At 50.4% G+C, this 214,845-nt stretch overlaps 6 protein-coding genes across 17 annotated transcripts; 3 read left to right on the top strand and 3 right to left on the bottom strand.

Moving 5' to 3' along the window:
* Positions 1-1,028: 1,028 nt before the first annotated feature.
* BOP1 (BOP1 ribosomal biogenesis factor) lies at positions 1,029-98,469 on the bottom strand. The gene is made up of 16 exons (XM_061607189.1): positions 98,162-98,469; positions 95,667-95,858; positions 68,139-68,258; positions 16,352-16,506; positions 13,947-14,064; positions 13,700-13,801; positions 12,339-12,551; positions 12,037-12,198; positions 7,613-7,693; positions 7,154-7,223; positions 5,924-6,056; positions 4,508-4,688; positions 2,899-3,187; positions 2,542-2,626; positions 1,468-1,575; positions 1,029-1,340 (listed from the first exon to the last, which is right to left on the bottom strand). Exons 1-16 carry the CDS (start codon positions 98,270-98,272, stop codon positions 1,187-1,189), a joined length of 2,274 nt encoding a protein of 757 aa, XP_061463173.1. The 5' UTR covers positions 98,273-98,469; the 3' UTR covers positions 1,029-1,186.
* SCX (scleraxis bHLH transcription factor) lies at positions 22,066-33,979 on the top strand. The gene is made up of 2 exons (XM_061607190.1): positions 22,066-22,937; positions 33,410-33,979. Exons 1-2 carry the CDS (start codon positions 22,407-22,409, stop codon positions 33,446-33,448), a joined length of 570 nt encoding a protein of 189 aa, XP_061463174.1. The 5' UTR covers positions 22,066-22,406; the 3' UTR covers positions 33,449-33,979.
* Positions 98,470-101,786: 3,317 nt separating the features above from the next.
* HSF1 (heat shock transcription factor 1) lies at positions 101,787-144,596 on the top strand. 2 transcript variants are annotated; one of them, XM_061607187.1, is made up of 14 exons: positions 101,787-102,296; positions 110,797-110,905; positions 111,897-112,033; positions 113,591-113,715; positions 131,671-131,746; positions 132,201-132,262; positions 133,266-133,362; positions 133,599-133,735; positions 135,392-135,643; positions 139,855-139,941; positions 141,843-141,948; positions 142,049-142,114; positions 143,172-143,241; positions 143,638-144,596. In XM_061607187.1, exons 1-14 carry the CDS (start codon positions 102,183-102,185, stop codon positions 143,847-143,849), a joined length of 1,650 nt encoding a protein of 549 aa, XP_061463171.1. In that variant the 5' UTR covers positions 101,787-102,182; the 3' UTR covers positions 143,850-144,596. The 2 variants fall into 2 exon arrangements, with proteins under 2 accessions (XP_061463171.1, XP_061463172.1); XM_061607188.1 differs by lacking the exon at positions 139,855-139,941.
* An 18,814-nt stretch (positions 144,597-163,410) lies between these two features.
* LOC133375512 (riboflavin transporter 2-like) lies at positions 163,411-176,109 on the bottom strand. Of its 3 annotated transcripts, XM_061607183.1 has the most exons (5): positions 175,792-175,882; positions 173,882-174,034; positions 167,075-168,074; positions 166,659-166,782; positions 163,411-165,332 (listed from the first exon to the last, which is right to left on the bottom strand). In XM_061607183.1, exons 2-5 carry the CDS (start codon positions 173,937-173,939, stop codon positions 165,120-165,122), a joined length of 1,395 nt encoding a protein of 464 aa, XP_061463167.1. In that variant the 5' UTR covers positions 173,940-174,034; positions 175,792-175,882; the 3' UTR covers positions 163,411-165,119. The 3 variants fall into 3 exon arrangements, with proteins under 3 accessions (XP_061463167.1, XP_061463169.1, XP_061463168.1); XM_061607185.1 differs by lacking the exons at positions 173,882-174,034; positions 175,792-175,882 and adding an exon at positions 175,990-176,109; XM_061607184.1 differs by lacking the exon at positions 173,882-174,034 and having other exon boundaries at positions 175,792-175,883.
* A 5,075-nt stretch (positions 176,110-181,184) lies between these two features.
* Positions 181,185-202,268, bottom strand: SLC52A2 (solute carrier family 52 member 2). 6 transcript variants are annotated; one of them, XM_061607180.1, is made up of 6 exons: positions 202,209-202,268; positions 191,975-192,070; positions 190,705-190,843; positions 187,475-188,357; positions 184,360-184,483; positions 181,185-183,813 (listed from the first exon to the last, which is right to left on the bottom strand). In XM_061607180.1, exons 3-6 carry the CDS (start codon positions 190,832-190,834, stop codon positions 183,601-183,603), a joined length of 1,350 nt encoding a protein of 449 aa, XP_061463164.1. In that variant the 5' UTR covers positions 190,835-190,843; positions 191,975-192,070; positions 202,209-202,268; the 3' UTR covers positions 181,185-183,600. The 6 variants fall into 6 exon arrangements, with proteins under 6 accessions (XP_061463164.1, XP_061463161.1, XP_061463163.1 ...); XM_061607177.1 differs by lacking the exon at positions 202,209-202,268 and adding an exon at positions 201,709-201,809; XM_061607179.1 differs by lacking the exon at positions 202,209-202,268 and adding an exon at positions 201,025-201,300.
* FBXL6 (F-box and leucine rich repeat protein 6) lies at positions 201,785-213,505 on the top strand. Of its 4 annotated transcripts, none has more exons than XM_061607174.1 (10): positions 201,785-201,882; positions 203,665-204,227; positions 204,755-204,910; positions 205,103-205,166; positions 205,452-205,583; positions 205,757-205,864; positions 207,650-207,763; positions 208,049-208,280; positions 211,477-211,726; positions 213,066-213,505. In XM_061607174.1, the coding sequence occupies exons 2-10, from the start codon at positions 203,713-203,715 to the stop codon at positions 213,232-213,234; spliced, it is 1,740 nt and encodes a 579-aa protein (XP_061463158.1). In that variant the 5' UTR covers positions 201,785-201,882; positions 203,665-203,712; the 3' UTR covers positions 213,235-213,505. The 4 variants fall into 4 exon arrangements, with proteins under 4 accessions (XP_061463158.1, XP_061463156.1, XP_061463159.1 ...); XM_061607172.1 differs by having other exon boundaries at positions 203,661-204,227; XM_061607175.1 differs by having other exon boundaries at positions 201,785-201,887.
* Positions 213,506-214,845: the final 1,340 nt, after the last annotated feature.

Below are 214,845 nucleotides of genomic sequence, written 5' to 3'. Positions count from 1 at the left end.
TGGCTGCCCCAAGGCTCTGGAACTCCCTTCCGACAGCAGCTGAAAACTTTGCTATTCCGACAGGCTTTTAGGGACTGATTGCAAGGGCTTTTAATGGTGTGCCATTTTTTAATGGATGTGTTGTAAATGGTTTTAATTCTAGAACTAGTTTAAATACATTTTAACAATAACTTGTATGTTTCATCTATGTTTTTATGTGTATTTTAATTTTTGAAGGCCACTTTGAGTCCCAGTTTTTGGGAAAAGGTGGGCTATGAATTACACAAATAAATGGGGGGGGGGAGCTGCAGCAGCAGAGCTTTGGTTAGAAAGCCTCTCCTCCCTTGTTCCAAGACATCTTGCCACCTGCAGCAGAGCGGCTATGATCTCTTCCCCCCCCTCTCAAAGCTGCATAGTGCGTGAGGAGTCCCACAGGTGCCTCTCCTCTCCATGCCAGCAAAACCAGGGACGGGGCCTTCTCAGTATTTGCAGCCTATGGACCCTCCGCCCCAGATGTACAGCTGCTGCCACATTTTCTTTCTGACAGTCAGTGAAGATATCCATCCCTTTGTCCAGGCTTTTGGGAGTCACAGTAAGAAAGCCAGCTGACAATTATCACCACTATGGTGTTATGATCATTGGAGGAATTCTTAGCTGGTAATGTTTTACTGTAGCGATCTTTTGTGATTTTGAATGAACTGGTTAAGTGGTGTGACCTACCCTTGGATCATCTGATTAATGGAGGGTGGGCAATAATGGACAGGGGATAAATGAGTAGATAAAGCAAGCGTATTCTGGGTTTAGGGGGAGAGGTGAGGCTGTGCTCCACAGCCAAGCTGCTGCCAGCCACCCACTCGCCCTGGTCGAATCCAGCACTTCTTCACAGCGGCATCTCTCTCTTTCTCTCCAGTGAGTGATGCAGCATCAGTGTACAGTTCCTGCCGCTCACCCAAGGCAAGAACAGAGGCAGAAGCTCCCCCCTCGCGGCCCCTGGCTGGAATCGGCCTCCTCCCCCTTCAGGCACCCTTTCTTTCCTGGGACAAAAGAGGCATGATGCACCTGAACAGTTTAATCATAGCGCTGGTTTTGCAGAGTTCATTCTCTCCCCAGAGAGAAGCAGCAGAGAGCTTTGCAACCATCCCTGGAAAGGGGGTCAGAATCATAGTCCCATCCGCCTCCCCTGCCCAGAGGGGAGGTTGGCAGCCGGCTATGTGAAGAGACGGATGGTGGCATCTGCACCCGCAGAGAAGACCCAGGGCTGGCTGGGGTGGAAAATGACGTCCAGGACCCCGAGGTCATGAGTCGGCGTGTGGCCCTTCAGCACTTTAACTGGCACGATGAGGGGGTTCTGGAGCAGGTCACTGTATGGCAGGGAGAGAGAGAGGAGCTCTGCTGGACAAGGATGGCTGGACCACCACTACCCCTCCCCCCAGCTGACATGCAGGGGTCAAGTGCTCATGCCACCCCTCACCCTGGTCTCCTACTCACTTGTAGACCATGCCATGGCAAATGATGACACTGCCATCGTCTGAACCGGAGGCAAAGAGAGGGTAGTACGAATGGAACGCCACGGCCCTCAGCGCCGCCTTATGATGCCTGCCAGGAAGGAAAGGCCAAGGGAAAGAGCATCTGCACCAGCGTGCCACAGCTGCCCTGCCCTCCTCCTGAGCTGCCCCACAAACCCAACCGGAGAGTAATCTTCTGCACTCCCCTGTTACGCTGGTGGGAACTGAGCCCAGAACCAAGTCAGCCTTGTAGGATAGGATAGGGCAGGCGTGGCGAGCCCTTGGCCCTCCAGATGATGCTGCTCAGGCCCAGCAAGCATGGCCAATGGCCAAGGAGGACGGGCGCTGTAGCTCACCAACTTCTGGAAGGCCAAAGGCTCCCGACTATGCTAGACTTTCACACCCGGAGATCCAGCAAGGCTCATTCCCCATCAAACTTCCATTGTACGACAACAGCAAGGGTGGAGAGCCAAGTGGTGTAGTGGTTAAAGTGCTCGACTAAGACCTGTGAGACAAAATGGAAATGGACTGCCTCCAAGTGGATCCTGACCTACGGCGACCCTATGAATAGGGTTTTCATGGTAAGCGGCATTCAGAGGGGGTTTCCCATTGCCTCCCTCTGAGGCTGAGAGGCAGTGACTGGCCCAAGGTCACCCAGGGAGCTTCGTGGCTGTGTGGGGATTTGAACCCTGCTCTCCCAGGTCGTAGTCCAGCACCTTAACCACTACACCACACTGGCTGGCAGGGTTCAAATCCCCACCCAACCATGAAGCTTGCTGAGTGACGTTAGGCCAGTCAGTCTCTCAGCCTTACCTACCTCATAGGGTTGTTGTGAGGATACTATGGAGAGAAAGGAGAACCACGTATACCCCTTTGAGCTAAATCTGCCAGTGACATAGATATTTGGGTGAGGGAGGGCTTGCTCACTGTATTGTCTTGCCAATAAAGGACGGGGAGGGGAGTTGTGTTATGTGTGTAAAGCAAGCTGCCATCAGGCCTTCCAGAATGCATCTGGGCCTTTCCCTTGCACAAATCTGTTGCTTCTCTGCATACTGACCTCAACACCCGGTAGGGCTTTGTGGAGAGGTCCAGATCAAACCAGGCAAGTTTGCTGTCGTAGCTGCCACAGATCAGGTTGTCACCTAAGGGGGAAGGAAGCAGGGAGGCTTCAGCCATGGCTTCTCCCCCAAATGGGGGCCACCTTGGAACACAAACCCTGCAACTCCAGCCCAGCCCCAGGGAAGGGAGGGAAGCCAGAGTAACGCCAGAGGCGGTGTGGAGGGCCAATCACTTAATGGATGCCGGCTGCAGACGTGGTGCACAAGGCACCCGCAGCAGACCTGGTCTGGCCCAGCCCACCCACCCGGAGGGGCAGCCATGCATCCCAGCAGCGCGTCCCTCTGGCCCAGCTCACCTCCTGGATGGAGTGCCATGCTGGAGACCCACTTGCAGTTGGTAAGCAGCTTCTTGGTGAGCTCCTGCTTGAGGAGGTTGTAGACGCGGACAAAGCGCTGGGTGGCCACAAAGAAGAAAGGGCGCAGTGGGTGGAAGAGTACCCGCTGCACCTGGCCCTTGCTCCGGCGGAAGGGTGCCTGACTCCAGCGCTTGCTTGCCTGGTGGATCAGGACCTGCAGGTGGCTGTTGTCTGACACCACTGTGGCAAAATAGTCTCCTTTCCCGTGCCACGTCACCTGCTTCAGAGGCTGAAGGAGGGGAGGAGATATATATATATATATTTGCATACCTGTATACGGTATTACCCACCCACACTGTTTATCATATCCAGTATAAATCATGTTCATAGGTATAGAGATATAAAATATCCAGAAACCCTTGAAGCCATGGAAAAAGCCGGGGGGGGGGAGGGGAAGAGAAGAGGAAATTTTGGGAAAATGGAAAAATATACTTGTTTTTTAAAGCCCTTTTTACAGATCAAATGTCATTTTGTTACTTTAGGAACATAGAATGTATTACATGTAACTTAGTTTGCTGTTAAATTATCACTTTGTATATTAAAAGTACAGTTTATTCAGGCAATTACAAATTTAATTTTGTAATTTTTAATTTTGTTGTTACAAATGAAGTTACGAGCTGCTGACTAGAAGGAACCTAGCATCTCTTTTGTTTTGCCAGTTTATGAAGTGCAGGCAAAAGCCAATGAACACAGTTAAAACCATTAACATCATAGTAAAAAAAGAAAGTATTATGTATTCTGGAAATTATTATGTCTCCTCTAGTCTTCCACAGAGTGGAGTAGACAAAAAGCCCTAATTTCCATAAAAAGATCTGAGAAAGAGAGAAGGAAGCCAAGGCTCAATGAAATACTGCGTGAAATCTAATCAGTCTCATTGTCTGAGCTATCACTATCCATTTCTGCTTCTTCATATTTGTCATATTTATCACGGACTCCTAAAACTGAAGGTTTGCCTTTCCATAGAGCCAGAGAGATTGTAACACAATATAGCACATGAAAGGAACAAGGAAAACACAATTAAAAATCAATATGCGTATTTAATGGAGCTTGTGGACCCGTTTGGGAACCCCGGTATAGACATCCGTTTCAATCCGGGCAAACCTTTGGTTTTTAGAAATCCATGATGAAGATAATGACAAATATGAAGAAGCAGAAACTGAGGGAGATAGCTCAGAAAATCATAGAGTATCTAACAGAGCACATCACGATTGCTAAAACTGGCAGAAGAAACATTAAGTGGGCTGCCAAGACTATCAGCAATTCTCAAGCGGTCCTTGGGAAGAAAAGATCGGGAATCATTTTTCTATACCCTTCCACAATTCACAGTCCAAAACATTCAATGTTTTGGAAAAAAACAAAACATTTTGAAAAGCAAAATAGTAACCCCGTCCCTACATATGCCAGGAGCCAGCCTGGTGTCACCCCTACCCTCAGCTGCTGACTGGCTTTTGGCTTGGGGCTTAGACCCACAGGGTTTAAGGGTCAGGTCAGCAAAAGCAGCCTGCCCCCGCCCTTGCCCAAAAGCCTCCCTCCGTTCCCAGGCTGGTACCTTCCCGTGCCTGACGATGAGCCGCACGCCGCGGTCCCACTCCTCTCCGGTTGCCTCCTCCCACGTGACAGGCTGTGGCCGCTCCTCCTCAGGGGGCACATAGGCGTCAAGCAGCTGATTGGTGGCCCCATAGAGCAGCTTGTCCCCGAGGCCGGGGTTCACCAGGAGCACCGACTGCTCCCTGCAAAGTCGGGACGGGGAATGGAAAAGAAATGTTAGCAGGGAGGAAGCCACACCTGCAGGGTCCCAGGGCTGGAGAGCAGCCCTCCATCGCATGAAGCTGTGGGCAGGTCGGAAGGCTCAGCACGCAGCTGTCCCAGCAGGCACAGCCTGCAGCCTGGAGTCACCCCTGGGATGGGTGTGTGGAAGCCACGAGGGGAGATCTAGGGAGCGGCATGAGAACATCCTGGCTGGGTCAGATCAAGGAGGATCCTTCTAGCCCACATTCTGCTGCCAAAGATTTATTAACTGTGTGCTGATCTGAGAGCTGCCTTTGTGGCCCTGTAAGGACCTGGAAAATGACATGTGGATATTTTAACAAAGAAACAAACTATGGCCAACCAGATGCGCCACACGGAGGACCTGAAGGCAGCTGTCCTCTATGGCTGTCCCCACCCCAACCCTGGAGGCCACGGGGTCTTCGGTGGCACAGACTTCCATCTCACCATCATGGACAAGACTTTCCCACCTACACGAGTCTGCCCTCATGACCCCTGTTTTAAAGCTGGCTCTCGTCACATCCCGGGGCAGCCAATCCCACGCTCTTATGGCATGCTGTGGGAAGAAGGGCTTCCTTTTATTTCTCCTGCCCATCAGTTTCCTGGGAATCCTGGAGTTCTAAGGCCAGAGGAAGAAGAGGGGGAATTCTTCCTCTCTTTCCTTTCTCAGATGTTTATAAACCTCTTTGCTGCCATTTTCCCTCAACAACAAAGCCTCAAATACTTCTGTCTTTCCTTGCAGGAAAGTGGCCGCAATCCCTTCACCACTGTAGTTGCCCTCTTCTGCTGCTGCTTTTCCAGCTGCACAATATTCACCCCTTTTTTTCCTGAGGTATGGCAAGCATCCTGAGCTTTCACGGCATTACGACATTGGCAGTTTCCTTTGCAATCCCTTTCCTTATGTTCTCAAACACAGAGCTCTCCTTTTTCACCAATCATGCACACGGGGTCAGCCCTGGCCTCTCCACCACAAACCACCTCAAGATCTGACTAGTTACCACCAACTTGGATCCAATCGGTGTATACAGGTGAGGCGAGGTGAAGCCCAGTGAGGCGTTTTTACTTTCGTGTTTTACCCCAGCGCAAAAGGTCCCTTTAATTTCCTCAAACTGAATTGCATTTGCTGTTCTGTTGCCCACCCTGAATCACCCGACGTCCCCTGCGGGCGACTCCAGAAGACAAGTCAAAGGGCACTCACACAGCAATGCCCACCAGGCAGACAGTGGGGTTGGGGTTCCAAGCGATACTCTTCACTGCGCCTGGCACTGGGAGGGTCTTCACACATCGCGCTGTACAGACCTCCCAGAACTTCACTGTGTAGTCATCAGAACCTGCACAACAGGCATGCTGTGAGTGTGGGCTTGATGCTTCCTCTCTCCCCAAAGGAAAGGGCCCCCTCGCTCCCACCCCAATTAAGACAGGCAGCAGAGAAGTTCATAGAATCAAAGAATCATTCCTTGTTCAAATCTTGCCTGAGCCAGGCACTCACTCGGCGGCCCCCTGCAAGCCCCTCCACCTCCACCCCATTCCTTCAGCAACATGGGGATAATACTGGCCTACTTTACATGACTGTTGTTAAGGACTGAGATAATTTACACAAAATGTTTTGAGCACTTCCGCAGGGCCTACTCTTCTTCCTCAGAGGAAGCTGCCGTGTCAGTCTGCCTATCTATCTGTGTGCCACACTTTCAAGAAAAACACAACACGGAGGTGTACAACAGCAATAGTAAAAACATCATCAAAATATTGTCAAAAACTGGGTGGTAAAAAGATTTTTGCACTGCTGTTGGTTTCACTTTGGCTGGTTTAAATTTTTCCGGATTTTACATGATGTTTTATGGCTATATTCTAGTATTTTAATGGTTTTAACCTCTATTCTGTGAAGTGCTCAGTGAGCCTCAGCTACGGGTGGTATGGGAAGGAATACTAAATTAACGGCTATTAATAATGGGGAGCAATGCCCTTTGAGAGCCACAGTCCTTCTGGGGGGCAAAAGTCCTGGCTCAGAGTCTACTCAAGGAAGCTCCCTGTCCCCACTGCTATGCAGAGCACAGAAGAAAAGCCGGCAGCTGCTCTGGAGGACCCCTCCCCCACACAATATGGTGGGCAAGGGGGATTTAAACACCTGACCTCAGAATGCAACCCAAAGCAGGCCCCAAATGCCCACATCCTGAAGGGCCTTGCCCCAAAGGGCCCAGATGCTCCATGCTGCCTTTCAGATTTCACCTCTTGGGCCCATCTGTCTGCTCTCTGTTGCCTGGACAGACCACAAAGCAGCATCAACAGCCAGGAACAAAGACAGACAGGCAGGCGAGAGGTGCACCCAGGCAGGTGCCATCTCAACACCAATCCCCACTATACATTGTGCCACATATTTGACAGAAGTACAGCAGCTTGTACCCAGCGCCAGTCTTGAGCCGCTGCTTACCTGATGCCAGCCACTGTCCACTGGGGGAGACACAGAGGCAGCGCACAAGGCTGGTATGACCACGGTAGACCTGCCGAGAGAAGAGGGGAGTGAAACACACATGGAAAAGGTAGGTATCCAGTCCTGGCATGGGCCAGTCGAGGGGGGGGGCATCTCTGCAACAGAAACTGGATCTGTTGCCTGAACCCCTCACCCACGCTTCCCTCTGCCCGACCCCAATAACCGGGGCTGGGGTGGGGGACAGTACTGGACCCCTTGCTGCTCCCCCTTTGCAGTTAGGGCATAGCTCAAGGGACCACTGCTGCCCCACCCCAACACACAGGCAAAAAGTCAAAACCAAATGCTGCAGGTGTCCTGGAAGAGCAGCCTGCCCCACCAGCCCAGCAGCCGCTCTGCCCAGCAGGAAATGTAGCCACAAGAAGCAGGCAGATGCTGATCCTCCTTCGTGTGGTCCCTTACCAAGGCCTGCACGGTGGGGAACGGCTGCAGATCCCGCGGCTTTGGCAGTTTGGGGATCAGGTCCTCAGGATCCACATTGACCTAGAAGAGAATGAAGCTGTGAACACGCATGTCCATCTTGCTCCAGCAATTGGCTCCCATCTTCTAGCTGCAGCTGGGAGTCACTTGCTAGAGCAAAATGATTATTAATTCATGTGTTTTGTTGTGGGGAGATGCAAAGCTCACACAATAAAATGGCAGCTGGGAAAAAGGCACATGCCATCCTAGGAATCATTAGGGAAGGGACTGCTAATAACTTTAATGCCTGTCCAAATGCGGAATATTGTGTATTGTTCTAGTGACCTCTCCCCAAAATAGATATTATAGAGCGGGGAAAGGTTCAGAAAATGGCAACCAAAATGATAAAGGGGAATAGAGCAATTCCTCTATGAGGAAAGGTTGCAGCATTTGGGGCTTTTTAGTTTAGAGAAAAGCTTAATTAAAGGGGTGGGGACAGAAGTGTATAAATTCTAAATTTATGTTGCTAATCGGTTTAAGTCGTGTTTTTGTTTTAAGGTTTAAATGATACACTGTTTTTTAGACTACACAGCTTAGAGATTTTTGAAATATTAAGCAGTATAGAAATGCTTGTGAATAAGTAAATAAATACATAAAATTATGCATGGTGTGGAGAGAGTGGACAGAAAATTTTTCCTCTCGTAATACTCGAACCTAACAAAGGTGAATGTTGGACGGTTCAGGACAGGCAAAAGGAAGCCCTTCGTCAAGCAGCGTGTAGTTAAGCTGTGGAATTCACACCCACAGAAGGCAGGGATGGGCAGCAACTGGCATGGCTTTGAAAGAGGATTAGGCAAATCCCCGGAGGATGAGGCCATCCATGGCTACTAGCCACAACAGCTATACGGACTACCTCCAGTGTTGGAGGCAGCTGGAAATCACAGGCAAGGAGAGCGCTGCTACTGTGCTCAGGCCCTGCCAGGGGGCTTCTCAGAAGAAGCATCTGCCTGGCCACTGTGGGAACACGATCCGTGACACATGCACCAGAGCAGAGGCGCACAGTGCACACCCTCCATTTCTCCGGAGTTCAGGACCCTGAAGAAACCAGAGCCCCGCCTGGGACTCAAGGCAGACTTCAGACCTGGCTGCAGAGGGGGGATATGGCATGCTGCCACTAGATGCCCGCCCGTGTGTTTGCGGGTTCCAAGCACAGCTAAAAAAACCCTCCCTCATCTGCCACCACCATCTCTCCAAATGCAGCTGTCAGGAAGAGCACAAGAAGAGCCCTTCTGGGTCAGGCCAGAGGCCCGCCGAGTCCAGCATCCTCTTCTCACTGCGGCCAACCCAATGCCCATTACGGGAAGCCCCCAAGCAGGACCCGAGCACAAGGGCACTCTCCCCTCCTGCAGCTTGTGGCAACTGGTGTCCAGAAGCACCCTGCCTCTGACTGGGGAGGGAGAGCAGAGCCAGCGTGGCCAGGAGCCACTGACAGCCTCCGTGTATTTGTCTAACCCTCTTTAAAAGCCATCCACGTTGGCGCTCATCGCTGCCTTCCAGCATTCAGCTTCACTGGATGTCCACGAGGTCTTGTGTTACGAGAGAGGGAGAAAAACGTCTCTCTGCCCACTTTCTCCCTGCGCCCTGCATCATTTTATACACTTCTGTCATGTCGCCTCTGACTCGCCTTTTCTCTAAACTAAAAAGCCTCAAATACGTCAGCCTTTCCTCACAGAGGAGTCGCTCCATCCCCCTGATCATTCTGGTTGCCCTTTTCGGAATCTTTTCCCACTCTACAATATCCTTTTCGAGGTGAGGCGACCAGAACTGTACACAGTATTCCAAATGCAACCACACTATAGATCTGTATAATGGCATTATGATATTGGCAGTTTTATTTATTTATTATTTGATTTATATCCCGCCCTTCCTCCCAGCAGGAGCCCAGGGCTGCAAACAAAAGCACTAAGCACACTTTAAACATCATAAAAACAGACTTTAAAATACATTAAAACAAAACATCTATACTATACAATACTATTCCTTATGATCCCTAGCATAGAATTTACCTTTTTCACAGCCACTGCTAACTGGGCTGACAGCTTCACTGAGCTATCTACCAAGACCCCAAGGTCTTGTTCTTGGTCAGTCAGTCAATGCCAATTCAGACCCCATAAGCGTATATGTGAAATTAAGTTTTTTTGCCCTGACATGCATCTCTTTACACTCGTTTACACTGAATTGCATTTGTCATTTTATCTCCCATTCACTCATTTTTGAGAGGTCCCTTTGGAGCTCTTTGCAATCCCTTCTTGTTTAAACAACCGTGAACAACTTAGTATCATCAGCAATCTTGGCCACTTCACTGCTCGCTCCTAACACTAGATCGTATGTGAACAAGTTAAAAAGCCCAGGTCCCAATACTTGCAGGACTCCACATTCCACAGCCCTCCATTGGGAGACCTGTCCATTTATTCCTACTCTCTGCTGTCTGTTTCCTAGCCAGTTCCTGATCCTCAAGAGGACCTCTCCTCTTATTCCATGAGTGCTAAGCTTACTCAGGAGTCTTTGGCGAGGCACCTTCTTGGAAGCTTTTTGAAAGTCCAAGTCTTCCTCAGTTTTAAGATCTCCCTGAGCATTTTGACCATCCCCAGTTCTAAATTACTCCTGGGGCCCAGAGCCACCACCCACAATGAGGAGTCTGCCTCCTTCTAGCTTGCTGGAGTCCATGACCTCATTCACATATTACTGTGTCCCACTGGGTCTCTCCATTCCACCATGTTTCCATTATGCTCACGATATCAATGCTGACCGAGCACTCCAGTCCTCCCATCTTGGCGCACAGGCCTCTGGGATTAGCTCATAAGCACTTATGCACAGTGTCTGTCTTCAAGTGTCTTTGGCCCGTGGTACTTCGGCCTCTCTGGATTGCCATCCTGTGCCCCTGCACTCACAATGCCTAGTTCGAGGCCCACCCCATTTAAATGTTCATCATTTCATGTCTGTATCCCGGGGGGAGATTTGTTCCAAACAGGACCCTCCTGAGCTCCTGTCAGCTTTCCCCCCTTAATCAGTTTAAAATCAGTCTGGTCCCATCCCACCTCAAGTGGAACCCTCCTCTTTTGTACAGGCCTCACTTATCCCAAAATGTTCCCCATGCCTAACAAATCCAAACCCCTCCTCCCGACACCATCGTCTCACCCATGCATTGAGATGACAAAGGTGTGCCTGTCTGGCTGCCCCTGCACGTGGCGCTGGCAGCATTTCAGGCTGCCTTGGAGGTCCTGGCCTTCAGCATCCTGCCTAGCAACTTAGATTTTTCTTCCAGGTCCTCATGACTGCATTTCCCCATGTCACTGGTGCCATGACCACTCACTCCTCCCAGCACTATCTACCAAGCTTTCTAGACAATGGGCAACATCCACAACCTTTGGGCTAGGCAGGCAAATCACTCTGCAGTTTGCACACCCATCACACACCGCGCTATGTTCTATGCTCCTAATGAATGACCCACAAGTAGCATCCCTCCACACACACCCCGGAGATGTATCCTCGGCACAAGAGGATATCTGCTTGTCCCCCAAGGAATGGGTCCCTTCTAAGGGATCGTTTCCCTCTTCCTCGGGTAGATGCTCTCCTTCCCCGTGTCCCTCAGTCTCCATGAGAGCTATCATCCTGGGAGTGGGACACAGCTATGAGGTCAGGAGCTCACTGCACTGAGCAGGGCTGGCTCCAGGCGTGACTGGCCCTTGGGCACCAGCCTGCCCCGGGCCCCTCACTCCCAGTCCCAGAACATACAGGACTGCTCCACCTAACTCTTCTCTCTTTCTGTGAATGCCCTGTGTGCTGGGCATGCAGATCACTGCCATTAACCAAGATGGCAGTGAAGGCTTCACTAAGGAGGGCCCCCCACCATCTTTGTTGATGGCATGCATGTGCGCTATGCTGCATGCGCACACATGCCTGCCATCAGTCAAGATGAAGGTTGGGGTATGAACCCCTTAGAGAAGCCTCTGCTGCCATCTTGGTTGGTGGCGGCTGCGCACATAGAGCACAGGGCATTCACAGAAAGGGAGAGAGGTAGGTGGAGCAGGCTGGCACTGCAGGTCCACACGGTCTGGGGGGGGGGCTGGGAGCTCCGTCTCTGCGATCTGCAGCAGGGCCAGGAGTCGACCCTGCCAAGGATTGCGGAAGGGGAGCGCTGCCCCCACATTCTAAGAAGGGGCCCTTGGCCAGGGCCCGACCTGGCCACCCTTTGGCATCGGCCCTGGCACTGAGGGAACATAAGCCAACAGAAGCTGGATTGACCCTCAACTTTGTTACTGCAGTGACCGACACCTCAGGATGAGACTCAGCTCCAATCAGGCAGGCACAAACAGGCAGCGCTTGGGCCCGTCCCTGATCTCCTGGCAGACCAGAGCACCACGTACCCGCATCTTCCTCTGGCGTGGGCACAGGTAGAGGTCAAGGCAGCGCTCAAAGCGCTCATGGATGAAGCGGGGGTAGGCAGGCACCCGGCGCAAACAGTCGTAGCCGTGGGGTAGGAAGTTCAGCTTGCGCTCTGAAGGTTCCTGCTGTTCCCAGGCCAGCTTCTGCAAGGAGAGGAAGAGAGGCCAGGATTGTTTTTAAGCGGGAGGTCCTGGGGACTGAACCAAAGGCCTCCCACACCCACCCTCTTCCCAGCTGGAACCTTCTTGTTCCCTGACCCAGGCCCCTGCCCAGGCCTGCTCACCTCTTCCTCGGTGGGGAGATACTCTGGCGGAGGGTTGTAGGATTCTTCATGGCCAGGAAGAGGGAGCTTGGGAGCAGGTACATGCATCTTGTGCCGCCCCAGGATGGAGTTGGGATCTTCCTGAGCCCAAAGGTCGTAGAAGGCCGGCGTGTCCTCTTTGGGCTTCCGTGGTTTGATCCAGCCCATCTTGATGGCGTGGACCAATCTGGAGACCTGCAGTGACCGGGAGGGAGGGAGGGAGGGGACACACCAGGGAATGAAGCCGCTTCTGGCTGTGCTGCCTTCCCCACTTTTGGCAAAGGCCTTTTGCAACCAAGAGTCAAAGCTGCACATTCTCTTTGTGCCAACCGCTGACTGGGAAAGAGGTGTGCCCCACTGATCGGGACTTGGGAACATCATTCCTCAAGGTTCACCTTGGCTAGTTATTAAGCTGATGCTTCTCTTTCCCTCAAGGAAGGCCATGAACTCTGGTGCCACAACATCTCCTGGCTCTCCCTGCCTCAACAGGCACAGCCAAGCAGCCTCAAGCGCTGATCTGTTGTTGTTAAATTGCCCTAGATGAGCTCCTACTGGGAATAAATGCCTTCTGAAGACCTGGCTAAATGGTCCAATCAGTGACAGACTAACCTCCTGCCTTTGAACCTGCTCTTTAATTTTAACAACGGAACGTCCATGTTTTCCTGTGTTCCCTGCAATAAACTTTTCTGGTTTTGTTGAGGTATATTTTTCCTCCAGATTAATTCTAATCACCCAGAGATTTTGCTTTTCTTACATGCTGCCAAGTGTTTTCAGGGAACAATTTGAAAGGTGAATCACTCCTGACACCTGGTTATTTCCAGGTCTCTCGATGTGCCTGGGGAGCAGCTGGTTTACACAGAGGTTAGGCTCAACATTAAGTTAATTTCCCTTCTGATCAGACTTTAAAAACCCACATCTGGGTGTGGCGTGTGGTGCTTTGCTAAAAGGCGCTGGTTTCAGTACCCAGGTAACTGCAGAGCCAAATGCTTGCTGGGGCCAGGAGGAGAGGGTGGCCTGAGAAATTTCCAAGAGATGGTGAAAAACAAAGTTGCATGGGACACCACCTGAGGGGCAGGGCAGGCCCTCTGGGTATGGTGATGAGGGCACTTCCCTCCCCAGCTGCTGGAAGAAAGCTGGGGTGCGACAGGAGGGGCTTCTTCCAGCTGGGGAAGGTGGTCTGGGGATCCAGGGGTTGGACAGGTGAGAGCACCTCACAAGATCTGGGCAAGGACTCCTCCAGACCTGAGATCCAGACCTGATCATGTCGACTCCCCACCTCCAACAATCTGTGGTTGACGGAGGGCATCTGACCAACACCCCCCTCCCTTCCGCTCTCTACTCACCTTCTCCTTCTCAATGAGGGAGGGGATGAAGCTCCGCTTGTCAGCTGGGCGGTTTGTCACTGGGTGGATCATCACTTGGCTGCTGAAGAAGTCGATGGCAGGCTGCAAGAGAGGCGGGATGCTTAGGGGGGTGCGGCAGGGACGCTCTCCCCTCCTGCCCAAGTGTGGAGCTGATGAGTGGCAGCCCGAAAGCAGGCACAGGGAGAAGAGGAGGAGCATCATCATTAGGGGGAAGACCTTTCCTTACCTCATAAGGGTTGAAATTTACATCCCCAAACTGGCCCCTCTGGAGACGGTTCACCAGCTCCACCTGTTCATCTGTCAGCTTCACATCCACTCCCGTTTTTTTGTCATGGACTGTTCGCCTGGTGTAGGGAGAAAGGGAAAGTTGACAGGAAATGGCCAACAGCAAGCTGCCCTCCCGAGCAAACCCTCCTGGGGACTGGGCTGAAGCTGGCCTGCGTGGGCACAGATGAATGGCAACTCTCCCCTCTAATGCAGCAAGACCTCAGCCCAACCATGCGTGATGGGCTCCCTGAGGTGCTGAGTACTACCGTTCAGTGCTGGCTGGTCCCCCCTGGGACTGGTGGGGCACAAGGTGGGGAGCCCAACAGTGGGTGGAGCCAAAGCCAACAGCAGGGACAGCCAACTCATGCACGCTTGGCCTTGATCCTCCTGCCGCCTGCGGAGTTCTACAAGGGCAGGACTGAGACTAAGGAGGAAGCTTACCAGGCAGGGCCACCCTCAGGGACTGGCTGCAAGTACGGAGGCAGGCAGGTGGGGCTGGCTGGGGCAGACTGAGCTTGGTGCCCCATTTGCTCCCTAATACGTGCATGCGCCACTCTTTGTATGGCTACCTCTGTACATCCTGGACCATCCAAGGGACCTCCCTCAAAATCTCTGATGGATTGTGTTTCCTCTCTGACCTCCAAGGGAGGGCAAGTCTGGCCTTGGACCTCATCGGAAGTGGTCTCTTCATGAGGAGTCTTGCCATGCAAGAAGATCTGAGACGTGCTCTGCTAAAGTGCCCAGGGCTTACTTCTTCGGCTCAGGAGGAGCTCAAATCCCATGCAGGGTCACAGAGCCACATCAGAGCCACGGCCAGTCACTGGTGGCCATCTGCTGGTTGGTCCAGAGAGGACCAGGGCTGATCTGCTCTTGAAAAGAGCTGGCCTAGCAGAACTGCAAGAGTGTGAGTTATTGCCAGGACCCTCCCTGTCCAAGTCTCTGGTGAGCCATGCGCCTGCCACGCTGCCCCAGTCTTAGCCCCATCTGTGCTGATACGAGTGTGCATCTGTCTTGGAATTGCTTGTTAATATGTTCTTAAACCTTCTTTTTAAAAATGTTTTTAATCTTAGAAGCTGTTTTGATAGCTTTTTTAAAGTAACGTCTTTGACGATGTTTTGTTTGAATGTGTTTTAAAGTTTGTTTTTATGATGTTTTAATGTTTTTAGTGCTTTTGTTTGCCGCCCTGGACTCCTGCTAGGAGGAAGGCTGGGATATTATAATAATAATAATAATAATAATAATAATAATAATAATAATAATAATAATAATAATAAATACTGCTGAGCCAGTGTGGTGTAGTGTTAAGGTGTTGGACTACGACCTGGGAGACCAGGGTTCGAATCCCCACACAGCCATGAAGCTCCCTGGGTGACCTTGGGCCAGACACTGCCTCTCACCTCATGAAAACTCTCTTCATGGGGTCGCCATAAGTCGGGATCAACTTGAAGGCAGTACAATGACATTTGATTAAATTTATTAAAATTACTACTCGCCCTTCACCAGCAGGTCCCAGGGTGGGTTACAACCGTTTAAAATTCAATGTGAAGAACAATTGAAACAGATTGCAATCACAAGAACAGAGTGGCTCCTGGAAACACACACAAGTGCCAAAGGCCAGGGAAACGAGGTGCCTCTTCAGCATTTGCCAAAAACTGTGCCGTGAAGGTGCCAGACACACCACTGGCGGGAGGGAGCGCCACCACTTAGGGGCTGCCACAGAGAAGGCCCTCTCCCAGGCCGCCACCCCCACCAAGCCTCTGAGGGTGTCGGAACTACCACAAGGGCCCCCTCTGCCGATCTCAACACCGAGAGGGTCTGTAGGGAAGGAGGCGGTCTTTCAGATATTTGGGACCCAAGTCATCCAAGGCTTTAAGCACCAATGTGAGCACCTTGAATTGGGCCCAGAAACGATCTGGCAAGCAATGCAGCTGTTTTAAAACAGGGATTATATGAGATCTAAACAGAACCATAGCCCGTAATCAGGCTGCTATATTTTGGACCGGTTGAAGGTTCCGAGTCGTCTTCAAGGGCAGCCCCATGCACAGCGCACTGCCATAATCCAATCTCGATTCATAATCCAATTACCAGAGCCTGGAACACTGTGGCCAAGTCTTCTCTGACCAAAAGGGGCCGCAGCTGGCGAACCAGCCAGAGATGGAAAAGGCACTCCTCGCCACTGAGGCCACCTGAGCCTCCAGTGACAGTGTTGGATGCAGGAGTAATGCAGGGCTGTTGTGAATATGAAGCACTGTGGATGCTCAGGAAACAGCATTGCATAAACACAAAACATTGTGGCTGTTTAACCGCTTGGTTTTTTTCCCTCCTGCCTACCCGGCTTCCCTCAACCAGCCCAGAGCCCCTCACCAGTAGTCAGGGCTCTCCATCTTCTCCAAGAACTTGTCCAGCTCGTCCTTGGTGCGGATGGGCCTGTAGATCTTCTTCCCATCCAAGTCGTAGCCAATGTGTGGGAAGTCCTGGTACCACTCCATGGGGATGTTGCCCACTGTGTTGCGGATGTCCTGGAGGAGAGAGGGCGGGTGTGCTAAGGGGGCAGCAAGGCAGCTCCTGCACAAGGCGCCTCCTCAGGAAAATCTCTGGAGTATTTCTCACACCAGCTGCTAAGGAAAATGTGCCCCTCCCCACCACATGCAATGGCATGTCCTCATCTGATTCCTCTCCACACACACACTATGAATGCCATCACTGCTGTACTCTTGTAGGATGCCCTCCAGCTTGCAGGTGCCCAAGTAAGACTAGGCCTGCTTAGCACCATTCCTGGCTTGGTCTCAAGTCCTGACTGTACCCCAAGTCCAGGCAGGGTCGACTCAAGGTTAAGAGCCTGTAAAGGGAGCGCCACTAATGCGTGCCATCTCTGCCGGCAACTTGTCTCCATCCACCCAACAAACTGCAGCCTCACCGCCCTCCCAATTTTCAACAGGCCCTGTCTGGTATGTGCCATTTTGTAATGTATGGGTATTGGTCCCTGGCCATAGCCTGAAGGCACACGAGGCCAGCGCCCTGCTGAAGCTAAGCAGGGTCAGGTCTGGTCAGTGCCTGGATGGGAGACCACCTGGGAACCATAGGTAAGCCACCTTGGGTTTCTATCATGAAAAGAAAGGCGGGGTATAAATGTAATAAATAAATAAATAAATAAATAATAAGGTAGCCAAAAGTAAGGTTGCACGAGGAGTCATGGCAAGCGGTAGCAACAGGTGGAGGTGGAGGCTGAGACCAAGTAACGTTTCTGAAGAACTCAGACTGGTCAGAGAAAGGGACCAAGTAGCAGGGCTGGGACAGGCCCAATATCACTCCTTGGAAAAGCCAATACGGAGCTCAAGTCTGCCTCCCCTCACCCAGCAGGAAATGCCTAAAGCAGCCCTGGGCAGGCATAAGGAGGCCGACAGGCAGGGCCACATCTAGCCCCAGGGCTCCAGCCAGGGACCAGGAGCCGAGGAGAAGGCCCATCAAGGCCAGCATCTGGCAAACCATCAAAGAGGGCTGGGTGGGTTAATCTCAGCTGCCTCTAATGGCTCCACAATTGGATCCGCAGCCTGGGCGCCACTGCTGAGTAAGGCAGGCGGCTCATGAAAGGCAGAGCTGGGAATTTATGGGCACCCTTCAGAAACTTGTTAAAAGGAGGGGGGTCAGCAGCATTCCAGGGCCTGTCCAGGCAGAGAAGGGCGCCTCACATTTCCCAGCACTCAAGTAACTGCTGGCAACCCCCAGCCTTGTGCTTGGCCAGCTTGGTCCCTGCCATGGCTCAGCCTTCACTGGAGTGACCCCTTGCTGGAGAAGCAAAAGAGCATCACCTTTGCCTGCTTTCCCGTCCTGCCGATTAGACTAACAAGACAATAACAGAGGTGGTGGTAGGGCCACTGTAGCATAAAAAAAATGCACATGTACTGCCTTCAAGTCGATTCTGACCTATGGCGACCCTCTGAATAGGGTTTCCATGGCAGCTGGGAGGGACCAGCCACACATAAGTTGGTCCAGAACTCACTATATTAGAAGCTCAACTGGAGTGCAGTTCTAAGGGTATTAAGCCACATTAATCAACAGTGATCAGTAACGTTCAGTGATCAAGGACTAGATTTAGAGTCATCAGTTTCAAGCCAATAGACACAATTTATAAAAGAGCAGTTTATTTAAAAGAAAGGAAAGCATACAGTGGGTAAGATACATTAAAATTAATCATAAAACCAGAAAACTTCCTTAAAATGCCTGCTGAAATAGAGCGGTCTGTGCTGGTGGCACTCTCTAACCACTACCCCACACTGGCTCTCTGTAGCATAAAAGCCCCAGCCCCGTTTCGTGTGTGTGTGTGTGTAAGTGCAAGACCTTTACTTGCCAAAGTCAACTGCTGGAAACAAATCAAGGCTGACCACACGTCCCAGAATGCACTGAGCCTAATGTGTGCAGGACTGTGAAACCACAACCCTTCAGAGAGGTGGAAGGTGTGATTCATTCATTCATGAGCTCCTCAGGTATAATATCCTGCACATCTCACCAGACCAGAGCCCAAAAGGTCACTGCACAAATCAACTAAGTCTGGAGACTTGACTGTCAACTGGAGAGAGGCAGCCTCTCGTGTGCCTATAGGGGTTGACTATAGGGGTGGGTGGAGGGGTGGGTGGGTGTTCTGACCCCTTTCTGTCCTTTCCCTTTTGTGGGGAATTGCAGGGAGAGCATGTGACAGTGGAGGATGGGGGTGCGTGAAGACAAACAGCAAGAAGCCCCTTTCCACAGGGAGTGGGTGTGTCGGTGGGGGTTGATACTATTTTTTAAAAAATGGTCTCCAACTTACAACCCACTTGCTCAGCTGCAGAATGCACAAGAGAGGGGACCCCTCCCCTCAGTGACAGGGTGTCTGGGAGGGAGGTGTGAATGTGACCTGCGCCCTTACATGCTCCCTTCACCAGGCGGCACCATCTGGTTCCCATAAACGCACGGAAAGCACAAGTGGCTCAGGTTGATGGGGGGAGGGGGCAGAGCTTGGAAAAGTTACTTTTTTGAACTACAACTCCCATCAGCCCAATCCAGTGGCCATGCTGGCTGGGGTTGATGGGAGTTGTAGTTCAAAAAAAGTAACTTTTCCAAGCTCTGGTAAGATCCCCAGAAGAGAGAGGAGAGGGGATAGAGATCCACCCTCCCCTGGGCAAGCCTTCCTCTCCAGGCTCCTGACAGGACTTTTCCAGCCAGGATGGCTAGCTGGGCCCAGGGAGGAGGATGCCAGCTACATTCTGTTGACTCTCCTCCAAGGCATTCCCTCTGCATGGCGAGGCCCGGGCAAGAAAGCCCCTCAGAGGACCCTGCCGGGAAGCGGGGGCAGGAGGGAAGCATCCCAGGAGCTTAAGCATGGGGGTGCGGGTGGGACTGGAAATGTGAAACTGGCCAGCACGCTGCAGGAAAGAAAAGTTTCAGCCCTGTTGCTGCCACACACCCCTTTCCTCACTGGCTAGGAGGGAGCCACACTGACGGTCCCCTTTCTGCCAGCCTGCTGGGAAGCTCCTCTGCTGCAGGGCTCCAAGCCCCCCCCAATGGAAATAACTGGCCAGCGCAGCATCCTGCCCAAGCCCTGTGGCTATACAAGAGAAGAGACTGGCCCCGAGGGCATCCGAGGGGCCTCAGCTGCCATTTATTTAAGTGCTGGAAAAAGTAAGGCTCTGTGTTCCTCCTGGCTTTGGCAGAGAAGCCATGGGACACACGTAGTGTCCTGCAGGGCACTTTGCCCCCAGCTATGTTTGGGCAGGCACTCTGTGACAAATATTGCCCTACCTAGGGGGAAACCTGCCCCCATGCATCCTAGGGGCAGGACCCAGCCCCCCTCTTGGCACAGAATTCTGAGCCTTTTCTCTTCAACTGCCGGAAGGAGAGCGCTGGCGGGGGGCCCTTGTGCATCTGTCGCTGCCGCAGCAAAGGTCAGGGCAAGCCACTCAACCCCCTCCTCGCACAGTGCCTTGCCATTTAAGCGCCAAGAGCAGCGCACTGCTCCAGGAGAGCGCTTTTCCTTCGTGGAAGCTGCCAGCAGCCTCCCTCCCATGTAGCGAACACATCAGCCTGAGAGAGAGCGCGATGGGCTACTAACAAAGGAGGCTGCAGCTCTTTCTCTCCCCCCCCCAAGGAGCTGCCGTCACTCAGCCACACGTGTGGAAGTTGCTCTTGGAACGGCCAAGGCATTCCTCCTCCTCCTCCTCCTCCTCCTCCTCCTCTGTATACATTCCTGGCAAGGGAAAGGATTCTTTTCCCAGTAGCAGTTTCTTGAAAATAGCTGGTCCACGTGGAGAAGGGGGGGGGAGAGAAAGGTTTGAGGGAAAGCCAGGAGTAAGGGATGGGGGGGGGAGAAGAGAGAGGAGCCCTCACTCTCCCCCTGGGCACACTTGGGCCCCTTTTAGAAGGCAGCCACGCTGCTCAGCCTCTCCTTCCTCTCACGATGGGAATTCAGCATGTTGTATGTAGATCTTAGGAAGGAAGGGTGAGACTGAAAGAATGAATGAATGACAAGAGAGGCCTCACCTGTGCCACAGACCCCTTCCAACAACAGACACCTGGGAGAAAGATTTCTACCTCCACTGCTGCCCCCCCGCATGCCAAAGGGGATGATCAAGAAGGCGGGGGCGGCTAGCAACTGGGTGCTCTCAAGTAGAAGAGAAGGACTAGCAAACGTGGCTGGGACATAATAAAAAGTTCTCTCAGACTACTCCTATAGACCATCCTCTTATGTGAAAGGTTATTTTTTAAGTGCTAAGTTTCTAGACCTCTTGGAAGCAGAACATGGGTGGGGAAGGCGAGCCAAATCCTGGTCTGAATCTGCCCAGCAAGGCCACAAGAGAGCTGGCTTGGCCTTTCTCTATTAACCCGTCCTGCACTCTTCCTGCACATCACCCCCCCCGCATCTGCCAGCTTCTGAACTTGTGCAGAGAAGCCAGTGGGGGGCAGATGTTTCTGCGCCCCTCCTCTTCCAATGGCCAGCAGGTGGAGGCGTCACACCTTCTCCATAAACATGGGGAAAGGCCATGGGGAGGGTGTGTAGACAGTCCCAGTTCAAGCCCTGGCATCTCCCGTGAAAAAGGGTCAGACAGCAGCAGGCGCTGGGAACGGCCTTTTGGGGAGCTGTTATTAGGCACAGCCAGGCAGCACGGAGGTGGCCTGTTGTAAGGCATAATCCGTAGGGCAAGAGGTCCCACCCAGCTGAGCCTTCCAGGAGGAAACACTCAGGGCAGGGCCACGTAGGCAAAAGAAATGGGAGTCCCTCCTTTTACACAGATGCCCCTTTGGGTGGCTTGGGGGGGGTTCAGGAATTACTCATGGGGGGGAGGAGGCACATAACCCTCCCCATCTGAACTGCCACTCAGCCAGTACTGAGGCTGTGACGAGGCAGATGCATCCTGGGGAACGGCAGCTGAAGCATGTGGCCCTGCTAGGGTTAATCTTTCCCGCTGTGCCCATTAACAGCAGCAGGAAGATCAATTTGGTTATGCTTGGTGGGATGGGGGGGAGGAGACTAGAGCATTCCTTCCTTTCTCTCTCTCTCTCTCTCTCTCTCACTCCCCCCCCCTCCAGGAATGACTAATTTCAAAACTGGCTCAGTTTCATCTCCAAGCAGCAAGGCTCTGCACCACGGGGGAGGGGGGAGCCAGTGGCAAGGGTGTCTCCCCCCTGCCCCAGCAGATACTGCACTAGGCATAGGTGGCCTCTGAGCAGCCAAGAGTCTTAGGCCTTTCCCCTTGCAAGGAGACGAGAGCTGCCAACGCACGCCTCTCCAAGAACATACTGTGCAGGGCACGCAAGTCTGAGGGCGGGTGGCAGCAGGACACCTTTAAAAAAAAGCCTGAGATCCTGACCCAACAGGTGAAGCCCACACATGGCCACCCTTCCCCCCTCTCCCCACAGCCCATCCGGACCTCCGCAGCTCCCCTATGGCCAGCAGCCCCTCCTCCATCCCAAACGGAAAAAGAAGGAATGCTCAGGTAGGCGTGAAGCTGCTGTGAGCCGGAGGAGGGGCTTGCCTGACAGACCACTCACTGGTGCTATAAAAACGCTCTCCAGCTCTTGCCACGCTCCAAAAGGAGCCTCAAAAGAGCGCGCGTGCAGCACGCACACGTGTGCAAGGAGGAAGCACCCGCTGTGCAGTGTGTGGCAATTGGACATAACTCCTTCTCCGCTGGGAGAGGCAGAGAAGCAGGCGAGTCCTGGGCGCAAGTTGAGCACCACAAACGCAGGAGGGGCCCTGCTGGGAGAGAAGAAGGACGAGCAGCTAGGTGTGAGTACGGGAGAGGCAAGAAGACGCCGGGATTGGCTTGCCCACCTCCTTTGTGCACAGCGCAGAACTACGGGAGAATGAGGGAGTGGAGCTAGGCCTCCACACCCACACGGAGGACCCCCGCCCCCCCCGGCAGTGCTCCTCGCCCACCTCCCAGCCATGTCCTTTGCCATGCTGCGCTCGGCCCCCAGCCGCTTCCTCTACCCCGAGATCAGCATGCTCTCAGAGGACGAGGAGAACGGAAGCGAAAGCTCAGGCTCAGACGAGAAGCCCTACCACCTGGATGCCGGCGGGGGGTACAGCCTCACAAGCATCAAGCGCAGGAGCAAAAAGGCCAACCGGATCAGCAGGGAGCCCCGGCAGCGCCACACGGCCAACGCGCGGGAGCGGGACCGCACCAACAGCGTCAACACGGCCTTCACCGCCCTGAGGACTCTCATCCCCACCGAGCCGGCCGACAGGAAGCTCTCCAAGATCGAGACGCTCCGCCTGGCCTCCAGCTACATCTCCCACCTGGGCAATGTCCTCCTGGTGGGGGAAGCATGTGGAGACGGGCAGCCGTGCCACACCACCACGTCAGGCTTCTTCCACCACAGCAGCAGCAGCGGCAGCAGCCCACCCATGAGGGAAAGCGAACATGCCCAGCCCAAACAGATCTGCACTTTCTGCCTGAGCAACCAGAGGAAGATGGTAAGTCCTGGGCTCTCCTGGCTCTGGGGGGTGGGAGCACAAAAGGACGCGGCCATCTGAGAAGGTTGTCAGTGGCGGGGAAGGAACAGCCAAGACCACGGCCACAGGGGAGGTCCCCCACCACTCCACGCCGCCAGAGTCCAAACCTCCACGTGCCACAAATTTCTGGGAGACTCTCAAAAGCTTCCCTTCAAGAGGAGACAATAAAAGCGCTCCCATAAGTAGGCACCAGAGAGAGGGCTGTTCTCTGCCTGGTGCTGGAAAAGGATGGAGATGGGCTGGGGTGTGAGGGGGCTGCAGCCTTGAGCAACGCAGGCAGGGAAAACATGGCAGCTCAGAGACTAGGGAGAAGCCAGAGGTGTTGGTTAGGTGGCGTCCGTATGCCTGTAGCGTACACTTCTAAAGTAGTCAACCATTCTCACAATCATCACCCCACGGCCACAGTTTGTTCACAGCTGCAAATGGCATGACGATGCTAAGAGACTGTGGCTTTCTCAAGGCTAGCCGCCATGAATCCACAAAAGGACAGGCACTGGGACCCAGGTCCTACTCTGCTGCAGTGCTGCAAAATGACTGCGCCCAGAGAATGGATGGCTCGAGCTCCCTTGTCTGCCTCAGGCAGAGAGAAGGGGATCGGGCCCTCCAGCCCTGGACAAGAGCAGAGCCACTCTCCAACTCCATTCCATACCTATGAGCCAAAGAGCCCGTTTTGCAGCAACCTCTTCTGCTTGGGATGATTCTTGGGAGAATTCTGAATATAGATGGCTGGAACTGGCTCCCCAAGGGTCACCTCAGAAAGGAAAGGAAAGAGCCATTGCTACGTTGAGTTTTGGCCTCTCCACACATCACTCCCCCCCTTGATCTCCTTAGCCCAGCTCTCCAGTCCAGTGAGCAGCTAGGAAGATACCCTCCCTCCCTTCTGAACCTCAGCCCCAGGCATGGGGGGCTGTTTGAGATGCCTCTCCTCTCCCTCCCGGGAGGTCCTTCACCCTTTGCCCTACCAGACTTTGCACTGTTCCTCGCAGAAACAAAAGGCTGGGAGGGTTCTCTCGGTAGGTAAGAAGCCAGCTACACTTGATTGTAGCTGTAGGCTTGCTCTTGCCTTCTTATCCTGCTGGATTTGCAAGCAAGACAACAGCCCTTTCCCACCATGAGCGCTATCCCTGGTGATCAGCTTTCCTTCTACACAACACCCCGAAAAGTTTTTAGGTGAGGAGACTGAGACACATCCACCCCACCCTGTTCAAATCCTTGCTCAGCATTGAGGTCTAATAAATCTAATAAATAAAATAAATAAATAATAAGAATCCTGGGAAAACCTCTGTCTTTCGGCCTAACCTGCCTCACAGGGCTGTTGTGAAGATAAAATGAGGAAATGAGGATAGTAAGGAGCATCTTGAAGGGGAAAAGAAGCCAGATCAATTGTCTTTTTTTAAATTCTCTCCCTTGCCCCCCAAAATCCACAGGTGGGTCACAGACTGCGACTGCCCAATATCAGCCTTTCCGCATAGAACTATTAGAAAGATTTAACATATTCCAATGCAAGGCATTATTCTAATGATTTTTAACAAGAAACATAGTTTAACTTATTATTGAAGCAAATAACCCAGAAATACAATCTTTTTGTGCTGAATACCCCTTTAGAAGATGTGCTTTTGTTTTATCATCCCACATTTGAAACCTGTGGCTAATTATCAGATGATTAGTTTAGACTTCCAGCTACTGGAAAGTAGCTGCATTTTAGTCTGAAATCTCAGAGAAGAAGAAAAAAGGTTCTGACAAAATTCTGTGCTTTCACTAATAGCGTAATAAATCTATTTTGAACAGTAGTGGCGTGTCCACATTTAGAACTCTGCATAAAATTTCTCTGCATGCAACCCCACCTCAAAGAGGAGTGAGATGGGCGGCACAGAACAGGGCAACTGACACTCTCTGGCCTGGGGATGCAGAATCTTGCTGAAGAAATGCCTTCACCTTGTAGCTGGTTTTTTGAGGGGAGGGGCAGATGGGTGGGTAGATACCTCAGGGAATGGAAGCTGATAAAGTCACTAGTAATGCAGAGATATACATGATTCCTTAGCACTCAGGATTATCCAATGACATGGGCTAGAATTAGATTCAGGACGAAAAAAAGGCGCTATTTTTTCACCCAACAAATAACTGACCAACAGACTTCCTTGCCAATGGATACTGCAGTGGCCACTGCTTTAAGGACGAGGGCTCCCAACAGCTGATAGTGTTGCTGTGTGTGTTTGAGTTGCTAAATTTGTTTAAAGCAACACAACAGCAGCAGAGAGTAACAGCGGATGTTGAAATGCGAGCGTGGCAGTGTGTGCGTGCGTTTGCCTAAGAAAGCAGGCTTGTACCCTGCATCAGCATCACGGAGACTGGAGCCTTAGTAAAATAAGAAAAGCTACTTTATTTATAGAAACACATCGTAGACAGAAAGGCAAACCTAGTTCTAACATACTAACTAAGTTGGAGGCATAACGCCCAGGTGCGGGAGTTGACCTCATGGCTAGGAGAGAGAGCAGAGACAAAAGGATGTCTCCTCTATCCCGGAAGAAAGAAGAGAGAGGGCAGAAGGAGGAGGGGCAGGTAAGCTTCCCTGAAGACGTAACAGCCTAGTAGCCAAAGGAAGTCAGCCAGAGCATCGCAGGTAAAGGTGAACAAGCCTAGCCATCTGGAGGACCCTCGCTCTACCTCCCGTCTGGAACACAGACAAAAGAACAAAAGAGGAGTTGCTCTTGCCCCACTTCCAACAGATGGGGTGTAGGCACCTATGAGTTCCAGGTGCTAGAGTCCAAACCTCAGTCACCAACTTGGCTTGCTTGTGAGCCTACCAAGGCACCCACTTGCCTGGCCAGAGCAAGAGGACCGAGGGCTAGGTGAGGTAGTCGTCCTGGGCTCTTTTGAACTCTAGCCCCAGCAGGAGCAGGACATGCCTGTCACTGGGAAGAGGCAGGCAGTACATCCAGAAGCAACTTCATGCCCTTCCCCAAATCGCTCTTAACCTCCATGTCAATTAAGATGTTATGAAGCTCTTAATTGCTCAGTAAATAAAGGGGGTGTATGGCACAGGCAAACCTTGGGTACAATGAGCTTGGGGAGAGGAAGAAAAGGGTCAGAATCAACCCTTGGGCAGCACAGGCAGCTTTACCCCAACTCTTTGTTTACAAAGAGACACATGAGGAATGGGACGCTTTACACTTGCCATCGGCCCTCAATACGAGGACAGTCCTGGGTTTGTGTCTGTGCGTGACGACAAGTGCTCCACACTGACTCTGTTCTCCTAGCAGAGCAAAAGAGGGAGTCTAAGAAGCAGGCCTCAAACAAGGAGGAGGAGGAGGAAGGCTCCCACCATGGAGAGCGCAGACTTGCCCTGCCCTAGGCAGGACCCAGACAGACATGCGACCTCCCTCAGCCCCACAGAAGGCAACACAAGGAGGCACTGCTACCAACGAGCGAGGAGGAAGGCGAGAGAAGAGCAGGGAACTGAGGGCCTCTCCGCTTTCCTTCAGCCCACGAGGGGCAAAGAAGGAAGGGCGGCTTATGTGCCCCGTTGCTGCACAAACCGTACGTAGGCCAGGAAGTCTGTGCATGGAAGGGTGAGGCTCAGATCCTTTCAGTCCCTGCGCAAAGGAGCAGAAACAAGGAGGACAAGGCCTGCGGGCTGCCTTCCTTCAGGGTGGGGAGGGAGGGCAGCCATGCCAGCTGGGGCTTTTCTCCCTTGACCTCTCACCTCATGCGTCCGCTTCTGCCCAGGGCACTAGGGTTGGCAACTGCCACACTCCAGCAAAGTTCTTCATAACTGAGACGGTGAGTCATGGACAGATTTGTCAAATGAGCTGTATGATGTTTTGAAGGAAAGAGGAATATCTAGGACACTGGGAAACAAGCATCTTTGCTATCTGTTGGGCACTGACAGAGAAAAGGATCCTGCTTGAAAAGCAAGCTTTTTTTGGGGGGGGGGGCAGAATAGCCCTGAATTTGCAATGCAATTTCCAAATTGCTTTCACTCTTAAAGTTGCTGTGTTGGGGCTAAAATTCTTGAGAGAAGATTGTGGCTCTGACAGCCATTTTCACGCTAATTTAAAAGGTGCATAAATGCAACGGTTGGTGTGGACGAGCTCTTAGCTCCTGCATTTCGGAATAAGCAAATTCCCCTCCCCCCCACAAACCCAAAGCTGAGAGTTCAAAATGTCCACACTCAGGGGATTTGCGCACACGGTGAGGGCACAGGCACAGCTTCCTAACAACCACATTCTTCAGGCTCCATGGGGCAGAAAGCTCAGGCCAGCTAGCTCCAAGCTGGCTGCAAAAGGTGAAGCCCCTCCAGCCCGCTCCCTATGTGCACTGCCACCATGTGAAGCAGTATAAAACAAGGGGAACAGAAAGCAAGAAATGACTTTGTGTGTGTGTGTGTTGTGGGGGGATGCTCTGAGCCTTGAGGAGCAGCGTGTTGGATGAGTGTGCATGTGTGTGACACACAGGGAGGCCTCCAGAGACAGTCAAAGATCTCTGGAGGCAACAAGAGAAGGAAGCATGGAAAATGCACCGGCTTGAGTTTCGGCGTGAAAAGAGAGATTTGCAACAGAAATGAAATCTGGTGTACTCCTGGGCAGGCACGACTGTAAACTTATCTGTGGGGCAGGGGACCTTCAAAAGGTCAAGGCAGGGGAGATTCCACCCCTCACAAAAAAGGGGGAGATATAGGTCAGGACAAGTGACCATCTCCAGCACCCCACTGGCTTTTGCCTGAATACTTTACTAAACATTTCCTGTGGAGAGCAAACCTTATCCACTGAGCCACTTAGCACAGGATTTGCTCTGTCTTAACTGCCTGATTACTGTATGTGGTTCAGGTGGTTTAAGGGCAAACCAGGAACACTCTTTTCCTCTTTTCCAAAAAGAGTCTGAGATAACATTTCTTATCTTAACAGTTAATTCAAAAGTATGCATATAATGATTAATATGGGATTTTGAAAAGACCCTCCCCCCCAAAAAAAAGACACCTGCAAGAATTGGGAAATTGGGAAAATGTGCTTAAGGAGTAATGAGGAGCAGATCCCTTCAAGGAGGCTGACAATTCCCAATGAATGCAATTTATCTGCAATGGAGACCCTGAGAAGCCCCCTAGGTAGGAGGCCTTGGATCCTCCCTGCCACAGGGATGCTGAGATGCTACACAGGTGGAAGAAAACTGGGAAACCTGTCCTCAATTTTGTGCATTTTCCTGCTGACATTGGTAGGCATGCTCACATTGCTGTAAGATTTGCATGTGTTCTACTTAGCATTAGGAGACCTAACAAGTCTCCTGTTGCTTTGCAGGGAATGCCTGAAAGGTACAGGGTAGCACAGGAAAAATAGGGCAGAATGGCCTAATCAGTGTCCTCCTCTTCTTTGCACGGAGAGGAAAGTGAAAGAGCCATTAATCCTTGTTGACTAGGCTGGGCAAAGTACAGAACTGTTTCCTGCTGGCGTTACTGCGGATGGCAATGGCAGCAGCTATTGGAAAAGATGGATGAGAACCCACAAAGTGGCTCTTGCACAGAAGAAGCCTCCGCCTTATATTCACTGTCCTCTTGGCTCAGTATTACCTATGGCAACTGGCAGTGGCTTCCCGGGGCCTCTGGCAGAGAGAGACTTCTCTTCTCCAACCCCTGCTACCTGACCCTTTTAACTGGAGATGGTGTCAGGGCTTGAACCTGGGATCTTCTTCATGCAAAGAAGGTGCTCTACCACTCAGCTATGGTCTCCCACCCACCCATGGGGCTGTTGGGGCACTCACATGGGCAAAGGCTGACAGAGACTAGTTCAGAAGAAGGGCCAGGTTCTCTCTCTTGACCCAAGAGCAGCATCCCGTTGGCTACCCCAATTTGTGTCCCCTACGTAATCCAGCTTTGCCACCATTTCTCTGGGGTGAACTGCCCCATGAGCTGGTCCTCTGGGGCTCCTCCCCCTCTCGGGCCCCCACTGCTGCCCCACTCCCATGACGACAACCAGGGGTGACTGAGAGAGGGGAAGCACACACATACTCTGTGAATGGAGCAGCCCTCCATTTGCCACACTGCACCTGTCTGGGCACATAGAGCTGCTTTCCTGCTGTGAAAAAACACGGGGAGTGGCAGCTGTCTGCTGCTTTAAAGGGCCATGCTGTGCCTGGAGCCCTGGCCAGAGATGGAAGGACGAGCTGCTGCCGTCTGCTCCTGTGACTTGCCCCAACAAGCAGCAATGTTAAGAGCAGCCTGGCTGGATCAGACCACAGACCTGTATAGCCCAGTATGCGCCTGGTGCCCCACATCAGCCAGCCGGGGTTTCTACAGCATGTCATTTATTACTCAAATGTATACCTTGCACCTACAGTGCCAATCAGTGTTCTCAGGGAGGCTTATAACCCAGCCCACATGGAGGGACGGGTCAATGTGCATGCTGGATGCTCAGAGATTAGCAAACTGTAATGGGTCAAGTCGCCATTTTGAGTCAACCTTCAAACAGTCTTAAGCGTTGCCTGCAGTCAGGAGCAAAAATGTGGAATGGTTCTATGCTGCCATCTGCACCAAGCATATGCTTGCACCCTTGCTTCTCTCCTGAAGTTTCAGATTATTATTTTTAATGTAGAGGGAGTGGGGCTCCCTCATGTCCCCACCCCCACGACAACTGGGCACAACTGGGCTGCTGCAGCTGCTGTCCCTGAGCTGCCCCATGGAGAAGGGTGAGTGATGGGCAGCTTGGTGTCAACACAAGGCTCTTAGGATACAGTGCAAGCTCGTTTCAGAGGTAGAAATTAGTTTTTGGCATTTATGTGCCACCCAATTAATCATGTCCTCTGAGCAGGCCACAGATTTTTTTAAAAAAATCAGTAAAATACAAATACCGTCAAGCAAACAGAATTGGTTCAAAAAGCAGTGACGCAACAAGAATGCTTTACCCACACCCATACGCCAGGCACTCCGCAGCAGCAAAAAGTGCAGCCAAACCAGCCTTAGAAACAACTCAACTGAGCTTCCTTCTACTAGTCACCTTGTCTGACCTTTAGCTTTCTTGGGCCAGTACATTTTCTAGCATCTCTCTGCAATTATAAGGGCTATCAACTTTATTTATGAAAAAGGAGATTTGGGGCGGGTGGGACAAAAAGCATCTGGGCTTTTTGGAGTAGCGGCTGCTGGCCAGAGCCACTCAGAGGCCTGCTACTGCTTGGCATACAATGGAAAAGGCTAGAGATGAGCCATGCTTGCACAACAAGGGTCGCATCCTGCACCAGGAGAGGCTCCGTAGACTCCAGCCCTGCTTTGCGGGAGGGTGAATTCTCTCTGCTTCCCAAACAAAGCCAACGGGAGCCAAGCGTGACTGGCTTGCTTAAGACGCCTCCAGTACAGAATTAAGAGATTCCTCCTTGCATAACCTCCTCCCCCTTTTTTACTGTGTTGGAACACACCTCTCCCTTCCCCCCCCCCCCAGCAGTTGTTTCTTTATGAGCAGGAAAAGGCTGCCGCTTTGAAGCCACAGCTCAGCAGGAGGCTAAGTGGACTCAAAAGTATAGAGGCAGCTGCACCTCTGGAGGTCTAAGGGGTCAGGCATTCAGGACATAAACAGAAGACAACCCAAGAGCCCCCCCCCCAACAAAAACACACACACACCAGGGTGAGCAAAGCTGTAACAAGCAGGAAATGTCCTTTGCTCAGGAAATGTCCAGGTCAGAAGGGGAAAGCAGATACAGAGTCAGCAGCAACCTGTTGGTGGGACCAGTGATCTATGAACCAGTCGAGAGCTTTCAAAGGGTGTTAAATAAAGCTATCAGGAGCTATCAAGGAGCCCTCTCCCCCTCTCCCCACCCCAACTTCAAGTCAGAGGGAGCTGGTTCCTTGAGCTCCACTCCCAGGAGACTCTGAGAAATGCACAAAGCGGCAGAAGGGAATCCTCAAAGACAAAACATAGTGGAGTACAGGAAGGGGTGGGTGGGGAGGAGATTGTGAAGCAGAGAGCGCTAGTCCGCTTGAGGAGCTCAGCACCACCGCAAAGCCAGAAGCTACAGCTACGCGCAAACCCTTGGCACAGCGAGGATGATCCAGGACTGTTATTTCTAGACCCACCTCTCTTCTGAACCCAAGGCAAACGCCACACACAAGAGGCTCTGGGGTAGCTCTCCATGGTGACGTGGCCCCCTGGCACCCACGTGTTGCACGGCCACATAAACTCATAGGGATCGGGAAGGAGATGGAGGGGGCACTGCAGTTTAGCGGTGTGATAAAGGAGTTCTATTTGCACCTCTGCCCCCCAAGCAAAATATTTTGGCACTATTTTGATGACCTCATGCCTTCACTATTTACTTGCGCTTACAAATTCTTGCAGATGTATGCTAGCCTCTTAGAAGACCCACTGTGACTTATGAGCACTACAGCCTGTTTTTATGCCACCCTACCATTAGCCAGGAGAAGCATTTGCTTGTGCAGATCCCCCCTGCTTGCCCCCCCCCATGTGGTGGAAAATCCAGAGCTTCTTCCTTATGTCACCCTCTCCCCCAGGGGCATAGAGGGGCCAAGCCCAGAGCAGGGGCATAGCAGCTGGGAGGGTCCTTCCCGCCCTCCCCCAAAGATGGGCCTGCTTCACAATCCCCCTAATTTACTGTTCCTGCTTCACTTAATGGCAGCAGAAAGGCAAGGTGATTGGCGGCGGCGGAGGGGGGGAATATGAGGTGGGATTTTCCGAATCCCCATTTCCTCTCCAGACAGCAAGGGAGCTCCTGGGGCCTGAACATCTGGGAAATTTAATTTTACCATTTCTGTGCTCAATCCCCCCTCCTTCCCTCCCCCCAATCTCCCCTTTAACAAAAGATGAGGTTGCCTGTTACCAGTGGCTGCAGCAACTAGAAATCCTGTGCCTGGGTGCAGCAAGGCTGCTTCTTAAGCCACAGTGGTCAGAACGCCCCCAACCCACACGGAAGCCCCAAATGCCCCCACTGTGTTAGCGGTGGGGTTTACCACAATGGGCCTGGCCTGCTCAGCAGGCAACTCTAAACAACTCTTTTTAAAACTTTCAAACAAGGCTGGTTCACCAAGGAGCGGGCAGCTGGGGGAATCTCACAACTACCCCCTCACTTAAGAGCAACAAGGTGCAGAAAGCAGCGGCTCCTCTGCACTCTGGGCCTGCCACCCTGCCACTAAATTCTGCAGGCTTGCCAAGAGGCAGAATGAAGAGGGCATGTTGCCCAAAAGTTAGTGTGATCTGTTCAAAATGAACTAGACATTCTGTGATCTGCAAAGCAGCAGAAACAGATCCCACTTATCCAAAAAAAAAGGGTCCCTCTGTTTTAACTGCCAAAGAGTGGAGGGAAACGGAGGATGAAGTTGTGCAGCGGGAAGCCAGATTTCAGCATCCACAGAAAAATGGGTGCCACATTGTAAGCTACTGCTGTTGAACATACCGTACCCAAGCCATGAAGCAACTGTGTTCCTGCTGGCCAAGACCTCGTTGGTGTTAGAGGAGAGGCTCTGCAAGACAAATGGCCAGTGATCAGGGGCTGGGAGGGAGGCAGGCACAGAGCGTGCACAAGGGAAGCAGCAGGGAGAGATCAGCTGCAGGGTTAGAAAATGGGCCTGGTGTGGATGAACTCTGGCTAGGTAGACACCAACCAAAGCAGCACGGCCCAACGGGAAAGAATAAAGTTGGCTGCCTAGTTGCTTCTGAGCCCAATTCAAGGTGTGGGCGCTTACTTTTAACACCTTAAACAGATTGGGACCCAAACAGCTGAAGTAGTGCCTCACCCTGTACTGGGCCGCTGCCCATGCCTTAAGATCTGTGGAGGGTTTTTTTCTCTGTGATTCACCATCGGGGGAAGTTCGCGATGTGGTGATGTAGTTAGGGGAGCCCCTTCTCTGCACTTGTGCCCCCAGCCATGAAATGCCTTCCCCTGGCAAGAACAACCAGCACAAAGGTCGTTACCATTTTGGTGGCAGGTTAAAACTTATTTCCCCAGGTATATAAGTTGATGATTACTTAACCCACTTTGCAGTTTTAGGTGAAGATATTTGTCTTTGACAATATGTTTTAGCTTTGATTACTGCATGGTGGAGAGCCAGTGTGGTGTAGTGGTTAAGGTGTTGGACTACGACCTAGGAGACCAGGGTTCAAATCCCCACATAGCCATGAAGCTCCCTGGGTGACCTTGGGCCAGTCACTGCCTCTCAGCCTCATGAAAACCCTGTTCATAGGGTCGCCATACGTCGGAATCAACTTGAAGGCAGTACATTTCCATTTTACTGCATGGTGCAGTATTTTATGCTCTGTAACCTGTCCTGGGATCTGTACAGACTGAACGGCAGGTTATAAATAAATATTTTTAAATAAAGAAACTATAAACACAAGGCCCGTGTGCTCTCTGGAGCTTTAGAAGATTCACATTTGCAGTTTGCAGTCCCTGGGGTGTGTGTGTGCTGGCCTAACCCTTTCTTGTCCCATTCTGGCCCTTTGCAGAGTAAAGACCGAGACAGGAAGTCGGCGATTCGGAGTTAAATGATTATGGATTCAGGAAGGAGGAGGAGACTATGAGGGGAAAGATAAAAAGCCACACACAAGCAAAAACAAAGACCCTATCTTCCGGCCTTCGCCCTGCCCTGCCGCTGCCACCTGGAGCTCTGTGGTTCTACCCAGGATGAACTGACGGCAGTCTGTCCCTGAGGACAGAGGCTGAGTGTCCTCTCGGTCTGGCTTTGCAGGCAAGAAAAGCAGGCTTTCAACTGCAAAGAAAAGCAGAACTCTGAAGGACTGTGCTCTGCAGTGCTGGGAGGCCAGCCAGCCAGGAGCCATCGCAGCAACAGTGGTCCTCCACCCACCCCACCTCACCCCACTCCATCCTGGGAGGATGCACGCTAGAGAACAATTCTCATGGACCTGAATCCTGCTGGGAGAGGAGGAAGCTGTCTCCCTTTGGGGAAGGCAAGGAGGCGGCTTGCAGCACATCCCCTGGACTTGTGCCTTCCATTCTACAGTGATGTTCTCCGCCCTGTACTCAGAACCTTGGGTGGGGTTACAATCAATACATGCTGGAGTTTCATGTCATTGATAATAATATAAATCCAACTTGTTTGTATAGCAAGAGACGACTATGTGGTACTGATGAGATGCATGCTTTCTTTTGGGCTGCTGTCATTTGCTCACGTTGCCCAACAGATTTCTACACGAATTTACTTTTTTAGGGTAAAGACTCCTCCCCTTCTGCAGCGTGAGTGTTCATGTGTGTGAGTGTGTGAGCCGCAGAAGGCACCTTGCGAGCACTGTGGCCCAGGGAGAATTATTTGGCCATACTGAAAACACCGCAGGAGATGCAGGAAAGTGGGAAGGAGCAGATGCTGCTGCACTAGAGTGGAACATCCTGGGGAACCAAATCGGGCAGGCCCACAAGACACAGCGGGAGGTGACACAGAAAGGGCACAGTTGGACCCAAAAGATGCCGGTGAGGTTTCCAGGGTGGCAGCATCCAGTGCGTGACTTACGTAGAGAAGAGAACATAAGAGCAGCCACTGATAGCCTTATTCTCCTCCAAGAATTTGCCTAAACCCTTTAAAAAGTAATCTGAGATGGTGGTCATTACTGCCTCTGGTGGGAGCGAATTCCGCTCGTCCCCCCATCGCCTCAGTGGTACAGCAACAAAGCCACGCTCCCCTGTGGCTGGCACCTTCCCTCAGGGTTCCAGCACGCTGTGCCTTGAACGACAGGGCAGGAGCATACTGGCAGGAGCTGGGGGAGGCCTGGAACAGCAGAAGCCAGAGCTCCTCCCAGGAGTCTTCACAGAGTTGTGGGCAGGCAGGAAAGGGTTAGTGGTGCTGAGCAAGGCACAGAATGCTGCAGCGCTGGGGATTAAGTCACAGCACGGAGGAAGCGGGCGAGAGGCCCTTTGCTGCAGCACTAAGGCAGGTGGGCTCACTTAGGAGAGCAGCCCACTGTCTCTCGAGAGGTTAGCTTGCTTCGCCTTCGGCTCTAAAGGGCTGTTACAAATGGCCGTATGCTGGTGAAGAGGAATACCACATTAACACACTGCCCAGCAGGTTACTCCTCGGCAGGACCACCGGCCCTGGCCCTAAACCACCGGAGGCACTCCTACCATAGGAGGAAGTGGTTTAACACAGGCTCACCAGCCCCCAGCGCTCTGGGGACAGAAATGCATTTAATTTCAACAGAGTTTTGGAATGGTTCCTGGCCTGAAAGAGCCAGGTTTGCAAAAGAAGAGCCAGGTACATGAGAAGAAGGCAGACACAAAGGAAAGAAGGTTCCACTGGAAGCTTCTTGCTGAAGGAGATGCCAATATCTAGGCAACCAACCTGCTGGGTGCTCTACACAGCAGGGCCTCTTTGCTGGAAGGCCTCTCTTTTCCCAGCTACCACCATCATATGCTCTAGTGAACACATTGCCATGATAAGTTATTTCCAAGAGGTTACAGTTCTCCACACCATTCCTCCCATTCCTGGTTGAAAATGCTGTGGGCACTGGATCAACCCAGCCCAAGCTGATTGGAGGTTATGTGGAAGAAGTGAATGAAGTGTGCTGGGGTGATGAGTGTATGAAGGGAGGCCTAGAAGTGTCACAGTGTTGTAAGCAGTTTTTCCAAATAGTCAGTGGGTAAAAAACAAGACAGGGAAAGGAAAGGCCGAGTCAGACAGAAAGCGACGGAGAGCTCACTTTGCCACACAGCATAGGCCAACGTGACTGATACGGTCCAGTCCAAGGAAGAGGAAAAGGGAAGGGTACCACAGGCAAGCAGAAGAATGTTTGCCACTGTCCACCAAAAGGTCATGGTTGGGCCACTCCAATCGGGCCCTGGACAGCCACCATTAATGTCCCTCACCTGGCCTTCCTCGACATGTACAATTACAGTCAAAGAGTATGAACGCGTGGGCAGTTCTCATAATGGAGGACTTTCAAAAATTATTTTTTTGGTTTCTTGCCCACTCTTCACCGTAAGGGCAGGTCACAACAACATAAATAATACGATTTAAAAACCACCAACCCAATACAGTCATACATTAATTAACAATGTCTAGGGAGATCATTAAAAACAGTATTTTTAGCTGTCAAAGACCAGAGAAAAGAAAGAGGTGTGTATTCAGCACATGTTAAAAGCTAAACATTGAAGACACTAGACACACTTCTATAGGGAGGAATTCCATAGTTTTGGAGCTATCACAGAGTTTGCCCTCTCGTGAGCTGCTGCCCCTTGAGAGTGGAACTACCAAGAGGCCCTTCTCTGCCAATCCTAACACTTGGGAGGGTCTGTAGGGAAGGAGGTGGTCTTTCAGATATTTGGGACCCAAGTAATCTAAGGCTTTAAGCACCAATGTGAGCAACTGCTTTAGAACAGAGGTTATATGTGCTCTGGATGTCACCCCCACCAGTAACCTGTTACACTCTGGAGTAGTTGAAGGTTCTGAACCATCAAGGGCAGCCCCCTGTAGAGTGTGTTGCAATAATCCAGTCTGAAAGTTACCAGAGCATGGAGCATACTGGCTAAAGCATCTCTGTCCAAGAAGAGCCATACCTAGTGCACCAACTGGAGCTGGAAAAAGGCACTCCTGGCCACAAACGTCACCTGGTCCTCCAATGCCAGTACTGGTTGCATGAGTAACCCCACGTACATGCCTGCTCCTTCCAGGGGACTGCAACCATATCCAAAACAGGCTGTCTCCTCACCTCTTGAACCCAGGAACTCTGAACGCACAATATCTCGGTCTTGTCTTCTGAGCCTTAATTTATTGGTCCATATCCAGCCCATCACTGTCTCTAAGCACTGGTCCAGCACCTGAAAGGCCTTTCATGATTCAGATGGCATGAAGAGATAGATGTGTCATTCACATATTGGTGACATCACACTCCAAATCTCCTGGTGACAGCTCCCAACGGCTTCATATAGATATTAAATAGCATGGGGGACAAGATGCAACCTTGTGGGATGCTGTAGGATAACTACTATGGTGCTGAACAGAGCCCCTCCCTCACGCAAAAAAAGTTGTGGGCTCTCCCAATGGCTTGCACTGCATTGAGGCCGGTGCTTTTAAAGGACCTGAAGCTGGGACTAAGCAAAGTGAGGTGCAGATGATCCCCAGCAGTTCAGGGCAGCCCCCTCGTGTCAGCATCCACACCCCCACCGCTTTGTTCCAGCCCAGGGAAGCCCTCAGAGTGCTTGGAAGCAGAAGCCAAGCTCCAGTGACCTGAGCCCCTGGGGCTGTCCATTCAGAAGACACCAGGTGCCATCATAAGGTGAAAGGGGAGAGATTCAGTGTCTGGGGAGGGGCAGAATGCTGAGCCTCCTCCTTGCTGGTGGCTCCGTGTCTGCAATTCTCTTAACACTGCACTTTTCCACAGCAGTAAAGAAAAGAGCGCTGGCCTCCAGCCTCCCGTCACGGATCTGGGGCAAATTAGGGACTCCAAAGCACTAACAGCAACCTGAGCCTAGGCTGTCGCCACCGGGACAACATGGGGTCTCCCCTGCCCGAGTCTCCCCCACATGCTTATTGACCCCAGTACGATTGCCGGGCTTCCACAACAGTCATAGAATTATAGAATAGTAGAGTTGGAAGGGGCCTATAAGGCCATCACTTGTTGAACCAGAGAAGAGGCAACAGACTGTCTGCCAGCCAAGCGGCTTTATGGCACTTTCATACTCGTTAGCTAAACAAGTACCCGGGGAGCCACTGCCTGGCAGCAGCTGGTGTCCACTGAGCAGCAGACGCCTCCCTGGCTTGTGCCCGTTCCACCCTACCCATTTCCGGCCGCCAAATCTGAGAGGGAACCTGGCAAATGAGAGCTATCTGAGGGGTTTTGTCCTGTGCCCCTGATCTCCAGAGGGGGCAGCCAGCTTGTGGGAGATTGCACATGCACATCAAGGCAGGCTGAACCCCAAGCACCAGCCCTCAGGAGGATCAGCCAGTAGCCTTGGAGTCCATGTGCAGCGCAACATCCTCCAACATAGGCCCCCTGCCAGATACCCTCTGGCAACACACACAGCTGGTAAGGTATTAAAAGAACACAGGTGAAAATTACAGGACAGCTATTAAAAGTTGCAAAGGTCTTGGAGGAGAAAGGGGAAACCTCTCTTTATGCACCTTTCCGGTGGCTGTTGAAAAGAGCTGCCTCAGGACACCTTATTTACTGCCAAAGCTGTGGCTGGCCAGACGAGTGCTCCACGCACATTGGCTAGTTATGCACCTTACCCAATCCAGCTCAAAGGCAGCCAGCAAGAGGCCGCCTAAGACTCTCCCCACCCACCCCATCATTAGCAGCAGGCCAAATATGCACCAGGCTTTCTAGAAGTGAAGTAAGGAGAGTGCCTTGTCCAAGGACCTTAACATAGAGTGGGTCTAGTGCTGCCTGTGCCAACCTAGTGCTCTCCAGGCATTTTGGACTAAAACTCCCATCAGTCCCAGGCAGCGTGTCCAGATGATGCTGGGGTTGATGCGAGTTGTGGGCCAAACGTTTGGAGGGCACCAGGTTGGCAGAGGCTGGTCTAGTGGGGCACACAGTGGGAGTAAGAACAGGCTTAGGGGTGGGAGAGAAGCAGGGCTGTGGAGTCGGAGTCGTAGAGTCAGAAGCAATTTTGGGTGGAGTCGGAGTCGGTAGAAATGTACCGACTCTGACTCCGATTCTGACTCCGACTCCTTCAAAAATGGCAAATGTATATTAACTAGTAATAACAAATTTACTGTAGTAAAATGGTAGCACAAGGCATTTCATCACCACCACGTGAATCCAGAGCTTGGAAAAGTTACTTTTTAAAACTACAACTCCCATCAGCCCCAGGGATTCGGCTCGCGGGAGTTGTAGTTCTCACAGGGGCATGAGAAGGGATTTGCACTGGCATGACAGGACTCCCTTCCTCTCCTCCCTCGTGGAGTCCCCCACACACCCCAGTCTGCTCTGGAAGGCCCCCTCCTTCAGTCACTGTTGGACTCCATTCTGAGCTAATAGTGTAAAGATGGGTTGAATTGGGACCAGCTGAGACAACTGACCCAACTTGTGAAGACAATACCCTTCAACTTGGGTCACAATTGGCTGGAGTTATCAGCATGGGAAGTATGGAAGTCTTTGCAATGTGCGGCGCATCACAAACGACAGGCTCTTACAGACCCCTTCAACAGCTCTCTACATCTGTCTATATGCTACAACTGGATGAGGGCAAGGCGCACCAGAGCCTCACTCCCTCCTCAAGGTGCAGGACTCCCACATGGAGGCACACCTTTCACTGACCCTTTAAGTTCAGGTAAAATGGCCCTCGTCTCTCTGCAACAGCCCATACCTACAGATGGCAGCACGGGAGTAGAACTATGGGGCTCGCTCTCTGCTTGTTTCAGTGGAGATAGCCCGATACACTCAGCTGCATGCTTAAAGGGCTTTATTTACTCAGAGTCTGCCTATGTTACACTGAGCTGGAAAGGAAACGCGGACAGGGATTAATTTCCCCACAAGTTCAGGTAACGCATCCAGGTTGGTGGTGGCAGCAAATACTTCAACCAAACCAGCTCAATGAGATTCTGTGCTGTTTTCTGCAATTCACACAAGGGGCACTGCAATATGTAAATTTTGCCCAGATTTTCCCTGACTCATACAATTCAACCCTGTTTTATTTGCTTGGATTCCCTGAATTCCTGATTTTATATGAATTTAGACTATTGTTTTACTAGTTTTATGTTGCATTTTTATTTTAATGGTATTGTTTGTGTTGAACACGGTTCAAGAGTTTTAAAAAATATTCAGTGGTTTATAAATGCTATAAAGAAATAAAAGGGTTGCATCATGTATTCTGACACTGGGCTTCTCGGGTACCTCACTGTTTGTATGTACATACCTTGGAGTCACAGCCCGGTCACCTACAAGGACATCCTCCTGATTACCTCACCTGTATGCCAAATCCAGATGGCAAGAGCTTGAGAGGTGGGCTAGTCCCTCAGTGGCTCTGTCCCAGGTATCTACCCTCACCCACCCTTCATTCACTGAAGCCACAGCTGAACATCCCCTGGAAGCACCAGAGAAGCCACCTTTGGTGGCCAGCGTCACACTATTGGGGAGGTATGTTCTGGCTATTTTCTCCAGGTAAGGGAAGTGGGAGCCAAGAGCAAAGACTTCTCCTTGCTGGCTTACTTTCAGGGGTGTCCCACTGGGAGAGAGCTGGAAACACAGGCTGGGCACTCCCCTGAGAGGAAGTTCCCAGCTGGGAATAACTGCTCTTTCGAGTGGCTCTAAATCCATTCACATTCCTTTCTTGACATGGAGAGGTTGGGATGTGCCTCTGAACTGGGCAGCAGGCAAAGCACTCTTAGGGCCCATCAGAAAGGGAGTGGAGCATGCCACGACCCCATTCAGCAGTGAATGTGGGCAGTTGGACTCCTTTCATTATAGCAAGCTGCAACAGCTGTGCCATGCCCATGCATCCACCGGGGCAGCCGCTTCCTTTTGGACAGAAGTGGCTTAGTTGCTCAATGGCTGCTAAATCTGAATACCAAACTGGCTACAGGGCAGCGTGGGCAGAAGAAAGGGCCAATTACCACAAACAATGCCCTTCTGCAACCAGAGACAGCACACATGAATGACAAGGAGCTGGAAGCAGCTCAGCGCATAGTTAAACTATGGAGTTTGCTCCCACAAGATGCAGTAATGGCCACCAGCTTGGATGGTTTTAAAAGAAGATTAGACAAATTCATGGAGGACAGGGCTATCAATGGCTACTAGCTGTGATGGCTGTGCTCTGCCACCCTAGTCAGAGGCAGCATGCTTCTGAAAACCAGTTGCCGGAAGCCTCAGGAGGGAAGAGTGTTCTTGCACTCGGGTCCTGGTTGGCCACTGTGAGAACAGGATGCTGGACTAGATGGGCCACTGGCCTGATCCAGCAGGCTCTTCTTATGTTCTTAAGCAGCGTGGGGGCCTCTCTCTCTCTCTCTCTCTCTCTCTCTCTCTCTCTCTCTCTCTCTCTCACACACACACACACACACACACACACACCCCTACACCTTACATAGTTGAGAGGACCTCTGCATAGCAACATCATTAATACACTATACAGTAAGGCAAGGTCACATGTGGCAGGAAGCTGCTGAAACTCTGCCTGCACCCAATTCTCTTCTCAACCCATGAGGGCTTGGAAGGTTTGTTTCAAGAAAAATAAAAGGGTTTGGCTTTGGTTCACAAATGCAAGGACTACTGGGCTAGGAAAAAACTTTAAAAGTAGCCTAAAGCTGAGCGTGTCAAGAATCTTAGATGGCCAGGACCTCTTCTCAATCATCCTGGAGTGCAGGACACAGAATAATGGGCTCAAGTTGCAGGATGGCAGATTTCAGCTGAACATCAGGAAAAACTTCCTAACTGTTAGAGCCATACGACAATGGAACCAATGACCTAGGGAGGTGGTGGGCTCTCCAACCCTGGAGGCTTTCAAGAGGCATCTGGACAGCCCCTTGTCGGATATGCTTTAAGTTGGATTCTTGCATTGAGCAGGGGGTTGGATGGCCTTCTAGACCCCTTCCAACTCTACGATTCTATGATTCTCTATCTAAGACAGAAGACTGTGGCCTACTCCCTGTGAAGGGAGCAGATCCAACTCATCCCATGTTTCCCTGGAGAAAGACTGGTGTTCAACACACATTGGGAGTTCCAGATACTTTTTTGAGATCAGGCAGCCCTTCACCTCCACACATTCTCTCCCATTGACACCATTCCCTCACATCCATATAGGCCACTTCAAAGTAGGCAAAGCAGTCCAAGATGAGGCACAGGCGAGCACCATGCACAGCACTGTCAAGCACTGCTGGAGCGGGGGGGGGGGGCTCTGCATTCTTGCCCTGCTGTTTGGGATTTTCTCCAGGGCAAACACACACACCACACACAAGCTGGATCTCTTTGGTCGGGCCAGTGACATCTTAAAATGTGAAAGACACAGAGTAAGCAAGAGCCCACAAGCACACTCACAGCCAGAGTAAGCAAGAGCCCACAAGCACACTCACAGCCAGAGTAAGCTCCAAGCCCTTCAGTGCTGTCCTTCCTCCACCTCCAAGGCCCAAGTTGCCAGTCTTCTTCCACAAGGCTACAGGCCTCCCCAGGGAGCTCTGGAGGCAGGAAGCGAGCAGAGCAATTGGAGAGGAATTGCTCAAAGGCAAGCCGTTCAGGGCTTTGGGTGGACGGAGGTGGAGAGAGAGAAGGAAGCAAGCCAGCACAACCAGAAACGAACAAAATAAAAACACACATTCTAAGGGCAGGTTCAATACTGAGAGGAGCCCAAGTCAAGATTTCCTCTTCCTAATCCTTCAGGAACCCACAGATGGAGGGGAATGGAAAGTGTGATGCCCCACTCATTCGCAAAACCCTCCCATACCTCGTGCTTCATCCCTTGCTTGGAACAAGCGAAGGATAAGTGCTCTGCAGGAGAAACCCCAAAAGCTCACGATATGGAGGACTGGCTGGCTGGCTGGGGGGCACACTTGGCTTCTGAGTAAGGGCAATAAGCAGATGTCCTCCTCTCTCTCTCACACACACTCCATTGCAGGTGCCACTGAAAAGGTCACCAATCAAAGCTTCTTATACTACCACAAAGCATCACCGGAAGGGGTTACGTAGCCACCTCTGTGGAACTGTGCAACCCACACCCTCAACACAGTAAGCACAGTCTGTGCATCAACCCTCATATCCCCTCCAACTTGGCCCTTTCTGTTCCAACGAATGCCACCACGTTCGTCCTTAGTTCTCTGGACCAGGCAGGAAGCTGTGATGGCCGGAGCCAGGCTATACCTGGGTTCTGTGCAGCACCTGGCACACAGCAGGCATCAAGACCCAGACGCAGCCGTGCCATGTCTCCCCACTCAGATGTGCTGGGCGGCACGAGAAGGAGCTACACACCACCTGCCCAGGGAAAGGGAGCCTTTGTCAAGGGTGTCCAGAGTGTGCCAAGTTTATACACTGCATGCTGAGACCCACAGATTAGCAATGCCAGCTTAACATCCCCAGAAGTAGAACACCGGACCCCAACATCTTCAATGACAGCTGGGTCCCCACCTTAACATGGCCATGACAAGCAAGATTCTATTTGGAAGTAAGGATATAGATTTCTCAAAGCAGGGCAACATACTGATGTAAAAGAGAGAGAAATTGTTAATTGTTGTAAACCGCCCAGAGAGATTCGGTATGGGGCGGTATACAAATGTAACAATAAATAAATAAATAAATAAATAAAAGCATAGCATACTAAACGTCCAGCCCTTAGGGTTTCTGACAAACAGCTGAAAAACGAGCAAGCCACGTCCATTAGCCAGAGGGAACTGGAGAAGGGCTCTGAGGAGCTTGGGATGCGTTGCCCAGTCGCTCCAACTCCCAAGCCGTGTTCCACTTGCCCATCACATGTTCACACACACTCCTCTCCCCCCCCACCCCAACAGAGAAGCAACACTGCACATTTTGCATCAGCAACACCTATGCACCGCTTAGTGCTCCTAGTGAGGCTTGCTCTATACCTATGGAGGAAGAGGACTGAGGGCCTGAGCCTCCGGCTTTGGACTACCTGTCCCCAAACTGGGGTGGGTGTGGGTGGGGGAGAAGTCAGTGAACTGCCACCTTTGCCACGTGACCCATCACAAGGTGCTTGCTGCCTGCACCACCGTTTCACACCTGCAAGGCTGCCAAGAAACACATGTGCCCCCTCTCCTCAGTGGGGCTGGCCCAGCAGCCCGTTCTTCCTCTGATCTAGCTGCTGTGAGGCTCTCCCTGCCCAGGGAGGCTAGCTTGTTTGCTCCACAAATGGGACTACGCCTGCAGCTCTGCTGTGCCTGGGCCAGGGGCTGCCAGAATGAAGGTCTCTGGCGGGCTCCCCTGCCTTGCTTGGGAGAGGCAGGAGGGAGGGGGGATCCCTGTGCCCTTCCATCGCCACCTCTTTGGCAGCAGCCAGCCAGGCGTCTTGCTCCTGCTGCTGCAGCATCGTCATCCTCATCTCCGGCAGCAAGACCACAGCTGCTCCTTCACAAGGCGCAGATCTTCCACTTTCCAGAGGAAGAGCCTGCTGCTGCTGCTGCTGCTGCTGCTGCTGCCCTGCCCTCCCCTCCCCTGCAAAGTAGCTCCAGCTGTCAATGGCCCAGATTGGAAGTGCAGGTACAGGGGCTGGCGCGCTGCCCGTCTCCCTTGTGTCTGTCTGGTGAAAGAGGAAGCCAGTCCACCTCTGGAATCCTTCACTCTCTCCTCGTTGCTACTCTCCCCGCATCCCTCCAGGGGACTGGGGGTCAGTCTCGCTCACTCGGTCTCCCTTTCTTCCCCTTGCCCCTCTCCGATTACAATGCAGGCAGTGTTCACTCCAAATCCCCCACTGCACGTTAATTCTGCTCTTCTGTCTCTAACGACCAAACTGCCTTCCTGTGCCTTCTGTCTTTCCATTACTCCTCCGCTATTTTTTATCTCCGACAAATAGCGCACGTCAGCTCCAATTGAGGGGAATGGGGCAGGAAGGGGAGCATGCGGCAGTGCACGGAAGAGGGGGCACAGACAGACCCTTCTTTGCACAAGCACAGATGCCCCTCCACCCCGGAGGCAGCCAGCTCACCGCACTGAAAGCCAAACAGCCCCTGTTTCAAAGGGGTGGGAACAGCAGCCCAAGGGCATGGTCCTGTTGGGAGGCAAGGCCTTGGGACCCCCGTTATCAGTGCAGCCTCTGTCCTGAGGATGCACCGACATCATCCCCTATTTTGCAGCCAGGAAGGGAAGCACAATCCAAAGTTAGCAGGGTCACTCATCCATCACTTCTATACCGCACCACTTCCTCAGGGCAGCTTAGGCTATTGGGGTTGTCCCATTTGCATGGCTCTATCTGTCCTTTGGCACTCTAGCCCCTGTGGCTCTCCAGACCCCTCCTTTGAGACTATAGAGCTACTTAGGAGTGTGAAGCCAGAGGCCTTTGAGCGATTAGACGGCATGAAGTACCAACAGAACCTGCCAGTAAAATCAGTAAGGAGCTCTTGAAACAATTGGTATTAGAGCCACGAGGAGGACTGGTAAATTCCATCCTAGCAAGTTTCTTTCTCTGACATGGAGATTATTCTCCATAGTGGAAGATGTGCAGTAGCTGCAGGGGAAAAAATGCGTAAGAATTCAGTATTGGTGGTGCACAGTGGAAGTGCTGTCACCTGCAAAGGAGCGCAGGAGCAACTCTCTCACAGTGCCTACAGTGGCTTCCCATTCAACATCCTCTCAGGGCAAACCCAAAGAAGCACGTCTGTTTCTTTGTCTCCCTGTGTCTGCATGCGCAAGGGAAGAGGTCAAGATAAGGGGCAGCTGCAATCCTTCCACCAGGCCAATTTATGGTTTCACCCTACCCCAACAGGCCAGATCTTGCCCCACTCCCTCTGCAAATCCCAGCACAGTCTCAAACTCTCCTTTGGGGGGCCATCAGCACCCCAGCTTCTGCACAGCTAATGCCCAAACCTTGAAATTCCCTCTATTCCAGCTGCTTTATTGCCTGCAGAGAACGTTTCCCTTTTCTGCCTCCAAGATTCCTTGTGTTTTGGCCTCAGATGCCACTGCCCCAATCTGTTGTTGCTACTGGCACGCCTTGCTCTCAGCTTTGACAACGGAACTCTTCCAATGTAGACACCTCAACAGCCACTCCCCAAAGGCATAGATATCCCTTGTCGGTGCTCTGGGATTTGCCAAGGCCTTTCAGCATGAGAAAGAGGGAAAGACACAAAACCCTCTGCTCCAGACTCATGGCTAGCTGTGCCACCCTTCCCTTAGCTGGCTGGGACTGCCAGGAAGGAAGGAAGGAAGGAAGGAAGGAAGGACGGAAGGACGGAAGGACGGAACTCCTTGCAATGAGAGCTTGCAGCAGGGTCCCCTCCAGCCCTCTCCACTAAGCAGTCCTGGGTTGCTTATTAAGTGTCTGGCTGTAGGGATGGCAGCATTTATGTGTTTTTAGGTACTGTAAACCACCCAGAGAGCTTCGGCTATGGGGCGGTATATAAATACAATAAATAAATAAATAAATAAATTTTGACTCTAGAGAGCCCCAGGTGGCTGGAGGTTTTGCAGTTATTAAATTTATAATAATAATAATAATAATTTAATTTTTGTGTCGCCTATCTGGCCAAGGCCACTCTAGGCGACGTACACAATTAAATTCCAGTAAAATACAATTTAAAATACGATTTAAAATACATAGCAATACAATACAGTCGACAATAAAGGATTAAATTACAGCATAAAACATTATGTAAACAACGGGCATTCAGTAATAGTGATAAAAGCTTAGCCCACCCCGGAGGTCCCGAAGGCCTGTCCAAAGAGCCAGGTTTTTAATGCTCGGCGAAATGCATCCAGGGAAGGGGCATGTCGAAGATCGAACGGGAGGGAGTTCCAGAGAGTGGGGGCCGCCACTGAAAATGCCCTCTCCCTAGTTCCCACCAACCTAGCTGTTTTCGTTGGTGGTACTGAGAGAAGGCCCTGCGTGGCTGATCTAGTCAGGCGGCTAAGTTGGTGGTACTGGAGGTGCTCCTTCAGGTAAACTGGGCCGAGACCGTATAGGGCTTTAAAGGTTAATACCAACACCTTGAATTGGGCCCGGAAAGCAACTGGAAGCCAGTGCAGATGAACTAACACCGGCGTAATGTGATCACGGTGGCGGCTATTTGTAAGTAAACGGGCTGCCGCATTTTGTACCAGCTGTAGTTTCCGGGTCGTTTTCAAGGGTAGCCCCACGTAGAGCGCATTGTATGAAGGAGGCCAGGGCAGCAAACAAAACACTAAAAACACGCTAAAACATCTTAAAAATAGAGTTAAAAATATATTAAAACAAACCACCTTTAAAAACATATTAAAACAAAACATCCTTAAAAACATTTAAAAAAGCAATTCTAACACAGACACAGACTGGGATAAGGTCTCTACTTAAAAGGCTTGTTGAAAGAGGAAGGTCTTCTGTAGGCACTGAAAAGATAACAGATGGCACCTGTCTAATATTTAAGGGGAGGGAATTCCGAAGGGTAGGTACCACTACACTAAAGGCCCGCTTCCTATGTTGTGCAGAATGGACCTCCTGATAAGATGGTATCTACAGGAGGCCCTCACCTGCAGAGCGCAGTGATCGACTGGGCATATAAGGGGTAAGACGGTCTTTCGGGTATCCTTGTCCCGAGCTGCATAGGGCTTTGTACACCAAAACTAGAACCTTGAACTTAGTCTGGTAGCTAATGGGTTGCCAGTGCAATTCTTTCAGCAGGGGGGTGACTTGTTGGCGATACCCTGCCCCAGTGAGCAGTCTCGCCGCCACATTTTGCACCAGCTGTAGCTTCCGGACCAACTTCAAAGGCAGCCCCACATACAGAGCATTACAGTAATCCAGCCTGGAGGTTACCAATGTGTGGACAACAGTAGTCAGGCTATCCCGGTCCAGAAACGGCCGCAGCTGTCTTATCAGCCGAAGCTGGTAAAAGGCACTCCTAGCCACTGAGGTCACCTGAGCCTCTAGTGACAAATATGGATCCTGGAGCACCCCCAGACTACGGACCTGCTCTTTCAGAGGGAGTACGACCCCATCCAAAGCAGGCAACTGACAAATTATCCGTACCGCATGGGTGCCATGTGTGTGTCTGCGTTTGGCAACCACATAGACAACTCTCTGGCAAAGGCCTTCCCCACCCCTGACATTGCATGTTCTCACTGGAGAAGGTGCCTAGGGCAGCTCCCAACACTGTGCAGCCTGGGGCCAAGAACCGCTCACTGCCCCCATCCTCTTCGTTGCCTTTATAAAGGAACTGCCCAGATCTCACTTCTGTGCAAATCAGGCTCAGCTTGTTAAAGGCTATTTGAGAGACAGACAAAGCACAGCACTCCTCCTTCAGCATCCCCCACCCTCCTAGAATAGGGAGGAAGGATGGCAGCGCTACAGTCAGACAAGAGGTCCTGAAGCAGTGTCATTCTGGAGAGCAGGTGAGCCTGGCTGTGCTATGCCTTTCTTACATCAGCAGGCTGTTCAGTTATACCCAAGCACTTTACAAACTGCCTTGCTGTTATTTTGTTGTTGTTGTCAGAACACTCTTGCCAAGTAAGTCTCTGCTATTCCCATTTTACAGATGAGGGATGGATGTGAGGAAATAATGGGGTGTCCCAAGGTCACCTAGTACATCATTCATGGTTGAGAAGGGATTTGAGACTGGGCCTCCCAGCTCTAAAGTGTACTGCTTTGGTTCTGCATGTCTCTCTCTGCCTTCTCGGCTGCATCTCAGAAAAAGTTACACTTAACAGTTTTTACTTGTGCCATTCTGACGCAGTAAGCTTTGTTCTGAAAGAATGCAGGAACTGGTTAAGTAGGCAGAAGCAGAGAGTAGGATTAAATAAATGGTTTTCCCAATGAAGGGCTGTAGAAAGCAGAGTGCCCCAAGGATCGGTTTTGGAACCTGTGCTGGTTCATAAACGACCTGGAGTTAGGGGTGAGCAGTGAGGTGGCCAAGTTTGATGATGATACTAAATTGTTCAGGATTGTTAAAACAAAAAAGGATTGTGAAGAGCTCCAAAAGGACCTCTCCAAACTGAGTGAATGGGCGGAAAAATGGCAAATGCAATTCAATGTAAAGAAGTGTAAAGTTATGCATATCGGAGCAAAAAACCTTAATTTCACATTTACGCTCATGGGGTCTGGACTGGCAGTGACTGACCTTGGGGTCATAGTGGACAGCTTGATGAAAGTGTCGACCCAGTGTGCTGCAGCCGTGAAAAAGGCAAATGCCATGCTAGGGATCAGTAGGAAAGAGACTGAAAACAAAACTGCCGATATAATAGTGCTGTTATATAAACTTATGGTGATGACGCATTTGGAATACTGTGTACAGTTCTGGTCGCCTCAGGATATTGTAGAGTCGGAAATGGTTTAGAAAAGGGCAACCAAAACGATGAAATAACTCCCCTATGAGGAAAGGTTGCAGCATTTGATTTTTAATTTGCTTTTTAATTTAGAGAAAAGTCGACTCAGAGGTGACATGACAGAAGCGTATAAAATTTTGCATGGCATGGAGAGAGTGGGTAGAGAAAAGTTTTTCTCCCTCTCTCATAAAGTCAAGAACTCCTGGCCATCCAATGAAGCTGAATGTTGGAAGATTCAGGACAGACAAAAGGAAGGACTTCTTCACACAGCGCATTGTTCAACTATGGAGTTCACAAGAGGCAGCGATGGCCACTAACTTGGATGGCTTTAAAAGAGGATTAGGCAAACGCATGGAGGGTAAGGCTATCAATGGCTACTAGCCATGCTGGCTATGCTTTTCCTTCATTAGTTGGAGGCTTCCGAATACCAGTTGCCAGAAACTGGAGGAGGGGAGGGTGCTCTTGCGCTCAGGTCCTGCTTGTGGGCTTCCCAATGGGGCACCTGGCTGGCCACTATGAGAAGAGGATGCTGGACTAGGCGGGCCCCTGTTGGCCTGATCCAGCTGCTTCGGGGCTCTTCTGTATGTTCTTATGACCATCCTTCATTTATTCCCCCTCAAAGTCCCAACTCTTTTGCCTTTGTGGAAGGGTCATAGTTCAACGCTAGAGCATCCCCGTTGCATGCAGAATGTCCAGCTTCAATCCCTGGCATTTCCAAGGATGTCTGGGAAGCCCTGGACAGCTGCTGCCAGTCATTGCAGACAATGCTAAGCTAGATGGACCAAGGGTCTGACTCAATGGAAGGCAGCTTCCTGCCTTCTTTTGCACTTTCTCTGCATGCAATGGTAACAAATAGGCGGGACCACTAATTGGTTAAGGTGCACTGGATGTAGGCCAGCAATAAAGCTGGCAGAAATTGGCTTTGGCCTACACCTCCCCTCCAGAGTGCTGCCCATCCCACTCATCTCCAAAAGCAGCAAAAAATCCCAGAAAACTGTCAGAAAGAAGCTGCCAAGACTTCCATGTCAATATTCCTCTTGCTTAGACAAGCAGAGGCCCTGCTCTGCAGAAAAGCCCATTAAAGAGAGATTTCCTTCAGGGGGCAGAGAAAGCAAATGGAGGGAGCTCAAGGCTTTGCCAAGACTCAATGGCAGAACTGTAGCGACAAGGAAGATTGCCATCAAAGCAACGCTGCAGGCCTCTCTGCGATCCAGAACAGAGGAAGACAAACCACAGAGCTGAGGACACATTCATGAAGAGCAGAATCTTGTGCATAATAACACTGTGTGCCTGCCTCAAAGACCCAGCAGGTCCTTTTGTCTTTCCAGATGTTTCTTATCCAGGAGTGTTTGCTTAAAGCCAGGGTGGGGAACCTGTGGCCCTTCAGACTGCAACTCTCATCGGCATCAGTCCTGACCGCTGAACATGCAGCTGGTGCTAATGGGAGCTGGAAGCCAGCATCATTTGCGGGGATGGCCACGCACACAGGTGTTCCATTCCTGCTTTAAAGTAAGGGCATCAGCAGGTCTGTGCAGCCCCCAGAGAATCCTCCGTCTCCTGGCGCAGGCCGCATCAGCTTCACAGCCACAGCACCTTGGAAAGAGAGTTGTGTCCTAAGAGCACTTGGGAAGGGCGGGTGTAGAGCCAGAGCAGGGGAGGGGCACCTTTATCTCCCCCCACTCCTGTGGCACCACCCGCCTGTCAATCATCTGATGTCATAACAACATCAGGTGACTGATCTGTGGGTGGTCTTGCCTAGCTGTCAAAGCTGACAGGCAGGGGTGGGGCAAAGCAACACCCAGCCGGATGGCACTCTCTGCTCACCAAGCCAGCTGCAGGGGTCTGATTCCCCAGTAATTCCCTGCAGAAAATGTCCTGGCGAAGCAGCAGCCAGCAGGACTGAACCCTGGACACCAGGGCTGTGGAGTTGGAGTCGTGGAGTCAGAAGCACTTTTGGGTGGAGTCGGAGTCGGTAGAAATGTACTGACTCCGACTTCAAAATAAAATCAATATTTTAATATTAATATTAATACATTAATATTAATACATTAATATATATTTGCCATTTATGAAGGAGTCAGAGTCGGAGTCAGACAGTAGAAAAATCAATATACATTTGCCATTTATGAAGGAGTTGGAGTCGGAGAGTAGAAAAATAGTCGGAGTCGAAGGTTTGACATACCAGCTCCACAGCCCTGCTCGACACCATCCGTCAGCTGATGTCCCTGGATGATGCCAGGTGGGTGTGGTCTGGGGCAATGGCCTCATGGGCCAGCTGGGACCCCCTGGCAGGCCAAGACTGGCCCCTGGGTTGGCGTTTCCCCAATCCTGAGCTAGAGTGACAGAGAAAAGGCTCCTGGGCTTATTTGCGTGAGTCTTCTGGAGCTGCTTGCTCTCACAGCACTCTGTTCAGTGCACCTGCTCTCTGCACGGAGGCCCTGCATTGTGTGGGTTGCGGGAGCTGCCTTTTGAGTGGGTGGGTGGAAGTGGACTAGACAACCTTTTGGCCCTTCCAAGTCTGCCATTTGGTTTCTCCTTCCCATATATAATATTTTACAGATTTGCTGAGCTCACCCTTATTGTTTTCAAATCAATTCTCCAATTTCCCCCAAGATCATTTTTATCTGTGTTAAAAGACCATATGATGAGATTCATGCTGCTGCCATAACTCTGCTCTTACAATTCAATGCCCCCCCAACCCCCAGTTCTCTGTCAGAGACCAATCAGGATGCTATGAGAGTCCTCAGCTCTTCTATTTTTTACCCCCCCCTTTTTAAAAATTGCTCAAAAGCCTCATGCAGGCAAGTGCTTGCCCTGTGGGTTTAAGTCTACGACAGGCTCTTTTAGAGAGCATTGCAAAGAGTAGCCAATGGTCCCAACAGCCATTTTTCTCACTCTCAGGAGGGCTCGGCCTCTTCCGCAGCCTATGCACAGAAAAGAGGGCTTCAAGTCTGGAAGAGGGACTTTGGTTGTCATACACAACCAAGTTCAAGGTTCTAGTCTTGGTGTACAAAGCCCTATACAGCTCAGGACCAGGATACCTGAAAGACCGTCTTACCCCATATAGACCCAGTCGATCACTGTGCTCTGCAGGTGAGGGCCTCCTGCAGATACCATCTTATCAGGAGGTCCATTCTGCACAACAGAGGAAACGGACCTTTAGTGTGGCGGCACCTACCCTGTGGAATTCCCTCCCTTTGAATATTAGACAGGTGCCACTTCTGTTATCTTTTTGGCACCTTTTGAAGACTTTCCTCTTTCAGCAAGCCTTTTAAGTTAAGACCTATCCCAGTCTGTGTCTGTGTTGGAATTGCTTTTTAAGATGTTCTTAAACCTCCTTTTGTAAAATGTTTTTAATCTTAGAAGATGTTTTGAAAGCTTTTTTTAAGAAACGTTTTTAAAAATGTTTTTGTTTTAATGTATTTTAAAGTTTGTTTTTATGATGCTTTAAAGTTTTTGGTGCTTTTGTTTGCTGCCCTGGGCTCCTGCCGGGAGGAAGGGTGGGATATAAATCAAATAATAAATAAATAAAATACACTCAATGTGTGAATGAGGAAAACTGCTGCTTTCCTCTGATAGCTGTCTCTAGCAAAGGAAAGAGACAAACATTTCCTGGGTGTGGGCAGTTTGGGAGAGAGGAGATCTGGACAGAGGCTCCTTCTTCAGCCCCAAGTGACCCTAGGCAGCCATGGGGAAGGAGGACAAGGCGTCAGAGCTGTCCTTGCAGCTTGGCCCCTCAGCACTGAACAACGAACCTCAAGACACAGGAGCTACTCGCAAGGAGTCCAAAGGAAGCCTATGCAGCCCAGGATCCTGTTCTCAGAGCGGCCAGGTAGGTGCCCATTACGGGAAGCCCACAAGCAGGATATGAGCACAACAGCACTGGCCCCTCGTCATTCCCGGCAACTGCTGTTCAGAGACACCCACAGCCATCATGACCAGCAGCCAGTGATACATACATCTCTCCAACCCCCTTTTAAAGTGGTCCATGTTGGTGCCCGTCACTACCTCTTGTGGGAGTGAATTCCACCGTGTGTGAAGGAGGGCTTCCTTTTGTCTGTCCTGAATCTTCCAACATTCAGCCTTCTTGGTTGACCCCATTGGGTTCTACTATTATGCTTCATCCCTAGACCGGCAGCGCAAGAGCTCCTCTGCCAAAAAGAGAGAAGCCAGCAGAGCCATGCTCAGGGAGCCCAGGGCTCTGGCCAGCTCCTGCAATAGCTGCTGGTCTTACAGCAAGCGGAAACCATGAGCAGCAGCTGGCTGAAGGCGGTGGCACAGGCCTGTCTCTGATACATGGCACTTCAAGTATTGCTGAGCATTGTCAGCGGGGCAGCCAAGGCACACAGGCCACAGAGCTGCCGGTGGCCCCTTGGCTGTCTGCGGCCCCTTGGTTTCGTGGTGGTTCTTATTAGTTTTTTAAATCAGTAACCGGGGCAGGGGGGCGATGCTGCTATTGCAGGGGGTTCAAAAGGAGGAGGAGAAAAAGGAGAGAAGACAGAGACTTTTGTTTGCAGAAAGTCGCAGGGTTAATCACCAGCATTTCCAGGTAGGGTTGGGAGAGAATCCCGACTGAAATCCTAGAGAGCCGGTGCCAGTCAGTGTAGACAATACTGAGCTAAATGGACTAAGGGTCTAACTCAGTTTGTACGTCTGGGGATTTGCCACACAAATGCAGAATCTCTTATGAGGCATGGAATTTAGGACCAGGGAGCAGCTTACAGAGACACGAGGCATAACCAGCGTCCAGCCGAGTGTCACTATTACTGCACCTTAAAGTACAGCATTTCCCTATTTGGCCTTTATCAGCTACTCCTCCATCTTGTATGTGTGCACCATTTGCACACTGACTCCTCCCCACCGTTCTAAAGGGCTTGAGCTTGGTAAATTGTATTCTACTCTTGAATTTCTTTGTCAATTCAGTGTCAAAAGCGATTGCACTTCCCTCCAGTTTTGCAGTATATTTGAAACCAACAAGGGTTATCTATCCCTTTTCACTTAAAACTAACCTAATACCCATGAGCTGGCATCCTCCCGTCTAGCCGAGCCTATCCGGTGACGAGCGAATTCCTAGCCCAAGAATAAACCCTGCAGAGGAACTGCTTTCCTTCCCGAGAAATCTTTTTGGATCTATCTTCATTAAAGCTCAATTAAACAGGGGGGACAGGACCTGAAACCCTACCCTTGCCTTCCAGAAAAATAAAATACTTCATGCTGGGTGTAAATTAAAACCAATGCAGCCGCCACAGCACGCAGGAGCAGCCTGAAGGAAAAGGTGGGCGGAGGGCAGGATGACGTGGGGTTGAGGCAAAGCGGAGTCGGAATATCAGCCCTGCTGCCAAGACATTCCTGAGCATGGCAGAGGAGCGCTCCCTCCCTCTCCTGTGGGGAGAATGTACACAAATGCACGTGGATGGGAGGCGACCCAAGGCTCCCCTCAGGGGGAAAAGGCGGCCAGGTCTTGGCCAGGTTTGCCCTCCCCACTTCTACTGTCCTCCCCTGAGAGGGAATCCATTATTTCCTTGCCTGAAAGCGCCCCAAGCAGGAAAAGAAGAGCTTGGGTCTTCTGTCCTTGCACCCACTTCCCACACATCTCTCTACATCTCCCTGGACAAGCATGTGGCTGGCTAGTGATGGCACAGGGGTGGATGTTACTTCAGTAATGACAAGTCCACAAGCACTGGATTTTCATGGTAACTGGCCATTACTGTGGAGAGTTTCACTTCATTATGGGCTCTGGAGACAATCAAAAACAGCGACAACCACTGTTGCTGTTTCCAAAGCTAGGAATGAAGGGAGAGGCTTAAAGCAATGCCAGGGAACTTGGTAGAGGACCACGGTTTACTTCTCCTCAGCAGGACGTGAGAGATCCCCTCCCTGCCTCCATCAGACCGGGGAAGGGGAGTAGCCTCTCACTCTATGCTGGGCAACCAGGTCACCCCAAAGATGTGTGATTGCCACTGGCCTTCCAGTGACCACATCTGGGCAGAATCCCTGTGTGTAACAGTGGATGTCTCACTCCATGAACCGAGGATGGCTGCAGCTCTCTGTCTCTTCTAACAACTGCACAGGTGGAAGAAATTGCCCACGCAATGCAGATCTCAGAAAGCAGCCCTGCTGGACCTCTGCCACATGCTCCTTGGGTGTCTTGAAGAAAGCAAACGAAAAGGCAGGCAGCAGCAGACACGGCTGGGTTGACTAAGCCCGCTTTCCTTCCTTTTTGGAGCTCTGGTTCCGGCAGCAGGGCAGGAATCCCAGCAGACCCCTACGAAATGGAGGTAACCTTGCCTCCAAAAAGGCAGCCCGTAAGCTGAGACAAACCCAACACACAGAGGGGGAAAATAAATGGAAAGAAAGTTTCCACTCCTCACCTCAAAGCGGCTGTGGGTTTCTCTCCCTTTCTGGGTCAGAGAGAGAAAGAGATGATCGTTTCAACTATTCACTGATGTCATTTTTTCCAGGATAAAAAAAGCTCCCCCTGCCAACCCCCCCCTCTCTTTTTCCTCCCACACAACACACTTCTATGCAAACACTTCAAAAATCAGTTTCAGGGAGGCCAGGAGACAGAGTAATCCCTTCCCTCTTTTTAGGAGGGCATTCACACCCGTTTTTAGCATGGGGGCCTCACAGCACACCCAGCCCCAAGCAGGGAGGGCGGCTCTCTACCCGGAGTGCCCCAAACAGAAGCACCGCTGTGTTTTCTGCCCATGCCAGCGTCTGCACACAGAGGCGGAACACCGGCCAACGGGCTCAGCAAGAGCAGAGGAGGGTGCTCAACAGCGCCGGCCTCTTGGAGGGCAACAGCACACAAAGCAATCCGCCCAGTCACTCTCCAGTAATCCAGCCACCCCAATTTCCTCTTGCTGGTGCACATGCCGGGCCAAGCAGTGTCTGCATTCTGCCCAGTGTGCTCTGGGGAAGCTAGGACAGAAGCTGAAACAGACTAACAAACCCTCCGCAGCCCAGGCCACACAAGATGGCCACTTGTAAAGCTCCTTCACATCCCGGGGTGCAGCACGATGAAGGCTGATGCCAGGGCCAGTCCCAACGCCAGCAAAACACACACACACGTGGCAGCAACCAGGCTGGAGTTGCAAATGAGAACTCTGTTCTAGGGCAGCCTGTGCATTCTGCTAATATGCAAACACAGGTGGATTTTAGGAACTTAAGAAGAACCCTATGGCTGGATCAGGCCAATGGGGGCCCATCCAGTCCAGCATCCTGTTCTCACAGTGGCCAACCAGATGCCCATATGGGAAGCCCACAAGCAGGACCTGAGCGCAAGAGCAACTCTCCCCACTCATGGTTTCCAGAAAATGGTATTCAGAAGCATACTGCCTTCGACTGTGTGCTAGTAGCCACGTAAAAAAGGTCTCCTCAAACCTTCTTCACTAACTGCTCCTGCCCCCAAAGCCAGCTGACCTCATTTATGAGCGGCCCCCTGTTCAGTCCCCCACACTCACCGCCCCCCCCCGCTACTGGGCCTTCCAACTACTCCTGGATGCTGTCAGAGCCAGCCAAGGTCCTGTGGCTGTCCCCCTGCTATTCTAAGCTGCTTTGATGACAGGCGGGTCCTGAACGCCAGTTCTCAACACCAACACAGGGATCACTAATGCTTTAGAAAATGTTTGTTTATATATATAAAAATTAGACTATCTTTCAACCCTAAAAAAAGGACCCTCAAGGCTGTGTACAACAATTAAGACCCCAATGCAGTTAAGACTGGAAAGCATTGAAAAGGCCCCTGCCCCACACCCTCACCAATCACACTTCCCTACACAGGCAGAAGCAGACCAGGACCTTGAAAGAGCATGGCAACTGACAAGCAGGTTCATGCAGCGGGAGGAGGCCATGAAGAATCTTCTTGGTCTCAACCTATTTAGGGTGGTATTAGATCATACCTTGCACCTTGAACTGGGACCAGAAACAGACTGGAAGCCAGTGCAATTTAAACAAGACTGGTGTCATATGTTCAGAAAAGCAAACGCCAAAAATTATTCTAGTCGTGGCACTTTAAACCCTTGTAGTTTCCAGACCCTTTTTTCAAAGGAAGCCCCACATATAGTAACAGCTGGTATAGCACAGTGGGGGGGCAGAGCCTGGCTGGGAGCCCAGAGTCTGTGAGTTGAAATCCCCGCTCATGTCTCCTGGGTGTCAAGGGCCAGCTAAAGATCACCCCCACAGCGAGTGGTTCAGGGGTCGCGTGCCCTGCCACCTGTGCAGCCGTGGGCAAGCTGCATAGTCCCAAGGAGCCCAGTTGCCCCCCAGCTGGCAGTTGTGGACAGGAAGGGGCTGGCTTGTGCAGCTGTGGCAAGCTGAGCAGGCCCCAGCCAGCTGGGGAGGACTAGCCTCGGAGGGAGGCAATGGGAAACCCCCTCTGAATACTGCTTACCATGAAATCCCTATTCACGGGGTTGTCATAAGTCGGGATCGACTTGAGGGCAGTCCATTTCCATTTCCCACATACAGTACATTGCAGTAATCTGATCTGAATGTGACCAACATAATAATAATAATAATAATAAAATTTTATTTGTTAGTCGCCTATCTGTCTGAATTAACGGACACTCTAGGCGACTTACAGCACCAAGATAAAATACAATAACAATCCAAAACACAATTATCAATTAAAACTAACATCAAAAACATCAAGTAGTACATCAAAAGCTAAGCTACCCCAAAATTCCCATAGGCCTGCCTGAATAGCCAGGTCTTAAGAGCTCGGCGAAAAACCCATCAGGGAGGAGGCATGTCGAAGATCACAAGGGAGAGAATTCCAGAGGGTGGGGGCCACAACCGAGAACGCCCTCTCCCTGGTCCGCACCAGCCTAGCTGTTTTGACCGGTGGGACCGAGAGGAGGTCCTGTGTGGCTGATCTTGTAATGCGGCCTGATTGGTGATACTGGAGGTGGTCCTTCAGATAAACTCGGCCGAAACCGTATAGGGTTTTAAAGGTCAATACCAACACCTTGAATTGGGCCCGGTAAACCACTGGTAACCAGTGCAGATCTACTAACACTGGGGTGATGTGATCCCGGCGACGGTTATGCTTAATCAAGCGTGCCGCCGCATTCTGCACCAGCTGCAATTTCCGGACCGTTTTCAAAGGTAACCCCACGTAGAGCGCATTACAGTAGTCTAAGCGAGAGGAGACCAGGGCATGTATCACTCGTGGGAGCAGATGCAAAGGAAGGTAGGGCCGCAGCCTCTGTATCAGGTGTAGTTGATACCAAGCTGCCCGGCTCACCGCTGAAACCTGAGCCTCCATGCACAGCTGGGAGTCAAGAATGACCCCAAGGCTGCGGACCTGGTCCTTGAGGGGTAATCTCACCCCATTAAGCACCAAGTCGATGTCTCCCAACCTTCTCTTGTCACCCACGAGCAACACCTCGGTCTTGTCGGGGTTTGGCTTCAGCTAAAGGCTAACCTTTGCTGCATGTATTCTGTAGTTCCATGCAAGGACTGAAAAAGCGCATCATGTGACGTTGGATTAAGAACTCTACCTGCAGAGACCTTCAGAGGTCGTTCTCCATGGCAGTCTTCGGTGTGTTTCAGCTTTAAGTTATTTTTTTTGTTGAATATACGTTTCCTACCCTGGGACCTTGCAGTGAAAGGCAGGAAATAAATTCAAATAAATAAAAAATAAATGCTATTTTTAAAAAACAGGCTTCCTTGGGCTGGCTGTGAATGTAGCCTTGAAAGGCTGCAGGTAATATATCATGGGACTGTAGAGTTGTCCTGCAGGCTGTGAGGTGGGCCTTTCCCTGTCACTGGCAGGAAGAGAACCAACTATCCAGAGGCAGGCAGGAATCAGCTGAACTCAGGGCTGGGCAGGTGCAAGCCAGTGGCTGCTTATGCTTCAGCCCAACTGTTCAGCCGTTCTGCCTAGCCGTGTCTCCTGCTCACACAGGACCCTGCTAGTCTGTTGGCTTCCCTAACATCTTCTAGCAATGAATCCCAACCAGCTCAATGCAGTCCGATGTGCCTCTCAAAGGCATTTCAAAAGATGCTTCCTCGTAGTCTCTGTAACCCAAGGGAGGGATGGGCCTGCGAGAGGTATCTTTTCCATCATGGCTGCTGGCATAACTTCCTCATTGCATTTTGCTCCCTGGAGTCCAGTTTAATACGTTCCAGATTAAGAAACCACATTTGCTCCCCAGGCCAGTTCTGACGCTCCCCTCTCTTCTGCAGCAGGGTGAGGACCAGACTCCCACACCCCAGAGGCATCCCATCCGGTCCTGTGGAGTCACAACAGCCCCTTCCTTCCTTCCTGCAGGATTCCCCTCCTGCCCAACAGCTGGTGCTCACAGAATGGTTTCCCTCTCAGCAATCCCAACACTGCCTTCTTTTCCACTAAAAACCCAGCAATTACTCTTTGAAGGCTGCAGCAGCACTCCAGGTTAAAGACATGGGGAGTTTCCTGTGCTCAGGAAGGCAGGGCCTCACCGAAACAGCCAGGGGTGGAGATCGATGCAAGAAGCTCAGGAGCAGGTAAGGCATTGCCAACAGGTGCTCTCCCTTCCAGCATCATGGGGGAGACTGAGGAGAGATCCACAGCCCAGTCCCCACAGCCTGCACTTGAAGCAAGGCCTAGCTCTTGCTGAAGGCAGGCAACCAGGCCGGGACTGGGCCCACGTGGCTGAACGTTCCTCCACACCAGTGATTCTCAAACGGTGAGCCCTGGCACACTGGTGTGCCGCAAGAGGTGGCTAGGTGTGCTGCGAATATTATGAAAGTATATTATTATTAAGTTATATTTATTCATAGTTTAAAATATATTAACATATTTTTAATTTTGTACACGAAGCGCACCAGCAAATTTTTATATCTTTTACAGTGTGCCACAAACCAAAAAAGATCGAGAACCACTGCTCCACACACATACAAAGCTGGCATGTGGAGGGAAAGAGTCCTAGCCTTGCTTTCTCCATGCAGTCCGAATTTGCCTTTATTTTTGCATGAAGTGAGCCCCCATCGGCAGTCTGAAGTGGTACAGCCTAGACACAGATCTACCACCTCAGTGAGAACTAGGCCAGTGGCAATCTTGGATTTTGGAAGAAACAATGAGTATGGTGGAAGGGAGGAGGGAAATCAGAGACAGAACACCATGGACAAGCACTTAAAGCACGCTTCAGAGCAGCTCACCATTCAAAGTGGTGCCTCTTCTAACACAGCATCATGCTTTGCATAAACAAGGTCCCTGGTTCAATCCTCGGTTATCTTTAGGGAGGGCTGGGAGAAGCCCCTGCCTGAAACCCTGGAGAGCCATTGCTGCCAGTCAGTGTGGACAATATTGAGCTGCAGCACCGGCGCCAAAGGGCGGCCAGGTTGGGCCTCCACCGAGGGCCCCACAACCCACAGGGGCCCCTGAAGGGCCCCTCAGGGTCGGGGAGTAGCGCTCCCCTTCCGCAATCTGTGGCAGCCCCCTGCCACGGATCACAGGGAGGGAGCTTTCAGGCCGCCCACCCGTTTGCTCGCTCCACCTACCTCTCTCTCCTGTCTTCTGAGGCTGCGTGCGCAGGGTTGCCATCAACGAAGATGGCAGCAGAGGCTTTTTTAAGGGGCTGATGCTCCTACCGCCATCTTGGTTGATGGCAGCCCTGTGCGCGCAGCGCGTGCAGCAACAGGAGAGGAGAGAGGTAGGTGAAACAGGCAGGAGCCGCCCAAGGGCCCAGTCATGCCTTACGCCGGCCCTGCTGAGCTGGATGGGCCAATAGTCTGACTCAGTCTAAGGCAGCTTCCTGCATTCCTAATCATCGCTTCACAACTGGCACCCTTTGCTCTGTTTTGCTTTGAGCATCTTCAAAGCAAAAACTGACAACTCACTTTTACTGCCACACTGTGACTCATGGCCGCTGCTCAGCTCCCTCCCTACCCAGCAGGGAAAGGATTGTGGCCCCTGGAAGAGATGCTCTTCATTCCCCTCCAACGTGCAGTGCAGGCACGATGACCTGACATCCAATGCTGGGGACGGTGGCATAGTCAGAAGTTGGGTGGAAGTGCTGGCATGGATTTCAGTGGCAGCACCTCGGAACGTGGCCCGGCGGGTATGGCAGAGAGTGCAGATGTCCACAGACAGCTTTGCTGAGCTTCAGACAGACCACAGGAGGGAAGGCTGATGCAGCTGTGTATCAGCACTGGCGGGTTGGGAAGCGATGTGCGCTCGCGGCGGCGTGAGGAGTTCAGGAGCCGTCTGCCAGCAGCACATTCCCCCCCCCCCCCGCTAATCAGCTACTGAAAGAAGAGCTCCCTCCGCCCTGCCAGCCCTCCCTCCCCCCCACGCCCACCTCCTGGTCAGCTGCACCATGAAGGAGGGAAGTGGGCTTGGAACAGTCGCTGGCTCGCGGAGGAGCACTCAACGCACCGTCATTCATTATCCGCCGACATATGGAATAGTCATTGCGGGAGGAAGCAGAACCAAACGAGAGCCCCAAACTGCTTCCTCCCAGCGAGGCCTTGACAGCCGCTCCCAGCTCCCGGCCATTCATCTCCAGGCAGCTGAAGGGGAGGGACGCTTGGTCTGCTAGGTGGGCAAGTGCTGCACAGGCCGTGCAGGGAGGGGGGCAGGGAGGGGAGCCCAAGAGCAACGGGGGTGCACGGGGGTTCCCCAGCTCAGCCTGATGGCGACATATTTGCACAGGCGGCCCCTTTGCTCACCCCAATGTGCAGCCGCCGCATTTGCGCATTGACAGCCAAGCGGGGGTGCAAAAGGAGAAAGTCCAACCCGCTGGCGTGCAGAGGCAAGGCAAGCAGAGCTGCTTTCTCCGGGACAGCCCAGCCAGGCCACGCCAGGAAACCAATTAATTTTGTTGTGTCTCTTCTCAGAACACACAGTAGAGACGGAGTTGGGCGGCACGCCAGGCCCAACGCCAGCAGCTGCCAACTGAGCAGGAGCTCAGTGGGAGGAAGTTTAGTCTGTGCTCAGGACAGGGGCAGCCGTGCGGGCCTCCCTCCGCTGCTTGCTAGTTTTGGTTGCCGAAGCCCACGCAGGCCAGGAAGGCAGTGAGGCGTGGGGGTGGGAAGCACAAGCGCTTATAGAAGGGGCAGGCAGGTGCATGGGAGCCACAGCACTGCTAGGAAGGGCAGCAATGCCCAGGAAGGAAGCAGAATCACCCCTCCCCCCATTCCCCACTAAGGAAGTCCAGTTCTGCTGCCAGCACAGTCAATCAGCAAGTCACACACATTGAACCAGCCTCCGTTTCTCTTGCTACATTTATGGCGCTGACAAGAACTGGGCTCGCGAAGGATTTGGGAGGGTGCTTTGGAGCATGAAATGGGGCAACGAAGGAGAAAAGGCACAGGGAGTGGGAACAGTTAGCTTGTAGGGAGGGACAAAGCGCTATGAACACCTCTGGGTCCCTGGAATTTCTGAGAGACCCGAGGATGCTTCTGCCCCAGACCCCAAACTACATGCCTAGGTGCAAAATCACAGATGGGGATAACACACTTGGCCCCAGCGAGGTCTTGGGCCCAAGGGCTCTGCGGCCAGCCTCCTATCCCCACCGGAAGCTCTCTTATTTATTTATTGTTTATTTATTAATAATATTTATTAGTCGCTTTTTCCCCAAAAAGGAACTCAAAGCAACTTACAAAAAAACAACAACCGTACTCAAAGTGGGTTACAACGAAAGCAAACACCACTTACAGAACAATTTCATAATAAAACGATACAACAGCCTTGCCAGACCTCACCAGCTGGGCACACACAGCAGGGTAGGGGGAAGGCGCTGTGACCCGCTGCCTCCCATGCAAACAGTGCCACTTGAGGCATGGGGCCTGATGCCTTGCAAGCCAGAGCAGCACCCAGCAAAGGCTGCCGCCGCCAGTGGCACTGGGCAGCACAGCTGCAGGAACCACCATCCAGCTGGGCAGAGAGAGACAGAGACACTGCAAGCCTAGGAGGATTTCTCTTTTTAAATCCATGACCTCATCGCAAAACATCTCCTCTTGCAATCTCATTTGGAAACGGGTAAAGGAATCTGCCCCGGCAGGAAGCTGAGGCAGGGCAAATTGGACAGGGGAGACCAGGGCAAACCACGGGGCAGATGGTGGAGCAGTGGGAAGGAAGTGGGGGGGGGGCTTCTACTCTGTCTCCCCACACTTCAGCTCCATGCCATCACCAAAGGTGCACTTTGCCAAGCCTGCAGCTGCACAGGACAAAGAGTGCCAAGCAACTCATAACTTGGCACTTGCCAGGCTGAGTCACGATCCGGGTTCAGCAAGCCCAGCATCCTGTGTCTAGTGACGGCCAGCCCCGATTTTTCCACAGCAGGCAGAGGGGTATGTGGGTGGGTTGTGTGTTAAGCTCATCCTTTGCGTCTACCATGGGTTTTTACCCTAACTTGATTATCCTCAATGGGATCATCAAGCTTCTAGTCCTTACATTTCAAGTTCTTCACTTCTTTCCCACTTCCGACATGCTCTCTGTCTCTTTCCCTCAATCCTCTACCTTAGCAAGCTTTCCTAATCTAGCCTGGGTTCACCTTCCCTGTTCCTCCACTACGGCCAACTTCCTTCTGCCCTCTCCTCCACCACTGTAGTGTTTTGTTCAAAATGTAGACTGCAAGACACCTGGCCAGGGACTGTCACACTTCTTCATTCTGGGATTCTGCTGCTAAACCGCACTTAAGGAGTAATGATTAAAAATGGAAATAGACTGCCTTCAAGTTGATCCCGACTTATGGCTACCCTATGAATAGGGATTTCATGGTAAGCGGTATTCAGAGGGGGTTTCCCATTGTCTCTCTCTGAGGCTAGTCCTCCCCAGCTGGCTTGGGCCTGCTCAGCTTGCCACAGCTGCACAAGCCAGCCCCTTCCTCGTCCTCAACTGCCAGATGGGGGGCAACTGGGCTCCTTGGGACTCTGCAGCTTGCCCACGGCTGCACAGGTGGCAGGGCACGTAACCCCTGAGCCACTCACTGTGGGGTGATCTTTAGCTGGCCCTTGACACCCAGGAGACACGAGCGGGGATTTCAACTCACAGACTCTGGCCTCCCAGCCAGGCTATGCTCCCCACTGTGCTAAGTTAGGGGGAAATTCATCCTCTGCTTCCCAACCAGCAGGAGTCCAGGACACGTCAAGGTAGCAGGACTGGAACTGGGCACATCCTGGTGAGGCTACAGAGCCTCTCACAAGCCCGGGAGTGACTAGCTCCAGAAGAGGGAGAAAGAGAGCTTCGCAGGAGCACTGTCAGCAGCGTCTCCCAGGGGCGCGCTGAGCCACAAGTCTTGATGGGCTCTGGGGTATTTTTGGTGCCTGGCCCCACCCGTTCTCAGGAACACATGTGCTATCAGGCCAACCCTGATGCTGTGGGGGAGGGGGCTGGGGCTCTCCTCCACTGGGACCTGCTTCCAACATCGGACGTTAAGACTCCTGAATCTGATATGATCAGTGACTGAAAATCCCCCCCCCCAACTTCCCAGTGGCCCAACGGACAAAGCAAAGCACCAGTACTGCATGCCAAAGATACCTGCCGGCCACCTCCAGGTGAGGCTGGGAACTCTCCTGCCTCAGATTCTGGAGAGCCGCCGCTGCTCTGTGTGGACAGTACTGAAGCGGACGGACCACCAGTCTGACCTGATAGAAGGCATATGAAAGAGGGTGGCACAGTTGCCCAATGCCCCTCCTCACGACGGCTACTACCCTGCCTGATGCAGCCAACGGGGGGGACGGGACTCAGGTTAGGGCAACATGGATTTTTTGAGTGAACTATCCAGCTTGCCACAGCTGGCTGAACAGGAGGAGGGAAACCCTCAAGTCCCAACTTGCAGGAGCTTTGAAGCCTTTTGCTATTCCTTGTGCCTTTAATGATCTACAAGACCACCCTTCTGGGCTTCCAAGCTGCGTGCCTGAAGAGGGATTTCGCTCTGCTCTCCCAGTGTGCATGCACAGGGACTGCAGTGATTTGAAGCGCTGAGGCTGGAACCAGAAGTAGGGGTGACTCTGGACTGATTAATCTAGAGCTCAAAGGAGCAACCTTGTGCCTCAGGGTCAAGGAGGGACAAGTAAGGAGGACACATCCTGGGCACAGGAAGCAGAAACATCAACACTTTTCTGGATGAGAGATAAATGCAATTACAGAAGAAGAGAGAAGCGGGGAGACAGGAACAAAGCCACTGGAAGCCTCTCTGATGTCAACAGGTTCTGAATCAATGCTCCCCTCACTGGGGCCCTGAAATAGGACCAGCTGGGGAGGGAGAGACTTTGGATTCTGACATGAAAGCGTTGCATCCCTAGGTAGTGCTTGAGACATTACACAAGCGTATGCTTTGTATGGCCATATATTTCATCAAGCTCTCAATCTCTATTCCAGACCCAGCACTTCCACAGCTCCCACTCCAGAGCAGGTGGGCTTCAGGTCTGTGGATGCCCCAAATGCATGACTTTCCTGGGTCAGAAAAGTAAGCATGGACTTCATTCCCCAATGTCTCCAGGAAGCTGAGTTCAGATACAAGCCCCTAATCTCCTGTGGCCCCAGGCCACTCTGACTCCCAAAAACTCATCCTGAAGCCCCGTTGTCTTCCAAAACCTCAGCAAAGTACTTTGGTTGACAGAGCTCTGGTTCTAATGGAGCACAAAATATCTCCTTTCCCACTCAGACAACACCATACACAAGGAGCACTCCTCCTTCCCCATCCTGGGCAGCTGGCTATGGGTTACTAGAGGCAACGTTAAGTAGTTAGCCTTTTCAGCAATCTACAGAAGAGAGAGAAGCCTGTCCCATCTCTTTCCCATTTGACTGCCAGCTCAAACAGCCTATCTCGAAGCGAGTCACCAGGTGGCACTCCCTATGCTTCAGGGAGTTACACAACACCATCAGATCTTTCTCTGGATGGAAGACATACATGAACCTGGTCTCCTAGATGCTCCACGTTTTCTGCTTAGCGGTCACAGAAGAGGAACCAAACCAGCTTTAATCAAATCTCCAAGGTGCTTTCATTGCTTAGATCAGAAGCACCATAAAGGGAATTTCTGATAAGGTGAAAGACCAGGTGGAAGAATGAGGATGGGGAAAGGTTGGAAAGAAGGTACAGGCGGGCCCCGCTTATACGGTGGGTTCCGTTCCGGACCCCCGCCGTAAAGCGGAACCCCATTGAATATAATGGTGCCGTGGCGTGAAAATGATGTGAAAATGTCACAAAACAGCAAAATTGGCTTTAAAAAAGTGAAATCAAAGCCGCCGCATTAGTGGAACGCTGGGAAGCGGGGCCCTACTGTATGCAAGCAGCCACAAGCTTGGCTACACATATGACAGGCAGCACTAATGCTATTGCGGCAAGCATTGCTCAGGCTGGTGGTGGTGAAAACAGCGCCAGACAGAACAACTGGCAGGCCAGTGGAGAAAGAGGGGATGGGGAACACTTTCCCTTTCTTCAGCCAGAACCTGTCAGAGTTCAAGGACTCAGGAGGTGACAGGAGGTGAGACATGCTGGCTTACATTCCCTTTCCTACCCGCTTGCTCAACAAGTTATTCCACCGGACAGATGCTTACACCAGGCAGACAAAGGCAGCAGGCAAATCCCTCAGAGGCCAACAGGATTGCATTGTGCAGAACTGTGCAGGTTTTTTGCATTACTTCTTATAGAGCAGCCTTTAAAAAACAACGAAGTCCCTTGTGCTAATTTTATCGAAGAGAAATAGCTGAGTCCATGTGCTGCCTGCCTCACCAGAGCTCCATCAGGGCTCTCTCCATAGGACACTCTGGCCACAACAGTGAACCTGGAACAATTCAGCCCCGTTGCCTCAGATGAAGAGAGCTCCATACTGCCTTGCCCTGTTCCTCATTGCCTTTTATCCTGCTTGGAGCAGTATTGTTCCCACCGGCTCTCCTTTTTGTCCAGGCTAAACACACACCCCATTGGGCTTCTGTTTCCCTTTCTAGGCCTCCTACTACTGTGCTCTGAGCCTTCTAGAAACCCAGAGCCAGAACCTGACACAATCAGGTCCCTGTTCTTGGACATAATGACTCTGGCAGCTATAGTTTTAAGCGGTCTTGGTCAATTTTGCAATAAGAGCATCAAGGGCTCATTTTAAGTGTTATCAACCATTGTAACCTCAAGACCTTTTTCTGCAGTGATGCTGCCTATCCAATTGTCCTCCCTTTAGCGTTGTGAATTTTGGATATTTTTCTTACTTGTGTTTACCACATATACCTCTCTTTGGGTTGGAATTTACAGAATCATAGAAGAGTAGAGTTGGAAGGGGCCTATAAGGCCACTGAGCCCAACCCCTGCTCAGTGTAGGAATCCAACTTAAAGCATACCTGACAGGTGCCTGTCCAGCTGCCTCTTGAATGCCTCCAGTGCTGGAGAGCCCACCACCTTCCTAGGTCATTGGTACCTCTGTCGTACTGCTTTAACAGTTAGGAAGTTTTTCCTGATGTTCAGTCGAAATCTGGCTTCCTGCAACTTGAGCCCATTATTCCGTGTCCTGCACTCTGGGACGACCGAGAAGAGATCCTGGTCCTCCTCTCTGTGCGGCAACTTTTCAAGTACTTGAAGAGTGTTTCATATCTCCCCTTGGTCTTCTCTTCTCAAGGCTAAACATGCCAGTTCTTTCAGCCTCTCCCACAGGACTTTGGCCCCAATCATCCTTGTTGCCCTCCTCTGAACCTGTTCCAGTTTGTCTGCATCCTTCTTAAAGCGCAGTGTCCAGAACTGGATACAATACTCAAGATGAGGGATCACGAGTCCCAAATAGAGGGGTACTAATACTTTACGTGATTTAGAAATTAGAGTTTAATGCTCCAAACCATTTTTTTTGGGGGGGTTCCCTTCTTCAGCCCAACAGCCCAGAAAGGTGCAGCCTCTTAAATTTCCCCTGAAAGAAGGTAAGCAATGATACCTCTTCTGTCTCAAATCCAACACAAGCCCTCTTGCAATGTTGTGAGTACAAACCAACCTAATTGCCCCCCTTGCCTGAACCAGGCTACTTCTCACTGCCCTGCGAAAGAGCCATCATATAATTCATCTGTCAGGGCCCTGCACATGGGAAGCCCAGTTGTCATCCCACAAGTGCTAAAATCCTCACCCAGTGCTCTTCTAAGCTTCTTGCAGGTTATCAAGTCAGTCAGGCTCTTCCCACACACGCCCAGAACACCTTCAGACTTCAGTAAAGAACCACCCATGCAGCCAACTGTCCAAATGACATAAAAACTGGGTCAGTAGTGGGTGGAAAAGTGCACTGGAAACATACACCACATGCACGGAGAAACAAAGAGCCAACCTAACTTTTCATTCAGCAGGGAAAGAGCATTAGACTGTGATTTGCTTAGCACCACCTAGCCTGGCAAACCATCGCTGTCCAGAGAGCCACAAGGCACAGGAGACTCCCTTACCTCCTCATCAGAGCTGTCTTCCACATATTCGTTCTCCAAGGGCGGCTCCCGCTGCTGACTGGTTTCTATGCCCTTGATCTTATGATATGATGGCACTTTCTTCTTGGAAACCTCTCCAGCCTGAAAGACAACAGGAGAGCAGAAAGGGTTACTACATAAAGGCAGTAAGAGGCTGTGTCAGATGCATTCACGCTGGAGACCCTCCTGGCAAAATGGCCAGTGGCAAGTGCAAGGTGATGAGGGGGCGCTCCCTCCGAGGTATAACTCAGACTGCAGGTCAAGCCCTTCTACTGTGCACATCCTGGCACTCCCTCTCAACAGGGCCCTCTGGCACATAACGAAGACATTACTACAGTCCACAAAAAGCTGAGATGTGCAGCTGCCCTCGCCAACAAGAGCATCACCCACTTCCCTGGCCATGCAGGGGCAGTGTAAGAGAGGTCCAAGTAAAGGGAATAGGGCTGGGGAAGAGCTTTCGGAGTAGGACCTGCAGTGTTGCCGCCAATCAGAGCAGACAATATAGGACTCATTGGACAAATGGCCAGGCTTATTAAAAGGTAGTTCCAGACGCCCATCAGTACCCAAAACAACTGGAAGAGGCACAGAGGGGGCACTTATGGAAGCTGTGAAACAATACTTGGTTCATTGCATTAGTGACTCACTTGACCGATATGCAGCCATTTTCTGTGAAGCAAAAATATTAAGAAAGGGGCACTCTTTGTTCTGGAGAAATTCTCTGTGTGTGTGTTTGTGTGTGTACATATGCGTGCATAAGCAATTTACACCTAACTTTTTGATTGGGACTCCATCCAATTTGCTGTTTCCTGGAAACAAGAGCCTAGAATTGTGCTCATTGCAGGCTAGAGCATTATTTTATTCTGGCAAGATCCTCCATTCTTCTCCAGAACCTGGAGAACAACAGAGTATCTTCCTTTGATCCCAGAGAAGTGAGAAACTGATGCCTCCAGCCAAGCTACATCCCTGTTCCTTCAGAGGGAATCATAGAACTGGAAGCGGCCTATAAGGCCCCTGCTCCATGCAGGAATCCAACTTAAAGCATACCCGACAGGTGGCTGTCTGGCTGCCTCTTGAAGGCCTCCAATGTCAGAGCCCACCACTGCCCTAAGTCATTGGTGCCATTGTTGTACTGCTCTCACAGTTAGGAAGTTTTTCCTGATGTTCAGCCAAAATGTGGCTTCCTGTCACTTGAGCCCATTATACTGTGTCCTGAACTCTGGGATGATGGAGAAAAGATCCTGGCCCTCCTCTGTGTGACAACCGTTCAAGTACTTGAAAGGTTGTCATCATTTCTCCCCTCAGTCTTCTCTTCTCAAGGCTAAACATCTTCAGTCCTTTCAGTCTCTCCTCACAGAGCTTTGTTTCCAGTCCCCTGATCATCTTCGTTGTCCTCCTCTGAACCCGTTCCAGTTTGTCTGCATCCTTCTTAAAGTGCTGTGTCCAGAACTGGATGCAGTACTCAGGATGAGGCCTAACCAGTGCCAAATAGAGGGGAACCAACACTTCACACAATTTGGAAACTATGCTTCTGTTAATGCAGCCTAACACAGCATTTGCCTTTTTTGCAGCCACATCACACTTCAGTCCCATCCAGAACAAGCAACTGACATATTCCCCAGACCTGGGACCAGGGGTGGAAACATCTGTCAATTCTGATTGCCTCCAGTTCTCATTTTTCCAACCTTAAATCCAGTTCTCCACATTTCTGCAGCAATTTGCAATTTTTAAAAAATAAATAAAGTCCTCGTGAAAATTCTTCAGCATTTTAGGGCCAATTTCTCTCAATAAACATATTTTTTAAAATTGTTTTTAAAAAATGTTTTTTAAAATTTGTGTATTTTTTAATGTTTTAATTGTTGTAAACCGCCCAGAGAGCTTTGACTATGGGGTGGTATACAAATGTAATAAATAAATAAATAAATAAATTTCCACTGAGCCTCATCTTCTCCAAGTCTCAGTGCGACAGGGACAAGTCCTCATCTCCACACACAACTTGGAGTTGGAGAGGAGGGTAAGGTAGGGGCTTGCCTCCAGTCACAAGGAAGACCTCCAAAGCTCAGCATGACATCACCTTCAGTGCTTGTGCCCCTAGGGGCTGGCCACCAAGTCCAGTCAAATGTTGAGAAATCCCTGCTTGGCAGAAAAGACCCTTCTGGGGATTGTCTTGTTATTATGTGCCTTCAAATTGATTACAACTTATGGCAACCCTATGAATCAGTGACCTCCAAGAGCATCTGTTGGGAACCGGCCTGTTCAGATTTTGTAAGTTCAGGGATTGTCTTGGTTCCACCTATGTTTTCTTTTCTGGATCCCAGCTGTGATAGTGTCTACACGTTAAAGTAACATGAGGATAGAAATGTGTGTGTGTCTGGAAAAATTGCTGTAACCTCTGAGCACACAGGATAGGGTGAGCTATGAACATTGGTAAGGCTATCAATGACTGTTAGCCATGATAGCTACACAATAGCTCTAGTAGTAGAAGTAGTATGATTTTAGATACCAGTTGCCAGAAGCTGCAGGAGGGGAGAGTGCTCTTTGCACTCGGGTCCCGATTGTGGTTATCTGGTTGGCCATTCTGAGAATAGGATGCTGGCCTGATCTGGCAGGACCCGTCTCATGTTCCAATTTGTTTTATTTATTTATTAATAATAATAATAATAAAATTTAATTTTTGTGTCGCCTATCTGGCCGAAGCCACTGTAGGCGACGTACGAACTAAAATTCAGTAAAATACAATACAATACAGATAAAATACAATGAAGTCATTAATCACAGCAGCATGAGATCAGTTAGGGCAATCAATAGATAATAAGTATCCCAAAAAAGTTAGCCCTCCCCGGAAATCCTCAAGGCCTGTCCAAAGAGCCAAGTTTTTAAGGCCCGGCGGAATGTATCCAGGGAAGGGGCATGGCGAAGATCGAATGGGAGGGAGTTCCAGAGAGTGGGGGCCACCACTGAAAATGCCCTCTCTAGTCCCCACCAACCTAGTTGTTTTCGTTGGTGGGACTGAGAGAAGGCCCTGTGTGGCTGATCTGGTTGGGCGGCTTAATTTGTGGTACTGGAGGTGCTCCTTCAGGTAAACTGGGCCGAGACCGTATAGGGATTTAAAGGTTAATACCAACACCTTGAATTGGGCCCGGAAAACAACTGGAAGCCAATGTAGGTGAAATAATACTGGCGTGATGTGATCACGGCAGCGGCTGTTTGTAAGCAACCGCACCGCCGCGTTCTGCACCAGTTGTAGTTTCCGGACCGTTTTCAAGGGTAACCCCACGTAGAGCGCATTGCAGTAGTCTAATCGAGAGGTGACCAGGGCATGTACCACCAGTGGGAGCTGATGAATAGGGAGGTAGGGTTGCAGCCTCCGTATGAGATGTAATTGGTACCAAGCTGCCCGGCTCACTGCCGAAATCTGAGCCTCCATGGACAGCCTGGAATCAAGAACCACCCCGAGGCTGCGGACCTGATCTTTCAGGGGTAAACTTACCCCATTAAACTGTAGGTCAACAGCACCCAACCTCCCCCTGTCACCCACAAGTAGCACCTCGGTCTTATCAGGATTGAGCTTCAGTCTGTTCCTTCCCATCCACCCACTCACAGATTCCAGGCACTTGGACAAGGTCTCCACAGCCATCTCTGGTGAAGATTTAAAGGAGAGATAGAGCTGCGTGTCATCAGCATATTGGTGACATCGCAGCCCAAAACTCCTGATGATAGCTCCCAGCGGTTTTACATAGATGTTAAAACAGCATGGGAGAGAGGATAGAGCCCTGTGGCACTCCACATGTGAGGGGCCAAGGGTCTGAAACCTCATCCCCCAATGCTACCTGTTGATGCCTGCCAGAGAGAAAGGAACGGAACCACTGCAAAACAGTGCCTCCTATTCCCAATCCCTCCAGGCGATCTAACAAGATACCGTGGTCAACGGTATCAAAAGCCACCGAGAGATCCAGGAGGACAAGAAAGGTGGATTCTCCCCTGTCTAATGCCCTCCTCATATCATCCACCAGAGCGACCAAGGCTGTTTCAGTACCATGTCCAGTCCTGAAACCCGATTGGGTATATCCCAATATGTGTATCCCGTCCTTCCTCCCACTGGAAGCCCAGGGTGGCAAACATAACACTAAAAACACTTTAACACATCATAAAAACAAACTTTAAACATATTAAAACAAAACCACCATTAAAAACATCTTTAAAAAATATTTTTAAAAAGCTTTAAAAACACCTATTTTTTAAAAAAAAAGGTTTAAAAACATCTTAAAAAGCAATTCCAACACAGATGCAGACTGGGATAAGATCTCTACTTAAATGGCTTGTTGAAAGAGGAAGGTCTTCTTTAGGCACTGAAATGATAACAGAGGTGGTGCCTGTCGAATGTTTAAGGGGAGGGAGTTCCACAGGGTAGGTGCCGGCACACTAAAGGTCCGTGTCCTATGTTGTGCAGAATGGACTTCCTGATAAGATGGTATCTGCAGGAGGCCCTTGTGATGTTCCTATATATTAGTGTATATATGGTAAGTGCTGGTTGTTTAGAGTATACATGGTAAGTAGTGAAAGAGGAGGGGGAGTGAATGGGCAATAGAATGCTTGATGATTGGCTGAATGTTTAAAATGGCTGACAGTATAAATGAAAGGATGACAGGTAAATCTGGGTGAATGTGAGGTGGTGAATTGTGGAATCTGGGGGGAGAAGAGAAAGAGTGGATGGCTTGGTGGGGTTTAGAGAGTTGTTTACCAGGAGGGAGGTGGAGTTCGGATTAGTATTGAGTAAAACCATATGCTTATGTGCCTTAAGAAGAAATCTTGTTAATCTTGTTAGCTTTGTTATCTGTAATAAATACTTAATTTGGTTTACCAAAGGCCTGATCCTTGGCTGGGGTTTCACAGACCAGAAGGGAGGGTAAGGTAATGACCAAGGCTGAAGGGGAACTGTAACAAATGGTGGCAGCGGTGAAGAGAGTAACAATACCAGTATTCAGAGTCTCTAGGAATACTAGTATTGGGACGTTACTGGTGGTTGCCTAGCAGGGGGATCTGTTGAGATCTGTGCTAGAGCGGGGAGAGAAATCATAAGAGAGAGCGGTCCGGACTGGTGGAGTCCCTGGTGGTGCCTAGAGACAGGCAGTAGCCACGCGCAGGTAGGAACCTGACAGGGAGAGCCAGGGAAGGACGCCTCACATGTGGTGTCAGTAGCGGTGGGATACGAACAACAGAGAATCCAGATACGAACCAAAGAGAGTCCCAAAGACACGTGGTGACAAAGGAGACTACGTCACAGGTGTTGGCTGTAGCAGTGAGATACGAATACTAGACAATCCCTAATAGTTGTGTGGCAAACAGAAATAGCAAAACAAGATTTCTTGTGAGAGTGACTGGCAAAGAGTGTGTGGCAAAGAGTGAGTGAACTCAAACACCATGGCTGAATACATAAAAATGAAAAGAGAGGAGCTGGTGGAGAAGTGCATAACATTCAATTTACCTCATGAGGGTAAAGGGGTAGATGAATTGAGGGTAGCACTTATAGGATTTGCAACTGCCCAGCAAAAACAACCTGTCAGAGAAGAGACCCCAGAAGGATATTTAAGCAATCCCGCTTATATAGAGTACTTGAGAGAGAAGTTGAGGATGGAAGGTGCAGAGAAGGAAAAACAGAGAGAGTTGGAAGCTGAGAGATTGAGGATGGAGGCTGAGGAAAAAGACAAGCAGAGAGAGTTGGAAGCTGAGAGATTGAGGATGGAAGGTGCAGAGAAGGAAAAACAGAGGGAGTTGGAAATTGAGAGAATGAGATTGGGGTTTGAGGAGAGGGAGAAGCAACGAGCATTGGATGCTGAATTACAAGTAGAAAAGTTAAAATTTGATAGAGAGAAATTTCACTCTGAGGAGACAAGGAAAGACAGAGATGGAGCAAAAATAAAAATTACTCCAAAGGACTTTGCTGTCTATGAGCCTGGTCAAGATCCTCAAATTTACCTCAGCACCTTTGAAAAAGCAGCTCAGTTGTGGGGGCTACCTGAAGATAAATACATGCAGTATTTATCAAACCTGATTAAAGGGGAATTGGCTGAGGTATACCAATATTTCCCCTCAGACAAGCCCGTCACCTATGCTGAGTTTAAAGAGGCAGTATACAAAAGGTTCAGACTGGGACCTGACTACTTTAGAAAATTATTCAGAAACTGTCAGATCCAAGCAGGGAGGTCTTTTGTGGAACTGGGAGCAAAGTTGATGGATATATTTGGAAAGTGGATGAGTAGTGCCAAAGCTCAGTCAGTGGAAGAGGTGAAAAACCTCATGATATTGGATCAATTATACCATCAGTTACCACCAGAAATAAGGCTCCTGGTCAAAGACCGTTCCCCTACATCTGTGCAGGAGGCCGCAGAGTTGGCGGATCACTTCGCCTCCAATAGAACTGGCTGGGTGGGGAAAACATCAAGAGAGTTTAAACCCAGACCATATAGTGCTGGCAGAAGGGATGTGGTACCACAGCGAGTGAGTCCTCCATTAAAATCTGAAGGGCACAGGACACCCCAGAGTGGATCTGTGTACCCTAAAAGTGAGGAGAAATTATGCTACAAATGTGGTAGACCGGGGCACCTACGTTTTCAATGTGAGGTTGCCAACCCCATTAGTAATCCTGCTCAGACAAGGACAGTGAAAACAGAGCCCAAGGCTTTAGAAACAGCAAAAAAGGTTCAGTTTTGCCAGATAAACTGGACAGAAGTAACAGACCTTGATTCAAGTCTGAGAGAGGAAGTGAGAGTACAAGGGGCAAATTATTGGGCATTGCTTGATACTGGTGCCACTCAGACATTACTGAGGCCAGATTTAATAAAATCTGAGGTAATATTACCTCAGGAAAGTGTGACTATCCAAGGAGTGAGGGGTCAACCAGAAAGTTTGCCTGTGGCCCTGGTGGAAATGACTTGGAGAGGCCGAGAGGGCCGATATAAAGTAGGCATTAATGCCCAGCAACAAGAACCAGTAATACTGGGAAGGGATGTAATGGGCGCCCAAGGAAAGATCTATGTAGTGACCAGACAGCAAATTGGCAGAGAAAAAGAAGCCATATTAAGGGGGGCTGAAACAAACAGGGTGGAATCTGTTAACCAGCCTCAGGTCACCATAGCAACCACTAGCAGGCCTGCTGAAGGAGACAAACTGTATCAAGTGGTCTCTGGGGAAGAAGCAGATCAATTCAGGGAAGAGCTGCATAAAGATATCAGTTTGAAGCAGGTAAAGGAACAAGCCCTGACCCAACAGATTCCTTTCACTGACAAACTGAGGAATCAAGTTGTGTGTGAGAATGGGATTTTATATAGACTGTGGATGCCTGCTGAAAGAAAGGATGAATGTGAACCAGTGAAGCAATTGATAGTACCTAGCAAATACAGAACCAGATTGCTAGAGGTAGCCCACGATGTCCCATGTGCAGGACATCTGGGAATAAAAAAGACCAAGAGGAGATTGGCTGCACATTATTATTGGCCAAATATCTCCAAGGATGTAAAACAACATTGTCTATCTTGTGGAATATGCCAAAAGGTGGGAAAGAGTGGAGTAAAGACCAAGGCACCCTTAAAGCCCCTTCCTATAATTGGACAACCCTTTTATAGAGTGGGAATAGATTTGGTGGGCCCTTTTTCCAAACCCACAAGGCATGGCAAGAAATATCTAGTGGTGGTGGTGGATTTTGCCACCAGGTACCCAGACGCAGAAGCACTGAGATCTGTAGAAGCCCCTGTAGTGGCAGAGGCTTTATTAAAAATCTTTATGAGGCTGGGTTTCCCTCATGAAGTGCTGACAGATCAAGGCAGTGTATTCATGGGAGAAGTGATGCAATGTATGTGGAAATGTTGTGGTCTAAAACATCTAAAGACCACTACTTACCATCCCGCCACTAATGGGCTAACTGAGAGATTCAATGGAGTTTTGAAGGGCATGATAACAAGCTATGTTCAAGATCACCCACAAGACTGGGATGAACGGTTGGGATGCTTCTTATTTGCATACAGAGAAGTCCCTCAGGAGTCAACAGGCTTCTCACCCTTTGAACTCATGTTCACTAGAAAAGTGAGGGGACCTTTGGAACTGCTAAAAAATTCATGGGAAGGAACTCTGGGAGAGTACAAAACTTCTGTAGTAGATTTTGTATTGGAATTCCGCAATAAATTAACATCAATGATGGAAGTAGTGAAAGACAATTTGAGTCATGCACAGGAGAAGCAAAGTTACTGGTGTGACAGAACAGCCAGAGAACGTGTGTATGATGTGGGAGATATGGTTATGGCGTTCATACCCAGGAAACATGACAAATTACAGGCTAACTGGGAAGGACCATATACCATCAGAGAAAGGCTTGACACAGTGACATATGTAATCACCACAGACCAATTAAACAAAAGCAAAGTGGTTCATGTAAATATGTTGAAGCCTTACCATACCAGGGATGCACAGGTGTTGCAAGTTACCTTATTCCCTGAGGGAAGTGGGCCTGAACTTCCAGATTTGGTACAGGAAAGCAAAGACAAAGGAGGGGTAGATCAAGTGGAATGGTCAGAGGAGGTAGAGGAGGAAGTAAAAGAAGAGATTCTGAGAGTTTTGAAAACCTATAGGAATCTCTTTAGCAACAAACCTGGCCGAACCAGTATAGTTATACATTCCATTGATACTGGAGATCATGCCCCAATCAGATCTGTTCCGTACCGTGCAAATGGGAAAGTTTTGAATGAGATCAAAAAGGAGGTGGAAGATATGCTGGAATTAGGAGTGATCAGGGAATCCATCAGTCCCTGGGCCTCAAGTATTGTCCTGGTTCCGAAAAAAGATGGAACGACCAGGTTTTGCATTGATTATCGGCTAATCAATAAAATTACTGTCCCAGATGCGTATCCTATGCCTAGGGTAGACGCTATGTTAGAGTTATTGGGGGCAGCAACCATTATCTCTACACTAGATCTCTGTAAAGGATTTTGGCAAATGGAACTAGACGAGCAATCCAGAGCCAAAACTGCCTTCAGTACACCAGATGGGTTATATGAGTTTGTGACCTTACCCATGGGACTAAGGAACTCACCAAGTTCATTTCAGAGGCTAATCAATACTGTGTTGCGAGGCATGTCAGATTTTGCAGTGGCCTATATCGATGACGTGGCCATTTTTAGCAAGTCGGTGCCTGAGCATGTCCAACACCTGACAACAGTATTGGAGGCCTTAAGAAAAGCAGGCCTCACAATAAAAGCTAAGAAATGCCAGTTTGGACTAAAGGAAGTAATCTATTTAGGACATAAGGTGGGGAGTGGGAAAATCACCCCCTTATGGAGCAAGGCGGAGGCAATACAAGCGTGGCCGATCCCCTTAACCAAAAAACAAATAAGGGCATTTCTGGGTGTGGCTGGTTTTTATAGGATGTTTGTGAGAAATTTTGGGGAAATAGCAACCCCCTTGCATGAATTGACCAAGAAGAAGTGTTCTGAGCGTGTGGTATGGACGGATGAATGTCAGAAGGCTTTTGATCTGCTGAAGCAAGCCTTGTGCCAAGGACCCATATTAATAGCACCAGACTATGAGCAACCATTCATCGTGGCTACAGATGCGTCAGACCTCGCGCTGGGAGTCGTCTTGCTGCAGGAGAGAGAAGGCACCAGACATCCAGTGGCGTATCTGAGTCGCAAGCTGACGCCGAGGGAGAAAAACTATTCGTCGGTCCAGAAGGAGTGCCTAGTGGTCGTGTGGGGACTGAACAAGTTGCGCCCATACGTGTGGGGACGAAGATTCACAGTGACTACGGATCATCGGGCCTTGTTATGGTTGCAGACTATGAAAAACCATAACACTATGCTGCAGAGGTGGTCCTGGGCCCTACAGGACTATCAAGTGGACTTCCAGTTCATCAAAGGCAAGGACAATGTACTGGCCGATGGACTTTCCAGGCAAGTGGCTGGGACTGCAGTGACGTGACCAGACAGAGGAACAAAGAAAGACATTTTCCCCATAGAGACTTTTATTTGTTAACGCGACGTATAAATCCTGGAACAGGAATAATACTCTGCCGTTGTTTAAGGGGGGGGGAAATGTGATGTTCCTATATATTAGTGTATATATGGTAAGTGCTGGTTGTTTAGAGTATACATGGTAAGTAGTGAAAGAGGAGGGGGAGTGAATGGGCAATAGAATGCTTGATGATTGGCTGAATGTTTAAAATGGCTGACAGTATAAATGAAAGGATGACAGGTAAATCTGGGTGAATGTGAGGTGGTAAATTGTGGAATCTGGGGGGAGAAGAGAAAGAGTGGATTGCTTGGTGGGGTTTAGAGAGTTGTTTACCAGGAGGGAGGTGGAGTTCGGATTAGTATTGAGTAAAACCATATGCTTATGTGCCTTAAGAAGAAATCTTGTTAATCTTGTTAGCTTTGTTATCTGTAATAAATACTTAATTTGGTTTACCAAAGGCCTGATCCTTGGCTGGGGTTTCACAGACCAGAAGGGAGGGTAAGGTAATGACCAAGGCTGAAGGGGAACTGTAACAAATGGTGGCAGCGGTGAAGAGAGTAACAATACCAGTATTCAGAGTCTCTGGGAATACTAGTATTGGGACGTTACTGGTGGTTGCCTAGCAGGGGGATCTGTTGAGATCTGTGCTAGAGCGGGGAGAGAAATCATAAGAGAGAGCGGTCCGGACTGGTGGAGTCCCTGGTGGTGCCTAGAGACAGGCAGTAGCCACGCGCAGGTAGGAACCTGACAGGGAGAGCCAGGGAAGGACGCCTCACATGTGGTGTCAGTAGCGGTGGGATACGAACAACAGAGAATCCAGATACGAACCAAAGAGAGTCCCAAAGACACGTGGTGACAAAGGAGACTACGTCACAGGTGTTGGCTGTAGCAGTGAGATACGAATACTAGACAATCCCTAATAGTTGTGTGGCAAACAGAAATAGCAAAACAAGATTTCTTGTGAGAGTGACTGGCAAAGAGTGTGTGGCAAAGAGTGAGTGAACTCAAACACCATGGCTGAATACATAAAAATGAAAAGAGAGGAGCTGGTGGAGAAGTGCATAACATTCAATTTACCTCATGAGGGTAAAGGGGTAGATGAATTGAGGGTAGCACTTATAGGATTTGCAACTGCCCAGCAAAAACAACCTGTCAGAGAAGAGACCCCAGAAGGATATTTAAGCAATCCCGCTTATATAGAGTACTTGAGAGAGAAGTTGAGGATGGAAGGTGCAGAGAAGGAAAAACAGAGAGAGTTGGAAGCTGAGAGATTGAGGATGGAGGCTGAGGAAAAAGACAAGCAGAGAGAGTTGGAAGCTGAGAGATTGAGGATGGAAGGTGCAGAGAAGGAAAAACAGAGGGAGTTGGAAATTGAGAGAATGAGATTGGGGTTTGAGGAGAGGGAGAAGCAACGAGCATTGGATGCTGAATTACAAGTAGAAAAGTTAAAATTTGATAGAGAGAAATTTCACTCTGAGGAGACAAGGAAAGACAGAGATGGAGCAAAAATAAAAATTACTCCAAAGGACTTTGCTGTCTATGAGCCTGGTCAAGATCCTCAAATTTACCTCAGCACCTTTGAAAAAGCAGCTCAGTTGTGGGGGCTACCTGAAGATAAATACATGCAGTATTTATCAAACCTGATTAAAGGGGAATTGGCTGAGGTATACCAATATTTCCCCTCAGACAAGCCCGTCACCTATGCTGAGTTTAAAGAGGCAGTATACAAAAGGTTCAGACTGGGACCTGACTACTTTAGAAAATTATTCAGAAACTGTCAGATCCAAGCAGGGAGGTCTTTTGTGGAACTGGGAGCAAAGTTGATGGATATATTTGGAAAGTGGATGAGTAGTGCCAAAGCTCAGTCAGTGGAAGAGGTGAAAAACCTCATGATATTGGATCAATTATACCATCAGTTACCACCAGAAATAAGGCTCCTGGTCAAAGACCGTTCCCCTACATCTGTGCAGGAGGCCGCAGAGTTGGCGGATCACTTCGCCTCCAATAGAACTGGCTGGGTGGGGAAAACATCAAGAGAGTTTAAACCCAGACCATATAGTGCTGGCAGAAGGGATGTGGTACCACAGCGAGTGAGTCCTCCATTAAAATCTGAAGGGCACAGGACACCCCAGAGTGGATCTGTGTACCCTAAAAGTGAGGAGAAATTATGCTACAAATGTGGTAGACCGGGGCACCTACGTTTTCAATGTGAGGTTGCCAACCCCATTAGTAATCCTGCTCAGACAAGGACAGTGAAAACAGAGCCCAAGGCTTTAGAAACAGCAAAAAAGGTTCAGTTTTGCCAGATAAACTGGACAGAAGTAACAGACCTTGATTCAAGTCTGAGAGAGGAAGTGAGAGTACAAGGGGCAAATTATTGGGCATTGCTTGATACTGGTGCCACTCAGACATTACTGAGGCCAGATTTAATAAAATCTGAGGTAATATTACCTCAGGAAAGTGTGACTATCCAAGGAGTGAGGGGTCAACCAGAAAGTTTGCCTGTGGCCCTGGTGGAAATGACTTGGAGAGGCCGAGAGGGCCGATATAAAGTAGGCATTAATGCCCAGCAACAAGAACCAGTAATACTGGGAAGGGATGTAATGGGCGCCCAAGGAAAGATCTATGTAGTGACCAGACAGCAAATTGGCAGAGAAAAAGAAGCCATATTAAGGGGGGCTGAAACAAACAGGGTGGAATCTGTTAACCAGCCTCAGGTCACCATAGCAACCACTAGCAGGCCTGCTGAAGGAGACAAACTGTATCAAGTGGTCTCTGGGGAAGAAGCAGATCAATTCAGGGAAGAGCTGCATAAAGATATCAGTTTGAAGCAGGTAAAGGAACAAGCCCTGACCCAACAGATTCCTTTCACTGACAAACTGAGGAATCAAGTTGTGTGTGAGAATGGGATTTTATATAGACTGTGGATGCCTGCTGAAAGAAAGGATGAATGTGAACCAGTGAAGCAATTGATAGTACCTAGCAAATACAGAACCAGATTGCTAGAGGTAGCCCACGATGTCCCATGTGCAGGACATCTGGGAATAAAAAAGACCAAGAGGAGATTGGCTGCACATTATTATTGGCCAAATATCTCCAAGGATGTAAAACAACATTGTCTATCTTGTGGAATATGCCAAAAGGTGGGAAAGAGTGGAGTAAAGACCAAGGCACCCTTAAAGCCCCTTCCTATAATTGGACAACCCTTTTATAGAGTGGGAATAGATTTGGTGGGCCCTTTTTCCAAACCCACAAGGCATGGCAAGAAATATCTAGTGGTGGTGGTGGATTTTGCCACCAGGTACCCAGACGCAGAAGCACTGAGATCTGTAGAAGCCCCTGTAGTGGCAGAGGCTTTATTAAAAATCTTTATGAGGCTGGGTTTCCCTCATGAAGTGCTGACAGATCAAGGCAGTGTATTCATGGGAGAAGTGATGCAATGTATGTGGAAATGTTGTGGTCTAAAACATCTAAAGACCACTACTTACCATCCCGCCACTAATGGGCTAACTGAGAGATTCAATGGAGTTTTGAAGGGCATGATAACAAGCTATGTTCAAGATCACCCACAAGACTGGGATGAACGGTTGGGATGCTTCTTATTTGCATACAGAGAAGTCCCTCAGGAGTCAACAGGCTTCTCACCCTTTGAACTCATGTTCACTAGAAAAGTGAGGGGACCTTTGGAACTGCTAAAAAATTCATGGGAAGGAACTCTGGGAGAGTACAAAACTTCTGTAGTAGATTTTGTATTGGAATTCCGCAATAAATTAACATCAATGATGGAAGTAGTGAAAGACAATTTGAGTCATGCACAGGAGAAGCAAAGTTACTGGTGTGACAGAACAGCCAGAGAACGTGTGTATGATGTGGGAGATATGGTTATGGCGTTCATACCCAGGAAACATGACAAATTACAGGCTAACTGGGAAGGACCATATACCATCAGAGAAAGGCTTGACACAGTGACATATGTAATCACCACAGACCAATTAAACAAAAGCAAAGTGGTTCATGTAAATATGTTGAAGCCTTACCATACCAGGGATGCACAGGTGTTGCAAGTTACCTTATTCCCTGAGGGAAGTGGGCCTGAACTTCCAGATTTGGTACAGGAAAGCAAAGACAAAGGAGGGGTAGATCAAGTGGAATGGTCAGAGGAGGTAGAGGAGGAAGTAAAAGAAGAGATTCTGAGAGTTTTGAAAACCTATAGGAATCTCTTTAGCAACAAACCTGGCCGAACCAGTATAGTTATACATTCCATTGATACTGGAGATCATGCCCCAATCAGATCTGTTCCGTACCGTGCAAATGGGAAAGTTTTGAATGAGATCAAAAAGGAGGTGGAAGATATGCTGGAATTAGGAGTGATCAGGGAATCCATCAGTCCCTGGGCCTCAAGTATTGTCCTGGTTCCGAAAAAAGATGGAACGACCAGGTTTTGCATTGATTATCGGCTAATCAATAAAATTACTGTCCCAGATGCGTATCCTATGCCTAGGGTAGACGCTATGTTAGAGTTATTGGGGGCAGCAACCATTATCTCTACACTAGATCTCTGTAAAGGATTTTGGCAAATGGAACTAGACGAGCAATCCAGAGCCAAAACTGCCTTCAGTACACCAGATGGGTTATATGAGTTTGTGACCTTACCCATGGGACTAAGGAACTCACCAAGTTCATTTCAGAGGCTAATCAATACTGTGTTGCGAGGCATGTCAGATTTTGCAGTGGCCTATATCGATGACGTGGCCATTTTTAGCAAGTCGGTGCCTGAGCATGTCCAACACCTGACAACAGTATTGGAGGCCTTAAGAAAAGCAGGCCTCACAATAAAAGCTAAGAAATGCCAGTTTGGACTAAAGGAAGTAATCTATTTAGGACATAAGGTGGGGAGTGGGAAAATCACCCCCTTATGGAGCAAGGCGGAGGCAATACAAGCGTGGCCGATCCCCTTAACCAAAAAACAAATAAGGGCATTTCTGGGTGTGGCTGGTTTTTATAGGATGTTTGTGAGAAATTTTGGGGAAATAGCAACCCCCTTGCATGAATTGACCAAGAAGAAGTGTTCTGAGCGTGTGGTATGGACGGATGAATGTCAGAAGGCTTTTGATCTGCTGAAGCAAGCCTTGTGCCAAGGACCCATATTAATAGCACCAGACTATGAGCAACCATTCATCGTGGCTACAGATGCGTCAGACCTCGCGCTGGGAGTCGTCTTGCTGCAGGAGAGAGAAGGCACCAGACATCCAGTGGCGTATCTGAGTCGCAAGCTGACGCCGAGGGAGAAAAACTATTCGTCGGTCCAGAAGGAGTGCCTAGTGGTCGTGTGGGGACTGAACAAGTTGCGCCCATACGTGTGGGGACGAAGATTCACAGTGACTACGGATCATCGGGCCTTGTTATGGTTGCAGACTATGAAAAACCATAACACTATGCTGCAGAGGTGGTCCTGGGCCCTACAGGACTATCAAGTGGACTTCCAGTTCATCAAAGGCAAGGACAATGTACTGGCCGATGGACTTTCCAGGCAAGTGGCTGGGACTGCAGTGACGTGACCAGACAGAGGAACAAAGAAAGACATTTTCCCCATAGAGACTTTTATTTGTTAACGCGACGTATAAATCCTGGAACAGGAATAATACTCTGCCGTTGTTTAAGGGGGGGGAAATGTGATGTTCCTATATATTAGTGTATATATGGTAAGTGCTGGTTGTTTAGAGTATACATGGTAAGTAGTGAAAGAGGAGGGGGAGTGAATGGGCAATAGAATGCTTGATGATTGGCTGAATGTTTAAAATGGCTGACAGTATAAATGAAAGGATGACAGGTAAATCTGGGTGAATGTGAGGTGGTAAATTGTGGAATCTGGGGGGAGAAGAGAAAGAGTGGATTGCTTGGTGGGGTTTAGAGAGTTGTTTACCAGGAGGGAGGTGGAGTTCGGATTAGTATTGAGTAAAACCATATGCTTATGTGCCTTAAGAAGAAATCTTGTTAATCTTGTTAGCTTTGTTATCTGTAATAAATACTTAATTTGGTTTACCAAAGGCCTGATCCTTGGCTGGGGTTTCACAGACCAGAAGGGAGGGTAAGGTAATGACCAAGGCTGAAGGGGAACTGTAACAAATGGTGGCAGCGGTGAAGAGAGTAACAATACCAGTATTCAGAGTCTCTGGGAATACTAGTATTGGGACGTTACTGGTGGTTGCCTAGCAGGGGGATCTGTTGAGATCTGTGCTAGAGCGGGGAGAGAAATCATAAGAGAGAGCGGTCCGGACTGGTGGAGTCCCTGGTGGTGCCTAGAGACAGGCAGTAGCCACGCGCAGGTAGGAACCTGACAGGGAGAGCCAGGGAAGGACGCCTCACAGCCCTCACCTGCAGAATGCAGTGATCAACTGGGCATATAAGGGGTAAGACGGTCTTTCAGGTATCCTGGTCCCAAGCTACATAGGGCTTTGTATACCAAAACTAGAACTTTGAACTTGGCCCGGTAGCTAACAGGTAGCCAGTGCAATTCTTTCAGCAGTGGGGTGACATGTTGGTGACATCTTAATAAATGTTCTTAACAAATAATAAGCATTTGTCCAAGTGTAAACATTAACCAAAAAGCTTAAAAACTAACTTAGGCATGTTGTGAAGCCCCTGTACCTGGGAAAGGATTTATTCCCTTTTTCTTCAATGGAAAGGGTTTTGGTTTTTCCCTTGAGACTGCCTATTGGGCTGCAATGTATTTGGCCACACTCTGCAGGTCATCCAGTGCACTGTGTTGCACTTATGTAGCTGAGGTGTGCAGGGCACTCCATGAACCAGCTATGCTCAGCTGCACTCAAAACAACCATCCTTCTCAGGGCCATATAAATTTGGCCTTGGGGTCACCCAATGAAATTGACTGGCGGGAGGTTCAGGACAGACAAAAGAAAGTATTTATTTGTAGAATGAATAATGAACTCCCCAAGTCAATTACCACAGGATGTGGCGATGGCCACTCCCACCGGTAAATGTTGGCAAGTAAATTAGCACTTTTAGGGTACTGCTGCATATAGGCCGGCCGCAACATGGTGCCCCCCAGCTGTTTGGGCTACAACTCCCATCAGCCCCAGGATCATATGGCCATGCTGGCTAGGGCTGATGGGACTTGTAGACCGCTCCTGTAGACAACTTGGCCTATCAACAGCCATCAGCCAAGACAACTAAATGAAATCTGTATACCCAGAGACAGAATGCTACTGAATCCCAGGATATGCGGCACAAGAACAAGAGCAGAAGGCTCCTACTTTCCATGCCCTGTTAGTGGACAGCCACTCTTGGTAATAAGATACTGGACTAGATGGAACCATCTTCCTCTGGTCCAAAAGGGCTCTTCTTTTCGGGACAGAACAGGACACGACCCAGACCCAGCCAGCCAGCCAGCTTCCAACCCACGGGCCTGTCGTTCCAGGCTGCACCTACGCACTGGCCTGGCGTGCGGGTGCAGGCAAAACTGCACATCCTTCCCTGGAAAAGAGATTCGCCCTCCTCCCCCGTTCAGAGGGGAGCCAGCCTGGAGTGGGTTTTACCGGAGGATTTGATTGAATAATCAGAAAAGCAGCCTTACGAAACACCCCTCCTGGGAGCAGTAAAATCTGCACACTGTGTGATCACCTTCTGCTGTACGCAACCCATAAGACAACCCTTTGTGCCCCCCTCCCGGCCAAGGGGAGAAAGTGGGGCTGGGGGCCTAGAAAGTACGGGGCCAACTAGAAGATGGGATTACAGCAAAAACAAAGGCTTTATTAAAGTCTTTTTAAAAAAGGAGATTGGAGGTAATTTTTTTCCCAGGCTTTTGGCATTGGGAAGGTTTTGTCTGTCTCTCCCTCCCTCCCCCCATAGTTTCCCTTCCTCCCAACACTCCACGAGCTTGGAGCAGAGCCCCATGCTGCAGGAATGGGTCACTGGGGTGCAGCAAGCCGTCTTGGCTTGCCAGGTTGTGCCATGGAGGTCCAAGGTCATAGCATCCTGGCCAAGCAAGGCTGGCCCAGCTCCTCATCCCAAACAGGCAGCTGAGTTGCTTCTCAACTCATCTTTAGAAGACGAAGTCTGGATCCATGCAGATAAGGAGGCACCCACAAACCCAAAGCTCCCCCTGCTGCAGGGTGATCCATATCCTTCTGGTGATCATCTGGAAGAGAACTACGACAAGATGCACTGAGATGGGTTGTTCATGTAGCACCAACTACTGCCACCCCCTTCTGCTTCTGTGGAATGTTCCGAGAAGCCTCCTTTAAGACTTACTCATTCATTTTTAAGATGGAGGAGTAGGCTTGGGTCACCCTCCTGACACAGGAGACCTGTGTTAACTCACAGGGGAATGCTTTGGCTTAGGTGAGCTGAAGTGAAAAGTTGCCCCAAGCAGCTTTCATCAGGAGGCTTAAAACAGTCCCCTTGATTATACTCTTCCTTGAAATGTGATGCAAACCGTCTCTCTTACGCAGCTGTCTGGCTACTGGAGTTTTCTATAGATGTACTGACCGTCTCTATGTGTGCTTAATAGATGAACCCTGGGACGTTGTTCTCCTGAGCAGAGTCAATTCAGTCTCCTGTAGGAAGCTGGGCAAAGAGGCCACCAGAGGGCAGCATGCAACACCAAAAGGAACCCAAAAATAGCTGGCCAGGAAAAGCACTTGGAAGGAGTAATTGCAGCAGCCGGGGCTTCCGAGGTGAAAAGGTCAGGCCGCTGTGCGTGTATCTGCCGATTCAGCAATGCTTATGGTCACACAGAAAACACTGGCTGGTGCTGAAAACTTGTTTTGCCATCCGCAAATGGCTCGTGCGGAAGCACAGGGGCAATGCAGCCCCGAGACAGTTGGATGTGTGGATTTTTATATATGTATTATAGGTTTTTCTAAGATTTTACTTGTATCCATATTAAAATTGTACTGTCTTTCAGTTCCTGTGTTTTATGATGGTTTGGATGTTTTTAATTTTTATTTTTAAGTTGAACTTGGCCCGGTAGCTAATGGGCAGCCATTACATTTTTGTGTAAACCGCCCTAAAATCGCTATTAAAGAGCATAAAAATATCTAAAATAAATAAAAGATAATAGTGTCGGCGCCAGGCATACCTCCTCGGGGAGACTATTCCATAGTTCGGGGGCCACCACTGAGAAGGCCCTAGATCTTGTCACCACTCTCCGGGCTTCCCTATGAGTCGGAACCCGGAGGAGGGCCTTCGTAGTAGACCGTAGTGTACGGGCCGGTTCATATCGGGAGAGGCGTTCCGACAGATATCGTGGTCCCGCGCCGTATAAGGCTTTATAGGTAAGTACCAACACTTTGAATCTGGCCCGGAAGCATATTGGAAGCCAGTGCAAACGGGCTAGCACAGGTGTTATATGCTCAGACCGCTTAGTTCTTGTTAGCAGTCTGGCCGCCGCATTTTGCACTAGCTGTAGCTTCCGAATCGTCTTCAAAGGTAGCCCTACGTAAAGCGCATTGCAGTAGTCCAGACGCGAGGTTACCATAGCATGTACCACTGATGTGAGGTCCTCCTTACTCAGATAGGGACGTAGCTGGGCTACCAACCGAAGTTGGTAGAACGCATTCCGGGCCACCGAGGCTACATGACCCTCAAGACAGACCCACTGAAATTATTGGACATGACTAACTTAGGTCTGAGAGCCAGTGTGGCATAGTGGTTAGAGTGTCAGACTACAACCTGGGAGACCAGGGTTCGAATCTCCACACAGCCATGAAGATCACTGGGTGACCTTGGGCCAGTCACTGCCTCTCAGCCTCAGAGGAAGGCAATGGTAAACCCCCTCTCAATACCACTTACTGTGAAAACCCTATTTGTAGGGTTGCCATAAGTCAGGATCGACTTGAAGGCAGTACATTTATTTTTCAACTTAGGTCCATTAATTTCAGTAGGTCTGCTCTGAGTAAAAGTTAGTTGAATATATCCCATAGTGCTTTTTCTGTAGAATCAACAGATTTCACATAGCCATGAAGCTCACTGGGTGACCTTGGGCCAGTCATGCCTCTCAGCCTCATGAAAACCCTATTCATAGGGTTGCCATAAGTCGGAATCGACTTGAATGCAGTACATTTACATTTAGCAAGTATAAGTGGTCGCAAGTTCACACACTATACTGTACTTCTAAGGCATGTTAATCCATTTCACATAGTAGCCCTGGAGTTTGTTAGCCCTGTATATGCACTGGCAGCATAATCTCATCCACTGCCCATGCACAGCCTAGACACCACATCTGCACACACCCAAGGGTCAGCCCTTGTTGCTGCCTCCTCCTCTTCCTGCTAGGGCAATTGGGTACCTTTGATGAAGCTGTGCCAACTATTATTATTATTATTATTATTATTATTATTATTATTATTATTATTATGTTGTTATTATTTTTTAAATTTATATCCTGCCCTTCCTCCCAAAAAGAGGCCAGGGCAGCAAACAACAACACTAAGAACACTCAGAAACATCTTAAAAACAAAATACTTTAAAACATAATGAAACAAAAAAAAAGGCTTTACAAAGATCTAAAAAAGCAATTCCAACACAGACGCAGACTGGGATAAGGTCTCAACTTAAAAGGCTTGTGGAAAGAGGAAGGTCTTCTGTAGGCACTGAAAAGATAGCAGAGATTGTACCTGCCTAATATTTAAGGGGAGGGAATTCCACAGGGTAGGTGCCGCCACACTAAAGGTTCCTTTCCTATATTGTGCAGAACGGACGCCCTGATAAGATGGTATCTGCAGGAGGCCCTCCCCTGCAGAGCATAGTGACTGACTGGGTATATAAGGGATAAGACGGTCTTTCAGGTATCCTGGTCCCAAGCTGTACAGGGCTTCGTACATCAAAACCAGAACCCTGAACTTTGCCCAGTAGCTAACAGGCAGCCAGTGCAATTCTTTCAGCAGCAGGGTGACTTGTTAGTGATACCCCGCTCCAGTGAGCAGCCTCGTTGCCACATTTTGCACCAGCTGCAGCTTCTGGACCAACCACAAGGGCAACCCCACGTAGAACACATTACAGTAATCCAGGCTGGAGGTTATCAGTGCATGGACAACAGTGGTCAGGCTATCCTGGTCTTACCAGCCAAAGCTGGTAAAAGGCACTCCTAGCTACTGAGGTCACCTGGGTTTCTAGTGACAAAGTTGGATCCAGGAACACCCCCAGACTACAGACCTGCTCTTTCAGAGGGAGTACTTCCCCATCCAAAACAGGCAACTGACCAATTATCCGAACTCGGGAATCACCAACCCACAGCCCCTCTGTCTTGCTAGGATTCAGACTCAATTTATTGGCCCTCATCCAGCCCACCACCACTGAGTCCAGGCAGCGGTCCAGGGCTTGTGCAGAAGCTTCTGGTTACTCATGCACTTCTCAGATGCCATACAGGAAAGAGCCAACCTCCGCCTGTCAAGACTAGAGAGATACAAGCTCCTCCATTCATACCCTTTGCTTATCTTGAGGTTTGAGTGAAGTCGAGTGCCCTGGTGTTACTAAGTTCAGGGAGCTCAGGGCACTGGGGGTGTGGTGTGTGTGTGTGTGAGAGAGAGAGAGAGAGTGAGAGCGAGAGAGCGAGAGAGAGAGATTTGCCAAGGCCAACCCTTCAGCTTCATAGCCAAGCAACACTTGTATTCCAGGCTCCCTAGGTCAGTGCCATCCACTGAACCACACTGGCAAAAGATGACCACTGTGTGCAAGGACCTACCAAACTATTCAAATGATCCTGCCTTGTCTTCTTTTGTTTTGTGCCTGAATATTCCACAGAACTGTACATGCTCACAATTAAGTGAGCCTTCCAGCGGCAAAGACCCACCTTTTTATCAAAAATTGCTATTACCCACCCTGAGCCATCAGAATAGCGGTCGTTTCTTAAGCCCAGGGGAAACCATCTCCCCTTTCTGCCTCCTCCCACAGCTGTTTCCAGAGACACTCTACTGCAGCCTGCCAGGGCTGGGCCCAGTGCCTCCCTCCCCCAGGATTAAAACCACCGGTGGTCTACTGCCAGAGTTATTATGCACAAGAGGGGAGGTTTTCGCCTTGAGGAAGAAGACCCACAAGTCACAAGGTGGAAGAACCCCCAACATCAGAGCAAGCATCAGAGCTGCGGCATGCACTGGGGCTTTCCATCTTCATCCCCGGCTGATGATTGCCTATTCTATTCTACATGTACACGCTGCTCCCCAGGATCCCTGCCAAGTTGACCAACTGCCAAGCCCTGATGAATAGAGCTGATGACAGAAGCAGAGCGACCCTGCATACATCTACGTTGCTGTTATTATTATTTACAATGCACACAGAGTCAGCCTCTTGACACAGGAGAAACGTACTGTCTATAGCCAAGCCAGAGGAGAAAGAGTATGCTGGGAGAGGAAGACCAACAGCACACGCCAGAAGCAGCTGCTCAGTCCAGCTGCAATGGAGACCAGAGCATGGAAGGCACTGAAGTGTTTAATCAGAAAAGGTCAGATCATCAACAGCACCAAAGCCTCTCAGATCAATGTAACAGGGAGTCCTAATAAAAATGCAAGTGCACTAACCACAGAAGGGTCCGTCCCTACAGAAAACCAATTGCTCAATTTATCGTATCAACACACACATTAAAAAGAAGAAAGCCAAAGCAGGAGACACCTCAACAGCAAATCTCACTGGGGAAAATAATTCCTTCCAGAATTCAAATATGGCCATTGGCACAAGGAAAGCTTCTTCCCTTACGGAGGTCACTTTTACTTTAGCCATCTGGCTGCTGAAGAAAGTGGGTCCAAGAGCACTCACCAGCCTTATGAGAAACCAAGGCAGCCCTATGGGAGGCAATTCATCAGCAATGGGAAACTCGTGGTGCCTCCTCCTAAATATTGCTGGACTACAACTCCTACCAATTAATTGGAAACTTTTCCAGCGCAAATTAGGGTAATTTACATCAGAACTTTTTCAGTTCTCATTGGAATGCTTTCTGATATCATTCTCTAACAATCTAATTTAACATGTTTATTTTTGTATTTACTTGTATTTAGTAAACAAAACTGAAAAATAGTTACTCATGTTATTTTTTTGTACCAATACACCCCAAGTATTGGATTTAAAATATTTGAGGAGGGAACTTAAAGGTGAGGTTTAAATGTTGTATTATGTAGAATGTTGTACTGGAATACCTGTAAAAGTTTAAAGACTGCAGTATGTACTGCCCGTATACCGGTCGTGGGGAACCTGAGGCCCTGGGTCCAAATGCACCCCCCCCGCTTCTCCGTCTAGCCAAGTCTTTCCCAACTAGTGGGCCACCAGATGTTGTTGGACCACAATTCCCATCTTCCTGACCATTGGCAATGCTGGCTGAGGCTGATGGGAGTTGTTGTCCAGCAACATCTGGTGGCCCACTGGTTGGGAAAGGCTGCTCTATCCCTTGGGACTCTCCCCAGCCAACCCCTCACCCTCCTCTCCACAACTGCTTTTGCCTGGCTGGCATGTGCCCTTGAATGGAGCTGACGCGTCTCACTTGCCTGGATGGAGGTGTGTGCACATGTGCGCCTCTGACTTTTGCGTGGCTGGAATGTAGCCTCTGCACAAAGCTAAGAGTCATCCATGTTTGCCCCTGGTCCTGCCCAATACTGGCACATAGCTACCTGCAGGATGCCCATGAGGGAGTGTGGCCTTGGGGGGCTGAATCATAGAACCCTAGGATGGTACAGTTGGGAGGGCCCTACAAGGCCATCAAGTCCAACACCCTGCTCAATGCAGGAATCCAACTTAAAGCACACTCAACAGGTGGCTGTCCAGCACCACCTTCACAGCCAGTCATTCACCCGGAGCTGTTTTCTTTCCCTTTCTACTCCTAACTATCAGAAGGATGGACGAGAAATCTATCTGGGCCCCCAAGACCTTGAGTTTCCTTCCCAAAACTTCAATGTCTGAAGTGATTTCTTCGTAGCTCCGCTTGGCAGTATCATTCGTTCCCACATGGATAAGAACATAAGAAGAGCCTGCTGGATCAGGCCAGTGGCCCATCTAGTCCAGCATCCTGTTCTCACAGTGGCCAACCAGGTGCCTGGGGGAAGCCCACAAGCAGGACCTGAGTGCAAGAACACTCTCCCCTCCTGAGGCTTCCGCCAACTGGTTTTCAGAAGCATGCTGCCTCTGACTAGGGTGGCACAGCACAGCCATCACGGCTAGTAGCCATTGATAGCCCTGTCCTCCATGAATTTGTCTAATTTTCTTTTAAAGCCATCCAAGCTGGTGGCCATTACTGCATCTTGTGGGAGCAAATTCCATAGTTTAACTATGCGCTGAGTAAAGAAGTACTTCCTTTTGTCTGTCCTGAATCTTCCAACATTCAGCTTCTTTGAATGTCCACGAGTTCTAGTATTATGAGAGAGGGAGAAGAACTTTTCTCTATCCACTTTCTCAATGCCATGCATAATTTTATACACTTCTATCATGTCTCCTCTGACCCGCCTTTTCTCTAAACTAAAAAGTCCCAAATGCTGCAACCTTTCCTCGTAAGGGAGTCGCTCCATCCCCTTGATCATTCTGGTTGCCCTCTTCTGAACCTTTTCCAACTCTATAATATCCTTTTTGAGATGAGGTGACCAGAACTGTACACAGTATTCCAAATGCGGCCGCACCATAGATTTATACAACGGCATTATGATATCGGCTGTTTTATTTTCAATACCTTTCCTAATTATCGCTAGCATGGAATTTGCCTTTTTCACAGCTGCCGCACACTGGGTCGACATTTTCATCGTGCTGTCCACTACAACCCCGAGGTCTCTCTCCTGGTCGGTCACCGCCAGTTCAGGCCCCATGAGCGTATATGTGAAATTCAGATTTTTTGCTCCAATATGCATAATTTTACACTTGTTTATATTGAATTGCATTTGCCATTTTTCTGCCCATTCACTCAGTTTGGAGAGGTCTTTTTGGAGCTCTTCGCAATCCCTTTTTGTTTTAACAACCCTGAACAATTTAGTGTCGTCAGCAAACTTGGCCACTTCACTGCTCACTCCTAATTCTAGGTCATTAATGAACAAGTTGAAAAGTACAGGTCCCAATACCGATCCTTGAGGGACTCCACTTTCTACAGCCCTCCATTGGGAGAACTGTCCGTTTATTCCTACTCTCTGCTTTCTGCTTCTTAACCAATTCCTTATCCACAAGAGGACCTCTCCTCTTATTCCATGACTGCTAAGCTTCCTCAGAAGTCTTTGGTGAGGTTCCTTGTCAAACGCTTTTTGAAAGTCTAAGTACACTATGTCCACTGGATCACCTCTATCTATATGCTTGCTGACACTCTCAAAGAATTCTAAGAGGTTACTGAGACAGGACTTTTCCTTGCAGAAGCATCCTTGCAGGATGAGAAGAAAGGGATGCATGTCAGTGGCCTTTATGAGAGTTGGCAACCCTTCAGTCACATCTCTAATCTGTCCTCCAGGGAGGCAGCATACCTGGGGAATCCATGGGTCTTCTCAGCATACTTGGGTTTTATTCCCATGCAGTAGGGAGTCTCTCACTATTACTACTCTTCTCTTCTTGTTGTCGTGGGGCATGGTTTCATTGCCTCTGCTTGATTGAGCTTCAGCCTCTTGCTCGCTCTCCTGCAGGGTCTCCTGTAATTCTTCCTCCACAGGCTGTTTTCCAGTCTCATCCTCAAGTGCCTGACAGTGGTTCCATAGTCTTCCATGTTCACAGAAAGTCTTCTAGGCCTTCTGTTCCGAACTGTCACCCTTTTCCATGAAGTTTCCTCCACGTCATTTTCCCTCTCCTCTTCTGCTTTAACTTACTGTTGTTCTTCCACTTCCTGTACTTCTCTTTGCTGCTGTTGTTCCAGTGTTCTGTCTAAGAAGTCTTAGTCTTTTCTTATACCATTGAGTGTGGCCACTCGCCGCTCCAGACCCCTCACTTTTTCTTCCAACAGCACCAACAACTGTTTGGAAATTTAAACCGGTACAAAGAGCTGCAGCCAGAGTGCTAACTGGAGCTGGTTACAGGGACCATACAACCCCCTTGTTGCGACAGCTCCACTGGCTGCCAGTTTGTTTCCGGTCACAATTCAAAGTGCTGGTTTTGACCTATAAAGCTCTATACGGCCTAGGTCCAGGCTATTTGTCAGACCGTATCTCCCCATATGAGCCTGCCCGGGCGTTGAGATCCTCAGGAGAGGCTCTTCTCTCAGTCCCAACACCTTCGCAAGCGCGATTGGTGGGGACGCGAGATAGGGCCTTCTCGGTGGCTGCCCCCAGGTTCTGGAACTCTCTTCCTAGGGAAGCACGAATGGCCCCTTCCTTGCTATCCTTCCGTCAGCAGGCAAAGACTTTTTTATTCCGACAGGCTTTTGGACTAGAACATGTTTAAGATAGGGCCTCATAAGGTCTGTTGTATTGTTCTATGGTCCTATTCTTAATGTTTTAAATTGTCTTAGTATTTTAAGTGTCTGTTTCATGGTTTTAATGTTACGAATAGTTTAATTCTATTTTAATTGTATATTTTTGTATGTTTTTTACCTATGTGTAGTTTTTATTTGTAAGCCGCCCTGAGTTCCAGTTTTGGAAAAGGGGCGGGGTAAAACTAAAGAGTAATAATAATAATAACAACAACTTGCACTTGTTGCATGTGTGTGCCATGTTGTTCTCAGGGAAGAAAATAAACATTGCACACACCTTGCAGGCCACCACCACTGGAATGTCCTTTCCATCCATAGTCTCTATTACCTTTTGTTTCTATGTTTCTACTTGTATTGGAACGGCCTGTGCTTTGCCCTGTCCTCCCTGAAGGTTAACAGGATTCCACTGGTATATAATGTGCACTACAAGGAAAATTATTGTGAGGGACCTCCCCCTTGACCTCTGCTGTTAAACTCCTGTTAGCTCTCCATGCTTGCTCACTCTCTAAGAGCTGGCTCACTTGTATCACCTGTAGATCAGCTAAGGCAGCTTCCTCTGCTCTGTTTAGTTAGCAGTCAGGAAACAGAAAAAGATTCCTCATCCCTGCCTGACATCATTTAAAGAAAAAACAACAAAGGGACTGAAAACTGTAAACTCTCTAAAAAATTTTAACAACCAAAAGAATGGAGCATGATATGCTGATTCACACAGGGTTGTATTCAATGCTGCTACTCTAACCACACAATAAAACTTCCTCCTCCTCTCCTCCCCTGCAGCCCTTCCATGCACTCCAAAATCTGCTCCCCTGGGCAGATTTTGGGGGCAAGCTAGGAGAGGAGAGGAAGGGGAAATCCCATTGTGCGAGTTGAACTCCACTCACATAGTAGTGGATACAATCCACACTTGCTGGAGCAATCACCTGTGAAACATTACAATTGCAACTTTGAAACTGCCAAGTTTGCCTAATTTTGTATTTGTACTTGGCATCCATTGACTCCAAAGTGGCAAACATAACATACAAAACAAAAACACACAAGGATAATATAAACACACACATGGAACAGCGACAGGAAAAGCTAGCGATAAGATCTGCATCAAGGCACAACACCACAGACGCTGTGCGCCAACATTCTATACTTACATGCATATTTTCAAGGGGAAACACACTTTTTGACTTCTCCTCAACCCCATCGTCATGGTCTTCCTCCTCTTCCTCTGTGATGCTATCACTCCCAGAATCCTCTAGTCCTGAGAAGATACTTTCATCACTGTCTGTCAAATCATCACTTTCCCCTTCTTGCTTCTCGACAGAAAGGGTGCTGAAAAGAGGTTGCTGAAAGAAAACAGGAAGCATCAGAGGACTGTACTATCAGCAGTGCACAAACCACCTGCATGCCAAAAGGCCTTCCTAAATAATGCTACAAACAATGTTTGTGAAGGGAACAAGATGCAGAATCAATAATCATGAAAAAGTGATGGTATCACCTTTCCAATATTTGCCTCAGATACTAGACAGAAACTTATTGCATCCTGCCATTTAGATATGTCCCTTGCCTTCAGTAGGGATGGCTAACCAGCAACTTGAGGCCAGATCCAGTCCTGGGGCAATTTCATCTGGCCCCCCAATGTCACTAAAATGTAAATGTACTGCCTTCAAGTCGATTCTGACTTATGGCGACCCTATGAATACGGTTTTCATGAGGCTGAGAGGCAGTGACTGGCCCAAGGTCACCCAGTGAGCTTCATGCCTATGTGGGGATTTGAACCCTGGTCTCCCAGGTCATAGTCCAACACCTTAACCCAGCCTTTCCCAACCAGTGTGCCTCCAGATGTTGTTGGACCACAACTCCCATCAGCCTCCCATTGGCAATGCTGGCTGAGGCTGATGGGAGTTGTGGTCCAACATCTGGAGGTACACTGGTTGGGAAAGGCTGCCTTAACCACTACATTGTAAAGAACTTGCCCTTAGTTTCACTTCTAAAAGAAGGAAAAACATTTTCAGCTTATAAACTTGTGATATATCAATGGGCTGGTGTGCACAGCATAACTAGACTTGGCCTGTGGAAGCCTGGGTTCAAACCCCACAAAGCTATGAACCTCATTTTGGACCAGTTACTCTCTCAGCCTAACCTACCTCACAGGTCTGTTCAGATAGATTTGCTGCCCTGAGCTCCAGAATGACAGAATATAAAACATAAACATACGTAAGTGGAATGCTGTGTGAGGACCCAAGTGCTCTGTAGCTGTGAAGAACTCAGTGCTAGGTCACATCAACTTTATTATGGAGCTTGATGTGAGCAAGAGTCATTTGGTGTGGCAAAATACACTTTTGATCCCCTTACCACCAGAGAATTGAGATATCTATAACTGCGGAGTATGGAACTGTCCATATACCAAATCAGACCATTGGTCTGTCTAGCTCAGTACTGTCAACACTGACTGGCAGTGACTCTCCAAGATTTCAGACAGGTGGGGGCATTCTCAGCCCTACCTGGCGATGCTCAAAACTGAACCAGGGCCCTTCCACATGCAAAGCAGATGCTCTATCACTGAGCTACAGGTTAAGACAGTTTTGAGCCAGAATTCAAGTGACAATGATAATCCTTTGCAGACTTCATTGCAGGCCTGAGAGCAGACAGTTGATGTCTTCTGCACAGGTGGATTAAGAGACACAAGGAAATGCCTATGACGCTGCCTTTGATTCGGTTAGACCAGTGATCCAGCTAATACAATACTGTCAGCAAGTCTCTAGGAACTCAGGCAGAGCAGGCCCTTTTCCAACCTGGCAACACAATCCAGCAGATGGGATCTTCTGAGTGCACAGCAGGTGCTCAGCCCAGGAGCTGCAACACCTCCCAGCATACTGGTTATAAAGCTGCCTTCTATCGAGTCATGTCACCGGTTCTAGCTCTTTGTTGCCTCCTTTGATTAACAGCAGCTCTCCGAGGTCTCTCAAGCACAGAGGGAGCAGGGATCCTTTTGGGATGCCAGGAGCCACCTCTGGGCATGTAAAGCCGCTTGTGCTCTGCCACTGAGCTACAAGCCCTCTCTCACAGGGTGGCTGGATGGCTCTTTGTGTGTTTGGCATGAAGAGGTGGAGCCCCCACCAAGTCAGGCCCTTGCCCACCTAGCCCAGTATGGGCCGCTCTGAGGAGCTGCAGAGAAGGGCCTCTCCCACCATCACTTTTAAAAGTCAGGTTTGGGGAAACCTGCGGTGCCTCCCCAGATGTTCCCGGCCTCCATCTCCCGTCATCCCTGACTGCTGGCCACGTTGGCTGCTGGGAGCTGAGAGCCTAACATCTGCAGGGCCGCCGGGCTGGCCCTGGCGTGGGGAGCCTTTAGCCCTCCGGATGTGGCCGAACTACAACTCCCAGCGGCCCCAATGGCCGGGGAGGATGATGGGAGCTGTAGTTCGGCCACATCTGGAGGGCCAAAGGCTCCCCAAGCCAGGGCTAGCCACGCACCCCCTCTTGGGAGTGGCAGGTGGGGAGGCCGAGGCCCTTCCGTGCGCGGCCTCGCCCACCCCTCAGGGGACACACTGGGAGGGCAGGATGGGGGCCGTGGGGTGCTGCTGCCGCCGCTCCACCCCATTCCCTCTCAGGGCGCCGCCGCCGCCTCTCTCATCCCAGCCCTCACCCGGCTGCCGCTGCCTTCGCCCCCGGCGGGCTTCATGCTTCCTCCACACGGTCGCGACGGCCAAACCTCCGCCGCGTGCGCTCGCCTCACCAGGTTCTGGCAACTGCGCATGCGCCGAGAGGCCGGTGAATCCCCGCCCCCTCGTCCAGATTAACCGGCAGCTTCTTCTTTAACTTGGATTATATTTCTCTTCACTCGGAAGGGATCTGCGCTTATTTCCTTTAGTGATGATATTAAAATACCGACCAAAGAAACCCAAAAAACCAAAGGTGTCTGAGGGTAAACCTGAGGGGAGAGGTCAAAGGTGAAACCGTTACGTCAAGACGCATACGCCGGTATAGTTCTCAATCTCTCAACTATGGACATACGAAGGTTAAACATGCATGTAGAGACCAACTTCCGGGATAACTTTGGAAGCCATTTTTTTCTTTTCTTTCAGAATGAGAGTTTGCCGACGGAAAGTATAGAAAACGGCAAGATTTTAGCACAACTGCGGGAGAGCGGCAGCATTAGCAGCCTGTCCCTCCTCCCCCAATGAAATGTAGCAGTAGAGACAAAGGGTTCGTGGGCTTCCTAAGTCAAGAGTTCCTAAACTGTGGCCCCTCAGCTTCATTCAGTTGCTCCCCGGGGAGGTCCGCAGATCTATGGTTTAAGATCAGCGACAGCACATCCATGATTAAATATTCATATTCACTTAAAATATTTATATAGTGATTCTTTTATATATTCATATGTTGTACAATATTGTACAATACGATAAAATATGATATATATGAAATAAAAGAAGCAATAGTGTGCATGTGTTATGCGCCTCCAAATGGACTATGACTTATGGTGACCCTATGAATCAGCGACTTCCAAGAGCATCTGTCATGAAGCACCCTGTTCAGATCTTGTAAGTTCAGGTCTGTGGCTTCCTTTAGGGAATCAATCCATCTCTTGTTTGGCCTTCCTCTTTTTCTACTCCCTTCTGTTTTTCCCAGCATTATGGTCTTTTCTAGTGAATCATGTCTTCTAATGATGTGTCCAAAGTAGGATAACCTCAGTTTCATCATTTTAGCTTCTAGTGACAGTTCTGGTTTAATCTGTTCTAACACCCAATTATTTGTCTTTTTTACAGTCCATGGTATGCGCAAAGCTCTCCTCCAACACCAGATTTCAAATGAGTTGATTTTTCTCTTATCCACTTTTTTCACTGTCCAACTTTCACATCCATACATAGAGATTGGGAATACCATGGTCTGAATGATCCTGACTTTAGTGTTCAGTGATACATCTTTGCTTTGAGGACCTTATCTAGTTCTCTCATAGCTGCCCTCCCCAGTCCTAGCCTTCTTCTGATTTCTTGACTATTGTCTCCATTTTGGTTAATGACTGTGCTGAGGTATTGATCATCCTTGACAAGTTCTATGTCCTCATTGTCAACTGTAAAGTTACATAAATCTTCTGTTGTCATTACTTTAGTCTTTTTGGCATTCAGCTGTAGTCCTGTTTTTGTGCTTTCCTCTTTAACTTTCATCAGCATTCATTTCAAATCATTACTGGTTTCTGCAGTAGTATGGTATTGTCTGCATATCTTAAATTATTGATGTTTCTCCCTCCAATTTTCAAACCTCCTTCATCTTGGTCCAATCCAGCTTTCCGTATGATATGTTCTGCATATAGATTAAACAAATCAGGTGATAAAATACACCCGTCTCATACCCTTTCTGATTGGGAACCAATCGGTTTCTCCATATTCTGTCCTTATAGTAGCCTCTTGTCCAGAGTATAGGTTGCGCATTAGGACAATCAGGTGCTGTGGCACCCCCATTGCTTTTAAAGTATTCCATAGTTTTTCATGATCTACGTAATCAAAGGCTTTGCTGTAATCTATAAAGAACAAGGTGATTTTCTTTTGAAATTCCTTGGTCCGTTCCATTATCCAATGTATGTTTATGATATGTTCTCTGGTACCTCTTTCTTTTCTAAATCCAGCTTGGACATCTGGCATTTCTCACTCCATATATGGCAAGAGCCTTTGTTGTAAAATCTTGTGCGTTACTTTACTTGCATGGGATATTGAGGCAATAGTTCAATAATTACTGCATTCCCTGGGATTCCCTTTAGTTGGAACTGGGATGTATATTGAGCGCTTCCAGTCTGTGGGCCATGGTTTATTTTCCATATTTGATGACAAATTGTGTGCATCCTAGAGAGGGGAAGCGGTACCACTTAAAATTCATACATCTAGCACCGCACATTACAGTGCCTGCAACAGGCAGAAAAACCATGTCTGCCAAGACCCTCAACAATTTTCAAGTGGTCCATGGTGGGGCAGGACGGAGCTTGGGAACCGCAGTCCTAAATCATTCCACTTTGTGTGAATGTGGTAAAGCATTAAACACACAACATGTTTGTATCTATGGAGCTCAAGGTTTGTACATGGAATTGAGGGCTGGATTTGGGTTACAAGGATCAAGTGAATAGGCAGAGCTTTGCTGTAAACTAGAAGGGAGGTTTGTTTGTTTTTGTATGGGGGTGGGGGTGATAGCACACATGCGACATTTCCATGTCCACTGGTCCTAACCTGCTGCATTATCAGTGGATGACACTGCACGGTGCTTATAACCTCTCTCTCTGTCTCATATTCTGGCTTCAGAGTTGGCGATAGCCCCACATCCATAAATCCAATACGGGTATAATGGACTGCATTACCAGGGCAAAACATGTGCCACACACATAAATATATACATGCATCTGCCATTTGTACCTATGTCTGTACATAGACATAGCAGATCCACCCTGTACATTGAAAGCACCTCCAATGCACTTTTATTTATTCATTATCATTACTCTATTCTGAAGGGGCCAGAGACCGTGTGTGTGTGTGTGTGTGTGTGTGAACCTGCTGCTCGGGATGTCTATGGACTACTGGGGTTAGTTGTTTTTTAGTTGTTTTGGGGGTCAAGATTTAATTTTGGAGATTCATTTTTGCTGTTATTTGGACTATAGCATATTTTTGTTAAACACTGTTGTGAAGTGTGTGGGGATTGTTTAATTGTATATTTATTGAGATGTTCTCCTTAGTTTGTTGTTTATTATTATTGTTTGGCTACTGATATACTGTGTATATTTATATGTTAAAAATAAAAATGCTACTTATTTGCTGGGAAATTGAAGATTTTTATCTAGGCCTTTTTATAAAGTGTTTGGTTCTCTTATTGTGACACATTTAAATGTTTTTTCTTTTCTTTTAATAATGTTATTTGTTATTTAATTTTGAGAATTGCATTATTGTATTTATGCTTTATGATGTGTTATATTCATGTTTTTGTAAGCCGCCTTGAGGGCCTTTTGGCCATAAGGCAGGATATAAATTTAATAAATAAATAAATAAATAAATAAATTTATCATTGTTATTATAATACTTTTAAATCACGTGACGCCTCTCCACCCAGAGGATCATGGGAGGTGTGGTTTTCCCCTCACGAGCTATCAATTTTCAGCCCACTGAACGAACGACGGTTCCTAGCCTCCCTGGAGGGAAGCCATGGGCTTTAATCGCGCGTCGTATGCGCGTTAAACGTGCGCAGGGGATCTGCCCATGTCTAGAAAGGGCGGAGTTGTATCGTATCGTCTCCGTAGGGAGAAACTGCGTGACTAGCCGTTGTTTGGGAGTGCGGCGCCCGGAAGAGAGCCGCGGCAGCGCATGCGCGTGGTTGCCGAATCCGCAGCAAGATGCCTGTTAAAGTCTAGGGCGGCCCGGCCGCGCTTTACTGCGCTTGCGCGGCCGGCCTCCCATCCCAAGATGGCGGCGGCCATGCCTGACGGTTCTGAGGGGCTGAGTGCGCTGGGAAGAGGGGCCGGCTGTGGGAGCACCGGGAGCACCTTCAGCCGCTAGCCGCCGGGGCCGAGGCCGCGGCCCTTCACACGGGGGCAGAGGAGGGCGTGCTGCGTGAGGCGGGCGCGGCCTTGCCGACGTGAGAGCGAAGGCGGCCCGCGGAGGCCCAGGGAGGGGGTTTGGGGCCACGGTCGAGGCATGGAGAGTTCCGGGCCCGTCGCGGGAGGGGGCAGCAACGTGCCCGCCTTCCTCACCAAACTGTGGACCCTGGTGGAGGACCCTGACACCGACCCGCTCATCTGCTGGAGCCCGGTGAGTGGGGGGATGCTTGGAGGGGGGGAGGCGCCGCCCTCGCTCTCCTTTTCCCGGGCTGCGTGCAGCGCCGAGCGCTCCGTCCGACAGGGCGGCCCTTGAGCTGTTGGTGCCCGGCCAACCTTCAGCATGGTTGTCTGCTTGGTCCGCACCCTTTTCCTCCTCTTGGAGAGCCACCCTTGGCATTCTCGCCCTCATCCTCCCCCCCCCGTCCTGATTCCTCTTTATCTCCCTTTATCCCTGTGCTGATGCCTGCCTGCAGCCCTGCCTTCTCTGAGGCGGGGGCCGCTTTCTGTACAGCTCTTGCGTGGCGCTGCCCAAGCTTGCCGTAGCAGCAGGTGACATGGGTAGCCTCTGGCCATGGATGGTGAGCGTTTCCAGACTTAGCCCAGCCCTGACGGAGGTGTGTCTTCTGAGAAAAAGCGTGCATGTCTTTACTTCGCAACTTACTCCCCACTTCTGGTCTCATCTGTGGTTGGGCATTGTTTTCTAGGGGATACAGTACTCCAAATGCAAGTTTCGTGTAAACCAGAGCTAGTGTGGTCCAACAAACTGTATTGCAGGGATGGGAAACGTCTGGCCTTCCGGATCTTGTTACACTACAACTCCCATCATCCCTGTCTATTGGCCATGCTGCTGGGACTGAGGGAAGTTGGAGTCCAGGAACATCTGGAAGGCTTCAGATTCCCCATTGCTGCTGTACTGGATTAGGGCTGTGGAATCTGTATAGAACTGGAGATTATTTGCCATTGCCCAGTAGTAGCTTTATATTTAATAAATTTATACTCTTCCCTTCCTCCCAAAGGAGCCCAGGGTGGCAAAAAACAAGCAATAAAACTATTTATTATTTATTTATTCAATTTATAACCTGCCCTTTCTCCCAATAGGAGCCCAGGGCAGCAATGAAAGCATCTTAAAAACAGTTCCTACAAGTGCAGGCTGGTAAAGATTTCTCCTTAAAAGGCTTATTGAAAGAGGAAGGTCTTGTTGGTGCTGAATAGACAGCCGAGACAGTTGTCTAATATTTATTGGGAGGGAATTCCAAAGTGACTGCGACTGGGCAAATGCTACTCGCCATCTCTCTTCCAACTTTGTGTTAGCTTTTCTGAAGTTCACTTCCAAGGGTTTAGGAGAATGTAAATAATTCTGCACATTCAAAGATGCTATAGTAATACCCAGCACACTTTCAAGTTCTCCAGCGCCATCCAGCTCAGTATTCTCTACACTGATTGGCAGCAGCTCTCCATGGTTTCAGGCAGGGGACATTCCCAGCTCTACTTGGAAATGATTGAACCAGGGACCTTCTGCATTCAAAGTTGTTGCTCTGTCACTTAGCTGCAGCCCTTCCCCTGTTCTTTCTCCCCTCCCCCTGGCTGTTTTTTTCTTGAGATGTAGCCACTGCTGAGTGGAGGGGCCATCTATTAGCCAGAAAGTTCATGTTCTAATCATTTGAACTTATGATACATAGGAAGTTGCCTTATACCAGATCAGACCACTGATGCATCTAGCTTAGTGTTGTCTACACTGACTGGCAGCGGCTGTCCAAGGTTTCAGACAGGAGTCGCCCAACCCTACCTGAAGATTGAACCTCGGGCCGCCTTCACATAAGCAGATGCTCTACCACTGAGCCATGACCCTTTCTTGTGTCAAAGAAGTTGATGTTTCAAGCCTTCCTTTACTATCGTGTGGACCTCAGGTTTCTGTCGATGGTGCAAAACGTTCTAGCAGAACAAAAAGACAGCGACATTTGGGGATGTTGGAAAGAGTAGGGAAGATCTGTGAGTGAGTGAAGTAGCCACGACTGCTGCTTTATGTTTTGTTTTCTCCTTTGGGCCCCTGTAGAGATCAGGCAAGTTTCCTGGTGAGAAGGACAGGTTTTTCTGATGAAAGTAACATGATATGCACTGTTGCAGAGCTGCATGCTTACATCAGAACAGTAAAGCTAGTGTACTTTCAGGTTAAGATAAACAGTAAAAAGTACCTGGTTGTATTGTATTCAGAGCACGCACGCAACCTTTACAAGACAAGTGTACTGCTTTGAGAACTGAAGCATTTTCAGTTGGTGCTTAAAAGCAAAATGAAGATATGTATGAGACCTGGAGCCATCTCCACTGGATTCTCTGTTTCATCTTTGTGATATCTGGACTGTGTTAAACAAGAGGCTTGGGTGGGAGGAAAGAGATCCACTGAAGAAGCCCATTGGACAGGCTTGGTTAAAAATGCTTTCTGCTGCTGCGGGAACCCATGCTGATCAGCTGCCACAATCTGCTAAGAAGTGTCCACGTTCCTGTTGCTCCCTAGTGCTGTGTCATTCTGGCTACAGAGCCCAGCCTTTCTTTTCAATAACTCTGGCCTCTGCCAACAGCCTGCACTCATTGGCCCTTTCCGGCCTCTTCCCTACCCTTGAAGGCATTGGCTTCTCTCTCTCGCTCTCTCGCTCTCGCTCTCGGCTGGTCTTGTTCTCCCACTTGCCTCCTTGCTTTTTCTACCCCATTCTTCTTGTTCACCTTTTTATTCATGTCCATTCATGGCTTTTTCTCACCTGGAACCTCTAGTCTGCTATCAGTTCTCTTTTTAACTGTGGACATTATTGTCAGAATTCCAAACACTGTGGTCAAAGCTCAGCTGAATGAAACTGGTTGCTAAGTTTTGTGGAGGTATGTCTCTTGCAGCAAGATTCAGTTCCATTTTGCAGATTGTTCAGCTTTGGTTCTAGGAGGCATACAGTGCTGAACACTGAACTCTCTGCTTCTCAGTTGTATAACGTACGGTGAAAGCTTGTCATTGGATTCTTTCACTGGTTGACATTTCTTCCCAACCGAAAGACAGATTCAGAATTCCTCTTATTAGCAACGCTTGCCTTGACAAGGGGACATCTTGGTGGCAAAGGGCACGTGTGGTCGGCATGTTTGGTTTTAGAGGCTGAGGCCTAGCATGGAACTGGATCTCATCTTTGTAAAGAAAGAAGTGAAAGCAAAACATGCATAGCCTTCCATCCCACTGGAATATGGGCTGCCCCCCAATCTGAACCTGTTCCAGTTTTGTAGGCTTTGCAGATCAGTCTATGCATGTGTTTCGTTTATTCCCAGTTATATATGTTTAGGATTGCAGCCTTAGTTTTTAAAAACGTTTTGTTTTGTCTCAAAAGGTTGTTTTGAGAGAGAACCCTTGAGGTTAGGGAAGTAAAACATCTAATTCTTTTTTTCTTCTCTGAGGGGTTTTTAAAGTAAACTTTAACATAATAACGAACAGCAGCTTAACTGCATATAGCAGGAAGTAATGTATGAAGCCTCAGTTATAGGATTGGAAGTCTTGGCTCTATAATCATGTTTGTCTGTACGAGGAAATAGTTGCTTGAACAGAAAGGCAAACCTGCTTTCCCCTCTTTTCTGTAAGTAATAAACACTCTTTCTTACTTACAGCTTTGAATCATAATATAGGTCTCTATTGCCCCCAGGACCAGAGGTAGCAACACGCCTCTGAATATCAGTTGCTGGGGACAAGCAATAGAATAGTTGATATTGTGCTTGTTGGTTTCCCAGGAGAGCTGTCTGGCTGGGAACAGAAGGCCAGGCCCGATAGTCCTTTGGTCTGATCTGGCAGGGCCTTTCTGGTCTTATTAACTATGCCTAAATATAAAGGGCTGGTTGAATGTGCTCATTTCTTGGTGGAAATTAAAAAAGGGGGGAGAGACTTGGCGTTCTGTGTCTGATGATGCATGTCAATGGGTTTGTAATAATGTAAATTCTGATAGTTCTAATTTTAAATAACTCATTTAAGTAGGCTTCATGAATAAGGCGTCGTGCAGCTTCTCCTCGTTCATTGCTACCCACAGGGGCTGGGGAGAGATGTGGAAGAGTTTTGCCAACCCCTACTTGACCAGAGTCGCCTTGAAGAGTTGAATGAGCAGAACTGACAGCAGCAATATAAGCAGTCATTCCAAGTTGGATGAGTTCTTCAGGCCCCAATGGGCTGTAGAGCAGCATTAGCTGTCTGCGTTAACAGCTACGGGTCATAGCACCTTGGGCCAGCCCTGCTTGTGGAAGGCCAGTCAGGATCTGAGGTTACAACTTTTTTTTAGGGTATTTTGCTATGGCCTGGCTTTCCCCAGGGCCTTTCTACCTTCAGAAACCTATGGCCCCTGGATAGCTCTTATATGTATTAAATAAATAAATAAATAAAGCTGGGGGGAAGTAACGAGCTGGGCCCAGTGCTCCTCAGCGCTTTTATTAATGACTTGGATGAGGTGGTGCAGGGAATGCTTATCAAATTTGCAGATGATACAAGATTGGGAGGGATAGACATGCTGCTATTCAGGTGGTTTTTAATGTCTGCAAGTCTGAATAAAAATTATCTTAATGTTAGCAATAAGTGTCGCAGGCTGGCAATCTCCAGGTGCAAATTTACCTCATGTTTTTTGGACATCTCTAAAGGATCATTCAGACCATGGTATTCCCGATCTCTATGTACGGATGTGAAAGTTGGACAGTGAAAAAAGCAGATAAGAGAAAAATCAACTAATTTGAAATGTGGTGTTGGAGGAGAGCTTTGCGGATACCATGGACCATATACTATATAGCATGTATACCATATACAGACATAGGTATAAATGGCAGGTGCATGTATATATTTATGTGCACATCACGTATTTCTCTTTTGAAATGTGGTGTTGGAGGAGAGCTTTGCGGATACCATGGACTGCGAAAAAGACCAATAATTGGGTGTTAGAACAAATCAAACCAGAACTGTCACTAGAAGCTAAAATAATGAAACTGAGGTTATCATACTTTGGACACATCATGAGAAGACGTGATTCACTAGAAAAGACAATAATGCTGGGGAAAACAGAAGGGAGTAGAAAAAGAGGAAGGCCAGACAAGAGATGGATTGATTCCATAAAGGAAGCCACAGACCTGCTTACAAGATCAGAGCAGATACTATTGGAGGTCACTGATTCATAGGGTTGCCATAAGTCGAAATTGACTTGAAAGCACATAACGATAAAAAGATTACAAAATATGGAACTCTGTCTTAACAGAAATAACTGGCATATCATTGGATGTCAGTTATCAAAGGACCTTTCAGTTAAACTGCATGGACATCTAAAAGTAGTTGTTCCCCAGGAAAGGCTTGAGGTGACATTCCATCTATTAACAGCAGCCTGGATAGCTGTATATCGGGACCCTCCTTCAGTAGATGCGAGGAAGCCTCTGGGATTTAGCTTATATGATTACATTAACAAACATGATAAGTGTCAGGATAAGAAGCTTTTTGAGAAATGGATTTCATTCGTTTTGTACTGAAACAAAGAGCTGGATGCAGTTAATCCATAAACTTTGTAAGGTAAAATATACATCATGATGATGATGTTTATATTAGGCATTTTTATCTCGGTTGTCAATCAAAGAAGGTTCCCAAAGTAGCTTACAATTATCGATGGGAACATAGATTGTGAGCCTTGCGAGGGCACGCACTACAGAAAAGGAAAAGGGACCAGACAGGAGCAAGAGAAAGGTAAACCCAAGCACTAATTCCTGTATTGAGCAGCAGGAATGAAAGACTTGGAGAGCACCCAGAGGTTGGTGGCCTTACAGCTGGGCTGACGTGGAGGCCTGCAGTCCCATCTCCTTCACACACACCCTGAGGGAATGGAACATACCATGGCACTCCTAGAGTTCGGGGGGGGGTGTTATGAGGAGGCAGCCTGCTCTGCCTCGCCAGTGTGAACCATGTCTTCTCCCCACCCCAGCCCAATTGAGCTTGCCTTGATGTGTCCAGGCTCTGGTTAGAGCCCCACAACAGGTGTGTGCCCTAGTCTGTGAAACTTTGCCACCGTGAGTCTTAACAGTACAGGAGGGCCGTGCTTCTCAGTGCCCCGCTTTTCAGCGTTCTGCTAATATGGTGCCAGCAGAGCAATCAGCTGACGTGGGCGCTGGGGCTCCCTGCACTCCAGCTGATCTTGCTGGAGGAGGGGAAGATCAGCTGGAGCGCGCTTCAGCTGATCTCCTTCTCCGGGACGATCAGCGGGTTAGGTTCCAGACCCCTGCGCTCCAGCTGATCCGCTTTTCGGCAGTTTTCTCTTTTTGGTGGGGGTCTGGAACCTAACCTGCTGTATGAGTGGGGCCCGACTGTATTCTGGGTTTCCACAGCACTAGCAGACCTCGGGGATCCCTGGTGGCTGCATGTCTCCTGCCTCACCTTCTGCAGAGACTTGCCTATGTTGTTTTTAAAATGGCAGACAAGTAAAAGCCCAGCCTCTGGACTCTCCTAATGTCAGCCTGCCTGGTTCCTCCTGACTCGTGCCTTTTTCAGAGGGTAAATGGACAGTGTCCTGTGGTTTGGTTTCCTTTTGGTGTTGTGTGATCTAAGGCCATGTGCATCCTAAAACTTGGTACAGCACCTCATTATTTGAGGCACTTCATGTCACAAGTGGTGTTTGTTTCCACTTGAGTCAGTGGTGGTCTGATCCTTTCATGCTGGCGCCTCTTGGGTGGATGAACCCATGTCTGCTATTTGGAGTTACTGGGAAAGGATTGGCAGAGAAGTTGGGGGTGTTTGACCTCGTTAATGGGCTTGGGATTAAAGGGCCAAGGGCTGGTCTTGCCAGCAGCACCTCTGAAGGTGGGGCTCTTGTAGCATCCCTCACTCAGTTATGGCTTCCTGGTGTGGGCAACCTCTGAACGGCACAGTGCTGAGCCCGAGTGGGGCTTAGGCAGTCGGTGAGCCCTTCTCTGCTGCTTATGCGTGGTCTGAGATGTCGCCTCCCCTTTCCCTGGAAATAGCAGGCTTCATTTGGTTGCAGTGTAGTGATTTGTAGGCAGCTCGTCTGGTTTGGATCCCATTTATACTCATATTGCTATCAGCTGTCTTTGTTCTGCCACCATATGGAGTTGCCTTAAAAGGAAGACAACTCAACGGCAGAGCTCTTTCCCTGCCGTGAAAAAAAGTTCCAGTTGTGTAAAGTCTTCCTCTTCTCTTTTGTATCACTCTGCCAGGTTGGAATTTTATCGCTGTCCCCTGGAGATACCATTATATTTTGGTAATAAAATGTCTGCTGTGTGAGACAGAAGAGTAATGACATCTTGCTCAGTAAAATAGTTGCATGCTTTTTTCATCTCAAAAGGTTCTCGCTGGACAGCTACTAGTCTTGAGGCAAGTCTGTGTTGGGGCTGGCTAGTGTCGGGCTGGCTGCTGGTCCATGGCAGCCCGTGGGTGGTGGTTCCTGGGCTTTTCGCATTTCTTCTGCTTAAATGAGCATGCAGGAGGGAATGTCACTCAAGGGAAATCACTTTAGTCTCAAAGTTTGCCCTGTTAGCCTTCCTTGAATGAAGGAAATGGTGGTGAAGACCAAGCACAGCGGCAATGAAGAAAGCAGAGAGTAGGTGGCTGTCGTGCCATTTGTTGGCATCTGGCATCAGTGTCCCTCCCTCCCTCCCTCCTGGGTAGGAGAGTGTGTGCACCAGTTGGCTGCTGGGTTGGCCTTCTCCCCAGGAGACTGGCAGTGCGCTAAGTAAATCTAAGTTTGTCATGTGGGACACATTGGACAGTCCACAAGCAATCCTGGGAACTATCTTTTCCTTAATCTGTTGTGGAGCTAAGAAGCTTGGGTCTGGTTCATGCAGCTGAAGTTCAGGAGCTGTCATGCCACCTCCTGTGGTTGGAAACAGTAAAGGAGTTTCAGGGTGTTCCAGCCACATGTTCTTGCTAGCTGCCTTGAACTTTCTCCACCCCCCCCCAGCTTGCCTTCTCCCACATCCTCCCCAGTCTGGAGCTTGGTCTTGGGAACTCAGTGGCAGAGTTGGGGAGAAGGCAGGCTGGATACCGAGGCATTTGAAGAGCAGTAGATGCCACACAGCTTTCCAGCCATTGGCACAGGGTGCCTTTCTGCCCACATCCCATTATGCTGCCCCCTTTGCCATAGTCACAGGGTATGCTCTGGGTGGGTTTCTACAGCTGACTGGTGTACCCTAGCTACTCAGCTTCACCACCACCCCAAATATCTATGGATGACCCCATGCCCTCAGTGTGGATTTCTCTAAACACTTTGGTTTGTCTAGTGCCTCAGATGATATATTTGGTATACTGTGTAAGCAGCAGTGGCATGCCACACAGGCCATCAGATGAATCCTCTCGGTGAAGTCTTTCCGTGGACCAAGAGTGATGTGGGAATATGCAAGAGGATGTTCAAAGCCTCCAGTCAGGTGGCTTAGCCCAGTTTACCCACCCCTCCACTTCCCCCAATGCCATGATCAGTGACAACCAGCTGCCATTGTAGACTGTTAGGTTTTACGCGTATGCTTTTTCAATGGCTGCTGCATGGTTCTGGATCATGTGACTCCAGCCCCTGCCTGTAGTAGCTGAAGGGACCTTTTCACATGCCCTTCAATGCCTGAAGGGTGGAAGTTTCAGTCTCCTCTGCCTACTGTGAGGGCCAACCCGGCTGTATGAGATCAGTGGCATTGCCACACAGTCTCTCTCATCTCATTTTCTTTTGTTGCAGAGTGGAAACAGCTTCCATGTTTTTGACCAAGGCCAGTTTGCCAAGGAAGTCCTTCCCAAATACTTCAAACACAACAACATGGCCAGCTTTGTACGGCAGCTGAACATGTGTAAGTATATTCCTTCCGTGCTCGGGGCAGTTGTGCCTTGAGGGGTTGCCTTCAGAGATCCCTTGAGAGTATGAGTGGCTTGCAGTGGGAGTGGAATGAGGACTGCTTGGCAGAACATGGGTGGGTGTGCAGGAGCAACTCTGGGCAGCCGTGCCGGGGCTCCCCAGCCTGCCCTAGTGGCCTCTTCCAGTATAGCCTTGCAATAAGGTTGCAGTAAGTTAAAGCAGCCCTCCCAAACCTGGTGCCTTCCTGGGTCAGAGTCAGCCTCTGGCTGGACCTGATGGGAGTTGTAGTCCAAAACATTTGGATGGCACCCCATTTGGATGGGGAAGACGGAATTAAATAAAAGGTTGAATGCCGTGCCTGGTGGCCCAGAAAGCACAGGACAATTAGGGGTCTGTCATTGAGGGTCTTGTGCTTTCTTACATAGGACTCTAAAAAGAAGAGGAAGGTTTGTGGAGAATAGGGTAGTGAATGGCTACTGGCTATGAATGCCAAACATGAGCACTCCATTGTCAAAGACAGTATATTCCGAGTACCAAATACTAGGGGCAAACTAGGGGCCCATCACTGCTTGTGCGCTAGGGGCCCAAATATTAGGAGCCCACCATCGCTTGTGTGCTTTGGCTGCAGCCAGCCAGATGCCTTTGGCAGACTAAGTTTGGGCTAGGTGAACCCTGATCTGATCCAACAAAGTGATTCATGTGCTTCCTTCTGGAAGACTTGCCTTGCATTTTGGGAACTGAGATCATTTGCTTCTGAAATGGTTATCTTTGTGTGATTCGCTTTGGAAAGTTGGCTCAGGAAACAAATAGTATTAAATATGCAGACTCAGGAAATACTAGTTTCTGTTTCTGAATTGGAGGAGAGCACAGCCTTGGGACTTGGAGGTCCAGTTGCCCCTGCAGACCTTCGCTGTCCACGAAATACAGGCTAGCTTCTCCAGCATTCCCCTGATGTTGCCAATATGCTCTGCTTCCTTGCCTTTCAGATGGCTTTCGGAAAGTGATTCACATTGAGCAGGGTGGCCTGGTAAAGCCTGAGAAGGACGACACTGAATTCCAGCACCCCTACTTCCTCCGCGGCCAGGAGCATCTCCTGGAGAACATCAAGAGGAAAGTAACTAACGTAAGTCTTAATGCTCGCTGGCCTGGAGTCAAAAGAGCTCTTGAGGAACTGATTGGAATGGGATGGAAACGGCACTGTTCCCCTCAGCCACTGCCTGCCTTGGCTCTTCAGAATGAGAGTTTCTGCTTCTTCCTTTTCAGAGTCTTTGGTTTCTGGCTTGGCTGAACTCTGCTTGAGATCACCCAGCTTGAGGTGGCCTTGTGATAAGCATGTGCGCATGTTCATGAGTACACAAGAAGATGATCTTGCCTCCACCACCACCACCACCACCCCCAGTCTACTCCTCTCTATGTCAGGAACATAAGCAGAACCCTAAAGCTGGATCAGGCCAAAGGGGGCCCATCTAGTCCAGCATCCTGTTCTCGCAGTGGCCAACCAGTTGCCTCTTCTGGGAAGCCCACAAGCAAGACCTGAGTGCAAGAGCACTCTCTCCCCCTCCCTAGTTTCCAGCAACTGATTCTCAGAAGCATACTGCTTCCACCTATAGAGGCAGGGTGTAGGCCATGGCGATCTCAGTTGCTGCTGCTGTTGTGTTTTCTGCTCTGCTAGCAAAGATCTGGCCTTGCTGAGTAGCCTGGGAGTAGCCTGTAGTCCCTGGCTCAGCTGAAGCCAACCTTTAGGTTAGAGTGTGTTGCATCTCATGCTGTGGTACTCCAGGCATGCTTCTTGCATTTATTCCATAAATAAGCCCATCGGCTCTTGGCGCAGGCACACATGCTGTGGAGTCTGCTGGCTGTCCTAATGCCTCTTGGTATTGGCTTACCTGTAATACTGCATATGTTTGCACACCTCGTATGAAGCTGTAAATTACTTACCCAAAGCCTTTCCCTCAAAGCAGCAAGTCGTTTTCTCTTTGAAAAGGAGACAGGTGGTTTCTCCTAGCTGAGTAGAAGGGAAGGAGTTACACAGAAGCCTTACCTGCTAATCCATGTCCCATCTTTCCTGTGCAAACACTGCTTTTCTACCTGTCTTGTTACTGACAATTCACCAAGCCATGCCCACCCAATTTCAAGCTTTTTTGTGGCTATAAGGACTAGAGACTAGCTTTTTTCAACCGCGTTTTTGCAATGGTGAGTTCAGTGCCAGAGGCACAATTCCTTGCCTAGCAGTGTGACCACGCACGCTCACAATGCACGTAGCCCTGCCCAAACGGCTTACTTTGCTGGAAAATCCAAGCACACATCACACTCTCCCATGCAGCAGCCAAGGTTGAATAGCAGAGGGGCAATGCATGCTGGGAAGCACAAGCAAACGAAAGTGTTTTAAAACGAACAGTGGCGACCTGTTTGCATGCAAGATCTGCCTGCCTGCCATGCTGACAAACTGTGCTAATCCTTCCGCTGAAGCGCCATTCTTATTTGGGGCTGTCTTGGGAATTGCACTGGCCAAGGAGTGTGGTTTATATTGTCTAGGTCTTCAGGAGCTTTGTTGGACTCTGGCTCCAGTTCTCGTTGAGAAGAGGCAGCACACCCTCTGCCTGTGAGGCTGAGCCAGCTGTTTTCTCATTTGGAAGCCATGGATAACAGTGAGCAGTGATTAATCTCTTCCTGTCCCCAGGTATCCGGCATAAAGAACGAAGATATCAAGGTTCGCCAGGACAGCGTGGCCAAGCTGTTGACTGACGTCCAGATGATGAAGGGCAAGCAGGAGAACATGGACTCCAAGCTGATAGCCATGAAGCAGTATGTGTGCAAAGGGGTGGGAGGAACGTGGGGCCCGCCAGCTTGTTAGGGAGAGGGAAGAGAGTTTCCCTTGCTCCGTGTTATAGCACCCTCTGCTGGCAGGTAACGAACTGGCCAGCCACCTGAGCGCTGCAGGAGTTGAAATCTCATTGGCAAACTTCCTTGGTAGGTGCTGGACTGCTGGCTTTGTCTTCGAGTTTCTCTTATCAGGCTTATTGAGTTGTCTGTGCTAACTTTGTTTCTGCCATCCAGGGTGGTGTACAACACATCAGTTTTTTTAAAAAAAAACCCTGTTGCTGCAGTCGTAACACTGTAAAACAAAAAGCAACAACCACAATGGTTAGACCATACAGCAACCTTTCTGACATACCCATTATAAGTAACACGAGGGACTTAGTTTCACTCCTGGAATATTGTTTATTGCCGGTCAGTTTTCTTGTATTGTACTTTTTAAGGGAAAAAAGATTAGGTTTTTTTAGAAAACAGCTAAAATAATGCAAATTAAAAATCCACCAATTAAAAGCTTGGCGGAACAGTGCAGCGTTAATTTGACACCTACAAATGTACATAGACAGTAGCTAGTCCCAACTTAGTAGGGAGCAAGTTGGCAAGACCCTGTTTTGGACCACTGTGGTTTTGAAGGGCAGGGAAACTGTTGTGGTGTTCGTGTTCTGCTGGTGGGCTTCCCAGAGGCTTCTGGTTGGCCTCAGAGAGAACAGGATGCTGGACTAGATGGACCTCTGGTCTGATCCAGCAGGGCTCATATGTTCTTTTGAGGCACCCAAAATGGGGCTTCCCCCTTGACATTACAGAGTCGGGAGATTCGTGGGGTGGAGGGAATTACCTAACATTTCCTCAGCCCAGGCTGTTGAGCACTTTAAACATCTGAACTGGCACCTTGGATTTTTCATGGAAGCACCCTAGCAACCAACACACAGAGGTAAATGTGATTCTTCCCTGCTTTTTTTAAGCAAAAAAGAAAAAGCGACTCGCTTACATTCTTAAACCAGAAAGGAGATAAAGCAATGAAGAAGATTTATTTGTGCCCTCCATGCTAATTTATGCTCAAGCTTAACGTGGATCTACAGCAAGAGCCTTGTTGGTCCTTGCCTTGGGTCAGGCACAGTTTTGCTCTCCTTTCAAAGGTCAGGATGCATGAGGGCAGTCCTGATTTCAGAAAGGAAGTCTTTTCTGCTGCTCACTTTGAAAAGCGGCTTTTCATCTTCTCACTAAGCCGAGGCTTCTCAAACTTTGTTACTGCTTATCACATTTGACTTGAAAGGGAGAATCAATCGGACTCCCTTAGACATGAGATGCAGTGAAAGCAGACAGCTCAACTGGCAATGCTGTCTTGTGCCCTGGCCCGAGCTGAGTATGTCCAAGGGAGCGGAGGGAGACTGGGCATACTGCAAAGTTTTGTAGCGATGCAGGCTGATGCCCCACTGTTCCCCATGCCCCTTCGCTTGGCACAGATGGAAGGGGAGCATGCAGCTGAGTGCTGGTGGCTGGCAGCTTGCCTTCTGGCTTCGTCTGGCGCAGCTGCTTGTGGGGAGGCCCAGAGAGACATGTGAGGTGGTCTGATCCAGCTCTGGCCCACCAAAGACCCCACCACTTTTGGCAGTAGCTGCAGAAAGAAGAAAAACGTGAAAGTAGACACAGTGCCTCTTCCCTGACCATCAGGTGGATCATTTAATAAGTGTATTTGTGTGTTTCTGCCTACATGATTTTTATTTATTTTTTGATGGGGGGAGACTGTTGGTGAGAACCCATAGTCTTCATTGGACAGGGTGATCGCTGGTTTTAGGGATTCCGATGTTCTGGAGGTACTTCCTGCTGCCCGTAGGGGGCTCTTAGTTTGCCTGGTTCTAAAGAGGCCGCTCTGAAGTGCTTGAGGAGAAGGAGGTCTACCCTGCTTGTGTATTACTTTGTCTGGCAAGTGTCCCTTGAGGGCTACAAAGGCCTGGACTCTGGGAGTGGCAAGGCAAGGCGCCTGGAGCCTCTCGACATCCGGTGTGCTCTCCGGCGGTCCTTTTGCAGCTCTGAAGTGAGGTGCCAGTCTCGCTGTGGGTCCTCTCAGGAGCAAAGCTGTCTCTGACTTGGAGCCAGCAGCGTATTTATTTATTTATTACATTTATATACTGCCCCATAGCCAAAGCTCTCTGGACGGTTTACAAAAATTAAGGTTTATTGGCTGTGCTTTGGCCTGAGCCTCCTCTCTAGGCTAGGCCTGAACTCAAACAAATTGAGGCAGTTCCTCTACCCCACACTCCCAGTAAGTCTGGCTGGGTTGTTGCCTCCCAAGAGCAACTCTGTCCAAACAGTGCACTGCTTGGTTGGTGAGAGATGCTGAAGATTCTTTTGCTATTTCCTCCCACCTCCTTGGGTGTTGCTGAAATGATTCTTCTGTGGAAGATGCCCTTCACATCTTTCAGGGGCAAGGCCACCTCTTTTCAATGTGCTCTGCTTCGTTCTGCGTTTGCTTGTTCTTTAAAATACTATTTTGCATGCTACCTGTGGAGGGAACTGCTCCCTGCTCTGAGATATTATCTTCACATTTCCAAGAACTGGTCTGAGGCAGTCTGTTCTGTTGCCCTAATAGTCTGTACCTCTTGCAGTTAATTGTAAGGTCTTTCCCTCTCTCTGGAAAGGGAGAGAGACGCAGATTGAGACCATCCAGTCCAGTCATAGGTCTGGAAGCAGGCCAGGCCAGCCAACAATTCCTCACAGGTCAGCTCATGTAACCTACTCAGCTGTGCTGCTGAGCAAATGCTTTGTGTGGCTTAAGTGAGCCTCCTTCGCTACACATGCTAGCTCTTCCCCTCTCTCTCCAGTTAGGTCTTGGTGTAAGCTTCTTCCCAACGTCAGTCTGGTCGTGCCTCGCCCACCAAATTGCACCCAAACAAATTTGTGGAGGGCATTGTTTGCACCAGCTAACCTATGTCTCCTGGTGTGATGTCAGAGTGCTCCAGAGGAAAGGAAGGGTAAAGACAATGCACAGTGGTCAGTGCCCTCCTTAAGCAAAGTGAGACTGAACTGAATTGACCAAAACACACGATCCAAATAGTCTAGTCTAACGCAGGATAGATATGAGCAAATCCACTGAATATGTTGTCCCTCTGTTTGGTTGGAGTTGAGGACAAAGTTACTAGGCCAAAGCTTTGGTGTACACCAGATGCACTTAGGTCCTGTGGCAGATCTAGTCCAGCATTCCGTTCTCACAGTCTGGGAAGCTCGCAAGCAGGACGTGATAGCGGTAGCATTCTGTTTCCCAGCAGCTGGGATTTAGGCCTCTGAATTTAGAAAGGGGGGTGTTCATGGGGGCAGGTGGGATCTGAAAGAAGGAAGGCTAAATGCGATCAGATCAGAAAAGGTACCACCAGGGCCAAGAAGATGCCAGCATGGTTAACGAGCAAAGTCAAGGAAGCTCTGAGAGGCAAAAAGTCTTCCTTCAGAAAATGGAAGTCTTGTCCGAATGAAGAAAATAAAAAGGAACACAAACTCTGGCAAAAGAAATGCAAGAAGACAATAAGGGATGCTAAAAAAGAATTTGAGGAGCACATTACTAAGAACATAAAAACCAACAACAAAAAATTCTATAAATACATTCAAAGCAGGAGACCATCTAGGGAGGCGATTGGACCCTTGGATGATAAGGGAGTCAAAGGTGTACTAAAGAACGATAAGGAGATTGCAGAGAAGCTAAATGAATTCTTTGCATCTGTCTTCACAGTGGAAGATATAGGGCAGATCCCTGAACCTGAACTAACATTTGCAGGAAGGGATTCTGAGGAACTGAGACAAATAGTGGTAACGAGAGAGGAAGTTCTAGGCTTAATGAACAATATAAAAACTGACAAATCACTGGGCCTGGATGGCATCCACCCGAGAATTCTCAAAGAACTCAAATGTGAAATTGCTGATCTGCTAACTAAAATATGTAACTTGTCCCTCGGGTCCTCCTCCTTGCCTGAGGACTGGAAAGTGGCAAATGTAACGGCAGTATTCAAAAAGGGATCCAGAGGGGTCCCGGAAATTACAGGCCAGTTAGCTTAACTTCTGTCCCTGGAAAACTGGTAGAAAGTATTATTAAAGGTAGATTAACTAAGCACATAGAAGAACAAGCCTTGCTGAAGCAGAGCCAGCATGGCTTCTGCAAGGGAAAGTCCTGTCTCAGTAACCTATTAGAATTCTTTGAGAGTGTCAACAAGCATATAGATAGAGGTGATCCAGTGGACATAGTGTACTTAGACTTTCAAAAAGCGTTTGACAAGGTACCTCACCAAAGACTTCTGAGGAAGCTTAGCAGTCATGGAATAAGAGGAGAGGTCCTCTTGTGGATAAGGAATTGGTTAAGAAGCAGAGAGTAGGAATAAACGGACAGTTCTCCCAATGGAGGGCTGTAGAAAGTGGAGTTCCTCAAGGATCGGTATTGGGACCTGTACTTTTCAATTTGTTCATTAATGACCTAGAATTAGGAGTGAGCAGTGAAGTGGCCAAGTTTGCTGACGACACTAAATTGTTCAGGGTTGTTAAAAAAGTTCTTCTCCCTCTCTCAGAATACTAGAACTCGTGGACATTCAAAGAAGCTGAATGTTGGAAGTTTCAGGACAGACAAAAGGAAGTACTTCTTTACTCAGCGCATAGTTAAACTATGGAATTTGCTCCCACAAGATGCAGTAATGGCCACCAGCTTGGATGGCTTTAAAAGAAGATTAGACAAATTCATAGAGGACGGGGCTATCAATGGCTACTAGCTGTGATGGCTGTGCTCTGCCACCCTAGTCAGAGGCAGCATGCTTCTGAAAACCAGTTGCCGGAAGCCTCAGGAGGGGAGAGTGTTCTTGCACTCGGGTCCTTCTTGCGGGCTTCCCCCAGGCACCTGGTTGGCCACTGTAAGAACAGGATGCTGGACTAGATGGGCCACTGGCCTGATCCAGTAGGCTCTTCTTATGTTCTTATGAAATGCAAGAGGATGGGGATGCCAGGCTTTTGGAGTCCTGGCGTCAAATCCTGTCTCGATTGTACTCAAAGCCTTTGTAAGAAGGGGATGTTTTATTATGTACCTACAAAGCCCCCTTGTGAAGTCTTGTGGCACACAGTGTTCTATGGAAGACTTTAACATTTAACATCCAGCCAGAATGACACTTAAGAGGCTGCTGTGGTGAGAGCAGGTGGGCTTGGTGACTGAGGCTTGGCAGTTCTTCACTTGAGAATATGTCCCTCTAGGCCTTCCAGCGCTTCAGCTTCCGCTGGCCTCTATTTCCCCTTCCTGTGTTTTTCATTTGCTTTGGATCCCTAACCACCTCCTAAAAATGGAATCTGAAAGCCAGAAGCTTCCTTTCAGGGAGTTTTTGACATTCTGGAACAGTTGTGGTTTTAAATCTGATAGCTCCCTTTTAATAGCTGCTGTTGGCTCTTTTGCCCCAAGATGTGTAGCTTTTGAGGTTGTCCCCTAGTTGAGCCTAGAAAATGCTTCCTGGGGATTTGGGAAGCCAGGCTGGAGACGCAGCCTTAGGCCTGCCTTCAGATTCCACTTCTACCTGGGCTGTGGCTGAGTGGTGGCAATAGAAACAATCGCTTATGAGGGTGGGCAAGTCATGAGCACTCTGCTTCCCTTCTCTTGGCTGTAAGACAGCCGTTGCAATGGCAATGCAGCATGACCTGCTCTAGTGCTGTGTCATGGGTGAGGAGCCTCTGGCGGCCCTCAAGACACTGCTGCAGTCCAACTCCCGTAACCCTCCTTGACCGCTGGCCAGAGGCCAGCCAGGGGTTCCTCATTCCCTCTGCTGTGTGGAGGACATCGATCCGTTCATCCTGGCGTGCAGCTGAAAGTAACTCTGCATATTACAGCCATGTGGTTTGTTTATGACCTCCCTGGAAATAGTTAATGGATGACTGTTTCGCTTTGGCAGCTTGATTTGGTTTTTACATAGTGTTTGTTATTGTAAGCAGCCCTGGGACCTTAGGGTGAAGGGCTTGTGAGAAACCCAATTAATCAATAATTTATTTATTTATTAGATTTCTGTCCCGCGCTTTCTCCCAGTAGGAGCCCAGGGTGGCATTTTGTCCAGTATAAGAACATTTTTGGGGATCTCAAAAGATAGGAACAGCAGACCAGAGATGAACTGATTCCATCAAGGAAGCCACAGACCTGAACTTACAAGATCTGACCAGGGTGGTGCTCTTGGAGGTCGCTGATTCATAGGGTCGCCATAAGTCAAAATGGACTTGAAGGCACATAACAACAACAAAAGATAGGGCGAAAGTCCTGTTGAATATGAGAAGCTGTCTAAAGGAAAGCCTCTGTTTTCTCATCCGTTTGGAAATCTGGAATGGCGAATCTTCCATAGTGGCAGCAATGCACAGTAGCAAACATGGCTTTGAAATGTAGCATAAATCCTACCAACACTGTAAGGGATCCAGATTTATAAGGTGTTGGCACTCATTTCATCACCTTGAATATGTTTTAAGGAGTTTATCTACCATAATGAATGTAAAAAGAGTTTAAAATCCAGAAACTTAAGAGCAACCTAAAGCATCATAATGTCCCTGACCTGTCTGTATTTCAGATGGCTGTGGTAGCTACACTGTCTAAGGCTAATTCAGCCTTTGCCAACCTGTTGCCCTCCATATATTGTTGGACTATAACTCCCATCTGCCCCAGCCAGCAACATCTAGCCTAGCACCATCTGTAGGGCACTGGGTTGGCAAAGGCTGGGGTAACCGTTGGGCTTGGATACAAACTGGAAGGAGGTGCTTTGTTGCTGAAATCTGGCCTAGAATCTGGAAGTGGGACCAGGCACTTCTGTGTGACTATACAGTATGGCACCCTTACTTTTCAGACCCAATGATTGCTACTTGGATCTACAGCTGAAATGGAATTAGGTGTAACACTGGAGTTGGTCAGTCCCAGATGACCCCCTCCCTGGGTTCCCCACACAAAGGGGCACTTGGCTTCAAGCAGGGTCTTGGCCCCAGAGCCCGGATGCCATGTGCAGGTGATGCCTCCTCAGCTGTGCTAAGGGAGATGCTCTCTGCTTGGGCCGGTTGGCTGTGGAGGGAGTGAGGGGAGGGGAGTGGGAAGGTGAAAGAAACCGATCCTGCTCTCTGTGCGGGATGGGCCTTGCCCCTCACAGGCCTTTTCTTCCAGGCAGAAAGCGAGGCCGGAGCCTGGTGCTCCCACTGTGGGGCCTCTGCTGGGAGCTGAAGTGTATCCGTGAGCTTAATTCCAAACAGACTGCTCCAAGCGGGGGCCGACTGGGGTGACTGCACCTGTGTTTATCAGCACACTCCCCCAGCTGCCTTGGGGGCTCCATTTCGCTTAGCTCGGCACATGAAGCTCCACCTTTGGGACACTACAAGGACTTCCTCCTGGCCAGACTGCGTTCGCAAGGCTCTGCCGTTTTTATAAGGCTCCCATCGCCCACAGAACGTCGAGGTTTAAAATTTCTCTTGGTAAAAATAAATCCAAGCAGACGCCCTTCTCTGGCCTTCTGCCGCCGCGGTCCCCTTCACCAGAATTAGTTTACCTTCTGCGGCACCTCTCCTCCCCCTCCCCCGCTCAATCATACCAAATAATAATTTTGACCCGTGTTGCTCTCTTTATGGTTCCAAAATCAACAAGATATATTATCCTTTTGACACTCACCAGAGGGGATATGTTGCACTGGAACATTTGCAGAAAAGATTGTGTCTGTCAGTAACAGGCCAGAGAAAAGCTGAGCTTTGGCCTAATGGAGCCAACGAGGCGAGGGCCAACCTCGAGCTGCTGCCATTGTCCTCGGAAATGCCTCGTTAATGGGAGCTGCTGGCCCACAGGGCCTCTCCAGAGGCAGCCTTGGCTAGCTGGGGGCAAACAAAAACATTTCTCGGCTTAGGGAAGGGGTTGCATAACGGTTTGCATCTTCCCCCAACTTTTTCCTCCTACGTGGCACATAGGGGGCCGTCATTGTCTTCTGAGTATTGGCTCGAGCCGGAGGGAGGAATGAGGCCCAGCAGAGAAGTCCAGGAGGCCAGAAGAGGACCTCGTGTAAACCTAGTAGGCGGGGCGGGGGGGTCGCCTTAGTGGGCTGTTAGGCTTCATTGGCTTGCTCTGGTTTGTTCATGCATTTATACTCCCCTTTTTGAGGAAATCCTCTGCAAAGTAGTCTACAGTATTTTAACAGACACATCCATTCTGCTGTTTTCCAAAGGCATCACTGGCAACACCACGTGGGAGGCTGGGGTCCAAGGGAAGGAGCAGCCCTTGCTGGGCCGGGATGTGCTGCTGTTGCTCCTTCATCAGAGGGCAGCGGCGGCCTTACTTTCAGCCAGGAAGGGGGCTTCTCTCTTCAAGGTGCCTCTAGAATGAGAGCGGCTGCGTATGGGGCAGGGCAAAGACTCTGAGAGAGGGCTTGTTAGGACCTGAAGAGTTCCATTTTGGGGGATACAGGCACTTCCTGCCTTGTATACCTGCCCTTCAACACACATTTCTAGGGCGTCTAAAGATAAACATATAAAAGCAATGTGGTTGGCCATGAAATAAAAACAGGAGAAATAAAAAGGCCTTTGCCTGGTGCTGAAAAAAGACATAAGGGAGGTACCAAGTGGACCTCCCCAAGGTGGACGCTCTGGGCAGCTGAGGCGTTCCTCTCAGCTCTCGCCACCCGCTTCAGAGGGGTCACTGTAAGGCACAATGGGCCTTCTGCCTGCCAAAGGAGAGGACTTCTCTTCCCTGCTGTGTGGTTCTGTCCTTGAGTTACACCCAGGGCCGCTGAGAGGCAGGTACCAGGGGTACAGATGTACCAAGTCCACCAATCGCGGGAGTCCCAGACTCTGGACTTTCATTTAAAAAAACAAGTCTCTAGCTCTCCTAAAATGGAAATTATGATGCAAAATATGCAGGTACCTTTCTAAGTGATTTCTGTGAGAGGAACTGGCATGGCTGTTCCAGCCTTTTAGTGTTTTTAGCCAATGAGTGAAGTCAGAGCTGTGACTGAGTTGCTTGGTCACCAGGCGATAGGAATCTCTGTGGTCCTAAAGAGCTGCTGTTTCCCTTTCCTTTTCTAATGCATGCTATTTATTATATTGATTAGATGCCTTTCTCACCGAAGTGACTTACATTAAAACCATTTAAAACAAACACAATCAATCAGTAAACCCTGAAAACACATCAGTACAAAGTAAAGAACTGGGCCTCTAAAAGAGATCACCACTAGCTATGGCTCCACACATTAAGGGCCAAAAGCCTGGGTCAAGAGGAAAGTCTTTGCCTGGTGCCTAAAGAAAGATGGCACCAGGTATGTCTCCCTGTGGAGAGCATTCCACAAGTGGGAGGTCACCACTGAAAAGGCCTGTTCTCATATTGCTGCTTTCCAAGCCTCCAGTGAAGGGGACACAGGAAGAAGGGCCTCAGGTGGTGATCACAGGGTCTGGGTTGATTCATATGGGGAGAGGCAGTCCTTGAGGTACTGGGGTCACTTTTGCTGCTGCTGCCTCGTTTTCTAGTCCTTGGATTCTCTGTTGTTTGTCTCTGTTGCTTGCCCTTCCTTTTCTCCTAACAACCAGGATGCGTCTTTCCTGTGGTGGATTCATCTGAGATCAGGTATCACTACAAGTTGTTTTCTGCAAATACTGCTATACAATAAGTGCAATTGTATGTTAACAAATCCCCACCCCTGCAAATGGCAAAATGCAAAAACTTTGCAAAGAGGCTTGGGCATGTCTCCTGCTGTGCAGGAGCTAAAGACCAGGCACTCACTACAAATTTACTGTATAGTTAACTTACAGCACAGTGATATACATGTGTGTTCAGAAACAAGTCTCTTTGTGTTTAATGGGCCTTACTCCTAGGTAAGTGGGAACTCCTAGATTAGTAAGGTAATAGCAGCCTAGGCTTTGGTTTAGGGTTGGCATTGGAGGAAAGCAGTGTTCTTCTGTCTTTAACAGCTGTGTAGCAGGCAGAAATTCAAGAGATCAAGCCTTTTCTAGCATGGAAACAGTTATGGGAAAAGCTTCCCCATGTCACATGGCCACTGATTTGTTTTTGTGCCTTCCAGGTGCCAAAGAGGACCCAAAGCATATGTGAATCTGTGCACTTTTCTGGAAGTGGGCCAGAGGGTGTACTAAGCAGAGCTGGGGAAAGTTACTTTTTTTTTTTTTTGAACTACAACTCCCATCAGCCCCAGCCACCATGGCCATTGGATTGGGCTGATGGGAGTTGTAGTTCAAAAAAAGCAACTTTTCCAAGCTCTGGTAGTGAGCCCACAGAATCCTCTTGGCATACCTGGCCACCCCACCTGCTGCTCTGGGCAGAGCAGGCGGCTTGACCGGTGGCTCAGGTCTTGTTTTCGATAGTGGGGGTGATGCTGCCAGTCTTTTAGCTGCGTGGTGAGAGGCAGAGTCCTTCCTGGGCCTAGACTGGTCGTGTTCCAGAGCTGATGGGATGCTGATATCTCAGTCAGGGCCTGCTCCCTTCCAAGCAGGGCTCTCCCAGCAGACATTTAACAAAATGAGGGGTCTTGTTACCAAGCATACTTCCCCATGGAGCCAACCAGCCAAACGGGAGAGGAGCCCTTCTCCTGCACTACAGCAAAGGGTGTTGGAGAGCCATTTTGCTCCCTTCAGGCAAAGGCTCTGGCGAGAACATCGGAGGCTGCCTTGTACTGAGTCAGACCCCTGAAGATGCCACTGGGGATTGAACCTGGGGCCTTCTGCACGCAAGGTTGATGCTGTACAGCTGAGTCACGGCCCTCCCGGAAGGAAGGAAGGAAGGAAGGAAGGAAGGAAGGAAGGAAGGAAGGAAGGAAGGAAGGAAGGGAGTCCATTAATCTTTGTGCTGCAACTGCCACCTCCAGGGTTGCTGACCTGACGGCCAGGGCAGAGGCTGCCGTATCTCATGTGATCCCACTGCTGTCCTGCAGTGGCTCCTGCAGTCTGCCCTGCCCTGCCCTCCCTGTTGTGTGGTCTATGTTCTTCCTACTAGTTTTGCTTTCCGTGCCTTCTGCCTCGTAAGCCTCTAGAGGGGGAAGCGCCAGTTGCCAGATTCACCTTGCAAGTCGGATGTTTTGAAGCTGAGGCTTGGCCCAGCTGCTGACAGTACAGCAGCAGGCCTCTGAGTCCCTGTGGCCAGGGAGGAGCCAGCCCTGCCACCGTTCCGCTGTGTTGCGTGGAGGGGATGCTGCTGCATGTGCAGCTGGCTGAGTGTTGGAAATGAGACATCACTGGCGAAGGCTGGACCGTGGGGAAGTAAATCAGTCCCTTGCTTTCATTAAGCAGCCCGAGCCGAGGCCTCCATGCTTGGAGGTGCAGCAGACTGGACCAACCCTCACGTGGAGGAAGCAGCCTGGCTTCCTTTCCAGCTGTCTTCTATTAGCAAGGCCTCCACCCTTAAGAAAACCAGCATGACGGCAAGGCGGCCTCCTGCCTCTCTGGCTGCTGCCTCCATACCCCTTTCTTGCATAAAGAGGTGGATTCTGTGTGGTTCCAGCCTTGCCTTGCAGAGCAAGGGGGCCAGGCAGTGGTCCTCCTCCCCCACCCCACCTTGGTTCCTTTTTCTAGGTTCAGGCTTGCCTCATCCCTGGTGTGTTGACAGCATCGTCACCTGGAGCATGCGAGGCTTCTACGTGAAGGTAGCTGAACCTTTCTGTTCCAGTGCTAGTTCTCCAGTTCCTACACGGGGTATGTGGAGAAGCTCCTTGTGCTGGGCTAAGGCATCCACACTGCAGGGCAAACAGTCTAGGCTGGCATTCTTCAACCTTGGAGTCCCTTGGTATTGCTGGGCTGTAACTCCCATAGTTTCCAACCCACTTAGCCACTAGCCAGGGGTGATGGGAGTTGCAGTCCAGCAACATCAGGAGACCCCAAGGAGGAAGAACATGGGCCGAGGCAGCCTCCCTGAAGGGGTCCCTCCACACACACACAGCAGACCCAGCTCATTCCGCCTTGCTGACATCAACTACTCCAGTCTTTTGGCTGGTCCTGCCTGAGGCAGAGACGCTGGGCCAGGCTTTTATGACCTTTAAATCAGACTATTATGATGTGGTGTATTATGGCCTTGCTATGCAAAATGGTGCATGGATTCCAGCTGTTCTGGCAGGTCTGCACTGCAGTGTGTCCGCAGGCACTTGGCTGGCCCAGAGTCAACCATCAGCTTTGTCTCAGGATTGCTTTGAAGGACTCAAAGCAAGGCGCTCATTGTGATCTCTCTCGCTTTCCTTTCTTCTCTTACACAGCTGTGCTTTGAGCTTAGTCACTGCTTAAGAGCATCTGAAGCTGGTTTTACTGGCCGTAGTATTCTGTAAGGTTAAGGGCTTCTGGAGGCTTCGTTTATTGGGAGGGGGGGCTCAGATGTGTACGGTATTACCAGCTGCAGCCTGAGACAGCGCCAGGAAAACATGCCTCAGCATGTTGAGACGTCTGCCACCCTGGACTCCTGCTGGGAGGAAGGGCAGGATATAAATCAAATAATAAATCAAATAAATCTTATCCTGTACCTAAAGCGGCCGTTCGCTTTGCCACTTGCCCCAGGGGAGCAGCAGATCAGACCCCCCCCCCCTTTGTCCCCTTACCTGGGTGCCTATCCTCACCATTTAAAGTCCAGGAGAGAGCCTGGGCCATGTGCCCTCTGTAGCCCTGCCTGTCTGGTGGGTGGGTGGGCATTCCTGTTGAATGGCTCACAGGTGGTCTCAAGCATGGCCCTCTCTGTTGTTGGCCTCCAGCATCTGATTCTGAAATAACCCATTGCCTTACTATTAAAACATGTATACTCCACCTTTCCACTTGAAAATCCACAAGTTGGCTAATAAACATAATTAAAATCTGCTACAAATCTGAAAAATAACACAATTTTAAAAGGCAGCAGACGCTCAGCAAAAGCATCGAAACTCCTTGGAGCATCAGGTGAAGTACAACTCGACTGCTGCTGGCAAAATTCCCCCTTTGCCAAACGCCTGAACCTCCGAAAGGAGGGCAAAGGGCCGGAGAGTGTGGCTTAGCTCTCATGGCGAATGTGTTGCCTGGAAGTGCAGAAAGGCTCTCGTCAGCATAGTGTGGCTGTGTTCAAGCCCCATAGCCGAGTCCTTCACAGCCAGAGCTCATCGCTGCCCCTGCACAGGTTGGCAGTAGGCTCATTTTGTTTGATTCAGAGATTGACTGATGGGCAGGAGGCGGGGGGGGGGAGAAGTTCCATTGCACAAGTGTAAATCCTTGTGCTGATGGGGTGTTTGAGGTGGATCCCTCTCCCCTGCAATCAAGTTTTGTATTTTGGGGGCTACACTTGGATCTTGCTTTGTCACTGGAGGCGCAGGGAGCATCTGCAGCAAGGGAGTTGCTTTCGTCATCTTAGACTGGGGACAGAAAGTGCCTCCTCCCAGTTATATGTGACCTGGTAACATAGAGGATGACCTTTGCAGTGCATCTTGGGTAGGGCTCAAAACTTTGGTCACTTCAAAATAAAAACGCTAGTCTGTTGACAGACTGGTTGGTGAGAACATATTTTGCCCATATGGGAAGGACCTCGCTGGCTTTTGGACTGTTTCTGAGCATGATTCAAGGTGCCGATGCTTGCCTTTAAAGCCCTCTGATTTAGGACCCACCAAGTAACTCCCCACCACCTGAAGCAAGGTGGGTAGTGACTGCTGGGAGGGCTTTTTCAGTGGTGGCACCCTGATAGTGAAATTCCTGCGCCACATAGACTTGCCTTGCACCATCATGGTTATCCTTTTGGCACCAGGCAATAACATGCTTATTCTCCCAGGCTTTTTACCGCATTTTTGTTTCTTAATACGCTATTCTATCTTGTTTTTGTAAACCAGAAGCTCCACTGAAAGGCAGTCTGTAAATCTTTTAAATAAATAGAAACTAAAAAGAAATGCATGCACGCACACCTGACCATCCCATGTTCGGATGCTTGTTTCCCTGCTGAGGACAGGCTTTGGCCCTGTTAGGCTGCAGCCCAATTCTGGCTCATTCTGGGGAGGGAATAGCTCAGCCTCCCCCAATGTGAGAAGAAGGTAGGGTCAAGCCAGCAAAGAGTCCATCCCTTAAACAAGAAGAGCGAGTCTCTCTCCCTTTTTGGCTACTTTTAGTTTGGCGGTGGCCACCTGGCCCATCTGATGTCACTGCCTTTGCCTTTTGCAGCACAGTTCACGTTGCCCTTTCTTCCAGGTGTCTGCCAGCAACCTCCTTATGACCTTTCCCCTCTGCCTCCCTCCCAGCCTTTGATGAGGCAGCCTGCAAGTGCTGTGCAGCAAGCCCCCCTTTGGGTCCTTCTGTGTTGTATCTCCATCCCAGGCCTCTTTGATGTTTTACACATTGTGCCGTGCATGGGAGAGGGCGAGAGGGCTCAGCAGTGCCATGCAGGGACCTTTGCTTGCTGTCGTAAGCGCGTCCAGCGCTGTTTCTCTGAGGAGCTTAGGTAACGACCGCATGGGAAGGAGCTCTTTTTAGGATCCTGTTTAAAACAGGCTCCAGTTCCCCTGAGGATTTTAATCCTGAAGCCACCCGCTGCACCCGTGCTTTTCCCACTGTTGAAGTAACATCTCATTGAGAAGCCGGCACTGCAATGCCTCAGGCAGACCCCGGTTTTTTATGTTTCTTCCAGACATTTCCCAGCATAAAATGTCACCTTACAATAATTGATTTCGAGTTTCAGTGTTCCAAAATGAAATATCATACAGAACAAAATTACAATGTACCATTTGTAATTCATTAATATGAGAGCATTGGTCTGATTACTTTTGCAAGGCCCTGTATAAAGGCATACAGTGTCCTCACGCTGTCAGCCTGCCCTCCCACCCGTCAGTGTGCCCCCTCCATGATGCCCACATTCCCTAAAGTAGCAGCAGGGTAAGGGCGGTCTTCTCTGGCACTTCCGGAGCTTTTAGAAGAGGACCGAAAGGGGCCATTGGCTCCAGAAAGCCTGCAAAGAGTTAAGAGCCATTCTTGCAGTGGGGGTGGGGGTGGAGAGAACTCAAATACTTTCTTTTGCACCGTGTTTTATAGGGCAATTAAATGGCTGTGAAGAGTTTATAAGGGTTGGCTTCAAAGATTTCATTTCAGGGGTGATGAAAAGGTCTTAGGGTGTTGTGTTTATCCAATTTTGTACAGAGCAACATGAACTCTTACCGTCTGCCCACCTGCCTCTCTTAAAACTCCCTCGCTCCCTGCAGCCTCCTGGGGAGGGCCAGAGTGTTGGCTCACATGCCTTCCTTTCAACCGCTTCCTGCCATGCAATTTGCAAAGTGTTGATAGTCTTGTAAGGATGCAGGTTGTGCTCAGCGCCTGAACCAGCAGCCCTGATCCTGAGAGCCTTCAGAGGCACGCTGGGGACCGTAGCAAAGGTCCTCACTTGGGTTTGCCAGTACTGTTTGTGGGGGAGGGGGGAACATTGCTTAAGGGCTTTTCAGTGGCAAATGAACAGAGGCAGTCTCTACCTTTGAGAGAGTGAGTGCAATCCTGCCATCTACATCCAGCAGACTTGAAGTGAGCGATCATAAATCCATGCCGTATTTGAGAGTTTCTCTTCCCATCCACGAGTCCTCTGGCTCACGTAGATCTCCAGGAGATGCCCTGCTTCCAGTTCCACCTGGCTGATGCATGGACTAGAACAGGGTGCGAAGTGGCGGGGGGATTGTTCTTCTCTGTGGTGGTCCTCAGGTTGTGTTCTTTTAGGGCTCAAGCCTATATTAGGGTGTTTTTAAATATTTGTAATGACATATTTATTTTATTTATTACATTTATACGCCACCTTTCTTTCCATGATAGAAACCCAAGGAGGCTTACTACACATGGTTCCCAGTCCCATCCAGGCACTGACCAGGCCTGACCCTGCTTAGCTTCAGCAGGGAGTTGGCCTCATGTGCCTCCAGACCATAGCCTGAATATAGACCATATTTCAAAATGGTTGTAACCCACCATGGGACCTTTGGGTGAAGGGTGGGTAATTAATAATAATCCTGTTTTCCTGAGGGAGCCTGCCAGAAAGGACCATTCAGGTTTCCAGAAGATACTCTTACTGTGTGGATCAAACCAGGGACCTCTAGCCAAGGGTCCTGGTGCCAGGAGCAGCCAGCCCGATGCTTCTGAGGAGGCCACAAGCAGAGGCGTGAAATCAGCTGCCCTCCCCTGCCGTTCCCCCGCCCCCACCCTGTTCACCCGGCTTTCACAGCTGCCTCGCTGCCCCTGAAGGTGTAAAAAGGTTCCATTCGCTGTGATGGTGAATAGCTGCCCACAGACTTGTCCCTGTGAGTTTGTGGACCACCCACCCATTAACTTGTATTTAAAATTTTCCTGTTTAGAAAGATGTTTGGTGACTGTACATTTGTGCTGTTTGCTGCATTCTACATCGTTAATTGGTTTTGTAGTCTGATTTTATTATGTTTGCCTTTAAATAGCTAGCTGTTGCCAGCTGCTTTGATGATAAACATTTTAAAAGTAAATAAAGCATCCAGTATGTTGAGACTAGAATCAAAATGAACATGCCGGTCATTGGGGTTCATCCTGATGACATCCACTTTGTTAATGGCAAGGAGAGAAAGCAACCAGTAAGCCACTTCCTTTGAGCGTCACTTGTTCAGCCTACCCCACCCCAAGCTGAAAGGTGAATCCCATGAGAGCTTCACTCCCCAGTGCACCCCGCTGCCTGCCCCCCTCCGCCCTGCAGCTTCCCAGCCACAGTCTGCATTTCACGATGAGATGTTCTAGCACATTTTATATATCCCCTTCCCAAAATGCTCTTCAGGTGGGAAAGGTTTACATTAAAAGTAGGGGGTAAATGAAGAACAAACAACCCCCCTTGCCCTTCTCTGTAGGCCAGAGGTGAGGAATTAGATCCAGCAAGCAGGCCAGATCTTTATCTCACTCTCCCACACACATACATGGGGAGGGGGGGAATGTTTAACAGGTGGGTGGGGAAGTGGCACTGATTTCTCAGTGTTTCATATGAGTTGGCTTCAGTTGGCTTCTTGGAATGAATCAGCCATCATGCTGTAGCCTTTTCTTTCTTCACCATGCCATTTTCCACTGTAGCAAACAAGCAAGCAAGGCCCTCTCTGAATACATCAGAGCTCTGCTGTTCCCCGTCCAATCTCTGCATTTTGTCTTCTGCCCTCTGATCCTTGCAAACAATGACTCCACAGTCCCTTTATAGAGTACAGATTGCATGTAGTGAAAGAGGAGGCAGCAGGGTGTTGGCAAGGACATGTCAGTAAGTCAAGCGACTTGAGGTGCGTCTTTCCCCCTATTCCTTTGCAGGGCCACTGGGAGGAGGAGTCAGGCAGGGGACCATCCAGCCCACATCCCACAGGACCTGAAGCTGCCCAGGGGGCTGCCCGACCTCTTCAAAACATTGAAGAAGGGAGATGCTTCCCCATTCCACCTAGTCAACTTGCATCCTGAATGAGAGTCGTACCATTAGGAAGGTCTCCAGAACATTTAGCTTGAATTCTGTGGCAGGAAGAGACTCCCTTATGTTCAGAGTTAAGACGTAACAAGCCTGGCAGTTTAAATGCCAAAATGCAGGACGTGGTGCAAGGCCACCGTCTGAGCTTGAAACCAGGCAGGTATTTGGGTCCAAGTCTCGCACACACAAGCCCTGCAAGTAGCAGTCCATCTCTTGTGCCCTGCAGGTAGTGACAGATACGCTGCCATAGTTGTGAGCCTCCCTCCTCCCAGGTGACTCTCAGACACAGATGGGAAGGGGAAAGGCTGCCGGCCGCCTGACCTTCCAGTAGCTGGGGCCTGCCAGGCTCTTCATGGTTTTCTGCCTCCACTATAGTCCTTCATAAGAGTACTGTTAGGTTTACCGGTGCCAAGTCCCTGGCAGGTTCCAGACCCTGAGACCTGGGCTGTTGCCCTGCTGAGCTTTGCTCCAAATAACCAGGCTGAATGAACCTGCATTTTACTTTCTTTGCTTGGAGGCAGTTTGAGCTCCCAGAGTGGCTGCCTAGGTTAAGATGGCTGCTTCCTTCTTTTCAGTGAGAATGAGGCGCTGTGGCGGGAGGTGGCCAGTTTGCGGCAGAAGCACACCCAGCAGCAGAAGGTTGTGAACAAGGTAAGCACAGCCTGTCTTTCTCCACGCGTGGCGTCTCCTCTGCCGTTCCAGATGGGCCGTGCAGCAGCTGGGGCTGTTGAGCTGCCAAGGGAAGGAGACCAGGGCGTATCAGGAGGTGGCATCTGGCTTTGTAAAGGGACCCTGAGGGTAAGGGCCATAATCTCTTACCTGTTGGTAAATTCTCCATTGTAAGCCAAGGCTCCATCTTGGTGTTTTTCCAGACAGGGATTTAATATCACAAATGATATGATTAATGATTTTTCTGATCCGATTGGCTTTTAAGGGCTGCTGATCAGCGTATGTGTGTGTGCATGTGCGTGGGGAGGGGGGCCCATAGATTTGAGCAGGGTGGTCCCTTCCTTGTGTACCTTTGGATCTCAGTCGTCCAGGCAGGGATCCCTCTCCAACAACGGTGGGCATCACTCTTCATGGCATTTCACTTTCTCTCCTGCAGCTTATCCAATTCTTGATTTCGTTGGTGCAGTCCAACCGCATTCTCGGGGTGAAGAGGAAGATGTAAGTGGGCCCAGTCAAGAGGCAATACCTTGATTTTCCTGTCGGCTGGGAGAAACTCTTAAGGTGGCTCACAAAGGATGTGATGTGTAGGATACTTCCTGAGATGTTCAAGCAGCCTTAGAATTGTAGAGTTGGAAGGGGCCCATAAGGCCATCGAGTCAAACCCCTACTCCATGCAGGAATCCACGTTAAAGCAGACCTGACGGGTGGCTGTCCAGCTGCCTCTTGAATGCCTCCAGTGCTGGAGAGCCCACCACCTTCCTAGGTCATTGCTTCTATTGGTGTCCTGCTAAAACAGTTAGGAAGTTTTTTCTGAAGTTCAGTTGAAATTTGGCTTCCTGCATCTTGAGCCCATTATTCCGTGTCCTGCACTCTGGGATGATCGAGAAGAGATCCCGGTCCTCCTCTGTGTGACAACCTTTCAAGTACACCTGATGCATCATGCAGCGCTGTGGGGCATACACTCTGGGGCACTGATCCTCTAGCAGTCAGCTCTTTCCTAGAAACTGGCTAGCATGGAATAGCCTGTCCAAGGAATGGCCTTTTCTGAAGTGTTCTGAACAGAAAGGCACCTGCCACAGTCAGATAGCTGTCTTTGGGGATCTCTAGGCAAAAATGGGGGGGATCCCTGCCACTTTGGGGGTGCATGTGTGTGTCTTGGTCCTCGTAACCTACCTCATGCTCGTCTCCTCTTATTTATTTATTTATTTATATCCCGCCCTTCCTCCCAGCAGGAGCCCAGGGGGGCAAACAAAAGCGCTAAAAACACTTTAAAACATCATAAAAACAGACCTTAAAATTACATTAAAACAAAACAACGTTAAAAACATTTTTTTAAAAAGCTTTAAAAACATCTCTAAAAAAAGGGTGAAAAACATTATTGAAAAAAAACATGTTAACATTCTAACACAGGTGCAGACTGGGATAGGTCTCAACTTAAAAGGCTTGTTGGAAGACTCTTCTCTCTTGCTTGGCCTCACAAGTCTCTGGCTTTCCCTTCCAGCCCCTTGATGTTGAATGATGGCAGTTCTGCCCACCCCATGCCCAAGTATAGCCGACAGTACTCTTTGGAGCACATCCACGGCCCGTCCCCTTACCCCGTAAGTACTTGCCTTGGGGCGAGGGAGGGTGGGCTTAGCTGCATATTGAGCTGGAGACCCTGTGGGGCTACCGCTTGGCCTTGCTAACTGCTGGAAGCTTGAGAGAGCAGCAGCTTGCCTGGGAGGTGGGAGGTGAGGGGGCCTGGGGGGCAGACCCATGGACTTTTGGCAGTCACCTTTTGGACCCTTGCCTCCTAGCATGGGAGGTTCCACCAACACCTCCATTCTCCTTGCAGGCCTCCTCCCCAGCATACAGCGGCTCGAACCTGTACTCCCCCGACTCCTCTGCCAACTCCGGCCCTATTATCTCAGATGTGACAGAACTGGCCCAGTCCAGCCCCTCAGCCTCCCCCAGCAGCAGCCTCGACGGAAGGTATGCAACAGCAACTCTCTTCATCCATTGCCAGATTGCCCATGTGTGGCCTAGGTGGGCCTAGCAGGCGTGGTCTCTTCTAGTTGCAGTATTTGTGTGCGTGTGTGTTTTTGTTGGGGGGGCATCCAAAGCACAGGAATGGGAAAGCCGCCTCAGAGGGAAGATAAAGCTGCATGCTGCACAGGCCCCCATCTCCCCAAACAAAGCCTTCTTCGGATTTCTGACTTTTCGCAGACATGGTCTGCGGCTTACCAAGTTTCCCTCTGCATCCAGGATGGCTAGAAAACGCATGTTTTTTTCCCCTTTTGAATTTCAAGTCAGCTTTCTCAGCAAACTTCTCAACCGAAGTAAAGATACGTGGCCTGAAATTTACCAAGGACCTAATTACCCAGTCACGATTCAGAGGCGGTTATCTCAGGGTGGTTATTCCAGAAGAAGAATTCAGTCTGCACAGGCAAGGACTTGCAGGGTGCTCCAGTCTCACGCCCTTTTAATGAGGTTATTCATTAATGTGTCTGTGCGCCTCTGCAAAAGCCTGAATTCCTCTGGTGCAAGAGAGTGGGACCCTGGTGTTCCCCACCCAGGGGATTTGTCGAGGGGCAAAAGGGAGGAGACTGAGGAGCTCCTCTTCTTGCCAGGCACGGCCGATTCTCTTTCTGACTCATGTTAATGACAGGGAATTGAGGAGTCCCAGCATATCCGGTTGTGTGAATGGACCCAGACGGCGTTTTGTTCTGCTTTTTGGTGCTTGGGATGCAAGGCTCCTCTTAGCTGCTTCCTTGCAGTGTCTTCATGGCTGGGCATGCCAGCCCTGGCTTCACCAAGCGCGCTCCCAAGGGGCTTTGCTGCAGGCTGGACACCGAGGCATTACTCTCGATGTGTGCCCAGGGGCCCTTTGCCTCATGCTGGGCTTAAGTGCCTGCTTGGAAAAGCATCTCTACGTGCAGTAGTCCCCTCTCCCCATATCTTCAGCTCCTTGAAGTGAGGCCTACTTGCTTCATGCTCTGCCCAGCCCAGCCTGTGTCACTCCAGACACCTGAAGCCTTGACATTCCCAGAGCAAGCAGGAACCCGTGGTCTTCGTTCATTGGTGTTTCCTACCTCTCCCAGTTGTAATTTGGATATTGCTGGCACTGATGCTGCATCACCCGCAGCCACTGTTCATTGCCTCTGTGTGTGCCCCCACCAGAAACCATTGCTTTGAAATGGGGACCAGATGCTTGCCCAAGTGGGTCGTCATTGCTTAGCTCGTTTGTACCTGGTGGCCATTCCAGTGGGGCTAATTGAACCTCCTACTAAAGCGTTGGGGGGGGGTTTCCATCTGCCAGAGGAACTATGTTCCCTATACACTCTCTTTCAAACATCCCTGTGGTGGAGAAGCTGTGTTTGGGGATGCAAAGCCTAGACCAATTTGTTTACGAAACCTCAAAAGAAAGGAAGTGTGTGGCGGGATGAACAGATCTGAAGGGGAGGAGCTTCGTGAAGGGGGAGGGGCGGGGTTTTCCAGCCTTGTCCTCAGGTGGAGAGTCCTCTCTTGAAAGATTCTAGGCAGAGGGAATGGTGGCTGCATAGGAAGCAGATGCAGATGCAGTGGGCCTGTCTGGACTAACAGAATGCCGTTGTTTGCCCGGGGATGGCTTCGCACTCTCTGTCTTAGGTGCAGCCCTGTGGTCCGAATCAAAGAGGAGCCCCCCAGCCCATCTCGTAGCCCACTGATTGAGGAAGCCAGCCCCATCAGCACTCCTGCTGTCGAAAGCCCCCTCTCTCCCTCCACCTTCATCGACTCCATCTTGCAGGAGGGTGAGCCCAGAAGCAGCAGAGCCGCGCCCTCTTCCGCCAGCAGCAGCACCACCACCGCTATGCAGGCCCAGCCCCCCGAAAAGTGCCTCAGCGTTGCCTGCCTTGACAAGTAAGCACGGGGGGGGGCACCAGTCTGCCCACGTCAGAGATGAGAACGGACAGAGCCATTCGAGGGTTAAGTGCTGGCGGATCCGGTGGGTCTCCACATCCTGCTGTCATTACCAGCCTTCTTCTGCCCCCACTTTGCTGTCCTTCCCCCAATCTGTTTATATGTATCTGGGGGAGGGGATTGCTGTAGCCAATCCTCAGGCCTGATTGGCTTGGGAGCTCTCAGTTGCTGACCTCTGCCAAAGGCAAAGGGCTGCCTGGATGGGCAGATTCCAGCTGCTCCAGCCCTAAGCTGAGCCACTTCCTCCCAAGCTGAATCCGTGGCCGAGACCCCGGGAGGGTCCCTCTTGCCCAGTTTCTGAGAAGCAGTATTAATTGGCCCAGAGGCAACTCTGGCAGAGCTGGGGGAAGTTACTTTTTTTAAAACTACAACTCCCATCAGCCCCAGCCAGCATGGCCACTGGATTGGGCTGATGAGAGTTGTAGTTCAAAAAAGTAACTTTCCCAAGCTTTGCACTCAGGGCTTGCTCCTGCATTGCACGTCAGGGATTTCTTTAAGCAACTTGCCTTCCAGTTGTGGGCCACAGTAGTCAGTGGTTTGTTTCATCTGAACTTGTTGAGCTACAAATTAGAACAAGGAGCACAAGCCGGATGAATGACTGCTGTAAGGAAGCCTGATGAGATTCTTTGTCCTTTGATTTTTTGTGTTTGTAGGTTGAGACCCGATTATCTCATGTTCACAAGAGTCACATAAAAAGAATCACACACACACAGACAGAGACAGGTTGGCTGCCAGACCAGGGCCAGTGGCCAGCCTAGGCCAGCAGAGAACTCTGAAGGGCAGCCTATTTAGCATCAGGTTTGGGGCACAGCCAGTTGGCTGCTGCAGGGCTCAAGACAGCCCCCACCCCAGCAGCCCTGCTTCCAGTTTGGAGGGGTGGAACTAGGGTCCCCATGGACTACTTAGAGCCCCCCTTCTACATTTGGGAGGGCTCCCTTGCCTTGGATGGCTGCCCAGTGGTCAGATGTTCTGCAGGGAAAACATCTCCCTGCACCAGTTGAGCTTCTGCCTGCTGTGAGCCTGTTAAAGACACAAGGGCCTCACCAGAAGAAAGAAAAGTGACAGGTAGACACCCATCTTTGGGCTGCCAACCCAGCTCTCTCCCTGCTCCTCACGTGCTCACACGGTGTCCTTGCTCGTCCTGTCACCCAGCCTGGCTTTCAGCTGCCAAGGTCTCTCTCCTGCTGCATCCCAGGAGTAACACATGGCGCCTCCAGGGCGGGCCATTTGCATCACACACAGGAGGCTTTGGCCTAGTAGTCCTTACGGCGGGAGCAGCCGTTCAGCCTGCAACTGGGGGCTCCAAGGACGGAATGCTCCTCCTGTGTGGAATAAAGGTAGCCTCTTGCGTGGTCTACGCGCTGGCCTGCTAGCCTTCTATATGCTGGAGGGGAGGAGGTTGTTTCGTTTTAGTTGTTTAAGCCCCCCGCTGCAGCCTGAAGCCAAGAAACGCTGTGCGCCCCTCTGTGGGAGCCAGACCTCTGCATTTCTCCCTCTGTCCTTAGAAGAAGGAAGGGTAGGATTTCCCTCTGCCCAAAGGGAGCTTGAGGTCTGTTTGTGCTGCGGAGGGGGCCCTCCACGTACTGGAACAGGCTTTCATGCTACCTGGAAGGCCAGCGGGTTGCTTCTAGATTTCTGGCCAGCCCCAAAGCAGTAGGCAGCTGTTGAAAACAGACCTGTCCAGGCTGTGTGTACCTATATTGAGGTCGGGTGAAAACATGGCAGAGCCCTCCCATCCTCCTCCCCTGGCACCAGAAGCCCCCCTGGAGACTGAGGAGATGGCGCTGAGGCATCGGGTGGGGCGGGAGTTGGGCAGAAGCAGAGGTGCCTGGGCACCTGTCCCTGCAGCCGTGTGACAAACCGCAGCTGATGCAGCTCTGTCTCTGGCACGGGAAGCAAGGGAGGCCTGCCCGTTGAGCACAGTTTCATCTGCCCCAAGCGGCGGCCGTTCCCCCACACCTCAGACAGGAAGCGTTGCTCCCATAATGTCCTGCTGCCTGATCCGGTTTTAGAAACAACAATGACGGGAGGCACTTTGGAGGGCAGAACCTGGGACCTCCTCTGTGGTCAAAGCAGGTGCCCCGTCTCTGAGTGGTGGCCCCCGCCCTGCTTGTACAAGAGCCACCCCCTTCCTTGGCTTTGTGGCCCGAGGCAGGAGGGGAGGCAGGGCTAGTTCCTCAGGGCCAAACTAGACTCAGATCAGGATCTCTCCCTCCGCCCTCCCCCTCAGTTTTTAAAAAATTAATCTCAGCTGCTGGGCACGGGTGGGGGGGTCTGTGTTATTTTCCCTTCACCCACCAACTCCCCCAAAGCTGATATTTGTTGACAGGGTGATTGCGTAACTAAGAAAACCACACGTGTGTGAGCGGGTTAACTCCCCTTTCCCACAGAACTTAGGAGCTGCAGCCGGGGGGGCTTCCTCCTATTGCCCTCCCCAGCATCTCCCTCCCCTTGTGTAGATTGGGCAAGGCTGATACCTGCAGGGGGAGTTGTCACTCCACCATCGCCAAGGGGGTATATACAGAGCACTCTGCCATCTCCAGGCTTGAGCGAGCCCTCGGCAAGAGGCATTTTGGACCCCCCCCAGAAGTTCATGCTCCCCACCCACCCCGTTCACATCACGGATGCTGAGAAGGTGAAGGGTCCGTGGGGGGGAGGGGCAGTGGAAGCAGCCGCAGGAGTTGTGCTCACTTGCCCCTCTGGGCATCGGCTGCCTCAAGCGGCCTGATCTGCCAGCACTGCCAGAGGCAGAGAGAGAGAGAACAGCCTGGCAGCAGCTGCTCCTTCTCTAGCTGCCCTGCCCGATGGCTCACTCGCTTGGCTGCCCACAGGTGGCCAGTGAGGGCAGCCAAGAGAGCAAGAGGCAGCCGCTGCCGCCACAGCAGCCCTGCTCACTCTCCTCTCCAGGCTGGCTGTGTCAGCTCCTTACCTCACCGGCAAATGCTCCTCTCCGTGCTGAAATGGGCAAGAGAGCAGTGCCAGGGGTTGGGATCGCCACCGTAGCCTCTCCCTCGCTGCCCTGCCTGCCACCTGGTTGGGCTAGCAGCAGGGGTGAAGGCAACCCATGCAGGGCAGGGTCGGGGAGGGGCGGATGGAGGGTGGTCCTGCAGTGCCAACAGAAGGCACGAGTCCCGTCAGAGGATGCCCGAACCTCCGGGGAGGGGAATATTGAGAGGCAGGGAGCAATGCCAACTGCTTCTCCTCTGAAGGGATGTGGGTGTGGACCTTCCATTGCGCTGGTCTCCAGTGCCAGCCCCGAAGGGATTCCGCCGTGCACCCCTCCTGCCCCCTCCCAGTTGTTCGCTTCCTCTTTCTCTTCATCCCTGCCTGGTTCCAACGGGTCAGGACCGGACCTCTTCCCTGCACAGGCCCAGGGCTCCCATTGCTCTGCACTCTCAGCGGCCTGAGAGCAAGCAGGAGTTGCCGGGGTACAGGGCCGATATCCGGGAGCACAGATCGGTTGCCCCTGGTCACATTTTAACCAGATCCCCTTCATGTTGCACGCACCCAGTGCAGACCTGCCCATGCCCTGACAGTTCTGGCCCACAGCGCTGACTCTGGTTCTGGAACCGGAGGGCAAGGGTTATTTGTCAAGACGAGGCCTCTGTGGGTCCTCCAACAAGGATAAGACAGAAATGCTGGCAGGCTGCTTATAGGTAACGGTGTCTCCCCAGGGAGCAGGACGTGCCTTCCCTGCCTTGGAAAAGGACTGTAACTTGGTGCAAAGCAAGCAGGCTAATGCAAATGAGTTGTGAGTGCATAATGCTGGCTGTGGAATTCAGATGCTTTTGGTGCTCAGTACCTGAGGCTTGGCCAGTGAGGAGCGCAGCTTGGAGCACCAGGTGCCTGCCCCGAGTAACCGGAGTTGGTTGCAGGGTTTCTGTTGCGCAGGCTGCGTCACTCACCTTCGCTGTGCTTGTGTAGGATCCCTCTGGCTTGCTGCCCGTTGCTCTCTTGTCCTGAGTTGTCAGGGAGGCGCTGTGCCGTGCGGATGCACACCCCGTGCCTGCCACTCTTCCCAGGGCCCTGGAACAGAGTCAGCCAGCGACTCTTCCTTGCCTCTTGAAAGTAACCACCGTTTCTTCCCTGAAGGTGACAAGGGCTGGGGCTTCTGAGTCGAGTGTTCCTCTTCTTCTCTTTGTATCTTCCAGTTTGGCTCGTACACCGCAGATGTCTGAAGTCACCTGCCTTTTCCCCAGCCCTTCCTCTTCCTCACTGCACTGCAGACCACCGCAAGGGTTAGCATTTCCACAGCATGCTGCTCCCAAGGCATTGCTGACCACGGAGGGGGAATGGCGAGGAGCTGCCCTTTCGGCCAGGCCAGCTGACCCTCTCTAAGGCCTCTCCACATCGGGGGGGGGGAGAGAGAAAACGACGAGGGAGCTGTTCAAACGAGTTGAATCCACCGCCCGAATGACCCCACCTTTTTTACCCCATCCCTTATGCTCTGGGGAAGCTCTTCGGAGTATAGGAGTGGGCGGGGCAGGGTTGCTCCAGTGCTGAGAGAGGCTTTGCTGGCCTGAGTCAGGGACTCCTCTGTTCCCTGCTGCCAGATGCAAGCATCTTTTGAAGCCCCTCCTGCCTTGGAGCATTTTCCTCCCCATCACTGAGGGGGAATGATGCTGGATCAACAGCAGAGCACCTGCATTGCATCCAGAAGGCCCCAGGATCAGTTCCTGCGGGCATCTCCAGGGAGGGCTAAGAGAGGCTCCCTGCCTGAAGCCTTGGAGCACTGCTGCCGCTCAGTGTCGGCTTCTCCCCCAGCCCAGTGCGCTGTGTTTTGATACCTAGCGGATGTTTGTTGAGAGCTGCTTTGGACCCAGCTCACTGGGGAAATGAACGAAACTGTCTGCTGAGCAACCTGGATTGGCCCTCTAGCCAAAGCATCTTCCTAAGGGGACGGGCGGGGGGGTGGGGGAGACGCCTGACCTGTGTGAGGGTGTGTCTGTCTAGCTCTGTCTGTCTGTCTCGCATGGTACCTTCAGAAGATAGATACTGTCAGCCAATTCCCCTTCGGAGTCAGACACGCTTTCCCTGAGCAGGCACAACTCCTTGTGTCCTTCCCCTGTTAATTCATAGTTGAATGGCTGACTCAGCACCACCACCATGACCCCTTTCCAGCTTTGCTCCACAGGAAAATGTATCATCTGACCGGCTACCTTTGGGATACCCCCCCACCACTCATTGGGAATGGCTTGGACCCAGCCCTTGAATGGCAATGTCTCTTCACCACCAACAGGTTTACCTAGGGAGGTGGTGGGCTTTCCCAACAGCAGAGGCCTTCAAGAGGCAGCTGGACCGCCACCTGTCATGGGTGCTTTAATTCCTGTATGGAGCAGGGGTTGGACTTGATGGCCTTACAGGCCCCTTCCAACTCTTATGATTCTAGGCTGGTTGTGCTGCCAAGGGAGAGGTCCTTCAGAGCCCTGAGGCTAAACAGGCAGGCTTCCTGTTCTGATTCTGGTGCTGTGTAAATTGAGCCAAGGAAGGTCTGCAAAACCTAGAGGCATTACACGCTGCACTGTAGCCAAAGCCTGCTTCAGTGGGCAGGCAGGGAAGGACATTGAGAGAGTTCTTCCAGTGGAGGCAGGGAGGACATCTTGCTGGGTATACAGGGGGACTGCTGAGAGGGAGCTAGGCTGAAAGTGCATTCGCCCTCTCCTGACCAATGGAGACATTTCCTGAAAGAGCTCCTAGGCCAGCCTTCCCCAACTAGTGGGCCACCAGATGTTGGACCACAACTCCCATCAGCCTCAGCCAGCATTGCCAATGGTCAGGAAAGATGGGAATTGTGGTCCAACAACATCTGGTGACCCACTAGTTGGGAAAGGCTGGCCTAGGCCAAAACTCAGGCTGGAGCTATTGGCAGGTGATGGCAACACGAGGCTTCAACCCTCTAGTGGGCCAGAAAGGCCACTGTGGCCCAGAGGAGGAGCCCTTAAGAACATCAGAAGAACCATACTAGATGAAACCCAGAGAAGCCCACCTAGTCCAGCCTCTTCAAGCAGAATATGAGCCCAACAGCCACCTCCTGCTTGCCATTCCCCAGCAACTGACAGTTCAGGGCATGGTGCCTCTCATTTTATCGTGACAAGTAGCCGTGGCCCTCGCTGCAATCTTTCTTTTCTTCTTTCCCTAGAAATGAGTTGAATGAGCACTTGGACACTATCGATTCCAGCCTGGATAACCTCCAGGCCATGCTTAGCACCCACGGCTTCAGCGTGGACACGAGCGCCTTGCTGGACGTACGTCTTCCACTTGGGAGCCCTCACACGGGGGGGGGGGAGGGATGCTTGTGCCTCTCGCCTGCTAACATTTGTGTCCGTTGTCCCCTCCTCTCAACAGCTCTTTAGTCCTTCCATGACTGTGGCGGATATGAACTTGCCGGACCTGGACAGCACCTTGGCCAGCGTGAGTTTGCTCATGCAGATATTATTATTATTGATTACATTTGTATACTGCCCCATAGCAGTGATATCTGGGCAGTGGTATCCAGCAGAAAGGACAAACGCACTTTATAAAATGTGTAATTTTGTGTCTCCCTATACATTCAGTCATGTATACGTACCTTACGTAAATATTTTCTCAGTATAAATAAAGCGTTTTAAAGTGGGGGGAGGAAGGGAAACACGCATGTGCCTATCCACATCCCAGTACTCAGTGGACACCCCCCTCCCCCCCCCCAGGTTTTTAGGCCAGCTGCAGGAGAATCTGGCAGTAAATGTGCAACCGCTTCCCAGCCCAGCACTGAGGCCTCAGAGAGCCCACAGGGTGACGTCATCCCATTGCCACTGGCTGCCTCGGCTGCATCACTCGCACACGGCTAACGAGGTGCCGAGTGCTCCTTTTTCATTACAATCTTTGGATGCGCTCCTGCTGCCCCGGGTCAGCCTCTCCAGAGGCATTTGCTGAATGTGATGATGGGGTGATGCTGCTGAGGCCTTTGCTGCCCAGCAGATCCCCAGTTAATTCATCCATGCCCCCAGGCACCGCCACGAGGCAGGGCCACTCCGAGCACCACTAAGGGCTGCAAGATCCAGAAGACAGGCAGATCCGGTCCTTTAGGGCCCAATCGGGCAAGGAGTTCTCTCCTGGGCATCCCCTGTTGAAACGAATGGGAGATGCACAAGTGCTCTTCTGGGCTCCCGTTCGTTTCAGTGGGGCTTGCGCAGGAGAGAACTCCCTGATGGATTGTGCTGTGAGTAGAAGCAGATGGGCGGGAGGTGCATTTAGCTCCAGCCAGCCAGGAGTTCTGCTGTGTACATGACTTGGGGTGGGAGACTGGAGGTCAGGCCTGCAGCCAGGGATTCGACTTCAGGCTTTGACTCCCATGGCCCCTTGCCTTGCAGAGCCTCAGAAGAAGCTCACAGCCCTCCCTTCCAAATGGCCTGTGGCGGCTCCTCCTTTCCTCTCCGTGTCTTGCAGGCTTTGGCTCGGCAACGCCATCTCTCTTCCTCTCTCTTTGCAGATCCAAGACCTCCTGTCCTCCCAGGAGCAACAGAAGCCGGCAGAGGCAGAAGACTCGTCAGCAGACACAGGTGGGTGTGGTAGTCTTCCCTCCCCACCCTCTGCTGAGCCTCAGCAAGCCTCCCCTCTGCCAGGGTCAGTCCGAAGGGAGGGCATCCTGACAGCTTTAGGCCTTTGCAGGAGTAAATGGAGGCACCCTGCCGTGGCTTGCTTGCAGGGCTTTCTGCAGCCTCTACAGCCCACCTCCTCTCGCTCACGCCCTCTCCTGCTTTTGCTGTCTCAAGGACTACCTTGCTGGGGATCCCAGAGTTTCCCCTGGGAAGTGTCCTGTCTGCATTTTCCATGGCTGGTGTCCCCCTCACGCATGCGCCTGCCCTGTCTCCCACCTGCGTCACCTACGGCCCCTGCCCCTTGGCCGAGCACCCTCCTCCCCCCTCGCTCTGACGGCCCCTCTGCCCTTTCCGTAGGCAAGCAGTTAGTGCACTACACAGCCCAGCCCCTCTTCCTGGTGGACTCGAGCTCTGTGGATGTGGGCAGCGCAGATATGCCCATTTTCTTCGAGCTGGGCGAAGGGCCCTGCTTCGCGGAGGGGAACGAGTACTTGGAGGACCCCGCCATTTCTCTCCTGTCCGGGACGGAACCTCCCAAACCCAAGGACCCTGCTGCCTCCGAAAGCTGAGCCTGGGCGGAGTGGAAGGAAGACCAGACCGACTGCCGCCTTGCTTGGCTCCAGCATTGCCGCCAGCTCCCTGCCCTCTTGGGCTCCCTGGGATAGGAGCGTGTGTGCGCGCGTGTGTGAACACTTCAAGGTGTCTGGCCCCCACCCCACCCCCAGATGGCCTCTGGAGCAGGCACCGTGGCTTTGAGGAATGGCGGGGGTGCCAGGCTGTCTGCAGCAGTGGAAGCAGCGTGTTCCTTGCTTGCCAGCTGGGGGTCTCCAGTGCCCTTGGCCTGGGGCATTAGCCGCCCACGCTGTGCCCTGCCCAGCCCTCTCGGCAGGAAGGAGAGTGAAGAGTGGTCACTTGAGAGGGGGAGGGGGAGGACGCTCCCTCCCTCCCACCAGGATGGACTTGCTGGTTTTTCGAGAGAAATACAAATGCTCTCTCCCCCTGCTGCCCCATGCAGACACATGCGCGCGCACAGTCAGGGGCTCAAGGGCTGGGCCCCTTTTTCGCCTCGGCTGCCACGCGTGTTCCCAGATGTTACGGGGCACCAGTGTGAGAAGCTCCCCACCCCACCCCCGGACACTCCCTTCCCCTCCCCCACTCCTCCCCCTCGGCTTATAGTAAAGAATTTGTACATTTGCATTCTGATTGTTACTAGAAGAAAATTGTATTTTGGATTTTTACACGAGAGAAGAGGCCCCTCCACCCCCCCCAACCTTCCTCTCTCCTGCGATATAAATATCTATATATATACGTTCAAATATCTCTCTGTCTATATGAAGTGGCCCATCGCTCTCTAGGCTTGCTGTGTTGGAAGCTGTATTTGTGTGTGGTGCGTTCGGAACACACAAGGCAGCCCGACGCTGGGCTCCTCCTGTCCTCCAACAATTCCGGGAGGCTGGTCCCAGTCCGTGTCCAGGAATGTTCCCGCTGACGGCAGGAGCTGCCCAGGCCACCTTCCCAGAGGCCACGGGTCGTTTCCTGTCACCTGTTTTTCCTGTTGGGTTTTGTAGGACAGGCTCCTGGAAGGGGGCGGTCAGACTGCTGCTGTTCCCAGCTACCATATGCCCTCCAGAGAGGAAGTGGGCGTCACACAGAGTCAGACTGTGCATCGGTTCAGCCCAGTATTGTACACCCTGGCTGGCAGCAGCTGTCCAGTATTTCAGGTTAGAGTCTTTCCCCAGGCCTACCCAGAGATGCCGGGGGGTGAACTTAAGCCTTTCTGCCCGCAAAGCAGATGCTCTGCCTCTGCGTTGCAGCCCTTCCCCAAGAGCTCTGAGCAGCTTCACATCACCTGTGTTGTGTGCCTCCGGCCTGTTTATTAGTCTGTCCTCCTGAGCAGGGGTCTCAAGGAGGGTGCCACCTTTTACCTGCTCCCCCTTTACCTTGAAGGCCCTTCTGCTGACATTTGCACCCTGTCGTATTCCTCTTAATGCCTGCCAGGCGCTCACGCACTCCTGGATCAGGGTCACTGTTGCTGATGATGATGCCGGCATTCTTGCAGTGGCATGTCAAAAACTGCAGCACACGTCTGTCTCAAGAGGTGTTGGGACCCATTTCCAAGACTGCCTGGAGCAGCAAGGTCTCTCTTGCTCACGCCCATCCCTCCTCCACCTCCGAATCACAAAGAGCATATGGGCCCTTTTCTGGCCATGGAATGGGTGTAAGAGGAAGCAGCTCACCAGTGAATGGAGAGGACCAGGGGCCCGCCAATCCTGCAGCCTCGCCTGAACTCGCCGTGTCTAGACCTGGAGTTCCATCGCAAGAATTCTGGACGCAGCACCAGAGTGCCTCTCGCAGCCTGACAGCAGTCCAGCATAAGCCCAGGGGGGCCCTGTGGCGTCACCCAGGACCTGGATTAGCTGCTCAGGGACAGGAAGTGCCCCCCTTTTTAAATGAGGCATTATCCCCCCCAGGAGAGAGTTTGATGTCTTTCCACCACCACCTTTCCTCTGGCTGGCCCTCCGTGGTCTTCCATCTCCACTGCTGCAACCAAGTTCCACCTGGCACTGCCAGGAGGAGGGTCAGGGGTGACCAACCTCCTGTTGCCGAGGCTCGGTGCCTGCTGGCTGGGCTGACCTGTGGCAGGCAGTCTTGGCTCCCAGCTTGTGGGCTTCTGTGTTGAAGAGCAAGTTGGCATGGCCAGCCACAGTGCCCCTTCCCGACCTGCAAGGAAGGAATGCTGTCCCTCAGCGCACCACCCGGGAGGGGGGCGGGATGAGGTGGTGTGTCTTCAGTGCTGCCAGCCCCCCTTTGCCCATTGTAAGAGCTCCCACATTTCTTTTGAACCCTGCTATCTACACACATGCACACCCCTTCCACTAGGTGACCTGTCTGCTCTGACCTAAAGCGTGGCGGGGGATCTACAGTGTGACCCACCCTCAGCAAACCAAGCACGCCTGTTGCATCATAACAGGCCACCCTGGGCTCCTACTGGGAGGAAGGATGGGATATAAATCAAAATCAGCCTGCAAAATGTCCTCCCCAGAGGGCTGTCTGGACAGAAGGCACACCCTCCCTTTGCTGGGCCGTATCCTGTCTTTTAAGTACTAAATAGACCAGGAGATTTAGTGTGCGTGTGTGTCCCATCTGTCAGGACCACTCTATCACCACTTAGAAGCCACCGCCTCCTTCTCTGCTGTCAGGGATATAAAGTGGTCCAGAGTCTTCCAGTTGGCCAGTAAGCAAATCTTCTCAAGCTCAATTTAGCAGCTGGGCCCGGCCGAGGGAGAACAGAGTGCTGAGTCTGGGGCTCAGCATCAGTGAACTGTGGCCTGCCTTGCAGGAGCGAGGAGAGGTCCTGAGGAGAAGCCAGCTGAATCCCACCCACCCCCAGTCGAGCGCTGGTTGCAGCAGGGGTGGGATGCCGTTGAAAAATGAGCTCTTGCAAAAGAAAACAAAGGAAGGGACATCTTCCTGCAAAGGCTGCTGCTTACAGGAGCGGGGGGGGGGGGTCAGACCACTCCTGCCAGGCTGGGCCCAGTGTGTCTGTAACCAGCTGCCCCAGTACGATTGCCCCACACCCAGCCAGCTTGCTGTGGGGCCACTGTGGGATGCCAGGAAGGGGTTGGGCTTTCAACTCTGGAGTTTCCAGCTCTTTTGTTTTCTGATCATGGAACTTTTCACGCTTGGAGTGCTTTAGGGCTTTTAGATTTTGGGCCTCTGTGCCATGAGACACTATAATTCTCATTTTGCAAGGGAGGACCTGCGGACACCAGTCCAAGGTTGCTGGGAGAATGCATTAGGTGGCAGAGGTAGAATTTAAACTATGGCAGTCATGGCTAAGGGGGGGTGAGCAGAAATGGTTAAGAGAGGTCTTATTATGGTCAAGAGGGGCTGTGGGGATCAGTAAGAGCTCATTCTAGATAACTAGCCCATCATTTGCTGGAGGTCCACAGGTTGATCACAAATTCTGCAGTTTGAACTGCTCAACTTGGGTAAGTCCAGGGCCAGCTTTGCCAAGCCCTTGCACGGTCCGTCGCTCGGCGTGTGCTGAGGCTGCAGTCAGAATATGGCTTAAAGGGCCCCCTGGAGCAGAGTCCACCAACGTGGTTTCATGTGGTTTGCTTGTCTTTATTGAACCAAGGCGGCAGGCGCATGTCATGCAAACAAAGCAGGGCACAATATGGTAAGAGCAACTCAGGACAGCAACAGAAAGGGCACCCCCCCACGCACACACAAACCCCCAACACTACAGGAAAGACAATGGGCTGCAAGGCAGTGGCTAGCCCCCTTATCACTTGGGAACAGCACCCTCAGAGGCCTCCGAATCACACACACACACCGCAGACTGGCTCCTGGCCAGCATCTATTCTACCTAGGAACGAATAATGCCCTCAGAAATCCGAGTCTAGCAATTAGGCTTGGATACCCTCCCCCACAGCTTGCCCTGATTGACCTTTGATCGCAGCCCAGCGGCTTGGCATGGCTCCAGATTATTTGGGGGGCTGTGAGGTATTCACACTCCTGGCTTGCCATCCAGTTTGTAGAATCATAGGAGTTGCAAGGGACCCGGGAGATCTGCCTTTGCCAACCTGATGTCTTCCAGATGTTTCAGACCGCAAGTCCTATCAGCCCTATCCTGTCGGCAGCCACCGAGCCCAGGGTCATGGCCAGCATCTGTCTGTATTTGGGGGCATCGCTTTGTCCACAGAACTGGACTGCATTTTGCATCACCACTCCGCCTGGCCCCTTTCCCAGGCTCTAAAGGGAAGGCAGTGGCACCCGGCAACCGGGCCTGACAGTGTGGAATATCCTACATTGTTCAGAGCCTTCAAGAATTTCCTTTTTCTTACGTGAAATACTTTCCTTGTCTTGGTTAAACTTTAGTAAAGCTCTACCGGGACCAAATAAAACTCACTTGTGGATTGGATTTGGCTCACAGGGCTGACCTCTCTCCACCCCACCCCCCAAACTCGGGGGCAGGAACCAAAGGCGCTGCGGTCCAGCCAGCTCTCCCCCCAGGCTGCCTCCTCCATTGCTGGCCAGTCACCGTCTGCTCCTTGCCAAGGTCTTGGGTGAAGGCCTCCCTTGAGCTACCTTGCATTAAATCTGGGGCCTTGTACACACAGCAAACACTCCTCACGGAACCGTGGGCCCACGGCTTGCTCCTTGCCCTGATCTCGGTGCAAACGCAGCCAGAGAGTCTCAGGCCTGTCCCACAACCCCACCTGCAGATCACAACTGCCCTGCTCCAGAGCAGAGCTGGAGGGAAGGAGGCTACTGTCTTCCAATGAACAGCAGCTAGTAATAGGATTTGGGGGGATGGTGCCCCCCCCAAAGCCACTCCAAGGTCCCAGGCAGCAGGTCTCCACTCTCCAATGCACCCAGCTCTCCGGTCCCAACTTTCTGTGCTGTGCCATGTCTTCCCCACCTGCAACCCTCATCCGTGGCACATGGGCCACAGAAAGGTCCCTGGCTACAAAAGTGGCTGTGGGGCTAAGCAGTTTGCCGAGAAGTACATGCCAACCATGACACCAAGGCTGAGACAGGAGAGGCCCTGGGGTGACTTGAGAGCAGCACTGGGGCCCCAAGGCTAGAGGAATTAGTTGCCCACAGCCAGTGTTTGTGAGACGTGCTCTGCCCACAGAAGTGGTGGCTGGAGCGGTGGGTTAAAGCCCAGGTGGGTGTTCTGAGGGCAGGGATTGGCATGACCAGGATGTCAAAGAGCTCCTGGGATGAGACTGTGCCTGGGATTGGCTTGTGCTAATTGTCAGGCTTGATTGCTATGACTGCGCTCCGGAGAGCCTTTTCCCCTAGTACAGGTTGACTCAGGACTTGGTAGTTTGAGAGGGGTGTGTGCGTGCGTGTACACAGGGACACACAGTGTATGGCTTGGCTCAGTTGTTAGAGCCAGCTGGAGACTTTTGGCCTGCACTCTTTTGGCAGGTTGGCTCATCTGGTAGGTGGACACATTCCTGTCTTTGTGTGAGCTGTGGGAGGTCAGACTAGATGGCCTTTGGGCATTCCAACTCCATGATTCTAGGAAGCACCCCAGCCCTGTAGTCTCTCACCCAGCATGGAATTGTCTGTCCAAGGGGCAGTTCAGGCCAGCGGGCAAGACTGGTCCCTTAGGGCACTGGAGGACAGAGTAACGCTGAAGATTCAATGGGGAGAGCTGGTGGCGCTGTCTGCCCCCCACCTCAGGATCTGCACTGCACCCGCACACTCAAGCGAATCCTTCAGCAGCTGCGGCAGGAAGTGTGGGGCAACACGCAGGTGGGGTGGAGGTGCCGGTTCTGGGGCATCAGGGTGTCTCCAGGAGGAAGCAAAGGCCCAGGCAGAGTCAGCACAGGAGCAGGCTGTCCACTGGGGCGTCTCAGGACCTTCAGTGGGGGGGGGCATTAGCGCTCTTCACATGCCTGTGGGGGAAAAAAAAGAAGCTGCTCATCTCCCTGCCCCTGTCCTGTGTCTCCCTGTGTCAGGCCAACCAATCATCAGCCTTGAGGAAGCTGCCAGAGCAGAGCAGAGCAGCAGCTGAAGCCAGCTGCAATTTCACCCCTCCCATATTTGGGGGCTGGCAGGGAACAGGCAGGGAAGAGAAGGCACTGCTCAGTGGTCAGCAAGGTGCTGTGCATGCCGGTGGCCTTGAGCAGGAACTGGGCCCCCTGCAGCACAGCAGGGGCCCAGGGTGAACAGGGGACCCTCCCAAGGGTCAGCACAAACAATCAGGGTTGGAGCCCCAGCCGTCGAAAGCGCTAGAGAGGCTTCCTGCTGGCTAACTCAGGGCAAGATGGCAGCAGAGCCCTGTCCCTCCCCAGGACACTTATCTTGGGAGGCGAGGGACTCCTCAGAATCCACTTCGTGGTCCAAGCCTGGGGAGGAAAGGAACCCAGATGGTGGCTACAGCTCAGCCCCCCATTGCTTCTTCACTGGCTCCCCACCAGGCACCAGCCCCCCTGGGCCAGAGCCTCACACAGCCCTCTGAAGAAACAGTCCCTGGCAGACGGTGGCTTAGCACCTGGTGGGAGCAAAGGAAACGCCAGGCCTGCAGGCCGTCCATTTCCTGAGATCCCCGACATGAACCCAAACCCTGGAAGAACTCACTTTCTTGAGACTCCTGGGAATGGGCAGGCACATCCACGGCAGGACCTAAAGAAAGCAAAGAGACTCAGGTCCCCCCCGTATCCAAGCGATGGGCATGGGTGCTGTGTGCCTCAGAGGCCGAGAGCCGATGTGGGCTGGCCAGTGCCGTGTCTCTAGTGGTGCCATTATTTAAAGGTTTTCCCTAGTAATCTACGTCCTTGAAAGATTTCTAGCCCGCCTTGCAGGGCACACTTCCCTCCCAAGGGGGTTTGCAAAGGTCTCTAAGTTGCCAGCAGCCTCTCCCCCTCCCCTCTCAGGAAGCCTTTGCCAACCTGGTGCCCTCCAGATGTCTCGGACTGCAACTCCCATCATCCTCCGCTAGCACGGCCGTATGATGCTGGAGCTTTTGGGAGCCGTGGTCCAAACATCCGGTGGGGCTGCACCAATGTTGGGAAAAAACCTTGCGGGCTTTTCTGTGCAGTTACAGGCGGGCAAGAGAGACCTAAGAAGTGGCTGGCTTGCAAGTCAGGGCAGCAGAGATCGGGGGGGGGTTGGCCCCCATGGGAAGAAAGTGAGGATGACTGCAGGTTAGTTAGGGTGCCAAAGGGGCACGCGCAGGGGGGGGAGGGCTTGCCTTTCACCAGGGCTGGAGGAATAAAGAATTTGCAGCAGAACAAGCCCCCTGCCCTGCCCAGCCAGACTGGCATACTTACCACTCTGTGTGTCCCCGGGCAGCGGGTCCATGCTGAAAGACCCGAGGTTGGAGGCATCACTGCTGAGCAGCAGCTCCCCATTGACCTCCTCCGTGTGGGACCGATCCACCCCTGGAAAGCTCACAGGGGCCGCCTCTGTCCAAAGAGAGGGAGGGGGAGGAGAGGTGTGGGACTCAGCAAGGGGACTCCCAATAGCCCCCTGCTCCACTGCAGCTGCGAAAGAGGGGGCCATGGGAGTTCAGGGTTGGGGCCCTCAGGGCAGGGCCGGCGCAAAGCCTGCAGAGGGCCGGCGATGACTGGGCCAGCAGCTGATTTGGCTTCAGTGCTGGGAATGAGGCAGCGGACGGGGGGGGGGCAAGAGGAGGGAGTGGCACTCACCTGTAGTCCTTGCATCCACGGGAGTTGCAATCTCACCTGTGGGCAGGCAGACAGGGAGGTCAAGCGCTGGCTGCGAAGAGGCTGAGACCCCCTTCGAGTGCTGCCCCCACCCTCCAGCCTCAGGAGGGCACTAGGCCCGGGGGAGCTGCCTCGCCCTGAGCCCCGGCCCCCTCCTCCACACGGCAGCAGCTCCCCTGCAGGGTGCAGAAGGTTCCACTGGACTGACCCTGGGGCGGCCGGCAGGGCAGAGCCCGCCTCTCCCAGCTCCACGTGCTTTGTGGCTCTGCTGGGCCAGTCGTGAGCCGCTATCGGCTGCCGGCTGCCCTGCGAGCCCAGAGATGGTCACAGGCCAGGGAGGCGCAAGGCCCGGATCTTGCCGGGAGCTGTTGGCTGCCCAGCACAAGCCGACGGGTGTTCAGGGCTTGGATAACTCACTGCAAGAGGCAGCCCCGATCCAGGCAGGGCGCAGCATCCTTACGGGCTAGTCATGTGTGAATGGGGGAAAGCAGCGTCCAGCTCATTGTGGGGACAGCCCAGTGGCCTCTGCATGGATGGGGGGGAGTAGTTTCCTCTGGGGGGGGCTGACCTGGACCGTCTTTTTGCCTCTCCACTCCTGCACCATCCTGGCGCCAATGTGCATCAAGAATTATCTTCACACGCCCTCCACTTGAGGGGCCCAGTGGTGGCAGTGAGGGGATTTTCAGAGTGAAAATGCTACTCAGAATGAGATAGATCAGGCCCATAGGGAGGGGCGGATGAACCCACACCTCCAAGGCTTGCAGGCCAAGCCTTAACAAGCTTACTGGGAACTAAGTCCTGCAGAGCAGAATAGGACAATTCCTAGTCTGTGTGGTCATACTTGGGATGCTGTAGCTGTGCTCCAGGTGTGAAGTAGGAACAAAGAAGAGAGTGTCCCTGAGCATGGGCAGAGGGCATTGCTTGAAAGCCACACAACCTCTCTTCTAAGCAACCGAACACTCCCTCAGCCTCCACAGCCAGGTCTCTCCTCGTAGACCTTAAGAAAAGTATGGGGGGGGGGACTGAAGGGGGGGAGGGAGCATCCTCCCCTGCTCCAGAGGTGTGATTAGGATGGGGCTCATTAGCATATTGTGCCCTGTCCCCTCCTCACACCTTTTGGGGATCTCATTTTCTTCACAGATGCGTTATATGGGGGCCGTTTGCATTACCTGCACCAGGGCAAGGTGGTCTCTGCTAAGCCATAATTAAAAGTGGCTTGAGACAGTGTGGCAAATGCCAACTCCTGCACTAGCCTTGCCACAGGCAAGGGGGGGCACATGCTCATGTTCTTGCAAGAAATAGCCAGGGGAGGGGTGATTCTGCTTTAAAATGGCTGCCGGGATATGTGATTGGTTTTTTAAAACTCAGTCTCTGTTTAGTCTACATCAACCTTCTCCAACCTGCTACCAATGTGGTATAGTGGTTAGAGCATTGGCCTGGGACCTGGGAGACCAGGGCTCAAATCCCCACTCAGCCATGAAGCTCACTGGGCTGCCTTGGGCCAGCCACCAGTCCCCCGACCTAACCTACCTCACAGGGCTGTTGTGAGGATAAAATTGGGAGGGGTGGAACCATGTTTGTCTGCCGCCTCAAGCTCCTTGGAGGGAAGGTGGGCTATAAATGCGACAATATAAATAAATAATGAACATCAGCTCCAGCCAGCACAGCTGGATGATGGGAGGTGTAGTCCAAACGTTTGGAGGGCGGCAGGTTAGGGAAGGCTGGTCAACATGACAGATCTAGAAATGACGTCTCTGTGCGTGTAAACTCTGAAGGACCTCCCCACTTGGATACGATCAGAGACATTTGTGGCTTCCATGGGGTGAGGGTTGCATCCAGCATCCTCTTCCGCCAAAGTTAGGTCTGTCTGTCCAGGATTTCACTTACTTTCTCCTGAGGCCTCGGATTTGCCGGAGAGGAAGGGCTCTGAATTTGTGACAGGCTCTGAAAGAGACCGTGAGAGAGTGTGAAGGGGGCGCATTTCCCCCTTGGCCACCCACAGTCAGTGCCCAGCCAGAGATGTCCCAAGAGGGTCAAGCCATCCACCTCAGCATGATGCCATCCAGCAGTTTTGGACTATGCTTCCATTGGGCCTGGCCAGAACGGCCGGACCACACTGGGCCTGATGGGAGCTGGCTGGAGCACTTGTCCCAAACACCTGGAGCAGGAGGGCACCAGACTGGGGGAGGCTGGTCCAGCTCTGGCCCGGAGATGGTCTGCCAGGCGTCTGATCTCCATCTTGCTTGCCAGGGTCCTCTCCCAGCTCCATCGCTCTCTTCTCTCTTCCTGGGGCAAGAGGGGGCCTTGCTGAGGCCACCCTCTGGCCCTAAGAGCTGAGCTGAGCTGAGCTGAGCAGGGGAGTGCCCGGTGCCAGCTCCTTTGCACGTGAAGCGGAGGAAAAGGGAAATGGCAAGGTGCTTCCCCACACTGAAGCCACCAGGACACTCGGAGAGAAGGAAAGCCCCCTTGAGACATACCTGCTGGTTGGCTGCCTGCTGGGGAAGTGGGATTCGGGGAGGTCAGGGGTTCTGCAGAGAACGAGAGAAGGAGAGGACCCTTTTAGAAATGGCCACAGCCTTACGGTGCACAGGGGGAGGCCCCATGTCTTTGGGGCGGGGGTGGCTTTGTAGGAAGCCGGCCAGGTACGTTGGGCAGGCCACTCCTCCCTATCTTCCTCTTCCCCCTGTGGAGGTCCCCCCAACTTCAAGACCCCCCCTCCCAGCACCATTTAGGCACTGACTGCATCTCACCATCTGCAACCACAATGGCCAGGAGCAGGACCACGGCTGCCGTGAGACAGAGAAACCTGCATGGAGGAAGAAGAGAGGTGGTGGTGCGGCACATGAGTGTAGCATCATAATGGTGAAGAGTCTGAACTTTGAGCCCCATCAGAAATCTCAGCTTGGCTGTGAAGTCTGTGGTCAGCCTGAGGCAGACCCCTCCCTCTCATCCTCACATCTATCATGAGTGGATAAGAATACTGGCCCCGCCTCACAAGGTTGTTGTAAGGATGACTGTACTAATGTAAGGGGAAAATTTCCAGTGCTTAAATCCTAACTAAGGTCATTTTAGATGTTATTTGGGGGGTTCTTTAGCAGCTTAGAAGTGCCTGCTTAGAATTCACAGTCCCTGAGCCTAGATGGGCATTCTGCACATGCTCAGTGGCACTCTTGTTCACTTTTGACTTCTACGCTGGGTCTTGGCATTCAAAGTGGATAGTGGGAATGAGAGCTGAATCGCACTCCGCTGCAGCACCCTTCCTAGCTTGCGTTGCAAGCAAATTACACGACATTTGTGAAAAGCACAGGGATTGCCAAAGATGCTCCTGTACTACCAGAGGAGGAAAATCCACAGATCTCCTGCACACCAATGTGGAGATGATCAGGAGCTGCCCAAGAGCCCCTGCTCCACTCCTGGGAGAACCCCGCAGGGAACGCAGGGAGCCGCCGCATCTCGGTCCCGCCTGCTACACTGAGTGGCCGCAACGGCTCTTCAGGGTGTCAGACCTGGGGGGGGGGTGTTTCCCCAGCCTTGCTTGGAGATGCCTTGAGGGACTGAGCCTCGGATCTTCTGCAGGCAGGGCACTGAGCTACTTGGGCCTTTCCCCTCTCCTGACAAGGCAGGCCAGGGAAGAGCAGAGCACTCAATTGGGGGGGGGAGGCAGCAAGGCCCTGCCTCCCCCCCCCAGAGCGCCCTTGTCTGTACATGCCCCCCCGCACTGTCCCATAGCCCTTGGGGGCACTTGCCCTGTGCAAGGCCATCTTCCGCGAGGTGAGTGGCTCCAGACCTGACATCCGCGGTGGAGCTTTCCGAAAAACAACCCTCCACACCGGACCCCCCGGAGCCAGCCCCCCCAGCTGCTGATCTTATAGGTGGGAAGCGAAGGCAGCTGGGGTGGGGGAGGCTCACCTGTTCTGCAGGCTGCCCAGCAGGCATAACAAACCCCGAACCTCCCTCAGGCCACCAACCAGGCCTCCGCAAAGTTGGCACCCACCTGTATGGCGCCCGCATGATTCTGGGCAGCTGGTGCGTAAGCCAGTGCTGGGATCCCCTCTCAGGCACAGTCTGGGAGGCAGCGGCACCCAGAGCCACGGGAGGCCCTTTATATGCCTCTCTCCCCCGCAGGGAGGGGCCAGCTCCTTGGGGCTAGCCAATCCAAAGGAGGCTGGCAGGGGGGTGGCAGCTGCTGCTGGGCGGGGCAGCCAGAAGGAGACCTGAGCAGGCCCTGGGCTGCCTTCTTGCAGTGACCGGAAGGTGGCAGGCATGGGGGGCGCCCTCTGCACCCCCATCTGCAGCAAAGGGGGGCAATGCCACCCTCAGGGGCAGCTCTTCTTAGTCCTTCCTGACAAGCTTCACCTGCCCAAGTCCCCCCACCCCCAGTTAGCCCAGCATCATCTCTCGGACTGGCAGCAGCACGTCAGGCTGCGGGGGGTGCAGAGAGAGAGAGAGCGCCTTCTTAGGGAGTCTTTTGCTCCCTGACATGCTTTTAAATGGAGGGATTATTTACACCACGATTAAAGTCACAGGAGCCCCGCGAGGACCTTGGCAATTCTTCCCCAGTCGCTGAAGCCAGGCAGGAGCTTGTTTCATGGAGTGCAGGCTCCATTCTGCCTCTTGTAGGAAGGGCACGTGGGAATCCAGAGACGGCTGTGTGTGCAAAAGCTACAGATATACCAACCTGCGTCTGTCTTGGAATGGCTTTTTAAGATGTTTTTGAAGCTTTTTTTAAAGAAGATCTTAGAATCATAGAATAGTAGAGTTGGAAGGGGCCTCTAAGGCCATCAAGTCCAACCCCCTGCTCAATGCAGGAATCCAGATCAAAGCATTCCTGACAGATGGCTGCCCAGCTGCCTCTTGAAGGCCTCCATCTGTATCCAGCAACAAGCCAAGGCACAGCAGTAGGAAGAGCACGCAGGGAGTGACCCACACTTGGGGTCTTGCCTCGTGATTGCCTGAGAAGATGGAAGGCGCTAGCCCCCCACCCCAAGGCCCACACACCTCTCCCTCCCTCCCTCCCATTCCTCTGCCAGTGGGGAAGGTGCCACTACCCCCACAAAGGCCCCTTTGTGCCTGTGGACCATCTCAATAAGCTTTTGTTCAGGCCATCCCTCCTGGATTAAAGGCTCCTGCAAAGGTGACGCAGGGGCTGGATCCATTTGCAAAGGCCGCATGACTGGCTGTCTCTGGGGAGGGCGGAGGCAGCCAAGGCGGCCCCTTTGAATGTGAGCGGCCATTCTCTTCACCACCAACACCACCCCGCTGACCCCGTTCCCTCTCCCCCGCTGCCGGCTCCTGCTGCAAGGCCCAAGCGGGGCACTGTGGCTCGCAGGGCTCCTCCATCTCCCAGCCCCTTCTGAGGAAGGGGGAGCACCCCAATGCCTCCCCAGGAGAGGGGGGAGGGCAAAGGCTGGCTCCTCAAGAGGCCCACCGTCAATGTGCACTTGGCCCTGGATCCCAGAGCGAAGTCCCTCTTCCTTCCTTCCTTCCTTCCTTCCTTCCTTCCTTCCTTCCTTCCTTTTCCCTCCTTGTGGAAGCCAGAGTGAGGTCAAGAGCCCAGACCAGGAACGGCATGCTCTGTTATTTTTATTGCATTTCTTTAAAAGATTCATAATCTGCTTTTTGAGCATGTGGTCCACAAAGCAGCTCATACCCTGAGGAAGAACAAAGGTCAAATACAATAGAAAACTGTTTAAAAGATCCACTTTTAACAGCGGTGGGGAACCTCTGCCCTATGAGATGGGATTCGCCACGCCACCCCATGCCTACCCCACACCTGACCTGACGTGTTTATATGACATCAGATGGATGCAGCTAAATGGGAGTCACTTCAGAAGTGCTCCTGGTTGTTCCTTGGCAAGCAGAACTGGTCTTTGGTGCCTCTTCAGATTGGTGCCAAATGCAAGCCCCACTGAGATCGGCACTCCTGGGCGGAGCGGATCCTTGCACCCATTGGTTGAGCAGTGGGGATGAGTCCTGCTTGAATTAGCTCAGCTCTTCCTTGGCTGCGGTGGTGCAAAGGACGAGTGTTTCAACTGATGTCTTTGTGAGGTCAGGGGGTTGACAGACAGGCAGTCCCACTACCAGGGATGGGAAACTGAGGATCTGGCCCACTGACCACATCCTGTTCCTCACCCTTGACTGACATAACAGCCCTAGCCCTGAAAGGCAGCCCAAAAGAGACGATGAAACACCACTCCAAATATTCAGCAGCTCCATTGGATGCTCCCAACTTGTATTGCACATCGAAGGCCTTATTCAACACAAGGTGTATCTTCAGAGTCTGCTTAACTCCAAGAGGGCCAAATCCCATAATTCTGGAGTCACTGCCAAGAAGGCCCTAATAACTGTCTGGCATTGACACATGATATGACCACTGACATGCCCACTTAGAAAACTCTGGCCGCCTTCTCAGGGTTGGAAAACAACTCTCCAACCCCAGGACAAGTTGGCTAGGAGGGAGGTCCAGGGGGGAGGCCCAGCCCACAACAGCCAACCGCACCACTGGATGGAGACTCCCTGATGGGTGGGCAGGGGCTCTGGCAAGGTGCCCCTCTCTGGGCCCTTGGCTCCCTGGGTCCTGAGGCCGGTGCATGCTCAGGGTCCCCGCATAAGAGTGAATTCCCTGTCCCACTCTTGAGTGACTTGGCCAGCCTCACCTGCAGAGCGAATTAGCAGGGAAGAGGATTCCACCCCCAGCACCCCTGAGGGCAAGCAAGTGTGAGGGTTCTGCCACTTGCTTGTGGGTGGCTGGGAGTGATGGCAGGTTCCTAAGAGCCTTTGTATAAATGGAAGGTGTCTACATCTGGGGAGGGGGCAGAGAGGAGGCTTCAGGTGGCCCTGGAGATCAGGGCATTTGGAGATGGCAGGAGGAGGAGGTAGCTTTGCAGTTGCGGCTGCTCCTTCATCTCCCGTGGTCCTGGGGCTGAAGAGCCAGCCACAGGGACCACCGGCCAGACTTCTCCTGCCTCAGACCAGGACCTCTATGTTGGCCAGGATGCTTTGCTGCACGTCCCTCCCTGTGGCTGTTGCCCTCTTTCCTCCAAGGGAGCCCCTTGCCCAGGCATTAAAGCTGCAGCCTCCCCTTTTGTGAATGGCTTGCTCTGGGCGCTGGCAAGCCTTGAACCAGGAGCAGAGAACAACCTCGGGAGAAAATGCTTGGAGAAGGAGGGAGGTGGCTGCTTTGGAGGGCTGAAGGACGAGAAGGGGTGCTGCTAATTAATGTGGGAATCTGGTCCCAGGTCAATGTGGCTGAAGGACTGAGGAGCTGGGTGGGGGGCTTTCCTGCTCCTTTCCCCCCAATGACTCACCCCCCCCCCGCCTGCCTGGAGAACATTGTGCAGGCCCAGCCCAGCAACTGGCCGGCAACCAAGCTGTGGCCACATGAAAGGCAGACGATGGCTCCCCATCTGCTCGTCAAGCCTTCTCCAGGATCAGCTCTCGCCTACAGCCATGTGCAGGGGCTCCAGGGAGCACCCACGCTTGGCCTGCAGGGACAGGACTTCTGGCACCTGGCTGCATGCGCTGGACAGAACGGGGTGGTGCTGACGCTGCTGCACCAGCCAAATTAGTCCAGATGCACAGAACGGCACCCGCATGCACGCTCAGCCCACCCCACCTAGGCTGGGCTTGGTTGCAGGCAGGGGTGGCATGCAACAATGCTGGTGCATTCCAGTGGGCTCTGGAAGGAGCCCGGGTGCCTCAATGGTCCGCCTGTGTTCTTTGCCTTGGAATGTCCACCCAGGCCCCAGCTAAGCAGAGCAAAGCCTGCAGTGAGGGAGGTGGGGAAGGGCGTGGGGGCCCCCTCTGAAGCAGGATTTCTGTGTGTGCGTGACAGATCTGCAGAGGAAGAGCAGCCTAGTGATGCCACAGTGTTATACTAATCTATGGTGCGGCTGCCTTTGGAATACTGTGTACAGTTCTGGTCGCCTCACCTCAAAAAGGATATTGTAGAGTGGGAAAAGATTCCGAAAAGGGCAACCAGAATGATCCAGGGGATGGAGCGACTCCTCTGTGAGGAAAGGCTGACGTATTTGAGGCTTTTTAGTTTAGAGAAAAGGCGAGTCAGAGGCGACATGACAGAAGTGTATAAAATGATGCAGGGCAGGGAGAAAGTGGATAGAGAGACGTTTTTCTCCCTCTCTCGTAGCACTAGACCTCGTGGACATCCAGTGAAGCTGAATGCTGGAAGATTCAGGACAGATAAAAGGAAGGACTTGTTCACACGACACATAGTTAAACTATGGAATTTGCTTCTAGAGGAGGCAGTGATGGCCACCAACCTGGATGGCTTTAAAAGAAGATTATTTATTTATTTAATTTATTGTTTGATTTATATCCCGCCCTTCCTCCAGCAGGAGCCCAGGGCAGCAAACAAAAGCACCAAAAACTTTAAAGCACCATAAAAACAAACTTTAAAATACATTAAAACCAAACAACTTTAAAAACTTTTTTTTTAAAGGCTTAGACAAATTCATGGAGGAAAAGGCTCTCTGTGGCTACTAGCCATGTTGGCTATGCTTGGTCTCCATAGTCAAAGTTTGGAGAGGCTGCAATAAAACCACATTGAACTCCCTTTTAAACCTCCCGCACCACTGGGTGGGAGGGGGCTTGCTGCAGACTATGATTTGCCAGGAAGGGTTTGACTTGCCCCCTTCCCCCTCCTTGGCCCCAGGTAGGCCAGGGATGCAAATCCAGGGGTTGCTGCAAGGGGGGGGGTTAATCTCCTGAACAGGCAGGTGTCGCCTGGATGGCTCTGATGGGCAGCTGCCCCTACCTTTGCTGCATTCCTCCCCCCACCCTGCTGGTCCCAACAAAACAAGGGGCTCATTGCTGTGGGCCAGGCAGCAGCCTCAATGCTCTTTTGTTCCCAGATGAAAGGGTCTTGAGGAGGGGCGGTTCAGGAGATGGCAGAGCTAGATTGGGCGCTGCGGCCTCCCAGAGGTGGGTGGCCCGGTGACTGGGGAAAGCGCCGTGGTCATAATGATGGGTCAGCCTGCCAGCCAGTCTGAGAGGCACCCACCGTCCTCTTGCTCATAAGGGAGCGGACTGGTGGCAGCGGCTCCTTGTTGTGACCTCTACATCTGACTGCAGGACCCAAAGGCAGGGGATGGAAGGGGCTTCTCATAGCCCCAATTCAGAGGCCGCAAAGGAGTGAGGGACCATTCACACAATCCGTCTGCACGTGGGCTGCTTCTGCTGAGCAGAATCTCTGAATCATGTCTTAACAAGTTCACATTTTGGTGTTGCAAGTGCATTGGAAAAGTATGAGTAAAATTAGGGTTGTTGCTTCTGCCAGCTTACCAAGAGGATCACTCCAACCAACGTGAGGGTAGAAAATGCACAATCCTCTCTCCCTCTCTCTCTCTCTCTGTGTATGTGTGTGTGTTCTAAGTTAGCAACAGTCTTGTGAGGCCTTGAAGACTAACTCTGTGCCCACTCTGTGCACATGATGAACTTGACTGTAGTCCTTACACTATAATGAACTTGGCAGTTTTCAAAGTACCACAAGACTCTTTGTTGTCTTTGAGTGAATTCAAGCACCCAAGAATAGCTCCAAGCATTGTAGTCTGTGCTGAGGGTTGGATAAACATCATCAGGCAAAGCTTCTCAGAACAGAAGCCAGAGAGAGCCAACCTCAGAGGCCTCCCTTCCTCAAAGCTCATCATCCTCACCACAGCGGCATCCAAGACAGCAGCCTGGTCACTTTGCTCCACAGAACTGCAGGGAAGTCACTGGAGGATCTAGTCTGCTGTTGTCTACATTGTGGCCCCACACTGTGATCTACAAAGGCCAATTATAGATATATTAGTGTTAACAATTTCCAGTCAGATTTCTGTGATTCATTGTGGCTATCAGAGTGCCAGTGTGGCAAAGTGATCAGAGTGTCGGACTGGGATCTGGGAGACCAGGGTTCAAATCCCCACTTGGCCATGAAACTCATTGGATGACCTCGGGCCAGTCACAGTCTCTCAGCCTAACCTACCTCACAGGGTTGTTGTGAGGATAAAATGGAGAGGGGGAGAACTATGTATGTCATAGGAAAGGTGGGATATAAATGCAATTATTATTATTATTATTGTTTAATAGTAATAATAATAATATATTATTAATAATAATAGTTTGGGTTGCCCTGAAATAATGCATGGCCAGTCTCTTAAGTCCCAACACAAAACTGTTGATAGCCTGCAACACTAAGGCAATATATTTCCTTGGGAACTAAGACAGCCCAAAGAGACTAAATCATAGTTGAGGGAGATAACGCATCTGGGTTTTGTTAACCAGGGGTCAGATGTCTGTGTATAAAAAGACCAATAGATGGCAGTTTGGAGAGACTGAGAGCAAGGGTGGAAAAGAGGAGAGTGCCCCTGCACTTTTAGGAGTGATGCAGAAGCCACCTTTCAGCAGGAGCTATACCTGCTGAAATGTCCTCTTCTACACAATTAGTTGCAGGAGCCCTGTTCTTTTTACTCCATTCATCCTAGTTTGGGGTTTTGTAAGCATCTTAGGGTGGTGTCTGCCTCTCTCTTGAGATCTGAAGTACGAGCAGTGCACTTTGGCTGGTCTGTTGGAGTATTTAAGCTGTGCACCTCCAGCTATACTCAACCTGTATATTTGTAAATAAAGAAGTTGGGCAGATGCAAAAAAGAACGCTTGCTGCACCTGGGGACCCTTATACACAACTACTGATGTCATCTTTGTCAAATGATCACCCTAAAATAAAAACAAATATTAATTGTTGTTAACCACCCAGAGAGCTTCGGCTATGGGGTGGTATACAAATGTAATAAATAAATAAATAAATAAATAAAATGTCCTTTCCATCCAAAGGAAAGCAAAGCTGGCTAAGTACTGTAGCCACTGAGGTGAGCATAAAGGTGTATCAAAAGTGCATAAAGACCTTAATGCCAGACCTTCAGGCCACACATCACCTTTGCACAGCTTGCTGTGAAGCTTGGGTTGTGAACTGACCACTGCACTTGAACAGCAAGAATCACCAGGTGAGAGTATTGGTCCTTAGGGAAGTTTTCACTCAGCCACTTGTGAATTGTTGCCGTCACCCAGACTGCTGATTAAGAGGCAGGAGAAAGCCAGGATTCCCTCCCAGCCCCACTTTTCTTCCTGTGGTTACAAAAGGCTGAATGAATTATGACAAACGTGTCGTGTCAGTTCCAAAGTGCAGGTGGTGCAGCCCATGCAGGACAATGGCACATGAGTATTGCTTTCATAACAACAATGCCAAGTGGGCAGCACACGTCTCTCCGGGTGCCTGGTTTTGTCTCTTTTGGGGTTCTGCTGCCCCCTGGGAGCGCCACATTGCACTGCAGATCAGATCTAAATTTCTGGAGGAAGTTGCTGAAATGCACACTCCATATTTCTTCAAACGTGCAGCTTCTGCTAAGAGAACCACCTTTGCTGCCAGGTTGTATTTTATGGGGATAGGGGATGATTTGATTTGATTTAAACTGTTTGTAATAATGGATTTTATATTGTTATGACCCACCTGGGGCCTACTGGTGAAGGGCAGATAATAAATTTAATGACGACGACGATGATGATGATGGTATGTTCTGTGTAATGTGTGTGAGATTAAGTCCCTGGGAGTTGGTCAGAAAATTCCTTGGACTGGGTCGATGATGGGTTGGTCAGGGAGACCTATCTTGAGTGACACCAAACTATTATTCTGAGATTATGAAATTTAGCTGGATCCTTTTGTTTATTGGTTTGCTAAATTATCGGAGGAATATTGTTATAAAAAATGGAAATGGACTGCCTTCAAGTCGATTCTTACTTATGGAGACCCTGTGAGTAGGGTTTTCATGGTAAGAGATATTCAGAGGTGGTTTTACCATTGCCTTCCTCTGAGGCTGAGAGGCAGTGGCTGGCCCAAGGTCACCCAGTGAGCTTCATGGCTGTGTGGGGATTCGAACCCTGGTCTCCCAAGTCGTAGTCCAACACTCTAACCACTATGCCACACTGGCTCTCGAATATTGTTATAATAGAGAAATTTACTGTTATGATTGTAGCAGCAAGTTGCATTATTTATTTATTACATCAGTCACTTTTCTTCACAGAAGTGAACTCAAAGAGACTTATCAATAAAAAGATTAAAACCAATATATGAAAAGACTAAAACAAATCTTGCCTTACAATGAGGACACTTTGGAAAGATCTGCAAAGGTCCCACACTCGTTTTGGTATTATAAGATTTCATTGCCTTTATGGAGGAACTGACGTAAAAGTTAAGGGCTCTCCATTTGCAAGACTGATAAATATATTTTGATGTGGTTTCCATATATAGCATATGTTTATATAAAAGAAAACAATCAAAATCCACCGCCCCATTATGCCAATATTTGGAATGAGTAACTTTTTCAACATTCAGCCTCTTCGCTGTGAGTTTTTATGGTGTCTATTCCTCACGGAACTGAGCAACCACAGATGACAATAATAAAGGATTTGTGGGATTTTCTTGTCTTTTCTTTGGAGATGTGCTACTAATTTGGATGGCTTTAAAAGAAGATTAAACAAATTCATGAAGGATAAGGCTATCAGCCATGATGGCAGTATCCTTCCAAATACCAGTTGCTGGAAACTGCAGAAGAGGAAGGTGCTCTTGCACTCGGGTCCTTCTTGCATGGTTCCCATGGGCACCTGGTTGGCCACTGTGAGAACAGGATGCTAGACTAGAGGGGCCATTGGCCTGATCCAGCAGGCTCTTCTTCTGTTTATCTTGTCTGGATTGAGTTTCAGTTTATTGGCTCTTGTCCAGTCCATTATGGAGGAAAAGTACCAGTCTAGCACTGGAGATGTAAAGGAGAGATGGAGTTGTGTGTCGTCAACATATTGCCAACAACACACTCCAAATCTCTGGATACCCCACTCAGCAGTTTCATGTAGATGTTGAATAACATGGGGGATAAAATCGAACCCTGAGGAACCCCACACTGAAGGCCCCATGGGGCCGAACAATACCGCCAAGCACCACCCTTTGAGTGCGACCATCCAAGTAGGACTGGAAACGGTGCAAAGCAGTGCCATCCACCCCCAACTCAGACAGCCACTCCAGGAGAATACTGTGGCTGATGGTATCGAAAGCAGCTGAGAGATCAAGGAGGATTAATAGGGACACACTCCATCTATCTCACATAGGTCCATGTCCACTCCTCAAGCCCGTCTCTAGTAGCAGGGCTAAGACAGACCCCCCCCACACACACCTGAAAAGCTGCTGCCAGCTGGAGGGGGCAGGCCTGAGCTAGATGGAGCCGTGAGCAACCCAACCATTAGGCGGAGGTGTACATTCCCTGCTTTCAAGGGGCTGCATTTGTTACTGTTGACACGTGCAAGAGTGGTTTTGCAGGGGGAGTTTGTGGTGCCATTTGTGGTTAACTGAAAATAATGCACTACTGGTACACTTGTGCAACCACATTCCACATGGCAATTGCAACAATTATGAAGCATAGGGGAAATGCAGTATCTCTCCAGGTACAAAACACTGTGTTTGTGGGTCCAACTGACACAATGCAGCTGTGCAGAGTCCAAGAAGTTGCATGCCAAGTGCCCTCTGCATCGTCAGTGCTGCACAATTGTTCTTGGCTTATGTGTGGTGGAGGCCAGAAGATGTGGGCTGTCTGTTCCTCCTTTCATGCACCTTTAGACGGGGCAGCTGGTGTTGCAAGGGTCTCCAGGGTGGAAGAGGCTGTAAATGCTGACCAAGGGGAACAGGGTGAGGGCCCCCACCATGGAGCCAAGCTGCACCACAGCCCCACACCAGACAAGGGCGCTGTGCCCCTTGTCCCGCAGGACCATCCCAATCATCAGCTTGACGTAGGAGAGGAAGCCTACAAAGAGAACCCAGCAGAGGACCTGCAAGGAAACCCAGGTGTCACCAGAGGGCTAGTCAAGAGCCATTGGCTATCTCACCCACGCAGCCGGAGAGGAGTGAATGGTGGGTTGAGGGGAAGGTTCTCAGTGCCACTCAATGCAGGTTTATTGCCCACTTGAACCACTGCCATTTAACCGCCAGTAGGGCAGTGGCAAATTCAGACGTGCAGGGTCCGTTCGTGAAAGTCACAGCCATGCCCCCCCCTTTGGGGTTGAGAATAAGATCCTTGTTCAAGCCTTCTCCCATAGCAACAGACATCCCTACGGGTCAATCACTTTGAAAGAAGAGAGTGTTAGCTACTGAAAAGAGTCTTCTCAGTGGCTGACTCACCTCCTTTCACTGTGATTGGCTCCAATCAGCAGGAAAGGACAAGGAAGCAAGTTAGAGGACTCTTCTTAATGACTAACATACTCCCCTTTCATGCTGATTGGCTCATAGGATGCTGGAGACATAGGGACCCTGCTCCCAAAAAGTAAGGGGCCAGAGATGCCCCTGAAACCCCAGAAGACTACATCCCTATATATAATTACCTTGTGCAACCTTTAAGTGTTAGTAATAAATATTCAACATTTATGTGCAGAGAATGCTGGTTGTTCTAGGGGGGTTCATCATCTCTCTCACATAGACCTGCCCATCACTGAAAGGCCTTTCTCTGGGAGCCCCCCATACCTTCTGATGAGGTCGGGGGGGAGGTTGTAGCCACTGAAGGGAGGGCCTTTCCGGTTGTGATGCCCCATCTGTGGGGACCGCTCCCCCAGGCAGGCCCCAAGTGAAGACCTTCTGGATCTGTTTCTATCCTCCTGCTTTCTTACTTGAAAAAGACCCCTGCCTGAAACCCTGGTGAGTCACTGCTGCCAGTCAGAGTAGGCAATACTGAGCTAGATGGACCAACGGCCTGACTCAGGATAAGGCAGCTTCCTCTGGTGTGCATGCTCTTTTGGCTGCCTTGCTTCAACTGGTTTTAATTTTTTTCCTTGACGTTTGGGTCTTGTATTTTCATTAATATGTTTTTACCACAATCTGTGAGCCGCCTTGAGAACACAAAAATAAATAGGTATACAGAGACATAGATAACCCTGTCTGTATATACTGTAAGCTGTGGGTCATCCCCCCCCCGCGCCCACGCCTCTTTCTGTGGTGGCTTGCTAATGCAGGGGAGAGTTGGGGGGCAGTTGTTCCAGATGAACCAGCCTGGCACCTGAGTCGTCAATGGCGGAAGGAGTCGCTGGGCGTCGCAGGCACAGATGGGGCACCATGGCAGCTGTGGGAAGGGTGGTCCGAGCCTAATCCTGCCCACTCATACTTACAATGAGGATGGCTCCGTGGGGCCCATGCAGCAAGGGTGGGCAAGGGCTGAGCACCGCCATGGCCATGATATAGCAGGCCAAGAGGGATCCCACAAAGGACAACGCTCCCATGAGCACCAAAGACCTGAGAAATCAGGAAGGGGGGGAGAGATGGCTCAGTCCTTTTCCCCAGGCCCAGGAGGGCTCCAGATCCTCCCAAAGTCCTTGACCGGGTGGAGGGCATCAGGCTCAGCACCGAGGCCCCCTGTCCTCTCTAGGCTGGGAGCCACCACCCTGGGGGTGCCAGGCACAACCTGGGCATGGTGCCTCCCTGCCAGGCTAGGCCCCCTGCCCTGTTGCTGGCTCCCCGGGCCTGACTCCAGGTGAGTTCCCCACCTGGCTTCTCTTCTCCCCAACCGCCCCCCCATCCCATTCACCTGCTCGGCAGGCACATGCCCAGGACGCAGGCAAGCGGGTTGGCCAAGGAGGCCAAGGCGGTGGAGAGATGATAGGCAGCATCCCCGTAGGGCAGGCAGGAGTACGACTGCACCGCAGGGAGCACGCCATTGGTCAGGGCGTTGACCCAGCCCAGCAGCCCAAAGATGTAGCCCATCTGGGAGCCTGAATAGGTGCCGGAGCCGAAGGAGCCGCCGGCCGGGTCCTGACTCTCGGGCTGCCCTCCCACGCTCTCCATGGGCACCTGGTCACCCTCCTTCGCCCGCGCTCTCTGCGTGGCCAGCAGGTGGTTGAGGAAGGCGAAGGCGCCCAGGCTGAAGGCCATCATGGCACTGAGGAAGAGGAAGAAGGCACTGACGGAGAAGCGGGCCTCCTGGTACTCTGCCAACAGCCCGGCTGTGCTGTTGCCCCCCCGGCTGCCATTGACGCAGCGGACCACACCCACGCCCTGCCCCAGGGCCACCAGCCCAGGCAGGAGGCCGCTCAGCCCCTCGCCGGCAAAGTAGGTGGCAAGGTAGGGCGGCTGCAGCCTCTGCATATAGGGCAGGAAGGTGACGGAGGAGGTGCAGTCCACCAGGGCCAGGCAGAAGAAGAGGGCCAGCAGGGCCGTGCTGTGGCGGGAGCTGCCCACCACACTGGTCTGGCCCCAGAAGAAGGCCAACAGCAGGCAGGCCAGGGAGCCAAGGGCCAGGAGGGCGTAGATGGTGGCCCCTTCGTGGAGCCACCCAGGGCGGAAGCGGTGCGCCAGGGTGACGAGGAGCGGCCCCACGTTGGCCAGCTGGAGGGCAAGGGTCAGGCAGGAAGGCAGGAGCCAGCCCTCGGGGGTGCTGGGCACGAGGAGCGGCAGCTCCACCCACACGCCGTTGATGGCCACCCAGGAGCCTGTCCCCAGCAGGCCCACCAGGGCGTGGGTGACCAAGCCCATGGCTCCTGGCCAGTCAAGGCGGACTTGGGGCGTCGGTCTCGCCGTCGGGGCCGCTTCTGGAAAAGCAAAAGGAGACGGGTGTGAACGGAGTGTGGTTGCCCAAGGCCTGAGTGGACTCCTTGCCTCGTGCAAGGAAAACTATCCGGTGGCTGACCTCTGTCCCCACCCCCACCCCCATTACATCTCAGGTTGCGAGAGAGGGACTTGGGGGGCCAGCCGAACAGTCGCAGGAGGGGGGGTTGATCCTCACAGGGAGCTGGCCTCGTGTCCAAACTAGCCTTCTTTACTTATCCCAGTGTTGGATGCAACCCGAATGTCGCAAGCAGCTACAGTCTAAAAGGACCCGGATGCTCAATTTGAAGGCCCCACCTCCTGTGACTGTTCAGCTGGCCCCAAACCACTCTCTCCCAACCTGAGATGTAATTGGGGGGCGGAGGCGAGGACAGAGATCAGCCACTGGATAGTGGCAAACAAAAGAAGTACCACTTTAAAACATAACAAAAACAGACTTTCACATACATTAAAATAAAACATCATTAAAACCTTTAATAATAAAAAAAAAAGCTTTCAACACATCTTTTTAAAAAAGTTTAAAAACATTAAAAAGCAATTCCAACACAGACGCAGACTGGGATAAGGTCTCTACTTAAAAGGCTTGTTGAAAGAGGAACGTCTTCAACAGGCACTGAAAAGATAACCGAGATGGCGCCTGTCTAATATTTAAGGGGAGGGAGTTCCAGTGGGTAAGTGCCACCACAATAAAGGTCCATTTCCTCTGTTGTGCAGAACGGACCTTCTGATAAGATGGTATCTGCAGGAGATCCTCACCTGCAGAGCGCAGTGATCGACTGGGTATATAAGGGATAAGACGGTCTTTCAGGTAGCCTGATCCCAAGCTGCATAGGGCTTTGTACACCAAGACTAGAACCTTGAACTTGGCCTGGTAGTAAATGGGCAGCCAGTGCAATTCTTTCAGCAGCAGGGCCAGTCTTTCAGTCTCACCACTGCATTTTGCACCAGCTGCAGCTTCCGGACCAACCCCAAGGGCAGCCCCACACAGAGCAAATTACAGTAATCCAACCTGGAGGTTACCAGTGCGTGGACAATGGTCAGGCTATCCTGGTCTTACCTGCCAAAGCTAGGAAAAGGCACTCCTAGCCACGGAGGTCACCTGGGCCTCTAGCAACAAAGAGATCCAGGAGCACCCCCAGACTACAGACCTGCTCTTTCAGAGGGAGTACGACCCCATCCAAAGCAGGCAACTGACCAATTATCTGAACTCGGGAACCACCAACCCATAGTGCTTCCGTCTTGCTAGGATTCAGACTTAGTTTATTGGCCCTCATCCAGCCCACCACCAAGTCCAGGCAGCGGTCCAGGGCTTGCACGGCCTCTCCCAATTCAGATGTCACAGAGAAATAGAGCTGGGTATCGTCAGCATAACAGGGTCACACTCCCCTTGTCCTTCTCCTGATAAAGGTCATCCATCAGGGCGACCAAGGCTGATTCTGTTGGAATATGTGGTTCAACTCCAACTGATGGGTTGGGACTGCATGGGGTTAAAAGGGTAGATAGAGAGAAGACCTCCTGATTGCTAGGCTAATACCTATCCTTTGACCTCCTGCTGACTCTCCGTTCCTGCTAGATTGATGTGCTTAGGATGTTGACCACATCTTCCAGTCTCCTTCCTTCTTCTTTCTCTTGAGAGGGAGAGCAGACATATTCCTTTGTCTCTCCCTCTCCTCCAAGCATGAGGGCAAACGCTATGCTTAGTGTTTGCATCTCCAACTTAGCTAGTTAGCTAGATGTAGAACTCTTTCCTATCAAGTATGTACTTCCAGAATAAAGCAGTTATTTCTTATTTTGAAGCTTAAAGTCTCTGTCTGACTAATTCCAGGGAAGGTGTAATATTTAACAAGGATTCAAACACACAAAGCTCACTCAGATGCTCAACTGCCTAATTTCACTACCATGCAACAGATTCAGTCCCATAAGCAGGCCTGAACCCAGACTAGAACGGGTCAAGATAATCTGTTTCATCCAAGAGTACTTGCAATTGCAATTCCTTCCTTCCTTCAGCCGAGGGAGGGGAGACATCTTTTGTCTTTTTTCCTCTCCCCTTAAGTATCAGGGCAACGAGCAAGCCTGGCCATTGTGCCTCCAACTTAGTTAGTCAGCTGGAAGTAGAGCCTTTCCCATCAAGTATGCCTTTCTGTCCCTAAAGTAGCCTTTTTTATTGTACAAAGCCTAAAGTCTCAGGGACTCACAGCAAGGTAAATGTCTGCTTTTTCTCAGGTAAACCACACACACTCATGCTGCCCAGAGACCCTGAGCAAGCTACACTCAGCTAAACTCTGCTGAAGTTCACCAGTACTCTAACCTGGAGGGTGTTTGGGGAGAAAAGCCCTGTTGTGCAAATGGAAATCCTTGCACGAATGGAGTGAGTTACTTGAATGCCACACTGTATGTTGACTTGGGGTTCTTGTGAAACAAACCCCCTCCCCTCCCCCCATCGGACTCTTTGTGATAAGGGAAGCGATGGGGATTTGCACTGGAAAGTGTGTGTGGGATAACGTTTGTCCTGCCGCAGCATCCAAAATGGAAATGGACGGCCTTCCAGTCGATCCCAACTTATGGCGACCCTATGTACAGGGTTTTCATGGCAAGCGGTATTCAGAGGGGGTTTACCATTGCCTCCCTCTGAGGCTGAGAGGCAGAGACTGGCCCAAGGTCACCCAGTGAGTGTGGGGATTCGAACCCTGGTCTCCCAGGTCGTAGTCCAGCACCTTAACCACTACGCCACACTGGCTCTCAGCATCAGTGAACAGGTCACCTGGAAGAGAGCCTTGGTTAAATCCAGCACCTAAGGAGAGCCATGCAGCTGGTTCAGGCTGGCATCTGCTTCTCACAGTAGCCAACCAGGGGCTGCAGCAGCAGGGTCAGTCCTCTCCCTGAGCTCCCCCCCCACTTTCTCCCTAGGACGATTTCCCTGTGCCTCCAGCCCCCTCAATGTGGGAAAGGGACCTGGGGGGGTTTCTCATACGGACATCCCATATCCAGCCTGGCCTTTGCAACCCCTCTGTTGGCTCCTGAGCTTCGAGAGGGCAGTGCTGGGGCCTGCTGTGGGCCCCCTGAAACCTCTGGCTCCACCAGGCAAGCACAAAGTTCTTCCTCGGCCACTCTCTTAAAAGGGCTGCTTGCTGCCATGTGTGGGGGGAGGAGGCTTCTAATAATATCCCTGCAACAACTTTGTGTTTCCCCTCTTTTGTCACTTAAACACTGAGGTCTGTGAGTGACATTCTAAATCTCTCTCACACCGCTTTGTGATGTTTACTTGGCTCTACTCAAGTTATCGTGTTTCATTATAGCCCAGTGGGGAGGAGAGCCTGGCTGGGAGTCCAGAGTCTGCGAGTTCAAATCCCTGCTTGTGTCTCCTGGGTGTCTAGGGCCAGCTAAAGATCACCCCCACAGGGAGTGGCTCAGGGGTTACGTGCCCTGCCACCTGTGCAGCCGTGGGCAAGCTGCAGAGTCCCAAGGAGCCCAGTTGCGGACAAGGAAGAGGCTGGCTTCTGCAGCTGTGGCAAGCTGAGCAGGCCCTAGCCAGCTGGGGAGGACTAGCCTCAGAGGGAGGCAATGGTAAACCATCTCTGAATACCACTTACCATGAAATCCCTATTCATAGGGTCGCCATAAGTTGAGATCGACTTGAATGCTGTCCATTTCCATTTAGTCAAGTTATCAAGCTAGTCATAGAATCATAGGGATGGGGGGCTTTTAGTCCTCCTGTGACACTGAATTTTGTTTATTTAAGTTAAACATAAAGATTGCTCATTTTGGGAATTGTAGCACAGTTAATTTACAGTTAATTTACTTGTGTGTGTGTTTAAAAGAAATGCTAATTTGCTGACTGGCCTTGTTTGTTTAAAGCTGTGCTTGCAAAATGAGATATTAGATTTAGTTGCAATATGCAGCTGTGTTTGTAGGAAAAGGTATCAGATATGAGTGAAACATCCAAGGTTGAAATGAGAAAAACAAGTGTGAATAACAACTTCCAAATATGGAGTTAGGAAGAAGATGGGCATGGATTAAAATGATGTAAGGAAAATGAAAGTGATGTAATTATGATGATAATGATGCTAATGTAATTAACATATCAAAGTTAATAAGAAGGCTGACTGTGCTCAGCTTAAATCAGAACTGGCTTGGCTGTTTCTCCACGTGCACGTGTTAGTAATAAATATACTCCTTCTCCATCATTGTTTTGTCATTTTCTGAACTCTATTGGGTGAGTATTGGGAGCGAACTCAAGCCACCAGGATCCCTAAAAGGAACTGAGGCGTTTTGTGTGTAACACTCCCCCTACTGCAGAAGGCAGGAAATCCAGAGCTAGAATACCCACCCACTCCCACCACCTCCACGACTCCCTCCTCAGTAACTGGCTCCATGGCTGAACTGCCCTTACTGTCCAGGTTTCTTGTAATGTTCAGTCGGAATCTGCCTTCCTGAGGGTTAAGCCCATTAGATCTGCCCCTGCCCTGCGGCGGGTGGGGGCAGCAGAAGAGAATTGGTCTTTGCCCTCCTCCCTATGATTAAAGCCCCCCAGGTATTTGGAGAGGCCTATCATATCACTGCTTCCATCTTGAGTCTCCAGGCTAAATATATATGGCTCCTTCATAATGGGAGCTGTTTTCCCGTAGACCCTGGCCATCTTCATTGCCCTCCTCTGAAACTAATGTGTTCATTCCTTTCTTTTTTATGGTTTTGTACACCGCCCAGAGAGCTACTAGCTATGGGCGGTCTAGAAATGAAACAAAATAAATAAATAATAAAATAAATAAGGTGCAGCACCCAGAACTGGCCACACTCGTCCAGATGAGGTCAGACTAATGCAGAGAAAAGTGGCATGATTCCTTCCCATGGCTTAGAAACTGTGGCTCTGTTACTGTGACCTAAATTCACACTAGCCTTTTATTTGGTTTTTTGCAGCCTCGTCCTCACACTGCTCACGGTCCCCTCGTGATCAGCTACAATCCTGACATCCTTTTCGCATGTTGTTGCTGTTTAGATCTCTCCGGTTGGGATTAGCATGGCAGCCTGCATTTTTCACTTGCTGTCCTTTTTGGCTGGCAAGACGCAAGGCAGAAATATTGGACGCACCCGCCTTTGGCTTGAGCCAGGGTGTGCAGGTAAATCTCACCCTGAAATCATGCCTAGAAAGGGGGGGTCATGCTGGCTCCTGCCTTTCCTGCGGGCCGTACATCAGCATGTCTCCTCCAGCACAAAGGACCCTTTGTGGGTCATGAGGGCAAATGCTCCCTTGGGGTGCTGAGGGGGGGGCAATCTGTCCATTTCACTCTCTCCAGCCAGAAGTTCAGTGCTCCACATTCCCACAGCAGTTTGTGGTGGTTTTTTTTTTTTAAAGTCCTCATTTTAGCACAAATTTCTCCTAATTTACACAATTTTGCCTAATGGACACAAATCCCCCTAAAATAATGCCTTTTTGTATGTTCTTTTCTCTAATGGGTGCACTTCTGTGGTCACTTTACCCCAGTGTATGCAATTTTGTCCACATTACTTGCCTGGATAATTGAACTGCATAATTTGGGGAAGTATGAATTTCAAAGGGTAGATGTGTCTTGGTTCAGAAAGTGTGAATTAGGTCATTTTGCCTTTATAGACGAGTCAAGTTTCTCCCCACATCCCTACTGGAGGGTGGCTGGTTATGTCCAATGCCAAGCAATGATCATCCCCTCCAAGTCTTCCACCCGTCAGCAGTCATCTCCCTGTTCTGCATCAGCCAGAGCCAGAAGAGCAAATAGAGGACCCTTCCCAGGAGCATGACAGGGTTAGTTTTTAACCTCACCATCCAGGTCTCTCTGGGGCCAGTCTCCTTCTTGCAGACAATCTTTGGACCTGGCCATGAAAGGCTTCTGGACAGCAAAGTCCTGCTGCTTTTTTCACACCCAAGTTTCGATTAACCTTTCCATGCCCCTTCCCAAAGGGGACTGCTGCTGTCCTGAGGCAGGAAGGGAGAAACATTGCAATACATTTCCTCTGCAAAATGTTGTTGTGGTTATGTGCCTTCAAGTCGATCACAACTTACGGCGACCCTATGAATCAGCAACTGCAAAATGTAAGACACTGCAATAGCAATTTGGGATAGAGACTGAGGGAGGAGGCCGCATGTGTAGGATTCAGGGGGAAATGGGTGGAGGGACAAAGAGCAAAGACAGAAGAAGAACTGGGAGCAAGAGCTGCTCCTGATTTCTTGACTATTAGGAGCAGCTGCAGCGACTGCTGCTCAGGTCAACTTTTCTTTCTTTCAAGAAAGGTGCCTTGTGCTGCTTCCTGGCCCATCCCTCTTGCTGTGTGAGGGCATTATTGTGGGCATAGAGATCTGACCTCCGATTGCTTTCCGAAATGAGAGGCAGGCCTGCAGCAACACAAATCCCCTGGATCAGCCGCCAATGGGTACGCCTGACCTGTCCAACCTGCTGTGATGCACCAAGTGGCAGCAGATCGGTGCAACTGCTGCAATGGCAGTCCCTGCCTGAGGGCTCGGTTCTCACTCTTCCATCCCACACCCAGGCCAGGAAGAAGAAGAAGAAAAAGGAGGACTGTCTCAGAGGCAGCAGGAAGAGGAGTCTTCAGTGAGCAACATTTGACCTGTGCCCAGGTGGGGTGGATTAGGAGCTTTTTCCTGTTCCCTAAGGGCAAACCCCATTGTCCTGAGCTAGGCTTCTTTGGGGGATGGGGGTCAGCCAGATGCGCCACTGGCCCTGTCGTGAGAGTCGAATGGTAGAGCTTTGCAGGCACCAGCGGAGGGCTTCATTCCGGCTGAAAGAACCTCCTCCTGTGAAGGTGAGTCCCAGCAGGGCTGGGTGACTCCTCCGGACCAAAGCAACTGTGTCACAGCATGAACACACACAAAGGCAGACACATATCTCCTATACAGGCCCCACACACATGCGAAGTGACACACCTCCTGTTGCACGTCTGTGTGCATGGACAAACACACACGCATCCATCTTGTAACAACAAAGTGCCCATAAGCGTGCGACAGCTGATGGCCCTGCCCGCTCTGGAATAGGCGGAGCACAGGCCTTCCATGGCCAAGGAAACGGGGGGCAAAAAGACTCAGCACCCCTCCATTTAGAAATTAAACAGGCTGCCGTGCGAGCCTTGCACATGCCACACAGAAGAGCCCCCCCACGTGGTACACACACACACACACACACACACACACACACACACACACACACACACACACACACACACACACACACACACACACACACACACACACCTTCGATACAGACGATGTTGACTTATAACTCATTTACTCTGAAAGCAAAGGTTCTCCTCCAATTGCATACAATATGTGAAGGGCCATTTTTTACAGCAAGGTTTTATCTGTTGTTATTGCTGGTGCACCCCTCCCTTCTGAAGCAGGCAGTGCCAGCATACTAACCACAACACTTTCCTCCTCCTTGCCTAAGAATGCCTAATCATTGCTGGTGATGGGGGCAAATCACACTAGGCTAGCGCAGGTTGCATTTTGCAGAAATTTAACTTTTGGAGAGCAGGGGAAGGGGGCTGGAACTTGGACGGTTCTTGTGCATGGGTGTGCATACCAGCTATTTTAAATGGCACCTCTAAAAATAGGGGCTGCCTTGATAAATAGGGACAGTTAGAGAGCCAGTGTGTACCCCTACATTCTGACTCACCCCCCCCACCTTTCCCTGCCCTGTCCAGCCAGGCTGCAGCTCCTACCTGCTCAAGTGAGGATCCTCACTGCTGGCCCTCTGGGGCTGCCTGCTGCACTGAGCTGAGGGAGCACATGATAGCCTGCCTGTCCATCTCATTCCTACATGCATCTGCCTGCCTCCAGCTGTCACACCCAGCCTTGTGCAGGGGGTGTGGCGTGCATGGGTTCATAGGGAGGGAATGGGTGCTGGGAGGGTGTCCTACCTCTTGCCCCGAGTCTGCTTGGACACCAGTTTTGCGAGGATGTAGACTGAGCACCAGCAAGGAAGCTTTGGAGGTACACCGTTTGAACACTTACAAATAAGCCATTTTCACTCTGATTCGCATGAAGGCAAAACCTTTACAGCTGAGTGCACTCAGTGTGGAATCAGCTTTTTCTTTCATATGGTGAGGAAGGCATTAATCCCTCCCTCTCCAAACAGGAATAGGTCCTCATCCAGATGGGACCCCCGGTGGCTTCTACAGGGAAAAGAAAAGAAAAAACCTTGAGTTCTAGTCATGGACCACCCACCCACCCAGTTTTGCCTTGACTACACACCAGTCACTTGTATGTGATCTGAAGAGCATGACCAGTGTGAGTAGCCTTTGCCAACCAGATGCCCTCCAGATGATGTTGGACTATGACTCTCATCAGCTATAACAGTTTCACTGTTACCTCACATGCACAAGCGACTGGTGTGTGTGTCTGTGTGTCTGTGTATGAGCAGTCTGTGATTGGAAGGCTCCTTTTTTCTTCTCGTCAGGTAGAAGCCACTGGGGCCCCATTTGGATGAGGACTAGGGTTGCCAGGTTCAATCCCTGAGACTGATCCTGTATCTTTAGGAGAAGGGAAAGTCAGCCAAGTGCAGGTGTTCTTGCAACCCTGTAATGGGAAAAACCACAAGGTGGGATTCTCCCTTCCCACTGCACAACTTTTAAAGATACAGAAGACATCTTGGAGGCCTGGCAGTGAACTGGATGATAGGAGAAAGTCTCCAGATGCCTTCAGAGTGAAAGTCCGTAACTGGCAGAAGGCTGGCCAGCCCTGGGTGTGAGACAGGAGGGGGAGTAGATGGGCCCTGTGTGAAAAAGTTTGAATGGGTATGACTGCTCTCAATTCTGTCAGAGGCCTCCTGGGATAATTGGCTCCGGCAGGCTTTGTTGGTGGGCTCGCGTTGGGTCCATATCAGCTGTTTAGGAGGAGTCTTAGTACGGAGGAACATGGGTCATGCCGCCCCAATTTCAGTGATTACGGGCAGAGGGAAATATAGCCATGGGGATGTGGTGAATTACTATAGAAGATGAGGGCAAGGCTATCTGTGCCTGGTTCCTTGCTGCCGCTCCTCTCATGGATGGGTTCCTCATTGCTCATCTGCTATGCCCACTGGCCTGAGTATGCTGTTGTTTAACACCTGATCAGTACACAATAAGACCACTCTCATCCATGATTTGATTGTGGATGAAGGTGCTGATTTGGTGTGCATTACCAAGACTTGGGTGGGTGAGCTGCAAGGAGTTGATCTGACCCAACTTTGCCCACCTGGATAATCGGTGCAACACCAGCACAGGTTCTAGGGATGGGGGGGGGAGGAGTTGCTGTGGTCTACAGAACTTCCATCTCCGTCACCAGGAAACCACTCTGTCTTGGAGCTGGCTGTGAGGGCCTGCACCTGGTGTCGGGTCAAGGAGACAGTAAACTAGGGTTGCTGCTGGTGTACTATCCACCCTGCTGCCCGGCAGCTTCTCTGACCGAGTTGGTGGAGATCATCTAGGCTGTGGCGTTGGAGGAGCCCAGAATGACAGTGCTGGGTGATTTCACTGTCCATGCTGAGGCTGCCTCTAGTTTTCCGGCTCGGGACTTCATGGCCTCCATGACGACCATGGGGCTGCCTCAACTTGTTACTGGCCCAACACATTGCTTCCCCCAGGCACCTGGTTGGCCACTGTGAGAACAGGATGCTGGACTAGATGGGCCACTGGCCTGATCCAGCAGGCTCTTCTTATGTTCTTATGTTCTTATGTTCACATAGGGCAGGGCACACCCTCGACTTGGTTTTTGCTCCAGATGGAGGAAGGGGTGGTCTGGAGATAGCGGGGGTGGATGTCACCCCATTGTCATCGTCAGATCACTTCCTGGTGAAGTTTACACTTATGGCTCCGATCCTTCCTTGCAGGGGTGGTGGACAGATTAAGATGGTCTGCCCCCGGAGCCTAGTGGAATCCACTGGACTCCTGAATGCCCTGGGAAAGTTCCCAGTAGATAGAGCAGGTGACCCTGTTGAAGCCCTTGTCACGCTGTGGAACAGCGAGGCGTGTCGGGTTCTCGACACGGTTGCCCCCGAGCACCCTCTCCGGCACTGTGGAGCCCAGCTTGCACCCTGGTACACCAGTGAGCTAAGGGCAATGAAACAGGCTGGATAACGGCTAGAGCGCAAGTGACGAAAGACGTGCTGTGAGGCCGATTGGGCACGAGTAAAACATCATAACCGTGCCTACTGTGTGGCGGTGAGGGCAGCGAAGAAGGCCCACTTCTCTGCCTCCAACGCATCCTCAAGTAGCCGTCTGGTGGAGCTTTTCCGTATTGTAAGGGGTCTGTTTACATCAACTCCAGGAAATGGAGTCTTAGACCCTTGAGAGGTCCACTGTGAATTGTTTGCAAGGCACTTTGCGGGTAAAGTTGCTCGCCTCTCTAAATTGTAAAAGCAAAGGCAGACTAGTTTATTAGACCTTCCTTTTGCCCATTTATCAACTGATGTCCACCCAAAGTCTGAGCTGGATTAATTTTATTCATTTAAAACATTTGATTTATTTATTTAGATTTAGATTTTATTTGCAAAAGTTTTTATACCTCCACCATGAAGAAAAAAGATACAATGGTGGTGAACAGCATAAGGACAATAAAAACAAAACACGTAAGAAACCGGGAGATACATTGCTCTGTACTTCAAATACAATCTAAGGGATTTACAACATCCCAAACATATCACAAAGGTCAAATACAAAAAAATAAAAATATATCCCCAAAGTAGCTCCATTAGAACAACAAAACAGACAGAGATATAAATCAGGAATAAAACATAAATTGGTATGTTGCTCAAAGCTGGGGGAGGAAAGGGTTAACTTGTGCCTAAAAGACAGTCATGCGGGTGACCATTTGCCCAAATCTGCTATGGCAGACGAGCCCCCAAAGAGATGCTCTGGTTGGGCAGGTTTGTTATGGGAGCGGGTGGTGCTTCCTGCATTTTTTAGTGTTATGGAAATATGTATATATATGCAGAGGTCCTCAGCAGTCTGAGCTGCGAGTGCCAGTGTGTGTATTTACCTGAGCAGCAGGCTTTTACCCTGCATCAGGATCACTGAGACTTGAGACTTAGTAAAATAAGAAAAGCTACTTTATTATGGAAATACATAGTAGACAGGAAAGGCATACCTAGTTGTAACTAAGTTGGAGGCGCAATGCCCAGACTTCGGTGTTGTCCTCATGGCTCAGGAGAGAGAGCAAAGACAGAGATGTCTCCTCTCTCCTTGGACAGTCCAAGAAGAAGACAAAGGAAGGAGGTGCAGGTCAGCTTCCCTGAGCACATCAGTTTACAAGGGAAGGAAGTTAGTCAGAGCATAGCACAGGTCAAGGCAGGCAAGCCTAGCCAGCTGGAGGACCCTGACTCTATCTCCCTTCTGGAATACACACAAAAGAACAAAACAGGAGTTGCTCTTGCCCCACTTCCAACACTTAAGTTAAAAGAACTTTCAGCTGGGCTTACTTGCCAGTACAGATCTTTAAGCACTGGCAAAATGTTACCAGTTTGGGAAGTCCCAATTAATAAACTGGCTGCTTATTTTGAGCCAATGGGAGTTTCCAAACAGTCTTCCTAGACAGCCCTGGATGGGGAACCTGAAGCCCTCCAAATGTTGTTGGACTACAATTCCCATCAACATAATCCCTGCCCGTTGGCCTTGTGGGCTGCTGATTTGGGCCCATCCATCTGCAAGGCTGGAGCAACCGGAAACTCCAAACTGCTCCTCTGCTCTTCCAGGAGGCATGCAGCCCCACCCCAAACAAGGTTCTTGATCAGCTTGGCTCCCTGCCTGCCAACAGAAAGATCTCTTATCTGGACTGAGCTGCCGTTTATCAGCTCCCGTCTGGTTTGTTACTGAGTCCAGGCATCTTCAAACTATTCACCATCTTACCTGGATTAGAGATAGAGCCAGAAGTCACTTGCACACATGGTGCCCTCACTCCATGTCCCTAGACAGGCAGGGGACTCAAAACAAACTCCAAAACATTTTTAATATAAAAATATGTAGTTACAGCAGCAACAAATAATAATAATATAAAAACAACCCCCCCTCATTAAACCATTTATCTGGATCAAGAAAAAGAAAACTAATAGAGGCAGAACAGCAAGAGCCAGAATGATTGAGCGAATGATTGAGGCTACAAGTGCAGTAACCCTATACCCACTTACCTGGGAGTAAGCCCTACTCAATCCAAATGGGACTTACTTCCAAGTAGACATGATTGCTTTGTAAATTTCTTATTTTATTTTTAAAAAAGAACCCTGTTTTTCTTCCTCATATAAAAGGCACCCATGGCAGCTTACCCCAGCACAATTAATAAAACAATTCAAAACATTAAAGATAAAACCAACATTAGAAGGGAGACAGCAAAAAATACAAGACACAAATAGCAGCAGGGAATCCGGCAACCCCCCAAATCTACATCACCCCCCCTCCAGCTGCAAAGGGAAGGAGGCAAGAGATGGAAGCAGGCAGGCCCCCCAGGGCAAAGCATGCTGTAGTAACTTGGATGCAGCAACACAGACAAAGGTCCAGTCAACTGAGCTTCATATGGGGGCGAGAGATGTAACAGGACCTCCTCAGATGACCCAAGAGAGCAGGCAGGCTCATCTGGCAGGAGGAGACGGTCCTTTAAGTATTTTGGTTCTAAGCTAGTCAAGGCTTTAAACGTTAACAACCAGCACTATGAACAGAGGCAAGAAATTCTGGGAGAGAGTGAGACCTGCAAATTACCTTAGAGAGTACAGTTCTCGCTTTTGGACTGAACAACTCCGCAGTACAGTTCAGGAGGAAGTGCCTTGGGTGCCATCATGTCTGGGGTTTTCTGGATCAATTTTAGTTGATGAGGCCCAATCATGTGGACAAGCCACTTGTGGAGGTCTGGCCTAGCACTTGTAACCTTGACCATCATGGCTTACTAAAGCTAGCTGAAGGAAAATGACTGGGTGGATGCAGGAACTGGTGAATGTATCCCTTAAGAGAGGGGGTCCTAGATGATGATCTGTATCAGGAGAGGGACAGTCAAACCCTTTTAATTCTCCTTGATCTCTCAGATGTTTTTGATGCCATTGACCAGGAGCGGGCTACCTCTGGCCTGAGGGCCAATCTTCATTCACCATGGGATCCAGTTTGGCCTGCCAGGCCATGTCCCCCTAACCATGCCCACCACTGACATCACTCATGAGGTCAGCCAAGGGCCAGGGCGGGGTCCGGGGGGGAACTGGTGTGCACAACCAAGGCAGCAGCATTTGATCCCAGATCCTCAGCTCCCCTCCCTCTGGGAGGCATGTGCCCAGCAGGAGTTAAATGATGCTCAGTTTAGCTGCACATGCCTCAGATGGGGAGGAGAGAAACAAGCGCTTCCTACAGCACTGAGCACAGGGCTACCAATGGCCCTCATGCTGCAGTCCCTAAGCACCCACCCACCAGCCAGCCAGCTGGCTGTCCAGTGCTCGGGAGACCTGCATAAAGGATCTTGACAGCTGGATGGGCCAACTTGTCTGTCAATCATGTGATGTCATGTCATTGACAGAGGCAGCCCCACCGCCCCACCCACCCATCAAATTTGGCCCACAAAGCCAATCCTGATAAGCATCTGGCCTGTAGAGCCAAACAGGCTCCAGATCCCTGCCATCGATCTTGGCATCCTTCTGGACAGGCTCTGTACGGTTGGGAGTGGGAGGCAAGGTGTTATGGTGGTTCTGCTCCTACCTCCAGGACCGATGCCAGAGAATTGCATTGTGGAACTTCTGCTTTGCTGGAGTGTTCAGGGTCCTGCGAGAGCATTTTGTCTCCCTTCCCATGATAGTCAACATCTATACACTCACATCTAATTTCACTGCCTCACAGTTATTTCATACTCATTTAGTTTCTACGTGTCCCAAGGCTTTTAGTGTAGTGGCACCAACATTTGAAATCAGGCAGGCCCCTATAATTTCAGTGCGTTGTCCCCTGCTCAAAACAGTTTTCTTTCATTTTTTTTGAAGAATTTGATTCCGTGTTGGTCATTTGTTCTATTTTAGAATTTTATGGTATTTTAATGATTTTATTGTACATTATTGTGACATTTTAAAATGAGTTGTCAGTTTATAAATATTCTAATAAATAAATAAAATATATGGAGCCTTTGGGAGTAATAATCTGATGTAGTGTATGCTGATGACACCCAAGGCTGCATATCCGTTCCATCGGAATCAGGTGAAGCTGTGCAGCTGCGCATCCAGTGTCTGTGACTGGTAACTGGCTGGATGAGTGCTGTGATTGGGGTACCCATGTCCAAACACTGAGTGACTGGTCTCTTCTGGGTGAGTCTGCACTCACCTTGAAAGATCAGATCCAAAGCCGGGGAGTGCTCCTTGATGCCACCTCATCACTGGAGGCCAAAGTTGCCACAGTGAAGCGGAAGGCCTATTTCCAGTTCCCCAGCGATTGGGTTGAAGGGTGCAGCTAATGCAGAATGCGGGGAGTGTTAACTAGCACAGCTGCATGAGATCATGTAATCTGGCCCATTCTAGATAGCCTCACTTTTGCCATCCTTGTCTGTCCACCCACCCCACAAGCACCAGGCCGCTCCCAGAAGATGCAGACCACAAAGCACTTAAGTGAGCAGTCTCAATTAAAAAAAAGGAGGCCCCTGATGAACATTTTCCATGGTCTCCCCTATAACCGTCTGCCAGTTTCAAGGTAGTGCCCCACCCCCTCCCAGAGCTTGGAAAAGTTACCTTTTTGAACTACAACTCCCATCAGCCCAATCCAGTGGCCATGCTGGCTGGGGCTGATGGGAGTTGTAGTTCAAAAGAGTAACTTGTCCAAGCTCTGCGGCCCCTCCACAGTGCCACACTGCAGCCACCTTCCCGCCTGGCATCAGGTATCCCCTTTGAAGCCCTCATCCATCACTACACCCAAGAGGTTCAAAGGGCCTGGATCCCCGACAGGGAGGAGGCAAGGCAGTTTGGAGAGGGCAAGGCATCCCAGGGGGCGGGGGCAGCTTTGGTCTCACAGAAAAAAGCTCTGTAGTTAAGGCATGGTGGTGCCCAGGGGAGGAAGAAAGCAGCGCCCCTCCCTCATAAACAAGAAAAGGAGCTGCAGGCCCCCTCCCCGCTTCAGAGGTGCACATGCACACTCCTTCCAGGGGGCTGAGGGACAAACCTCTTTGCAGACTGGCTACAACTAGCCGAAGCCTACGCAGAAGGGGCAGGAAGAAATGCAGGGGCAGAGGGAATACACCCCGCTTCCCCTTCTTTTTCTGCCACCACAGCCTTTCTCCTCTGCAGGGGGCCACAGCACAGGAGGGTTCATTAGCAGTGCTGGGTGAACTGGAGGAGAACTTCCCAGAAGGGCCACCTGTCTGTCTAGAAGGGGAGGTCCTCCACCCGACTTGGAAAAGGTCACAGACATCCCCCATGTTGCCAAGACTACCCCTGAAAGTGCTCCTGCGAAGGACCACCACGGGAGAGAGCTGGCATGGCATGGCCCCTTCACCAGCAGGCGCGGCAGCGAGTCCTCTTCTGGAGCCTCACGGCCTCCTCGCCCCTGCGCTCACGCACTGCAGTTGTTCACACAGTCCATCCCGCGGTGGAAGAGGTCGTAAACGCTGGTGAGGGGGAACATGACGAGGGCCCCCAGCAGCGAGCCCACCTGGATGATGGCGCCACACCAGACCAGGGCAGCGTGGCCAGCCTCGTGCAGCAAGCTGCCAATCACCACCTTCAGGTAGGAGAAGAGACCCATGAAGAGGATCCAGGAGATCACCTGCCAAGAGAAGAAAACGCTGCGTTGCAGAACAGCCCCAGGACGGCCAGGTGGGCAGCAGGGGGGAGGAGGTGGCAGAGGACACAGAACTGTGGAAGGGGGCTGAGAGATTTAGACGGGATTGTGGCTTTGGCCTAACTTCCACAGCAGCCATTTGACACTTGAGTGGCATTTCTGTCCTGCCTTTTCTCCAAGGGACTCTAAGGCAACTGGCATGGTCTTCTCTCCAACAGCCCCCATGTTATTCTCACAGCAACGGAGGTAGGCGAGGAAGGCAGACCAGTGCCTGGCCCACAGTCATCCCAAGAGCTTTGTGGCTGAAAGGGTATGGGAACCCATCCTCATTTTGGTGAATGCAGGCAGCCTTGGCCTTGGCGCACTGCTACCACTGCAGAACAGAAGTCTACAGGCGCTTTCCTACAGCCAGGCCTGAAAAAGGGGCCAAGCTCTGGTCCTGTCTAGAGGGAGGGCATGGACTTTGCAGCTCTTTGGCGGAAGGGCCGTTGCCCCAGTCAAGGACTCAGCCAGGACAGCTGCCATACTCACCACCAGAGCAACTCCTACAGGGCTGCCCACCAGCGGAGGGCAGGGGCTGAACGCCGCCAGCACCATCAGGTAAGCTCCAAACACCCCCCCCACAGCAGAGATGATGCTCAGGCCCAGGGAAGACCTGTCAGAGGCAGACAAGCAAGCAATTAGCTGAAAGCTGGATCTGTTACAGAGAAGGTGGCCTGAACTCAAGAACTAAACGGAGTGCACTTCCCCTGCCTTCAGGTTGTTGTTGGTGTGTGTGTATGTGTGTGTGAGGGAGACACACACTCCCCCCCCTGCCCCCAACTTCTCCCAGTCTGGCAGGAAGCCAGTAGTTAAAGAACTCCCACGGGCAGCCAAGAGGGTCTGTGAGAGAAGAACCTTTGCCCACTGCAACTCGTCAGGCCTGTCTCCCTCCATGGCCCCATTCAAAATGTTCAGCTCTAAATTGTTGGCCATCTGGAGAAGGCGTAGTCCAGCTAGATTGCATCTCATATCTTTAGATTGTCTATTTGTGTTACCATAGTCCCTCTCCAAGCTCGGTGGGCATACATGAAAATGCACGTAAAGGGTTTCCTCATCCGGGCCAATTCTAGCATTAAAATCGCCTGCAATTAAGACATAGGCATCAGGATAATCAATGGTCAAATTGGAGACATATTCTTCCAATTTGACCCAATGCTGCTCAATTTCGGATTTTCGAGAAAGGGGAGGAAGATAAACATTAATTATCAGAAACTATCTAGGGTGGCCCACTAGGAGTATCGCAGAAGCCATGTTTTCAAGATTTACCAGTCTCCTGTGCGCACCTCCTAGTTTGGCGGCAATTAGCGTCGCTAGACCCCCTTTAGGGCGGCCGCCTGCCACACTAGGAACTACAGCAAGCGGATAAGCCACAAAACCCCCAGGAGCCACTTCCTCAACAAGCCAAGTCTCCTGAAGCAATATAATGTCCTGCGTTCTAACATATTCTAGAAAAAGTGGGTCTGAACATTTATTTGTCCATCCCGCAATGTTCCAGGAGAGCCATTTGCTGCCTGCTGGTGATCCAGTGGGGTGGTCTCAGCTCACAGAGACTGTCACTGTTTACAATTCTCTAGGGATTTTGCTCACAGCAAGGCCCATATTTCAGGGCAAAACTGCACTTTTCTTTTTGTAAAAGTAGCCGCTGTTGGGTGGTTTTTTGGAGCAAGGCCGCAGTGCAGGTCTGCCCCTTTGCCCCCATGCTGCGACCCCAACCCAAATCATTCCCCACCCCAGAGCTGCTATTATAAGGGGGAAACTTGTGGCTTTTGTTTCTTTGCAGAACTCTGGTTATGAGATGGCACAGAACGTAAAGGAACAATGAAATATGCAACTTACAGCTGCTCAGATGACTGGGGGCAGGGGTGGGGGACAGAAGAGGGTCATTAGGGTCAGAAAACTATGCTGGGAGTTCCACCATAACCTAAAGTTTGGATTCCGGAGAGCTCGGGCTGCAGGTTTATGTGAAAGCCGGGTTAGTGGTGGCTCAGCATGTGAACTGCGCTGCTATCTCCATCATGAATTCTCTAGGTTTTGGCAAGCTCCCCACCCTCTCAGCATCCCACCCTCTCAGCTCCCTTTCCCCAAATCCCGGTCTGAGGCTGAGAAAATCAGAGCTTGGACAAGTTACTTTTTTGAACTACAACTCCCATCAGCCCAATCCAGTGGCCATGCTGGCTGGGGCTGATGGGAGTTGTAGTTCAAAAAAGTAACTTTTCCAAGCTCTGGAAAAAATCTACGTGAGGCCTCAGGCTGAGAAAATGTAAGTGAGCACTCAAAACGCACTGCTGTTATTACACACAGAGATAGCGCAGCCTTATTGACAGTGTCATATCTGGACTGGCTTCAAATCCCCTTTCTGCCATGGACTTGCTGTGTGGCCTTAGATAAGTCTCTCTCTGCCTCACCTTTCCCACCTGAGAAAACAGGCAGCACGACAGCAGAACGGATATAAGCAGTAAGTCATAATGGGAACCAGAATCGTCATCCTGGGAACATTTCGTTTTACGAGCGGTTTATAAATTTACGAAACATCCCCCCTAAAGGTTCCATCGTAGGCTGGCTTTCAGGCTCTCAATCTGGCACCCTCTAGTCCGGCGGTTCTTAACCTGGGGTGCATGTACCCCTGGGGGTACGAGACACTTTTTCTAGGGGTGCGAGGCACAACCAAAGATTTTGGAAAACTGTCATTTATCTTAGCTAAGTTAGGCTAAAACATACATTAAAATAAAATAAAAATGAACAGTATTTTTTCAGGGGATGCAAGAGCATATTTTGGAAATCCAAGGGTGCTGGCAGTGGAAAAGGTTAAGGACCACTGTTCTAGTCTGAATCTGTCTGTGAGCATGCGTGCGCACATGTGTCCTCCTGCGTGTGGGTGGGTGGGTTGCTCTTCCAAGAACAGCCCCAGCAGCTCCGGGAAATTCATGTGCCTAAAGGATAGGCTGGGCAACACATCACAAGACGCTTGTTCAGTCAACAGCCTTTGGCTGCATATGTGGCAATCCAGGAAATATTAAATGCTCATTGCCTGCCTCACTCCTGAAGGACAAAGAGAAACCACCCAAGCTTCTACCCCCCAAACTCCCTGCACACTCGGTGTTAGATTCTGCCTTCCCAAGCGCAGGAAATGGCCTTATACGGAGTCAGGCCATGGGTCCATCGCAGAGCTTGGAAAAGTTACTTTTTTGAACTACAACTCCCACCAGCCCAATCCAGTGGCCATGCTGGCTGGGGCTGATGGGAGTTGTAGTTTAAAAAAAGTAACTTTTCCAAGCTCTGGATCGTGCTCAGTATTGTCCACTGGGAGCAGCTCCCTCGGGTTTCAGGCAGGGAGCCTCTCCCAGCCCTTTCTGAACCAGGGACCTTCCCCACCGAGTTACGGCCCTCCCCTTCTGTAAAACAGGAGTAAGACTGACTCCCCACACCCAGTGAATGAATACGATTCCCTCCGTTTTGTGGGAAAGAGCACAGAATCCTGGCCAGGAGGATTCTCTCTGCCATTCAAACATGCAGCAAGGACGATCAGAGGGTGCCGTGACTCTGCAACAGCAGCCAAAGGCACTGCGCCCCCAGTCCCAAGGGCACCGGCCCCCCGCTCACCCACCTGCACAGCAGGAACATGGCGAGGAAGCAGGCCACAGGGTTGCCAATGTTGCTGAGCACCACAGACAAGTGATAGGCCATGACCCCATAGGGCAGGCAGGAGTAGCTCTGCACGGAAGGGAGGACTCCATTGGTCAGTGCATTGGAGACCCCCAGGAGCACCAGCAGGTATATGTTTCTCCCTGTCCAGAACGTGGCAGCCTGTGGCTTGGCAGGTTCTTCTTCTGCAGCAGCAGCAGCAGCAGCAACCTCTGTGGAGTGTTCAGAGGTGGGCATGTTCTCGGAGGGCAGTGGGAAGGTCTCCTCTGTCTCCATGCTGTCCTTGGAGGAGCTCTTCTCCTCAGCAGTGCTACCGCGGCTGCGACACACCACCAGAGCCAGGAAGGAGAGTGCCGAGATGACCAGCAGGGCAAGCAGCAGCCAGAAGTAGGTGGTGGCCGAGAAGTTCTCCTCCAGGTAGTGCGGCTGGGACGGCCTGCCGTCTGTGCCATTCAGGCACTGCAGCTGCCCCACCCCCTGGCCCAGGGCAAGCACGCAGGGGAGGAGGGCGCTAAGGCCCTGCCCGATGAAGAAGGTGTGGATGAAGAGCTGTGGAAACTGGTACATGAAGGGCAGGAAGGAGACGTTGGAGGTGCAGCACACCAGCGCCATCACAAAGGCCAGCACCAGGTACGCCAGGCTGCGCGGCTGCCCAGCGACCGTGGCCGTGTGATCCCAGAAGAGCGCCAGGAAGAGAGCAGCCACCGCGGCCAACCCCTGGATGGCGTGGATCAGCCACCGCTCCTTCAGCCGCCCCGGTGCAAAGTGGTGAGTCAGGGTCACGCTCACGGGGCCTACGTTGCCCAGGGCAATCAGGACAGACAGGTAGGCAGGGAGGTTCCAGCCTGGGAAAAGGAGGCACAAAGTTAGACTGCCCAAGGATCCCTGCAACCTACCCCTATTCCCCCCCCCTTTTAAAAAGAGCTTCTGAAAGCTCAGAATATCACTTTGGCTATCCTGGCATCTCCTAGTCTATGTCTTCCCTCCCTCAGCATAGCTCCTACTCTGCATCCTGCCTTGGGCAGGGGGTTGGACTCGATGGCCTTATAGGCCCCTTCCAACTCTACTATTCTATGATTCTATCCCTCAAGCAAGCCTCACTCTTCCTTGCCTCCTGCCTCCCTGCCACTCAGCTTTTGGCAAAGGAGCCAGACCTCCCAGCCACTGCCATTAAAACAGGGAGTACAAGCTGAACGTGCTTATAGTCAGAGGTATAACTTAGCCTGCACGGAGAAACTTGGGTCTCCTTTTCCGCTGGAAGACAAAATGTCCCCCACACCACAACTGCATGGCTGTCTTCCATGGGCAGAAGAGAGAGGCGTTACTTCCACACCTCCTGGACCAAAAGCGGGAGCAAGAAAGGCCTCTTTGTCTCCCGTGCTCTGTGCCTCATACGAAGCGGTCAGCGTGATGCTCCAAGGATGCCAGGAGGGGCAGCCCTTGCTGAGAACAAAGAGCTCTCACACAGAAAAGTGGATCACAGGGAGCCTCCCCATTTTACTCTTTTTTAAAGGAAAGGAGCACGAGTCCCACCATCCCACAGGGGACACTGCAAATAATGTTTTCTTTATTGCACTCCCTGCTTTTGCCATGCCTGGCAGCTTGTACAGGAGGCAGAGGTCAACATGGAGACACTTTAAGCCCGTTGGTCTTCGAGAAGGTGCGTTCCTTGACTCTCATCCCCAAATGACAACAAAGGAGGACACCTCCTTGAAGTTCTTTGTGCGCTGAAAAGAACTCTGCGTGTGCACTGCCGCCACCAAGAAGGGGAACCAACCCCACCCTTCCGCTGAGCCTATGGCATGCACAGACAGCCTTGGAGAGGGACAGCCTCTCTCTCTGCACTGGAACTTACAAAACATGGTGGCGGCGACCGCAGCAGAGCTTTTCACTGCTCCTGAGTGTCTGTCAGGCAGGTGCAGAGTGTGAGTCTGGCTCCTCTTTCATGTCCTCTGTGCCGGCTACAGAGGGAGGGGCCACCACCGATAATGTCTGCTTCCAGGCCCAACCAAACGGTTGCAACCCCTGCCCTTCACCTTCGGGTGCAGCCCATGGAGCAGATGGCCCCAGGGAAAGCAGGGGCAGGGAACCGTTTTCAGCCCAAGGGCCACATTCCCTTCTGGCCAACCTTCTGGGGGCCACATGCCAGTGATGGACGGAGCCAGAAGCAAAAACGTGTGACGTAATGAATGCTGATTATATTTATTTATTAAATTTATCTCCCGCCCTTCCTCCAGAAGGCGTCCATTTTACGGCAGACTAGCAGCTACACACGCTTGCGTATACCGCCCTATCTTCCATCCAGGCAAGCCACAAGCATTCTCACCGTTAAGGATACGTTCTAACCAGGCAAGAGCACTCCATGAGGGCGCGACCCAGGGCTGGCCAGGGCTGTGGTGCGGGGAGAGTCCTGGAGGCCAGAAGGGCTGCCTTTGCCCCCCCACGGCCCCTGTCCTGAGGCTGCCCTCCCCTGCGCTCAGTCCTCTCCTTGGGGCCTGCTCAGACGCGACCTTGAGTTGGGCACGTTTTTTTATTATTATTATTATTATTATTATTATTATTATTATTATTATTATTATTATGAGTTATACCCCGCCCCTCCTCCCAGCAGGAGCCCAGGGTGGCAAACAGAAACGCTAAAAACACTTCAAAACATCATAAAAACAGACCTTAAAATTCAATTAAAACAAAACATTAAAAACATTTTTAAAAAGCTTCAAAAACATACTTAAAAACAAAAAAGGTTAAAAACATATTATTAAAGAAAACATATTAAAAGCAATTCTAACACAGAAGCAGCCTGGGACAAGGTCTCAACTTAAAAGGCTTGTTGGAAGCGGAAGGTCTTCAATAGGTGTCGAAAAGATAACAGAGATGGTGCCTGTCTAATATTTAAGGGGAGGGACTTCCACATTCTTCTCTTAGGCTGAGCCCTGGACCCCCCCAGCCAGCCAGGATATCAAAGGCCCTCCCAACGCCAGAAGGGTGGCATTTGTCTGGCACCCCTCCACCCTCCCCCTCAGGAGCTGGGCCCACCACCCTCACCCCTTCCCACTCCCCTGCATCCCAGAGACGCCCACACAGGCAGCTCCTTTACAGCGTTTGCCCATTTCCTGCCCAGCCAGCCAGACCAGGGCTCCGAACTCTGCCCCAGCCCCTTCCTCTCCTCCCGCAGCTGCCCCAGCCCCTCACCTTCCGGCAGCATCTTCACCACCACAGGGAGCTCCACCCACAGGGAGTTAATCGAGACCCAGGAGCCCATCCCAAAGAGGGCCACAAGCATGTGGGTGACCGCTGCCCGGCTGCTCAGGGAGGCAGACATCCTCTGTACCTGCGGAGGAAGAGAGGAGGAGAAAACTGAATGTGACCTTTGCCTTCAGCTGCCATGGAACCCAAGAGCATGCAACTGCATTTGCTGGCATGCCTCCCTTGGATGTTATCCCGACCCCACCGCTCTCTTTGTTGCCACCAATTAGAACAGCCTTCCCCAGGAGAGGGATCTTCCACCAGGGTGACCTAGCAACAACGGTACATGCGCTTGTCTAGACTATTGCTATGTGCCATACATGGGGCTGCTCTTGATGATTTGGAAGCTGCAGCTGGTGCAGAATGTGGCAGCCAAGTTGGTAACTGGTGCCACATAGTGGGATTATATGCCACCAACCTTTAGGGGCTGCTTTGGCTGCTTGTTGGCTATCAGGCCCATTCTAAGGTGTATAAAGGCCTATATGGCGGCTTGGGAACAAAGTATATGACAGAATGCCTCCTCCAAGTGCCTGTTAACCAATCTCTCGAGATCTGCAGAAGAGACCCACAAATATAGTTCACAGAGCAAGAGCTCAGAGAAGGGCCTTCTCAGTTGTGGCCACCCAGGTGTGGAACATAGTTGCCCCTCTTGTGATCCAGCTTTCAGAGTCAACTGAGATGTACCTTTTCTTCTTGGCATTTGGGGAAAGTTGAGCTGAAGAACTACTCTCTTTTGATGCTGGGTTGATGTTTTGTTATCTTCATTGGTTTTATGGAATGCGGTATGCCATATTTTAAAGCATGGGCTATTTTTAATGAGTTCAGCTGCATACTGCCCTGAGAACCTTCGGGTTGAAGGGCGAGTTATAAATGCAATTAATAAATCTGGCTGGGGCTGAAGGGAGTTGCAGTCCAAAACATCTGGAGGGCATCAGTCTGGGAAAGGATGATTTAGGGGCAGGGCCTGGTGGTTATTTCCTTTTGTTTATGCCGCATGGACAGTGACAGCAGTTTCAGTCCTTCCTCTCCTTGCACAAAGGCTACCAAGAGGCCTCTGAAATGCCTGGCCACGAACACTGTGCTCTTCTTCAGGAAGCACATCCATGAGGACAACTGACTTTTGGGATGGAGAGAGGACCTCAGATCCATAGCCAACCGGAAGGATATTCCCTGGGACCAAACGACAAGGAAGGTCACGAGCCATGCAGCTATTTACCTTGAATAACGATGGAAGGCCCAGGAATCTGAAGCAGAGCTGTATCTTGCAGTATGAGCTATGCCAAGAGATGTTCAGGGGCAACACTTCTCATCCCTAAGGGGGGAAAAAGGCACCTCTCTTGAATCAAAGGCCCAGTGCACAGATGGCCATAGGAGCTATCTCACATTGAGTCAGACTCTTAGTTTATCTACCCTAATACCATCCACCTGCTTTTCCAAAGTTCAAGACAGTGAACAAAAGATAAAATCAAGAAATAGTAATCAAAACAAAACACATTCTCTACAGAAACAAAGCAAATTCATGGAAACCAAACATTAGAGTTTGCATTTACGCAAGTATGAGGGACTGAAACATTGCATTCCTTATGATAAGAAAACTTAAGATTCTGTGCTAGAGATCTATGTCTGATGTGAGGAACCTTTGGCCCTCTAGCTTTTGAACTACAATTCCCATCAGCTGCAGCATCATGGCCAGTGGCCAGGGATGATGGGAGTTATAGCTCAGCAACTGAAATATACGGTTCCTCACACCTGGTCTACGTAGCAAGAATCACAGAAAGGTAGTGGCTCTCTCTTTAATGTCCTGCAGTCATTAGACTGGGGTATGATGGAAACAGTTAACAGGGACGAGTGAGGATGGGAGTGGACAGATCGTTTCTCTGGCTCACTGAGCTAGCTCTTGTGGGAGAAAAGCTGTTAAGCGGATGCCTGTGAAAGGTGTGGCAGAATCCTTTATGTCCAGCCCTCTGGAAAAAGCCCTCTTCCTGTTCTGCCTGGCTGGTCCGACCAGCTGGGTCACTTACTGCAATGAGCTACTCTAAGCCCTGCAGAAGGAACATGCGGTGCTACCTTATACTGAGTCAGACCAATGGTCTAGGTCACTACTGTCTACACTGACCGGCAGTGGCGCTCCCAGGTTTCAAGCAGGAGTCTCTCTGGGCCCTACTTGGAGATGCCGTGGGGGAACTGACCCTGTGGCCTTCTGCATGCCAGACAGATGCTCTGGTTCCTGGGACCTTCTGCACGCAAGCTACCTTGTTTTGCTGTTTGGTACACCATCACGTTTTTCCTCATGTGTTGCAATCTTGATTCTATGTTACTTACACAAACACACACACACAATGTCAATCTAAAATATATCCTTTGCTTAGTTAATAATAATAATAAAATAATTAAAATGAATCCTCCCAAGTTTCCCTTTAAAGAATACTAGAAAGTAGGATAGGAACTGAGAAGGCGGCGTCATCTTTCAGCACAAGGTGGTCATTTCTAACCACCTCCATTTTTAATAAGGGGGTGAACTTGTAGCTGGAGAAATTCAAAACGTCTCTCCCCGTTGGAACTGAAATGCACTTCAGAACAGGACTCTCTCCTGCCCTTTGCCAGTCCCCCCTCCGGCCAATAACCTTATCTTTGAGGAGGGAGTAATCAATGGTGAAGAGATCACCCCAGAGGTAGGAGAGACATTTCTAACCGTTCCTTAACAGGAAGCAATGCTCCTATGCATGATCAGCAGCAGCATTTCCTAGCAGGGAGCATGAGACTGTATATTTCTCTGTCAATCCATTCCATGCACTGTAACTGCTTTGCAACTAATAATTCGTTATCATGTATTATACATTATTATGATTGTGATTATGATTGTTATTGTTGTGATGATGATGATGTATTTCCACTTATAGTGGAAATCCAAAATCTTTATCCAGAATGCCTTGCTTGGAAATATAAAAGCCAGAGCAAAGGTCACAGTGAACTGCTACTGAAATAGGTATTGTATTTTAAGTGCCTTATTTCAGTAGCAGTTCACTGTGACCTTTGCTCTGGCTTTTATATTTCCAAGCAAGGCATTCTTGATAAACATTTTGGATTTCCACTATAAGTGGAAATACATCATCATCATCACAATAATAATAATATATAATACATAATGGCCCAGATAACATATGAAAGGGCAGTTGCAATACCATCAATTTGTACAGTTCCCCTTTATAATTGGCCCTCATGACATACGTAGGAGTCACTCCAGAATATGCTCACACGTAAAGACACGACATGTGGTTCGCTTAAGTCCTCTACGGCAGCCTTGTAAATAAGCCCACATATGTTACTAGAAACCAGTAACGATTTGAAACGAATGCTGACGAAAGTTAAAGAGGAAAGCACAAAAGCAGGACTACAGCTGAACATCAAAAAGACCAAAGTAATGACAACAGAAGATTTGTGCAACTTTACAGTTGACAAAAAACTTTAAAGTTGACAGAGGAAGGCAATGGTAAACCACCTCTGAATATCTCTTACCACAAAAACCCTATGAACAGAGTATCCAAAATGCAATCACAAATGCTCTTGGAGGTTGCCAATTCAGAGGGTCGCCATAAGTCGACTTGGAGGCAAATAACAACAACAAAATTTGACAATGAGGACATTGAACTTGTCAAGGATTATCAATACCTCGGCACAGTCATTGACCAAACTGGAGACAATAGTCAAGAAATCAGAAGAAGGCTAGGACTGGGGAGGGCAGTTAAGAGAGAACTAGAAAAGGTCCTCAAATGCAAAGATGTATCACTGAACACTAAAGTCAGGATCATTCAGACCATGGTATTCCCAATCTCTATGTATGGATGTGAAAGTTGGGAGAGTGAAAAAGGCAGATAAGAGAAAAATCAACTCATTTGAAATGTGGTGTTGGAGGAGAGCTTTGCGCATACCATGGACTGCGAGAAAGACAAATAATTGGGTGTTAGAACGAATTAAAGCAGAACTGTCACTAGAAGCTAAAATGATGAAACCGAGGTTATCATACTTTGGACACATAATGAGAAAACAGGATTCCCTAGAAAAGGCAATAATGCTGGGAAAAACAGAAGGGAGCAGAAAAAGAGGAAGGCCAAACAAGAGATGGATTGATTCCATAAAGGAAGCCACAGACCTGAATTTACAAGATCTGAACAGGGTGGTTCATGACAGATGCTCTTGGAGGTCACTGATTCATAGGGTCACCATAAGTTGTAGTCGACTTGAAGGCACATACAACAACAACATGTTACTAGACCTGCAGGTTTTGTTAACTAGCCTGCTGGGGGCTGGCAGAAGAGGGACAGAGAGCTGTACTTCTAACTGGGGTCCCGCTCCCATCTAACAGCCTGCTTGATTTCTACACTGGGTGCAGAGGAAGAGCAGTTTGCTCCATTCCCCCTCTGCCAGCAGCTGCCTAGGGCTCCCAGGTTACTGCTAAAGCACAAGGCTGCCGTAGGGAGATGGCTAATCTCTTAGCTCCACGGATGGGAACTTGATCTGCTCCAGTGGGCCAGATCCTTATCTCTCCTATCCCTCAAGAGCCAAATTCAAACACTGGGTGTCGCATATGACAGCCTCGCAGGCCAAATTGGAACATGCGAGACCAAATTTGGCCTGAGCGTTGGAGGTGGATCGAAGTGGATGACTCACTTCTGAGTGCTTGTCAGGGGTTCCTTCTTAAAGTGGGGGGAGGTAACGAGCAGAGTACCACAGGACTCGGTCCTGGGCCCAGCACTTGTCAGTGTTTTTATTAATGACTTGGATGAGGAGGTGCAGGGAATGCTTATCAAATTTGCAGATGATACAAAATTGGGATAGCCAATACCCTGGGAAACAGAAACAAAATTCAAAGGGATCTTTATAGGCTGGAGCCTTGGGCTGAAAACAACTGAATGAAATTTCACAGGGATAAGTGCAAAGTTCTACACTTAGGAAAAAGAAACCAAATGCACAGTGATAAGATGGGGGATACTTGGCTCAGCAATACTACATGCGAGAAGGATCATGAGATTGTTGTTGATCACAAGCTGAACATGAGCCAACAGTGTGATGTGGCTCAACAAAGGCAAATGCTATTTCGGGCTGCATTAACAGAAGTATAGCTTTCAAATCATGTGAAGTACTAGTTCTCTATTTGGCACTGGTTAGGCCTCATCTTGGGTACTGCGTCCAGTTCTGGACACCACACTTTAAGAGGGATGCAGACAAACTTGAACAGGTTCAGAGGAGGGCAACAAGGATGATAGGGGACTGGAAACAAAGACTTATGAGGAGAGACTGAAAGAACTGGGCATATTTAGCCTTGAGAAGAGAAGGCTGAGGGGAGATAGGGTAGCTCTCTTCAAGCCCTGGAAGCCAGATTTCGGCTGAACAGCAGGAAACACTTCATAACTATTACAGCAGGACAACAATGGAACCAATGACCTAGGGAGGTGGTGGGCTCTCCAGTGCTGGAGGCATTCAAAAGGCAGCTGTACCTGTCAGAAATGCTTTAAGTTGGATTCCTGAATTCAGCAGGGGGTTGGACTCAATGGCCTTACAGGCCCCTTCCAACTCTACAATACTATGATTTCTTATGAAGGAGTAACAAAAGATGGACGGAATTAAAGGCTGGCAAGCGTGTAAGTGTGGGTGTAAATTTATATTCTTTTACCATCTAATCAGTATTATATTTGATCAACGAGTTGTTCCATCCAGAGTTTGACTTAACATCAGAAGGTTCTAGTTCTGTCTGTCAGAAGAGGCTATAAAGCTGGAATTTCCCTGGTGCAACAAGATCATAGCTCTGGGAAGGAGAAACAGGCCCACCTTGCATGTTAGCCCTGCCTCCAACATCCCCATTGGCTACAGCCTCATACCTTTCCAGTATAGTGGGAAGGTCTGAAGGGGAAAAATTTTGTGTGTTTGTTTGGACACTTAGAACCCTCATTCATTGAGAACCCTGCACGATTGGGATTACCAATGGCAGGGAGGATTCCAAGCATGTTCAGCTGAACATGCAGAAGTTCCCCCTTCAGACATTTCTGCTGTATGTGTGAAGGTTGGGGTTGGAGGTGGTTGGGATAGGAGTGTGGGGGCATGGCTTGTGTCTGTGGCCCCTCTCCAAACCTTCTGAGAACACGTGGAGGCGAACACCTGAACACAACTCCTATTCTCTGTGTAAACAAAGTTCACTTTAGCTGAGGATACTGACTGCTAAAGAGAGTTTATTGTAGCTGTTCCTGCAAAAGCATTGCTATGAAGAAACCGGACGTTTTTCCTAGGTCATGTGCTGTTCCACAGTACATTCGGGGAATGACAGGAGACTGTCATTCTGCTAGAAGTTGGTATTTCAGCTAAATCAAAGAGCTGGAGGCTCTTCCAGTACAACCCTGAGTTAATATGTAAAGATTCATATCTGCAAAAAAAAAGTATCATGTAAGCTTCTTACACAGGAATGAATGTTTCCTGAACTCTGCAAGAAAGACCATCATAAAATAGGCCTACGTTTCTACTGCATGGAGCATACTGGGAGACCTCTGGTGCAAGTTCCATTCAGGCTGATGAGGCCTGTGCAGAGACGTGCCAGCAGATTGTGTCCTTAGAAAGCAAAAGGGACTAGGCAGCAGGAACTCGTTCTGTAGGGGAGAAGACCCTGGTCGTTCCCATCTCTGCCTCTGTACGATCCCCCACCCCACAACCGATGTGCGCTCCCCTCTTCTTTGCTGGAAGCTCTGACAGGACAAAAAGGGCAGGGCTGAAAACAGAATCCAAATGGAACAAGGGAGGAAAAAAATCCCAAACTCAAAAAGAAAATAGCGCACTGGGACATTAGCACTACTTGCCCCATGTATGCACAGGCCAATGTATATTTCCTCTAGTTCATCGCAGTTACAAAACTACTGCCTGCCATCGCCTGCTCACTGCCTAACCACAAGGTTCTCCACAATGCACCTAGATTGACAGATGAAAGCAAAGGGGGAGACTGGCCTAGGCCAAATAAGAGCAGATGCTCTAGAAGAGCTTCCCTTCACTAAAGCACCATTACCTCACAAAGGAAAATGGCAGGCAATCTACCAGGCCTGCCAGGGAGCAGGTTTCTTCTTGCCTGCAAGAAACCGGAAATGGGATTATGCCCAATTCCAGAATGGCGCCATAGCATCTGCTCTCTTTGCCAAAATCCAGCCCCAACAGGCAAGAAGCTAGTCTCCCCCATCAGTGCTGTTTTACTTCACTTCTGCAAGTTCTAGGGACGTGCCTCTTCTGTAAAGATAGTTGTGCAACGCTCACTCGCCTGTCTCAAATATTTCCAAGTGCCAACATTTGGAAAGAGAGAGAGGCACAGAAATCTTCCCTTGCCCGTTCTCACCTCCTGCCAGTCTCAGGTGCTGCCTGCTGTGGAAGACCACAGAGCAAGAAGCATCACTTCTGAGGTGGATAACCAGGGAGACGGATACAAGGTTCAAGCGATACCACAGCAACATTGGCTGTCTTCTGCCTTGCCAACGGGGCCTTTTCCATAAGCTGAAAGCACAGAGCCCATCAGCAGCAGAACTGAAAACCAGTGTGTGCTGTTGGAACTGAAGGTGGTGATCAGAGTCAAATCCCTGCTCAGTTTGAAAAGCTCACCGGGTAGGCCTCGGGTAAATCACCGCTTCTCTTTGCAAAAACAGTGGCCCTGAGACGCTGTGGGGCTCCAGCTTTCATCAGACCTAGCCAGAATAGCCAATAAAGACTTGGGAGTCCAACACCATCTGAAGGACCACAGATGTTCCCCATCCTGGCCCCAGAGGAATGCCAGGGTGCAAATGGAACAAACAAAATGGACGGAATCCCTTTCTCTGCCAATGTATTATTTCTTTCTTTATTTAATTTCTTAGTTGCCCGTCTGGCTGGCTATCCAGCCACTCAGGGCGACGTACAAAATAAGCATACAGATACAATAAACATTAAAGATCTGGACACAAGATAATAAAATCTAGCCCACCCCAAAAGCCTGCCTATGTCCCTATCGCCCGCACTGTCCTCTAGCCAAATCTACGAAGCAGATGAGCTCTCACCAATCTGTCTAGATTCCCTTAAAGCCTTTTGCAGAGCTGTCTCACCACCACAGGCAAGGAATCCAGCTAATTCCTCCAATTACCTCAACAGCCAAACAGGGACATCCCCGATCCCATTGGCCTCTCTCTGTGCCCAGGCAGCTGCAGCTCTTACTTGTAGCAGCAGACCCCAACAGCTCAACAGCAGCAGACTTTGCTCCTCAGTTACTCATTGCCATTTACAACTTCAACCTTATCAAGAGCTTCCAAACAGACTGCTGCGTAAGTCCGCCACAGCAAAATCTTGTGGCGGTTTAAAGACTAACAGAGTAATAGTGGCACTTTTGTCCACAATACAAGGCATAAAAGGGCAGGTTCTTGCATGATTCGCAACAGGACAGGAAGCAGATGCTAGGATTAAACAGGAAGTGCTCACAATGGCGGGAAGTAAGAATTTGGGCCTCCAGAAGATCTGTACTGGGACCAGTGCTTTTAAACTTTTATATATACATATTATCTGGAGTTAGGAGTCAGCAGCGGAGTGCCCAAGTATGCAGAGAACAACAAATTATTCAGGGTGGAAAGAACCCAAGCAGACTTCAAAGGACTCCAAAAGGACCTCTCCAAACTGGCTGATTGGGCATTAAAGGGGCAATGCAAGTCACTCTAAGCAAAACTAAAACTCCTCACGTCACACGTCACTGATGGGATATGAACTGGTGGTGACTGACCTGGAAAGAGACCTTGGGGTCGTGGTGGGATAACTCAATGGAAATGTCAAACTAATGTGCAGCAGCAGGAGCGAAAACAGGCAAATGCTGTGCTAGGCATTAGGAAAAACACCAAAAATAGAACTGCCAGAATCTTGCCTTTCTTCAAAGCTGTAGTGCAACCATACTTGGAATAAATGTGTGCTGTTCTGGTCATCACATATAGAATAGTAGAGTTGGAAGGGGCCTATAAGGCCATCAAGTCCAACCCCCTGCTCAAGGCACGAATCCTAATCAAGGCATTCCTGACAGATGGCTGTCCAGCTGCCTCTTGAATGCCTCCAGTGTCGGAAAGCCCACCACCTCTCTAGATAATTGGTTCCATTGTCGTATGGCTCTAACAGTAAGGAAATTTTTCCTGATGTCCAGTCGAAATCTGGCTTCCTGCAACTTGAGCCCATTATTCCGTGTCCTGCACTCTGGGGCGATCGAGAAGAGATCCCGGCCCTCCTCTATGTGACAACCTTTCATGTACTTGAAGAGTGCTATCATATCTCCCCTCAGTCTTCTCTTCTCCAAAAGATCTACAGCAGGAGAGGCTCCTGCTCTCATGTCCTCTTGCCGCCTTCACAGAACTACTTGGCTGGTCACTGAGGAGTAACAGACACTGAATCAGACTTTTGGTCTGGCAAAGTAGGGCACTTCTGATGTTCTTGATTGTTTTACCATTCAGAGGCGTCCTTAATGAACTCCTGAGGGAGCTCCCAGAGTGCCGACCTGACCTGACCCCATTATGCGCAGCTGAGTTCAACCCAGATCTTTTCTTGTTCTGGACTCTGCCCCCCTGCAAGCACTCATTAGAAAAAAACAGCTACACAAGAGACAACTTGCCACTTCCAAGACTAGAGTTCTAACATAGTACAAGAGCAAGAATTTCTGTGTAGGGTCAGACAACGGTCCATCTAGCTCAGGGAGGTCTCATGTGGTATCTCCAGATGCTGCTGGACTACAGTACCCATCAGCCCTGAGCATTAGTCATGCTGGTTGAAGCTGATGGGATACTGAAGTCTGACAACATCTGGAGGACACCATCCATGGTCCAGCCCAACATTTCTTCTCTGATCAGGCCTGATGAGGTCCTTGCAGGGGCCCATACGACAGCCATTCCATGCTGGCAATAGTTCCCAGCATGCAGGGGCAAGAAACTGCCCCTGAACATCCCATGGCATGTGGCCATCACCTTAAGCTTAAGTTAAGCAGATCTTGGCCTGGATAGGAGATCTCTGGACAGCCACATTTATGCCACCTCGGGTTGCATGACAGAACAATTATTATTTCTAAGAGGGCAGAGAGGGCTTCTACAAAGAGCTGTTGGGGCTCTGACCTACTAACTCTTTCCTCCAGATGTTTGGAAGCTGCTCCTGATTTTCCTAGGGCAGCTGATTATTGCACACTTTTGTACTTGTGTCCTGCCTACAGTACGCATTCAGCACAGCAGTTTTGAAGGCTCAAGCACGCACCCTTTCTGGCCTTTCCCACCCAGCTAATGAAAGATGGGGTTCCTCTGCAGGCAGCCATTTGAAGCTAAGAGCTGTGGTCCAAACACCTGTGCAGCCTTTCCGAATCTGGAAGCCAAAATGCATCAGGCGGCTGTCAGCTCATGCTCAGAGGCACTCTGTTCCTCGCAGATTTCAGGGCTGAGCCTTGCAGAGTCCACGCTGCCGCTCGGTGGGCAATACGCGGGCCTTGGACGCCTGCCCCTGCCCTGCTTTGGAAAAGGAACTGCCCCGGGGCTTAGAGCCTGCCTGCCCCCATCCTCCTCCTCCTCTCCACCCGGCGGCTGCCTGTGCCAGCCTGCGCCCTCTCCCCGCCCCGCACTTCTGCTACCAAGGAGGGGCGTGGGGGTCGGGGGCGAGGTAAGCCCTCCGCCCTGACAGATGCATTACGGCCCCCGCCCCAAGAAGCTGCTATGGGGTCCTGGGGGTGGGGAAGAAATCAGGGCTCTTCCCCCAACCTGGGCCTTAGCAGGGGAGAGTCAAGAAAGGAAGCCCGCCAGCCCCCCAAGTCACCCCGGCCCAGGCAGAGAGGGACGCGTGGGGGGCAGGCAGGCGCGCGCGCCCTTTCCTGGACGACCCCCCCCGAAGTCGCCCCCCTAATCCCCCCCCCGGAGAGCCCCCCGCCACCCCTCCTCTCATGGCACTCACGCGCCGCCGGCGACCCGGAGGGAGGGAGGGAAGGAGACGAGGCGAGGCCGGCCTTGCCTCCCTCCTTCCCGCCCGCCCTCCCGGAAGCTCCGCCCCGGCCTTCTCAGCCACTTCCCTCCCTTCCGGCCCGCCCCCGAGGGGAAGAGGAAGCGGCAGCAGGCGGCAGGCCGGCAGGTGAGGTGAGGCGGAGAAGCGCCCCGGCGGGGTCTCCCTCCATGCGCCCCCCGCGCCCCCCCACCACGCCCCCTGGCCAGAGCGCCCCCCGCCTCGGCGGCCCTTATTGTGCCAGCCCCCCCGGCCCCTTTGGGGCTTCTCCCTCAGGCCCCCTTTCCCACCCGCCACTGGTTTCCTCCCAGCATCCTCAGCGCGCCTCCCAACATCACCCACAATGCCCGGCGCCGCTTGGCCAGAGTGGCCTCCCGCCCCCACAGCAGCAGCAGCAGCAGCAGCAGCAGGGAGCCCCATTGTGCACCCCCACCTCCCTTGTTTCCTTCTTTCACCTGGCACGATGCCCTCGCCTCGCAGCCATTGTGCCCTCTCGGCGTCCTCAGCCTGCTGCTATCAAAGTCCACTTCAAGCTCTTCCCTCGGAAGCAGCGCCCTTCCTCCCACCAGGATGAGCCCCACTCACATGAATCCCCCTCCTCGTAGTTACTGGCCCTCTTCTCACAGAGGAGGGCCGGGATCTCTTCTCGATCGTCCCAGAGTGCAGGACACAGAATAATGGGCTCAAGTTGCAGGAAGCCAGATTTCGACTGGACATCAGGAGAAACTTCCTAACTGTTAGAGCCATACAACAATGGAACCAATGACCTAGAGAGCTAGTGGGCTCTCCGACACTGGAGAGATTAAAGAGGCAGCTGGACAGCCATCTGTTGGGAATGCTTTGATTTGGATTCCTGCATTGAGCAGGGGGTTGGACTCGATGGCCTTAGAGGCCCCTTCCAACTCTACGATTCTATGATTCTCCCACCCTGCAGTGGTTCCCTTCCAGGATCCTGGCAACCATGGCTCCCTTTCCCCATTGCGTGGCACCATCATTTGCCAAGGCTTTCTCTCCCCTACCCCAGTGGACCCTCCCTCAGACTCCATGAAACTCCATGGTTTCAACATGAGCCTACCCCATTAGCTTCACTTTTCCTTAATCCTCAGCATTGTCCTCAACTGCAAGCTTCTGGGGTGCCTGGCTCCTTAAGCTGTGATTTCCCCTTCCACACCAAGACAAACCTGAGTCTGGACAGGAGCAGAGTGTTGGCATTTGGATGAGACAGCTTATTAGAAAGCAGAGTAGGGTGTCTTTGACCTGCTTTTTTCATGCCCAGCTGCCCACTGCTGTTTAGAATCATAGAACAGAATCATAGTAGAGTTGAAAGGGGCCTATAAGGCCATCAAGTCCAACCCCCTGTTTAGGCAGAGGCTTTATTTGCAGCTCATCAGTACTTTGCCCAAATGAGCCTCTCAATGTGCAAAGGGAGTTTAAACCAGCTTGAGCCGCGGCGTAGGTAATCCTTGGTGGTTCAGGTGTGGCCATAATAAAGATGGGGATGATTTCCTGCTTTAGGTGAGGCCAGCGAGAATTAGCCCTTGGACAAAAAAATGGTTCTGGTTGAGAATATGAGCTATGGGGAGGAATGCCCCAGCTCACAGCTTAGTCATAGGGTCATGACGTCGCCTTAAGCAAACCAACATTCTTTATCTATATGCCCACACAATATGGGGATAATGAGACAGGCCTACTTCACAAATTGTTGTTTGCCTTACTGAAGTAGACTTGGATTACTTGGGGAAAAGAACTATATAAACCCCAGATTATGATTATTATTGTAATTATTGTTGTTGTAATAATAATATATTTATATCCTGTTGATGTGCCCAAATGGCTTCTGAGCAATACATAAACACCAGGCGTTACTCTGTCTTGCCAAAATGTTGGTTGTTTCACATTTTCCCCAGAAAGAATTCACTGGACAACCCCTCGTGGTCAACTATAAATGATAATCCCACCATGGATGAGGAGCCGAGAGGCAGTGAGCTGTCTTCAGGAATGCCCCCAGCCTCTCTGAGACGTGCTCCCCGCAAGCGAGGGAGTGGGAACGCAGGGTCTGCCAGACAGACCCCAGTGAGGAAGAAGAAGAAGGCGGCCCGCAAAGCCCCTCGGAGAACTGCCCCTCATTACCTTGTGCACGAGACGGACAACGATATGCTTCTGATAATCTCCAACGTGGAGGAGATAGGGCAGCGGTCACTCCGTAAAGTGCCCAAGAAGAAAGGGAGACAGACGCAGCAGCAGCAGAAGAGGCTGAAGAAGCAGGCAGCACCCAGAAGGAGACGAGTGGAAGGAGAGACTCTAGCAGACCAGCAGGTGACTGCTAGAGATCTAGGAGAAGATGGGAAGGCTTCCCCCCTCAGCATCCGGCCAGCTACTGGAGGTTCCTGGGGCGAGCACCTCCCGGTTGAGATCCTGGTCCAGATATTCCATTATGTTGTGGAACTGGAAGGCTCAGTGCCTTTCCTCTGCAGGTAAATGTTGGCACTGGCCGCCAAAAAAGGGGCAGGAAACTATCTTGCCTGAGGAGGAGCAAAAGATAAGAACGCAAGAAGAGCTTGCTGGCTGAGGCCAATGGGGGCCCATCTAGTCCAGCATCCTCTTCTCACAGTGGCCAACCAGATGCCCATGGGAAGCCCCCAAGCAGGACCTGAGCGCAAGCGCACTCTCCCCTCCTGCGGTTTCCAGCCGCTGGTTTTCAGAAGCATGCTGCCTTCGACAGTGGAGGCAGAGCACATAGCCATACATAGCTAATAGCCATTGCCTTATTCTCCATGAATTTGTCTAATCTTCTTTTAAAGCCATCCAAATTGGTGGCCACCACTGCCTCTTGTGGGAGCGAATTCTGTAGTTTAACCATGCTCTGTGTGAAAAAGTACTTCCTTTAGTCTGTCCCAAATCTTCCAACATTCAGGTCCTATAGAACACTATTTTACCAGTTACTCCCAAGTGTGCAGGGGGCATGCGAGGACATCACAGTCATTGTTGGTTTTGTCTCTAGGGTGGCCCGTGTGTGCCGACTCTGGTATGGAGCAGCTTCCAGCCCTGTGCTTTGGCATAAAGTGTCCATTGGCCATTGCTGGGTAGCACCAGGCCAAAAACGTTCTGTTCTAGAGAAGAAAGTCCTTGACACAATGGACTGGCTAGTTACCAACAGGTGAGGCTTTGGGATTATTTTTTTTAATGGGAGATGCTTTCCTTGTACATGAGGAGCATAAGCCACATGTCAGATTTCACTTCTTTTTCTTTGGCAATGGCTCTGTAGCTTCCCTGTCCTTCTCCCTGCTTCTGTGGAGGCCATATGCATCAGGCCTGGAACTGAGAATCATTTTATGCTTGCTCCTTGCAGATTATCTCACCTCCGAGACTTCACTCTCTGCCACTGGAAAAGCCATGTGCCTTTCGTCCTGAAGGTGAGTGAGACTAGTGGAATCTTATGTTTTATACTATGCCCTGTTTATCCTGCCTGTTTACAGGCATGTGGAAACATGAGCTTTGGAAGTGGACAAAAGGATACAGACCAAGCCAACAGCTACAATCCTGCTTGAAATATACTTCAGTGTTTTTCCTTAATGTGTACGTATCTTGACACATGAGGCAAGGTGCAGCATTTTTTTCTTAATGTGTAGAATGCCTTGACACCTGAGGCAAGGTAACTTCTGCCAGCTAATCTCCCTTTCTGTTTGTGAATTATTTAGGCAATTGGCAAATCCTGCTCCCTCCTTACGTCTCTCAAGCTGTCCCATTGCAGTGGGGTGACCACTGAGTCTCTGTGCACACTGGCTGGATGTTGCCCACAACTGGAGAGTCTGAATTTGCAGAATTCTCAGGTGAGCTCTGTGCTCCATGACTGCAAGGGTGTAGTTCAAGGCAGGATCTGGGAGGGAAGGGCAACAGCAGTCTCAGCAAGCTGGCCTGAATCCAGACGGGTCCTCTTGCAGGTGGTCAGCTTTGAATTGATCGCAAGAGCTCCATAATTGTTGTCTCTCTTCTTTGTTTCCAGGTTGACCCTTCGGCTGTAGTCAAGTTCCTGGAAGCTGCTGGCTCTCGGATCCGGCACTTGTGGTTAACGTACAGCAGCCGAATGAGCTCCATTATTTCTGTGCTTTTGGTAAACTTACCTGAAGCCCTATGGGGGGATTGGCTTGTCATTAAATAACTTCTATATACAACATCGCACATCTAGCTGGGGAGCAATTCTGTCTGAGGAGGCAGCTCAGGAAATGCTGCTGCTTATAGAACCATAGAGTTATAGATTTGGAGAGGGATGTCTAGGCCATTTAGTCCAAAACCTTGCTCAGTGCAGGGCATCCAGAGCTAAAAGATCCGCAACAGATGATGCCTAGCCCCTGCTTGAAGACCTGGCCATTTTTAGAAGCACGAAGTGCTTCGCAGTCTCTCTTTCAGTTGGCCTTAGGGCAGCCCTGTTGTTCCTAGGGTTGTTCTTAGGGTTAGAGATATTGTGGTCCAATATCTACACTTTTTAATTATATTTGTCTATATTTATCATTTATGTATTATATGCTTTTAACTTTGGTAGGTTTTTAATTGTATGTGTTTTTTATCTGGAAGCCGCTGTGAGTTCCAATTTGGAAAAATGGCAGGGTATAAATAAAGTTAATAATAAATAAAATAAATAAGGGATAGAGTATCGGATATAGATCTGGAAGGACCAAGTTCATATAATTCCATAGCCAATGGACTCCCAGGGTTACCTTCTTACCATGTATCTCTCGGCCTTTATCTGTAAAATGGAAATAATGGTGGCCTACTCCATAGAACATTCAGTAAGAAGAGCCTGCTGGATCAGGCCAGCGGCCCACTTAGTCCAGCATCCTGTTCTCACAGTGGCCAACCAAATGCCCCAATGGGAAGTTCACAAGCAGGACCTGAGAGCAACAGCACTCTCCCCTCCTGTGGTTTCCGGCAACTGGTGGTATTATTTATTTATTTATTAAATTTATATCCCACCTTTCCTCCCAGAAGGAGCCCAGGGGGGCAAACAGAAGACAAAACACCAAAAACATCTATAAATGATTAAAAACAAAACATCTTACAAAATAAAACATCTTTAAAAATCTTAAAAACACAACATCTTTTAAAAAATATCTTAAAAATAAATCTGTAAAAGCATCTTAAACAATTCCAACACAGATGTGGACTAGGATAAAGTCTCTACTTAAAAGGCTTGTTGAAAGGGCAAGGTCTTAAGCAGGTGCCGAAAAGACAGCACAGACTGCCTCTGACAATTGTGACTGTAAGAAGAGGCTGCTGGATCAGGCCAGTGGCTCATCTAGTCCAGCATCCCATTCTCACAGTGGCCAACCAGATGTCCATGGGAACTGCAAGCAGGACCTGAGTGCAAAGAGCACTCTGCCCTCCTGCGGTTTCCAGCAACTGATGTTTGAAAGCATACTGCCTCCCCCTATGGAGGCCAAGCATATCCATCAGGGCTAGTAGCCACTGATAGCCTTTTCCTCTGTGAATTTGTCTAAATCCATCCAAGTAGGTGGCCATGTCTGCCTCTTGTGGGAGAGAATTCTATAGTTTAACTAAGCGCTGTATGAAGACAGATGTGTGTGAGAGAGAGTGTGTGCAAATATTTTACACATTAGGGGTATTATATGAATAAGTAATGATTTAGATGAGGAGCACGTCGAGTAATACAGCTTCAGGCTCTGTTGCTAATTAACATGAAAACTGGAAGCTTGCTGGCACATGATGCTGCTCATCAGTTGAAATCTTCAGAGGAAGCTCAGCTCCACATCCCATTGTTATCTGAGGCTGGGCTAGTGGACATCCAGGACTGGGCCTTCTCCTGAAGCCCAGGCTTCATCTGTGTAGGCTGAGTCCCAGCGCCATTTCCTGTAGCCATCTGTCTGACTTTGCCTTCCAGAATGGCAGCTGCCCAGAACTTCAGCTCCTAGAGGTGAACACGGAGATCGAGCAAAGTACTCAAAACTTCCAGCTGCCAATTGAACAGCTCCAAGTAGCTTGCCCACAACTGCAGGTGTGCATGGATTCACCTGGGGTTCTCTAAGTCAGATGGCACTGGGGCCATTGAACGGGGCAGGTTGGCTGTCTTGCTGGAGTCATCTGGAGCGATTAAAGCTCCGCAGCTGCTCTGGGATTTTGTGGATGGGGTTTGGTTTATTGTTTCTTTCAGGGAGGAACTGATGTGGGGAGATTTCTCTCCTGGAGCAGGGATTTGGGGTGGGTGTCTTCTAGGGAGTAACTTTGATTGCGAATTAAGTGCTGGCCTCGCCCTCCTGACTGCTCTGCTCCTGCCTTCTAGGTGTTGCGCTTGCTCAATCTCTTCTGTTACTCAAAGCCTGTGCCCTGCTCAGTCCCACACTCCCCAGGCTTCCCGCAGCTGGAGGAGCTGTGCCTGGCCACAACCTCTTTTTCCTTCGTTGATGACAGCATGCTGAAACGGATCCTGTGCACTTCAAGCCGACTCCGTGTGCTCGACCTGCGTGGCTGCTTCCGTGTGACACCTAAGGGATTGGAGCTGCTGCCCTGCCCAGGTGGGTGTCAAAGGGCCAGTGGCTTCCGTGTTTTCTGTGTCACTTTGGGGGCAGCCACTTTGTCTCCTGTCACTCAGGCTCAAGGTACACATGTTGGAAGATCTGCTTGTTTCAGGCAGGGTGTGATGCAATGGCAACGTTCGTGTCGGTGCCTCTGGTGTTAACATGTGATGCTGCCTTGCACTGAGTTGGATCATTACATTATGCCTCTGAGCGACTGGCTGAGGGATAAGGCCCTCCACCCAAATGGGGGGGGCATTGTGTGCAAGGGAAGCTGAAACCCCACCCCACCCCACTTGCAGGGTTTACCTTGATGGAGTCAGCCTTTCAGGCACTTCTTTTCCAACCAGGTGTAAGAGCTCAGCTAGGGGACACAGGAGTTTGGGTAACAAACTACAGTGAAGTAAGCTCTCTGTCTCTCTCTCTCTCTCTCTCTGTGTGTGTTAGCTTGCTTCACCCACATGCCATTTTTGTTCTTAAAATTAGGCCCCCACTCTGCATTCTATACACAAATTGGGAGCATGCAGGTATGCTTTCATCACGTATAGTTTAAGCCTCAGCCAATGACAACTTTTGCCCCCTGCCCTTTCCTTGCTGTGCTTTTCTGTTGTGAGGCTAAAAGGCAGTTTGTCCTGTTAAATTTCTTGGCATAATGGTAAATCCTTGCTACATGACAAATGAACAGCTACTGCACTGAGAGGAAATGTGCCGATGGTCTGTGGGCCCAAGTGACAGGAACTGGCACCGGACCACTGCAGTGCGGGTTCAGAGGAAAGACCTGCCAGACTGTTACAAGCCAAGTTTCAGGGGCAAATGGAGGACCTTGAGAGTTCCCAGACAGATGTGGTTGAGATTTGCACAGACCTTTGAAGCAGAAGGCTAGCTGTCTGACATGCAGTTCAGGCTAAGCTGCTACCTTGCCTTGCCCTTTGGAGAAGCCACCCAGCTCACTGAAAGGAGTGGGGGTAGAGATGTTTCCCCCCAGTCTCATTACTATGCAGGGCATCAGTAGATATCAGATCTCTGCTAAAGAGACAGCTCTCTTGCCAGTACTTGGCTGCCTGTGATCACCACCGCCACCTTAGCTGCCTTCTTCTTCTGTCTGGACCCTTCTCTATTTGTGGCCGGGCCAGCCCACTTGGCTTCAAACTACCCCTGCCTTCTCTAGTGCCTGTTGGCTGTCCTGGCCTTGTGGTTACGAACCAAATAAGGACAACAGCACAGATTCTTTTCCCCACAGGATTATAGGAGCATGAGTCCCTTCAGAGCCGGAGTTTGGCAAACAGACAGTCTCATCTCCCAGTGCGCCCTGCCTGGGCAAATTGGTGCATCTTCATACAGGCATTGTCCTTGCTCTGAGCACAGAGCATGATTTGGGAGTAATCTCTTTGCATAATGCATTATTTACTTATTTGATTTATATCCTGCCCTTTCTCCCAGCAGGAGCCCAGGGCAGCATACCAGACTCTTGTGGGTTTTCCCTTCAGGAGGCAGAATGTCATGGTATTCGTACCTTGGCCTGACGTCCCTGCAGCTGAATTTCATGTTGACCCAGCCGTCCATTTTGTGACTAGTGTCATCGTGGTAATAGAAGATGCTGTTGTCCACCTACAAAACAAACCAGCCACTTTCCTCTTTCAACCAAGCCTTTTAGGTTGAGACCTATCCCAGTCTGCATCTGTGTTAGAATTGCTTTTTAATATGTTTTTTAATAATGTTTTTAACCCTTTTTAAAGTTTTTTTTTTTTAAATGTTTTTAACGCTGTTTTGTTTTAATGTATTTTAAGGTCTGTTTTTATGATGTTTTAAAGTGTTTTTAGTGCTTTGTTTGCCACCCTGGGCTCCTGCTGGGAGGAAGGGCGGGATACAAATTAAATAAATAAATAGATAAAATTTGTTCCTCCTTGAGACCCAGATGCATTTTAACAGGACCATTTCAGCAGAGATTTCCCCACAAATCTAGGGCCCCCCAGCAGCGGTCTGCCACCGCTGCCTTTCTTTGGGGGCAGTAGCATGAAACTTTTGGCAGATCATACATTTTCAGTGACTAGCGGGCAAACAATCTTAGGGACGGTACATCTGCACTATAGGTAAGAGGAGGAGTCACAGCCAGATAGGGATCATTTGTGTTGCCTGGTATCTTGATGGTACGGACCAGGTGTTTTCTCCTTATGGAGGAAATTATGTTAAAATTATGTTTTAATTGGATTTTAAATATGTGTTTTTGAATTTGTATATTTGTTTTTAATCTTTTAATTGTTGTAAACCGCCCAGAGAGCTTCAGCTATGGGGCGGTATACAAATGTAATAAATAAATAATAAAAGGCTATCAGTGGCTACTAGCCCTGATGGCTATGCTCGGCCTTGGTAGGCAGATGCAGTCTGCTTCCAAACACCAGTTGCTGGAAACTGCAGGAGGAGGGGAGAGTTCTCTTTGCACTCAGGTCCTGCTTGCAGGTTTCCCATGGGCAACTGGTTGGCCACTGTGAGAACGGATGCTGGACTAGATGGGCCCCATTAGCCTGATCCGGGAGGTTCCTCTTACGTTTGGAGTTGCTGGAATCTGTGTGTGTGGCTGCCCCGTGCGATGAACTGCTGAACGGCAGGTGGCAGCTTTCTCTGCGAAGATCCTTCCAGGCAGACTCTGCCCACCCAGGCTCACTGTTGGATCGTTCTGGGCAGGCAGGGGTATCAAGGGTTTCCTTTTACAGCTGAGCCTGGCTTGAGCACCAAAGTGTTCCTGAGCTCTGCTGCACTTTTCGCTGTGCTTTTGTCCTGATTTCTGACTTGCTCTTTGAGCTGCCTCCTGGGTGTTCTTTGGTGCTGAATTACAACTTGTTTTTACTTATTTATTTTGACAATTTATATCCTGCTTAGTTATATTGTCTCTAAGTGGTATACAGAAGACTCAATACAATAAAACTAAAGATAAAACTTGTTCCACAGCTTCTGGTTCCTAGTCCTGGTTCGCCTCTGTGGCCCATCTCTGATAGTCAGATGAACGGTGTTGCACTGTTTTTGCTAGTGCAAAGATGCCAGACATTAGGCGTGGGGTCATATCAGGCCCTTTGGGAGCCCAAATGTGGCTTGCAGCACCCTCACCACACTCCAGACTTGATTGGGCAAAGACTTCCGAGTCCTGTGATTTAATGTTATTGCTTCACCTATCCCTCCTAACATCAGATGTGTTCTGCAGACCTAGAGCAACTCTATCTGGGCCTATACTGCAGTGACAACCATCTGCACCTGCCCCTCCAAGGCAGCCCCCTCATCACCTGGAAGTGGAACCATAGCTTACGAGAGCTGGATTTGACTGGGCAGAGCTTCCGTGAGGCTGATCTGGAGGAGGCGATGGCTGCCTTCACTCAGGAAGAGAGCACCAGGGGAGAACCAGTCCTGCGCTCCCTCAATCTCACTGGAACCAAGACCACTCTCCCTACAGTCAGGTAAGCCAGGTGGGAGTCCCCAGAGATGAACATCTCCATCCACCTGGTTCCAGCCCTTTTCCAGGTCTCTTCAGCTTGTAAGAAAAAATGGGGCGGGGATGTCCATGCCACCTTTAGCTCCTTGGAGGAAAGGTGAGATATAAATGTTGTTATAAATAAATACATTTGGGAAGTTGCTTTGCCTTTCTGGACAGAACCAGTTCTGAGAACTCGGTGGGCAGTCTTTTATCACTGTTGGAAATATTATTTATCTAATCAAGTTATATCCTTAACCCCTCAAAGTAAATAACAATAATAATTCAGCATACGTCTAAATCAAAATAAAATAAGATAAAGTGGAGACAGTCAAAAACAATTTAATCACAGATTGGAAAATAATAAGATCCGTTATCCAGGGCTGAAAACACCACAGTGTAGCTGCCAGATTGGCCTCTCCAGAGGGGGCATTCCACAATTGGGGTGCAACAGCTAAGATGTTTTCTGCAGCCTTTATTAAATTTTCTTGCTGCCAGGGTTGAGGATGGTGGATTTGGCAGAGTTCTTCTGGCTGCAACTCTCACCACAGATTGCCAGCAGTACATAAGCAGAGGCTGAGGATTTGTTCTGGGCTGTCTTGCCTACTTAGTGGAGAGAAAGCAGTGCCAGGAGTCCTACTTTGGCTGCAACCGCCATGCACAACATAACCTGTGCTCAAATGGAAGGGCACAGGCATCAGTTGAAGGTTGCTAGCTTCAGTCTCTCTGGCAGGCAAGTCTGCCCTAGGAATACCCAGACCCAGCCTCCATTGGCTTCAGCAATAGGCCCAGAATGCTGCGTCCAGCAGGACCCACCAGTTGCAACCTGGCCCCAATGGCTGCTTTCCATGCCAGCGTTTCCACCAAGCCCCTGTCCCCTGTGGGAGGGAAGTCTGGGTAGTTGGGAGGAACCTGGTGCTCTTTTCACATTTAAAAAACTTTCGATTCTGTTAAACCCTTTTGCCTTTTATGTACTGTTAGCTGAGGATGGGGACATGGAGCTAACTGTTCGGCCTCATATACCTGCTTATTGTTACGCAGTGGTCTTGTTATTGCAGTGCCATTTAATCCTAGTCCTACCTTTTGTGGAAGGCAGGCAGCTCTTTCTCCAAGCCTTTGACTGATCAGGGCTCTGGGCTTCAGGGAAAAGCACAGCTACATCAGACCTTTGGGATTACATTGATTACATTTTCTCATGTTATTGACCTTGCTGTTAGGAGAGGCTTTGTGACAATCTAATCTTTTGCCAATTCCCCAAGTTGGCAAGGTTGGAAAGCAGCAAACAGTGCTGGCTAACACAAATCACCTTTCTCTCTCCCCACAAGCACCCTGATTGCCAGCTGCCCTGCTCTCAGCTACCTCAACCTGTCGTCCTGTCGCCATTTGCCACGGGGCATGAAGAAGGTGTATCGGGGTTACGATGAAATCCGCCGGTGTTTGCACCAGCTCCTAACTAGCTTGGAAGAGACAGCCAGACCAGGAAATGCCACATAGCTGATGCCTCTCCAGGGATCCTGTGATACAAGTGCCAGTTCTGTCTCTCCTTGCCTGGCAAGCCAAGTTCTGGCTCGTTTCAGCAGCTGCACCTTTCCTGGATGGATCCTGCTCATGGGCAGCGAAGAGACAGATAGCCTCTCCCTGCACCACAGGGAGGAGAAATATTCCAGCTGCTATAGCCTCGTATTTTTTGTAACTTATTTCTTTTGTCTTTTCTACTATTTGTAGATCCAGACTCTACCAGAATAAAAAGGGTTTTGTTTCCTCAGTGGCTATGATACTCTTATTTGCTTTGCATCTGGGTTGTAGAAAGCTGTTCTCTCAAACCGTTGCTGTTCAGCAACTTCCTGATCCTTGCTTATTCCTGCATCTGGAGACCAAGTCTAGAATGGGAAGGTGGGGAGAGCTGTGATTCTTCACATCTGCATGCTCCTCAGAGGAAGTTGCTGCTGTTGAACATGGTGTTGCCTACCTGTCTCAGGGATGGGATTTAGAATGAATTTAAAGGGATTACCTTATGCGTGGTCCAGTCTGCCTAAATCTGACTCCTTCATCAGATGGCACAAATTGCAAATGGCCAGCCCCAGTGTGAAAACCTTGCTAGCTTCCAAACCTAGTGGTTCAAGAATCCTCCAAAACAGCTTCTTCAGCTGGTACCTATAGGGGCATTGGATCCCCCAGTCCTAGCGCTACCTGCATGTGCTAAGCTGCGCATTACAGCCTATCACAGGTTTTGGCTTCATACAGATGAGATAAGGAGCTGACACACCTTGACCTCTTGGCTGCGTGCTCTTCTCCAGCCCTCGAGCTGTGGAGAAACCAGAGAAATGTTGAGTTCAAGGCACAGCAGTCTCACTGTTCATATCAACACTCCTCTGAGAGGCCCTTGAGTCTGATTGTAATGAAGTTATAAAGATGCTGACTGTATTTAAAGGTTTGAAAATGTAAGAAAACAAATACAAGTTCTTAAAAAAGACAATATGCTACTCACAGGCTGTTACACCAAGTGAAGAAATGACTCTGTTGCTACTTGATGTTGGACGTTAAGTGCTCATTGTACTTACAAATACAGATTTGTATGTTGTTTTGTCCTTTCAGGCAGATGTCCATCTACTAGAGCAACAGAGCTAAGTTTTCCCATGTTAGTCATGTGCCTGGTTGTAGACGCTATTAAGTATAGGGAATCTTTGCCTTGGGGTCAACAGCTGAACTATAAAGAGCTTGGAAAGGCCTTTCCCCTATTGATTGCTTTTTACCTTCACAAAAAAACAGCAACTAGAAGAAGCTGCCACAACATTATTTATATAACACCCCCATTGCCTTCCTTGAAGCTGCAGGCAACTAACAACCAACCATGAATATAGTAACTGCATCTTCGTTAACCTATAAACCATACGTTCTCAAGAAATACTATGGAAAAAGCAAACTGCAATAGAATTTGGTTAAAATAATGATGAAATCAAAGTTGGATGACAAGAGGTCTCTGAATGTTTTTCTTAATGAAAACACCTTGCATTTCCCCCACCCTCCGAATATCTGTAAACTGGGTCTTAGGCAGGCCTTGCAAGGGAGAGTATGGCGCCATCTGCTGGATGGAGCCCAGAAGCA

The sequence above is a fragment of the Rhineura floridana genome, chromosome 1, assembly GCF_030035675.1.
Source record: "Rhineura floridana isolate rRhiFlo1 chromosome 1, rRhiFlo1.hap2, whole genome shotgun sequence".
In the NCBI taxonomy this organism is placed as follows: Eukaryota; Metazoa; Chordata; class Lepidosauria; order Squamata; family Rhineuridae; genus Rhineura; species Rhineura floridana.
The sequence above is the reverse complement of the archived record's forward strand: the minus strand, read 5'-3'. Positions and strand labels throughout refer to the sequence as shown.

Excerpts from the sequence above, each read along its gene's own strand:
- SCX (XM_061607190.1), top strand. The coding sequence starts at position 22,407 with ATGTCCTTTGCCATGCTGCGCTCGGCCCCCAGCCGCTTCCTCTACCCC. Across the intron at positions 22,938-33,409 it reads TGAGCAACCAGAGGAAGATG|AGTAAAGACCGAGACAGGAA; the intron begins GTAAGTCCTGGG and ends GGCCCTTTGCAG.
- BOP1 (XM_061607189.1), bottom strand. The coding sequence starts at position 98,272 with ATGCGCAGTTGCCAGAACCTGGTGAGGCGAGCGCACGCGGCGGAGGTT. Across the intron at positions 14,065-16,351 it reads ATGGAGAGCCCTGACTACTG|GCGAACAGTCCATGACAAAA; the intron begins GTGAGGGGCTCT and ends TCCCTACACCAG. Across the intron at positions 12,552-13,699 it reads CCCTCATTGAGAAGGAGAAG|GTCTCCAGATTGGTCCACGC; the intron begins GTGAGTAGAGAG and ends CGGTCACTGCAG.
- HSF1 (XM_061607187.1), top strand. The coding sequence starts at position 102,183 with ATGGAGAGTTCCGGGCCCGTCGCGGGAGGGGGCAGCAACGTGCCCGCC. Across the intron at positions 110,906-111,896 it reads TGTACGGCAGCTGAACATGT|ATGGCTTTCGGAAAGTGATT; the intron begins GTAAGTATATTC and ends CTTGCCTTTCAG. Across the intron at positions 139,942-141,842 it reads CACTGCAGACCACCGCAAGG|AAATGAGTTGAATGAGCACT; the intron begins GTTAGCATTTCC and ends TTCTTTCCCTAG.
- LOC133375512 (XM_061607183.1), bottom strand. The coding sequence starts at position 173,939 with ATGGCCAGGTCCAAAGATTGTCTGCAAGAAGGAGACTGGCCCCAGAGA. Across the intron at positions 166,783-167,074 it reads GGCATGTGCCTGCCGAGCAG|GTCTTTGGTGCTCATGGGAG; the intron begins GTGAATGGGATG and ends CTGATTTCTCAG. Across the intron at positions 165,333-166,658 it reads CCCACGGAGCCATCCTCATT|GTCCTCTGCTGGGTTCTCTT; the intron begins GTAAGTATGAGT and ends GTTTCCTTGCAG.
- SLC52A2 (XM_061607180.1), bottom strand. The coding sequence starts at position 190,834 with ATGTCTGCCTCCCTGAGCAGCCGGGCAGCGGTCACCCACATGCTTGTG. Across the intron at positions 188,358-190,704 it reads GGTGAAGATGCTGCCGGAAG|GCTGGAACCTCCCTGCCTAC; the intron begins GTGAGGGGCTGG and ends TCCTTTTCCCAG. Across the intron at positions 183,814-184,359 it reads CTGTAGGAGTTGCTCTGGTG|GTGATCTCCTGGATCCTCTT; the intron begins GTGAGTATGGCA and ends TTCTCTTGGCAG.
- FBXL6 (XM_061607174.1), top strand. The coding sequence starts at position 203,713 with ATGGATGAGGAGCCGAGAGGCAGTGAGCTGTCTTCAGGAATGCCCCCA. Across the intron at positions 205,167-205,451 it reads ATGTGCCTTTCGTCCTGAAG|GCAATTGGCAAATCCTGCTC; the intron begins GTGAGTGAGACT and ends TGAATTATTTAG. Across the intron at positions 208,281-211,476 it reads GGAGCTGCTGCCCTGCCCAG|ACCTAGAGCAACTCTATCTG; the intron begins GTGGGTGTCAAA and ends TGTGTTCTGCAG.